This window comes from Chiroxiphia lanceolata, chromosome 4, assembly GCF_009829145.1.
Source record: "Chiroxiphia lanceolata isolate bChiLan1 chromosome 4, bChiLan1.pri, whole genome shotgun sequence".
Lineage (NCBI taxonomy): Eukaryota > Metazoa > Chordata > Aves > Passeriformes > Pipridae > Chiroxiphia > Chiroxiphia lanceolata.
In genome coordinates this window covers 46,328,695-46,617,052 of record NC_045640.1, presented here as the reverse complement: position 1 = coordinate 46,617,052, position 288,358 = coordinate 46,328,695, and the positions used below count along the sequence as shown (strand labels likewise).

The window sequence follows — 288,358 nt, the reverse complement described above, 5'->3', positions numbered from 1 at the left end:
TTTCCCAAGGAAAAGCCTCACATTCAGCTGTGCCTTCAGTAAGTGGAACAGTAGAATGATGTTGTCGGAGGACAAAATGCTTGTTAGCTGGGCCATTAGTGCTAAAAAGAGTCAGACCAGCTTAGGAAAGAGGTTAAATACAAGTGCTTTATAATCTTGGCTTTCCTATTTGGAGCTGTATTGTGAGCTCAGTTGTGAGACCATCCACATCTCTGTCTTGGCTCTGACTGTCCCAGCTTGCAGCAGTGCCTGGCCATGGTTCGGGTGGAACAATAGGCAGAGAATACTCCCAGGATGTATAGACGGAGAAAAGAGTTCAGTTGTATGAATGTAAACTCTGCTATGCTGCTTGCCCTCTAGGCCAGACAGGGAACCTCGGCCCATGTTATTTACCAGCTCAGATAAAGCTACTCAGATTTCAGCCTATGGTCAAGACCTTCTGGAGAACTAGTGCCTTTGAGTCACACTACAGAGTTGGCAGAGCATCACCTTCTCTACTGAGGGATAGGCAGGAGCATTTCCAGCATGCTGCAGGTTTTTGGGAGGTAACTTTGGCAGCTGAGATATGGAGAGCTGCAAGTGTTGCTGTAGAGTCCCGCATGCCATCCTCTGGAGGCTCACCTTGATATTCGAATCAGAATGAGTCCTCCTCTTCTTTCCCTTTCTGAGTCACTGCCACAGTCTATTTCTGACTTGTACTTTAGGAAGAGTGGGTTGATAAGAATGTGATAAAGAGGTCATAGCTGGTACTAAGGGGTACATACCAAAATGTTTTCCATAGCTAGATTAGTGCAGTTGCGCTATACACTGTGATGCTGTTGTACACACTTCTAGGAAGTAGGTTGAGGCAAAAATCCAGCACTGGGTTCACTGAGCCCAAATAGATGGAATGAGGTTGAAATTGCCACCAGTGGCAGAGCTTTTTCAGGTTCCTCAGTGCCCTGTCTGTGAAAAGCATTGCCTGACACAGTCCCAGAGCCCAGCCCTAGCTTGGAGAAAGCCTGAAGTAACCCAAGAAAAATATATCCATTACTCTCTTGCCAGAAGATGACTCTGGAAAGAGGGGACTGACTACTGTTAGGTCACTCCTAGAGGGGTTCAATCCTTCCCTCCTGTATATCAAGTAGAGGGCAAGATTCCCTGGCTGGAAGTTCCTGGCTCTGTCTATGGACTTCACAATACTTAGTCTGAAAGATATGGCCGAAATCAAGTGAGAAAACCCCTCCATCGCCCTGGCTAATGAGGTGGCAGCTGTAAGACTCAACATTCCAGTCCATCTGCATCAAAGGTCTTGGATAAGAGGGGACAGGTTTCTGGGATCCAGTCTTTTGGGGAGCAGGCTACAGACTCTCTAGGGTCTCTGCCACCGAGGCAGCACAGGGCCAAAGAGTCAGGAGGAACTGTGAGAGGTCTCAAGGCTTCTGTCAGGTTTTCCTCTTGGGTGCTATTGGATGCAGAAGCTGGTGGTACTGTCTGCTTCTCAGGTAGCTGCTTTGTGGGAGCTGAAAAATAAAGCTACAACAAGAGAAGACGATGATGGCCATGGATCACAAGAAGCATGATGGGACCAAAGTTTTTGAGAGACCTCTGTGGTGATATGAGGCCTGGTGATAGGAAGTGTTATTTACAGTGTTTGAACTCAGGCTGATGGCTATCATACACTGGCTGAGCACAGACTGCATTAAAAATGGCATTGAGAGTAGCCTCCAGGCAGTGGAAGATCTCTGCCCACTCAGGGAATGAGAGATTGCCCCTGATAAAGATATACCTTAATGCAGACCAACACAGCCTTCAAAGTGGTGGTCACTGGGGCTTCCACTCTGCTCCTTTGGGAAGGAGCAGAGAGGAAGTGAGAGGCATCGAAGCAATCTATCATTTTAAAATTAAATGATGTCTCTTCAGTTCACAGGGGAGCTTGGAAAGTAATTTACCACCAATAAAAAGAAGAGCAGAAAACAGCCCTGAGAGAGGCAGACCTCTGAATGGGCTCTGCTAATGCTCTCCAGCTGTGTATGCCATGGCCTCGGTGTTCAGTGTCAGCAGAGTCCTCTCAGTGTGTTGCTACCCTGTATCCACTCCATTTTGTCTTTGAATATTCATTTACACAAGCCAGATCAGGTGTGTACATGAGCTGTCCCCTCAAGAAAAAGGATTGAAATTGTTGTTGATTAGGCTGTAACAATAATGAAAGAAGGTGGCTGAAGGGTCTGAAAGACAGATAGAAAAGGCAGAGCTGGAAAACGTCAGGCAAAGCACGAGGTGAGATACTGATATGCCATGGCTAAATTGAATCCAAAACACCTCCTAACACGCACAGGGGAAGGTCCTGCAAAAGACACCCTTAATTTACTAATCTATAAGAAATGATTCTTTCTAATTTTGGCTCAGCATTGCTGCCTGCACGTGATAAATGTTCCTGCGTGGGAGTGCACTGAAACAGGGAAGCAGATGCTTGCTGGAGGGGTAGCATTCAGGCAGCGGATGTGACCCAGCAAGGAGGGGCTGTTCCTGGGCTTCCCATCAGGGCTCAGCAGGCTTCACTGCGCCCCTGCTGCTTTGTCCTGAAGCTGGCTGCGGGAACAGTGTGAGCCTTCCTGTCAAGAAACAATGGGGAAGGGGGGTCCGAGAGTCTCAAAATGGATTCCTCACCACATTAAGGGAGTGCACTGGGACTTGTGCTCTCACAGGGCCAATCAGGCATTGGTTTTATTGGAATAAGAATTGATGTTAGAAAGAAGGAAAAACATTTACGTTCCGTGTCAAAAGCGTGCAATAGAAACACAGCATGCCAAGGCAAGAGCCCTGTCCCCTGTGCAACATACATCTCCTCTTAATTAAATCTCCTGCAGCCAGCAAGCTTCATTCAGTCCCAGCAGTTAGCTGCGGATAATGTATGAGATAAGCCCTTCCAACCCACCCACTCTACACATCTCTGCTGCTCTGTGCTGGTGGGCTGCTCAAGATAATAGCAAAGCCAGATGCAGGGAAAAAGGCAGAAGGAATTGTAGCCTCCACTGGTAAATAAATTATTTACAATATTATTTTTTTAGATCTGCTCCCTTCCTGCCCTCTTGGAAGTATTGAGCATGAAAAATTTTAAACCACTAGAAGGTTTGGGAATGAATCCTACTGCATCTGTACCACTGTACCACTTTTGGATTTACTTTATTTATTCTGACCCAAGCCTTCATCATCCGCAGCCTTGGGGGAAATATGTGTTTCACAACTGATTCCAGGAAAGGAGAACCAGCTTATGTGCTGTGGGTCAGGATAGGGTCTCTGAGCCAGCTAGCCACCTTCCCTGGAGCTTCCTCTCAGTCAGAGAGGCCAAGGTCTTCACCTGCCTGTTAACTTATATTTTTGAGCACCAAGTGCTTACCACAGCTTATGCAAGGCCAGATAATCTGACCTGACTTTTTGAAGCAACATTGTGTTTTGGAAATAATCCCTTTCATTTGATGAAGAGCAATGTTGTTCTGAGGTAGATACAGCATCCCGTCTCCTGGAGAAGAAGTCTGGAAACATCTGGAACCTCTTTTCACCAGTATTGCACCCAAGAAACTAAATTCCTCTTTTTCGGGGATCAAGCCATCCGTGGCTCTGGCTCTGCTTCCTCACTGTCTTCTCTGGCTGCTTATACAGTTTTTCCTGCCTCCATCACACACACAGAGCATTTTCAATAACCCCTGTGAAGCCCTCTGTGCCATGCTGGTCATGCTTTTCAATAAGTTCACATCTATACAGGTTTTGCATGAATGCTCAGGCCTGCTGTTCAGTTTGCACCATGTTGTGTCATTGTGTTCTTGCTGCAACACATCTAGACAAAGTTCAGGAACACTTTCTAGTGTCAGCCAGTCTAACTCTACCTGAAATAATAGTAACGATAATTAGAGTCATTTTATCATCCCCATTTGCTGCCATTTTTAGGATCAAAGCTCCTGAAAGCACCTGAAAGCTGTATTACTCTGACATTCTGACTGTGTGGGCAGATCCGTTTTGCAGGGTGGTTTCAATAGGACTAGGCTAAAGATCTATGCTTGCTGAAGTCTGCAGGTGAGTATTTGCTGGTTTTCATTCATCTTCTTTGCCCTGTTCCTAATGGAAGTCTGCGTCTCACAGGATGTAAACAGCATGCCAGATGTTTCTGCAAAGTTAAGGCAATTAATTGAACCAACCACTCCTACTGCCCAAGCAATTTAAGGTAGTTTTTTGCTTTTGCTATTATTTCCTTGATCAAGAAAAAAGATTGTTGTTCTCAGCGGGAATGAAGAAAAAGAGACTCAGAAAAAGGTTTGGGGAAAGATTTTTTTTTTTTTTAAATAAAGGTTTAAAAAGCTACCCTGGTCTTTCTTTTTGGGTGACACCACTGGAATTTAACTCTTTCCTTCCAGTGGTGATACTTTCCCATTTATGTTAGTATTAAAATCTCATTTGTTCATCCACCTTTTGAGCGGCAGAAGGAAGGCAGTGTAGCACACCTACATCTCTCTGCTGTTAGATCTCAGCTCCAAATTTGATGAGATTCGTAGCCATGAAGCATTACTGTTTTTGTACTTGCTTCTTTTAACCAGGTGCTGAAAAACAAAAAAGTACCATTTCTGAAGGTTATGATAGGACTGTAAAAACTAATACTTGCAAAGAATGAATCATCCACTCAGCTTATACATCCACCCTGGGATAAGAAGAAGCCCATCTGGAAATAGCTACACCAGCTCCCTCAGTTTGGATGTATGCATGTCAGATGATCCATCAGACATGAGGGAAAGGTTCATAAGCAAAACTAATGTTAAGACTTACAGCTGTCACATTGGCATAGCAACCTAGGCTTTGGCTTTTCTGTTTTCTTTTTGCTTTTGAAGAATCCATCAGTTGTAAATGTGAATTCCACTGGTGAGGGGAAACATGAAGGGAGCGTTCAGTCCAGGGAGAAATCTGCCAGCACTAGGAAACTTAACCTCAATGCACAGGTAGCAAAAAACCCACCACCTCTTCATGGAGGAAAGGGATTGCCTGGTGAGCTGAAAGCTGAAGCAGTATTAGAACCAGGTTCGTGATCTTGATTTTTTTAAAGTTGATCCTTCTTTGTATGAGAAAGCCGCTCATTTGGTGCACATTCACAAAACTAAAACAGGTGTTTGTGTATCTTCAAACAACAGATCAAAGTCTCACTTTGGCTTGTGCCCACCTTGTGTATCTCCACAAAAGACCTTGCAGCTCCTCCCAGGCTCCTGGCACCAAGTGCTTGGCTCACAATGCCCAGCCTGATTCTGATGCTCCTGATTTTCCTCACTACTGATGTGTCAAGATGTGACAAGCCCATTTCCTACATTATGTGAACAACAGCTAAGTCTAGGAGAAATCCTGAACAAGAATATAACCTAATGTTAAACCAAAGGCAGCCACATGAGGGAGGACAACCACATACCTGTCTGGCTTTTCTGGTGGCTCAGATTTGGCTTAGGCTGCAGTTCCCACCCATCATTAATTGTCACACTGAAAAACCCCAGAGCTATAGCAAGGATGGATAAGAACAATTTCCACCAGGTGATCGAGGACCTCAATCGCAGAGTGAGTGTTCAGGAGCAGTGAGGGCCAGGCTTAGGTCCTCACTAAAGGACAGAAGCCAAGACTGGTAATACAGCCAGCAAGGCAGGGTCTTTGCAAACCAGGACTCTGGAATCCATACTCACACCCAGGCAAGGCAGGCCTAGATGACAGCCAGGTTCAGCCAGGAGTGAAGATCATCAGGTAAGTTCATGGTGACATGTCCGAAGTCTCACTGCAGGCAGCCGTGCAAGGCCTTTGGACCATACCTGCCTTGCTGTGCCTGCTTGGGACACGAGTTCATGCCTGCTCTGTGGTCTGTGCATTCCTTCTCTGGCCTTCAGAGTCACTGTGCCCTCTCTTAGGTGTAGAGTAATAGCAGAACCAGTGATGAATAATCGGAGTTAATAATAATGCTTGCCTAAGGTACTTGGTGCACTTTGCTCCCAAATAACTGTTGAACGAAAACACCCTGTCTGCTGGAGACACGCTGTGGCTGTGCAGAGCTGTGAGATTTAACAGCATCTGACAACAGCCAGGCCCCCCTGGCAAGCTGTAGTTTTTAGCTGATCCCCTTTTTTTTCCATGGAAGTGCTGAAAGTCGGCTAAATAATGCTCTCCCAGTGAATGAATTCCCCCAGCGGCATGCAGACCAGAGTGGATCTATTCCCTGGGTGCTCACCCAGGAAGTCATTAGCAGCTTGCAGGCAGAGGTCGATCCCATTACCATGGTTTTGTAACGTTTTGTTGAAAAAAATAAGCCAGTGCCTTAGGACTGAAGCTGACCTTGAATGAAAAAGAAGGAAAATCAATCGTGTCTGGAGCTTGTCTCTTTATGGGCTGAAATGTGCTACTGTTGAGATGCTTATTTTGGGGAAAGCAATTAAGGGAAAGGAGGCAAGGTGGGAGCAATGTTTTGGAGGTGAAACAATTTTTCATCAATGTACTGTCTGCTGCTAAAGAAGAGCATTTCTGCGACTCCTTGTATCCTCTGAAGTATGACTGAAAGATATCTGGAAAAGGACCTGACTTAGGCCTCACTCATTGGTGCAATGATGTTTGTGCAGATGTTCTAGCTGTGAGTGTGTAGCAATCAGTTGCGCTCATGGACAGCCTCCATTTCTCTGCTGGCAGATGGTACTCATTTTGGTGGTTTTTGTTTAGAGCTAGGGAGAGTACTTTTCCATGAATGGAAAGTAGATTCTTTCAACCAGTAGATCCTGGGTAGCTGGCAAGCACCCAGACAAACACAGAATCCAAAATAAGTCAAGTAGAGTATCCAGCTACATAACTTGCACAGTAATCCATGTTCCTTCTCAGTTGATTTTTCTGCTCTCCTCAGTTTTAGTTTTCAGAGTACAGGTGCTAGGCACTGGAGGTGGTTGTGGAGGGGGGAAGGCTAAGATGTCTCTTGCTGTGGGCCTGTTTGCCTTTTCTGTGGTTTGGATGGATTAGAGGGAACTCCAGCCCGGATAGCTACATGATGTGCAAAGGGATTGGAAGAAAGAAACATGCTGTGGTTGATACTTGCACAGCTTTAGAGATGTCTCCTGGTGTCACTAGATGCTTTCTCATCCACATCTGGACTTCCTCTTTTCTGCCTAGCAGGTTCTTCTCTGCGATGGCCTCTATTAGGTGAGTCAAAGCATACCATTCACTTTGATGCAATAATGCAAGTATAAGCTGCTTCCTGCTTAATTTGCTTCCATTTATGATGAATTAATATTTTCTTCTGTGCTGTGAACAGTAGCACTAAGCATACAGCAGGTATGCTGCTAATTTTGTCAGCAAAGCTGGTAAGGGAAGGAGATAAGAGGGGAAAGAATGAATCATTCAAGGGGATAGCTGGCTCAGGCACTGCCATGTTATCATCACGACCGCACAGCAGTTGCTGTGCCTACTCACCCGCTCCACATGAGGTCCATTTGGACCTGCAGAGACACACGGTGACATGAAACGGTCTTTCCTTTAAGCTTCCCAGAAAGCTCTGGGCACAAATGAGCTGGCAAAAAGGTAGCTCAGTCACGATCTCCAACCACTGGGAACCTGCAGAGTATTCCTGACAGCCAAGTGCTGCTTGATCCAGTAGACAGAGGCAAACATAAGGGCTAGATCCAGATGTGAAGCAGGCTAAGAAAAGACAGGAGATACTAGCTTTATTACCTGGGAAGGAGATTAAATCCTGGGACAGCTCATTTGGTAGATCCTCCAAAGTCTGTGCACGGAGAACAGGTAACACTTTCTACATGATGCTATCAGAGGAGATTTGTCTGAAGGGGCACACTGTTATGGGTGATGGGAGAATGGGGTGTGAGCAGCTGGCATAAATGGGAAGAAAATGAAACGCTATTTGGTAGTTCTGGATCACCAAAGAGCTCTGTAATATTAAGGGTGAATAAGTTGTAGTAGAGTTCTTATCATCTCACCTTAGCATTTCCTAGCGCTGCTACTGCTGGGTCCTCCTGGTTCCTGAAATTGATGTATTAGACATTCCAGATTTCATAGTGGTGCCCACCCACATATGGTTTTAACTGTGTAAAATTGTCTTTGTCAGTAAAGAAAGGCTTTGTTCCAGGACAAACAAACCCTTCAGCTCAATCAGAACAGCTTAGAGATAACCACACAGATTTGTTCATGTAAACAACAGCAGATACTATGTGATACTGACCCAGGTCCAAGTCCAGTACCTCCAAGTTCATCTGCAAATCACCTCGAATTGCTGCAGAAGTGCAAAGTGTTGTTTGTTTTTGATAAACAGCAGAGCAAGTCTCCCTGTTCTTTATTTTTCTTCCTCCTTCTCATCCATAAGTTAAAAAACAAGGAGGATAAAAAGAGCATCCTAAGGGGGAGAGTTACCACATGCTGCTGTCAGTGTTAGGAAAATAGTACTGAGTCACACAAATAATTTTAGATGCTTCTAAATACACTATGCTCTCAGCAGGCAGCCTTTCCAACTATAATCTCACCGGCTGTCCCTAATTCTGAGCACACAGTATACTTTGCTTCCTTCCTGGTTGCAAATGAGTCAGAATTTCTCTCTGTCACTCACCTGAGCCAGAAGGAGTTCACCAGCTCAGTGCTTGAATACTAACACACAATTAGAGGATGTATTCCCTCTCCCTGTAAAAAAACCAACCTCTCACAACCCCAAACAAAAAATGCAAGGTACAATTGGGATTCCCCACTGAAATGCAGTAGCCGGGGAGCAGTTTTGGCTATCTTGGTGTGGTAAGCTGGGAAAGCTCTCTGGGCAGGCAGTCTGCTTAAATTTTGCTTGCTATTTGAGAAGATGTCAGCTCTCAATGGCAAGGGAATTGCCCAATGGAGTGGACAGCATGGACATTGGAGCCCCTCAGAGACTCAAGCCATATAGCTCTCACTAGCTGCATAAAAAAAGCTAGGAACAGACCTCTGAAGAAAAGAAAGACTCAGTCCAAGAGCCAGGATGAGTTTAGAAATCTCAGGAGACTAGCTCCTGTTATGATCCATGGAGAAAATCTCAGTTGTTTTTGTTTGTTTGTTTCGTTGGTTGTTTTTTAAATAAGTAATATTTTAAAGGAAATTTGAAAAATTCCGTCAATCCCAACATGGAAAAAAAAAAAGAAAGGCAAAATTCGGTCTTAGGTGACGTGATGCATTTGCCCTATTCTATGTTTTTATCAGATTAGAAGAACTTTGCTTTATTTTTGTCTGTAGAAGTTGGCTAAGTGAAAGCACTCCCAGATCTTGCTTTCATTTGCTCCTTTTCTCTCCTTCTCTATGCACCACCTTAAATATAGTCTTGTCTATCTCTTCCTTATATTTAATCTATATGATTCTTTAGGTTTATCCATATTTGTTCCTTTCTGTGTTTGGTATACACCATTACCTTTTATTGTCTCAAAGAAAACCAATAAAAAGGTAATTAGAAAAAAAATCTAGAAAGCTGTTATTGGTTTTATTGTCTTTGTTTTTCAAGGGCAAAAGAAAAGGGAGTGCTGGAAGAAGAGATGTGAAGTGAAAATCAAGGAATGAAATTGAGAACCCACACACACACAGAAAGGAAAAAAAAAAAGCAAACAAGAAAAGACTAATACTAAGGGGAAAAATTATCTTGGGTAGTAGTAAGCACTCTCCAGAAGAATAATAGGATCATGACTCAGGCTCATGACTTGTTCTGTCGTCAAATGTGGACCAATGAAATGGCAAGAGGGCAGGTGAACATTAACCCATGGTAATGCACAGAAAGAGTGAGAGGTCACCAAAGGAGATTTAAGTGGCTCCAAGGGATATCAAGAGCAATTTATTATGAAAAGATGTTCAACTTACTTAAAAGAAAAAAACAGCAGTAAATGAAATGTTGTCCAAGTGTTCTCAGGGGAAGGAGAAGGACAGATGGCAAACAGACCCAATAGCTCCCTGGAAAGGCTGGAAATTGCTGATGGAAATGGCAATGACGAAAGAGCAGGTGATGAAAAAGTAGTGCATCTGAAGACAGACTGAGCTCCATGAGCAGATGGGACATTGGGTACCCGCTGGCAGAGACCGAAGGCACACTTTCAGTAACTGTTTCTCAAGTAAAGTGGATCAGATCTTGCCCACATTGTGCACAAACTGAACAGGGAATGTCCCTATGATGCCTACACATTATGTGGTCCTGTGAGGCTTCCATGTGGGGGTCACCTTCATCACTGAGAGCTGAACTACTATTGAAATTCTTTCTCAATCCCTGTTTTGGAAAAAGTGATAACAAATTACTAGAAAAATATGTTATATCTTTTCAAAGAAAAAAAATACCACTAGCCCCACAAAGAGCATATTGGGTTTGTATGGCCAGGTTTTAGTAGTGGGAGGGCTACAAGGGTGGCTTCTGTGAGAAGCTGCCAGAAACTTTCCCCATGTCCAACAGAGCCAATGCCAGCCAGCTCCAAGATGGAACCTGCCAATGCCAAGCCCATAAGTGTTGCTGGTAGTGAGTCTGTGATAACATATTTAAAAAGGGGGAAAAAATCTGCTATAGACCAGCAGCAGAGAGAGGAGTGAGAATACGTGAGAGAAAGAGCCCTGCAGACACCAAGGTCAGTGGAGAAGGAGGGGGAGGAGGTGCCCCAAATATCAGAGCAGAGATTCCCCTGCAGCCTGTGGTGCAGACCATGGAGAGGCAGCTGTGCCTCTGCAGCCTATGGAGGTCCGTGGTGGAGCAGATATTCAGCTGCAGGCCATGGAGGACCCCATGCCAGAGCAGGGGGATGCCTGAAGGAGGCTGTGACCTCTTGGGCAGCCTGTGCTGGAGCAGGCTCCTGACAGAGACCTGCAGACCTCTGGAAAGAGGAGCCCACCCTGGAACAAGTTTGCTGTGACCTCATGGGGGATCAACACTGGAGCAGTCTGTTCCCAGAGGACTGCATCCTGTGGAAGGGACCCACATTGGAGCAGTTTGTGAAGAACTGCAGCCCGTGGGAAGGACTCACATTGGAGAATTTCGTGGAAGACTCCCTTGTGTGAGAGGGACCCCATGGTGGAGCAGGGGAAGAACGTGGGGAGTCCTCCCACTGAGGAGGAAGGAGCAACAGAAAAAGCATGTAGTTAACTGACCACGGCCCCCATTCCTGTTCCCCTGCACTGCGGGGGGAGCAGATACAGAATCAGGAATGAAGTTAAGCCCTGTGGAAGGAAAGGGTGGGATGGAAGGTGTTTTTTAAGACTAGGTTTTATTTTTCAGTATCCTACTGTAATTTGATTGGTAATAACATTCAATTTATTTTCCCAAGTTGCATCTGTTTTGGCCATGATGGCAATTGGTGTGCAATCTCTCCCTGCCCTTATCTCAACCCATGAGCCTTTCAACATATCTTCTGTCCCCTGTCCAGCTGAGGAGCATCCAGCATCCAGCCAGAGTCAACCCACCACAAAGAATTTCTGCTAAAATATATAAGACAAAAAACCCCCTAAACATTGGTGGCAAGAGCTGAAACCTTTCTGATCACCTCAAGTGCATGACGAGCAGGGAAGGGATAGGTATGAGCTGGATGCTTTATGTAAGCAGTAGTTTATATGGGAAAGTGTTCAGAGTCAACCCCACTCCCCTACCATTGTGATGACTCAGTTTTTGCACTGCCACAAGAACCCTGACATCAGGATAAAAAGCTTTCTAGGGAGCAGCACCAGAGCCCCTTTGAGCATTTCCCACCCACAGGACTTGCTCTGAACACAAAGTCCCTCATGATCACAGGTCCTCCTCCCAGCCGTGCAGCTCTCTGTAACCAGGGCACAATCAGCCACTGTCTCTGTGACTTGGCCTCTGTGTAAAACCTACTCTAATCTGCTCATGAACACCTCTGTGTGCTGCAAACCTCTTCCTCAGTGACCTCTGCTCAAGATCTCATCACTGCTTCTAGCTGCCCACAGGGACAGAAATTTACCCCAAAGAGCTGTGTCGGCACACAGAGGAAGGAAGGTACGAGCGGATACGTTGAAAAGTTGCCAGCAAGTCCAACAGGAGCTTAGCTTTCTGACATATGTATGTTCAGAAGAGATAGTGGAGGATGAAGAATATATTTTAGCTCCAACATAACCAAACAGGTATTTTTCATGTCCTTGTGTTTAAAAAGAAATTCCAGTAGCTGAACCCCAGACTGGGTTGTTGCCTAAAAATTTCTGTGCATTGGGGTTCTGGTTGAGGCTGGGTTTCACCAAACCCAACTCACTGTCGCTCCGTATGGAAACGGTGCAGGAGAGAGGCATGAGATTCTGCTGGCAACCAGGAGGCTACTATTCAAGGCCATTTCCATATCAGGCAGCCAAGAGATTTTGAGTCAGAGCATCAAATAACACCAGCCAAGTGCTTTAGAGACTAGCTGAAGGCCACAGAGGTGGAAGAGACATCTTTTTTTCACAGTGAGATGCTGGTCAAAGAACTACTACACTCTTGTGGAGACATAGAACTGAAAATGCTTTTGGAGCACAGTAAATCCTTCCTGTCTGCGTTTTGTGTGCCATGGTTCCTCTCCTGGTAAGATGGTGCAGCATAACCCCATGCTGATTTTGTTTGTTTAGATGTAAAAAGTTTCTCCAACTAGATGTGGGGGTTTTTTCTGATGTACCAGTGAGCTGACAAGAAAATGGCCCAGCAATCACTCTGGAATATATGGGAATTCATTGTATTACAGCTGTATTATAGGCTGCACTGGCTACAGTGTCTCTTATTATGGATACCTGGTTCTTCTTGTAAGAACTCATTCTGCTTGCATCTAACTTGGTCAGAATATCAAGCAAAATTATTAGTTTCATTCTCTGCCTTGGGATGAATTTTTTTTCAGTCAAAGCAAACTTGGCTAATTCTGAAAGTGAAGTTGGGGAAAATATGTGTCTTGCCCCAGCTAAAAAAGAAATTAAAAACTTACAAGGTTTGTACTTCAATCTGCAGTTTCTAAGAAAGGTTGTGTGGGGTGATAGGTGGATGTATAAACTGCTAGAAGTGCTCAAGAACTTTATTCTCTGAGTCTCTATATAGGGTTGGCTGGCAAACCTTCTCCTGTCTTCAGCAAAACCATGAGCTGGGGCAGATGGAATGGAAGTTTAAGTGGGTAGCTGAAATTTTCAGAAGAGAGTCTGGAGTGTCGTAACACTGACCAGCGGCTTGATTTGCCCTTGGCTTTGTTGTTGCAAACATCTGAAACCTTTGTAATGAAGATTTCAAAACAGGGGGGTATCTGGCAGGAAAAATGGCAACTCAGCATCTGGGAGATCTCTATGCAGCAGAGGGCAAGGGTAGTGTTCAGGTCCCTGCGCATTATGGCTTATTCCTTCATTTTGAGTATTAGGCATCAGATTGAATTAAGTTGGAGTTACTGCCTTTTTAGTTATCTGCATGCTAACAGCTTCCCAAACCTCCCTGAATCTAGCAGAAAATGGAAAAATCTAGTTCACAGAACAGGACTAGAAACCACTTCCCCCCATGTTCTAATTATATCATAAAAATGGGAAGCATTTTTTATTTTTATTTTCTAAGAAGTGCTTCTCAGTGTGATTGATGCCTCTGCCTTGGAGTGGTTGTGTGCATTATCAGGGCAGTATCACTCACTAACAGATGGAAACATAGGAATTATTGCCATTTGTAATGGGAAAGAAAAATCATTTTGCCTTTAAGTGGTGCAGCATCAGAAAATAACCAAGCTTACATTTTTTCAGGCGTATTTTTTTGGTGTTTTTCAATGTGAGGTTGAAGAATGTTGAGATGAGAAGCACTGTGCTCATTGCTGGCCTGTGGTGGCCACAGATGTTGTAAAGGAGAGCTACACACTTTGCTGTACATCCTTTTTAGTGGCCTTTGAGATGGGGGGAGCAAGAAGGAGTGGATATCATGTGGGTGACCAAATGCATAATTCATTTTGCTCCAACTCTGTTCTACCATTTATTGCACCTATAAAATGGACATGGTCAAAATCCAAGCCTATGCTTCCACCAAAGCGTTCACTGAAAATCAACCTGACTATCAAAAGCCATCAACAGCAAATGCTTCATGAATCCGAAATTCTGTGGAAACATTTCAGTGCTGCCAATACATTTATGGTTAGTTTGGGAGATTATATCAAGTTAGCCAAACTTTCTCCTATGGTAGATCAGCTGGCCTTGAAGTCAAGGCAGGTTATAAGTGTGATATGCCTTAACAGAAGATGTTTTGAGGCTGCCCCAGGTGACAGTTTCAGAATCAAGTCAGGAATGATAGCAAAGGTTAGACCATTGTTAAAAGTACAGAACAGCATAGAAGATAATAGAACAGACTAGTTCAGTCTGAAGGGACCTACAATGAGCATTCACTCCAACTGCCTGACCAATTCAGGGCTGACTAAGAGCTCACACACGTCGTTAAAGGAATTTTCCAAACGCCTCTTAACCACTGACAGCCTTGGGGCATTGACCACCTCTTGAGGAAACCTCTTCCAGTGTTCGATCACCCTCTTGGTAAAGAAATGCTTCCTAACATCCAGTCTGAACCTCCTTTGGTGCAGCACTGAATCATTCCCATACTTCCTGTCACTGGATACCAGGGAGAAGAGGTCAGCATGTCCCTTTCCACTTCCCCTCCTCAGGAAGTTGTAGAGAGCAATGGGATCACACTTCAGCATCCTTTACTCTAAAACAGACAAACCCAAGGCCACTCCTTATTGAGCATGCCTTCCTTATGTGAATTTATTCAAAATAAAAATAAAAATAAAAAAAATAATAATAAAAAAAGAGTAATTACCAGTAGTTTGCTGGTAACTATCAAACTGGAAGGGCTTTAGAGATCCATCTTCAAGGGATGCGTCGCAGTCTAGTTGCCATTTCAAATTTCTGTTAATGATTTGGACAAAGGTCAAAGTGGCATGCTATTTAATTTGTGGGGCCAGATTACAAGAACTTTGACAGCAATGACTAGAAATTCAGCATGATCTGCCAAACTTGAGAGAAGGTCTGAAATCAATGAGATAAAAATCTGATTAAAGACAGGTGTAGCCCTTTGCACAGAAGGAGTTAAATTCTTTGCTAACTAGGTGGAATTAAAAACCCTGTGAGCATGTGAGCATGACTTTTATATGAATGGAAAATGACTGTCTAAGCAGTACTTCAGCAAAACATATGGGAGTTGTAGAAGAACATGGACCAAATGTGAACTGTCAGTGTGATTCTGCTGTAAAAAGCAAGGCAGGACTCAGAGATGCACTAACAGCATTGTTGTCTGTCTTTTGCCTGAAGAAGCAAAAGAAAGAGAAACTATCATTTGGGAGGAATAATGTAATATATTGTCCAGAAAATGTATCCTTATCTCCATTAAATATAAAATTTCCCTCTTCCCATGATCAGATGACAGTGGGATTTCTTTGGCTTACAGAGGTTGGACTAAGTAAACTGTGGATGTCTTCACATCTCTTCAATCTTGTGAAATAAAATCACAATAATCCTATTAAAAAAATAATGCACAATAAAAATAAATGCAAACCTGCATCTTTAACAGCACAGATATTTAAATAGTCACAGGAAAACCAGACCAATATGCTTTGAAGAACACTTTGTCCTGTGGACTTCTTGAGTCAAGACCAAACACTCTTTATCTTCAGCTCCATCTGAAGATTCTGGTCTTCCTGCAGGGATTTCTTTAGAACTGAGTGCAAGGATAACAGCTTGTGCTGTGTGCACCTTTCCTGGCAGATCAAACTCTTCTGTGTAGAAAAATGGCAGGTTTACGGTGCTTCAGTTGGAAGAGTATTTTTTGATTACATATATTTTTTCTGGATCATTGTGCTAAAGAAGGTATTTTTCTTGGTTGGCATTGCATACATATAACAATGAGACGGAGCAGGAAATCCTGTGACACTGACAGTTTGTCTTTTGGGCAAAAGGTGTGTTGCAAGCCCACTGCCTACTGTTTTATTTGCCTAGTAGTGGAAAAATTTTCCTCTTTTGGTGGCAGTAACGAACCTTGAAAAAACCCCACAATCACTTCTGTATAAGCTGCAGAAGAGCAAGAGGCAGACCTGTGTCTTGAAGTGTGGGAGAGCTATGAATTGACACCTTCTTTGAGAATCAGACCTGCAAGGCTCTTAGGCATGGTGCAGGAGCAGCAGGATGCTCTCAGTGACATCACCTGTCCCAGTGTTCAATATTACTCTTGTAGTAGCTCCAGGAGCTTATGTGAGTGTCTTGGATCTGTTTTTTACCTAAGATATGGTATGCCATATGTCCATCTGTAGAAAGGCTACGGGTGAAAATCTGGGATGAAGTTTATGTTTCTCTCTGGTTGAAGTAAAGTTTGAGTCCTGATTGTCTGGGCTCACACATAGATCAACCTGGAAATGCACTCAATCCAGATTAAGCAGATGAGGCATTTCTGTTGAAATTTATGAGCCTCTTTAGGCTCCCAACCCATTCAAAATTACTGCATTGCTTCACCTTTACTAATGTGAAGCCATGAAAATACACTGGCAGCATCAACTAGAACATCTTCCCCAGCAAACTAAGAGAGGGATGGCAGCAGATACCCAGAACAGAAGACTATTCTGAGTCACATCAGCCAGTCTGTGGTGTAAATATTTCTGCTCCAGCCAATCAGAGATGTGTCTGCTGAGGTCAGCTCTGAGTTCAGTCCTTGGTGTGCCATCACGGGATGGCAAAACCCATCTAAGGTACCTCCCCAAATCCTCTTGTTTTTCAGGGAGGCAAGGGCCTTTCCTTGGCTCTCCCTTGTTGCCACAAGAGGGCTCTGAAAAAGCAGCCCAGCAGCCCTCAACAAGCAAATATGCCCTCCAGTTTGGACCTTTAAGCTGTGCTGCACACTTGGAGAAGTCTACAGAAAGGCAGCTGAGGCTAGGTTGACTAGGAGCAATATACTGGCAAGCTTCTGGAAAAATCCACCAATTTTACACCTGCTAGGTGTTTCCACAGAGCTGTTGCATGTCAGGAGAGTAGTAGAATCAGAGCGGCTTGAGTCAGAGAGGGGAGTCAAACAGTGGTGCCTGCAAACAGGGAATTTACACAGGAAATCTAGAAGAAACCATCCAGAGTGGAGACCCTGCCTTCTCAGGGTCTGATGCTATTTGTTCTGCTGTGGTTTGGCTGCAGTTCTCCATTTCCACACACAAGCCATGGCTTAGAAATTTTATGATCACAGCTCAGACAGCAAGGCCACAGCTGGGCTTTGTCCTTATGCCTTTTCTTCTAGAGACTGATTTCACAGAGCAGCCAAGGCACAGACCGATATCTGGCTGCACTGGACTTCCTCACCATGGCAGGACAATATGTTGAATGATGACTTACACACCCATGGAGAAGAAGCTTACACCCAGGTGACAGTAGGATGGTCTAGGGCAGGAGGGAAGTATACACCAGATGCCATTTTAGCAGTATGAGTTTGGGAGAGGAAAATATATGTTTTATTTCCCAACCTTCCCACTCCAAAAGTAGCAAAAACTTGGATTAGCTAAGTGATTTAAAGCATATGCACATCATTCTCCTTCCTGTGTCTTGAACACATCAGAAGATGTCATCATCATGGCCAGGCTTTGGGAACAAAGATTTGGGAAGGGCTCTACCCACACTCGCTACAAGCGCGCTGGTGGCTAAAGAGGCCAATGTGAGATAGACAAGTCCGGTTGCAAAAGGCACAGCAGAAAGACTCCTTGGATGGTATTGGCAAGACACTATTCTTTCTGCATTGTCTCTTCTCCTCAAGAGTGATCCTGCTTGCGTTCTCAAAAGAAGCCACAGCGTTATAGATGGTGTGCCTCCAGGCCTCCCGATCTGAAGATGTAATGAGGTAGTAAATTTGGTACTTAGGTGGAGTATTGAAATCGAAGACAATAAGGCCTTTTTCTCACTTCTCCCCATTGTAATTTAGTTCAATTCACTCATTCTATAGTAATTTAAGTAAATGACTGGGAAATTATGAGCTCTTTGCTGAACACCATGTTGTGGTGATGAATTCATTCATTTTTTTCTTAAATGTCACAGATGGTTACGACAAATGAAAGTCCAGAATGAGGTGGACTCACTCACTAGAGACATAGGCTGGAGAGAGAAATTCCTCTCACTGTAGAAGTTCCTCTTCACTCAGCAGACTTAAAACTATTTTCAAACCCTATAAGCAGGTGTACTGGGGGAAATACCAACCAAAAAGGATGATGTGCCCAAAGATAACTGCGGATGCAGAGTTGTTTAAGAAAAGCTCTCCTGTCATGTCCCAAACTGGTATCATGAATAAGATGATGGAGGGAGGAGGAAGATAATGGATGGAGGGGATGAAGGCAGGCAAGAGAAGGAGGGAATCTTGCACACAAGACATGTTATCTAGATGATCTTAAGACATCATAAGGTGTTTGGAGCAGCACAGAAACAGATCATATCTCAGCAGTGGCGTCTCAGGAGGATCAGCAGCAGAGTGAGACCTCTTTCAATTGACATGGAAGCTGATAGGAAGCTTTTTACTGAGTAATGCTGCTTGTTTGTGTCATCTACAGCATAAAACCTGCAAGGTTGGAAGGAAGTCATTCTCATGAGTTGGAAAACTAGCCACAAAATCACCGTCTGTTTTGGAGCAGGGAACTTCCCTTCAGAGGGATGGCCTCTGGGACGCCTTGTTAAGAGGCAGGTTGGTGAGAAGAAGGGACAGGTTAACTCTTCAGCATTTCAGCATCCTGTGTCATTTTGAGAGCTGTGTTAAATTGCTCCCTTCTCTCTTCTCTGAGGTTTTCCTGTGGCTAATTAATTATAGAGAGAATTCAGAGACCTTTGTGGGTAGTTTGTCAACTTTGTGCTATGAGTCAAGAGGAGTACACCTCAACGAGTCCTGGAATGTGGGCTGGGCTCCATGAGGCATTCCCAAATTTGGTAGTTTATCTGGATTTGTCTGGGACACTTTGCATCCTCTCTGTACAGCCAGTCTCTCTTGCTTTCGAGGCAGCACATAGCATGAAACACACAGCAGGCAAAGAGAGCAGTGGCAGCCATCATGGTGTTCCAGAGACCTTGAGTTGTTTCCATATTCACCAAACTGGTGCAATATTGCAGCATCTTTCTTCTGGCTTGCCCTTGATGTTGTAAAGAACAACAATGGACAGAGAAATTCAGGGTGCGATTCTTCCTTTCTTCCTTCCTATTTTATATACAATAACAATGGTGACGAGAATGTGAAAATCCACACTTGACATATTCTCCTTCTTTCCTAATAACCAGAAGACTGAAGAGATAGTTAAGTATAACCATACTCTTGACCTCCAGACTTCACTCTTAAGTCCAAACCTATACAAAATATTAGCCTAGAAAAAGCCATGTCTTTCCAAACAACTGGTGCATTTTTAGGCATGACACGGGTTCATCTCCTTACCATCTGTTCAGAGACCACTTCTCCAGGAAGGGTTTCCTCCTGCTTCTGTATAATCTTGTGGCTCAGGTTCATGGCATTGCCAGTGTGGAAATTCAAAATACTCAATGTTCAGCTTGCAGGTGTTTGGTCATAACTCACCAAGTATCCCCTGGGGAGAGGCTGTCTTATTTGAAGAACGTCAGGTCTGTGGGCAAGCTCAGGTTGTTTCAGCAGGAACTGGTCTTATTTGTGGTCTATTACTATGCAGTGAGCTAGAAGAAGTGATGGGTGACTTCACTGACCAATCATACAGGCTAAATAACAAATGCACTGGCACTCAGATGAAGTTGAGGGTGCACTGGTGAGTACACATCTAGCACATACTGGGCTGGAGAAAAAATAGGTTTGTAGATAATTCACAAGCAGCAAATTGGTGAAATTATGCCAGAAGGAATTCAGCAAGCCCCGTTCCTTGTCTCCCCGATTACTTGAACAATGCAGTCTATGTTACACGTGTTTGCCTTCTGCCCTGCTTGTACCATTGCATAAATCCAGTTACTTGAAACAGTCTTAAAAAGGAAAAGATTAATAAGAAATTCAAATTAAATAGCTGGTGTATGAAGGAAAGAAGGATGTTTAAGGCTTTGGGAGTAATTCTCATTTGGGGCCTTCTGTAATTTTGATACAGGATATAGCAATCTTTTATATGTGAGATTTTTAGATGTGTTTCCATGTTATAATACTTAGTCTTGGACCTCAAAATCACAAACAGGAAAGAAAGGTGACAATAGGAGGCTTAAAACAGGAATGAAAATATGTTTGTTTGTACCAGCTGCCAGCTTCCAGACTTTGGATTCAGCCAAACCCTGACCAGCTCTCTGAGCAGACTTCAGTTGACAGTCACAGCTGATTTGGACTAGTTGTGGCTGTACTGCTAGCACACAGTAGGGCTTGAGTAAAATCCCAGTTCTCTGTATGCTCTTGGCTGCCCTTTCCCCATGACTGAGCTTTCTCACAGGAGGCAGGACTTTTCCATCTTTTCTGTATTTGACTTATGGTGGGATCCTGGAGTTTGTGAGACAGATCCCTGTGACTTCTCACTTGATAGTGCAAGTGTGACAGTCACTGAGGAAACAAGAGCACAAGACTTGGACTAAAACACCAGCAAGAGATGGTGATGCTGATCTGCATGGAATGGTGGCTGACATTTGAATGTAGAAGTGCAGAAGCTCATGTCTGAACCTTGAACCTACTTTCCAGTTTCCTTTCAAGGATGATTTTCAAAAGCCTTTGAATAGAATGGAATTGTCAGAGGGCCATTTCAGCAATGTGGCCTCATATTCAGCTTCTTAAGGTGCCAAGAGGATGGGATGGGAACTTGAATGTGTAAACAATCCATATGATAGGGGCAGGTTGTGAACATGTGTTGGGCTTACTTTCCTGGTGCATAATTATTACAGATATTTAAGTACCAGAGAGGTTGCACAATACCTTAATTAGTGTGTTTAGATAAAGCCTGCTCATTGTAGGAGTCATACTCTTTGGCTCTACTTTCTCTTCAAGGTGTAATTTAAACTGTTGTTACTGAGATGTATGGGTAGCCAGCACGCACTAAAGTTTTCTGTATGGTTCATACAGATCTTAAATGGGTATTCTTCACCCTGCTTTTCAAGGTGCAGCAGCACTTTGTGAGCTCGTGGCCTGTAGTGTAAAAGTTGCCAATCCTTTGAAGTAGAAAGAAGGCACATTCATATACATGTGGTGATTCCTCTTAAAGGCACCTTTTGGTTGTTTCCTCTTTGTATCTGAAACACATGTGCTTCTGCGCATACTTGTACTACCAAAGGTGATTGATATCCAAATTGTTAGGGGAATAGAAGGAAATTTTTAGATGAATCTGAGCGAGATTCTAGGACGGTCCACTATAAATATGTCTGGTACCTGGTTGTATACCTGAGTCAACTGTTTGTTTTTCCTTTGAAAGCCTGAATGAAATTAAATCAAAACAAAACAAAAACAGAGAGAGAGAGAGAGAGAGAGAGATTCAGTTTCACATAAACCCCATGATACAGGTCTGGGAGAGGGGGTCATTCTACCTGGCTTCAGGGATCTGCAATCTAAGGTTGCTGCTTGGTGCCAACACAACTATTGGTAAAAAGGGGGCACTGTAGAAAATGGTGTCTGTGAACTTCTTCCCTCTTTTGAGGGACTTGTCTCACCCAGCAGCAAATCTTTTGTAGGTGAAGAATTTACTGTCCTTGTCCTTTTTCATCACAGTCTTCAGTAAAATTAAATGTATAAACCAAGGAACCTCATCCCTGTTTCAATTCCCTAACTCAGCACTGAGGATGCTGAAAGAGGGTATCTGAAAATGAAAGATTGTCAGGTGGTTTTTCTCTTCTCAGCCTTGGGGAGCAACTGGCCAGAGTTACATCTAAGGAATTTGGGCAGAGGGATCAGCAGGCAAAAAAGAATGCAAATGAGCTGTGGCAAACACCTCCTAATAGAGATACCCATAGCTGGAGTACCTGTGTTGGACCTCAAGGACGTATTCCAGCTTCTCTCAATCACTTCAATGCAGTCAGCCACAAATACTCAGCCATCTCTTAGATTCAGTCAGAGGAGCTTAACAGCTGCAGTTCTCTTGTTTTCTCTGTAGCCAGTCCATGCTCAGGATCCCAAAATGGGCCATTTCTTAGACCACAGCTGGAGTGGTTCCCTTTGGGGCTCCTCACTAGGAACATGCCTTCTAGACCCTACTGCATGGTATAGGCCTAAATAAAACATTGGTGTCTCACCTCATCTCATGCTGTTTGCTTAGCTGGCTCTTCCCTCAGCTATTTTTCTTCTAGCTGAATGAATAAACAAAGCCACCCAGTTTAAATGCCTGTGTTACAATTTTTACCTGAGCAGGAGAACATTTCCCAGTAGCTACAGCCACGTGCACAAGAGTGAGAACCTGTGGCAATTAGCAAGTGTGGGGAGAGAATATTGGGTCATGTTGAGGCAGGTTTTTCAGTAATTGTATAGGGGCAACAATTAGAAGAGGCAGGAGACTCATTAGATATGCTAATCCCCCAGAGTAGGCAGTGGATTGCAGAACAGCCTTCCAATCCAAATGATTGCTCATAGCTCATGGTGTGCCTGAAGTACAGTGAAAAACCTCACCCTCTTCTGAGTGGCAACTCGTGTGGTACGCATCAGTGATGGGGCTGGGGAAAGCAGTGTGGGTTCTCTGAATTTTAGTCATAGCAGTCAGCTTCTGCAAAGCAAAGGGATCCCAGAGCAGATTGCCATCAGCGCTTCCTCGATGATTTAATTTGTTCCTCTTCACCTTGTCCCTTGGTCCCCAGATCTTTGCCCTGTGGTGACATTCACAAACAGCAGTGCTGGCAGGTCTCACAAGCAGGGCAGATGCAGTCAGCTGGAATATGAGGAGAAGAAGATGATGTACAAGAAGATGCTGAGGGAGCTGGGTATCCTCAACCTGGAGAAGAGAAAGATGTGTGTAGTGGAGAGGTCTAGCTGTTGTCTCTGCCAAAAGGGGGATTACAAGAAAGATACAGTCAGACTCTTCTCCATGCTTAACAAAGACAAGTCCCTCAGCCCTTCAGTTCTCTCTACATATGCTACATGCTTCAGGCCCTGACCACCTTGGTGGCGTCTGTCAGACTTGTTCCAGTCTATTGAAACTTCTCTTACACTCAAAACTGGACACAGCCCTTCAGATGCACCTTTATCAGTGTGAAGCAGAGAGGAATAATAATTTCTCTCATTCTGCTGGCTGTGCTTTGCTAACGTTAACTGAGATGCAGTTGAGCTTCATCGTTGTGAAAGCACACTGCTGAACTCATGCTCCACTTCTTGTCCACCAGGACCCTCAGGCCCTTTTCTACAGAGATGCTTCCCAGTCAGTCAGTTCCCAGCCTGTCCTGGTACAAGGGGCCACTTCATCCCAGGTGTAGGAGTCTGCCCTTGCCTTGGTTAAACCTTGTAAAGTTCCTGCTGGCACAGTATTCCAGCACACTGCAGTCCCCCTGAATCACAGCCCTGCTTGCCTGACAACATGTCAGCTGCTCCCCCCCAACTAGTGTCATCCTTGAAACTGGAGAGAATATGCTGGACCTCATAAATCCAGCTGATTTATGAGCTGGATGTCTTATGTACTGCTAGCCCCTAAAAACACAGATCCAAAAGAGGTAATAAATGCCTTTAGAACAAACTCAATTTTTTTCCATAAAGCAGGAAGAAATATCTATCTTCTGGAGATATTTTAAATAAAACACTTAGATTTTCTCAGAGCCACAGGATCCTGAGGCCTCAGGGTTTCAGATGTTGTAGGAAATACCATGAGACCTCATTACATGTTAACAATTAGGCTTATAGTTTAACTACATGCCTTTTGCTATTTTCTAGTTTTATAGTCATCTGCTCTTTGTGGGATTACTATATATTCTGAATATATTGCACATGGGCCACAGTGATGTGCAACAGGGTCACAGGAAGGTGAAAGCTGTTTACCATGCCTCTGCCCTGACCAGAACTGGTTTCTGTGATTTTCACAGGACAGGTGGGTTTTTTGTTCTCCATGGAAGAGCTTTCTGGGAAGTGTCAGTGCCGCTGTTTTGAAACTCCAGTTCCTGGGGATCTTTGGTCTCTTTTTGTTCTGAAGGAGTCTAGTATCACCAATGGACTTGTTCATATCCCTCTGCAAAAGTAAGATGCTGGTTCATGATGAAGCTAATGAGGGGTACTCTACCAAGGACACTCCAAAAGGAATTGTGTTTGCATGCCCTGAGATACACTTCATCAGTGTCTGAGGCCACAATTAGGACTGCTACATGAAAAAGGCAAGCAGAACTAGTGCTGAAAAGAAAGATGTGAAGCACACTTTGCTGGAACATTGGTAGTTGACCACAGTTAAGTATGGAGGATGATGCTGCACTTATGGATGCTAGCAAGTTTCCTAAGTGCCTGGCTGGTGTGTCTTGACCAGAGTTAAACACATCTGGAGTCAGGAAGGAATTTCAAATTGAACTGGATACCAAAAGCAGGATTAGGATACTTGTTGTTTTGCCTTCTGTTACAGGGATGTGGTCTATTTACTAGGCACACATGGGAATTCCACTTACCAAATTTCTCCCCCCTGAAGGCACTGAGGACACTGGCAATAACCTTCATCTCTCTCACTGTCTTCCTAGAGTAGGAATTTGTGTTGCTTTTGAGGTAGGTTCTTTGGGTAGAGAATCTTAAGCTTGCTTAAGAGCACTGGAGTTGCTCTGCAGCTCATGGAATGCAACCCTGTGTTCCTATCAGGACTGAACAACTCCTCAGTGGTTGCCTCTGACTGCAGGAGGCTGGATTAGGCAGCCCTATAGCTCCTGCTGTACATTCTACATCAAATGAAGCAAAGCATATCACACTCTTGTATAATGGACAAGTGCCGCTCTTCAGAACCAAGTTACATCAGGTAAAGCTGTGTCTTAGGGGGTCCCCAAGACTAAGCTACCAAGATCCACTAACCAATCCTTGCTGAATTGCTGCAACAGGAACGAGAAGTGCTGTTTGCTATCTCATTACAAGCATATAACCTGTTTGCAAAGTTTTGTCCTGGGCTCTAGACATTTCCCAGCTATCTGCTGACCTGATTGGAATGAAAATTTTAATGGCTTCTAGAACAGATCTTCTCACAGATTTTGTCCAGATGGAGAGAAAAATGTGTTAGAGCATGCGTAAGCCCCCTGTGTTTCAGAAGAGAAACATGTATGCCACCAGGTTGCCAGACTGACAGTTCCCAGTCTGTCTGTATATCCTCATCGCCACAAAAAAAAAAAAAAAAAGCCCAGATGCTTCTTTGAAAGGCAAACAGGTATATGGCAGACTCCATCTTGCGCAATACCTAATAGAAAGTCTGAGCCACCTCCCAAAAGATGAATGTCATGTCTCCCCACCTTTGATAAAACATTGTTGACAAATAGCAGGTTTGCCATAATTAGAAGCATAATAACTAGGAAGTGCAGCTCAGAACCAATTCAGGCATCTAACTCTCTCCAGCTGCTATTAAAGCTGATGTCTCAGGCAATCAACTGCAAATGGGTATTATTTTCTAATTGAATCCACAGCTCCCTACATGTGAGATGTGAATGAATGAGGTAAACACACGTGCAGCCAGCAAAACTCACAGCTAGCTGTCGTCCCTTCAATGCCACTAACATGGCCCTCATTCATCCCAAAAGCTGCGAGGACCTTGCTACAGTTTTCCAGAGGCCTCAGGGTCCAACATAGTTAGCTAGGGAAATTGCCCCTGCTTTCCTTCTGATGTTTTGATTAAGGGCCTGCTTGAAGCTGCATGGATATTCTGCAGGCACAGGGGACTTCGAAACACACACTCAGGGTGAATATCTGCAAGCCATGCGAAAGGACTGAGCTAGGAAATATGGAGTAGCTATTCCATGCATGATAAATCAGTCCACTTCCTTTATCTGGTCTTGGATCCAGCCTTCATTCTGCTGGAGGCTGTCCTGTCTTGTCAAAACCCTGTCAGAAAGGAACTTGCAAGAGATGTTACAGTGTTAGAGTCCCATATCAAGCACTGTGGGGACATTAGCAGCACCAGACTGGTCTGTCCTGGTTGGAGTACCCCAGACATACGCCACAGGAAGTCTGCCAGTCCATTCTCTGCATGTTAATGGAGAGAGGTGTTAATCTTCACTCGTGATAGAGCTGTGATGCCTGTGTGGATGGAGGGCTGTAGGATTAGATTCCCCTGACTCTGGCAAGTGCCTCATCCCTTCTGGGAGTGGTTTAGAGCACAGATACTGTGCTTCTGATACCCACCAGCCTAACACAGTAATGTTTGAACAGAACACAAGGAAATAGAATTACATGGCAGGGCAGCTTCTGAGATATCATGTATAGGGTGCCTTTCTCCTTTCCATGAGAAGTACTCTGCTACCTTGTTTAGAAAATGTCTTGCTTTTCTTTCAGCCTGTATTTATCTGATATCCATGTCAACCTCTAGATTCTGTTTTGTGTTTGCCTATAAAATTATGAATCCCAGCTGTCAGAAACCTTCCTTCCATATGGATATGTGTAGATGCATGAGGTCTCTAAGCTAAGCAGAGGAGCCTCATCAACCTCCCATTGGGAGAGAGGCTATCCAGCCTGCATCCTACCATTCTTGCCACTTTCCACCTCAATGCTTTCTGTGAGTCAGCAAGCAGTGTGTGACTCAATGAAAATACACGTAGGGCCAAACAGCCATGAACTAAATTCAGTACTTGCTAAAGAACATGCAGCTGTTATTCTGGGGATCAACAAACCTTCTAATGATGATACTGGGTGGATTCTGGCCAGAAAGGTGTGCTGTGCTGAAGAAAGGTGGGAGGAGAGCCTGGAAGCAATGCAGCAACTTTTGGAAAGAAGAATTGGTTCCACAGTGGAACAACTTCACAGGATTCACAGCAGAGCAACAAGAAGAGCTATTACAGGAGGACTAGTCTGTCAGTACTCCTAAATGGGAGAGCTGCATGTTGTGGAGGCAGCACAGTAGCTTATCCCTTGGAGTTGTGCTCTCCAGATCAACTGTAAGGTGCTAGCATTGCTCTGAAATGCTCAGAGACACCTAAAAGCAGACCAGCTCCCATGGTACCATAGGGCCTGGCAGGCTTGCTCAAGTCAAAGCGCAAGGTGCCCTGTAAGCACGGAACAGAGCTTGAGAAATCCACAAGAAAACCCTCTTTGTTTTAAGACAAGCAAGTCAATATAGAGAAAGACATAGAGAAACATCTGTTTTGGTGAGATACTGGTGTAAAGGACCTGATGCAATCACCTCAGCACAGTTCCTGTTCCTCCTGGTTTGTGTGAGTGTTTCCTCAACGCATGAGACATACATTCAGAGGGCAACACCACTCCCTTCTCTACCCTTCCCATGCCCAGGAGCATTTCTGACCGTGAGAAAGTTCTGACATGCAAAGAAGACTCCTGTAACAACGCCTTGCTTGCTGTCAGCTGAAAGCAAGTGACACCCTCTCTAATGACTAGTTTCAGAAAGAAAGCAAATACACAAGGATGCGCTCACCTGTCCCAGGTGATCACTGCTGTCTCCCACGGGTGAAATTGCTGGGGTTTTTCAACATACCTGTTGCTAGTCGTATCACCAAGGTGAAGTCACATCCTAGCTGGGGGATCAGAGGGACCTTAGGGACCTTCAACCTGGCAGGTGCTGCTCTGAACATTATGCATCTGGACACTGCTGTGTAGTACAGGGATATTTCCCAGAGACTTCCCCATTCTTTGGTAGAAAGGTGCAAAATGCCTTCAAGATCATCCACGAGTGGGGAATGGAGCAAAAAGTAGCTCCAAATCTTTCTTTTTCCATGTTTTTCATGTTGCTGCCATAGACTAGAGCACATATTGAAGCCCCTAATGCCACCTATGCTTCCTGTCCCCCCATACTTGGCAAGTTGCCCATGGGAGGCTCTGCCTGGCAGAATGTGAGAGAGCCACGTTGCACATGTGAGGGTGGTTTAGTAGCCTGGCTTGTAGCATCCAGAGGGAGTGTCTGCCTCTGTCGATAGCATTTCCAAAGAAAGGAGCCAAATCCACCCACATGGGTCATGGAGACTGTGTCTTTCTGCCACATGCCTTCCCTCTTGCCCAGCCCTAGCAGGGCCCTGTTGTTCCTCACGTGTTGCCCTTTGTGTGGAGGAGACCTGCCAATGCCTGTCAGGCTCTGCAGCCCATGGGTCTGCCTTCAGATCCAAAATATCTGCCCAATCCAGGCATTCTGGGAGAAGGACTTGGATTTGGTCTTTGATATGGTTTGATGGGAGGAGTGGGAATTGTAATGTCAATCCAAAATCTGCAGAACACCATAATGGGAATAAGAGGATATATTAAAAAACCAACCAACCAAACAAAACCAAAAACAACAACAACAACAAAAAAAACAATACCAAAAAAACCAAAACCAGTAGCGTGTAGGCTTGTGGTTCATGGAAAATACAAAATAGAAGGGAGCTTTCTGGTCAAATTTTGTGATTTTTTTTCCTCTGTTCTTCAGATTTCCTGTGTTTGTTTTCCCTATGGCCACAGCTTTGTGATTCTCTGCAGAAGTAAAATCATTGTCATTTCAGCATCCCTTTCAGATGCGTCAGCCTTTGCTCCATCCTCAGAGGTTGGTAGGCACTTGTAAAATACAGAGAGTTGAGAGTGAATGCCAAGCAGCTGACTTCCAATGTTTATTCATCTTCTCAAAACCTGAGACTTTTAAAGAAATCTTCCTTCAGCTATTCCAGCAATCCCCATGTGGCTTTTCTTGCTTTGGGTGTGAGCTCAAAACTCTTCTTCTAGGCAGGGTGTATGTGCTTTGAAGCTAAACCAATAATTACCTTAAGGGTTTAAAGTGCTGATCTTATTTCCGCAGAGGGGGCCACACATGTGCACAGAGGCAGTCAGGAGTGTGGGCTGGAAAAGAGACCACAGAAGTGGCCAGGAGAAGAAGCGGGATCGCTCACAGAAGAAATCTCTCCCTCTCCCTTAGATCCAGATCCAGCAATGTCCTTAACTATGAGTTTAAATTTAAGCATCTGCTTCAGTTAAAGACAAACCAATACTCTAATGAGCTGCAAACCTTGGCCCAGCAGAATTTGGAGTTGCATGTCACACTGCTCTGCTTTGCAGAAAAAGCAGCACATAGGGCAAGAAAATCCTCAGTATCAGAGCACAAAACTGTGTAAGATCTCAACATCCCTGTTTCTTGGTCTAATTTGGCTGAGGAAATATTAGTAAAGAAGTGAGAAACTGTTGAGCATGATATTCAGGGCCTGTCCACTGCTTCTTCCATCTTCAGAGCATCAGCTGTTATGGCAACTGGGACCAGTTCCTTGAGACTGGAAGAAAGCAAGCGCCACTCCTGTCTTCAGGAAGATATGGGGAACTAGAGGCCAGCCAGCCTCACCTTAGCTAATCCTGGAAATAATTTTCAGGCTCATGAAGGACAAGAAGGTGATCAGAAGTAATCAGCACAGACTTACAAAGGGGAAAGGGTATTTAACCAACTCAATAACCCTCTGCAATGAAGTGAGGGCCAGAGCAAGGTGCCATACCAGCTGTACTGGTTGTGAGCTCCGCCGGGTCACTTGTTTGCATGATTTGTGCATCTTTGCATGACAGAGGATGCAATGCTGGGACCAGCTAGCAGTAGAACCCAAGGGATGAGACTTGAGATGCTGATATTGCGGGGAACTGCTCTCAAAGGGCAGGGCCTCCCTTTCACTCATCCTGCAGTGAACATGAATCGTTCAGAGGACATTTCATCTCCACTTTGCCTCCCCAACACCTTATTCCTGGGGCTGGGGCATGACTGCTGCTCTGATGTGTGTTCTGGCAGTGGCAGCAGTTCATCACGGGAAGTGGAGCGATGCTTGGAGGTGCTTTCAGCCAGCTGGACTTCAGGAGAGCAGACTGGTAGGAACTTTCCCAGAGGACTTCCAAGATGCCTGCAAACTCATCAGCCAGTACTTGATGGCTGTTTGCCTGCAAGAAAAACTAGCCAGCTGCTGTATCTCAGTGGTTTTGGTGCTCCAGTGGCAGTATTTTCTTCCTTGTCTTTCAAGCACTCCTCTCCACTGAGCGGCTTTCCTGAAAGGATGACGGGTTTTCTCCTGTGGTGGGAGAGAGAGAGAGAGCAAGAAGCTGAACCTGGGTATCCTCTGCCAGCCCCTTCCCAGGCTGTGCAAGGAACTCGAGACACACATACAGAGCAGACTGACAGCAGCTCAGCCTCTTCGGTTTGGTGAAAAGGAAGTGAAGTGAAACATCACACCAGGCTGGGGTTTAGCCTTCTTACTGGGCACAGAAGAACCACTCCTGCAGGTGAAAGAGTGACTTTCTCTCTGTCCATTTGCATCCCTCAAAACTTAGAAACCTTCCTATTATCCCATATTAAGCAACAAGTCCTGGTTTTGTTTTGAAAAGTTCTTTCATCCCAGGTACCCTGTCCTTGCAAGGCCATTAGCTGGGGCATCCTGCACTTTTGCTGATTTACTAGACAAGGTTTTGGAGCTAAATTACTGGTTCTGTGCTGTCTTGACAGCAGCACAGTGGCACTGAGCAGTGTTTGCCTGCAGATCCTAGGGGCATGGATGGCACTTACTTTATGTTTTATTTTTCTGGCTTTCAATTGCCTGAATCTAGTGAGAACAAGGATGCTGTTACCTGTCCTGAATGCTGAGCTGGCAGACCAAGCTGGCTTCACAGACCTGGTATTTTTCTGCTTCCTCTAGAGAACGTGATCTGGCAGTGGTGGTGCTTAAAGAGCATCAGCCAGAGAAAAGACAGTGCAAGAGACAGTTTTGTGAAACAGCTTATGACCCACATTGCAGCCTGCTACAGAGATGGGAGGTGTCCAGGATCACTACGGTTAGGATCATGTTTCTGTCTTTTCTTTCACAGACACGCTACTGCATACACAGAAACTTGTAATACAGGAAACAATGTCCCTGGCATTGTCAGATTTGCCCCATCACCAAATGACAGCACACATGACCCACACGCTCGATCCCATGAGTGCAATTCCAAAAGAAATCCGAAGTATTTTCAGTGGGAAGGAATTGTTGATACTTCAGCTGAAAGGACAGAGATATTTTGGGCAGAAATAAGGGTGTTTCAGAGCTGGGTAGAATTATCCCACGAAAAAGTCATCCATTTTGACATCATCCCCACTACCCTTATTCTGACAGAGATAATAGACAACGAAGGCCATGTTGAACAGTGTAGTCAGCTGGTCCCATATTTCTCAGCAGGTGTCATTATTTCCAGTGGTGGACTTCATTTTGAGGAGTTCAGCAAGGTGAAAGCATGCTGCAACAGACATTGCTGGATAAAATAAAGAGGAGGTTGTATACCCCAGCATAGACAGCCACTCCAGAGACTGGTCACCTGTAAAAAGGCAGTGGAAAGAAAGAGGCACTTCTAATGCTGTGTGATAGAGACTCCATCTACAAGGAGTTAGTCTAGCTCTAAAGTGGGCCTAGAGATAAAATCCACTGATGCAGCCAAAGACAGTGCTGGACTTGGAAAAGATCTCCATGAAATTTACCCTTGATTTCTTTTAATTCGCTTTACCTGGAATGGAGGTAGTTACTGCAGGTATAGTCCCCTAGGGATTCATGAGGTGCAAACCTTTCCATATTAATTTCTCAGCTGCACTCAACCAAGCAAAAATAAAGATGTGAAGCTCTGCCAGGAGCCCTTTAAAAAGACCTTCTCCCCCTTCAGTTAAACACGTGTGCTCCCTATTTGTTGCACATTGCTGAGCATTCAGCCATCTTCTTTCTCCAGCACTGATTTTCTCTACATTGACCAAATTCTGTGCAAAATTTTGAGTCAAATTTCTCTTTTGTTTCTCAAGTTGTCCCACCCCCTCACTGCTTTTGAGTTGAATCCTGGTTTTGGGCACCCGTTGCTTTTAAGTCAACCCAGATGTTTTCCAGGTGTCTCGATGAACAGAAATGCCTTAACCGAAATAAAAAACAACTTGTTCATTAAGAAGTCATGCCATATTTTACTTAAGACTTTCATGTAGCACCAAGATTTACTGCTGGAAATCACCGGCCCACGATATTCATCTTCTTTGCCTCATTTTGCGTGTCAGGATCTTGAATCTTATCAGGAGGGCAGTTTGTGACAAAAATCTCAAGAGAGAAGCGGCAGAAGATATAACTGTAGTCTTTCTGTAGAAAAACAGCAATGTTTCATGTACAGGGGAAACATAATTTTTATGACAGTTAATTTTGATATGAATCACAGCAAACCTTTTTTTTAATTTTCTGATTTTTCTATTCAAATGTCCTTGCAGGATTTCTCTTGTACATGTCCTCCAAAGGCAGAGATCTGACAGCCATGGATTTGAAACATGTGCTTACCCAGTGTTGGATTTGGTGAAACTCTTGAGAACCAGAAACATTTCAGATTTCTTAGTAAATATGTATTTTTCAGTGAGGCTGTGTAGCCCTCTACATATACCTGAGGTGTCATCAGCACACACAAACACACCCATGCACACTGATAATACTCAGGTATTCATACAGTAATTAGAGAGAGCTATTTTCAGATGCATAGAGATTTATTACAAACAGTGGAAAATAAAATAAACAACTATTAAGAGCAACCCAGTAGAGCTGTATTAACTCTGCAGGAAATATTTGTTCTTTCTGCAAGAAGAATAGGTTTATACTAATGCTTAAGCCAGTCTCCTAATACAATCATTTTGCTTCGATAGCTACTTTCCATGATACTTTTAGGGTCAAAGTTTTGCCGCTTAGGTTTCACTTTCTGGTGCATTCAACCTTTAGGGTAGATGTGGGGAGCTTACAGGCTTGTGAAGTTACAGAGTGTTTAGGCTAGCAGGGAGGTCTGGGGACCTCTCTGCCCCTTCTCTCCCTCACACCCTCACAGATGGGTCAGGTCTGATAGTGGATGGTCCTCAAGGATGGAGATGCCACCATGCCCCCAGGCCTCCATCCAGGGCTGTCCTGCTCTTCTGCAACGGATTTATTTCCTCCATGTTTTCTTTCTTATTTTTTCCCCAATCTTAGCTGACCTCTCTAGCACGGGCTGTTCCCTTCTCTTCTAGATCTAGCAACTCTGGCTGGACTGCCTTTCACCTCCTTTCTCTTGACTTTGTGGAGAGGAGTGATGAAGCTGTTGTAGCACAAGGTAGATTGCAGTCCACATCTATTTGGAAAAAGAAAAACAAGGAATGTCAGAGAGACCACCACCAAAATCTGGTCAGTGGTGTGAAGATCTGAACTCAAGATGCATTTAATCCTCCACTTCTGTCTTGGCAAGCTGTATTTTCCCATTTGGACAGCTCTGTATACAGCCTGATTTTTCTAATACGTGAATCATCTAGGTATGCTTGTTAAAAATGAGGTCATTTAATTGAAATGCTAAATATGGCCTAGGATTCAATTTCTATTTTTACCACATCTGTGTTTAGGACAAATAACATTTTTCCCTCCCTTGATGGTGAGCAGAAAGTTACTTAGGACATATTGCATAGGAGTTTCTCTATCACTTAACAGAGTTTTGATAGAGTTTTTCTATCACTTAACACTGATAAAAAATTCACTGCTCTGGTTTTGTGTAAGCTCTCCATTACTGTGCTGTTTTTTCAACATTTCAAGCCCAGGTTTCACTTTTGACTATGAAAGAAAACAAACTGTATTTAAAAAAGAAAAGCAGAAGAGCACCTCAAACCTCATCCATCTGTGTACACTCAGACCTGCCTGCTTGACTGTGCAGACCATATCTGGCAAACGGTGACTGAGGAGTCTGTGAAACCTGTGTGGGGAAAGAAAGCTGGATGACTATATTTGTATGACTCCTTTCTTCCTCACTCACTGAAAACACAATGTCTTGATGCAGAAAAGCTGCCTTGGTGTCAGAAACAGGTATGCATTGCTCGTGTTGTACAGATGGGCTCTGCACCCCAGGAGGGGTGGATATCAGCTCAGCCAATGTCAGATAGGCTTTTTGGCTGCATGGAACATGTGCCTGTTGACTCTCAAGAAAGAACAAAAAAAAGATCAACAAAAGCTACAGACATCTAACCCAGTGCTCGAGATGCATGGGGAGAGAAGGGTGTCAAATTCAGTATTTCCAGTCCAGATCCTCAGTACTTTACCGAGACCTTTCCGATCTGTCTAGATCAGTGGCAGGACCAAGACTCATCCACAGCAGCTCCCAAGCAGGAATTAACAAAATTATCCTTAAGGAGAAAATGGTCAAAAGGGTTTTGATGTGCTCAGAATGCAGATTTTTGCATTCAACCGCAGGAGTGTCTTAAATTAAGTGAAAGCCAAATCTAGAGAGCTCACTTGGACAATGGCACTGGAGAAATCACAGGCCAAATGTTGAAGAGGGGGTTGCATAAAACACAGTGTCTGAAGCATGTGTAACTTTCTCCCACAGCTTAATATTCTGAAATCAAACCAAGCTCTGGTACTCAGATAAAACCTAAGCATCACATCTACTTGCTTCTGTGTGTCAGAGTGCAGATGGACAATGGAGGGAGATGAGAGGACATGGACTTCTTGCCTGCCTGGAACTACAGAGTTACTTCCTTTTAATGAGGCTTGTTTCCTCTGCTCCTCTCAACAAGGATCTTTCAGATAAAGGTGACTAAGAGAAGATGCTAAGTAAAGGAACTGCTTGAATAGCTGGATAAAGCAAAAGACCAAAGTGTTGGAGAGGTCTTCCCAGATTCTAGAAGTGATACATGGACACCAAAACTCATCATGACAAACCTGATCTGCGTAGGAGTGATGATAAATCCTATTTCTTGGAAAAAAGAGCCACTAAAACTTTGGATCATGATGCATTTTTTCTCATTCTCGTCTGCTCTGCGCATATTTACCCCTATCTATAAACCCTGTATATAACTCCTACTGTTGTGATCACAGGCATATGCAAATGTGCAGATGCAGACAAAGAGCAAATCCAGCCCTACTGCAGGTAACAGGAATTTCCACCCCAGCAACAGCAGCTTTATTAATTCGCCAAATCACAGTGGCTGAGGATTAATTACGCAAGCAGTGATAGCGCGCATGGACTCTACAAGCTTGTTAATGATTCATGTGCATTTTAGCCTCTGGGAAGAAAAAATCAACAGGAGGTAGGGATGGTGCCTTCAAATCAGAGGGGCAGTTCAGGCAAAATGGCATAGCTCTCTGCCTCCTCCCATTAGCAGCAGATCTTGCTCTTGGGGACTTCCATAGGGCTTATAGATACGCTCCAAGATAAAAAGAAAAGGGGTTTTTTTTTATTGTGCAATTTTGTTTGTAGTCTTACAACATTGCTACTTTTTTTCTTTACAGGCAGGAAGTCCTGTGTAGGTCTATGGTATTTCCAACATCTCAAGGCTACACATTGACATGACACTACTCAGCCCATCCACTCTATCTCTACTAAGGGCTGGAAAAAAATGCCTAGCAAGAAGTAAAAGCATGAGGCTAGCATGTTCTCTTATTATCCCAGGGTACTGTCCTGGCCTCCAGGTGTGTGGGACTGGGGGATTTCCTGAAGCAGAGGCTCCATCTTTGCAATTAATAGCCCTTGACGGATTTTTCTGTCATGAATTTGTCTAATTGCTCTTTGAACTTGTGTGAGCTTTTAGCATGCACGACATCCTGTGGTTCAGCGTCCGTGCTTTAACTATACACTGTGCGAAGACGCCCCTTCTTTGGAAACTGTCAGCTAGTGTCATTTACTTCTCCCGAGCCCTGAACCATCCGGGCTAGTCAACATGTGAGCCAAGAAGCATAAGGCCAGGTGCGCTCTGAGATGCTTCTCCTACAAGAAATTAGCCACAAGCACACACACAAGAAACTCTGTTGGATCCAAGCTAAATTTTATGTGGCAGGGAAAGTCAACATATTTTTAAGACAACTGATCAGTTTTACCAGGTTGGATCTGGACATCACTGTGGGTGTGATTCAGTCAAGTGCTAAGACTGTGCATAGCTCTGAATCTACAATTTTTCCTTTTGTGGTCCTACTGCCTAAGTCAGCTTTTGCAACAGGAATCAGCTTGTGGAATGAATGTGTCAAGAATAGGATCACCAGAATATTTATAGATACTAGAGAAGGCAATCTTAGAGCCATGAAGGAAATTGAATGGCAATGAAACATTTTATTAAGAACAATCTCTTCTGAAGGAAGCCCAACTCCTGGGCTGCATGTCTGAGACCATACAGAAAGCCCTGGTAGGTCACTGCACTTGCAGACTCTGTAACCATAGCTGTAACATGAGTCAGAGTTGTCACATCCATAGTTTGGTGATGACGGATTGAAAAGGTACATGGTAGGTGATTTGAAATCGCAGATAAGGATAATGATTATGATTATGGCTTAATCCTCTTTTTGCAGACTAGACCTCACATGTTATTGGTGCCATCAGCTACAAGCAACCCCTGCACAGCAGCTGCAATGCACTGTGTGGTAGTAATGGGCCAAGTGCAAAGCTGAGCTGCTGTAATACTCCGTCCCATTCCCATCAGTATAGGACTAGGATCAGGCAAAGAGAAAGACGTACCATAGAAGGAGGTTTGTCAACAAGCCTAAATATCCATTCCCCTTGGAAAAGGTAGTTTTCTAGTGTAGTTAAAAGGATTAGCCTGGCTTTCACAGGTAGTCCTCATTAAATATACTGATATCCTCCATGTCCCTGGCTTCCTCTCCACACAGTTTCTCTGCCCTTTCATTGTCTTATAAACTGCTGCATGGTTTTACAGAAAACTTGTTGTAAATCCTAATCCATTTACACAGTCCAGGAGACTTTACCATGTCACTGATGAGGATTCATCTATCACGTGAGCTTTTTGGGGCTTTCTGGGGACATCTTCAAGGATGTCCCTGTTGACATGCATTTTTTTATTTCTCTTAGTCGTAGAGGAAAGAATGAACCATTACTGGTCAATGTGTCTATAGTATCTCCCATGATTAATGTCTTGAAATGGCAAGAAACTTCTGTGATATTTTCTAACCAGTTGCATTATGTATATGTCAGCTGCTCTGCATTTTCACAGAATCACAAAAGGGGTAAAGTTGGTCAGGACCACAGTGGGTCATCTGGTTCAACCTTCCTGCTCAAGCAGGGTCATCCTAGTGCACATGGCACAGGATTGTGTCCAGGCGGTTCTTGAATATCTCTAGTGAAGGAGACTCCACAACCTCTCTGAGCAACCTGTTTCACTGTGTGGTCACCTGCACAATAACTTTTTTTTTTTTTAACTCCCAGTAATACAATGACATTAGACTGTGGGAACGGTGAGGGGATTTTGTTGGGTTTCTTTCCCATATCAAATGCCTAAATAGTTTGCTTATTTTCTTCACATCCTGCATGGCTGATCTTAGCTGCCTGTTAAATCTGGTGGACACAAGGTGCTTTACGAGAGCCTGAGAGGCCTGTGCAAGGATAACTGCATTTTGGGATCCTGGGTTTTAGGGGGGTTGGGTTCTGTTTTAATGACTCAGTTGTTTTTCCAATAGGTTTGTGGATGCTGTGCTGACTAAACTGTGTCACAGATGGGATGAGCTATGCCAGGGAGAACAGGAGATGTTCAATTTGGGGATTTTGTATTCCTGTCTCCTGGCGGGGCTGGTGTGCCCACCTCACCTTGAGGTCGTGTCTAACTCCCACAGAAGTTTAAAACCAGTGTTTTTAAAATAGTTCTCACTAAAGGCAGGGCAAAAGACAATCCCCCTGTAAGAACAACCCTCAGTCTCTGTGCAATTCTGAAGTCGGAGAAGTTACCCTTCCCGGACAAACGGGGAAAGTCAGGTAAAAAGTCAGCATATGACTTACTGAAAACACCCAGCAAGCCAGAGTGCTGTCCTCAAACAAGACAAGACTTCTAATTTCAGCCAGCTCTGGTTATTTATATTGGTATCTGACCCAAAGCAACACAGGCCAGTGGTAGAGATACCCCAGCTGTAGCCAGAGAAGCCAGTTTAATTGCATTAATAGTAAACCTTCAAAAAAGCCTTGCATGGAAAATAGTGTTGGTTAGGTGAATGAGTTTTCTACTGCTCTGAGGAATGCTAAATTAGCCACCTCTTCCCAACTTGTCTTTCCCTAGCAGGTCAATGTGGTTTGTAACTTGAGTAACACCTGCAGCCTAGGTCCCATCCACAATGCAGGCCTCTTTGACTGAAGTGTGGTGGGGCTTAACTGTGATATGATAAGGCTAGCCTTCAGCTAAGGTGTTTTAACATCACAAACCCACTGTCCCAGCCCAGGGCTCAACACTCCTACACTTGTGTGAAGGGCTGTGGGGAAAGTCAAGTTCCAGTAGTTCCTCAGACACTTGATCTTGCTAGAGGTCTCACACGAGGTGGGCAACAGCAAACAGCCAATGTCTCAAAGCAGGACAGCTGAACTCCTGTTGTGGCTCATGCAGAGGAGCAGATATCTGCATCAGATGATTCATCTGAACAGTCTTAGGAAGAATGAATCACTGGCTGGCAGTGGCTGGGTCTCTCCCTTGCTTATGACATGTGAGATGGCAATTGCAGTTTGGGCCTTCAGTTTCCCCCATGTCTCCTGAGACAGGCTGAACTACCTGTGCTTTGCTGCCCTAGGGGGACAGCAGCAGCCTACAGGTCCCAGCCATGACTAATTTCTGGGTCCTGCCTTGAGATCTCTTCCAATGCTGAGTTTTCCATCCTAAGGTACAGAGGGACAGCACACCCCAGGGTTTGAAGGGAAAGAAGGATAAAATCAGAGACGAATTGAACTCATGAACCAACAGCTCACAGGACTGGGAGGGCTCTCTATCTTGCAGGGCCTTTTCTAGAGCCTGCACATCTCCAGATGTGGTTAAGCATTTTAAATTCTTTAATTAAGTGAGCAATAAGTCTCCAGTGACTTTCACCAGATGTCTGAATTAATTACCTGCATATATGTAAAAAGACTAACCTGCCTGATTTTGATGAGTGGCTGGCTACAAGAGAACATTGGTAGAAGCCCTGTCTCTTCACTTGTTCAGCTTTGAGTCAATACTGTGGCAGAGACTAAATCTGGCTCTGCATGGCCCTAAGCTGAATCAGCTGATTTTATTTTTCTTCATCACCTCCTCTTTCTTTTCTCTTGTCCACCTTTCTTCTTAGCTTCACAGCTGCTCTTTGAGGAGCCATGTGTTACTCTGTTGCTCCATGCTGCATAAGGAGTTGGCAGATGCAATCCTGATTCCTTTGCCCCATCATCTTGTTATGGGTTCCTTTTATGGCTGTTATTTCATCTAGCCTACAGAGCAGCTCTCCCATTATCTTGGTGAGACTATTTCAGTGACTGTTATGCCAGTGATGTCTATCATTACTCTTCAATTGTTTTCCCTTGGGCAGGAACAGCTGTGGCAGTGAAGACCTCTTAAAGCTCAGTTTTGTTCCTGTGCACACATTTCTATGCACATCTTACCTAGTCGTACAGGCACACCAGAGCCTAGTCGTCTGCATATAGGCTTGGCGCTGGTATGTTCAAGAAAGTTGTGAAGCTATGCCTTCAGCCAGCAACTCAAGTGGTTTAGAAAACTTGTGCTGTGAAATCTTGGTACTTTTGGAGGCCAGGATGAGGCAAAATCAAAGGAAAATCAAATTTTTATATCATCCAGAGGAGCAAGGAGATGGAGTACATGGAAAAAGAGGGTGTCATAATGCACTTCAGAGTACAGCCCAGGACGGTGGTAGTAAACAGCCTGAATAATATGACACCTGTAAAAAAGTGCTTATTTCATATTTTAAGTGACTCTTGGATAATATTACCAATGTATCAGTACAAAGGAAACCTTCAAGGAATGGTGATATATTTGTACTATCTCATGACAGCAATGTAGAGCAGAGAGCTGCAGCACTCTGGAAGCCCAGATTCCCTCCAGCTTTCCCTCGGTTCACCTCCATCCTGCTGCTCCAGTGTCTTGAGGTGCATTGTTTTGAGGGACAATTTAACTTGCAGTGTTTTTCTGCATACAAAAAACACATCTGTCTCCTTGGGTCAGGACAGACCCTTGCACGACGACGATCAATGTGTCAAGGTTACTGAGAGATCTTGTGTGTCAAGATAAGACAGGGAAGGATATCTCTGCCTGGCTTCAAAAGGGGGTTTACTGTTAAGGGGAAGTGGTGACATGGGACACTTCATCCTTTGAAGGGTGCAGTACAAAAGGCCACAGCATCGTGCAAGAGCACGAGCACCTTTTAGCTCCTCTTGATTCTCCCCGGTTCCCAGAACCTTTAAATTGGTTGCACATATCAATTAAGTGCAGCTCACACACCCTATGAGGCAACTAAGTGCTATTTTACTTATTTTATTACAGATGGGGAAACAAACATGTAGAAAGGCCTGCTGACACGTGGCTTCAAATCCTCTGGCAGAACACAGAGTTCACCCGTCTTTGCAGTGTTCTCTGGGCCACCTTCCTCCTCTGTTGCTCCTCTGGGTGAGATGGGCTCCCTCCAGCTGCACCTTCCCACTGCAGAAGTACCTGTCTCTAGAGTGTGCCCTATGTCCTCCTCATGTGTAGGTGGCTGAGCTGAGGGTAAGCCCCATGAGGTCTCAGTCACTTCCATACAGTCTGCTTTTCTTGGGCAGAGGAGCAGCACCCACCATACAGGCAGCCTGTGTTTGGTCTGTGTCTGTCATGAGGGGGCCTGGTGAGCACCAGTGTTGCTGGTAGAGGCAGAATAATTGGTTGTACTGATTAATTCTGAGCCTAGTGGGGGTCACATATTAACAATAAACTGGAAATGCCAACGAGGCTGTGTTCATTCTTGATTGATGTGGCACGATTTAATTAACCCAGGCTTATATTTGAGCACTGCCCATTAGCATCTGGTGTTAAAAACTCTCTGAACTGCCTGAGCTTAGCAGCTAGCTTAAGGAAGTAATTTGACAACTAGTCAGAAGATTTAATTGTGCCATTATATGCCTATGTATGGTATTGAGTGCCATTTAACCATTGCCCCTACTAGCTGATTAATTACTAGGCCCAAGTGAATAAGTGTGGGAGCTCACTACAAGGCTCTCCATGGCTGAAGCAGAGACAATATTGTGTTCAAGCTGAATGCCAACCTGTTTGTGTGGCATGAAGTGGGTAAGTTGGGATCTGCAGGCAAAACCTGTTTGTTTTACTGGAGAGGCAGAAGGAATTAGGAACTGGCATAAACCAGAGAGGAGCAGTGCATGAAGTAACCCAAGAAGCTTTCCAGCTCCAGGGCTTTTTGGAGTAAGAGGCCAGCACTTAAAATAGCTAATGCAAATGAATTTCAACACCAACAGACTATCTCCAGGAAGGGGGAACATTTTAAACGACATATTATGGACTCCTGTGAGCTTAGACTGCCAAGACGTCTCTTTCCCATTTGCTTTCTAGTCCTGGGTTCCCAGAGTGAATGAGGTGGACTCATTCTGGGACTGAAGCTGCTGTGATGGACATCCCACTTGGGCATTAGGGCAGAGACCCAGCGACCATGGGCATTGCAGTGGGGCCCTCTGACTTGCCAGCCAAAGCTGTTATTCCTGCAGGCAGTCCCACTCTCTGTGTTTCACCCATAAAAGATGCACCTGTCGGAATCTGTCGAGCCACTGGCCTCAGCAGGTCTCCTGGTATCACCAGCTGACACCCACCGTGGGGCAGAACCAGCTCCAAACATCCTTGCCAAACGTGCCTCAGGCACGTGGAGGAGCCCAGGCAGCTGCACAGACTGTGGGAGATGGATGGGAGTGGGGTGCAGCACCTTGGGGCTGGGGCCAGTGCACCATGGAGGGGTAGTGATAGCCTCCCACTTTAGGATCTGACCCAGAACCTAATGAAGAAGCACAGGCTGGAGCTGGCATGTGTATGAGGGAGGGTTAAAATTTAGCAGGCTCCTGCAAAAGCAGGTACACGTGCACACATCTCTGCTGGGCCGGACACCTTCACCCCATGTGCCTTCAACTTTCCTCCTCAGATAATGTTACCCCTCCTTTAATTTTGCTGGAAGGAAGTAGAGAGCTATTTGGCAGGTCACAAGAGAGCTCAGCATCTCCCCGAGCCTTCAGCAGCCCATTTCCGGCTGTGGTTTGATCAGGTTTCTATATTCATCATTGTGTTTCCTGTGGGGGCATTTCTGATAAGCTTTGCACTTCACATCCTGTGGTCTCCCCCTCTCCTCTGGCACTCACAGGATGTTCGCTGCACTACGAGCAACAAGGGGCTGCTAAATTACTTGCCAAAAATGAGTAATTTCTGGGTGTTGTGGGCATCATCCCAAGGATGTGATAAGTGGAGTGAGCTGAGACACCAGCAGGCAGGGTGGACTCCAGGGGCTGGGGTCTGGAGGCTGTGCCAAGGAAGTGGTGGCTGGGTATTTAACAGCTATGCCCTCCGGATTGGGGAGGGCCCCAGGAGCTGATGACTTCAGCCCAAATTTTGCTCAGTCCCTCTCTGGTGTCCCTTTGACCTGTCTCTGTGGAGGCATCCTACTTCTGCTGCAGTCAAGGGAGTTGAGCTGAGCTGAAGGTTTCAGTCTGGACTACTAGTGTACAAAGGGAGAGGCAGAAAAGTGCAGGAAGCAGAGATATAATGCAAAGAGAAGAATTATGGCCACATTCAGATGAACCCGATTCTCTCCTGGCAGGTCCATATATCAGTGAATTCCACTGATTTCCTTTCATTGCAATTCCAGCAATGTTATTTAACAGTGGAGCTAAAAGTAATTTCCAAAGGGAGATTTAGGGAATTGATATGATTCCCAAATTGAAGACTGGGGAAAAGCATATGACTTGCTCACTTAATTGACTTTCAGTACAATTTTTTATTTCTCATCAGTGAAAAGCCATCATCTTCCTTTGAAACCTATTACATTTATGTGGGATTTCCTTGACTTCTTTCTTTTTTAATCAAAGCCCAAATTTTGTTCTGCTGTGCCAGTGTAAATCCCGGCCAGCTTTATTACTGCTCCCAGATGTGGCTGAGTGCAGTGGCTTGTATGTCAGTGACCTGAGGCACATCTGCACCCTCCTGCAGACACTTCGCTATGTACTTTCAGAGCCTGAAATGAGGAGTGGGTTTTATCTTTGCAAGTCACCTGGGAAAGAGTTTCCCAGATGTGGACATCAGCAGTGGGGTACACTGTTAGGCTGGGGCTGGGAAAGAAACTCAGTCAGCAGTCTGGGTTGCCCTGCTCTGGAGGGAAAAGAAACTTAATAGAATGGATGTGACCAGACTTTAACACAGGCTGATCTTAGGGGCAGAGGGAAGGGCATGAAAAGGACCTGGCTCTTCTTGCTTTATGAGGGTACAAGTATCTGCAGTTCATCATAGGTACTAGTGTTATAGGCCCATATGAGAAATGTCATGTCAGAAGTTGTAGTTCCCACCAAAAAAAAAGAGGAAACCATGGTGAAACAAATTCTCCTTTGTCAGAGATGATCATGGGAAGAGTCAAATAAACAACAGCCAATTTCCAAACAAATGTAGTCTCCCAGTTTTCCAGGGTGTAACAAATAGCTGTCACACCACTCAAAATCTTGGCGCAGAGTGTTAGGGCCTTAGCTGGTGCCAAATATTGTAAGCATTTGTGGAGGAGTGTACCTTGGCCAAGGGAGCCACCTCTTCGGATGGAAGCCAGGGTGCAGCCAACTCCAGCAGGGGTTTAGCCACAGCCCTGCCTTGATCATCACGTTTCCAGTCCAGGCAAACCCTTGTACCCCAAATCCCTTCAAAATCTGTGAGACAGGGCCTGGCATGACCTTCAGGGTGGCTGTGGATGGTTTCATGCTGGGCAGCAGAGCTCTGCTGTGTGGGGCAGTGCACACAACCAGAGCATAGGCAGAGGACTGGTGCTTTGCACACGTGCTTTTCACAGGCACCTCACTATCCTGCCAGACCCTGCCAGCACTCTGGGCTGGGTCCTGCATGCTGGGCAGGTGTGCCCAACCTCACCTTCTGGCTTGCCCGCAGAGCATGGATTAGTGCACAGACACCAGTAATTAGGGCCATGTGCACTGAAAACATAAACAGGCCATTTCATCAGCACCCAGCCCTCAGCCCTCGCTGTGGTCAGATGCCTGGCAAGCCGCTTGCTGAGATGCGTGGCCTCCTTCTCCCACGTTTTACAGCCTGTGGGCAGGAACCGCACTATTTGTTTGCTGGCTCCATTGCTCAGCAGGGTTTTCCAGGGGCTGGGAACAGCTGAAAGAAGGTGCCCCTTTACAGCTGCCCTGCTCTGGGGGGGCGTGAGCATCCTTGGGGTACACAACAGACAGTGCATGGGCATGGACCTTGTACAGCTGTCGGCAGCTGGCTAGGGGAGGTTTTTAAGTCTAAAGCTAAATGTCCTCCATTCAGCAAAAGTGGAGCTGGAGATGGGTCTGGGGTAACCTGGTTGTTTCCATGTGTCAGTACTGGGTCAAATTGGGCTTTTGCAGCCCTAAAGTAGAAGGACTATTCCTTGTACCTTTAGCAGCCAAATAAGTGCAATCCTCCCCTTCACTGCCCCTCTCAGTGGATTTTTTCTGAGAGTCCCACCATGCCCTGTGGGTAGGCTTGGACTTTTTTTGCTGCCCCGCACCTGAGCCATGAGTGCTGTAGCCATTGGCTAGAGGTGTTGAGACACTTAGCTGAACCATTGAGAGGTAAGTAAGCCAGGGACTGGCTGCAGGTGCCAAAGGCCAGCCAGGGGCCAGAGGCCAGGCCTTTCAGGAAGCCACAGAGGTACTGCACCAGGAGCCAGAAAGACAGGCATGTAAGTGTAGCTGGGGACAGAGGAACAAGCTGTGCCTTTGGCCAGCAAAGGGAGGTGAAAGCAAGGCTTGATCTGGTTGCAAGGCAAGTCCCCTGCCACATCCTTCAAGATGTGACGGCTGAGGAAGTACAGCGAGTTGGACGTGGAAAATACAATTGGCATGGACATTTCACCCCCGGGAATTTCCCTTGGGTGGTGGAAAAAACCGACACCACCATGCATAAAACAGAGCAAGCATGTGACTATTTATACTGCCACCCAGGGCTGTTCCTGTGCTTGCGATGCCATTTCTGCTTTCAGCCACTAATCTGTATTTCTCATCTCTCCTTTTCAACTGTGGTTCAACACAGCGCTGGTCCTGCTTTTGGAAGAGGAGAGGCTCATGCCAGGCACAGCACTGGGGAGGCAAACAGTGACCTGGTGGGCACAGTCATTTGAGAATTTCTGAGGTGCTTTTATTTTCGGCTGCACGAGTGTCCTGAGTCATGATAGTACCTTTCCATAGACAGAAGCAACAAAAATCAGTAACAGCCTGCTGAAACCCATCAGCAGGCGAGCAGAACAAGCTGTCCCATCTGCTGTTTTTCCTTTCAGCTTCCCCAGAGGGAAACCTAACTATGGGATAATGGCTTCACAACCCCAGATCCCCAGGCTCAGCTTGGAGCTGCTGGGGGGTTAAACCTCCCTGCAGAGGTCAGGCAAGGCATCCAGGACCTTCCCAGTGGAGTCTGGATGATAGTGCCTGGGGCGGTCATAATTTTGTGCCTTCAAGGGAAGCCCTGGGCTGAAAAGCTTCCCTTCTTCCAGGTTTTTTCACACAAGAGAAGCCCAAAGCATCACAGCTCCATGGCTGTGCATATGTGCATCCCAGAAACAAAAGCTCTGCAGTCAGCCCTGACAAGCCAAAAGTGGGTCAGGTGGAAATGCGGGAGACCAGTGACTCATCTTGTGGTTGACTGGGCAATCTGGGAGGAGAAAAAAGCCGCCGTCTCTAGGAAATGGAGCACGTTTCCAACCCTTTCTTTCCTCTGCACCTAATCCTAACATTTCTTCCAGCAACAAAATGATAATGTTGGAGTCAGCCCTTAATGCCAAAGAGCATTGTCCCTCAGAGGGAGCATCTATGGCCCAAATATGCCAGCAAGGCTGAATATCTGTTTGAGTATCTGAATATCTTCCTCCTTGCTCTACACTTGAGATGGGCATTAAATTGGTCTGGGTGGGTGGGTGTCTGGGCTTAAGCAGATGCATCCCTACACGATCCAATGCTGGCCTGGAGTTTGCAGGGCCAAGGGAAGGGGGAAGAGGCCACGTTGGCTGGTGCAACTCCAGAGAACATTTCTGCCGGTCCTGGGTAGCAAGCAGAAAGAGTGTCAAAGAGAGACACATCTTCCCTGGCATTACCTCTGTGGGTGGAAAGGGAGTGGGGGGAGAGGAGGGCGCATGCAAAGCCAGGAGATTACAGCTGCTTGCTAACGATATTTGCTCATTACATCAAGCAAGCAGCGGTCATTCATGAGCCCGGCCAGCCCTCCCTGCTGGGACTTTGTGTCTCATGGCCAGTGACCACAGCAGCTACACAACCTCCCTGCCAGCACCTGCAGTCACACCAGAAAATCTCCTGCTGAGCCATGAACAATGCAGGATGGCATAGCTTCTGGGGAAAAAAGGGACAAAGAGGACATTTTGCCTGCCAGGGATTTCAGACGAAGGAAGGGATGCTGCGGGAAGGCAGATCTGTAGCCAGTGTTGCTGGGCAGTGAGGAGCCATCTGTGCTGCTGTGACAGTTAGATGAGGATGAAGAGTGTGTGTTGCAGACAGGGCTGACCCTTGGCTGTGTGATGGCAGGTTAAAAGCTGAGTCTGACATGCCTTGAGCGGATGCTGTGATGAAGTGGAGCCCCTCTGCTCCCTCCCCTCTGGCCCCAGAGCCCCCTTCACTGGGCACAGCCTTCAGAGAAGGGGATGTGGCCACCACCCACTTCTTCCTTTCCAAGTGGGTAGGAAACAACACTAATACGAGACAAGTTTCTCCTTGTCAGGGAAGAGGAAATGGGCTAATACAAAACCTACCCCTGCTGTCTAAGCGTGCCTTTGCTCCCCATGCAACAGGCACTGGCAATGCTTAAGCACGTACGTGCCCCAAAATAGCACTGAATTGGTAAGACTGGGGCAAAAAGTCATGTGTACAATTAAAACCACTGGTTTATCCCAGTCCCTTTCCCCATGAGACCCTGACACAACGGGCACATACACATCAGTGCTTGCTGTATGCCCTGGTTGCACTTTGCTGGGGAGGAAGGATGCTTTGTGCTCATGGTTTCAGTGTTTCAAAGTTCTTTACAGTCTCTAGTGCTTTGGCATTTTTCTTCCAACAGGCTCAATCAAGAAATTCAGCAAAAATGAATGAGTGGTATAAGAAATGTCCCGATGGACAGAACAGGGTAGGATGAGATGGGACATCTCAGTGATGCAGGGTAGGCTTTCTCAACTGTCCAGCAGCAAAGCTGACAGGGACATGTGTAACACAGAGAGGAAAGGGTGAAAACGACCATAACACATTTGATGAGAATTAGAAAGCTCAGCTTTGCCCTGAGACCTCTGCAGTTTTCCCCAAGCACACAGAAAGAGAGAGGCCAGTCCACACATAAGGAAGCAAAAGCATATCCCTTCCAATTTGCTCTCCAAATACAGGGAGGAAAAGTCAGGCAGGTTTTCCCTTGGCCTAGGACATCTGCAAGAGAGATACCACTGTGGCCCTCAAAATTTTCCTGCAAAATAGTTGTGTGGCCACATTTACAGAAATTTTGCTTGCAGATGAAAATGAGTTTTTACAAGGCCAAACAAACACAAAGGCAACTCTGAAAAACCCTTCAGCTGGAAATTTTCCTTTTCTCTTCTGTCTTATACCATACACATGAGTGCAGGAGAAGTTTGTGTGGAACTGAAACCAGCACATGGTGCAAGGGGGCTGCAAGGATGGCCATGGGTTGCAATTGCACCTCTGACTTTTACCTCAGCGGGAGACCCCAGGCACTAATCCTGATCAATGAGGTTCCCTTAATGTGGTGATAACCCTATTGAGGTCCTTGATTCTGGGCAAATTGTCTCAGTTTCCCATCTTCAAACAAAGCCTCCTGGTGGCATCACTGGTGCTGGCAGATGGGCCCATCCCTCCCTCACAAAAATTCCTGTGAGCCTCTATTTTATTGGGATAGTCTCAAGGCTGCTTCTCTTAAAAAGCATCTGGCCATCTTTTTAAGGCAACATTTGAAATTATAGTTCAGATTAACTCCTACAAGCAGTGCGTTCAGACCTAGGTCAGTTCCACCAGCTGGGTGTTCCTCTATTCAGGAGACCCCCAAGGATGCTGATAAGTTGTAGAATGCCCCAAGGGCAGTGGCTGGGGCTGTCTCTCCCAGAAGGCGTGCTGGGTCCTTTCTCTGCATGAGGAAGCCTAGCAAATATTGGGAAGGAGGTGGCCATCCCCAGGGGATCCTGTGATTACAGACCATCCTTCTACCCTTGTAACAAGGCATGTGGGATCATCATCAAGAAAAGAGGGTTCATGTTTGTGGTATAGCAAGGGCAGTGTCTCCCAAAAAGGCTTCCAGAAGTACACAGGACTGGAGCAGACAGCTGTGAGGCCCCTAGTCACCAGCTGGCCACACATTGCTGCATAACTCACTCTGGGGATTTGGTCATGCATACCTTCCCCAAAGGATGTCAAATGGAGGGCTGGCAGTTCCCTTTTTTTTTTTTGCTTCCTCTTCTGTGCACTTTGTCACCATTGCTCTGCCCTTTGGAGAGCCTGTGGGGCCACACTGTCTGCACCCCTTCCTTCTCCTCACTTCATTTCCTACATCAGTCTTTCCTCACACCCAGTACCATTACTCACCACACTCACTCTCAGCCACTGAGCAATGGTCACACCAGGGATACTGAAAGAGAGAGAGAGGGAAACTCTTCATTTTTCAAAAGAAAATTACAAAAAAATACAAACAGGGAAAATTCACCCAGGGCAAACAGTTCTATTGTAGCTTCTCCCTGCTAAAATGCAAGGGTGAAAAGAAATGCCACTGGGCTTTGCTGCCTTGCAGCACGAGGGGGATATGGTGTGAAGCTGGGAGAACCTGGTGCCATGGTGCCCACATGTGCCGTGCCTTTGGCCGGGGCAGCAGGTGGCTTTCATCTGGCATGGCTGAAATTGTTTTTCTTAGCAAGTTTGGCTCCAGAGGAGGCAGACTATTCATACTGGCCTCTGCTAGCTGCCAGCTGTCATGGCAAAACAGATGGCTTTGTCACTGGAGCTGTGTATTGAAGACTTACAACACTGATGCTGAAAACAGGCGAGAACAACCCCCAGACCTGACACACCTTTTGTGTGTGTACATGATTTGTCACACCCATATATTTTGCCTCCTATGCAAAGTTTCCTATAGGCTATCTTTTCATTCATCTTTGCCTTCAGAGGGGATTGCTTGAGCACTGTTCCCTTTACTATCAGCCCTGGTGAGGTGTGCTGGCAGCACAGACCATCACAAACGTGTATGGGCTTCCATGTCAAGCCAAACTCTACAAAACCAAAACTTTCTCTCTGCTAATCATGTTACATGCCATAAGCTCACTGAGCTGGAGCTAAGAGCCCAGAATGACAGAGCTTGAATGACCAGCAAACTGGGGAACCCTCACTTCCATAAATTATTTCCATCCCCTGAGAAGAGCATGGTACTATATGGTGTCATCCTCAGAAGATGATCTCCTGACAGAATTATTTAGTAAGTCTTGATGGAGAAGAGCAGTCTACAAATGCTGAGTTGAAACATGTCAATGCATCCTTCATGCGACAAAGCAAATTGCCCCGCAAAAAGAGAGATATTTCCCTGAATCTCTTAGGCAGAATTACATTTTAGTCTTATTAGGTAATTCAGTGCAATACTCTTAGGCCCCCAAACAGTGCAGCAAGTAAGATGCCTTTTCTTCTGCTCCAGTAGCTGGAGGGGGATGGGTTTGAAATGACTGACTCTTCCAGGACAGAAATGGAGAAGAGCAGTGAAACAAGGAGGTGGCAGGTTCAAAGCAAGCCCAAGGAAGTGGCTCTGGCATAATGAAGCAGTGGAACTCCTCCCTGCAGGATGCTGTGGATGCTGAACATTTGCATGAGTTCAAAAAGCACCCAGGCCTATTCATGGAGGAAATACCTATTAGGGGTTATTAGGGGCACAGATCCCTGCGCTGGCTCAGGAAGTCCCCCAGGCACATTGCACAAGATGGGAAGAGTTGCCTGGGAAGTGCTGGCTCACTTGCTCAGGTTCATGCTGTTTCCAAGTTGCCTGAAGCAGGATAGCTGCCCTTGCAGCCAGGTCATTCATCCAGTTGGACTTTTTATACTTTTTTTATTATGACTGGAGTACAAACATCCTTTGGGTGTTATTGGACTGGCTGGGACATCCAGTAAATGCACCTATTTAGCACATAGTTTTACTCTTTCTGATGTTCCTGCTGTTCTACTCTTACTATCTTTACTGGTTTTTTGCCTTATTTATGCTGAGTCAGTGCTGCTGGTGCTTGACAACACTCCTGGGGTGGCTTAAATCCTCTGGCTGCTCAGAGAGTCACCAGGGCAGTGATGGGCTCTGGCTGGCAAGTAGTCTGCTGGAGCGTGTCCTAATCTGCTGGGGTTTTCTTTTCCCTTTATTTAATCCACTGGGCAAAGCAGAGTGAAAGAAAGAAAAAGTGAGCTCCTGGGAGAGATTTTCAAGGGCATAAACTCTTGCCAGTGAGGCTGTGACATGTGCCTATTTGTGTGCATGCCAACTGCTGCAGAAGTTGACTTCAGCCATGAGAGCGTATATTTGGCAGCAGCCTGAAAGCCTAAGGTCTCTGCTGCCTCCTCTGTCCCTGATGGAGCTATCAAAGCAAAGGCGACAGGATCAGGCCTTTCTACATAAGGTCTTTATTTTTACAAGAGACACCTCACATTGGCACAGGAAACCACTGACAAGCAAATTGAAGGAGGCTGGGAGAGTTGTCCAGCCCCATTTCACATTCCTCCAGAGGCACAGATCATCACCAGTAAAGGTCTCCTATCTGCCTCCCCTGCTGAAAGAAGGTCTAGCTTTAAAGTTCAGTGGGGACACTTGGGGCAAATTCCATGAAACCCTTCACGGACACAAGCATCTGACGCACTTTTGGGTGTGAGTCAATGCCTGATGCACCAAGACAGGAGGTGAATCAGTCACAGGGCTCTGCTGGGGGTGTCTAGGAAAAAATCATGGCAGCTGCGGTCACTTCTGACCCCCTGGGCCATCCACACTTGACCCTGTGGCTGCCTCATCTCCGGCGGGGGACAGCAGGGCATGACAAGCCAGAGCCACGCGTCCCTGCCGGATTTGTGTGATCAGGCCGCAGCGGGAGCTGAGATCATCTGTGAAGCAGGGAAGGGAGATTAACTGGAGGCACAAAGAAGCCTCATGGGGATTTCAGACTTTCTCTTCTTGCCACAGCTTCCCATGGATGGCTGTGCTGCTCGGGTCTCTGGAGTCCCTGGCTGCTGGCATAGAGGCCATGAGAGGGATGTGCGACTGTTTGCTGCGCAGAGACAGCGCTCAAGGCAGAGCCTAGACTGGGAGGTGGTGGAGAAGGAAAAAGCCTGCCTTTAAACTTGAAGCTGATTTGGGGTTTTGTCTTCTCACAATTATGATGACTGCTTCTCTGTGCCTCAGGAGTAATTTCTGGGTTTAAATCTTCCTTTGATTTTTCATATACAGCTGCCATTATCTTGGTCCCAGGCAGGCACACAGATGCATCAGCCTAAGTGTGGCCAGTTTGGCTCTAACTGCTCTGCTCAGAAACTTTATGCTGAGTGACACCAATATTATGGACAGATACACAGAAATAGGACTTTCAGCTACACTTCTAGCCTCTGAACATTTCTGGCTCAGCAATCTCCCTATATTTAGTAACCACCGATGTGCTTTACTTCCAGGAATGTATCCTTTTACTTTTGAGACCCTATATACTCAGAGCACACACAGGGGCCTTCAGCAAGGTGTTCCCCTGGTTAACACTTCATGTGAGCTGATGCTCCTTATGTGGGTTTGACCTTGCCAGCTGTGACAATTTCAGTTCCCATGTCCTGCCACCTGGGTGATTGGTCAGCATCTCCACCCCTCACAAAAGGGCACTGTTGTGTTGAAAGAGCCTCCAAGGAGCCCAGCTCCTGCCTGGCCCACTGCTTGAGGGACAAGAGCCTGGCTTAGTCCCTGGTTCCCCTGTTCCCCTGGTGCCTGCCATTTGGGCCTTGGGATCAAGAATGCATACAAGGGAGCTGCCTGAAGCCAACTGCACCTGCTGTAGAAGGCAATACAAGAAGAAGTGCCAGACACAAGTCACCCCTCCCTCAGTATAACTTGGAGGGGTGTCCCAGTTACTGCTGGCACAGAACAACCTGCATTTCAACTGCTGTTTCAAAACTCATACAGTTACCACTGTTACATTCATAAAAATTAGTGGGATATTTTTCATTCATAGCCTGAGTGTGTGAGTCTGACACTATGTATAAATAGGTTATAGTCACACTTACATAACGCTGCCTTATTTATGATCTTAAGCCCAAGGGAGAAATGTCTCATCCACCGTCCTTTCTTCCTAGCAAAAAACGTCATTCAAAACTCAGCTTCAATCCTATCACTGAGGCCGGATGCTTAACCAAACACTGGGAAATTCAAGAGAGGCATTTCTCTTTCGACTTGCAAACAGTGATGTCCCCAAAGAAGGCAGCTGCTAGGACCTGCATGCCTGTCATTAAATACTGCACCAGGGCTGGAAAGCTTTCAGGAGTGATCTCTGTCTTCGCAAGCATGTGGGATATAATATATGTTAAAGACAAAATGTCACAGGCTATGTTAAGGGTTAAAATGCCACATCCTTTACTGGCTTCAATCTAATTTTCAAAGCAGATACCTTACACTGAGCCTGTGTTACAGCAAACTGAGAGGAGGAGATCAACTCGCTTTCATAGATTCACTTCTCTGGCTCTGCTGCATCCTCAAATCCTGCAGCCAAAGATGTGACTAATCCCCATGGCACTTAAAATTCTGGGATTAAGCGACCCATGTGCCTGTTTTATCCACCTCATATACATCTGCTTTATAATCCGTGGTTGTAATAACATGACCACAGACCATGTGTGTCCTGACACCTGGGGAAAGCTTCAGGGCTTTTGTGGAAGGCAGGAGACCAGTGGGGATGGGCACAGGTTGCTGATGGGGTCTGACAGCTGGCACAGCACCACAGTTGATAAAAAATGACAAAATGTCAAGGACAGCTCCTGCAGATTCTTATGTCAGGAAGCAGCTTACAGGCGTGGGTTACCACGGTCTGCTAAGGCTGTAGAAACGTTCATCAATGACCCTGCACCCAACAAACCCCCACCTGATTTGAACCACATGCTGGAAGACGCTGTGCCCAGGGGATGGCCAGACTGGCTCTGCACCTGCTGGGACCCATATCAGGGCTGGTCTCTGGGTCCTGGTGCTGTCAAGGGGTGATATCAAGGGCAAGTCTGCCACATCTGTGGGATCAATGGTCTCTTAAGTCCTTCAGAGCGGGAGCGATGCATCAGATCTGTGTGCTCTTATCCACCATTCAGTCCTCAGGAATCCCACCAGCAGCTAATCTCCAAACCCTGCAGTCACCTCACACTTGCCACCACAACCAGACAGGTCAAAAAGAAACAACATGGGGATTTTGGGGAGGGAGCCTCCCTGTTTCTGCAAGTAGCATTTAGGCCTGTTGTGGAACACCTCTCCCCACACCACCAGCCCTAATTAACTGCATAATCTAGCCATTTAGCAGAAACTGTCAATCTTCTTAAAATCCTTCAGCCATTCACTGAGCATCCTGGATCAGACTTCACATTTCTCATCCAGAGGGCTGGAGCTGCCCTGACTTTTACAACCAGAGATGAGGAAGAGGCAAAAGGCAGGGAGGTGACAGAGAGAGGGGAAACCAAACCTGCAGCAGAAAATGGCTTGGACCACTTTGTATGCTTCTAATTTGACTGGATCCTTCCCTAATCACATTTGCATGGGCATAAACCATCTGTAGCCATTGAGGTACATGGAGCACTCCATTGCTGTTCTGAAGAAGAGCTCCTTTGCTTTCAGGAATAAAGGCTGCTTTTCCCATCTCCCAATCTAAATCAGATCAGGAGTCCACTAATTAGTCTCCTACCTAGTGTTTTATAGCTCTGATACTGCAGGGCAAAAGCAGCAGATTATTTGTTCTTCTCGAGATAAAATCTGTAGGGCAGTTCACTGGAGTGGGGATTACACACTGAGGCTTCAGCAGAGAGCAGAGAAAGCAGACCTGGCAAAGCTCCTGGCATTTTTCATGTGCTATTAAAGGCTTTTGGGTTGGCATGCAGGTCTTTGGGGCTTGAAGCAACAAAGATTGTGGCACGGTTCAAGCAGCCTGGAATGAAGGAGCAGGGATGGGAAGGGGAAGCACTTCAACCTACTCTGGGACAAATCTTTCCTGGCTCCATTGCCTCTTGCACCAAGCACATACAGTGTTGTTGAAAAGCCCTGAGGGATTGTCTGTTGAAAACCAGTTGTGGATGAGCTGCTCTTCTGACTGCCCACCAAGAGCTGAATTTTTTCTTGATGCCTTGGAGGACAGGGTGATGATATGGGACATGCTTGCTGAAATATGCTGTTGTGGACCTGGGTTTAAAACAATGTCTGGGACAATGTGAAACTTAGCCATGAGAAGGCAGTGCAGGAGGGATGCAGGTGGGTCTAAATAGCTACATGCCCTCAGGTGCTCCCAGGATGTCCCACGGCAGGCCAGGCGCTGCGCTGTAGCTCAGGTTGCTCACATGCTTTTGCAGCTGAGGGGTTGGAAAGCACTGGAAATGAACATTTTCCCCTCCTCCACCCTGTCAGCCAACCTTGTATAATTTCCCCTTTAGCCTCCCTAGACAGGTTCATTACAATCCCCCTCCATTAATATGCAAATATGCCCTAGAGGAAAAGAGAGTCTGAATGTATTAACATGAATCTTTTAACTCTTTCACTGCTGCACTTCCTTTTGCAGACAGAAGGATGCATTCCCCAGCCTGGAAAGCTGAGAGAAAGAGAGGTGCCATGAAAGGAGAACTGTAAGGTGCTGTATGAGGAGAGAAGGGAGCAATGACCCTGCGGCACTCCGGGTGGGATGAGTTTTGTCGGTAAATGCAGACCTGCAAGTTGCTAAGACCTTGATTCTGCCTTTTGTTTCTGCCAAAGGCTTCCTGCACATGCCAGGGCAAATCACTCAACCCTTTGGCAAACCACTGGGAGCTGCTGGAGAAAGGTGGCAGCATCCTTATGCTGGAACCTCTGCCATGTGCCAAGAGCAATGGGGATATCCCTCTGTGCTTTGTCCATCCACAGCCATGCAGACTGGCTGACCAGGAGGATAGAGGGAATCAAGGTCTTGGGAAAACCCTAGCACAACAAAGTCCTGGCCAGTGCTCCTGGCCAGTGGCACAGAAGCAGGCACATCTGTCAGGTAGCTGAGGTTTGCAGCGTGACACAGCATGCCAGGACCCCATATGTGCACGCTGGGGCCAGGAGCCAGGGGAGCAGAGCTAGGAAAGCCTGGAGAAGCCCAGAGGGCTCACTGGGCTCAGCAGCTTAGAGGTGCCCATAGCAGCTATTGCCCACCCAGGGGGACTCATGCTTCAGCATTTGTCTGGGCAGCAAAAGCCTTTAGGTAGCCAAACAAGTTGGTATCTATTGGCTGGCAAATTTACAGCCTGGCTCTAATTTGGTTTTCAGTGCCACAGTGAGATGAGGTGTAAATTCCTTTTTCTTAATTCAGGGTACATATTGACATTTAATCATCCAAATATGCGCCTCCTTTGACAATTCATTTCCCTTCAGCCTCCTTCAACAATTGCCTCTTCTGGCCAGGGCCCTATAAAAGATGATTCTTTGACTCTGCTGAAAAGGAAATGAATGGTCTCTTGCTCTGCCTCTCTCTTTTCTTTTGGTTGTTTGTTTTCCAGCACAATATATTTGAGTTTGCACCATGCAGATGCTGTTTGACAGGAATATCAGCTTTCACGCTTCTCTAGGTTTGCAAAGTCAAGACATGAAGCTGTATGGCCTTCTCACATCGCCACCCCCTATCCCCAGTCCTTTCCACTGCCCTTGCTCCTCCACCCCACATAACTGTAATTGTGTTGCTTCTTTTGCCTTGTGGCTTCTGCCTTGCAAGCATTTTTAGTGGCTCTCATCTTAACACCTCTATAAGCAAGGTTAACTAGATTTCCTTTTGAGCTAACTGCAGTGAGGGAGTTCACTCTTTATCCTGGCTGAGTGGCATTGGCCTGATTAATTTTGGGCACTCTCACCTTTGGGTTCAATTCCTTCAATTTTTACCTGTGAGCTACCATCCCCAGCACAGCATCAGCTCCAGACACGACCAGCCAGGAGCACAGCTGTGGGAATGCCTGGCGTGGGTGCACAGTGGTATTTCCAGCAGCCTGGCTGGGTGCAGTTTATTTTCCAGGAAGAAAGAGCCAAGAATCTGCCACCTCCAGACAGCCAGCAGGAAGGGATGAACAATAAGGAAAGGGTTCAGGCACATGGAAACACTTGGAAATCTCCACCAGCTGCACATGCACACACATTCTTCCACACTCCATCCTGACATAATGTCCTCCATCAATGCTCACGCAAACATCCAGAGGCAGCAGCCCAAATGGCCCTTCCTGCACCCATGCCAATATTGCCTTCCTCTCCCACCTCAGATCAGTTTGGCCCAGTCACACACACTGGATCAGAGAGGGAAAAATTAGGATGTCAGGCCCTGCCCCCAAGGACATAACGCTTTGTGTCCTTGGTTATCCAATTTTAGTGTAAAAGCTGGACTGAATAGCGCAGAAGACATTGCAGACAGCAGGATAGCTCGTCACATGATAGTGAAAACAACATATTTTGTCATCAGCTCTTGAATAAAACTTTCTAAGACACTTTTGATACTCCAACTTGAGTTCAAGTCATGTTGCTTTGAGAGTAAAATTTTCAATTAGTTTGTAATGAGATTCTCAGTTTGAGGTTTTTTGTTTCTGACAACCTTCTCTAAAGGAAGAAAGAATGTCCCCAGCACATCGCTGGCCAGCCAAATTCTGCTTTATTCAGTAGAAATAGGTTTTTTGCTATCCTTCTCTTTGATGCAGGTTGGAATAGAAGACAATTAGCCTTCCACCCCTGTTGTATTAGGCAACAGGCTCAAATACATTCCTGGAGTGGGATGTATTACACAAATGGCAGATATGTTTTCTCCATAGCTCATCTGATTCGACTTGACTGGCAAAGCTTTGGCACAGCACACAAAAGCCAGAGGTGCAAAGATCAGGCTGACTCAGATGGAGGGGAGAACCTGACAGCAGTTGGAGAGCAGAGTGTAAGGGAGAGGCAGCAGCGGGACACAGGAATGTCACCAGCTGTAGGTCTTGAACGGTAGGTTGGATTGCTCCCAGGCAGGTACACACAGCAAGGTGTTACCCTGCCTTGCCCAAGTAAACACCTACCAGGCACACAGTGCAGGGGAAGTCAAGCTGCCTGTTCAAATGCTGCCCTCTGTGAAAAGTAGTGATGAGGCAGATGGGCTTGAATATCCATTGGGCCCTTAACCTTACCCCCACCATGTCCAGGTCCACACTGGGATATCTGAGCACCTGCAGGTCTCTGAAGCAGATTCACCTGGGACTGGCCAGCGTCTGCAGGGAACACCCCGAGTGCAGTCACTATCATTGGGGTTTTCAGCATTGCTTTCATTTGAAAGCAGTCCAAAAGGGGACCTCTGGGTGAAATGACTGCTTGGTGTTCGGGTGATGGTGAAGGTGAGACCCCGTTGGGACACTTCAGGGCTGTGAATTTGCTCCTTTGGCTTTTAGCTGAAAACAAGAGTTCCTCCGTGGAAGGAATCACATGGAAGAGCTCTCCACAGGGCCACTAATCAGGCAGGGTGCTGTAGTGTTTTTTAAGGCTCTGCAGCTAATGAGATCCAATTTTCTGACAGGGAAAACGTGGCCGTAGCAGATATGTAGTCAGCAGATATGTAGTCCCAGAGGGACCCTGCAGAGCTGACGACGGGGCCTGCTTAGTGCCTGCCCCCCGCCCCTCGCAGCAAGCAGTCCAAACAAAACAGAAACAGTGGGACAAAGGGAGAAACAGAAGCGTGCACAGCGTGTGCCCAGCCATGCATGTGTGTCTCTGTGTGTGTGCGTGTGCTCCACAGTGTGTGCCCGTACACGCGTGTGCACACGAGTGCGCGCCTTGCAGCGTGTGCGCGTGTGCCCAGCGGTGCGTGTGCCCTGCAGCGTGTGCGACCCGGGGGGGTCCCGGCGGGGGTGACACCCCGCTGCCCCGCGGTGACAAAGGCGCGGCGCCGCCCGCCGCTCGCGCCCATTCACAACGCGGGACGAACATGGCGGGGCGGGAGGATTTTTTGTGAATGGAGGCGGTGACGTCGCCGCGCCCGCGCGCCGCCCCCCCTCCATTCATGCGGCCCCGGCGCGGGTGAATGGGCGGGGCGGGGCGGGGGCGCGCGCCGGCCGCCGCCGGGTAGTAAAGGCTGCGCGCGGCGCGCGCGGGGGTGCGCGAGCGGCGCGGGCGGCGGGCGCGGGGCGCGGTAGCCGCTCCCCCCGCCATGGTCGCCACCGAGGGGCTGCGGGAGATGGAGGGCAGCGCGCTGCGCCGGCTCGTGTGCCGCGACGAGGCCGGGGCCGGCGGCGCCGGGCGGTGCCTGGTGCTGGACTGCCGCCCCTTCCTGGCGCACAGCGCCGGCCACATCCGCGGGGCGCTCAACGTGCGCTGCAACACGATCGTGCGGCGGCGGGCGAAGGGCGCCGTGAGCCTGGAGCAGATCCTGCCGGCCGAGGGCGAGGTGCGGGCGCGGCTCCGCGCCGGGCTCTACGCCGCCGTGGTCGTGTACGACGAGCGCAGCCCGCGCGCGGAGGCCCTGCGCGAGGACAGCACCGTGGCGCTCGTGGTGCGCGCGCTCCGTCGCGACACGGCGCGCGCCGACATCCGCCTCCTGGCAGGTACCGCCGGGGAGGAACGGGGCGGGGGGGGGGGGGGGGGGGGAGCCGGGAATGTCCGATGGGACGAGGCCGCGGGCAGCAGCCACCGTCGCCTCCGCCCGGGAATGGGGGTCCGGCCTCGCTGAGCCCCGAGCAGGGCGCTCCCGCTCTTCCTCCTCACGGCGGTCCGGCCAGAAGTTGGGAGGCGGCGGGAAGGTTGGGGGGGGGGCCGCGCCCCCGAGGCGGTGCCCCCAGGTGGGATCCCAGGGCGATCGGCAGCGCCGGCGTTCCACCGGCGCGTGGGTCCCGAGCGGAACGCAGTCCGAGCCGGACTGGGGGGAGCGAGGGGTGGGACAGGTCCCGTGTCTCTGCCTGGCACCGGCCCTGGGCAGGGCTGGCACAGGGACTCCGGGAGGCAAGGTGCAAACCCAGGTGGAAGTGCGGAGAGGGAATCCCCCCACTCTTTGTTTGAGGTCATCCCCAGCCCCGCGGTGCAGAGAAGGCGTTTATGCGAGACCAAATAGCTGCTGTCACGCCAATGTCCCCTTGCAGCGGGCAGAAACCCCGGGGATGCCTTTTGCCACTACAGCAAGGATCAAGGCTTCCCCTCTCTGCCGTGTATTAAATGAGAAGCTGTGCGCATTTGGAGCCGCTGGTCCTGAGAATTGCCGTGAGGTGATTTAGAGGAGAGGGATGCTCAGCCGGGGTTCCTGGATGAGCTCTGTGGGGTTTTTTCTTTTTTGTTTACAGCCTGAGAGTCAATTTATTCCTTGGTTTACTTACAGCAGGGGTGAGGATGTGTATGCAGAGTAGCAAATCCATTAAGAGGCTTGATAGATGGAGGAGCTAGCACTTCTGTTGTACTAGATACAGTAAAAACAGCAGGAGCTGTTCCGAGGATGTGATACGATGTGCTGCTGTGGGAGTGCCTGCACAGCAAGGGCTCGCTTGGGAGCAGGCTTTTGGGTCCTTCACCATGAGCCACTGTGGTGCTGGGAGCCTTGCATGTGGCAGGAAACGCTGCTCTGCTTCAAGGGTTGCCTGTGTCAGCTGAGAGCCTCTGGTGCCTCTGTGGTTTTCATGGGAGGTTGTCTGGGGTTTCCAGTCCTTTACTTTTAAGGAGTGGGCTCCTAGAGACTCAGTCTCGGCACTATAGACTTCTTCCTTGCTTACCACAGAGCTACTAAAAAGATCAGTCTTGCTCTGATTTCACAGGAGCCACACTAACCCAGAACTGTGCATGCCCGAATGCAACTTTGTTGGGTTTGGGTCATGATGAAGACCCAGATGTGTTTTGTGCACATCAGGATGCTCCAGGTTCCCTGGGGAGCGGCCTGGCTGTGTGTTGCTTGGCAGTGGGCACCTGTGCAGCACAATTCCTGTTCCGGGCAGCCAGGAGCTGCACACCCCTGCATGGAACTGCTGGATGTGGTGCTTGGCTGAACAGGCATTAGGTCTGATGAGATACACTGAAGAGAAACATCTTTGACTATTTGAAAGGGCCTCTTTTTCTTTCCAAGGAGGGAGCCCGTTTCCGCCCATCACCCTGGGCAGCTTTTCCCTCTCAGGATGCTGGGATGTGGGAGATACAGGGATTTTAGGACCGGATCCCTTGAAGTTGTTTAACAGGGTCCCTTGGTTTTGGATGCTCTGTCAAATCGAAGCAGTGGACTGTAAAGGGATGTCAGGCCATGGAAATGCAGGCTCTGCAAACTGTCCTGCCTGCGTGGGAGGGACAGTGCAGTGCAGTGATGCATATTCACTGCTCCGCTTTAAGGTACTAGAGCCCTTCCTTGAGTGGGGGGAGGAAACCACAAAGGACACTGGGATGCTGGTAGTATTGGTCTCTAGCTGCCTAGGGATTCCTGGGCTACTTTGCTTGAGATGCTTGCATCCATTAGTCTTTTGAATGCCTTGTTGGGGCAGTCTCAGAGCTAAGGCTGGATAAGAAATATGTGTCCTGTATGTGCTCTAGTAAGCTGAAATCTGCAGGCATAGGTCCTGCAGTTGGGTTGAGTCTTCAGGAACCATCCTGGGAGTCACGGCTTGGACTAGCTAGTGTCCTGTGGTGATAGTAAAATACCTGATTTTTGTTGATTTTAAGGCTCAAGGTCAGACTTTACACGGATGTCAGGGTTGTTATTTGATTTGAATGAGAGAAGCAGATCTCACCAGAAGCATTTATTTGCAGCCAACACTGCAGTTTCCCTGTCCTGGGAACTCAGTGGGGTTTGCTTTTGTTTTGTGTGCCATTAGGAAGATCTGAGGTCACCTTTGCTTATGCCTCTGGCAGCGGGTCAAAGGACCAAGGTGCTCTATGTTCAGCTTGCTCCCATGTCCTTGAGAGGCAGCAGACACCTCTGGAGGGCAGCTTTGCTGTGGGCTTAGCTTCACTGTACCTGGCCAGTGCCAAGGCTTCCGTGGTCTATTGTTTTGGGAGCTCTGGGCTGAAGGGTCAAGCTGGGAAAGTAGCAGACCTGCCTGTGCTTTGTGACAGAATGATGTGTCCACGGAAGCTGGGAACTGAAAACAGTCTTTGGCCTTGAAGCAGTTTTCCCATTTAAGTCTGAGGATGCTGGTAACAAACCCTCTGTTCATCATCTTAGAGAGCAACGTTGGCCTCAGTCTGGGGTTTTGGCCAGCGGTGTGTAGGGGACTAAACCCTGGACCAGAGACTTTGGGTAGCCAAGATCATTGCAGAGCTCTTGGTGCTCTTGCTCCAAGGGAGTAGTGGGGGCCTCAAGGATTCCCCCCTTGCTGCCAGGAGCCTGGTTGCTCATCCTGGGGCAGGAGACCACTGTCTATTACTGTAGCATCATCTAGTGGCCAAGGGCATGGCGAGACACGTCAGCTCCAGCTGTGCTGTTTTGGAGTACAGTGAATGTAGCCTGGGATAATACTTTGCTCCTCTCTTCTTACAGGGGGCTACGAGCGCTTCTCCTCGGAGTACCCTGAGTTCTGTGCAAAAACCAAGTCCCTGAGCAATGTGTCACCCCCCACCAGTGCTGAGCCCTTGGATTTGGGCTGCAGCTCCTGTGGGACCCCCTTTCATGACCAGGTATGTGTAGAAGCCCAGTGCTTAGCTATTTTGACTGCTCCTTCCAGCGTTGCCACCTGGTCCTGCTGGAATCTCTCTGTTCTCTCTCAGCTAGGGCCTGCAGAGCCAGAGCCCTGCTTCCTTTCCTCTCCTGGGAGAGCATGATGGTCCTCCTGATCCCAGGGTGTTTGCAAGCCCTGGGGAGTGGACAAGCCCAAATCCTGTTAACCCACACCTGCCTGTTTCTGAACAGGATGAAGAAGGGGAGGGCTGAAATAGGTTTAACAGCTTGGGAAGGCAGCCTCTGCTCCCTCTTTTGAGGGCCCTGGGTCAGGTGCCAGGTTCCTGCACAGTTCAGGGTCTCCAAGCCTTCTGGATGTTTGTCCTGCCCACAGCTGTCCCCTGATCATCCCCATATCTGTTGTTTTTCTCTGTAACAGGGTGGGCCTGTGGAAATCCTTCCCTTCCTCTACCTTGGCAGCGCCTACCATGCCGCCCGGCGGGACATGCTGGATGCCCTGGGCATCACAGCCCTGCTGAACGTCTCCTCAGACTGCCCCAACCACTTTGAGGGGCACTACCAGTACAAGTGTATCCCTGTGGAGGATAACCACAAAGCTGACATCAGCTCCTGGTTCATGGAGGCAATTGAGTACATTGGTGAGTGCACATGCAGAGGAGTTGTGTCCATGTGTGTTTTATCAGGGGGAGGTTCCTGCCTCAAAGACCTGGAACCTTTGGCTCAGAGGGGGCTGGTGTCTGGCAGGGTCCAGGCCATTGTTCGTACTGGTGGGAGGGAGGTCAGCCACCCGCCTGCAGGTTTGGTGAGGGGTTGGGCTTTGCTGGGTGTCAGTCTCATGTCTCTTCCCTGTTGCCCTCCAGACTCAGTGAAGGAGTGTTGTGGCCGGGTTCTGGTCCACTGCCAGGCTGGTATCTCCCGCTCAGCCACCATCTGCTTGGCTTACCTGATGATGAAGAAGCGAGTCAAGCTAGAGGAGGCCTTTGAGTTTGTCAAGCAGCGCCGGAGCATCATCTCCCCTAACTTCAGCTTCATGGGGCAGCTGCTGCAGTTTGAGTCACAGGTGTTGGCCACCTCATACGCAGTGGAAGCTGTCAGCCCCTCGGGGACACTGCGGGAGCGGGGCAAGGCCACCTCCACCCCCACCTCTCAGTTTGTCTTCAGCTTCCCAGTGTCTGTTGGTGTCCATGCCACCCCCAGCAGCCTCCCATACCTGCACAGCCCCATCACCACGTCGCCCAGCTGTTAGCTCAGGGGCTGAGGCCAGCCAGGCAGACAGTGCCAGGCGTGGAGGGGGCACACAGGCAGAGAGCCCTGTGATGTTAAGCAATAGTGCCGGACACTGCCATTCATCCTGGACTCAACGTCTTTTTCGTAGGGAAATTTCTTACCTCATCTTGGTTTGTTTGCTTTTTATTGTCATGTTTGGAAAGCACGAAAGTTGTAAAAGCCACAAACCCTGACACTGTCCAGGCTCTTTGGGGGAGGAAGAAAAATGATATACTGGGTTTCCTCAAGTGCCTGGTCTTCATCTGTTTCCATCCATATTTTACTGTCTTGTGTTTTAAAAAAAGATACACCTCCCCTTCTCCCCATGTTTCTGCCCCTAGCTCACCCAGGGTGAAAAGGGAGCGTACCCTCTTTTAATTGTGCAGCAGTCTTCCCCCTTGCACAAAGAGACCTGGGGGTGTGGGTGGTGGGTGCTGCTCGCTTGAGCAGCAGGAAGACTGGATGACAAGCAGAGCTGCAGGCAGGGCCATGGGGCAAGCAGGAGTGGTGGCAGGGGCTGCCTGCACTCAACCTCAGCCATGCCAGTGGCTGGGGAGATCAGGCAGTAGCTGGCAGGCACCTGCCAAATCACCAGCTGAGCCCTTTCCATTCCAGTGGGGGAGAGCAATCTCTGTGGTTGGGAAGTGGTTTGGAGGGGAAGATACAGTCTGAAATGCCTTTTCTTGCCTCTGTGGATCACTGGTTTCTGCAAAGCCTAGGTCCAATCTCCTGTGGCTTTAAGATGAGAAAAAAGGGGTGGGGCAGCAGTCTGGGCTGCTTTTGATTACTTTGTTGAGTTTCCTCTCCACCCATCCCACTGCTGCTCTTCTTCCAAAAGAAGCAGGATGGAACATGGGTGGGCTGTAATGGAAGACAGTAGCTGCTGGGTGGAGGACAGGCTGGCCCAGAGATGTCATCCATCCAGCATTTTCAAGCTTTCCTCCACCTCATGACCAGCATCTCGCTCACCTGTGCAACATTTCTGCAGCTTTTGGTCCAAGCCTAGAAAATGCCTCATCTTCAACCCACCTGGAGCCTTATTTCCCACCCTACCTCTGTCCTTCCCTGCAGTCCAGTTCAACACACAAGATGCCTGTGTGGCTGATGTACATATGTATGGTTTTGTTCTTTTTTTTTTTTTCTAGAAATTAACTTTTTATTTATTGCCTGAGGGAGGGAGGAAACACTGTTTGGAGAAAATAAAAATAAAACTGTTTTCAACAGTCGTGGCTGGAGTAGGTTTGTTCTAAGACCAAAACAGAATAGCTGGTTTTGTACACACTTCACTTTCACAGAGCAACTGTTAAAAATGTATTTATTGAATTTTAAACTATTACAAGTATTGCAGATCAGACATTTAGCCAAGCACATTTATAGATCAAACTCAGTTGTTACAGAGATGTTACCTAAAGTCCACCATGTAGGTAGGCTGAGAACCTGCCCATCGTCTTCAACTTTGAGAGAGAAGGTAAAGGAGGAAATAAATAAATGATATCCCAGCTTCAGGTAATTGGCAACCAAGAGAGGACACATACAGGGCTAGTTATGAAAACAAGTTTTACAAAAAAAGGTCTAGAAATTCAGTCCCCCAGGTACACTGCCATTTGGGTTGCCAGAGAAAGCAATTAGGAATGACGATGCACAAGCTCATGGGACTGCAGCACAGAAAATCCCCATTTCAATTTCCAAAGCTGAAACATCTGCAGATGTTAAGAAAGTGTCAAAATTATCTTGTGATACAGAGACTCTAATACTCTACATTAGTAATTAATGGGACCAACACTAAAACTCACCACCAACAGGTCCAGCAAGACCAGTACATCAAAACCAGTCAGATAATACAACCTGACAGGCATGTGTTAGCGCAACAGGAAAGGCATCTGCTTCTCACATCCCCTACTGATTCATGGGCTCGTTCACGTTGCTACAGAGATTTTAACACACATACACTGTTCCCTGATCCTCTGGGTTTCGCATCTCCTGTGTGTTCAAGACAGGTGGGAACACCACCACTGCACCTCTGTGCACGTGTCCTGATGCTCTCTGAAAGACCAGGAGAACATGCTCTGGGACTGTGCCAAGCCACCACCTCTGAACTATGGATTCAAGTCTTTGGAGGTTCACAAGCCAATTCCTACCTGAGGCAAGAACTGAATCTGTGCTTTCCCATGTCTTCCCTATTGGGGCTGCAGCATAGCTTAAAATACTGCAAAAATACCTTAACATGACTGAAGCATGCCTTAGATGCATCTCCTTTTAGATTTCTGAGCTAGATTTTCTGTGGCAAAGCAGCATGGAAACAGAGGAATCCCACTGAAAATAAATTCACACATTTCCTGACATTCAGCTTCTGAGAATGATTAGCGATGTTCAAACTAATCTGTTTTGTGGCTGAACCCTTCCTTTTACCCGTCTTGTAAAAACCTCTTCTGGGCAATTTCTGTTAACAGTCCCATATGGAAATTCTAAGCAGTGCCTAAACTGTGCAGGAACTCTGATGTCACTGCAGGGATGCAGGAGTCTTTTTTGAGATTTGCCACTGTTAAGTAGTTCCCAGAGGCCATGCAGTGGCACACATTAGCATCCCTCAGCACTTCAGGCGTTCACAGAGAGCAGACGCCTCCTGTAACCTACAACAAACACTAGGAGCAGCTGCTTTCCAGAGCCAAGAAAGTGTCCTTCTCCAGAAGCTGCTCTGTCCCATATACCACATTCCTTTTCTGTGCCTGCTGCCCACCGAAGCCAGCAGTGCACAACATTTTGTGGGGCTTTCTTTTTGCTTCAGTGTAGAATTTTGGGGTACTCTGGTTACCAACAAGCAAAGTGTAAGTTTGCAGGCAAAATAAATTCCTGCTATTTAATGCAGTGGGATTCAATTGCATCACATGCAAATACTCAAAACAGAAGTTAGAAAACCATTGCTTATTCCTTGGACTGCAGACCAATAGTGACTGCAACATGGTGGAACTAGTACAAGGGGTTTGTAACAGTCTCTGTGGAGCTGGGATCAAACACGATTGGTTGGTAAAAATAAGGACTGGAAAATAAAATATACCTTATTAAGGTACTGTACTCTGCTTTTAAACCTAACAGAAGTTTTGCTGACAGCATTCATATTACAATGTCGCTCTGCACCAGATATCTAATTCATCAGTCTCACAGAAACAGTTTCGGCAATGGAGGGCAGAATCCTCCCTTGTTTGTTATGTGGTGAAGTTTCTTTCAGTTTTGCCTATTAAAGTCCTCAAACTGCATAGAAGTTTCAAAATGCTGCCTCAAAGGGACACTGACAAAAATCAACAGGCCTGAGAGACAAATTGCCCCTTTCCCCAGCACACACTGTGGTCTGTCCCAATGGGAATAGCTCTTTCTAGAGCCCATGAGGGGTGCCCAGGCTCCCCAGCCTATGAGATGGCTTAGCCCAGAGTGTTCCTACAGCCTTAGCTCCTACTGTGCCTCCACTTGTGACTCAATGCTGCACTTAAGCATCCCATTATCAGGGAACTGCACTTCTCAGGAGGTCAAAAGCTTAATTTCTCAGGAGGCAGCAGCTGCCTGGTTATGGGGGCATGGCATTTTAAGGTCCCATTGAAGTTAACACCCCCAGCTAAAGCAGCAGCATCTGTACCATTAACAATCTGCCAAATACAGCTCTACCACCAAAACCACAACCAGGTTTTTCATGGGTAACTTTGATATTGATGGGCAGATCCTCACTTTGTTTGAAACTGTAAGAGGAGCTACAACAACATACGCTACTCCTGCACAGGTTTCTACGACACACAGACGCATCATCAGGCCTGGGTATTCCTCTATGTCTGGCCACAAACAGATATGAGATCACGTCATTACAAGACAAAAACCACTGCAAAATTATTTCCTCGCACAGCACCTTTACTCTGCACAGAACATCAGATACGTTAACACTGGCTGTTCAAAGATACTGGAAAGCAGAATCAGAGAATCACAGAACATGCTGAGTTGGAAGGGACTCATCAGGATCATCGAGTCCAGCTCCTGGACACTCCAAGAGTCACACCACAATGCCTGAGAGCGTTGCTCAAACGCTTCTTGAACTCTGTCAGGCTTGGTGCTGTGACCACTTCCCTGGGGAGCCTGTTCAGTGCCCAATCACCCTCTGGGTGAAGAACCATTTCCTAATATCCAACCTAAACCTCCCCCAACTCAGCTTCATGCCTTTTCCTTGAGTTCTGTCACTGGTCACAAGAGTGAAGGGATAGGTACCTGCTCCTATGCTTTCCCTCATGAGGATGCTGAAGACACCAATGAGGTCTCCCCTTAGTCTCCTCTTCTCTAGGCTATTTTTATCCTCTAGAAGTTCAAGGCTGCAGAAGAAATCCAGACTAACCATTAGTTCAATCAGCACACAGGAAACAACAAGCAAGAACAGCATCCGGTGCGGGCTTGGCGGGGCTTTTCGTTTTTAGATTTTAGATTTGTTTTTGAAAGATGTAAAGCTTTTAACTTCCATACCCAGATTATCCATTCTGCTCACCTAAGCAGCACAGCTGTTTCACCATTTAAAACTATGTCTAACTGGGGATAGTGAGCAATACTCGTTCTGGCCGCTATCAGAAATCCTAGTGTAGATAGGCACATTCCCTCATTCCATTATTAACTAAATTAAAAACAAACCCCAAACTTTAATGGTGATTACAAAGCTTCAAAGCCTAGTGGTGATCTCTGCAATCCTAACACTATGAAACAAGTAGCCAAAATACAAGCACCCGATTTTATCACTGAAATTTGTTTAAAAGGACAACTAGGCTAGAGCCTGGCTGGGACTTTAAAGCTACATATTTAATCAGGTCACAAAATGAAGTGAGAACCATATATCCACTGCCAGCTCAAGAAAAATAAAACTCAAAGTTCAAGATCTGTTGGAGTATTGCTATTTCTAAGGTTTTCTTTAGAGATACTACAAGCGGATGATGTTCAGGTAGACATATTGCATCAAGTGACTGATTTTACAGTGGGTGAAATTCCTTATGAAGATAACTTGCTTCAGCATTAATGCCTTAATGTTAAAAATAAAAATGTTGTGTCCTAATGTTGAAAGTGAAAAGCTCTTCAGCTTTATTTTATCCAAACGTGTCAGCAAAATCCCACTTGTGAGTAGCACATATATTTTTATAAATTAAAAGCATACTATTCTGTCGTTTTCTTGCCTTAAGGGGGATAAAACCTGAGTGCATGAACTGGATCATCAGATACTAAACAGTGCTGGTTGACAGGGAAATATACAGCATGTTGTGTTCAAAGGAACATTTTTTTCTCCAGTTGTTACATGGTCAACACTGAAGCACATGTCCTGGTATTGGCTGTTAGGAAAAAAATTAACAGGTCTCGATTTTCAACCTTCTCTGAAACTGTAAAACACCACAAAAAAAGAAATTGCTTGCTACTTTTGTTAAGTGCACGTCCATCATGAAGGGGACTTTTGAAACTGTTTGATTCTGTGCTACACAACGCTTAAAAATAATTTTCTCCTACCCTGTAAAGTAAACCTGGGAACTTGGGAAGAAGGGAATTAAGTGAATAAATCCTAGCTTTGTTCTCTGGTACACCTGCAAACAAATCCACTTGCCAACTGATATTTTAAATTTTCGTTCTCATCAAAATGTAAAATGGATATCTAAAATAATTATTACTTTTGTAAATCCCTTAAGCTCTTCAACTGTGATGTCACACGCAAAGATGTGACATGAAACTGCTATAACACACTCTCCCTTACCAGCCTGAAACCCATTTACTGGGTCTTATATTACAGAGGAACATGAACTAGATATGCCCTTGTGTATGAAATCTGACTGTTCACCTGCTATCTCCCAGAAACCCATACGCCGCTGTAACTGGAGAACAGTTCACAAGCTGCATGTACTTAATAGGAGCCTTATAAAATGTTCTTTTAGGGATGCCAGCAGAGGACATGGACCTGTTTTATGATGTTCCTCCACGCACAAGAGCTGGTTTTACCCTTGCAAACACTTTCTGGCTTCCCCCAGAAAACTCACACAGACAAAGCAGAGAACTATCATGATTTGTCTCCACTCTAAAGTTACACTCACTCATATTATTGTTTGCTCAGAGGTGTGCAAAAAACCCCTATATTGAAGAACTTGACCTAGCCCCTCCTCAGATGAAATTTATATTGCATTGTTAATGATTTTAGTCAATTCGACTTTTGTGCAAAATATCTTCAAGAAGGTTCCGGCTCAACTTCAGAATACAAAAGAAGAATAAATAGGATCTCTTGACAACAGAAAATGAATGACGTATGCTGAAAAGAAAATGATGGGCTTAATGCAATTTATCTGCAAATAAAATAACTAGAATAGTAGTGTCTGAAATTTTAACATGTGAGATGGCACCAGTAAAGATTTCCATTTGTACGATAATGTTCCCAAGGTCTAGATCAAAACAATATTATTTTATACACGGTAACTGCAGAGACTAGGAGCCTGAGATATGTTATTAAAAGGCAGTCCCTTGTAAACTTTCCTCAACAGGAACAGTAGCAATTGAGTATGCAAGAGTTACTCATATCATATTCATCAAGACAGCAATGCTTTATAAAAAACATACAGCTTATTTCCAGGTTGTTAAGAACTTTATGATACTGATTTTCTGAAACATGTATCCATCCAGTCCAAGATTGAAGCCACATCCTTCTTCACTGCTCTGAAGCTACTAAGTCTTTTGCTCTGCTGCTGTTGCTGTCTGTGAGGGAGCTTCTGGTTTCACAATCTGGTATGTAATGAGATATTCTGGATATGCCTGAAAGTAAAACAAGAAAAAAACCAGTGCTTTATGCAAGGGTACACTCAGCAAGTTCCCATTTTTTTGCATTTCACTAAACAGTGAAGACAGCACAGAAAGGACAGCACAAGAATCGGCTCTGTGTTCACAGCATGCAGAAGAAAAAGTGGATTTCAAACCTAGCCAGCAATAAGTGGGAACTACTCAATGTAGTTAATACTTCAATTAACATACTAGTAGAAAGAAAGATGTTTCTTCCATGCAGGCATTGCCAGAAATTCTGTGTGTAACAGAAATTCAGAGTTACTCCCCTTGTTAGCTAGTCCTACAGATCAGTCAGGGCCTATAAGTTACTCAAATCTCAGACAGTCTGACCCCAAAAGGCTCACTAACTTGCCATGTGACCTGCAAATTCCTTTACAGGCAGTAAGACAGTTGGCCCACCCAAAGCACATAACCCAGTCAGTCATCTGTCCAGTGTTTTCTGAAGACAGCTGGTAGTCGGTTCAGTCCCAGAACAAGGCTAAAGTTGCTGGAGGGCAGAGCCCCATTCAGAAGAACCTAGACAGATGAGAGGAGACTAGGCCTACAGAAGCATCCACAGCTTCTCTGGGCATCCTGTTCTAGGGCCCAAGACAGAGCCCTGAGGGACACCTCTCATCACCAGCCTCCACCTGGACATAGAGCCACTGATTACAACCCTCTGGCTGCGCCATCCTGCCGAATCCTTATCCACAGAATAGTCCGCCCTTCAAACTTGGAGATAAGGATGTCACGTGGGACATGACAAGTAGATGACATCGGTCCATCTTCCCTTGTCAACCATTGCAGTCACTCCATCATAGAAGGTCACCAGATTGGTCAGACACGATCTGCACTCACTGAAGCTCTGCTGGCTGTATTGCATCAGCTCCTTGTCTTGTATGTGCCTTAGCACTGCTTCCATGAGGATCTGTTCCATGATCTTCCCAGGTACAGGAGTGAGACTCACTTGTCTGTAGTTCCCCAGGTCTACTTTTCTCCCCTTTTTAAAAATAGGAGTGATGTTTCCCTTTTTCCAGTTGCTGGGTTCCTCGCCTGGTGGCCATGACTTTTCAAATATGATGGAGAATGGTTTGCAACATCAGCCAACTCCCTCAGGACCCTGGGATGCATGTCATCAGGCCCCAGAGACTTGTGGCTATTCAGTGTCATTCAGTGGTCTTGGAGCCACCCAATAAAGTAAGCAAACCGCTTTTCTAGAGCCAGGGTCTAGCTGAGTTATTTAGATTAAATATCAGCTTCTGAAGATTGCTGTGCTACTCCAGCTGCCATTAAAGGGCAGTCTCTGTCACTGCTGGGAATATAGAGGCAAAAAGCCCAGAATCCTCAAGATGTACAAGAGCCCCAAAAATGCATGTGATCATGATACTGCAGTAACGCAGTGAAATGGAATGGGAGAAGGAGAGCCTACTGAGAGAAACCACAATTCTTAATAGGCTCTAGCAGTGCACCACAGGGGAAATCAGGAAATTCTGCATGGTATAAATCAGAGCAGTTCAGTGGACGGGAGTAGCATTTGCTGGCTAGATACAGTTTATTTCCACATTTAAATGAAAAAAAAAATTAAAAATCTAATCAACCACCTTATCACAGCACACTTGGTCTGGAAGTCAGTCACATCCCCTCTCCAGCTCCAAGCTCTGTCCTTCCATAAGCCCAGTCCTTGCTAACTTACATACCTGTTCTCCCCTATAGATAACGTATTCAGCATACGCAAGTCCATTCACGCTTGGTCTGCCGATAACAGAATGGTGCCCTGGAGGGGCATGAGCCATTTTCATTGTGCTGAACTGAAGAAAGGATTTTCCAAGGGTCACTCTACAGAACAGCATTTGTCTAAAAGGAAAAAAGAAAATATAATTTTTCAAATATCTTACTAGGAGTTGTATGCTTCCAGAACAATTTCAGTCGTTTGAGTTTACTTTGTTACAATTAATTTCTCAAGGCTTTTTAGAGAAACGCTTCTAGAAACCAGTTCTAAGACTGTACGAAACCTGTCACAAAAAATCTTTCACGACACACATAAGGGAAAACACACACTTCATCTAGCCCTCACATGGAGGCCTGTTCTAGTTCACCTTATATAAAGCTGTTGAAAGAAGCTGAAACTCTCTGTGTTCCTATCAGCAGGGTATGGACAGGTGTCAAAGTGCGAGAAACACATTGATCTACTCCAGTACAAAACAAAGCTGTGATTAAGTCCTGCTCGCTACTTCCAGAATTATCTGATCCACAGTACAACACTGTACTGCTGACCACCACTTTGCACTGCAGTTTTGTTCTGAGAGTGCCTGGAGTTTAATTGCTATTTTCCCCTGACTCTTCATTTTCAAACTTGCTGTTTCAAGCCTCTTTCCTGACCACAGCTCACTTTGATTTATACTCACTGCATGCTTAGATGTAATTTTTGACCTTCCTGTGGGACTCGCTGCATTTATATCCTTTTTTGTTCAGCTTTGACAAATGGAAAACTGTGTTTTTCCTGCCATGACCAAGCTCAAGTGGCCATTCTTTCCCTACAAGTCATCCTGGGCCAGGATTGTAAAAACCAGGACAGCCAAAATTACGTATGGGGAACTCTGCTGGACTCATACCTGTGACAGATATAACAGGACCTGTCTTTGTGTGTGGGACAGCCTGTTCCTCCCCCTATTCCGTACACATATTGGTTGCTTTTTGAGGAGTTCTCAGCAAAGTAAATTCCAGCTCCAAACATTCCTCCAATGTATGCATGCCTTTCATCAAATCCTTTGTGAATGATAGCATTAATAAAAGGAGACCCTAGAAGAGAATGACACAAAAAGATACATACTTGTTAAGTTTTATAGTAATACAGGACTCCATGTCAAGAGGAGTTTATCTGCCTCAAATAGACCATTAAATACCAGAAAGCGTGCTCAGTCAGCTGGAAGGGGGCGATACTCAGCAGGATGCAGTGATGTGTGGGATTTATCATTATATACCAAAATCCCACGTGTGACTCATTTCTTACTCATTTCACGGATCTCATTAAAAGGCTTTCCCCCTACTCACATTTCAGTGCAATTTATCTTGTCAATGCACACCTTCTCCGGCAGTCAGTACTGGTTAAGATGGGGCAAGATGTCAAGACAACCATTCCCAAAACCAATTTCCTATACAGAATCATAGAAGAATCTAGGGCAGAAGGACCTTCAGGCAACTGTCATTTGTAGGCACTTCTAAAGAATTCTTGCTGAAACTCATAGCTGGTTTTGATTCCTTTCCCTGATGGCTTGCCTGAATCAGGGTAAAATTGCCAGAGTAAAACGCTTTTACTGTGCGCCGCTCTCCTCATTCAGAAGATACCATGTTTTTCTCACAGTAATGTAACATCCACCAGCAGCTTTACTGGAAATGACTAAGATATGGCTTAGCAAAAAACCTTCCTTTTTCTTAAAATAACAACAACAACAAAAAGTATTTTTTTACCTATTGTAGCTTTTTGAATTGCAGTAACCATACAGACTAACTCCACCACTCCCCCATCCCCAATGCACCCTCTGCATTTCAAGTGTAGATATACAATTATTTGTACAGGATGGTGACACAGCAACATTAATATTGCCTGTGGGTCCTTGTAGGGTTTAGGGTTTTTTGTTAAATTCCAGTACATACAAAGAGACACTACTTCCTTACCGTGAAACAACATGCGTTCGTTGTGATGATTATGATTCTCCTCTGAGACCTCTTTCTGTCTGTGACAGAATCTCTCCCGCAACTTCTTGTTCACTACCTTTTGAATCTGCAGTGGTACAATAAGTCCAACCATACTTGAATTGGAATTGAAATAAAATATAGTTTCACAGAGTTCACATAAATTCAACAGGGAAACTGAGAGCAAGACATGAGAAGGGTACAAAGAAACCCCCAGCCTGTTCTGCACACAAGGCTGAAGTCTTTCAAACAACTCTGTAGCACACACTTACAAATGGTTAAAACCAGTGTGAAATCGCAGCCTAAGTTGTCAGGTTTAAGGACAACTTTCAGGCTTCTTCTCTTGAGGCCTGCAATAACACAAAGAACTAGAAACTGTCTGAAACTCCTTCCCTCTCTGCTTTGAGCTCTGTTGAACAATCTAGTCTAGCTTTTTGAAACTAGCTGTCTAGTTGAGGTTTATTTTTTATGAAAAGAAACAACTTTTGAGGAAAAAAATAAGGAGATGTCCTGTTTAATCTATCCTGAGATATTGTTTCAGCCACACACTCATACTACTGTGGTTTCTCTAAAGGACTTTACCTTTGGCTGGGAGTGGGATTGAAAGCAAAGTTTACTTTGGGATGTATGATCTGCTGGATCAAGTTGCAAAGGCTCTGGACAGGTTTACTTTTCAAAGAGATAGGTACCATGGGTTTTCTGGAGCTCAGAAACCAAGTTCTGTTCTGATTTCCTCTATTTCCTTCTCCCCCCAAAAAGCAACCAGAAGGTGTACTTTCCCTCAGAAAGACAACACTCTGATTTCTGAAATAACAGGACTTGTAAAACATATTTTTCTAGTTAGCAAAAGCAAAGAAGGAGGTGTCAAGATCTAAGATTGCATAGGCAGATAGAAACATTTATTAAAAGTCACGATCATCCTTTTATACACCCCTCCCCCAAATCTTCTTTAAAGAGACAAAAAAAGACTACACTGAGAAAAAAAAACCAGATCTGGGTTGCAAAGTCAAATACAGAAGTTATAGACCTCTGAAATTTAATCAAGTTGTGAAAAAGTCAGATTCTTCACCACTTCTGTCTTCAACATCAGTTCTTCAGATTCCTTTAAGAGCCCAAGTGGACTTCTCCCTCATTTTATGTGCAGAGCACACCCTTAGTCTATTTTTAGCATCTAGCACTTGCTTTAACTCTGTTCCTGAATATTATTTCAACAAAGAACTTTAAATATAAAGGGGTGATCCATTAAACCAATTCTGCCTGCTGGCACAGATACTAACGTAATTTAATCCATAAAATTAAGAGGTTTTGAAACTTACCCTGATGACATTGTATCTGTTGAAGATACCACCAGCATTTCCACCATCTCGATGCTCCCGGATTGTACTTTGCATCTACATAAAAGAACACAACTGAATGTTCAGCACAAAAGCTTGCTAGCAAGGCAAAGTATCCATGCAGTGTCTCAGAATATCACTGACAACAATGGGCAATCTTGACTGAAAATTAATTAAAAGGTGTAAAAAACCACATCAATTCTAAACTGAGGTACACCTTAATTTCTCAAGCACCCCCCATCCTATACTGTTCCACAGTAGAGAAGTTGGATGATGCAATTATCCAATCTTGTAATAAAAATCTACATAGGAAAAAGGAGAATAATGGCACTTGCTATCCAAATTATATACAACTAGAAAATCTGCTTTAGAGTAAAAAAAACAATCCTTGAAAATGAATATACAAAAATATCACTTTGAAGTAATAACAAATGTGATTTTAATGAGTTTAGGTTGCATTTCTTAGTGATAGGAAAATGGCTGTACTGTAAATTTTCCTATGTCGTTAGCAGATCCTAAGAATTTTAATGGTTTCATTGTGTCTTTTCCAGAAGTATTTATAGCTACAGCAACAATATTTAGTAACAGTTCAAATAAACATCCCAATTTACTATGGCAGACAAGTGACCCTTTCTGTTGGAAAAGTTTATAAAAACAATCTGCACAAACTCCAGTTTATGAAGTTACTAATAAAAAATATTCCTGGCTTAACTGGCACCGATACTGAATATCTAGACTTTAAAAAAGACTACAAGATTTCTGTGCTATAGTGTAGGAACATGACACAAATAGCAAATGCACACTAAAATGGAGTTTCTTCCAAATACAACTCTTCAGGAAGTTTCTTTTCTGTTGTGATTTTTGCTTTCAAAATGGTATCTGCTCGTAGTTTACTTAAATAAAAGAGCATGTGTGTGTGGGAGGCAAAATTGCAGTCAATGCTTAATTATCCAAGAGCTGTTTATCTGGGTTACTGATTAACCAAGCCACTGAGACAAGAGAAAACAAGCTGGTTCACTTGCAGAAATAGCTTGAGCACAGAAAATGCCTAGAGAATTGCAAGGTCTTGATCTCTCAGTCTTTATACACAGCTTTTGATTTTTGCAGGTCCACCTATCTATGGAAAGCTGTGGAAACCCTTCCTATGAGACAACATTCAAAACACAACAACAACAAATTGGAATAACACTAAGTGAGCGAACAGACCACTCGTTAAAAAAATTAGCAGGACACAGCAAAATAATTTCTATCATTGCTCTATGTGAAAAGACAAATGAAGAAGCCTAAACTTCATGTCAGATCTACACAATTCACACACCAAAGCCTATTTCATCACTTTCAAAATGTATTAAACTTTAGTTCTGACAGGTTATAAATGAAAAGAAAAATATACAGCCACTGAAGCATTAAGAAAGGGACTTGGATTACCTCCTCTTCTACGGACTGATACTCCTTATCGTCAGGAGCAAGGTCAAGGAGAATGGTCCCCTGACTCACACAGTGGAAAGTCAAATAAGGATTAGTGCCTGCAAAGAGAAGGAGTGAAAAGGAGCACAGATCAACAGGAAAAACCAACACCAGCTCTATTTGTATCCATCATCATCATTACTCTTCTTAAACAACCCCAGCACAGCAGGAAATGAAAAATAAACACAAGGCAGAAGAATAACCTCAAAAAGATAAAAAGCTTTTCGTTAGCAGCAGAGGCTTTAAAAGAGAGAAGAAAAATGCATGTGGGACATAACTGCACTTTATTGCTTCTGCTTTCAACAGAAGCATATCAGAAATGTGGGGCAGCTAAAACTCCATCAGGTCCACCCTTCAGGATACAACTGGCCTGTGGGTAGGTACGTAGGGTAAACCAATCCAATAGCTACTGCCTGGGTGAAACAGGATGCCAAGAAACAGGCACAGCTTCCAAGGCTGCCTCAGGGGTTGTCCATTCCCTGGAAAGGCGAGTGATCACTTGGTCCTGTATCTCCTGAATATATTCTTTACCTGTCACAACCCACTCATCCACCATGTCTGCCAGCAAATACACTTTCCTGACATCTGGATTCTTTCAAGTCCTGGTGACAATGCCTACATTTAGAGAGAGATCTACATCTGGGAGCCTGTTATATGCAACAGTTAGACTAACCAGTAAAAGTGTCATATTTACCTTGCTGCCCTCCTAGAAGTCTCTCCACACCTTTTATTAATTTGTGGCGGTGTCCATATGCATTGATCCCAATTTCTTTAAGCTCCTCATGCCCCATGTCTGCCAACACATCCAGGGTTATCTGGAAAGATGAAAGACCACAAAAATCACTTACCAAACCCAGCCCAACTTCCAAGGCTGAAGACCTATCACCTCAGAAAATGGACTGTATTCATGGTGCAACCAAGACCTTATATATGTTTAATGGTTTTTTTTCACTTCTAATTGCTGCCACCTTCTGGCACACCTCTCCCTATTGCAGGACCATACCCAGCTGCTACAGTGTGAAGCTGCGCAAAACTTTTACTTCTCTTAAACCAATTAGCATGAGCCTGTTCTCATAAAAGGTTCTCACAAGCATTTTTACTTAGGTAGAAGAAGGATGCAAAGAAATGCTGGGACAAATATGGGAGTATTTTTGAAGCGTTCAAAGTTTCACCGTGTTGTGCAATTCATTATTTTCATTACACAAGCAGAAATTAATAATCTGTAAGCTTACTGATAAATGCTGTCTTTTTCAGATCAACATTGTTATGGTGTGCTATTACTATATATCTATATATACATGTGCACTATCAAACCAGTGTGTCAGCTATGCTAAGGCATGCTCAACTGTTCCACTATATTTGGAAATAATTAACATTGTGAGGACATATACAACTATTCATTTGGTTGCAATTCATGAATACATCTACAATCACCTGACAAGGTTTTAAATTTCAAGGTTGTGGAGATTAATGGTGGAAGCCAAAAGGTAATAAAACATGATGTCAAATAAATGTTTTTGTCAAGAACAGGAGATAAAGGTTAAATAAAGTACTGTGCACTATAAATCAATTGTGCACTGTGGTGATTCTATGAAAACCAGAACTATCTCAACTGGAGGAGATAACTGCATAAAATCTACTTGTGAATTTACACATTAAACTAGAATGGGGAGCTCAGCAAATAATAGAAAAGAAGTTGTATTACTAGCACAATTTGAATTGCAGGTGTAAACTCTGTCCACTACAAAGTGAATATCATTAATTCAAAAGAAAGCATCTCAAGCAAGGAATTAACAGATACACTGAACATCTGTCCAACTGAGCAGAAAACAACCCCACTGGGATCACTGTGGAAAAGCCACTGCAGACATTCATCATGTGCAGCAGAACATTAAAAAATACAGAAAAACCCAAATCCTAGAAAGCATCAGGAGCAGAGTAGAGCCAAGGTGAAAAAGTGCACACAAAGTTACTGCAGTGCTTGCAAAAACCAGCTTAAAACAATAAGCTTAAAGAAGATGAGTTTGTTTTTACTGCAAAGAAACTTACAAGAGGACCTAAATGGTTTCAAAACAATGAATACAGTGAATCCAAATTGCATTATTAAATCTTATTAGCCAGGGAAAATCTTAAAACAGGTTAGGAGCTAAGGAAGCAAAAGTACAACAAAACCAGCAAGGCAATAGGAAGGTGTGAAAAATAGTAAGAAAAGAGAAATGTGAGAAGAGTATAGGTTGGTTTGAGGTTGGTTTCCTTCTTAATAGAAACAGTTCCAAATTAAAGAAAAAAGCTTACGCTTCATATACAAGAAGGGGAAAAAATTATGTGGTATTTTAACTTTGGAGAAATACCTCCTAGAATATATCACAGAAATAATTGGAACTTTTTCTGTAAGCAATACATTACATTTCAAGCATTTTTTTCCTGATCCCTCAATAAAGGATTAGCAGCAGAGGCCGGAAGAAAAAATAATCATTCTATCCAGTCTCTTGCACTTGTACCTTTCACTTCCACCATGAATCCACGCAAACAAACAAATTTATTCAACTGTAACATCTTAAATTTAAGAAATGGTACATAAAAAGGGTCTTCAAATACATTACAGAGACTTCTGCTCTAAAACATTATGTAAGGTTGAGACACTGTTACATTAGTTGTACTCCTTTCTTATATTGTGAAACACTGATAAATCCGCAGGTTTTTTTCCCTATCTCTCAATGCCATTTGAAACTTGTTAGCCCTGCAAAACCCAATTAATGCTATGGTCCAAACCTAATAGAAATGTAGCTTCTGATTCTCTAGTGTGACTATGCCCTTGCAAACTAGATTTTTATTTCAGCATATAGTCAAACTGGAGTGTTTCCTAGATCTAACTAAAATACCACATGCAGCACTACAGGTGGTGAAAGGCTTTTCTGGCTATTGAGACTGCTGAAGGACAAGTGCAGGTTACATTTCAACCTAACTTTGTTATATCCATCATGTTCAAAGTTCACAGGGTCCAATATAACTTTCAGAATACAAGCCAAATTGGCAGTCATAGTGTATGTATAAGAAAGTGAAAGCTACTGGACACCTGAATCAAACAACAGAAGATATTTTCACAGGTTTCTCAACTTTACCGTAACATATCTGGCAACTCATTTGTGGAAAACTGAAAGAAAACTTGGGTATACTTATTTTTCTGTAGATGTGACATTGGAGTTTTTTCTTTCCCTTTTTCAATTACAAAACAAAAATGTTGCTCAAATTTATTAGGTTAGTTTACCTCTTAAACATACAAACAGAGATGAGGTTGGCCACTTACCTGTTCTGTCTCAAAGATATCCCGAAGGTGTTCAAGACCGAGGCTTTTTAGGAACTGGGTAATGTTCATGTCAAGACCAGAAACTACAAGAGAAGAAATGAGTATTTATATCCTATGCATCTGAATTAACAACAGCCAAACCAAACCAACCAACTTTAAAAAAATAATCAGTAGCACTGATTCTCTCAAAATTCCACACTCCGATTTTTTTTGCAATTTGTCCATGCCTGTAATAAACAATCCACTTCCATTGTGTCAAAGCTCTGTGCAAAGCTCATCACTGTTCCCTCTTCAGAATGAACTATTAAAAGCGCACAAGCCATCTGTGACAAATGCAGGCTTGTATTGTAAAGAGAAGGAAAGGAAGAGTGGGTGTATTTTTGCTATGTGATCACCTAGATGCTGACCTAAAGCATGGATTCCACATACTAATTAAAGGGTTTAAAAGGCCTTAGCAAAGTCCCCCAGTCATCACAATCATAATTCCTTCATCAAAATAATTCTTATTGGATTTTCTTTATAAAATCAACAACAAACATCTGGGTACCTAATCAGATCTGCCTTTGTAGTCAGACCTAATCACTGACAGCAAACACAGATGAACAGTCAACAGTGCTCCTAGCAGAGCATGTGAAAACAGAGCGAGCATCAGGCACTTTAAAATGTAGGTAACAGTTCAAGCTGCACAGTATTTTCTGGCTAGTTGGAAATGCTTTCCAGATAAAGCAAGGCCTGTTGTGATACTAAACTACTGTACTTCTAGCAATGTAAACTTGTCCAGCAGCAAATGCACCTTCTCCTTCCTTCCTGTCAGTTCCTGCTGCTCCATCACCAGCGTTTGATGCCCCTCCTACAGCTAGTTCTGCCAGTGGCCCAGTGAGGTTATCTATACTGCTGGCAGCAGAGAGGCAGGACGGTGTGGATGCTGGCGAGATCACAGAGGCACTAACAACAGTAGCTTGAGGCTTGAAGCATGTAGGCAAAGCTTCTGGAGGCATCGCATCTATCAGCAAAGCTCGGATATCGTCAGCCTGAAAAACAGAAAGAACATCCAACATAAGGTCCTACTATCACAAGTCACCAATTTCTGGAAATATATATAATTTTTATTTTCATTTGTTTTAATCGATTGGTCTCTTCCCCGTTAGAAAGAAAACCACCAACTTCTGTTACAGGGGAATTCATGGTTGCAAGAACATTTTGATTCACTGTTCAGACACAGGTGAATTGGGTTCTCCCCATTTCTAAAGGTATGCAAGAAGGTATACCTAATTTCCTTTCTGGCACAGTGACTTTACAGGTGTTAAAGCCAGGAAGAACAATATAGCAACTTTATCTGAAATCCTTCAGAACCTAGGCCAGGGAATGCCACCTCATAATTTCTCTGTCAGTCTCAACTTCAGCTGAAGCACTTTGCACTGGAACAAGGTTTCAATGGAAAGACTACCACTGCCTTTGCTATAATCATATCTCATAGTGTCAGAATAGGAAAAAAGACATGAGCTCAGGAGAAGTATGAACTTAGCTAAAAATTGGATTTAGCCTTTATTGACTAAATTAAGACAGACCCTCATCTTCTAGAATTTCCCCCTTGCAAGTTCTTGTAGAATAGAACAAAATAGGACATCCTTATTTACCCTCAGAGAAATCAAGTAATTTTCATATCCTTCATCACAAAGCAAGTTTTCTAAAGCTCAGTGTACTCTGGGGGATATTTCTTGAACTCTCCATAAATAAATCAATGACCTTAAAAGATACTCACAGTGTAACTAGACAGAGCATCCAATTTGGATGCATGATCTATTCCATCAAGACTGGTTAACCTGGGACATACATGTTCATGCAACTTTATTAGGCTTTTCAAGCAGCCACCACTAACAAGAAAGTTTACAGATGCCAGTTTCAGAAAAAGTTTGACAGCCACCTACAAATTTCAGAATGTTGTTTTGGAGTTACAAAAAAAAAAAGAACTGAGGTAATGTGGAGGCACTGGGCATGTTCATGGCCCATCTGGTGTTCCTCCTAGGTTCAAAGAAATGATCATCAACAGTATACAGAGTGACCATCATGAGGGACATTTCATAAAGTTTTATTTCTGGAAATGAGGAGACTGATCCCAGGATTAAATCCTTAAGCAGAAGCAAACCTTAAATCACAACCCATGTTAAGATCTCAGCCAAAGGAAAATGCCTGGACTGATGGGTAAAAAGTCACAAATAGGCATTCTAGAGATGCTCTTCTCTCTCCATCTCAGCACAATGAAAGCTGAGGACCCCTGATGTCATGGAACCAGAGAAAGGAATTTAACATGCAGAACAAATCCTCCAGAGCAGACTGTGGCTGGCATGCTAACATGAACTTACTGTTGCCAGGTCTAGTGGTGTCTGACCCTCTTGATTCTTCATGGTTGGATCTGCTCCATGAGCTAACAGCAGAGCACAGAGCTGTGTCCTTCCTTTTTGTGCAGCTTCATGCAGTGGTGTGAATGCCCATTTATCTGTTGCATTTACACATGTATTGTATTTGATCAACAGTGCTGCTATATCCACATGCTGGAAAACACAAGAACATCTTAATCAACATGACACTAGTAAAACATATATTTCCTTTTTCATGCTGGAGGTAATGGTGCCTAGAGACCCCCGTAGTTTCTCTTTCCTTTAACTCATTCTGCCTTCTGTGTCTATGTAGCAGCACACTTCTTCAGGTACCAGTTTTTATTGCAGCTCCATAATCATCTGGATCTGTGCACTACCAGATCATTCACCAGTACATTAACAACTGGGATCAGGCACAGCATTATATTTCTGTCAAATCACCCTAAGTACATGACATGAAGTTTGTGTCAGCTGCAGAAGCAGACGTGATACTCGATCCTGCATTTAAAAAAATATTCATGGACAAATTTGAACTGGCAAATTTACATGGCTGCTACATTTGTGATACAACACTAGAAGCTCTGAAGATCAGTGTGTTGTGCTACTGTCTGTACACGGAAGAATATGTACTGTCTGTACACAGAAGTCTCTATTGTACTTTCTTTCTTGCAATTTCTTGCAAGACTTTGAACCTATCTGTGCCAGCACAGATTAGTTCTTTCTTCAATAATATTTTATGGGAGCTGTAATTGATAAAATGCATTATGAGTGTCATAAGGGAGAACTGTTTTACACGGGCTATAAAAGTAATGAACTTATAACCCCACACTTCCATCAATATCCCATCCTTAGAGTCTCCCCAGAAATATAAGAGAATGGAAAACTGGTAAATAAAATTTTTGCCTGCCTCTGACCAGTAGATTTTTTTTTTTGTGCAATACAGCTAAGAAATAAAAAAGCACATAGTCAAAATGAGTGGGTAGGAGGATGAAACACTGAACTTGTAAGCAGAAGCACAAACACTTGCCAATGGATTTCATTTTTCCCCTCACTGGCAATTAAATGACTCTTTGTAGCTCTCACAGAACGGCTTGCTCTCTGAACAAGTGTGATTTGAAAATACTGGAGACTTTATTTTTCCTCTCTGCAACTTTTAAACTTCTAAAGCAATTATTGTTACTGTGATTTTTCTGCTGCAGGAAGACCTACTGAGGGTCACACAGCATGAAGTACTGGATGGGAGAACTGAAGACACTTTGTGAGGAAAAGGCAGAGCCTGTGAAACCTGCCAGCTATGAACTTGTGAAACCAGTACTCATCGCTCTACCTCCCATTACAGAGATCAGGCTGATGACAGCTCAGAGAGAAGTGTGGGATGCCACAGGAAAGATATACAGCAACTCTTAACTAAATAAGTTGACAGAAAAGCATTAAACACTGTCTAGTTAACTCTTCCAAGAGAAAGTAATTAGATTGGCATTATGAATTTTAGAAGTGATAATCAGCTCAAACGAATTTCTAACATTTATCTGAGCCAGTAAGGGATGCTTTGACTTCACATACAATAGTTTCCCATGCCGGAACACAATCTTTGCAACAGAATTTATCTCTAGATCTAAGCAACATCCTCGGAATTAATATTTATAGCAGTAAGTATATAATAAACAATATTGCTTGGTATTAGGACCCAGTAACATAAAAGAATTCTGTGTTGCATTTCTCATATTTCATCAGGATTTGGAGCTTTTTGCTCTTTAGGACAGCAGGAATTCAGATTGACCTAAAGAACCAATGCAAATGATGTAGAATGAGTTTCATTCGTGCTCTTCTTAAAAACAAGGTGAACACTGTACTTTTTATTTCAACTCGTGTCTCTATTAGGGTCATCTCTCCCAGATTTTGCTGGTCTTGTGCCAGGCCAGGTAGTAACAAACAAAGCACATCACGAGACCATCAAAAACACTACAACTTCTTGAGCTTCATGTCTTCTGTTTGACTGCAAGCACACTGCTAGGAGCTTCTCAAGCACTGTCTCTGTACAATTACTTGCACAAGATTTCTTTCTGACCTCATCCACAACTAACAACTGCTTATAAGCAATCTATCAGGCATCTGTGCAACTGGTACAGAGGTGCTCCCTTCTATACGGAGGAAGAAGGGCCTGCCTCATCTAAAATGGCTTCAATCTACCACTGGACCCCCACTGCAGCAGATGGCTTGCCCTGAAGGACAACCATATTACGAACACAGTAGCCCTTCAATGCTGTAGCAATAGCTTCCCACCAGACACCAGCTGCAACAGATTTCCACTTCCCTATCATCACCTGCACACGATCCCCTGGTATTTTTCTCTTCCTTCCATCTACATCTTTCAGAGACAACTTGAGCTCTTTTCTGTTTCAAATGTCACCCCAAACTTAACAGTGTTCAATCCCATGCATCTGCTTGCCTGCATAAAAGCTATGTTGTAGTGATCTTTCCAAACTGCAGCCTTTAACTGCTACAGCACACCCGGATCTGTGTCTTACTTAGATCTGTAGGACTGCAAACAGCACTCACAACAGCAACTCAGCCCAACAAATATTTCACGCCATCAAAACCTGAACTATTTTCACAGAAAGACAGCTGCAAAATATCTGGCTTTGGATATGACTTCAAGAAGTTCCTTGCTGGTTTACTTATGGCAAGAATGCCTGCACCTACCCCGTAGGATGCTGCGTTATGTAGGGGGATTAATCCTCCTTTGTCCTGGGCATTAACATCAGCACCATGCTCAAGAAGGTATTCAGCTACTTCCAAATTGTTGTAACCAGCTGTAGAAAAGCACAGGAAAAGAAATTAGGAGAGTTAAACTAAAGAAAAATATTAGACAGAAAAGCTAAGGCAATTTTTCCGCTACAAAAGTTCCTCTTCCCTAGTAACTGTATTACCTCCTGATATATAGGTGCCACGGTTAACTCTTTGTACAGGACAGTTCTCTGCGGAACTCTTCTTATATCAGCCCTGGGTGAAATACACCCTTAGCCTCCCACAAATATACAAGCCACAAATATACCACAAAACCTGGTGAGTCACCCACCTGCAAGGTGTAGCGGTGTTGAATTTCTTCCCTGGGTGTCTCTGCAATTGATATTTTCTTGAGTACATAACTTCTGCACTCGTGCCAGGCACCCCTTCTTGGCAGCATCTAGCAAGGCAGCGTCTCCTCGCAGTAAGTCCTGGATATCTGTGTCCCCTTCTTTCACCAAATCTAGAGGAGTGTTCCCATCTCGATTCTTTTTTGTTGGATCAGCTCCATGCTGCAAAGCCAAATGTTACTGTCACAATCATGAGCAGAGCAGTGAACGTAAGTGTGCAGCTATTTCATGGAACAAGATAGAAGGCAGGGGATTTTGCTGACCTACCATCATTAAGTAACTGCACACGAGACTTAATTCAGGAGGCTGAGGCCTAACAGCACTAGTCTGAAACACAGCTGTATGAATCTCAACTCCACAGGCAAAAATGGCAACCCTCCACAAGAGCTGCCACTGCTCTGCTTGCAACTGAAGTACGTTCAGAATCATGTCCTGCATAGCTATTTCCTACTGTCACAGCAGGTGCTAAAGAAAAGCCAACTGCAAGCACTTTGCTGCCAGTCCTTCCCTTCTCCTGAAAACTGGCAGGAATCAAATGGCTGGCAGAGGTTTTTCCTTATCACAACTTTCTGAGCTAGCAAAGCCAGGCTATAAGTTTTACTAAATGCCACCCTGCTATTAAAAGGCACTTGTTTCAGAAGGGAATTAGAAAAATACTCTTCTCTACACATTCCAATAGATAACAGACGCATCTTAAGCAGTTTATAGGTCCTCGAAAGCAGTGAAGAAAAAATTCTGGTGGACAAGTGGAGGTGGATGACTGCTGGAGTACATCTCTGCTGGTAATACAAGCAGATCAGGCAGTGATAAGAACACAGAACTGGAGCACCAGTAGATGAGAAGGGGAACATACAGCTATATAGAGCATATGGTGTGAGTCATGTCCACATTCAGTTTTGTGGGAGGACAGCTCCTTCCCTGTTCACTCTCAGCAGCAGTGGAAAAAAACAAAGATAGATAAGGCAGAAGCAGCTGCTGGCATTGTATTCTCTGACTGGCCTCTTTAGAATAATCAAACAAGTGGTCCAACCCCTGCCAGCAAGTCTGCCCTACCATTTCCCACTGGACATGCTGGCAAATCTGTGTTAGTGTGAGCCACAGGGAATGAGCTGGGAATGTGGAGAACAGAAGGAATTAACTGCCTTGTATTTGGAAGCAGTACAACTATGCTCAGAGTGTAAAGGATAAACAACAAGGGACAGAAAGGGACAGAGTATTGATTACACAGAACCAGTTCCACATCTGTGGTTCTTTTAGGAAGAGAGTACTCTTTGCACAAAGCCCTTTAAACTGCAATGATTTCTCCAATATATGACCTTAAATCTCTTAATTTAAAACTCATCAAAATTGGAACTATTCAAATATGCTCCAGAATAAGTATCTGAATGAAGAGGCAGTGTCTTCTGAGACCCCCTTCAAGGCATAGAAACAAATGAAGGTGGTAATTTTAAAGAAAGGTGATGAAAAAAGACAGTGTCTCCAAAATGCCAGTATATTTTTGTTTCCTTCTTCAAGCAGACCAGGAGAGAAGGAGCACAAGTCAGGAGGATTCAAGCTCAACATCCACAACTCAGTGGAACTGACAACACTGCCAGCTGGCATAAGAGACACAGAGGAGAAACCCAGTGCAAGCTGCAGTGTGAGCACATCTCCACAGACACCCAGAGTCTTTACAAATCTGTCACCTTAGGGGCATATTTTAGCTCTTGTGCAAGAGTGATTTAAAAAAAAATAAATTTCAGCACTTTTCTATTTCCCATTGCACATCCATTCAGGATCCTTTGAACACAAAATATGGCTAAATTCCCAGTGGAATGATCAAAAAAGGCCAGAGAACTCCAGTGTCTATAAACCAACACTGTGCTTCAGAGATTATGAGTACTCCTATAGCTTGAGTTAATCTCTGTATTCAGCTGTTACTTCCATGGCCATCATCATGCCTACTCCACAGACATATCTGAATATCTTCTGGTTCCTGTTGTAGATGTGTTTCAAACTAATGTGTTACTCTCTCTAACTGCTTTTTTGGCAATTAAGTGAAATAATGAATGAGATAGGAGGGAAACAGCAGGGCTTTGCAGCAGCAAATGAAAGGCTGCTGGGGAAGATCCTCATTATTTTAAGACTATCCATATTATGACTTACTCCCATTTTAAATGTTGTGCTTCAGAGGAACATAAGTAGGCAAGGCTGAAACCAGGAAATAGGACTGACAAGAAATTCTGCTCTAGCACCCTCTCTCACCCTCCCACGGCAGGATACGACCTTATGTTAAGAAGTTTCTCAGACTCATGTTTCTCACTGGAAACATCTTTGCATTACCTCATCTTTTTACAGGTTCTTCCACTAAGTATAATGAATATTTATGCCACAGCATATTAATATGCATTTCCTCCAGAAGCTTGATAAATTATACATTAACATAACAGTTTTAAATTTCTCTCATACCAAACACCATTTAGGACCCACCTTCAGTTATTGCTCTGTAACACACTCTTGCATAAGTATTAACAAAATTTACTTAAATGCAGTAACTGTTCCAGAAAAGGATGGATAAGACAAGGTGGGGGTTTTGTATTTCTACACAAATTCAGCTGTTTTTTCCAGTTTGAGAGTCTTGTCCTACCTGGCTAATAGTATTAATACATGTGCTGCAAAGAGTACCTGTACTGATGATTCTTAAGACATTACACAAGAAATCATCTGACAATTGTCAGATGAAAATTGATTCAAAGATACCACAAGAACTCACTGAGTGCTATTAACTTTGCATTAATTAATCTTCAGAAAAATAAACATATATGAATTTAAGGACTGTTGTAGTTTAAGCTCAGATGGAAATTAGAAGGGTCTCTCAACCCTTCCTTGTCTTTCCCCCACCCCAAAACAGCACTGTAACAGCTACTGAGAAGAAATTAACTCTACCCTAGCTAAAACCAGGACAAATACATATCTGAGAACTCCAGCACATACTTTTAAAAGCAGTTTGCAGATTTCATATTTTCCTTTTGCTGCTGCTTCATGTAGAGGAGTGAATTTCCACAGGTCGGCCACGTTGACGGAAGCACCGTGCCTCACTAAGAGTTCAGCCACTTCGTAGTGTCCATAAGAACAGGCGTTGTGCAGGGGTACCAAGCCACTAATCAAAGAGAAAGTATTAATAGCTAAACAGAATAAAATCCAATATGTAATCCTATAAAGTTCCAGTAGATAAAACTCCCACTTCACCAGACATTATCGGTAACTTTCAGTCTTTCCAGTTTTCATGGTTTTATTTCTCTTCTATTAAAATATCAATTAAAACTTAATTATCATCCTTCAGTTCTCATCCACGAGACTCTTAAATACTTAGCAAGCCCAGCTGTTACTGCTTCCACAAGCACGTAACTTCAATGCTGTTAACAACAGCCAACATCTAAACTGCAAGACTCACTGTTGTTCTCAGTTGGATACCGAGTGTAAATTCCAGAAAAGATATAACACTATATAAAGTGTTTGAAGTACAGTTATTAGGTAAGCACTTCACACCTGAGAGATACAGAAAGATGCCCAAACATTTCTTTCAGGAAGAGTCTGAAAATTCAGTATGGGAAATTAATTATCCCCCACCCTGAACTAATATATTGGAGTGAAAGATCAAACATAATCATGCTATTCTACACGACTGCTTTGCAATTAATGCAGAAACCTGTAAATGGTTCATATAATTTAACTGAATATTAACTCAATAAATAACTTAATAATAAAAGCTAACTAATAGAATTAGGAAAATGACCAGAGATAACCCTAGTATTTTACCCCATTCTACTCAAAACTAATTTTAGATCACCTAAAACAAGTTAAAGGCTGCTTTTAAGCACAACAAAGTCTCCAAAATGGGCAAAAGGGAGAAGTATCATGTACTACAGTGTACCTGATGATGGCTTTGCCAAAAAGCAAAGTATGCCTTAATGGTCTATAAATCTCCCTACAGCATAGGAACAAAGCAGAACACGAAGAAGGGGAAGAGAAAAATTTTCAAGAGAAAAACATGATGGTTACTGAGACCTGAGCAAAATGAATATGCAGGATATAAGTCTCATACTAATAGAAAACAGCATTTCATGGAATTCAATGTACCCTTTATCTTTGGCATGCACATCTGCTCCATGGTGCAACAGATACTCCACCACTGATACGCGGTTATATCCTGCAGCAAAATGCAGTGGCGTTGAATGACGGCCTTCCAGATCTCTACAATTCACATTCTGAGGGCTGCAAAGTTGCTGCAAAGACAAAAATAGCCAAAATCTAGTACAGAACCAAACCAAACAAATAGAAAAACTCCACAAAACCAACCAAAACCAACAGAACACCAAACAAACAAACCCAAAAGAAAAAGCCTAAACTACCATCTCCAGAGACTCCAAACCATTATATACATTATATACCATTATATTATATACAAATTTTCAGAAGTTAAGTATCAGGAAATTTGTTTGCACTTAGATAAAGTTAAAAAAATAATTGCTCTAAATTTATGGCTGAAAGTACCTCTATAACAAACAAGACTTAAATGATGGAAGCAGTATGAAGAAGTTCCTAAGGTATTAGAAAGGATGAACCTCTACATCATGAAGTACCAGTTTCAAGGCCATGTAATTTTTTCCAGATATGTTATCATTTCCAGCCCATGCTGCATTCAGAAATCTAGAAATATTGAGCTTAGCAGTCAGAGGAGCTGCTGGTGCACAAAACTGCTGCTGTTTGAATATTAATATATATCATGTTGAAGCTCAGGGCAGGAATGTATGCAGAACAGTCTATATGCAGGCCGTGTTGCCCACACACCAAGTATGAAAGACAAGATCAAACCTTCCTATGATGTTGGGAGTCCATGGCCTGATCCTTCACCTTCAGATGAAGGATGGCTTAAAATAAGAAGTCTGCTACCTGTTAATAGTGTTTGCTTGCCTTCTGATTGAATCATGCACTTGAGGCTTGTTTCTACTAAACTGATTCTGCAAATCACAGGGTTCACTTCAAAGAATTATGGCTACATCTGAGTCCATCAAAGGCTGTGTGAAGGACTGGTAAAATGAGCAACCAAAAACTCAAGAGAAACACACCTCAGGATTTTTTATGATGTACCTTTCACTGGGCATTACTTCCACAACTCTCATAGCACAGGTTTCCACAAGCCTTGCAAAGTGATGCAAAGTGGAAAATTAACATGAATTGCTCAAACCTACCTTCACAGTTTCCAAGTCTCCAGCTTTAGATGCTTCTAACAACCGATAATCCACATCTGATGTGCGCACAGGTGTACTTTCTACACAGGGATAAAGATGTTTAGGATTACTTAGGATAATTAAGTTATATTAACTCGTGATCAACATATTTTCCAAAATTGGGGGGTGAAGTTGGTTTGTTGTAATCTGTAAAAATGCAATTGGGGTTGTGGTGTTCAACAAAAAAGCTGAATAAGGAGTCTTAGTTTCAGTGTAAACCAGTAAGTTTTTGACTCTAGAGCTGACATTCTTCTCTCTCAATCCACATACATACATTCATGTGCACATTTTAAACTGGTAATGCTATCTGTGTAACCAACTACATCTCAGGAGTGGGTACACTTCAAAACAGTCCTTCCTTGTACTGCTGTAAAATGCCTTTTTTTTTTTTTGTCCTGTTTTAAAGCAATAAAGTTGAAAACATTGGAGGAAATGGAGTTTCTAGCTACCACAGATCTTCTCATCTATCTAGGTATGTGCTTTTCCTTGACTACCTGCACATCTCACTGTAAGGTGAGTTACTTCCTCTGTAGTTGCTACTGATGCAATTATTCTTCTCTGTACTTGCAAAAATTCAACTGTAACATGCATAAGAGGATGCAAACCCTTAAGCACTTACAGGAAAAACAGTGGCACCCTCTTTAAACATTCATTCACTTCTTCAATGCAAGATATAAACAAATTGTTATCTACGCAGGTTGTTATCTAAGCACTTTAACAACAAAATCTTTCTCTGCTGGACAAGTGACGGATTTGAAGTAAAAGTCCAAACAGCTTAGCAAATATCAGAATTTTTCTGCCTGTAACACTCTACTTGTGACTGCTAAAGTATAGAGTACCTAACAGGGAGGCCGGTGAAGGGAAGAAGGTTTCCCACATGCTCAGCGATATTCCAGTTGCCTTGGAACTTGCTACCAAAAAAGCCCCAAAACTCCCTACATGTGCCTTCCTACAAGCTCCCTGTATAGCAGCATGCTCTAAATCTACAAAAGGTTTATTTTCTTCCCAATTTGCACAAAATCACTGAACTGATCAGTGCTCTTTATTTACGTATTTATATTTTCTGACAAGTATCACACAGGGATAGATGAGAAAACTACTGCAAGTCTCTTACATTGAAAAAGAAATAAGATCCAAAGCTGTAAAGGGAGAAATCAAAGTTCAAATACACAATCCTTTATTTTTACCCACCACTTAGAATCTGTTGCACTGCTTCATTTCCCATCTGTGCTGCTGTGAAGCCTTGTAAAGAGATGATGGAAGGATCAGAGCCGTAACTCAGCAACAGCCGGCAGGTTTGCAAGTGACCTGCTAATGCAGCCCTGTGCAACGCTGTTTGACCAAGTGTGTCCAGTGCATTCATCTGAAAAATCAGCAGCAATATAAAATAAAACACTGCTATAATTAAAAGCCTGCACCTGTCCCTGTCCTTAATAAGAAGAATTTTCTGGCAGACAAATTTATCTTTCAATTCCTCTGCACTGAAATTAAACAAAACCAAATGACAAAACAGGAAAACACTCCAAAGGAAAAATAATGCACCATAGATATTTTCGTGTCTTTTAACAACAGAGGTTATTTGTTTGCAGAGCTAGCAGACAACATAGGATCCCCAAAACCATACTTAAAATAACGATCAAGCTTTTGAAAAATTCGATGAAGCCGACCTTTTGTAAGAAAAGCAAACCTATCACAAAAGAGGAGAAGGACATAAATAGTTTACCAAACAATTCGAAGGTCTTCCAGCTTTAAGGAAATTACCATCTCTCATTCTCAGAAGGAGAATTAACTCAACATTACACGCTACCAAGAATTAATGCAAAACAAAGATGTCAAACTAGGAATTCTATGAAGGGTGGGGGAAAAAACTTGGATACAACAGTCCATTTCCTCCTCATTTTTTGTGCCTTTACAGAAATGTTAAGCATAACTGGATATAATTCTACTCAATACAGGATTGCATAAACAGGCAAAATGGAGTATTGTTTTCAAAGAGTATGAGATAATGGAAACATATCTGCCTGTCAAGATCTAAAAGAGTACCTAAATAACTAGAAGCATCTCCACTGGTACACTATCAAAGAAAGGCAAAGAATAATAGAGAGCTTTAAAAAGCGGAAAAACATCCCCATAAAAATAATCTTTTGAGAAGATACTCTGTACCTAGTAGCAATTCATTACAAATTTAAATGCTAATGCCCAACAGCTTTTTTACCACTTTATGAAATACAGAACTACTCTATATTCTCTGCAAGCAACTCAGAACCTGTTATCTGTTTCCAAGCCTACAGATTGCAGGCTGTGAACTGCATGCATAATAGACTTTGTCCTGTAAAAACCCCACCCTTCTACCTTCTCAAAATCTTTGTGGTGGCAGCAAACAAAGGTTTTACTTGTTATTTATCACCTAAAATGCATCATGCAAACTCTACTACATTTCTACAAAAACAAATGAAAAAACGTCTGGGGTAAGACACGTGTTCTATAACTAAATGAAATTTAATTAGAGGAGTACCTATGTAAAGCTCTACTACCAAATAGGGTAAAAAAATAAATAAAATACCTGCAATACTACAATATCAAGCCACAGAAAAGAACAAAGAACAACCAACTGAATAAAGAGAAGCATGATTCAATATAGTCTGAAACTATTTTACAGACTGATGAAGCAAAAATTTCTCAGATCACAAACCTCTCTTACAGGAAGATGGACAGAACAGTTCTGCTTTCTTCTAACTGTGCTCAGCTCATGCCACTCTAATGGGATTGCCCTAAAAGTTTTGTTTCAAATAAAAAACTTACTGCTATCATGAATATTAAATAGATGCTGAATGTCCCAAATCCATCATTTTGTTTAGATGAGGATACTCATCTACTTCAGGACGCTGGATACCTTTCAGCAATGAGAAGGGCCCAGAGAAAAGCAGAGGTCTGGGGCTATAGACGTTTAGTGATGGTAGAGGCAGAATGAAATGAGATTTGTGAATTCTGGAAGTAGCTGATAACACTGCTCATCCAAGAAGAAAATCATAAGTAATGTCTTCTTTAACACTGAATTCCTGTGTTAAACATGCCTGTACTGAACAAACTGTAGGAGCAACAGTAGCAAGGCATTCACACTGCAGAACTTGATACTGACTAAGTTCCTGGAAAAAATGTTAATATTCATTTGAAAAGAACACTGTCACAGTCATCAGAGCCATCATCTCACATGTCTTATCCAGGTCTCCTTTCACTTCCAAATCATTATCTTTGCAAACAATCAATTCTAGTGGCAGAAGAATGTCAGCCATTTGAAGAAATACCTGCTTGCTTCTGAGACAAAAAGGGCTGCAGCTGACAGAGGGATGCATGCACCAAATGCAGCTGCTCTTTACCTCAGAAGCAGAATAATGCTTTGCAGGGCAATTTCACTGGGAATGTGTTCACTTTGGGGCAGGTCTTCTCTCACCAGTAATGCAACACTTGTCTAAAACCAACCAAAGAATGTACTCCAATAAGGCTGGAAGCAACGGGATTTATTTCCAAATGAAAATCAACTTGAGCACTACAAACTGAAATACAAAACTGAGATTAAAGTCTCATAAAACCCAAACCTGGTACAGCATATGCTTGGGTTAACCATTGTTTGATACCAGGTCTAAAAACATGCCTTTTCAAATTCAGAGCTAAAGTTTAAGCCCTATTTGACAAAACATAAAATATCCAAGGTGTACTGCCTTATTTGTGCACTGGGAAGGCAGATTGTTCCAGCTGCACTTATCAAAAAATGATAAATATTCATTTGGTCCCCTTTATAGGCAGTCTGAAATTAGAAGGCTTGCAGTTCTGAATTATTTTACAGAGAAGTTTTCTGCAAGGAGTTAAAAATTACAGGTTTGACAGCTTTTATTCCACAGGAATTCCACTGGCTTTCAATCTGATTTCTTCACCTTTTAGCATGAAAAGAGTCATTCCACTGCTCAAAACACAAACACAGAATGCAGTTATCAAATTAAGAGTTTTTAAGTAAGGCTTTTCACAGAAGGATACTGTCCTATACAGTATTTCCCAATGTAGACTTCCTTCTGTTCTTTCCTTTCATTCCCTTCATTTCCTTTTCCCCATCCTGAATAGACACAGTAGAGAAATGGAAACAGTCATGTACCATCAGACACCGCAGAGATTTCCCCTTCCTCCACTGCTGCTCTCTTGGAGCAATATACACAGTTATAGCAATATTCCCTTGGCTGCCAGGCACTTCTGGCAGCTCAACAGCTGGGACTCGTTCAGGAAACATTTTTTGCAAGACTTCATAATCATATCAGCTTTCTGTCAATATCAAATGTCCTAAATATCCTCCTACTCCTTGATACTACAGCAGCACAAAAAGCAACAGCTTCCAAGCACTGCAAGTTTCTCTGTGAGATCTTTCTAAAAACCACATGTGAAACCTGTGCTCAGACAACAGTTCCAGTATCAGAGTATCCTTCCCTGCAGTGCAAGTCTTCTAACTGCTCTCCTGGTGCATTAATTCTGAAGACAACTTGCAGTACGTCTTGTGTCTTTGTGCATTGCTAACAATAAACATGACAGGAGTGAAGAGGCACTGGTGACAATTTTAAGTTCTGTCAGCAGGAAAAAAAAACAGTAAAAAAGGGTCAGTTTCACTCTGAAAGCTCTTACATGATCCGGTCAGATGTTCCACAACTGCCCCTTCTGCATAAAAGCTTAAGATTAATGTCAGGATGTTTGCGTGTCTCAGCAGTGAGAAAAGTTGAACCACTAAATCACAATAGATCACACAGTTCTTCACATAAGGTTAACGGTCATAGTCCAGAACCTACTTTATGAAGGAAATTTAATTTTTCAATGCTTACTGTTTACGGAGAAAATCGTATCTCTACCCGAAATGTTGGACGCAAATGTATTATACAACACAGTTATTCAAAACCATTTCAGTTTGTTGTGTTGGTCTAGACAGATGGTGAGCATTTTCAAATCCATGATCAAGAAAGGTTGACAACACGCTACTCCAATGCACAGAAACATCTGTATTATGCAAAGATCCATAAAGCAAGATCCTCCCAGCAGAGCAGAATGAAGTCGTTTCTGCTACCATCATGAATAGGGACACTGTCTCTCTGATATGACCTTAGAAAGGCTCATTTTCTCTTGCAGAAGAATGGTTTCAACAGTATCCTTTAGAGGTGTAGCATAGTTAAAGAGCATTCATGACATCTCCACACTTGCCCAAGATAGCAGTGAACTTGCACGCATAAAGGTTTTTCTTTCCAGCAATCATTCCGATTCAGAAAATACTCTAATTCCGTTCTTCTGCACTACTACAAAGCTGAATGTCTTTCCAGACATATTAAATTTCCCATGGATCTGTAAATTCGGACAAGGAGTTAGTTGCAAAAAATATTCAACTATCTAGCAATACAACAAAACAGGATAAAACTCACTTTTTCACCAGCTCACCACCTTCAAATTATTTTCTTTTTAAACGAAGGATTTTGATCATCTTCAAAGATAAAATTGTGGCATTTGAAGATTTGCTCATCGTTCTAATAAAAATTGTTTATGTTTGAGGATTCTTCAAATATGCTCTGCTTTTATTTTGAGGATATTCAACATCAAATAAGCCGTGATGTGAAATGCTGTCTGACACTGCAGTTCAGGCAGGCAAGTAAAAACTGGATATGACAGTTAAAACCACAGATATTTATGATCAACATTCTTGAGGAAAATTCTAAGAAATACCAAGGTTTCTTACTTGTGCTTTAAATGTACAATTGACAGCCAACTTCTGCAAACTCAAGTAACAAGTTAATGAAAATATCTTCCAGGGCACGTGTATTGCTTAACAATAACATGCTAATGTGCAAGGGATGTGCACCAAGGACTTCTTCACAGTTCAAATTACGAACCTAGTTTATGCTGTCAGTAAGGGCCAGTACCACACACCAAAATAAGCAAGTTGTGACTTTAGGTTAATTCTTGCCAATGCTAACGTTCTTAGAAATCTTTCTGTAAAATAAGTCTAGATCAAGCACATGTTTTTCAAGCAGTCTTTCACTGTTTATTATCGTCTAACATACTTCAAACAGCAAATGTATACAATGATAAAATTAAATCCAGCTCCAAGACCAGGAACCATCTCTTGTTCATCCCCAAAAAATTCCCTAAAGCAGTCTTTGCCATGTTACAGCTCTTTTTCCAGAACAAGAAAAGACTAAGCAAACATGCATACTTCACTTTAGCCCACTTTTGCTGTCTGACTCAGCTGCTCCTCAAGGAAACAGCAGAACTTCCTCTCTATTGCTAATACAATCACAAATTATTTTCAATCCTCAGAACTTGATATGACTTTGTCTCCTAAATCTATTACTGGTTATTTTGTGGATCAGCTGTCTGCCTTTTGGCATGGAATTTCAGAAGAAGAAAGTTCCATGTTCTTTGAAGCCCCAATTACACATCTTTTTCAAATTGTTACTCTCTCTATAATCAGTAGTTATTTCCAGAAGGTAGATTAAAGCTGACTTGTATAGTACCTCTCCTTTGAGAGAAGAAATGACTGTAAAGTAAAAAAAAAGACATGGTAGCTGCCATCTATACACACTTCAGAAAGCATTTGATACGGGATCACATGTGAAATATTTTATATGAAAAAAATAGGGATTGGTTGAAGAACTGAATGTATTGAAAGTGGGAAGGCTGCTCAGTGGTTGGTTGTGGGACAATTTTATTCTACTATTTGCATTAATGATCTTGGCACAGGAGAATTGTGCTGAGGGGCACAAATACACAAAATTAGCAAAAAAAAAATAATCAAGATTCTCTGTGCACTACAAGATTATAGGAAGGATCCGAGTATTACTATCTCATGTCTATTAAAAAGGCAAACATGATCCCAATATGCATCAGTCCAGCATTTACACAGAGATATGGAAGTGCCATCATGGAAGGCAGTGGGGGAATGAATTCCGTTCTTGTTGTCTGAGCTCCGAGATTTCTTCTGGTGCTAGTAAAGAGAAGGGGTTATAAGCATAAATAGGAAATGGCAATGTTCCCTTATGAAGGATGACTAAGTGTTTGAGGCTTTTAGCCTACAAAAACAAAGGCTTAGAAGAATCAGTTTGTTCACTGCAAATACCTCACCAAAGGAAGCATCAAAATGGAAAAGATGCATTTAAAATGCAGGAGAGTGCTGTTCGAAGCTGCTACTGCAGTGGGACTAGATCCACCAGCCTGTGAGAACCCTCTCTTGTAAAAAATACCAACTAAACATGATCAAACAGCTTAGTACATCTGGTTACATCTTATGAAGTAACTAAAATTCAAGGCACAAAAAGAGTAAACATTAATAAAAAATTTCCAAAACCACAATAAATTTAAAAAAATAATAATATCAAAAACCTGTATCACGCTTCAGGGATTAAAGCTACCATGTCCCAACAATTAGAAACAAAGAAATATCAATGTTAAAAGTATCTGATGAACTGCATGTCCACAATCTTGAAAGCAAGAGGTCAAATGATATATCCAAGCAAGACAAACATTTTAGAGTAATTAAATACGCCTAGTTAACTAATAAATCCTCTTGAGCATATCCCATCTGAGAACTTCAAAGTGCCTCATAAAACCTTAACGATCTATCTCTCATTAAAAATTATGGTTGCATTATGTGCTGTTTTATAGCTAAGAAACTTTGGACACTGATAAAGAGGGACCTGATCCATTGCAGTATGGAAATATATACTTAATATTAACTTCAATTGGTCTCCTGCCATGCACTTAAGTGCTTTGCTAGATCGTAAATGTGAGCGGCTATCCTCAGAATAACACAGGATACAGGATATGAATGAAGAATGAGGTTTAATGACCACCTCTATTTGCATACTGTCGATGGAATAAACAACAGAACACAGCGCGGCATTATTCTGTAGATAACTGTGGGCCACTCACCACCATCATTCGGTCCACAAGTGACTCACAGATCATGATTTAGAAAATCCTGCTTCAGGATATAAAGCTATCAAAAGAACACACTACTGACAAAACCAATAAAATTTGGCCTTCCAGTAAGGATCTTTGAGCTTACTCCTAACCTGACTACACTGAGCTAGATTTTCAAGGGAGCACTAATTTAAATACCTAAAGTACAGTAGCAGGCTTTCCAGAAAGCCTCAGCGCACACCAACTACTTGTATTTCAAAGCAGGTAGTATGTTGGTATCAGTACATCTGAAACTCTGGCACATTCAGTTCAGTGCCTGACCAAATACTATCAGTACTCAATTCCTGTGCAAAATCAGATCCATAAAGCCATGAGGTATCTATTCAAAATATGGCAAAATTCATTTTTTTTTCACTTCCAGTGCATAGGTATGCTACTAAGGGTGAATCTGGGAAAATAATAATGAATGGTTTTAATGACTATCTCTGGCCCTGCTTTCTTGGGAAGTTACCACTGCATCAGGATTCTCAAATGTGATGCCATAGTATTGTTGTCAAGCTATTTTACGATGCCATTAAAGTACTGTGGAAGTGAATCAGATACTGAACTCTGACAGTGAGATATCATACAGGCTTATAAATTAAAACCCACTGATTCAAAATAAAAAGACTTAATTAAGTAACTAAGTATATCATTACCATAAATGTCAAGTTTGCTGCCAAAATTTGGAAAAATATAATTCTGAAATACTTCTGAAAGATGCTTAAACCACATTCTAAATAAAGTTATACTTTCCTGTGCCTTTAACTAATAATTTGCTGAACCATGTGTTTCTAAACAAGCTTCACTGTAAGTTCACAAATTACTTCGGTCAGCACCTATCAACATCTAAAGGGCACAGCAAAAGGATCTCACTGAGAGAACAAGAAGCAAGCAAGGGCTAAGGCATACTCAGCATTAGACTACTACACTCAGTGTCAGCAACCTCAGACATGGGATATTTTCAACAAGATAAAGCCAACAAGATAAAGCAACAAGAGGCACCTAGATGACCACATTTATTAGAAATTAGTAGCAAGATTCATTAAAAATTAGTAAGCTAGACTCCTAAAACCTGTATTCAGATACCTGGAGAGAATACCTAATTTCAAATGCACTTCCTGAAGATCCTGTAGTGATTTAAGATAAACATTCTTCAAGGTTAACACAAGAAGCACAAGGCATACAGAATAAAAAGCAATAACTATCATAAAAACTAACATGGTATTTAACCAACATAACCCTTCTTCTTGCCTTTTGCGTTAAATAATATACATGTAAGTATATTTACCTTTGCTCCATGTTTATGCAGAACTTCCATGACATCATTATGAGCTTTTTCAGCTGCAACATGTAAAGGTGTCATGAAGCTAGAGAAATAAAAAAAAAAGATATTAGTTTTACACTCCGAGTATGAGAGTCTTTTGGAAAATTCAGAAATTTCAGAAACGTACTCTTTGTTTTTCTCATTAACATTTGCTCCTTTCCTGAGCAATAGTTCTGTAACTTGCTTCCGCTTGGGATGCACAGCAGCCACAGCACAGTGCTGTAAAAAAAAGTAAACATAAATTATATTTCAACTACATCGATGACAAAGAACTTAAAGATACATTACTTCATCTCTTAATTACACTGTTAAAATCAGATGACAAAATTTACAAACAGAATCCATCATATTTCTGCTGAAACCTAACATACTGAACAAATACAAGCTAGTGATCAATGCTAAATTATTCTACTCAGAAAAACAGTTTTCATTTTAAAGCTATTTGTCACTTAAAAAAAAAGCAGTATGGTCCCAAATACATTAACCAGCTATCAGGACAAAACTGACACATAATGCACAAAGGAGGTAAAGACAAACAGTTTGAAAGAGCCTAACTTTCTACAGGGGTCTTCCAAAAGAGTCCTTAAGATTCTGCTGCTCTTGTCAGATTGACATGACTTGTACGTTGCTTTGTTCCTTCTACTTCAAAGTGTCCTGAACTTGTTTTTGGCTATTTGTGTTACGAACCCAACTACAGATTATGTAATAAGCAAACAGGCAATAAATTTCTCTTACAGTCTCTTTTTTAACGCGCTGTGAGAAAGACAGACCTTTCACACAGGGCTTTTCAATGCTCACACCTGCCCTTGTGGGACACAGCCCACACAGTGCCCAGCTAGGTGTAACTGTTCTCCTAAATGCAGCTGGCATCTGCCACTGTTTCTCAACAGTGGCTCTATCAATGCATTCCTGAGGCCTGAAATTACCAGCATGGTTCCAGATAAGATTGAACAGCAGGTTTTAAAATCAGTCCAGAAATGTCTGTTTCAAGTTTGGATGTCTCAAGAAAGCAGACTATAAGAAAAAGGAGAAACTTCTGGATGTTTCTGTTAACATGTTTACCTATGTTTTAAACCAGTAACCCATAAAAACCCATAAAAACCAGAGAGTCTCCTGAAACAGAGTTCTCTAAATTTCTAATAGCAAAACAACAGCCTTTACAATGAGATAGAACCCCAAACCCAATGCTAATAAGCAGCAATAGTACCAATAACCATCTTTTGCCCAGTTTCAGCCTTCATTAGGAAGCACTCAAGCTTTCACATTTCTGTTGGTCAGCAGGGCACATCCAAGTTTTGCAAAGGCAAGCTTTGTCAATAAACACAAAGATCGACATTTGCTTTGAAGAGTAGCAGCATTTTTAAGGCTTTGCAGATAATATCCTATCTATAGTTCCTGCTAATATGATGAACAAGCCCTAAAACACACAAAAATGTGAAATACTGCCAAACTTCAGAGCAACACCGAAAAAAACCCAAGTACTTGTTTTGGCCTTTGTGGGGTAATAGGGCACAGACCCCAGTGGCCCATGGTAAACAATATTATGCCTAGGGCAGGAATAGCTCAGTTAGATTGTACATAACGTCACCCGATCCTGGAAAATAAGGCCTTCCACTTGGACTGGAGACCACTTGGAAATCTCAAGTACAGGAAGCAAAAATTGAAAAATCACAGTCAAACACTTACTGAACACTGAAAGAAATACATCAGTAGAGCTAAAATATCCCGTTTGGCCCAGCTGTCTCTGCAGAATGAGCAGATGGAAAAGAGCAAAGAACATCATAGGACTATGAAGTGATCATTACACAGCTAAAGAGATGTCACACAGCGGGGCAGCTGATATACTCAGGAAGAAAAGGATAACGTCATTGCAAATTTCATACTGCTTTCACATTCAGTCTATAAATCTCTCTTCTCTATCTTGCTTCTAAGTTCAGGCTAGGATGCTGAGTCCTCCACAGAGGAAACAGAACATATGGATGCTTGGTACTCAACACACAGTGTTCTGATCACAATCACGATGTTTGTAACACTAAATATGCAGTTGTATCAGCCTACGGCTGAGATCTACCACTGTGAAGAAAATGTTCCACTGGAATAAAGTATCATAACTATAGTGGTTTTAATAATACCACCAGTCCCACTTAGCTTCAATATCTTCATTGCATCTGGGATACTGGCTGTGTTCTTTGCCTCCACTGCTTCTTCAAACAATTAAATAAGAGCAGGATACTGCCAGGAAAGTCTCAAAGACCCCTGTTTCCATAGCTAATGTGGCATTGTCAGTATTATTCCAATCCTGTAAGACCCTTTCACAATGAGTTTACATACCTATGAAGAAAAATTGTAATCCAAGCTTGTCAATATAAAACATGAAGGAAACACTGGACCACAGGACAGAATTTAACCCCAGAAAAAACACAGCAACTGACCAACAAAAAAAGAGGGTGATGGGGAAAAAAGAAAGAGAAATGAAAAAAGAAAAGGTTGGGGATTGGCTGGAGGGCTTCTGTAATCTACTAGAAGGAAGAAAAAAGTAATAAAATAATTTATATGGTGTTTTTCTGTAACAGTGATTTTATTTTAATATATAAAGTGTTTGATGGCAAATCCTCAATCTCAGATGATGAATGTATTTTCATAGTGTAGAAATAAAACTCCTTGACTGCCAAACTACCACCACATTTATCATAAAACAAATGGATTGACTGTATAATCTTACCAGTGCAGTCTCATGAGACTGTGGCTGCTTAAAATTAATGATCTCCAAAGCAAGTGTCTTTTTCACTTTGGCTAGGTCTGCCTCTCTGGCTGCTTGCAGTAAAGAGTGTCCTTTGAATTCATCTGTTAGAGGAAAAAGATGCATTTAATATTCAGCAACATGTCACATTTATAAATGTTATAGGAGACAGGTAGCTATACTCAATTATGAGGAAATAGGAGTGTTTCTGCATGTCTTCAGGTAGTAGCTGGCCTGGACACAGAACATAAAACATGTTCTGCTGAAACGAAAGGGACATTCTAAAGAAGAGGGGAAGTGATTCCTTAAGTAAAATCCTTATAGCTTTTCCCCCTCTTATCTTCCACCCACTTGACATTAAATACATATGTGACCTCTAAATTACCTATGTATGAGTTCAAATAAGCACAGTGCTATGACATATTCTTCAGAAAAAACACATTACAGTAGCTTTTCAAAAACCCTATTGTATTTACAATGACAAAAAATTCACTGTAAAGCCTAAATAGATATAATTCATATAAAATTATAAAAAATAACAACAATAAAAAATAGCAACAATGCATACATAAAATATTAAACTATTGGTCTTAAAGAAAGCTAACTGGCTAAGCATTTGAAGTCAGTCTGCTATGAAGATGAGAGACAGGTTTTGACGCAGATATGTCTTTGCAAGTACAGAGAAGTAATTTTGTTATGTTCACATCTTGTTTAGGTCAGCAACTAGTTCATTTTAGTTTTAAATAACTTTGAATGTGAAAAGGAATGAGAGTGTTTCTCTTAAAATATACATATGAAAGGTAGGTTAGCAAAAATGATGTCTGACCCTGGGAACTAGGAAAAAAAACCACCTTGATTTCAGTAAAAATATCAGTATTTTTCTTTCATAAGTGAGCTTGAAATACTGAACTTCTTAAAGGGGGGTTTTCTTCTCCCAGCTTTGTTTTAACATCTTGTGTATTTGTGGATTTATACATAGAAATAAATATTAATAACTTCTAAATTTTAATTTCAAATATAATTCAAATTTCTTTGTAAACAGAGCACTACTCAAAGTATAAGTACAAATAAATCCTGAAATAACAACTATAATGTAATTTTATTCCCAAAGTACAAAAATCAAACAACTCAAGAAGATAATAAACATGATACTTGGCATATGAAAATACAAGATGTCCCATCAAGATACTGTCAAATTTGACATAACAGTCACATTCGTATACAAATTTCAGTGGATATTAATGGACATGAATCCTTCCCCATTACTCTTGAGGAACTATACATATAGAAATAAAACGAAGTTTAAATAGATTTTTTTTTTTGCTTGTTAACTTAAATACATGGTAAATTAACCTTCCTCAGAGCCAGAAGCATCTTCCACTTTAGCCCAGAATACAAAGAAGAGAAGTAGGTAAAAGGTACTAATGTCCTCCTCTTTTCTCCTAGATTAAAGTTTTCTGCTGTACATGATCTCACCACCTTCACATGCAAAGAATAGTGACAGACTAAAACCTGACTATCTGTGATTGTGAGTAGTGCAGGATCACATGATTAGCGTCAGGGGGTTTTTGCTCTACTGGAAAGGTGACAGACAAAACCAAAAACTTTATAATTGAGAATCTAGTTCTCAAGAAGTTTTCTGTAATTTCATAATACTCTGTTTCCATACTTGTCTCAATTAATTATCTTTTACAGTTTATTACATTGAGAAAACAAATCCCTCAAAGAGGGCTAGCAAAGACACAGGAATTCAAATTAGAGCTGAAAGACTGTTTTGTAAGCAGCATAAGGATTGAAAAGACTGCAAAAGAAGGTGATGGAATTTCAACCTCCAAGTTTGCACACCGAAGGTACCTACGCTTTGGAAGCTTCCATTTAAGTGCAGTAAAGAGCCTCAATATAGAGGCTCTTATGTGACTCAATTGGACTTCAAGCATTAGAAAAACCACGGTCACTGATTCAGCAGTGCCTTAATAATTTTAAACTTAAGAAAACTGGGCAATATCACAAACAGTATATTAGAGGTACCTGCACACTTCAAAGCGAGCAGCACAGCTGCAGCTCCTCTGCTGCTTTGCATCCACTTGTGACACTCAAGGAAGCTGTCCTGAAAGGAAAGCATCCCTTTGCACCCACCACCAACTGTTTGCAGTCTGAGAACACTTACAGGTCAGTCTCTCCCTGAGCTCAGGCGTCGGAGCCATATCGACGGCGCTCTTGCCGTGGCAGTTGACCAGCGTGGGATCTGCCCCGTGGCTCAGCAGGAGGGAGCAGACCTCCACGCGGTTCTTGGAAGCAGCCTCGTGCAGGGGGGTAAACTGCCAGAGGTCCATAGCATTCACACAGGCACCATGCTGGCACAGCAAATAAAGCCTCGGATTAGTAAGAAATCATCTTCTACAACTAAAAAGCTTACAAATTTTCATTTTATTAAATAAAGTTGGTCCCACTCTTTCGTATATGAACACACACACAAAAAAAATAATTAAAATATCAGTATACACAAAAATACTGTTGAATCCTCAAAAAAAAATTGGGAATTTCTATGTAAGCTAATTTTTGCATGGAAAAATTCAAATAAATTAAACTCTACTATCAGTCCAAAGAAATTAGGTGGGGAAAAAACATGTACACTGTTCCACACAGAGACCTAAAGTTGCAGGCTTCTGAAATGACAATAGGATGTTTGAAACCTGTTACTACAAAAACAAAGGTCTTGTTTTTCAACTCTAGTATAAATAGTTCATATCTCATGCATACCTAAATCTACAGTAATTACTTTCCACCCTTCTGCTTACCTTAAGCAGCAGCTCTGTAACCTCATAGTGTCCATATGAACATGCATTATGAAGAGGCACAAGACCACTGTATGGAAGAAGGCAAATGACATTTATTTAAGTAGCATTTTTAAGGAAGGAGGAACAATTTTCTCTCTACTGAGATGAAAAGATCAAGTTAAAGCTAAACTATTTATATAAAATTCACAAACTAATGGAAAAATCTGACTTGCCAAACAACACATTACTCAAGTTTGACATTAAAATGTGGGGATTTGTTGCTTGGGGGTCTTGTTTTTGGGGCACTTTTTTGTTGGTGATTTTGTCTTAACAGGCAACAGATATTTAATCTACCACTAAGATTTGCATTAAGTGGCTTTGACATGATCTTTCTTGAAGCTATTAAGGAGGGGGAGAAGTCCCATTCTCCATTCCATTCGCTCACTAGTGTTCTGCTTCTGCCTAAATATGAACTCCTGTTTAAAATGATACGTGAAAAGTAAAATTCCCCAGATAACACTAACGTAACTCCTGGGTATATTATGAAGATGTAGAAATATCCATAGAAAGCAGACTCAAATTGCTGTTCCAGACTGTGGAATGACCTGATTTTACTCCATTTTTTATAGTACAACCTATTTAACTGTTCACGATACTTCTAAGAGAGTCCCTGTAATTTTTTGTACAGCTATGTTACTGCAGGCCATAGTTAAAACTGACACTAGCAAAGTAAATAACAGGGATTTGGTCATAAGCACAAGACTTAATAAAAAAGTCATGCATTGAAAAGGAGATGCAGAAAGGGCAATTATTGCTGAGGATAAAATGAATTTAATTCAAGCCAAGCAAGACAGGCTACTTACGGATCAACTATGCACAATACACTGAAAACAACAATTAACCCTTCACCGTTTATGGAAAATACAGAGAGTGATTCCCAGAATTGCAAAATCAACTCAAAGAGCATTAGGACAGCAATTAAGTAAACTTAATTTTAAAGTAGTTGCTCTGAGAAGCAGCACTGCATTTGTCACAGGACAGGGAAATTTGTTTGGGGAAATTTTCCAAACTGTTATTTTTCTATCATCGCTTTTCTTAATTACAACTTATGGGTGCATGTGTGGGACAGAGAGAGACTAGTCAGTCCACCAAGCACTCAAAAAACCTGCCCTCTTCCAAAATGATGGTCATCTCAAGGCCAGTCAGCAAAGACAATCACTACAGCAATGCACCTGGCCACTTCTGCAGCATCCCCTCCCCTTTCCTCTTCCAGCACATTGCAATTTTGTGCATGACAACTGTAAGGGAAAAAAAGGACCAGTGGAAAAAGAGCTGCTTCCGTGGCAAGGCTTCTCTTTGGGAGTAACCAGAAGTGGTGACCATTTTGAAAATGCAGCCCAGTTCCTAAAGGCTCTCTTTAAATTGACCCCATTGAAGAGAACCTAAGAGGTCTATAAAATCAATGTAATCTAATTTAGCTCCTTAAATGAAAAGTTACATTTGTTTATAGCATTACTTACCTATAAATTATGTATAAATAAGAAACAGTAAGGTAAAACAAAACAACACACTGATTGTAAATGTGTGATGCCACTGAAAAAAAGTGGGAGCTTACTAGGATGTTAGATATTTCTAAATACATTTGGGTTAATTTAAAGTTTAATACAGAGTAAGTATATTGGTTTTCCTTTCTTTGTTCCCTTTCTTTCCCCTCCTGCTCCAGCACCCAGTTCAAGTTCAACTTAGTTACTTTTTACACTTTCTAAGCAAATCATTCAAATCTCATTACAGCATCCACACTGGAATTTTCTACCAACTGATGCTGAAATTTTTGAAAGGTGTAAAATACCTCAAACTTGCCTACTAGTGCTGGATCTACCTGAACAGGTACTAAATAGAGCTTTATTATGGGATTTATGTGTCTTATTTTCTTCTTATGGTTTTTGGTTGTTTTTTTTTACTTGTATAACACGTCATTATGCATTTCACAACAATTCTGATTTTAAAAAGCCATTGGGGTGAATGGATGGACTGAAGTGCTACAACCAGTCAAACTTCAAGAGTTTAAGTACACTGAGGACTGGTTTGGAAAGAAAGGAAAAAAGCTAAGAAGTTGATTAAAAATCTTTTAACACTAGGTTGGACTCAGCAGAAAACGAAAATATAGGAAGTGCCTCAGATTTGCTCATGGAGACAGAACACACACTCATTAATATCTTACTTCTGAATACAAAATGTATGCCTTTAACAGGGGGCTCAATTTCTACAATGTGAGGAATAAGCCCTTCTAACAGATCATCATGAAAATCATCACCTTACAGATCAGAAACGTGTGGCTGAGAACAATGCACAATATGGATAATTCCACATTTCAGACTGCTGTGTACTTTTTGTGATATCTTACCTAACTACCATCCTTACTGCAAAAACAGAATAGTTTAGCTTCTACTACATCTTGATTTTTGCTGGCAGCATCAATCAAGATACATCTCCAAGGACCACAAGTTGTGAGCACATGAGCATTACTGATGTTACCTGGAATTACATCCATACATATGCAACAGCATAATGAAACTACAGATAGGTTATTCAATGCACATTTTTCACTAAGCCCCCGTATCTTGCCCCCACTGTCTTCTGTAAAATAATGCTGTTAGTCCATGATTTCACAGGGTAGTCTGTGCATGGAAGTAAAGAACAAAGATTGGAAAAAAATTTCAAGTTGTGAAAAAAGACCTAAACCAAGTGCAATCGTAACTGTCTGTTCTCAGGGCTCTAACAAAGGTTCATTTACGATGAACCACACTCAGATTTTGGAAGCAAGTATCACATTCTCAGCCAACTATTTGAGATTATGCTGCAACATGAACCAGAGAAATAAATCTTCATCTTGATTAATACAAAACCTCTGCTGCAAACAGATACTAAATCAGTTAATTTTACATACCCTTTGTCCTTTGCATGCACATCGGCACCATGCTGAAGCAGAAGCTGGACTATCCGCACTCTGTTGTAGCCTGCTGCTAGGTGTAAAGGAGTGGACTGTAAAAGAAAAGATGAAGAATGGGAGCCACATAAATTTTAACTCCTGCACTTTCTGCCACTGAAGTACCGTTAGTTTCTCTTACACATTGCATCAAGATAAGTTACAGTTCCCTTCTGTGATTAGCCAAATTAACAAATACACAGCATGTGCAGGCCCCTCCTCTTGTCAATCCAAAATATGTTCCTTAAGGTGGGGAAGAATACAAGTATTCTTTAAGGCAATAAGAACCTCCTAGTTAAAACTTAATTTAAATTATGGCCCACGTTTGGTTTGGTTGGGGATTTTTTGTTTGTTTCTTTTGGTTCTTTTTTTTTCTTCTTTTGATGCCATGATTTTAGTTTTAAAATGCTGGAGTTTGGGGGTATTTTTAACTCACAAGTAAATTTATACAGTTTAGGCTGCATACTCACTGGTTACAAGACTGCTTGTATGTACACTTGTTGCAACAAGTGCAGAAGAAGCAGACTGCAGAACAAGAAATAATGCATTTATACCAAAGCAGGAATGTTTGTCTTCAGTTCCTCACCAAAAAAGTAGCTGTATGTGTTCTGTACTGTACTGTGCTAAGACAGAGCAAAGTGTATGCAGTTTGCAGTTTCTTGCAAAATACAGATCTGCAGCAGTAATGCACCTTGCTGCATAACAGAGCAATAACACCTTTCTCCATAGATAACTTGTATGAATTTTAACTGAAAGCTTTTGAGTTGACAACAGTAATTCTCCTTGAAGTTTATTTGAAAAATATTTTTATTACAAAACAAATTTTGTGTGCTGTCTCAATCTGAAAGGACTGGTTTATTACACAAATGAGTAACACTGTTTCCTTCTTCCCAAGGCTCAGCAGCAGACGATTTGAAAACAATCTTTGTTGCAATTTGTGGCATGCAACCAAACAATACAATTTTATTACAGTAATACCCCATACATAAACCAGCTTGAAACATGGGAAAATTTACATATCTCACAGTATTATGCCAAGTACAGATTTATTGTCAGCATTAAAACAGCGTTATACAGTATTACAAGTGAGACATCACATTTCACTATTATTTCCAGGAATACACATTTAGTATGTCCATAACTTGTAGTAGTATGTATTATATTTCATTAAAGTCTCAACACATTGCTACTTTGCTCCAGAAAGAGTAACTACTTTGGCACCTACCATGTGTCCTGTGTATCACAGTGAGGACACAGCTTGTACTATCAGAAATGACAGCACAGGGTATCTCTGAGGAAAACATCTGGATAACTCAGTTAATTTAGGGAAGCAGTTATGCAAGTTTCCATAAGACCCATCTTCAGAATTAGCTATACTCAAAATAAGGATCTCTAACATCCCTAACCCAAAGATCCCCAAAGCATTTCCAAAGTACAGAATACCAACAGCAACAAAACATGTCCCACCTTTTAAGTATTCGCCCATTCAAATTGTTAGGACCTATTACTCTAAGAAGCTTCTACTACTGAATTAACAACTTACATTGATCCAGAAGGCATTACATTCTTTTTACATCTGCCCCGATTATAAAATAGTTGGCTTATGCATATCATAAACAGTAAGGAAAACGTGGATAAAGATGATGACACTATTGATATTAGCAGAATACTTCAGTACTGTTTATTCTGACAGTTGCCTTGGTTTGGCTACTAAATCAAGCTTTATCAATTGAATTAGTAACTCAGAAAACCTGAAAGGAATTTGAAATGGGCTGCAGAAAAGTAAGTCTATTGAAAGGTCTAAACGCCAGAAGGAACTGGAGCAAGCACTAAACATTTGGACCACTGCAGGATCCTTTAACCTCACTATGATTAAACTACATCCATTCTTGTCTGTATGCCACTTCTAAAACAACGATGGCAGACTTCCAAAATGATGTTTTACTCATATTAAACATCATTAACAGAGATGTTCTCAATAAAGATACATCAACCCCAGAGTCTTGTTCATTCCTTAAAATTAAAAGAAAAACTACTATGACCCAAGCTGGGACTGGACACTTTGTATTTCTAGGATTAGTAGACCTGCACTTGCCAAATAACTTCATTAGAGAAGGAACCCAAAACATTTCAAGTTTATAGTTGCAAAACAACATAAGTGAAGCAAAACAGTGTCATACCAAATCTTCGGACAGCTTATACCCCCACCTTTCAGAAAGGTGAGCTACTTTCTTCTCCTTGGGCAAGGCCACACAGACAGCCCAGTCCCATGAATGAACACAGCATACCATGTCTTCCCCAACACACCAGGAGTATTTAGCTGCAGCCAAGCACCTGACATCTGGCCTTCTGATCCACAGCAACTTCAGTGAAGCTGCATCCCATGCTGTGGCTGCCTCTCTAAAGAGGAGTCAACTGATGCTCCCTGTAACCATCCCTGGAGATGGGTCTGAGATCTCCACTGGTCTGCATGTTTGACTCTGCAACTGCAAACCATGTATCCCAGAGGAACACTCAGTGCTGGAGAGGAAGGGAGTTAGAGGGCCACAGAGACCACTTGACTGATGGGCAAGGACAAGTGAACACACACACGTAGGTGTGCAGAAGCACTGATCCTGGAGGACTGCTCCTCCTGTATCCACAAGCCAGCACTGCCAGTTGCTCATTGGTTTGGCTAAAAGGCTCTTATAAATGCTGTCCTTACATATGCTTCAGGAAGGAGAAAGCATGAAGGTCCTGCCTTCATGATTTTTTTAAAAACTGCTTTTCCCTTCTCATAAGAAAGTGAATTCATTAATATTATAGTTAACAGTTAAAAATACTAATCTGGAGTTACAAGTTTGTATGCTAATTACAGAACCTTGGTACCTAAAAGATAACGTTGTGCAATATGAACTACTCATTATATGGGATTATGAGCCCTAAAAAAACCAACAACAACAAAAACAAAAATAACAACAACAACAAGTGAATGATGGCAGCAAAGACTGGCTTTTAAAATTAACATGCTATGTAAATAGCACCAAAGAAGTAGAAACTATCTATCACAAAAAGCGTTATTATATACTGCACCTGCAAGGTATATCAAGCAAATTACTTTGTATTAAGAAAAGAGATTTATTTAGGCTATCAATTAACCCTTCCTCCCATATCTTGCAATACTTGGCAAGACTTACTAACAAAAATCCCTAGAGGGCACTTACCTTCCAAGACTCACAGTCACAGTTACCAAGCCAATCACACTGTCTTGCTTGCTAGTTTAATTAAAAAGAGCATAACTCCATTTTCATTAAGTAAAGTAGACCCTCATGCAAGATGCTCACATTACTTGAAAGTTTTATGGCAGCTGTAATTGAGTCAAAGCAGGTACTGTGCATTTCAAGGAACATCACTGTACACAGGATGGCAAATCACTGTCAACCCGTATACCTACGATTTATACTAAAGCAGGTATTTTTGCTTGCAGTCTTTTTGATAATGTGTTGCCTGGGAATACAAGATATGCACTTTTTAGATTTAAAAAAATGAATATATAGCAGTTTGATATTATTTTCAGTGAGACTTAGGTATTTTCACACAGCTTCATTATCAACAGCTGATCTGTTGACCCCTGTTTAAGGTCAGCCACCTTGGACTTGCCATCCCCTGTTCACAGGCCTCAAACAGCAAGGGTCCCGAGGAATCTCCAGCACTGCAGGCTGCTGAGCAGCTTCTACTGAAATCTGGAAATTGGTTTCAACAAATTGCCCACAGGCAATGTGGGAGTGCTGGCTCCAAGCACCATCCGCTTCCCTCCCTTATCTTGCTAAAGAGTCTTCAGCAGCTCTTAGATGGTAACGCTGCCACTGCCTCAAACGCTTCATTTTCAGATTCAAATTGCACATTTTAAGGGCAACTTTAAACCAAGGGATCTTATGTAATGATCTTACATTATGCATTATCTGCATGATTAATAACAGCTGCAGGAACTGTTGTAAGAACTAATATTCCCTGTCCTTGCTTCCAACTACCGAATCTTTATATAATGCTATCTGATAATGATCTTAATCAATGCATTTCTCTCATTCTCAAGTTGCCATCCAGAAGGCTATTAAAATCAACAAACAACAATCTTATTACATATATGATGTCTCACCATACATCTTATTTACAACACTACATAGTCATTTAGAATTAATTAAATTAATTTAACCTTCTACAAGAAGGACATTCTTATGATAAAGAGGCAATGCCCTGATTTTGAGAGCAAGTTCTGGCCTTGAGATATTATGACTACTCTCACGCTCAGACGGTCCCCACAGGGATATGCACCAGTAAGTATGGCTCTTACACAAATAGGCAAACAAGTAACACTTGGAAAAAATATCTAAGGACATTTGTATGCTTATTGTTAACTCTTCTACAACACCATGTTGACAAAGGACATTTAAAAAAGAAAAAAAAAAAGGAGGGAGAAGGAGGAATTTTAAAATGTTTCCTGTAGACTTTAATATATGTGACTTTTTTTACCATGTTTATAATTATCTTCAGGTTTGGTAGATTTGGAAATTGCAGGTACGCAGCAAATTCCCATTTAACATAGGTCAAACAAAACTTTTATTCTAAGCAGACCATACTGCCCGTAGAGAACAGTAGTAATAAAAGTATCCTAAAGCATTTCTAGTTTGTCTTACAAACTCCCTTCAGAGGAGTGTTTCACCTTCTTTGAATGAAGGGAAGAGCAGAAAGGTTTCTAATTGTAGAAGGGACCTTCATTTCACAGTTTTATACAAAAGTGTTTTGAAAGATGTCCTGACTCCTCGTAAGGCAAACAACTTTCTCTTCACTACGTTAGAATTTATGACAGAATCTTTCTTTTTAATCACATTAGTCTGCGCTTGATGCTGTTCTCTTACAGACATCTCTAAAATGAACTGCATCAATCACGAGGGTACACCAGGAAGACATTCCGGATGCAAGCAGAGTACCTCTTGTCACCACTTTATCATTCTGATTAATGGAGTAAGAAAACAAGTTGCAACAACATCACAATCTTGCAGACACATTCCTGAACTTTTCCACTGTGGAAGTGATCAGGCTTCTCAGATACCAACTAGTATTCTAACTTTAAACAGTGTACCCATCTTACACCTTTGTTTTTAAATGCAGTTCTATGTTTTCTTGGGAAATACCTCATTGACATTTGTTTGTATGGTGCCAAGCCTGGGTTTATATACAAAATATTTCCTTCTGGAAACACGTATTTCAAGTAACTCAAAATAATTATTTTATATTCATGCCACAATGCTCTTTTTTACACACCAAGTACTACAGAAACAAAGGTCCCTAACCCTGACTGAAGATTCATGCTCTTAATAAGCAAGAAAGGGCCTGTGCTGTCCACCACCCACACAGCTTGTCAACTGCCGCCAGCCAGATCGTGCAGCTTCCTTGGTCATTTTACAGCAGTACTAAGTTATTTAAATTCATGGTTGACAATTACGCTTTAGGGACAAACTTAATAGATGCTGCTCCAGGAAAACAAGTAATGTTGGACTGCTGACTGTAGATGAGCTAGCTGCAACTCCAGAGATAAATAAGCACAGGGATGAAGAGCTTAAACTACTTATCTAAAAAATCCTAAAACAAACAAGTAAACAAAACCAAAAAAAACCTACAAATAAACAAAATTCCTAAAGATAAGGATTATGAAATGCTTAAGGAAGACATTTCTCACTCCGCTGTTTCCAGTGGTAATTCCACTGCTTCATCTTAAGAACACAGCCAGTAGTACTTAATTAGACAGACAAACAGGACAGGCTTAGTACGGTAAAATTCAGGAAAACATCATGTCACAAATTTAATACAGTGCTTCCTAACAGCTAATGCCAGGGAAAACGAACTGAACAGCTCACTAATTCAGAATCTGCAAGTCACATGGTATCTTAATTTAGCGCTCTGGTATATCAGATGATCCCTTAGCAGGTGTAGGGGTAGTGGTGGTGGTAAGGAACCAACTGTTTTGAGCTGCAAACCAGCAAAGACAAAACCAGCTTGATTTCACAGATACAGTAGTGCTAGGGCAGAGCATCACTGGGCAAAAATGTTCATAAACCACAGGAAATTATAAGAGTTAAAAACCACAGAAACAGAAGACTAAAAATACTGCAAACACACTGACAGAATAAGCCCTCATTTGGAAAAGGTTTACTTGGGTGAAGACCAGGACTCTTCTACTCCTCATATCCAGTGAGTATTCAACTCTATTGTTTCACAGGGGGCTGTACTGTCCACACTATTCACTACTAAATGTTTCTTTAGTAGATCTGACCTTTGAGAGACAACACAATTTTCTGACTCCACGTCTGAATCTCTAAGACTGTGTGACAAGGGTTGGCATCAGTTCTACACATTAACATAGTGACCTGTTGTACTGCAAATTGGATTAAGTGTTGACAAATAAGGGGGCAGGAGATTTATCACAGAAGAGCTTTTTTAATCACCTACATACCTGGGGTAGGGAAGGACAAACAGGATGACAAGCATAATTTTGCAGAAGGGTAGACAAAGAAATAACTGGAGTGTCTCTGTCTCAAGGTTAAAAGAAGGCAGAACAGTAAATAAGTGGTTTTACTTTTCTGCTCAGGAACGCCTTCTGGTAGCACATAGTGCCACCAAGCAAAAGAGGGTAAAGGGCAAAGACGTCTTTCCTAACAGGAGAGAAAACATGCAAGCATTGCAGGACCACACAACAAAAGAAAGTTTCATCCGCAGAGGCAAGCTTAAGGTGCATGTTTGAAGACAACCATGAAAAAAACCTTACTAAATTCCAGAAGAAAAACCCTGTCTCCCTCAACCAGCAGGTTTCTTCAGACGGTGACACTTGACTTGCAAAATTATAGAGATTATTATATTTACACTAGGATGACAGATCCTTAATCCATGTAGATAGCTCTGGAAGTTATTCTCTTAACAGTAACTATATAAAAAAAAGACAATAACTCAAATTCATTATTTCAGAGAAAAGGAAGCAAAATCAAACCTGAAAGAGCATCATAACTTCCCAAATATTAATGAGGAAGCTTAGTTCCCTAACAGCTCCATACCAAGGTGCTGCCATTACTTTCAGATGCATCCAGAAGGACAGACTAAGAGGGAAATTGTAAAGGGCTAGGAGAGACACTTAAATCTTTAAATGAGAAAACTGTTGATCTCTGAAGGATTTTACTAACAGCAGGTCCTGTAAACGGGGCACTAGTGATCCTTGACATCTTCCTAAACAAGAATTAAAATGCAACACCCTCCTCCCTGTCCCAAAACTCTTCTGTACTTGCACGTATCTCGACCTAACACCCATTTGGCAAAATAGTTCCACAGAGGATGTGTCAAAAAAGCTGAGCAACCTCCCTCACAAAACCACAGTATACTCAGAAAACTGACACTTACAAGAATCTCTTCCATTTCTACATGCAAATAATGAATGTTTAGCTGGGGATGGAACTGCAATACAAAAAAATTCTGGAGCTTCCAACATGAAGTAGCATTTGTAGTTTTCCCAGATTCAGAAGCACAGAATACATCTCTGGTAGCACTCAATGACACAAGGGGATGAACTCTGAGATGGATTATCAGAGAAGCAGAGGAGTATACACTGTTTCTTTGGTGACAGATGCTGACAACTGAGGGAATAGTGGCTTACTGAGCTACAGAGAGAAGAAATTACAGTAAATATCTACTCTCTTCTCCTAAAGGAATGTTGCTGATGTTATTTAACACTGAAAGGAGATGTATGCTGCCTTGAAAGACATGGCAGAACACTCCACAGAAACTACTTAGAGTATCGTTGTGTCCAGCATGGCCATTTTTGTTGCTTCTTTTCATCAGCTAGAATCTGTCAGAAATTCTAGTCTGAGGTGAGGCACTGAGGCATGACTGGCTCTTGCTGAGGCCAAGGTGAGAAGAAGAAACTGGCCCAGCAAGGTTAACTAAAGTCATCAGAGGGTATTCAAACCCCTACTAGTCCAAAGAGTGGCTAGTAACATCCGCCAGCCAGAGAAAAAAACTCATCTGGGCTAGTGGACTGAGAACACAGGCACACAGGATTTTCTCATGGCAACAGCTGGAACTTCTTATTTGTTAAATTGCACACTGGAAGCTGTGATTCAAGTTTAGTGCACAGGGAAGAACAGATGCTACTCCTGCTGGTTTGAGCAATGGGGCCCAGAGAGTGAAGTTTCTGCAGTTTTTGAGAGCACCTTAGTGCCAGCCAGCACAGTCTGCAGCCCAAGTCTCAGCCCATCAATCTTGTCAAACTGCAAGCTGCAAATGCTTATCAGTCCAGGAGAGCAAGATGAGACAACTTTCTCTCCTCTTCCAGCACCAATACATATATTTTTAGTCGTGCTGTCAGCCAGGGTCAGAAGCCTTAGAATCCTGTGCTTTAATTATTTGTTCAGGCTGCTGTTCCCGCTTTTTAAGGAAATAATTTTGTTTTGTTCTGGCAGCACAAACAAGTGTTAACAAGAGGTTCCTGTCCAAACAGTCATGCCAGATAACTGGGGAAGGCCTGCATACCAACGTTAAAGCAATCTGAAGAAGATGCACACTGGAACACCAGGGAACCAAAACTGCTGTTTTTTTTGCTGTTGCAGTCTCTTTCTACTTGCTATCATAATCTTCATAGAGTCATAGAATATCCTGAGTTGGAAGGTACCCATAAGGATGATCAAGTCCAATTCTTAGCCCTGCACAGGACAGCCTCAAGAGTCACAACCGCATGCCTGAGAGCATTATCCAAACATTTCTTGAACTGCGTCAGGCTTGGTGCTGTGACCACTTCTCTGGGGAGCCTGTTCCAGTGCCCAATCACTCTCTGCGTGAAGAACCTTTTCATAATATCCAACCTAAACTCCCCTGACACAACTTCAGGCCATTCCCTTGGGTCACCACAGAGAAGAGATCAGTGTCTGCCCTTTCTATTCCCCTCATGAGGAAGTTGTAGACTGCAATGAACTCTCCCCTCAGTCTCCTCTTTTCCAGGCTGAACAGACCAAGTGACCTCAGTCGCTCCTTGAAAGGCTTCCCCTCAAGGCTCTTCAGTATCCTCACTATCCTCCTTTGGATATTAATAACTTAATATCTTTCTTATATTGTGGTGCCCAAAGCTGCCACAATATTCAAGGTGAGGCCACCCCAGTGCAGAGCAGAGCAGGACAATCACCTCCCTTGACCGGCTGGCGATGCTTTCCCTGATGCCCCCAGGACATAATTTGCCCTCCTGGCTGCCAGGGTACTGCTGGCTCATGTGCCACTTGCCATCGATCAGGACTGCAAGTCCCTTTCCATGGTACTGCTTTCCAGCATCTCATTCCCCGGTGGGTATGTACATCAATCTTTTTCCCACTACAGTCGACTAACAATCTTTTATTTCCCTTTTCTATTTACATATCTTATTATTTTTACCACTTCTCCCATTCCATCTTTATATATTTACTTTGCTTTGCCTCCTTCCCCTTCCAACTAGAAACTTTACGGGCTTTAGTTTGTAAGATTTTCACATAATTATGAAAGAAAAGCTTCTTAGAATACAATAATTTGACCATTCTCTTTACTAACATGAATTCAAATCAGCATTTCACTCATTTTATTGAAACAGGGGTCAGAATGAACTCTGTTAAGAACAACACTTGCAAATTGATTGCGTTTCAGCTTCAGTGCTCTGTATAAAATAAGTATTTATACATCATAATTTGGAATCAAATTAAAACATTAAATATAAAATAATTCATAAAATTAAATACACAAAACGTTCCTATTGCATTACAGTGATAATTTACAAATTTTAGAATTTAATGCCTTTATAATCCAGTCAAACAGACTTCACTGTTCCTTTGAAGAGAAGCCTTGCAAATACAGGAAAAAAGGCAGAGAATTTATCTTGTACTTCCAATTGAAAAGTTACGGTTATTAGAACATGAATATTCTAAAGAATTTAATCTGTAAGAAATAAGTTTCTTTTATAAGTAGACATATATTACTTGGAAAAGACTAATCAAATCACTTCAATTTTCTTGTTCATCAATGACACATCCATCATCAGTTACAATGCCCTATTTTGGCATTTTCCTCCCCTTTTATCATTCGTCTGCTGCCTCCTCAGTCAACTTAAACAATACTTTTAGAAATGGTTATGTAAATACACCTCTTCTTGCATGTAAGTATTTGCAGTTCTTTTCATTTAGAACTAAACTGATGACACTAAATTATCCATACAACCTCTGAAGTCAATGATGGGTTTGTATGAGCAAGTGATAACTGATGTGCTGAGAGAAATCAGAGTCAGCAAGGGAAGAAAACACAAGGGCTTTGGGTGACTTAGGAGGTGAAAAATGTTTGGATGCTATCAGTGCCTGTTCTACAGAGAAGGTGCCTAGGGAGGCCACAAGGGTAAATGCAACTACATTGCTGGTACCAAGTGACACCTGATGCAAAACCTTACAGTTGGAATTGTCTTTAATAGTAGCTATAACACACTCAGACTCATCTACAGGGGAAATGCCTGCTAAAATAATCCAGCATGATGCACTAATCTTCAGAAAGTGATGCTGTGAAAGAAACGGTAAGTTTTTTTAATAATAAGCTAAGAGTGGTAGGTAAGAGAATTATGTCCTTGCAGACAGCATAAAAACTACTAACAAAAGCAACACTGGGAATGCCATGCTAATGCATACCTTCTCTTGGTAAGGGCTTGATATAGTGAAGGAAGCCAGCATGACCAACAGTAAGTGAAAGAGTTTACTAGAATTAAGAAGACATTATTCAAAAAGCTGAATTTACAAGCTGAAGAAAATAACAAGGATCACAAATTCCAGCAGTTTAGAGGCAGAAATACAAGTAGACAGGCAAAAACAGTTTAAGTTGTAACTGGTGAAAGGAATTCAGACCAATCATACTTCTTGCAACCCACTAAGAGCACAGAGTGCACCAGCCAGTCCAGTGTGGCAAGGTGATGCTAGGTCAAGAAATGGAGTTCTTACAGGTGAGAAGACATTGTGAAGAACTAAAGGAACTCTTTGCATGATATACATCTTAAAAGAAACAATAACTCATACCAGGATCCTGGTGAGTGAGCATGTGCATAGGGGAAAGCTTGGCAAAGGATTTGTCTGAAACTAGTGCCATGGTCTAGTAACCACAGAGGTAGTGGATCAAGGGTTGGACTTGATGATCTCAGAGGTCCTTTCCAACCCAGCTGATTCTACGATTCTATGAAATCCTTGCCAATGGTTTATATGAAAGATGATGTTAGGTCATCTTCCAGAGATGGGAAACAGTGTACAACTAAAAGATAGATGCCACAACAGAGGAAGGCCACAAAGTACTTTAATATCAAATTCAAAAGTGAAAAGCAACATGAAAGCAGAACAGTTTACTTCTCAGTACTTCTCATGTTCACATAGAGGGATTTTGAGAGAGAAGTGACACCAAGCATAGAAATAGCACCTACAGTATTCACTATAGTCAACCATATACAGAAGTCAAATGCATACAGTCCATGGACATTTCAACTCAAAACAATCTCAGCAAGCTCTGTGAAGGGAAGGGCTCCGCTCTCGAGATCGCAGTAGAAGAAACATCATCAGTACTCAAATTCTGGGTGCTCTGTGTTAGAGCCAGATCTAGAGCACAGCTTTGAGTTAATGTACATAAAATATTACATGGCAGCTCTGCCCAAGTCTGGCAGTTTGACTTGTTTTCTCTTGACAGTAGATGGATAATAGCATAATGCAAGAAGTCATCTCCTGTGTGAAGCTAATCATCAAGGGGAAAACAGTTCATGAATAAAAAACCCCCATACCTTCAAAACATTTGAAGGCTGCCTGAGGAGCACATTGATTAAGATCTAAAGCATAAGATTTCCTGAATTTTACAGAACAATGAGAATGACTACAGAGAAAACAATTTCTTTCCAGCCCTTCAGCGCACAATTTCTGTTTGTGGACACGATAGACTATACTTCAAATAACAGGTGAAAAGATACTCACTGAAATGTCTGGGGGAAAATGTTTAGGATCTCATAACAGAAACTTAGAGCAGATGGATCAGTTTTACATTTTATTCAAAAGGTATCATCTTTGGCTATAGAGGATTTTAAGTGACAACGGGGATAGAAATTCAGCCAAGTTATCTATACTCTACAAAGTCTGCAGAGGGATTATTGTGTTACCCACTCTGACCACACTTGGCTGATGAAATAAGATGGGATCACAGCATAAGAAAGTGCATAAGTTGTCACTATTTCTAAGATGCATGAAACCTGGGAACTATCTTTTTTTTTAATAAACAAAATGGTGTTTTAAAGGCAAAATACAGTTGTGGTCATTTTTGAATGTTCTTTTATATGTGTACTGCATTGGACACTTCTGCACCAAGCACAACTTAAAGATTATAGCACTTGTTTTGTAATCTCTTTGTAATGTTGGAAATGTCATCTTTTTTTATAGTGCACTATTAACTAAATCCAGAAAATACCTTTAATTTTGCATGCAGAATTTGATTTAAAATATTTAACCTGGCCTAGTGAAACATGTGTCTGCCCATGGCAGGGGTGTTGGAACTAGATGATCTTTAAGGTTGCTTCCAACTCAGGATATTCTATGATTCTATTTATCAATCCACACACTCATACCCCTAGATATACCCTTGATATGTGTGTTTCATGAAACACATACAAGCTCAGTGCCAGCAAACACCACAGTGTGTATAAGCCATCAGCCAGGGTCAGCTTTACACTAGCAAACATTAGCTAACAGGGTACGTGGTTATTGCTTATTTCAATAACTGCAGTTCCACAACACTGTAATCACGCATCATGAATCTTCCGGCTAATGTTTGCAGGACCACAAATAAAGAACCCAAAATCTGCACACTTCCCACCCACAAAAACAGTTTTATACCACTTCATCAAAACCAAGCTGACATTTATGCTAGTAAGCAGTAAGTGAGCAGATTTAGCAAGGGCTTGCCCATCAAGTTACTATGGAATAACTGTTTTGGATTTGTGGAGCTGTCTTTTTTTCTGAAATGACATTTTTTAGTTAAATTATTTTTTACATTTTTATTTTATTAGATTAATCAAGGAGAAAGTATTCATTTTGAACCAAGAATCCACAGTCAACTGTTATTCTGTATGAGGTATGATTCCATTGCTCCTCTCCTTTGCACTAGTTATTTTTTTGTTGTGGATATACTTTGAGAGTAGACTATATTAACACACCACACAAACAATGTATATCAGCAGAAAAAGTTCACAAAATTTTGAGGAAGATGAAATGTAGATTGTGACAATAAATATTACATGTGACAAAAAAAACCCAAACACACATGTAGAGTCCATACTGAGATTCAGACATACCCTTAGGCATGACAAAAAAGGCTTTGCATTAGGTATCTGCTCACAAGTCTTTTGCTCAAATATGCAGCTGTCGTCTGTAGAAATGTATATTTTCACAACATTCAAACAACACCTTTTATTGTACGTGAAATAATTTCTTCCAAAATATATTCCGTACTCATCTGAACATAATCTCTATGACATAGATCTACAGAACAAACAGACCTATATGTTTATGTAGTATTAGTTTTCATTTCTACCTGTAGCACAAGAAGAATGCACACAACTGTAAAGGTTTACAGTTTCACTAGCACACAGTGTGTTCACATCTTGCAGTACATAGCATTTGTCTTCAGTCCTCAGCTCCTAAAGCCAAGATGATTACAAGAGAATCTAAACCTCTGCCCAGGTCTGTAGGTTTAATAACTGTAAAGGAAAAGCTTGCAAAAATGTGGATCAATTGTTCCATAAAGACTCAGAAAGTGGAAGGCATACCAATTTTCTTTCAACCTGCAAGATTTTTCATGAAAATGGCTGCGAACAACCAGAATTCTGGAACAGGGGCTGGCAAATTCACTTATCAGCAGCAAACTGGAGACTCCCTGGTAAGAGGAGACATAACTCACCGGATCTTGTTAGAATTCAATTTCTGTTTATCAGCCCTTTGTTTACAGGTTGATCTCTCAATAGAGAGAAAGAAGGAGAGGAAGCACAAGAAGGAATGTGCAACTCCATTCAACAAAATGTTACTTGGTATCAGAGATGTGCCATAGCAAAAGCTGAGGGGCACTTTGTCCTCTTCACAAAACACACATATGCAAGACTTTTTGCACTGGTTATTTCAGGTCAAGGATGTTGGTACTCAGCACTGCATTGCAGACCTTCTCAGAGTTGGACTTCTTACAGTTGGACTTCTGTGCCCTGCGTCAGTGAACCTGAATCATGTCATGCATGAGAAAAATAAACATCTCTATGGCAAGCAGGAATGGTCTGAAGAAACAGCCTCACCCAAACCCAAGAGGCAAGTATGTCTCCTATGACTTACAAAGTTTAATGAAAAGGCCTGATTCTGATATTCTGGATCCAGGGCTGTCTACAGCTGGTTTGGAAAGGCATGACAACAAAGGCATTGCAGAGCCATAATACCAAGTAAGTAAGGACTGGTACTGGGAGCTGTTAATGACTGAAAACTGCTAATAAACAAAGAAAGGGGCACCACAAGTCAAATTAAATTTCACCACAGTGAAATTAAGTGAGGCAGGACCACACGCACGCTAGGAATGGCCTTTTAATTATTAAGTTATTAGTTTTCTTTCATGGGATCACTACCTTATCCACAGTGCTGGATGGTCCTGTGCTTGGAAAAACTGAAGTGTGTTGTTTGCAGGATCCCTGATTCACTTGTTGCAGAAATTTCTACATTCCTAGTTTCTGAGAAGCAAGGTAGTGAGGGAAAGTGCAAGAAAAAAGATGATGTAGCTGCGGAGGAATTGCATTCTGTGCTGCCTTCTGGTAGTAATTCCTGCCTGAAGATGAACTAATACCCAAGACCAAGCTATCACAGGTAATGCTATTGTATTTTCTGTTTTTCATATGGTTGATCCAAGATGTAAACAACAAAATGCAGCTACAACAAATCAATGGAAACTTCGAAGTATGAAGCATGCATTTTATTTTTCAGAATAATAATTTTTTTATGCTCCAAAGAGCTCAAAATATCAGATATTTGCACTGCTTCACAAGATGAACCTTGAGAAGAGGACCAAACAAACTGGTTTTTTGAGTAACAACTGGAGCAGTTGGGTTCTCTTGCAAGAAGAAAAGATTTTATTCAACTGACACCTGAGTACTTTAGTGCCAGCATGATCTGAGCATGTGTAATGCAGTACAGGCGCAGTATATTATATACCAGCAAAAATCCAACTTCTAAACAAAAACCCAACCTCCTATTGCTAATAGCTACCATGTCAGCTGGTAGTTCACTTTGGAAAGCTATCAAGAGTAATGTGGGAAGACTTGTCTTATAGAAAAGGGTTCTCATCTGAATTGCTAAACCCAATGCTTCCTTATTAGCTCAGATGCTTCTGCATTTTTAAAATGGAGGCAACATCAATTTCTTCCTGAAACACCTTTCAAGTGTTCACAACAGCTTTCCAAAGGAAATGAGAGAGTTAAGAGCTTCTACTCAACCTGCAACCATGACATATTCGATTTTAAACCTGTCTCTTGCCTACTGAATTAGGTAAGCAGTGACTGTTGTAAAAAGTCAGAAATGCAGCTCCTACGACAAAATAATACAGCCTTAGTTTCCAGCAGTAGAAATAAACCTGGCGATTTAGAATAGTCAAAAAACAGGTTTTGAAAATTCACTCACAACTGAGTCTTGAAAAAGACATCCCCAGAGAAAAATATTTGAGGGAAAATAACAGGGGCTGTAAAGCCTATATACACCTTTACATAGATAGACACATAAATAGGTGCCTTGGCTTTTTAACACTATGAAATTCAGTACCATCATCTAACTTTAACACTATAGCTTGTCTTTGAAAAGTCACTACTTCTACAGATTATGTAAAAACCAAAAAGTCTAGCAGAGCTCACAGGTAGGACACAGTGAAATTTCCAACCCATCAGGAATACACAGGTGCCATGCATTTCGTATAAGTTCTGCTTTGACAGAGCAAATACTTTGCGAAGAAATGTGAACAAAAGTGATGTAACACACCAATTTTGCAATACACCACCACATCCTAACAATTCTGTGAGTTTTCAGTCTCCTGTTTAAAAAAAAAAAAATCAAAGCAAGACTGTCATGAAAAAATATAATAATATTTCAGCTCAAGCATTGCTTTTTAAAAAAGCAAATAGGACAATTTCAAAAGAATAGTTTTCGTGAAATTTTAGCTTTGTATAATACTCATTTGCACACACTGTACTATATAGCTCAGCACTTGTGCACTATTATTTGTGCCCTCATATATATTCAACAGGCATATAAGCCAGTTCTTACTCAAAAACTCAATCATTACCCAGCTCAATGAAATCACTGTTACTAAGATACTATTGTTGATTTTCCTCGGTCTTCAAAACAAACCCCCACAAATTACCTAGATCCTCGGTACTCAGGAATGCTTTAGCTGACAAATAAAATTGCTCTTTGTTTTGCACACACTCCTTCATTTTTCACTCCAGAAAATAATTGCAAAAGTAGAGATAGAGAATAAATTCCCTCTTCAGACAACAGCTCAGGAGGTTCAGTAACGTGAGCATTTCTACAACGCCCATAATCTATCTAAACAGTGACTTGGAGGGGAAGAAGGAAGTTCAGTTTTCATTCCTATTCATCTTTGACCTCTATGCTAAATAAACACATGGAGCAATGGTTATGAGCACCAGTTGTAACTCTTTTAGCAGCAAGGAACCCTGTCCAATAGGAATCAGACTCTAGCTGTCAATACTTTTAGAAAAGGCTACAAGCAGCACCTAGAATGCAGTAAGTCTTTTATTTCCATCCTGAGCTGGTTTCAAACCAGCAAGATACTGTCAGAATTTTCCACCTCTCTTACCTGTTCTATGAAGCAAAACCTCATAGCACATGTGATATTTGATAAATCCAGAACTCCAGATGTTAGTATACGTGGGACACAGAAAAAATCCCCAGGGGGTGGGGGAGGGAGGGGAAAAAAGGTAAACTACATACAATTGCAGCACCTAAAGTACGAAAAAAACCCCTACCACCACCTGCTAATACAGAAAAACTGTACTGGAACTCAACTTAATTTCTTCACCTGCAAAGCTAAATGTTTCACAACAGTGCTGGACATCTCAGAAAACCAAGGAATGCACAAACTGGAGAAGGAGTTTGTGGGTATAGCTGTGCTGCAGAGTAAGCATGATGCTGAGAATCTCAGGCCAATCCGCAGCGTCTGCACTTCCTCACCCTGACAGCTGCATTAATTCTGTGGCCCTACAGTGTCCTAAGTTTGAGGCTTGAATACTCAGAGGATCTTCAAAAAATAATTACAAAAAGCATCAAGGAATGCAAAAAGCTACTTCCAAAAAGGAAAATTCTCAGCTAGCATGAATCACTATAGGTCAACTAGAGGCAGTTACACCAGCAGAGACTTTCATTTACAAGAATGCTGTGCTGTAGGCTGAAAGGTTCCCTTAATTTGCAGCACAGCTTAAAATGATTAAACACTAAGTGATCTTGCACTAGCCCAGGACCTGAAAGCTTTGGTTTAGAAATTAAATACTTAACAGTTATATACCACATTTGCTACAGAGCGTTACTTCACCTTCCACAGCTTGTACACATATGGTGGGGGAAAAAATACATCTGGTGGATATAATTTTAAAAAAGCTAATTAATATCAATGGCAAGCCATCTTAAAAGGAGTTTCAATAACCAGTGCATTTAGCAACAACCAAACACAAAACCATATTTTCAGTGTCCATACTCATGAGCTTTAACTGCAATATGCTTTCTAAGCTTTGGGCATAAATTTTCAAACTAATTCAGAGGCTGCAATAATACATAAATATTTTCTGCTAGCTTAATATGAATTTTAAAAGCTTCATTTTTTAATAATTTTTAATTTAAAATGAGAAATATTCAAGAAAACATCTGCAAGGGCTTATTCCTCACACTATTGACAGAAGTCATAACTCTGCATTTGGCCTTAGATCAATAGTGACAGAGACTCAATTACTCAGTAACGCACTGCTGTATTCCACCACATTTAATTATAACACAGTGCACTATTAACACCTCAATACACTCTTATTTGAATGTCAAAGTCTTTGAAAAAAGAAATTGAACAAATGTGGGCAACATGTTTAATCTTATAACTGTTTTATCAGTTCCAATACTGCTAAACTAAATAAAGCCCTTGTTCATTTGCCCGTCCTCAAATCATAAAATTAATTGTTTTCAAAACCTGAAAGATATATAAACTTTTAATGAGTGATAAGTGTAAACAAGCAAAAAAATGGCTGGGTTTTCTGTCACACAGTATGCATCCTAGGCATTACAACTGAGAAAACATTTTAATATGTGAAAAAAACCCAGGAATTTCTGTACAGTGGAGCTGTATTTTTTATATTCAGCAACAATGTACTTTTTAATCAAAAGGAAGCATAAACTGGCCTATCTTCATCGATTTCAGTGGAACTTACCTGTTCCACAACTCCAGAATGGGCAGAGGTTTATACTATGCTCGAACATGCTTCACCAAAATAAAGAAAACTATAAAAGAAAACACTCCTATGCTTTTCTCTCCAAAAGTGAGAGGTATTGTTACATGTGAGAGACTTTTTTAACAGATGACTATTAGGAACATTCTGGTACACAGTAAAAAAAAAAAATAAAAAATAAAAATAACCAACATTTGTAAATCCAACAGTCTAGACAGACTATCATCTTGATGTCTAAAACATCAAAAATCATAGGATCTGCTTCTCACTCCGTATGTTCTTCCCTCCTCCAGTTTCAGCCTAATCCTTAATTTAACTCATTCAAACATCCCTGCCAGAGAAAGTCAAAACAATACCGTCAAATTTAAGAAAATGCAGAAGGTGTTAAGCATAGCAATATAGTGCTAGTCTATGTGGCAGGGCATTAGGAGCAAAGCCGAATATCAACCACCTCACTCAGTGTTCAAATACAAGCAATAACTTTCCTTCCTTAGTTATTTTATTCGTCTGAAACAGTATATTTTTGTTTTCTTAGAAAAGGTCTTAAAGTTTCATTTTACATGTACACCAGGGTTTGACATTTAAAAGACACACACAGAATCCATGTCTGCTGACTGTCACAACTGCCAGTGTCAAGTATAACAGCATTTAATTTTACGGTGAAAAGGTATTGCAGGTTTTTCCCTCATACACTCTCTTGGTTTATACACCTATGCTTACCAATATGCTTATATTGGTTTTTCTTGAACAACTGAAACACGAAGCAGGCATTAACTTACCTTACGCCCATCACTTGCATGGCAGTTCACATTTAAAGGAGTCAGTAAAGCCATCAGTTTCTCTTCATTACCACTCCTGTAAACGGAGAAGAGAAGATTGTGGAAAAGGGGGGAAAAAGGGACAGAGCTCTTTGATATCCTGATCTTTAGCAAGTATTTTGCAAAGTATAATATACTGAAATTTGTACTCTGCCAGGGAGAATGTCAGATGGCTAAAGAATCTTCTGAACATTTCAAAACCAAGGGTAAATACTGAAAAGAATGCTAAATTTGCAATTAAATGTATTACAAAAGATCATGCACAAACACCTCAATTTTTCTCCTTAGCCTCATTTTATATTTCCTTTATCTAATTTTACAGATCCTCTGAAAGCCATTTGCTGAAATAAATGTTCTGGATTTAACATATTTTCATAGCATATGGCCCATAACATTTGAAACAACTACATACCAATACCCAGAAATTTTTCAGAAGGGTTAACAGTCTATATAAAATGGTCCTGTGCAGTCAGAAGGAAAGATGAAAAGCACGTTTGTAATATATGACTGAACTTTACACCTTTTGTATAGGCTTCCATATGCTCTGTTCTGATAAAGCTTATTTTCAAAATACATCCTACGGCAGCAGTAAAAACCAAAAGAAAATAAATATTCCAATATTTAAATTGCCCCTAAAAAGAACAGTCACAAAACGATAAAGAGGATTTAAGCAGCTTAAAGCAAAAACTCAATATTAACCTTCTAACCACCATAGTGGGGGATTTCAATTACATAAACAGGCTTTTATATTTGTACCAGACTGTAAAGTCTGAAGAGATTTATGCTAATGAAGTGGCTTGCTTGCATCATTTCATGGAAAGGCAATGACAAAACATTACTATTTTAAAAATCCCTTTTCCTCGCCTGTTTCCACCCCCAAAATATGCTTTATATTCTAAGCAGCACTCACCTAGCAGCTTCCAGGAGTTCGTCCTTCTTGTATTCACCTAAATGATTGCAAAATATCATGCTGTTAGCATTTGGCAGAAGACAGATTAAGAAATGCAGTAGGAAGCAAATACAGAATTAAAACAGAGAAGAGGAGAAAAAAGCCCACACCCCGCTGGGTGATGGAGCTGTGACGTTAGCCAGCTTGTGGAGGCAGCATCACCAGTACCTTGGAGACGGGCAGCAAATTGACGCATCTTCTTGTCCAATCCTCAGATGGAAAGGCTTTCTTCGGACAACCAATGACTGCGAAATCTTGTGTCCAGAAACACAGTCCCGCTGATAACAGCATGTCAGCTGAAGACAATGTCCCCACCCCCTGCCCTATTCAGTATGTCACATTATACTTGGGAAGCATAATAAATTCCAAGACAAAGCAAGGCAGTGCGGCTTTTGAAAAGGTACAAATTACTGATCACCAAAAGCTCTCACCTGCCTATTTGAATGGTAATATCAGACTTTACCAAGTTCTTTAGAAGAGCAGGGATTACTAAAAAAAATAAACCTGCACAGATATTATATCATCAGCCACTCTCCACATTTGAAAATACAAAAATTACATTTGAAATAAAAGCACAGACAAAAGAGGATGAACTCTCCAACAGATTTTGTTTTGAGACCGAGATTAGAGATAACCAACAGTAATGTTAAAGCAACATTTACATTTGAAATTCTGAGTAAAAATAAACAACTCACAGGGGTTGTTGCATCACAGGCTTAAAACTGCATTAATATATTAAAAAGAGCATGGGACTAAATAACCTATAGAAGTAAAACTATTCTACAAAGCTGAATCATGAGGATATTGTGCAATAAAAATGGAAGGGAATTTCAATGCTGAAACTAGCTTTTTAGAAGCTTTATAAAGTCACAGAGCAAAGGGTATATCCTAGAGGTATATCTAGGGTATATCCTAAAGTCAAAAGGCACAGGGCTTGAAAAACATACTGCATTACCATCTGCCAGAGAATTAAAGCCTCTAACCACAACACTATTAAAAAAACAGGAAGAAGAAGCTATCATGCAAGAAATAAAAACCTTTGTGCTGCCTCCTATGTGTAATTGTAATAAGTCTCCAGTGAAACTCATTACAGGTGAGGAAAGCCACTCTGCCATGGAAAATGCCAGATAAGACTGCAGGTAAGCTGGAAGGTTCGTCTGAAAACAACATCCCTCAACAAAGAACATCTCTAGGCTGCAGAAGGAGGGTGAGTCCTCATCCATCGAAAAGAGCTTGGTACTCCCCTCATCACAGCTCCTCCAGTTAACAGCAGAGGGTGACATGAACCACAAAACCAGCCCTCTCCTTGAGCAGCCCCGTTTATTTCAGCATCCTGCCTTCACCCAAGGGTAAGGAGGAAGAGGGTGAGTACACATAGCCATGTACTTCTGCCCCATTCCCTTGGATGTAGCTAGGGAATTTTCAAAGGCAGTATCTGCATCTCATCACACTGGTGATTCCTCCTTTAACAAGTGTGTTTAATTGCTTTCTGAAACATGTTCAGCTTTGGGAATTCACAACAACCTGAAGCAAGGAGTTCCACCATGCAACTGCCTCTCACATAATGGGTCTCTTAACAGAGCCGTTCTATGTTGCTGTACCCCAGTGATGGAGTAGGTAAGTTCAAAGCAAACGTGAAATGGCATTTCAAATACAGGCCATGAAGGTTAATTTAGCTTTTGAAAGAATTCCTATGTCTGTCGTAAGAAAAAATTTCCTCAAAAAACAAGTAAAATGACAGAAATATGACTGCCTTTGACTTGCCACCACTCTCCAACTTCATCAGGAAGGGGTCCTGACCACCACAGGCAAAAGCCTTTTCTAAGCTATGATACATATTCCTCTTTTTTTATTTTAATGAAGATAAAATACTGTGCACAGTTGTGAGTGTTTCAAATCAATGGAAAAACTCTGGCTAGCATGTGAGGAGGAAAAAAAGACCCTTTATTACTACTGCATTACTTGTGCAACAATCTCAAACATCTGGATTTCCTGCAGTGGACTTATTGGCCTGCATTATATCAACACTTTAGGGATCTAACCAGATTACAAGACCTGTTTGCACATTCTGGTTTGAATACTATTAGGTTAGACAAGTATAATAACATTTTTCCTTCACGCTCAGTAAGATGGAATTTTAAAACACAAAAGCTCTTTCCTCAACTGCTTTGATTAGCAGAAGCATTACTGACCAACAGAAATGGAAGACTGTGGCTCTTGACTTAGAAACGTCCCAATGTGTGTCTAATTAAGTCAGTTACTTTCACTAAGCAGTACTTTTTTTTTTTGCAAATCAACACCTAAAATTATATAAGCACTTATAGCACACCATCAGCCAAGTGCACTCCAAGGGGCTCTGTGAGATAAAGAGGAGCTCCTTGAGCACTTGAGCTGTCAGCTGGTGGGATACCACAGAGCCCAGAGAGGTCTGGCTGATGGTGTTTGGGAGAAGCGGGTGGCACTGCCCACAGGACCAATTGCTGCTGGCACAGGCTGAGCTCCCACCAGAGGGCTCTGCCAACACAGCCAACGCCGCTTGGCTACGAAGCTTATCAAAGGCCATCCTGCAGCAATTGGCCACAGTTACCTAATAAAATATTCATTTGCAAAGCATTTTAAATCATGTGTGCTTGGGCAGAGATGAATTTCAAGTTCTGAGCTGAAGTACAGGAATACAGACCATCAACCTCACATAATACTTCTGTTCAAAGAACGTCAAACTGACTTAAACTAAGCTCATAACACAATTTAAAGAGCTCCTTTGGGCAGGTTAGGATTTATAGTACGTAAAAGGGCATCTGCAAAATAAAGTGCAGGTAACAGCCTGAATTACTCTTCCGAGCCTGTAGCAGTTGCTAGATTTTAGAGAAAAACATCCTTCCAATTAGAGTGTCAATACAGAGGATTTTTGGCAGTAATATTTTAGATAGCACAAAGCTTGTCTGCCAGAGGTGTGAAAGTTAATGTTAGACCTTGCCACGGAAGACCAACACTGAAACACAAGGTTGCAAACAGTTTTCATCTTAATTGCTATCCTGCCCTTGTACCATATATTAGCTCAATCTGTCCTTGTTCAACCTGTCCTTTCTGTGTTTTTATGGCAAGCTCAATCAACACACAGCCACACCACCAGACGCATCCTGCTACATTAGGGTAGGTGAGAATTTGCCTCCTTTCTCTGTACAAGAGAGACCAGAGTGACAGCCCAGAAAGGTTGCCTCTTATTGGCCTAGCAGCCCACAAGGACAGCACTGGACTAGCTCATCTTTGCATGCTGGGTAGCGCAGAGACAGTTGGCCTGGGAATTTTTGAAGGCAAAGACAGGGTGTAAAATGGAGAGCAGAGAACACTATACCAAAGCAGTGTCCCTGTTCCCATCTTGTCAGACAAAAGCTGGTAGGTAAGCAGAACCTGCTCAGTGTCTGGTGCTCATGGCGCGCAATCAAGTTCATTGCTTACAGCTTGCTCAGTATCCTTTAAACCATGAAGTTCTCTACTTGGTCCCAGCTCCAGATCACCAGTGCTGCTCCATTTACGTTGGAATTAGAAGGTCACCACTGGTAACCACAGATAATCAGTGTTTCAAATCACAGCTACCACCGGGCAATTAACTAGCCCTATCTCTGTTCCCCTCCCAGGAGAAAACCAGTTATTTCCAAGACCTCTGATCAGCTGCTGCTACTGAGCCACTGCTGTACCTGGCCCTAGATGCATTTTGCAGTAGCTGATTAGCAGCAAATGCTTATTAACTATCAGACATCAGTGGCTGCTTGCACCTGGTGGTTGAGCAGATCAGTAGCTGGAAGCTCAGTTGAGATCTCAGTGGAAGACAGGAGACCTTGCCTCGCACCGAGACAACCTGCTGGTCAGCAGCCACTTTGAAGCCATTCGCAGCAGATGAAAGGCACTGAAAAAGAGCGGAGTGCTGAGGCAAACGCAGACATGTGCAGGAACACTGTATTTGGGAGAATGAGAGACAGGCGTGCACCAACAGTGACAGCCTGAAATCTTTACAGGCTCCTAATGTAATCCTTTCATTTGTGCTTTCCAGCTTAATGATAAAAGCTGCAGCCAGAAAAGCACCACCAGCCTGTTGCAGACAGTCTTCATGAGCCCTCCTCTACCATTATCCTGTTTTTCCTCATTCCCATCTTCGGGATGCCATCTTCTTATTTTTCTGAGTATGGATGCCACATAATTATATGGTGTTACACTGGGTCACACTAAAGGGCAGCATCAATCAATTTCATTATTTGAGAGTTGCAAGGAATAATCAGTCAACCCTCTTCTAGCTTTAATTCACTAGCAAACTTTAATTCTAAGCTTATTCAATGAGTCTGTGAAATATGATCATCATATACAGATGTGTTAAAGACAGAAAAAGAAATCCCAAATTCTGGGAAAAAGATAACATAATGAATCAATCTGTACAGACAAATAACCCTGTTTCACTCTCTCCCAAAATCCTGAAATTTCTTTAGAATACTGCAAGTTGAAAAGTGTATCTGAATGCATGGCATAAACAAACAGTGCTTTTTCCATGCATCTACATTCAAAACCAAGATTAATTCCTCTCCTGTCTCTCTGTAAACATCAGCTAATACAGAAACCAGCCAGAGCCAAAATGTCAACCTGGACAAACCAGGTTTTGCTTTACCATAAGTTTTCCATAAAAATTAATGTCACACAAATTAAACAAAGCCATTATTATCCAACATAATGGCAGAAAATAATGGGAACAAAAAGGATTAACATATTCTCAATCAAACTGAAAAACTAAAGAGGCTTTTCCATATGAAGTTGCACATCATATGAAATCACAGTTATAAATTTAAATCCCCAGACTACTGATAAACATTGAAAATTTTTACACTAGGTGATGGTACCCTGCTTCTGAGTTATGTGTCAAAAGGACATGAGCCTGATGAATGTGCAATCATGGCCAGAGGCTGAGGAGGAAAAATTAATGAATATCACAGAATCATAGAATGTTTGAGGAACTCTTGTTCTTGGCAGCTGCAGGTCCTGAGGTCTAGCAGCATTGGAAGTCAGGGGTGAAATCTTGCTCCATTAGAAAACATGGCAGCTCTATATTTGACCTCAACTGTGTGCAGACCACAGCTTGTTATTGGCTGCCTCCCCTGAAAACCTGAATTACCACTTTTGAAAATATACATCCCACATGAAGACTGACAAGATCTTTGTGAACAGTCCAGCAGATTCTTTTTTCCCCCCAAATAAGTATTCACAATTATCCAGCAACACAGAGGACATGCACTCTCCATCAGAGCAGTAGAGACAGCAGGTATCACAATCTCTCCCTTTTCCTCATTGAAAAGTGTTTCTGGTACCTTTATAACAATGTACTCTGCTAGCACAGGAATGCATGGGGCTGCTGGGAAAACAGCAACAGAGTCCTGATGCAGCTGCAGGGGTTGAGAACATGTTTCTCCATCAGATTTGTTACTTAATCCAGCTCAGCCTGTGGCCGCCCAAATGGGACCCTCAGAATGAAGAGCCTGAACAAGATGGTGCTGTGACAGGGAAATGGAAACTTTGCATTTGAGCTGCCATTGCTACAAAGAAAGCAACCTATGGACCAGAATCCAAACAGAGTTTAGCAAAGAAAGAAACTCCATAGAAATAAATTAAAATATACCTTTTCCCTGATACTCTAGGACTTCAAAGACTTATCAGTGAGCAATGAGCACACTTCCACATATGCCATCCTTTTTAATCCACTCGGATCTTTGGAGTAATATTGAAATATTTAAACAAACATTCAAGTTATACTCAGAGCATGAGGCTTTCAGTGCTTATGAGAGACTACTAGGGTTGTTGGGGGGGTGGGTAAGTTTTTTGGTTTGTTTTTTTTCCTGTTGTTGTTCTTTTTTAACAAACTCAAATTTTATTTTCAATATGGTTGCTTTTGGAAGAGTCCAATCATACCATTAAAATACTAATCAATTCCTTCTTCCCCATATAACTTTTTATTATATGTAAAGCAGCGGCTGGGACTAAAATATGGAGTTAAATCAAAGCAAGAAAGTATTTTTATTTTTACCATCCGAATAGCACAAGGTTGTGGGAATAACTGTCTAACAAAAAAAAATTTGGGAAATCATTTATAAGTACCACAAGAAACACACGAGAAGAAAGAGAAAACCCCAGTAATTTCAGGGTTTATTAGTAATTATATTTCCTTACTTCCCACTTGTTTAGGGTTAATTTCTTTATGTCTCTTGCAGTTCTCCACTCAGCTGTCTCTCACAAGTAAATGAGCTAATTTTATAAGCTGTCTAATAGGCTCAACCAGGAACACAGCAAGGCCCTAATTTTAAGCTCTTGTCACAGATGAGAAAGACCAAAGCAACTCTAGTATATGCAAGTGACAGAAAAGCAACTCAGGAGATAATGCCTTCAAGAACAAGTTCGAGAAAAAGAGGAATGTTACTCAGGAAGAAAGTTTTGGTGCTTTGTCTTTGCCACTTCTGTAAGATGAGTCAGGCACTGTGGATTCACATTAGCCATTTGTAACTGAAACTTAAAAACGACAAATGACTCAGCTAATGGTGAAGTACTTTTAGGGATATGTTTTAAAGGGGGGTGGAAATTAAAGAAATAAGCAAACATCATTTGGTTTTGACCGCAACTCTACCAAACCACTGAACTAGCAGCATCCCGCCTGGAACAACTTTCAGTTAAGTGGACAGAGCTTGAATGCAGACCATTCCTGATCTATTCTAGACAAAAAAGCTGGATCTCTTCTAAGGCCTGTCAGAAAGCAGCGTATGAGAAAATCTGCAGCTTTGTATAGTGCAGATTGGCAAAACCTCTGCTAGGGTCTTAAGTGATGGAAGAGATTTTTGTCTATTAAGTGATCAATTCAAAGCACATCTATTACCTAAGCATATACAAGATATAGCATTTAAACGCTGTCTTCATATCTAAGTATAAATTACACACATTGCACATTATGGGGTTTGGTCACTAAGAAGGATTAGGTAGAGTATCAAAATGGGTCTTCAGTGTTCGTGCAGTTAGAGCACCATTAATTTTACATTTGGCACATAACATAATTCTGTTTCTCAGAAGGTTATTTTCAGTGATGCTGACCTGTTCATTAAAATGATGCTACCAGATTTCCTTCACCATATTGTAGCAGAAAGATGAAAAAGTCCCTTTGTTACACTATTTCAAGTTTCTTAACTCTTAAATCATAAGATACAAAGATGAAGTTACGTTAATCACAACAGCCGGAGGAATTTTCCTAAATGGACAGGGAAAGGACACAACACATGCACTTCAAGACAATAACAACAGTGACAACAATAATAATAGGAACAAACCCCAAGCCAATAACAACCCAACAAAGCAACTAAAAAACCTACAACCACCCATCATGTGCTAATCCATATAAATCATTTTACTTTCAACAACGCTACCATACCCTACAATATAATTTCTTCTGAAATAATAAATCTGACAAAACTGTTAGAATTCGTTCTCTTTAATGTACCTGCACAAGTAGTTTTCTTTTTCATATTAGTGCATGCTGCTCATGTAAACACCATGCACACATCCATTTTTTATTCACAGTGTGAAAAACTACTTATTTTCAACACAACTGTACTATTTCAGAATGCTGTAGTTACCTTGAAGACACACCAGAACTCTCATCTGTCATGTCTTCAGACTGAAACTGGAAAAGTTAAAAAGACTACAGAATATCAAGGAACTGTGAAGAAAATCCAAACCTTCAGCAATTCCAAACAAACTTGTGTGAGGGAAAAATTGATGGGGTTGAGGCTCATCTTTTCATTAAAGTTCAATATTCATGAGATCTCTTGTGAAATTACATATGGAAAAAGAAACCTGATTGGTTTTTTTCCCAGAGCCTCCCCCATTACCTTTCATGCCTACTGCAAAGGCAACATTCCCATGCCTCTCCACTTCATCCCTTGCATTAATTCCAGCTACCATCCACTGTAATTCCCTCTACTTCAGCCATACTCAATATTAATAACTGTTTCATTTTTTCAGATACTACTTTTTTCTCAATTCTGTAATACATCTGCATATGCATTTTCTCTCCAGGATTTCTAGGAAAACTTTACAGAGAAAGACAAAGGACTGAGAAACTCTCTTTGTGCAAGATTTGACTAGAGGTGGACAGACAGCCAAGCTGCTTTCATATTAGTGCATCCTTTTCAAAAACCATCTTCCTCCCCTTTCTTTCCCAATAATATTCACAAACGAGTAAATTATTTGATCCCCCAGAATCGTCTCTAAAGAGAAACCACAGAAATACCTGTTTATAACTGACAAAAAGCACGGAAGAAAACTAGAAAGAAAAAATTAAAAGATAACCCTCAGGAAATCTATATTGTATAAAGGCAAGCTCTGAAGTTATGCTTCATCATCTAATCTTTCTCTGAAAAGAACTCCAGAGTGAATATGGGCAGACTAAATTTTGCAATTTCTCCAGTTTTCTCATTGCAGATAAAACATACTAGCAAGCTGGGGACACTGTGTCTGAAAATCTATAGCTGGATTTAAAACCAAAGCATTTATTTTAACCAAAAAATCTATATTCTCTTAGCTACAGCAAACATGACAGATTTTGTACTAACAAATTGCACAGATTTAAAGAAGTGGGTTTTTTGAATGTTTGCTAGACAATGAATAGGAGACATAAAATGTATATATATGCCAAAATATTTTTTTACTGAACAGTACAATCCCTCCTCTGTACATCTGAAGCTGCCCCATGTATCTAAACTTACTCTGCAAGCATGAGAAAACACAGGCTGCCACCTCATAAAAAATGCACGTGTGTTGCCATGCTTGCCCTGCAGCACAAACCCTGGAAGGAACTCAATTCCAGTTAAATCACTTCACTGCCTCCTAGACAAAAAACACAAAATGCTTCCCTTGCCTGCTGAGCCCTGGAGTAGTGAGCAGAAGGGAGAACTCCTTTGTAACTGGAGGAAACAGAGCAAACCTGTCCAACACACAGCAGTGAAACTATCTAGCTGTATTTTGGAAGTTAGCAAAAACAATTATCACAACATTATCTTATTACTAAGAGCAGAGATATCATTAAAGGGGAAAAACAAACACACAAACAACATCAAAAAGAGTCAACGTGTATTTATACAACACTTAAGCAAAGCACAGCAAGTAAATCCTTACTAAAAGAATAACAAAACAGAGGTAATAGATTTTGTTATAATGAACAGATCTGTCATGCCAAACAGGAAACTAATCTGTCAACAGTTCAGTTTAAACAGTTTGAAAAATATGCAATTCTCCAGAACAAAAAGAAGGTAGCAAATAACCCAACTGCTTTTCCACTTATATTAAGGCCATGTACCTCAAATAATTTTGCCTTGATGCTACAGGCAAATTTTCCACCCTTATGGGTTTTTATTTGCCAGTTGAGGGTCAAAGACATTTGGAAAATATGGGAAAGTTCGGTACAAATCTGGGGGAGAGAGGAAACAGCAGCATGACTGGAAATGGGATATGTAGATTGATATGAAAGACTCATTCTAGTACTCCAGAATAAAGAGCAGCTGTTTGAACATCCTTCCCCTCCCTTATCCTTCTCATCAGATCATACGATATAGAGAATATATACTTAGAAGCAATGGTTCCATTTGTTTTGTCTCATTTTTACAAGTTATCTTTTAACACCTTCTCTGAACACATCTGCACGAGCAGTGATCAGTCACAGGAACTAAACCTTCACCTGATCTGAGCCATGGTGTGGGCTCTCCATATTCACTCAGGCAAAGAGCCACTCTGCACCCTAATGTGACTAGAAGTGTGTTATAAGAGGAAAGAAAGCTGGAATTTATAGAAAATGTTAGGAAACTAAATCTGCAAACTGTTGTCCTCACTAAAAACTATCTACTAAAACACTAGCTGGGGAGGGAATTAATTTATTATTTACATTCAAGTATTTTTTTGTACTCCTGTTGGAATAACATACCACAAGATAGAAATACAGCAATAACAATATCTACTGTCAATATGCAGGAGATCTCTCTGAGAAGCGTTAAATTATTTACCAACAATAAAAGAATAATTAAATACTACATATAACTCAAATTTTGTAAATATTTTCAGTTTCTTGTGTCAACCTTATTGTTTTAAATGCTTTATTAGTTAAATTCCTGATAGAACAGACTATTTCAGTTGGAAGGGACCTACAAGGATCATCCAGCCCAACTGTATGACCACTTCAGGGCTGACCGAAAGCTAAAGCATGGTGTTAAGAGCATTGTCCAAATGCCTCTTAACCACTGATAGGCTTGGGGCATTAACCATCTCTCAAGGAAGCCTGTTCCCATGTTTGACCCCCCTCTCAGTGAAGAAATGCTTCCTAACATCCAGTCTGAACCTCCCCTGGCACAGCTTTGAACCATTCCTATACGTCCTGTTGTAGGATCCTAGGGAGAAGAGCTCAGCACCTCCCTCTCCATTTCCCCTCCTCGTGAAACTGCAGAGAGCAATAAGGTCACCATTAGCCTCCTTTAACCCAAATTTCTTAGCTGCTTCTCAGAGGTAACAGGTTTACACATATGATTTCTTAAAAAAAAATAACTTGTTGGCCTAAATGCCAATATGGTTCACTACAAAGACTGGAAACGGAATAGCACCAAGGGAAAAAAGAAGTTTACTGAAGGAAAGAGATACTAAGTTGTCAATTAAAGAGCTTTGGTTCACCAGATGTTGTCATTATAAGAAGAGCATTCCTTCTTCAATTTTTCATTTATGCACAGCAAGTTTCATCACATGCAGTACAGGGCTGCCTGTTCAAGAGCTAACTTATGAAAGGTGACTGTATGGAAAGCAGTCACCACTTAACATCCAGCTGGACACTGTTGATACACCACACACACGTTACTGGTATTGCACTGGAAAACTAAGTACAAGGACTTCACTGTCACAGGTATACCCACAAATAAAGCACTTTCCAAAACAGATGCTCCCTCTGTTGCAGGTCAGAAAGGAAATACATAAACTGCATGTACCCTCAGCATGACAGCTCTGCAAGTTTCTGTGTAAACCTGCAATAAAAGCTAGTTTGTGTTCTGCATGAAGTAGGAAAAAATACTTTTTTCTATTTTCACCTACTTCCAGAAAGCTCACTGGATTTAAAGACTCTGCTTACCTCAAATAATTAAAAATATAATTGGACAGAAAGTATTCCTACATTCCTCATACATCACAACAATTAATGACCTTAAATATACTCAAGAAAATGTGTTTAGGTGATGTTCTATTTAGGTAATGGAACTAGCAGCAGTTCCTAACCCAGACTATTTTTCTAATGTCTTTATTTCAAAGTTATTCTAAGATAATGTTCATTGTTAACTTTCAAAAAAGTGGTATTTTTAATCTCCATTTGACCTAAAATGAAAGAAGACCATGCAATAGTTAATGCAGGCTCTCTCTACTGTGCCCTAGGAGTGCTAGTTTGGCATGAGCTAACCCAGTATTACCACTCCTTCCAGAGAGCACATACCATCAAGGAGAAATCATACTGTACCTTCCCCTCTACCAGTTTAGGATTCCCACGTATCTGTTTCTATAAAAGTTCACTGATTGATGCAGGAAATGCTGAGATTATTACTGAAAGAGCTTGCTCCCTGATGCTGACTCTCCTTTTGCCATCCTTCAAGCATACCTCAGCAGAGCAGAGCAAAGACAGGCTATAAGAGAATTGGGTCTGTCTTCAGAGAGCAGCACAATGAAAACTGCAGGGAGGAAGAACAAACGCCCAGAGAAAGGACAGCTCTCACTGGATCACACTGTGCCATTAAAACAGTTCTAGCGGTAACAACCTTTACTGCAATCAAAATGGGTTTGGATTTAGATGAAGGACACAAGACTGAAAAGGAACAGGCAAGGAAATATTTAAAGGGAGGGAGTATTAAAAGTTTCTGGCTTCCCTTTTTCCATTCAACAGTCACACCAGCAGTCCTGACCCTTGGCAGTGGGCTCTTATAAGTCATCGAACAGGGCAAGATGTCAGTCTGCTTCTGGTTTTTATAAGGACAGGTTTTATATTTATCATTTTGGTCCAAATAGAATGTTATGATTAGATATGGAAGTCCACCCTATTCTTAAGCATACAGATGGTGTTTCTCAAGAAAATTTCCCTCAGCGGTGTCCTCCAACAACTTGAATCTTATGTGGAAGTATGGTACTTACAGCTTTTAGGGAGGGATTCCTGGTCAGCAGCTAAGAAGGGTCTCAGCAAACAGTCACACTCCTCTTTTCCCTCCCCTTTTTCTCATCTTTTCCAAGATGCTCTTAGCCTTAGCAAAGACAGAAAATCCTATACGGGAAAATACAGCCACATATGGCAAGAAGCCACAATGCACACAAGTCATAAATTATTTTCCCTCTGATCTGCTTGCTCTCCAGGAGAAAAACACCCATCTACCATCTTGCAGTAGTGCAGGCAGACAAAAGGAGAAGGATTCTTGAGATGGAGCTACCTTTTCCCTGCCAGTGAGCAGGAAGAGGTTTTCTTGCATAGCTCAACACGATTTCAAAAGAGAGAGAGATCCGTGAAAGGAAGATTTACTGGGTAATTAGACCAACAATTTCTAGAACACTGATGAGAGTTCTCATCTAGCTCCCTGAGGATACTGCATCATTTGAAAAGACATCACTTAAAACACTTACCTTTTAGATTTGTGGGGAAGATCAGCAATTCTCCATTTTTAGAAAAGTATCAAACAGTATATAAATATGTTGCTGGTTTGGGTTTAATGTCTTATTTCAGTCTTTCGATCCTTCTGATTTTATAATCAAGCATTTTTTTTTTTGTCCATATAAAAAAAAAAAATTGTCTTTTTCTACTGGAAAAGTTGCTCACAAAAGATTTTTTTGGCTATGACTGCTAAAAAGCAAACAGAATCTGCACCCCTCCTTTCAAAGGAAAGGTTATTTTTCTGTGTTCTGTCAGGTAAAATAAATCCTTCACTTCCGCGGCAATGGATGACAAGAAACTAACCAACAGTCATACACGAAATAATATATTTCTGAGAAAATAATGTCTCTTTACACAGGTCTGCTTTGCCTACATTTTTAACAAGAAACTTGCTTAACAAGAACAACTCTACAACTGCAAAATGAACACCCAGGTTTTTGGATGGTTCTGCTAACTGACAGCAGTCTCTCAGCATCAGATTATCTGTTCAATTTCAGCACAAAATTTTCTTAAACATGTGAGATTTACTCTGCAGGCAAAGGATTGCTGAAATGTAAACTCCCTGCACTCATTCCTGCAATAGCCAGGCCACAGAAGGAAGTCTTCCCTGAAGGAGGTTAATTCAGACTGACCACACACTGAAACGAGCTCTTGACTGTGCTGTTTAACAGTGAATGTAAGCCAAGATGCCAGTGCAGCCTACACCCTGCCTCACTCCTGGGCAGATGACTAGAGAGCCCACCATTCCAGTGGAGCTGACAGCAGGAGTTCAGGCAAGAGCAGAACACACACCTACTTGCTTATGACTTTGGGAAAGTCAGTGACTGCAAAAGCAAATATTTAGCTACAGAAGTCCTGGTGCTTAATCCCCTAAGTAGAGTCTACTAGAGTAATAATTATTACTATAATGAAGTAGCAAGAGTAATATGATCATCAAAAATTACTAGTAAAAATATTAGTAAAGGCTGGAATTCATTAATTAAAAAAATAAGATTCAAATATAGTCAGTTCTCAGCTGGAAAGGTTCTCAAGGCTCTGCCTTCCTTTTCCACTGCTATTAGGAACAGAGCTCCTAAAGCAAGGGGCTATTTTATTGAGTCCAGCTCCCTGCACGAATCTATTCAAAAGCGTTTCAGAAATGAATAGCCCAATTTCCCTGGATTTGGTGACATTCCATGCTTGGTTTTTGGCCCTTATGCCCTCTCCCATGTTACCTTCCTGAAAGTAAAAGTAGACTGTGTATAGAAAATTGGGGGATTCTGCACAGAATCAGTTATTTGTCATGAGAAGCAGCTACTTTAGGGCTGACAGCGGGAATTCGAAAGGTATTCAAAGGTACTGATATGCATCATAGGATTTTTAATGCTGTATTCACAACAAGAAGACAAGCTCCTCTGTTTATTCCCCAGAACAGCTGGCAGCCTTGCCAGTCACTTCTGTCATCTGGCTTGGTTTATGTCAGACACATAAGCACAGCAAGAGGTAATGATTTTGTTGAAGATGGCAGTCAGCTGAAAGTTGCCATGAGTCCACTACTTGTGTAAGGACAGAGCTGCCCAAATCAAACAAATAAACTGAATTCTGAATTTATGCCAAAATGTTCTTGCCATTTTACATAATAAAGATCAAACAGACAAGAACAATATTGTATTCTTAAAAGGCAAGGAAAACCAAATTTGCAGAGCACCGGAGATGGATCACAATGTTCTACGGTCAGTAAATAATCAAATTAAGTTATGAGCTGAAAACGCTACTGAAACAGCAGAAAATACAGAAGGTTTCATTTCAAAACACAAAGGAATGCTTTCAAAAGAGTAAAGTGCTTACTTTTTGGGTGACCAAAGGAAAATAAAGGACTATAGAAGGGAAACATGCCATTCAAAAATCTGTATCCTACAGAACAGGCAACTATTTAAAAATACGTTCTGATGACAACATTTCAAAATATATGCTTGAAAATACTATAGTGTCAGTCCTCTTATCTCAATGCAGTGTGCAGTACATTACTGCACTGTATAAAGCCTCTATTCAAAGAATAGATACCTAACAAAAAAAGAACAGTATCTATGAATAACAGTCTCCTGGAGATATCTTTGAGAACTTTTTTTGGTTTGTAAATTATTTGAAATGGTCCTTACATATTGAGACATTTATATAAGCCAGTCCCCTTCCCTGCGTCCTCCAAAAAAACTCAAATCACTGCTTGTACTCATTGCAGAGTAAAATTCCAGGCTTGTCTTTCCTCAATACCTGAAAAATTATGCTGCTCTCTCTGGAATATAACACTTTGCTCTTCTGCCAACATGGAAGCCATCAACTAGCAGTCAGTTTTTCAGCTTCCCTTGGCTCACTCACTGACTCTAGACCGGTACCTCGCCATCTTAAGTTTGCTCTTCAGAGATGCTTCATCTGAGAAGTTCTACACACATTTCACTGCTGCAGTCAACTAGCTGCAATTTATGGATAGAAAAGACGTACTCCTTCATGAAGAAATAATGTGTTTTTAATGTTTTACTCATTCTTGCCTTGAACGCTAGCTGAAGACGGAACATCCTTCTCCACTTGGCAGCACCAGTTTTCTTCACACCAGCCTTGCCTCAGTTTTTAATCAGGATGGCAATACAGAAATGTGGAGACAAAAGAAAAATAGTAGTATGTAGAAATGGAAACTGTACAACATCGCAAAAGGAAAACAGAGCTGAACTGTGCACCATCCAAGAGCACTGAAGTAAACAGTACATTGTTTTTATTGAAGACCTGGTAGGAAATCGCCATAAATTTACCATGACGGGTGACATTGCTAGTTCAGTGCCTCCTTTTAAGGGGAGATCGATTCAAGCAACTTCAGATCCACTTCCTTGACCTCAACAGCAAGCACAGGTCAAAAACAATTCTCAAGGAAAGATGACAGATACAATATGTGACAGCTGCAGAAAGGTAAATTACCCCAAACAAATCTTTGATGCAATTACTGATGGCTAAAAGGAAAACACAGACTACCTTATCCATGCAGATACATGGAGAATTATTAGTTCAGATAAGGATTAGTACAGGTATTGTAGGAACAATAAAGAACTTGAATGGAAGACAAATCACATTATCCTTGAAAAGTAAACCACTGAGCTCAGAGTATGGGGGCAGACTACTCTGTGGTTTGAATTATTTATTCCTAGTAACTTCAATTTAGTGCAAATACCTTCAGTTCATGCACTTGTCTGGCAGGGTTGATCACTACATTAGCCACAGCAATGTCAAGGCTGCCATTAGACTGAATTACAACAGCAAGGTAAAAAAAAAAATCATGAATCCAATCAAATCCATAAAGTTGTGATGTGACAAAGGAGAGACAAGTAATCCAGAACCACTAACATCCACACCGTCTGCCCCCATAGGAAGAACTGAACCAGGGCAGACAAGGTTATGGTATTCTGCTTCAGGGATATATAACTATAACAATAATTTTTCTTCAAATGTGCAGCAGGCCAGGAAGCCTTTCATATATCATCTTTTGCGTATTTATACTGAAGAGCCATCTCCTTTTTCCTTTCTGGAAAAAAAGATTTTTACTCTCGTCTGGCAGTGTAAAAGAATCCTCAAGGTCACATTTGATGATCTCTTAGGCCACCAAAGTAGTAACAATATGATTTTAAATGGATGAAAAGTCAATTCCCTCTGCATTTACTTACACCCCTTACCTCCAGTCTTTCAAGCTTAATTTAGCTCTTTTCCTTTTCATCTGAACTTTTCAAATTTTACTTATATTTTTTCACTCCTGCGAAGCTTAGGTGATAAAATGCCTATTCCAAGTCCCAAAAATAGTATGGTTACATCACTCTAAAGTATGCTTAATTTTAAGCACGCTTGTGAGCAGCCCTACTGACCTTGATATTCTCATGTCTAATGCATTTTGTTGAACTGCAGCTACAAAGAAGGGCTATCACATTTCTTAACCACAAAAAAAAGTGCCTTGCTCTTCACCTCAATCCTGCGCTGTGCTGCCATGCTCCACTGCAAACACATACTTTTTTCAATAAATGTCATATCATCACTGCTCTCAAGGAAGACAATACTACCTGCCTATAATATCTCTAGACCCCTTCTTGCATTACTCGTTAGCCTTTTTCAGAATGCAAAAATCAACGCTACTTCATTAATCTGTTCTTCAGCTCCTGTCATTTTGCCTTTTCAGCAAAGTAGACTGGGTAGCACAAATCCCAAGTAAGGGACACTTCTGCAGCCACATAATCAATTGCTCTACTTGGTACCACCATTATCACAGCCAACCTTCCTTCCTCAAATGGTTTACACATGCATTGTATAATAGGGAGGCACCACAATAATAACAATAATAGAGTTATCAGTCTATCTAAAGCACTCGGCACTCTGTAGGAATAATAAGCAACTGTGAGTACTGAATTGTGAAAATCTGGACTCTTTCTGCACTTGCATTGAGTACCAAATCCTCTTCACTTCAGACCAGCTAGGACAAGCACTTCTTTCAACTTCCACCTGATACAGACTTGATTCTTTCAGGCAGTTTCACTTCAAATCTTTATAACCTCTCCTTGTTTGCCAAGCAGAGGTACACTTCAACCCTTTGGAGACGACCAGAGGTGGAAGAAAATAGGGGGGAAAATAAGGATTTGTTTCAGACATGACTTTCTCAAAGTATATGGGTACTTAGAAACATGGAAGGAAGCTGTTCTAGAGAATATGACAGGCAGAGAAAAGAAACAAAACGGGACAGAGGTAGAGCTGGTACAGGACAAGAGACAGAAGAGTTACAGACGGAGATTATTCTAATATGAAGAAAAACATCAAGAATCCTTCAGGAGAATTAAGGTGTTTAAGTTTGGTGTGTAGCAAACCTCACTGAATACCGTCAGCATATACACGAACAGAATAAAACATTAAAAATAGGGACTTGGCATCCAAATCCATTCCAAACACTTAAGACACCCTGGACTGCAGTCATAAAACACTGGCCACTGATATACTGCATTGCTACAGATAAAGTTCTTCAAACTACCTTCACCACTAGTAAGGCCATGCTCAAGGCAGTCTTTCCCTCACAAGACTGTACCTGAGAAACAGGGCTTGTAAACCCTATTCATCTGACAGCTGTGATACACACCGGCATATATTCATATGGCAATAACAAGATCACAAGGCAAATATATTCAGGACCTGGTGACATTCCTCAAAGTCTTCACCCCTCTAAACAATAGGAAGACTCACTGCACCTCCATATGTGCTTAGCAAACACCTGTAAAGACTGAAGGAACAAGAGCAAGAGCAGTACTGCAACCTGCAGCATAGAGCTGTGCTTAAGCAATATACAAACACCAGCAAATTCATACTGATGTCATTCCTCAACTTGTTAAAAAAGATCTGGCTGCTTCAATAACATAGAATAGCATTAAATTTAGCGTGGCAGGATCAAATGAATTAGGAACAATAAATCAGGCATTAACAGAATGAAAAGCAAAGTGACTGAAAAAACCTAATCCTCTAAGAAGAATGTATCTTTGGCCACACATTGAAACACCTCCCCTTATTTCTGCCACGGGCAATGCTAATCCATAAAACTACTGTAAAAGTCTGGGTTAGCTCAATGACCTAGAAGAGTTTAGCCAGAGGGCTGTAACAAGAGGGGCTGACAAAGGTGCCTCTGATACTTCTGAAGTCTCGTGTATTTATGTAAGCATTTATTCTAGACCTGGAGAGGGTTTTCAAAGTAACCATAATTCTGACTTAGTGCACTTTTGTGCATATACTGTAGCAGTCCTGGGGTACATCATACAGATGTCTTTCAGGAAATTTTCAAAATGATGCACTCCAGACCCTTACTTAGTAACTGTGTGTGTGTGCTGAGTCCACAGGACCCTGCATTAAAAGAAAACCCAAACAAACAAAAAACAAAACAACTTATATTTAGAGTTGTTGACAGGAGAATCAGCAAAGACTTCTAAGATTTTGCACTTCCAAAGTAGGGAACTGAACCTGACTGTTGATAAGTCTGACAACATCCAAATTCAGTAAACTAAAACCCTAGCTTGAAGAAAAAGCAAATATGGCAGAGGAGGAAATGGAAAGAAGATAAAGGGCAAAGAAACATGAATTAGGGGAAAAGTACAGAAAAACTGATTCCAGACGCATTAATGTGAGAAAAATTGACATCTCTACACAATTAAAGAGCTGCCATTTTAAATTTTCAAGCAAAGCAGGAACACACACAGAACTTTTCAGTATTTTATATAATCTCACCCTGTAATAGAGAATGAAAATACAGAAATAAGCACTTTACTAAGAGAGGAGGCTGAAACTAAATTTCACCAGTATACAGAGGAGAGGGATGTTATTGCCTATTCAAGACCAGTTCTTCTGACATGCCCAAGAAGGCCAACAGCAAAGTATGCCAAGAGACTGTTTCAAAGCTGTCTTCTAGTACTAACAAACGTAACCTTTATGACAAGCTCTCCTACTGCATAGTTCCACTCAGCACATCAGGGTGAGAAGTCTGACAGTATTTAGCTGCCTTCCCCTGCCTATCCTCATATAGTTCAACAAACTTCATGGAGCAAGGATTGAGAAGAATGTGATGCTTCTAAATGCTGAAATCTGCATTTGGCAATGAAATGCCTGAGTCTACACAGAGTGTGAAACAGTAATTTCATGTTAAGTGCTTCCTTAATTTCAAATGAATATGCCTCTGACAACAGGATTTTTTTAAAAAATCACCCTTGCTAACTGCTTTATTGTTCAAAGCATTTCACTAACAACACCTTATTTACGTTGAATGACTGTAGATTTAGAATAGGTCTTTAACAACTGATGGCCAAGCCGAAACATTCCAGTATCATTTGCTTTCCAAACTTTTGTAAATACTACTTAGACTGAAAACTTGTTGGTGTGCATTTGCATAACTTTCTCAATTTCCACCATTTTAATATATGGTAGCATATTCTGATGCATAACTGGTACCCTCAGGAAGTCAACTGAAAAAAATACTTCCTGCAGCAAAGAAGTGTCCAACTTTCAGTTGTAACCTGACAGTAAGTTCTTTGGCAGTTTTGGAAATGAAAATTTTCAGAAACTTACAGTTCATCCAAAATGAGGTGGACTTCCACAGGGGAAGCTAAAGGCAAATCACTGAATCCAGTGCAAACATCTGCCAAATTTGAAGTTCCTGCACCAACCATAAATATATTGAAACAATTCAACAGAAATACTTGGTTTCAGACATTAAGAAAGCTACTTGTTCTTACTTTGTTGCTACTAAATCTTTCCTACTTTTTTTTTTTTAACTGCAAGAATAATCAAACACTACATCAGGCTGCCAAGAGAGGTTGTGGATTCTCCATCCTTGAAGCTTTTCAAAACCTGACTGGACATGACCCTGGGCAATCTGCGCTAGTCAACCCTGCTTGGAGCAGGTGGGTTGGAGTAGACTGTCTACAGAGGTCCCTTCCAATCTGAAAGTTTCTGCGACTCTGTGACACCAAACCAGATTTTAGATTTCAGGTCTTCAAACTGTGAAGTATGAAAAAGACAAATCCATTAACTTTGATGGTAGGCTTAAACGAAATAGTAATAAATGAATCTCAGACATTTCTGGCTCTCAGGCAGTTTCGTTTCACTGTTAAACCCAAGGGCAAGTGACAACTAAGAAGGAAGAAATAAAATTGAGCAGAATTGTTGAACTAAATAATTTCAGTGCTTCTATTTAAGTAAACTTTTGTGAATAGACCCATGGTAAATTTTGATTTAAACAGCACAAGCTGACAACACTTCCTTGCTTCAGCTACCAAGTATGGGAAATCAGGATAAGCATTTATGGGGTCAACAATCAGAAAACACAACAAGAACATTACAGCAACAAGACAGAGACTCAAAACAAGAAGACATTTTTCAGAAGCCTTTAAAAAAAATGTATCTCTGTAGATCACACAGCATGCTGATATGAATATGATGCAGCAACCTCATGCCAAATAATGTCTTTGACATGCCCATGATGTTCTCAGAAGGACCATGCTGGACAAGAGTTAGGTCACCTAAGTCTGATTAAAAAATGACTACAGTTGTCTTGTAGTAAGCATTCAAATTTACTGTTTTGTGCACTTGGCCTGCAGCAAGACTAAAATATCTACACAAAAGGGAAACAAAAAGCCTATCCTGTACAAATCTTCGTAGACTTAACACTTTTTAGTATCTTTGAAGCAAGTTTCACAGACTTAACACATGGTATATAGAACACTATTAACACAGGGAAAAGGAGTGACCTCCTGGCTAAGTATGCCACTCCACAGAAAGGAGCACAAGATACAGTGGCACAAAGGAAAAACATAAGTGGTAGCACCACCTTGAGCCCTGAGAGCTGGACCTGGAAAAAAACCCTCACTTTCAGCACTCTTGATGGTACCTGAGGTATTCAGAGAACAATTTTCTTCTCAGATTAGGACTGATTTTGGCACATTGGTAACTGTATTAATAGATCCCACCTCCTCTGCAAATAGACTGGTCTCTGTTCTCTTCCTGGGATTCCTCTGTGCTTTCTGCATCACAGTATATACCCATCATGAACGGCTCTATAGAGCCAACTAATCCTAAAAAAAAGAACAGACGTGGAAATGTCACAATAATAGACAGGAAACTATGTGCTTCCTAGCAATATCCCTTAGAGAAAGGGAGTGGAAGCATACTCGTGAACTTTTAAATTACTATTCTGGCTGTGATACCAAAATCAAAATATTATTAGCTAAAGTACTAGCTTTGAAGCCTCTGGAAAATGTTAGAGACTTATTGGGGTAAGAAGAATGGCAGAAAATAAAATTTCTGGTAAGTAGTCACACAGCATGACATTTTCCTTACCCATTTAACGCAATACTTGATATCCTCAGCTTTATTTACATTAGAGGACTACAGGCTTTCTTTAGAGTAGACAGCGTTACCCCACTTAGCATAAAACTTTGCTTTTAACATTATAGAGGTTTTTGCTTAGTTAAGTATTAACAACTATCACTGCTGCAATGCCAAATAAAATCTAGGTACATTTTAAAAGTTATCACCAGACTGTAAAGCATAATGCAATAAAAATGACTGAAGTTCACAGTAGTCAAAATGTGTAAGTGCTAAATGCTAAATGTGTATACCAAAAATGATAGCTGCTCTTCATGCACACTGACAAATTACTATTGCATTCTATACTTATGTCATCTTTGAGGAGCTGACTACTTTATAATGGCATAGACTATGTCTTTAATTACAGCTAAAACTCTCAAGAAAAACTCATGAATTATTGCAGAACTGAACTATTCAAATTTTTTAGAGTAATATGTTTCTTACAAGGAGACATATGGCTTGAGTAAACAGTATCATTATTAACACTGAGGAGTCGTTCTTTTGAGAGCTCAAATCACAGAAATTCAGATAATATTTCATGTCTAACTTCTGCAGAGGTTTTTCCAGGACAGATAATGTAAAATGGAAAATCCAAAATTCATGTTTTAAAAATATTTCCAAAAAACTACATGTAAAATGTGAAAAGGTAAGTTGCACAATTTTGAGCCAGAGGAGGTACATCTATTTTTACACTATCCCCAATTCTGATAAGTTTTAACATTAAGATAGCCATTTGCAAATTTAGGCTGTTTTACAGTGAGAAAGAAGAGATAAGTACTTCTCTTCACATAAATATGATTTTGGAAAAAAATTACAAATATATTGCAGAACAATTACATGCTGGATAGAAGCAGAATGACTGATATATTCACACTATGAACCCAAGGGGCTTTCTGGAATGGGCACTGTTAAATAAGTGAGGCTAAGCTCCAGATGGCTGTATTTCAAATTAGCCTGACAGCACTGTATATATAGTACAGCAGATGTCAATCACTACAGCAGAGGCTCATTTTGGGAGGTGAAGTTAACCCTGCCTTTAACAAATTTGAGTCTCAATGTGACCAATAGGAGACTTCACCCACCTAGTTTTCAAGCTGGACTGTGTGCAGGAGTCAAGGTTTGGGCAGCAGGAGGTAGTGCTGGAGTAGCCTCTCTGAGAGAGGACCAGGGTTTGTCCTGTGCTGGACACAGCCACTTAGAGCTGGCTCTGACAGACCCAGCGCTGACCAAAGCTGAACCCGTCAGCACTGTGTTGGTGGTGCCTCTGCAGTGATATATTTAAGAAAGGGTAAAAAACACTCTCACAGCAGCTGTGAGAGGGGAGTGAGTGTGAAAGAAACTGCCCTTGAACATACCCAGGTCAGAGAAGGAAGAGAGGGAGAAGGTGCTCTAGGTGCCAGTGGTGAGGTGCCCCCTGCAGCCTCAGAGTAGATATCCACACTGCAGTCCATGGAGAACCTCACACCGCAGCAAGTGGATGTGCCCTGAAGGAAGCTGTGGAGAACTCACACAAAAGGAGGTCTTCTGGCAGCTGTGCCTCGAGAGGAACCATGCTGGACCAGTTCTCGAAGAACTCCAGGCCATTGGAAGGATCCACATCAAAGAAGGTAATTACAGAATCTATATTACAGAATATCCTAAATCGGAAGGGATCCACAAGGATCATTGAAGTCCAACTTCTGGCCCTGCATAGGACACCCCAAGAATCACACCATGTGTCCAAGAGCATTGTCCAAATGCTTCCTGAACTCTGTCAGGCTTGGTGCTGTGACCACTTCCCTTGGGAGCCTGTTCTGGTGCTCTACCACCCTCTGGGTGAAGAACTTTTTCGTAATATCTAATCTAGTTCCTAATAATCTAATCTAATCTTAATTCCCAAAGGACTGTGGGGAGAACAGTTCTGGGTGGGACTGGGTGGGGGGAACCCACTCTAGAGCAGCAAGCAGATTACTAAAATGATGATTAACAGGTTTTAGTCAATCTTTCAGATGTCCAGAAAACCCTGAAACAGACAAAGAACGCCAACCCACAGTTCACATGTAAAGTAAACTGAGGGTACTCGACTAATTTAAGAATTTTTCTTAAAAAGGAGAATGCCCAGTTCTTTTAGCCTCCTTTTAACTTCAGGATTAATAAACATCTCCAGAGTTCACTATCTACTACAACTACATGACTAAAGAAATATGAGACTTGTTCTACAAACAACTGGCACTACAAAAAAAAAAAAAATCTACACATCTGTTAGCACTGTGTAGGTTTTCCTCAGGTGCCTGCATTTGCATCTGTTTATTCCCAAAAAGACTCTTGGTTCACCATCCTGACAAACATCACAGAAAATATTAATCCTGTACTGATGAATATCACTATTCAAGGCAATACAGATTTTTTTGGATTAGTCAGATGATCACCAGCTTTCCATGCTCACTGCCTCCTTTCTCTATTTTCAGGAGCATAGAGAACAGAGCTTCTTTCTAACAGAAACAAAGAAGAAAGTTATTGGTTTTGTCTAAAATGGTATTTTTATGAAATTTCAAGATAACAGCACTGTCTAATTATTCTAATTAAGTCCACTGCTACTTTGCTGTAAATAATATGCTCCTCACAACATGTACTTTATAAATCTTAGACAAGCCCTGTATTGTTGTCTTCCAGCTTGTCAGGTCTGCCTGCCTTTTCCATGTGTCAGCAAGTAAAATGATCTGTGGAAGGCAAGAGAGATACCTAATTTTTAGAGGAGGTACATCAGCCAGAAACAAGGTGTACAAATAGAAATGTGAAAAGAGAATAAGGAGAAGGGATACAGGGAATAGTCACAATAAAGATACTGCAGGGAACTGACGAGGGTGCAGGGGGAGAAACCCGGTGACATGAACTTTGCTGTCAGTTTGCTCCTTGCCCAGAGCCAACCACCCATGTCTTCCAGTGTCTGGACTTTGCTATGACGACCAATGCTGGCAAGTTTAATTACTAAGGGTGTAACTTTTTAGTAACTACTGAGAAGCAAAGCTTTGTAGAAACTTGCTTCAAATACCTGTATAAACGATAATTGACCTGAGGTTTTAATAAGGGAAGTAAGTTGGTTTGCAGAGACGGACCATTACATTTGTGGGTCAATTAAATACCAATGCTACTTTATTTCTACTTCTAAAGACTTCATCCAGACTTAACACAGGCATCACTGTCCTTTGTTCTGTAGAGCCTAGAGTACCCCTCCCAGGACCCAAGGTGTCCTAACTCTCACAGACACAGCTACATAAATTGCTATTTCCAAAGAAATAAGCTTGGGGATTTGAAAATAATTTCCTCATGAAGTACTAAGACGAGACAATTAAAAACAGCTTCCTCACTGACACACTCCTCTTCAGTCAGCAATATACATGCATAGAAGTATGGGAAAACTGAAGAGGAAAGAATTAACTCACAGGTTCTCTTCTATGTCCTCAAAAAGAATGGAAAAGTGCTTCTTTTATTTACTGGATAAATGCGAGGGGGCAGATTTGCGTTTATTTTATAAAACAGTTCTTGTTCACTGAATTAGCTTGTGTTTCTCACTTCTAATCTAGGCTGTAACTCTGCAACTTGCTTCATGTGATCAGCCCTCAAAAGATCAAACTTAGCTGACCTAATGACAGAATTTCTGCTGCCACAATTCATTTCCCAAGTTGCTTAAGAGGACTAATACATGAATCATGTATGGTCTAATAAGTGCTTAAAATTATGGAAACACTTATCATCCAAAGCAGCAGGATCTGTGGAGTCTGGAACAAAGCAGTAGAGAAATAAGCTTATTATCCATAAAGATGGAAGCCTAATCTTAAAACATTTCAGACTAATAAAGTATCAGGACAAAGCCTGCTTTGGTTGTAAAAAGGAAATTATTAGACTACAAGAATTGCAACACAGGATAAAAACTCCTTTGTCCAAGTTTTGGGCCTATAAGCTATTGCAAGGAAAAGTAAAATGCCACCAATGCCTATCTATTGTATCTATAACATACCTGTAACAAATCTCAGCTACTCTGTCTCTAAATTAGCATTAAAAACTATTATTCTACACTGAACAAAAGTGTAGCTGTCTTTGTGGGACAGGAATAGAAAAAGTATTGTGGAAAACAAAGATTTCTGATACATAATAACTATAAGAGACAGTAGCATAGCACATAGACATTCATATTTTATGGTCTACTGTGTTTTAATTCTAGTAAGAGTTGCAACATAACAGAGTATAACTTTTCAATGCACTTCCAAAACAAAAGAGTTTTGCTTAACTTACATTATAGCTTGTCAGATGTGTGAAAATTTTCCATGAAAAATGTGGTACCAATTCAAAATTTTGTGCCTTTGTGCAAGGCTGACAATAGCTTAACTATTATGTTAAAATTAGAAACTGTTCAATGCTACCAATCAAGTAAAGCACTTAATCATACAGTTCTTTTAAGCATAAGAGCAGTTGAATTGCACTACAGGGGGAAGTTATAAAACATATGATTAAATGTAACTAAATTAGGTAAAAAACACAAAAACAACTCCATAATTTTGAAAAATCTCTAAAGCATACCGGCAATAAACAGGTTTGTGAGACATGGAAACCCGAGTCTTTTTTGCCTAAGTTTGCATTTCATGTATGAAAGACGTAAAGATAAAGGAAGACCAGAGTTGATGCATTTTCAGAGATGACTTCTTACCTCTCAATGAAGTCATGCTCTTTAAAATCGCCTCCAAAATTATTACATAGAAGTTTAGCATAAAGCTTGACACAAAGTTAATTTTCGCTGTATTATAAATTAAACTTTGAACTTTCATGACAGTCAGATAAAAAGCTATGTACAAATGACAAATTCAATCTAATTTCAGAGATTTCTATTTTCCTATAGCCCGGAAAGAATCTTCATTGTATATCCACAAGAGACTTACAAGAGCCCTCATACACAGTAAAAATCTTATTCCTTCCCTACCCTTGGAAAAACAGTACAAAACAAAAAAAAAGACAAACAAAAAGGCAGCAATTAGCCTCATCAGGTAGGCTTTGGATGAACAGTAAGTATGAGAAGAAAGAGTCCACCACCTAGAAAAAACAACTCTAGTCATAAAAAACCACAATTGAACTTTAAGAAGAAAAAGCAACAGTGTTCATTTCTACAAAAGGTACAAAAGGGGACCAAAGATACAGACAGTCAGTAAAAAGGCTACTGTTCTGTGTCCACATTATGTTGCTTGTAGTAAGGAGAAATCAGCATAGGAAGACTTCCAAAGCTTGTGGTGTGCACCTGAATTATCAGACGTTCCTGCCAATGCCACCGTGAAGAACCACATGCCCAAAGTAGAAGACTGCATTGCAACGACTGCAGAAGGCTGTGGGAGAAAGCTAAAGAGGAAAGAGATCCCATGTTAATCCCAGGACTAAAAGCATTTCACATGTTAGGCCCCTTTTCTACAGAGCACCAAGACAAATATCTTGCAGCCAAGAAGTATGTTTGGACAGACACACAAAAGAAGCTGACTCACATCAACACACGCGGTTTGAAGGGCAAGTCCTGCCTTTTCATACCTGAACACAACACATTCATGAATAGCCATCAAGGATAATGCTCAAAGTTATGAAAGCTCAAACACCACGTTAAAGACATCTTTCTCTGCAGCTCAGAAATTTAAGTTTAATTTTTAAAGAGAAAAAAGCCACCTGTGTTTCTTTGTACATAAAGACAATAAAAACAGAAAAATAATGGATCCGCCTGCTCATTACTGTGATGGGAGATGCTGCTTGGACCTGACTTATTCTTTTACAACCACAAATTGTATTTCTCCTAAAAAAACTGCTTACAGAAAAAAGGACTTTAAACAAGTAACTTGCTTCATTTTATAAAATCTGGAACAAGGCTTTCTCTACTCACAAGACGCAGACTACAACCACTGCCCTCATGTCACCCATCATACCCTCCAGAGCAGAACAGCACTCACTGAGACCTTCGCTGGAATAGTCTCCATCTTCCCTCCAGACATGGTCAGCATTATGGCCCTGCTTCAGCATGCAACAGTCAAATACCTGAACAAACCCCAGCTTAACCACAGATCTTTCTTGGATCATAACTAGGGTGACTCAGCATCTGGTAGCATTGAGCCCTAAGGACACATGCAAAAAGAAATTAGCAATTTCCATTTAAATGCTAATACTTATTCTTCCCAGTGAAAATTGAAGTATAACAAGCGATCTCTCATCACACCGAAAGAGCCTTGATTGTTATTTAATGATCACAGCAAATAGTTAGAAAGCATGAAATGAAGCTAATAAATCTTCTGTTGAGCCTGACACTTTCAACAAGCAAAAGTACTCGAAGGTTTGAAAAACAGTTCTGTCTGATTTTTTTCATCTTAAACTAAACTTTCCATGTTCTTCAGTCACAGATCCATATACTGGCACCGCACAAACTGAAACACCCGGCTACTTAAATAATTATTTTTAATAATTCTTTTTAGTGCTACCTATACAGTATAAAATACACTATATTCTACAAAATTCAAGTTTGTTCATCAGCACTATTCACCGCAGCACTTGTCTGCCTTTCAGGGATAAATTAAGAAATAAGACAAACACTATGGAAGTAGGGTTTTTTCCTTTCTTACTCCAGTCTCCTAGGAGGATATAAATACAGTTTGGTTGGTTTGGTTTTAAAGCTACATTCTGTTGTAAGTAAAGACAAGCCCAGGATGATTTTTGTTTGATAATTAAATAATTTTAACCATTAATTAAACCATTTAATATTTTTTAATAATAGTCTATGAGACTGCTTTTTCTTTCTCCCCTGCAAAAGGGAAAGATGAAACAAACAGACGTTCATGAGACTAAAGCCTGTGACTTTTGAAACTTAGTAGTCAATACTTAGATTATTCGTAATAGCTTCAATGAATTAGTGACCACTGAAATGCCTACTTCATTTAGCAGAAATTTACTAGTTTATTCATAAACTTGTAACACTAAAATACCCAGAGAGAAGTGTCCATTCTCGAAGTCTCTTCATGCACCAATAAAAACACCACTTTGGCTTTAACTACGTAAAAACAATACTGCCATTACCTACCCTGAGAACTGTCTCATTTTTGTTGCTAATATAAACATACATGTGCATATGTGCGTACACATGAGAATTACAACACTCCCACACACGGCAGCCCCAGTACAAAACAGTATAAACTTTCTCCAGAGTTAAAAAGTATATGTAAAATACCACAAAAGCAATGCAATTCTATTTCAATTTTATGTGCAGTATACTCTAAATAGAGATATATGTACCAAAGCACCATTTTCAGACTCCATACCAGTGCCATAATCAACTGTAGAGGGGCATCTGGAACAATTCTAGAAAGAAAATGGAGTCTCTGACAGGCTCAAATGTGTCCAACAAAGAAGAGGTTACAAGTATTTGCCTTATGTTACCTCCCTCCCCTTCCTTTCTCTCCTCCATTGATTGCCCCTTCAACAGAACAAGTTGGGTGGATAGCCTCAAGTGTCTGGACAGTGGGCTCATGTCATGGCACAAAAGATGCACATCAGATCTGTGGCGCTTGGCCTGTGTGATGGAGTAAGTTACACGATACTAAACACAAGCTTATCTCCTTATTCATCTCTGAAAAACTTTGAACAGCACAACAAAGAACCAACCCATGGCCACAAGAAATGTAAACTGCATCTGATCTGCTGAATCAGATCATCTCATCACATAAGTCAGGTCAATTACATTTCCATTACCTATTTCTACAGTTATAAAAGTTCCCTATGCCATGAAATTAATCTTGAAAGACCTCAAGGTAGGTGGTCTAAGCTCAGCACCACATGAAAGCAAAACAAGCTGCACCCAAGAAATACTGGACCCTTTCCAATACACCAGTTGTAGACAGAGCTGGTAGCAATTCTGATAGCTGCTAGGAAGCTAAAGGTTACTTAACAACTATGACTTGAACACCAGTTTCCAGTTGTAATTCTGCCAACTTCAAATCCTTCAGGCTGAAATTCTTCTTGCTTATCTCGATATAGATTTTTGAAATTATACTAAAAGAACTGCACCACATCTGTAAGACAATGAGTGTGTGTTATGTATTTGAACAAAATATAGGACTCCTCTACTCTCTTTGAGAAGAAACATTAATACCTAGGCATTTCAGAGGAGAGACTTGAATGACCCAAGAGTTCTATCACATTTCAAACTTAGAAGAAATGCATAGTATGGCCAATCTGATAAATCCAAATCCATCTGTCTAACCTGTAGGTTGTTGAGGACTGCAACTTGGATTAGACAGATTCAGGGAAAAGAGAATAGACACCTTAGCAAATAAGGGACAGGACTGAAGGAGAATTCGGGGGTAAGTCTAAAAAAGATGATGCTACAGGGGTCTATTTATATTAAAACACATTCCTCTCCACTATCTGGTTGACTTCCCAGGCACACTAAACTCAACTTGCATGTATGTGCATTTGCTATGACCATACTGCTTTCAGAGGAACTCTGACTCCCTCTCTGCATTCGGTATATGAATAAGGACAGCACAACAAACTAAATCTTATCTGCAGGACACTTGCTTTATTTAAAAATGGGAAAGCATATAGGAACTGCTGGAAGGAGCAAACGCAGCAGTGGAGTCCAGTGCACATCACCGAGCAGTTTATGATGGAGCCTCTTAGGGTGAAATGGGACATCTGAGACAAACACACATGCTGTGCTTCAAGACCAGCAAAAGAGCAAGACAAAATCTGGGGCATGGAAGTTGCAAAGAGCTGCAAATAAACCCACAGAGGACTGTCACAACCTGAACTGTAAACTGTCTGATCTAAGAGAGGATTTTTAAACATATTGTTAAAAATCAATTTCCTACTACACAAGAGAAATCACAACCTTAAATCTTAGGTTAATGAAGGCACAGGGACCTCAGAACTATCACAACAGTTTTGAAGGAAATAAAAGTTACACAAACAATACGTGAAGACATTTCTAAATATAATTTGTACAAAAATTCTTTTAGACTTTTAATATCTCATAAGGAAACAAAAGAAGCAAAAAGCAATTTTATTTCTCCTTTCTAAACATTGCCATAAAAACACCTGATCATTGATGCTAACAAAATTTAACTCAGGTACCCAAGTTCCTTTAAATTTCAAGAGTATTAACTCTTGGCAAAGTCTTACCATTGAACTTAAATAACATCAAGCACATGTGTAGTACAGTTCAAGGGGAAACAAGGTTTCTGACCCAATCAGGTGCCCTATGCCACAGAGAACTTGAATTGCATCCTGTTCCCATTATTTGTCAAGCCAGGAGCACTTCTCTGGTGGCAAGAACAAGCCCCATCTCACCACAGCAAAACTGGTACAGCAGTTCTGTACAGAAAGAGCGTCCAGCACAGCCACACTGTGCAGTCTTGATTCCTCCCTAGAGCATAGTCATCCATCCTGTCGAATGAGGCAGTGGGGAACAGTAAGTAGTCTCATAAGCAGAGTTTGTGTCCTAACACCCACATAAAAATGTAAAATTAAGCTTGTCTGCCTCTCTCACTTTCTAGTCAGTATATTTTGCTTACGGAACATTAACATTCTTTCCGATTCATCTGCTCAGCTTGGCAAAAATCTTCTTAAATGTTTTGTCCATGCACTCACAGACTGCACAGATTTCAGCTGTGACTGAAAGCTCATCGCTTTCAGTATTTAAACATGGCTTCATTTTTAGAAGAAAATGAGTATGAACGACTGCTCTAGAAGCTACAGTTCAAGAGATAAAAGCAATGGGAACTTTTGTATGTAGGAATTATCCAGCTAGCTAAAGTTTTTTTGTAACAGTTACATGTTTGCTTACAGACTAAATTACATATTAGTATCAAAGATAATACACAAAAACTACATTAAAATAATTACAACTGCAGCTTGGCTATCCTACTTACAAACAGAACCAAATACATGAGAAGTTACAGAATATAATATTCTCCATCCACTCACCTCTGACCACTACACCTGGCTTATTGTCCCATAGAGTATACAGTGTGAAAAGACCATTTTGGTACAACAATCCGAGAAGTTATCCATGGACAATGGAAGAATGTAGTAGAGATCAAAATAGTATTTGGTCTCAGGACTGGTAGAAATTGCCATTAATAACCAGAAATGTACAACATAGAATAGGAAAAAAGAAAAAAATAAATCCAACAAACAAATCCTAAACTTAAAAACAAACTTAATTACCTAATCAACATTTAGAGAAGAAAAATATTCAGTAAAGTGTAAGACTGGTCAGTGTTCAAGGCAAAGGAACAGAAAGAAGATGAGTGATTTGATGCACTATGGAAACAGAAGCGCTTCTTACATGTTTCTGCAACTATTTTTCCTAGGGCAGCATGAAAAATATATTTTGGATTCTTTACTTACAAGCTACGGAGATCTTATTTGTTATTCTGTCCATTTGAATAACAAGAAAAAAAAAAGCTTCTTTTCAGTTTGATGTTGTTAAACTTCTACGTGTAGTACAGGGTAAACAAATTTGTGTGCATCAGGTACAAAAACTTTCAAAGCAACTCTGTATAACGGCAGAGCTGAAAATCAGAAAACAAAAGACTTCATTAAGGCGTTTTGTGAAAACTGAAAAAGTTAATTTGTTTCTTTGACAACTTATGAGTTTGATTTCATTTGAAGAGGTCTTAATATTAGTAAATGGTTATAGCATTTAAAAAAAAGGTGAAATAGTGAAAAACCTGGCAAAGGGGATGGTATAAATCGAAACCATACTTTTCATAGAAGCACCAATCCTAAATCCCACAGTCCTTCTTACTTGATTAGCTACACAGTGTACTAGAAACTTTTAACTCCTTGCCTAAATCAACGTTACAAAAAGGAATGAAATGTTGCCAGATCTAGGCTGAAAGCCACATTCCAAAGAAGCTACTTCAAGACACACAACTAAGTATAGACAAAAGATAAGGATGATAGCACTGAACTCTAAAATATGGACCAGGAGAAATGAGAGAAGCTCTCATTATCCTAACATTAAGCCCTATGAAATGAGCATCCAGAGCTAAAGTTACATTAGGAAGAAATCCAAGCACATAAAGATACAGAAATGCAATTCAGGCAGCACAATATACACACCAGCTCACATAAATCCTTGCACGAGTCCCTCAGTAAGAGATTAAAGAAATTATGCAGTCATGGAATCAGAACCAAAATACTTCAGCCACTTAAAAGTAGGAGCAACTTGTTTCCTTTATGATAAAATACACTGCAACTTGTGTTAAATAACGTACCACATTGAAGGAAATATTTATATTATTTAATTACCAGAGAAAACAGAAGAAGCTAGAAATACCTAAAGGAAACTGATGGAATGGGCAATAAAGTCGGTAGACTAAAGGAGTAGTGACAAATCAAAACAATAAACACTGCATGGATAATACAAATAATCTGGAATCATACTCGAATATAAGCAACAAACTAAAGAATTCTGAATTGCTTTAGAGGCTCCCATAAAACATTTAGCTCTTCAGCAATCAGAGAGGTCATAAAAAACAAACTTAGCCCGAATAAAACCTGGAGTAACAAAACACCATGAAAGCTATTAAATCATCACTACAGAAGTCAATCGGATGTTATACCAGAGCAGAGTGTTCAAATCAAGACATGTTATCTTGAAATAGTAATGCAGTGCTGGAAAGTGGAAAGAGAATCAGCAATTCCAGCAGCACCACCGAAGTGCAACTTCATTTTCAGCGAGGTGAAACTTTGTATGTCAACAGATTAACAAAAAAGGACTGCTCTTCTTGAAGGGAAACATAGCAGAAGTACACACTAAGTATGGCACAGCATCTAGAACAAAGAGAAGACTGTTTCTTCCTCTTTCCTCTCAAACTGAAAAAAAAGGAAATGTGAAGAACTGAAACATGACTATTTCAGAACTGGGAAAGGAAGGCATTTCACTCCTGGCTTACTAAGCAACCTGTGCACTTTTTTCAAAGAAGCAAGTGGGAACTAGGCCAAACAAGAAATGAGATTTTTTAAAAATATATATTTATAAATATACCAAGATAGTAATCATCATAATATTCTCTAAAAACAGAAGATAAGATTTATAAATCCATAGAGTTAGAACTTCTAGATGAGGGCCACTGAAGTGGTAGACTTTGTTCTAGGTCTGTGCCACAACTACCTTTTGCCCACATCTTTCCAAAGACTGGAAGAGCATTCCTAAAAGAAAGCTATACTTCTCATAATTCTCCAGAAGGTAGATGTAAAGCACCACGATGGACTCCAAATGTAAAAGCACAACATGACACTCATACCAGTGAATTAGAGTTCACTGTTTGTTTCCTTCTGTTAGGTCTTGGTAAAAAGGAAGAGTAAACCTACCTAAACAAGTAACAATCACAAAAACATACGTTCAAAGCTCAAGCAAGTGTTGGAACAGGCCCTTCAGATCTCTTGCTTCAGGATGTATGTCAAGAGCTTATACAAAATAAGGCAAAAGTTTTCTGCAGGGCACAGATACCTCAACTGCTCTGGATTTCTTGCTCTTTTCTCTAAGGCAGCAGACCCCAGTGCTGCTGTCAGAAAGAACAGTGACTCATACATATGGGTAGCCCAAACCATTCTAGCAGCACCTGCCCTCCCTTACCATGAAAACGCTTCTCCTTTTGTACAGGTGTTCATTACACTGTTTCTTAAAGGTGGAAGCTAAACCTTGTGCAAATTATCTGATTTCAGCATACACTATGTAAGAATTAGATCAATTAAAAGAAAGGAGGAGGAGGTTGGCACCTCCCAAAATGAAGTGCTACTGTCTATTGAGAAGGCCTTCAATATCCTGTGAGTACCTGAAAGGAAATAACCACAACCCAGAAGGAAACAGTTCAAGATTTGAGACAGTCAAGCTGCAGAAGTGCCACAAAAAAGTCAAAATAAACTCAAACTAAAATAATTTCTTCTCTTCCTGCTAATTTTAAAATGCATGAGTTGTACCTAGAATCCATTTTCCATTCTTAAAATTCAGTAAACTTATTGTAGTGAAATACCAGATTTTTCCCTTCCTTGCAGGCAAATTATCCATAAATGGCAGTTCACTTAAAAAAGTTTGTGCAAATATATGTCAATAAATGAACTATGCACCCTACTTAAATTAAAAAGTTGACATGACAAATAGATGAAAACATGAATCCTCAGTAACACCTCTGGTAACCTTAGCCCAGCTGCACTTCCACTCATCAAGCTGTCCTTCACATCCTAAAAACACAAGTGAGAAATGCTCAACAGGACCTGACATACTTTGTTTGTAAAAAATATCATTTCCATAGTAAGAAGGAAGATCAGAGTCTTATTTAACTTTGAAAATTGATTCTATTAACAAATAAGACATTATTCCTTACACAAGAAATCTTCCTTTTATCTGGAGATGCAGAAGTTTCCAGACTTTTTTCATTTTGATCTGTTTCAAGGGAGTAATCCTTGAGACCAACAAAAACCAACCTCAAAAAACAGTGGCATGGAGCAGCCAAAAATATATTATTCAACAAAAATGCCTTCAGGTCCTGCTAACAGCTTTGGAAACTGCTCAAGTACAAAGACTGGCCATTCACATAGAGAAAGCATTTCTGAATAGCAGATAATATGGGGAAGACATAGCAAAAAAGCATCACTGAGTGAAAAAAAAAAAAACAAACCAGAAAAAATAATTCACATAAATCATTCACAATATTGTTGGCTCTTCATACACTATACAAGAAAGATATAAAAGGATGTTAATGTTTAAAGAGGCAACAATCAGTATGAGAGAATAATGAAGACTAATATGACTTGTAAAAGCTCCCAAAGGCCCTGTTCTGGATGGGAGTCCCACAGTGCTATGTACAGCAACACAGATGAGTCCCCACCTCAGAAACCACACACTCCAAAGGCAATTAAGCTAAAATAAAATTAACTAGGATATTCATCTGATGTGTTTAACAGCTCTGGTTCTTATATGTTCTTATATGTTTTTGGACTCTGTACCACCACTTCAGCCTAGAGGAAAAGAGGATTACAATTCTTTTTCTGGCAACCTGATTCAGGAACAGTAAGGGATGTTAAGGAAAAAGAAACAAAATATTCACCCTCTCAATCATGAAGTGGTTAGCTCACACAAATGCTGCTTATCCTGCAGAAGGGGAAAACCAGACTGCTTTCTAAGAAGCAGATTCCTCAATTATGTAACTTTTTTTCTTTAAGAAGCTGGTACTGGGTATTTAATTTCTATAAAATGCACTTTAATCTACAAAGAAATTTTCAAAGTCCATTTCCATCAAAATATTAGCCCTTCCTTTGCATTATGTATTCTTTACAAAATACATATTTTTAAGAGGATGTTGCAGGAAAATGGCTGGAAGTCATCCCAGAAACTACTGCATTATATATCCTTTCTGTAATTCAGGTGAAAAAGATAGTATACATTATTCTAGACTGGAAGACAGAAAAGAACAAGTCACTGTGGATTCAGCATCTGCTGCTGGAACAGCAGAAATTATTTTTATGCAGCAAGAATGTCCCTTCTAAAACATATACACAATTCTTCGTAAAATTTAAAAGATTTAATCAATTACCTACAAGTTTTCTGTTCACTTTTGTTGCGTTGGAGGTCAAAGGGAGACTATAATCACAGTTCATTTGCAAAGCAATTAACACAGATGCATGAACTTATGCAAATATTTGGTCAAAAAGTTTTAAGAGGAACCTTGTTCTTCAACAATCAATACAGCAGCAATGTGGAAAAGTCTGTTATGGTTATATGGTCTGTGGCCTATTATACTTCTAAGAGGAAAGGCTAAGAGAATTGGAACTGTTTAGCCTGGAGAAGAGGCAGTTTTGGAGTGACCTAATTGTGGCCTTCCAGTATCTGAAGGGAGCCTACAAGAAAGACGGAGACTTTACAAGAGCAGGTAGTGATAGGACAAGGGAGAATGGATTCAAACTGAGAGTAGGTTTAGATTACATGTTAGGAAGAAATTCTTTACTGTGAGGGTGGTGAGGCATTGGAATAGGTTGCTCAGAGAGGTTGTGAATGCCCTGTCCATAGCAGGGGGGCTGGAACTAGATGATCTTTAACATCCCTTCCAACCCAGGACATTCTGTGATAGACACAGATAGAAAAAGGAACCCAAAAATAACATAATGAAAACAACCTTGACACTTATGCTGCTTAAAGATGCAAATACAGTAACAAATTACAGACTGCTTTCAGGATCACTCCACTTCTAAAAGCTCTAAATATGTGCATTTCTAAAATCCCACTATTCAATATTAAATACTGAAAATTAAGTTAATATATCCTACTCATCCTTAATCCAGTAATACCTTTAAGTTCTGATGCACCTAATTGCAAAGTACTGCTGTAGCTAAAGATTATCCCCAGCCAGATAGATCCTAAGAAATCCCTTAAGACCCCTTTTTTCGAGAGGGATGAAGCAAGATTGGAAGGTTATAACATATGGAAAATGCATGAGAAATCGCAGCCTAACAGAGATACTAGAAAGGAGGGTAGCACCCAGAAAAATACAGCTCTTAATGGCTATTTAAATGGCATCCAGTCTCAGTTTTCAGTTCCCATGCATCATTACAGCAGCTACAGCCGGAGCCAAACCCTGTTTGCACAGCTTGGAACTCAGGTGCACAGCACAGAGAGCCCAGCGTAGCCAAGAGCCACCTTGAGGACAAAGCTGATAAAACCAAATGCTGATTTTCTTGCTGGGAAGAATAAACATGTACAGTGACATCTTCTTATGAACAACTAAGCACTTATATAGCAACAGAAGTGGTTCTGTGCATGTGTGTCTACATGCACAACCTGGTAATATACACTGGTTGCAGAAGCCTGTGGTCCCTGGATACTCTTGTGTGAGGCATTAGGGGCGGGGACAGGGACACAGGGCTCTTGCTGCACTTGGTAGGATGTTCTCAGAGGCTGCTTCTAATCCACCTCCACTTGTTTGCTATGACACACTGCCCTCTCCACTGCCTAAAGCACAAGCTAGTCTAGTGCCCAGAGAACTTAGTGGAGCAGACATGAAATCACCACCACAGACCTTCCTAATCTTCTACTACTCTCTGAAGTTGCATAGCCTGAAGAGCAGCTTGAAGCCTGGAACCCCCAAACTGCAGGTATGTCAAGTTGCCCACAACTAAATGTCATATATCCATTAATACCTTTGAGGTACCTTGACTCCCTGGTGCCCTCTCTATCTTCAGCATCTGTACAGCTGTACCCATTAACAGCCAAAAGTCAGATTAACCTGCTTAGCACAGCTAATACTAGTGTTAACACTGTAGGAACGTGTTTAAACTTGACACTGAGTAATTAAAGTAAATCACATGTATTTAAAGTACACTGTTCCAAAGGCACTCAAATCATTGCAGCGCTGTAGATAATTATGTATAGCAGTCAGCGCACTGAAAAAAGAAGATGAGGAAATGTTCCTGACAAAGTGAAGGGAGCTGGTGTGCTCTGAACACAATCTGAAGAAAGAATACGGGCGTTGCATAGCATATAACCTATAAATTAAGCTGTCAATAAAAAGAGAGAGACTAGGGAAAATAAAGGCAAAAGAAAAACAACTATTTCTTCAAATGAACCTCAGTTGCTGAATCCCTCTCTATAAATCTAATTGTATATATTTTAAAATCCAATATCACTTTGTTCTAAACATTATTTCCTAGATGTCAAAATCAGCACAGAGGACCATGTATTTCTTGAAATAAATTTGACAGGCTACTATATTATACTTTTCATGCTTACCGGTATGCTACAACAGTTAATTTATAAAAAATCAAAGCTCTGTAAAAGCAAAGTTATATCTCTAGGATATTTTCATGAAACATTGTTTTGCAGCTAATAGTCTCTAAAAAGGAAAAAAATTGATGGATGAGAAAGGGTTCTACCCAAAATGACTAATGAAGAAGAGGAAGGAAAGGGTAGCATGTGAATCTGCAGCAAAATATAATGTAATTATTGATCTCTGCAATCAGTAGCAGGTTGTCTTTCAGATCACAGGTACTTTTATAGTTACACAAACGTCCTTGCTTGCTCAACAGTGAAGGTCTTAAAACAATTGACCTGATTTTGGGGGTTTTTAAAGGGTTAGGGGCTCCTATTCAATCTGTTTATTGGGTATCATTTAAAAAGAAAAAAAAACAGGAAACACAGTAAATAATGAATGATGTTATAATAGAAAATTACAGCATTAGCATAAGTAGAATAAGCAAACCTATAGCAGCACAGCAGATTAATGACAGTTACATCAACACGAAACCTGGTAAAAGACAGTTTTAAAATGCTCTTACACAACAGAAAACCTGAAAAGGCAGAAGGGTCTTAGGAAGCTGAACTTATACACACAAAATGAACTACAGGTAACGCTGCTGAGAGATGTATGTATCTTACCCGTGAGTACAGCTTTTGCTGAAGGGTCTGCCAGATCCAGCGCAGATTTCCCATCGGTGTTCCGAATGTTTGGATCAGCTCCGTGCTGCAGCAGCACTGTGCAGGGAAAGCAGAAACAGTATCTTACCTCAGGTATACACAGGTTATTTACTGTTAATTGTCTCCTCGGCATGATGTAGGCATAAACACACATTGCACAGTTTTCTTTGTTTTTCCTTCTGGGTTTTTTTTTTTTTTCTCTCTCTCTTTTTTTCCCCCTTTTTTTTTTTTTTTGTTAAGCACTGCAGCAAAGGATCTTCTCCAGACTAAGGTTAAGTTGGCAAGTTAAGACAGAGTAAGACCACATGACTTCGCATGGTAAACATAAACCCTGAATCTCTTGCAATACTCGGGTTTGGGTTCCTCCTGACAGCTATAGCTGGTATGCTGTGCAGTCACTGACTCACGCTGGGAAGTCTGCTGAGGAACCTGCTTCTGCCTTTACTACCACTACTGCTGCTTGTTACCACTCCTGCTCCTTTTCCTGCTGAATATCTCAAGTCACTCCGCCTCTGTAAATCAGTAATACCCCAGTCTTCCAGTGGTTCATCACTTGCCCAGAAAATCTTAACCATGGCACACTGGCTCACCTTCAAAAACTGTAACAAATAAGGTAAGATGTGTAACCCGGTACCCTGCAGACTGGATGTTCAGGGGCTATTATTCTCACTGGTGTTTCTTGTCCCTACTAAGCCTATAAACACATAAAAGTTCAAGTATATAAAAATGCTTAGAATGCAATATGCGCCATATGGATAGGAAGGCACTGATACAGTAAATTATCATCAACTAGAAAATCTCATTTAGAAAAACCAGTATTTCATCTGTAAACTCTTTTGATCAGGAACAACATAAAGAAATTCAGATCACCATCTCAATATCAATGCATTTCCTACAGAATTGGAAAACAAAGCCCATGGTAACATTAGAGGGCTGACAAAAAAGGGCGCAAATGTCATGCAAAATAAGCACAACATATTACAAATTCAGAGCAACAGCTACGCACTAGTTTTGTACCAGTGTGAAAAACAGGACAATACACAGAGACTCAAGGTGAAGGAGACAAGTAATAAAAACCAGCAGATATTTATGGTTACTCTTATAAATACATCTGTTGAGATATAGAGGGACTGAAGAAGTCAAGACAAAGAAATACTTGCAAACACTTTTTGTAACTAAGGGTGCAAAAACACTTCATAGACAGGATTCTGCAGGAAAAAACCATAACCAATTCAGAACAAAGTAATTACTGATATTATATTATATATATATATGTATATGTATTTCACTTTAATCAGCAAAACACTTGTCAGAAATATACTTTTTTCTAAATTAAAAATTTAACTGGTAGTATTGTTTTTATTCAAACCTCTTTTCTTATACATTTCTGACTGTAAATTCTTTTAAGATTGCCAAATTTCATATATTTAGCTTACAGGATGCAATGCTACATGCTTGCCCCTAAGTTGAACTTTTGGAGAAGTTTGGTGTTTCAGTGAAGTAAATTGACTTATTTTATGCTTTGTCTGATGTTTTTGAAAGAAGACTCAAGTAGGAAGATTGGGCTTTGCTGGTTTTTTGTTTGGTGGTGGGTTTTTTCCCCCCACGTCAAGACAAAAACATCAAAATGGGGGAAAAAATAGCTAGCACGTGCTTACAGAATCTTGTTAGGCTCTGGCACCTACGTTTCTGAAGATACCATCTGTGCCATACATGCTACCACCCCCTTCGAGATCTTACTCACAGCCAGGTTTGAGACTGAGCCAGCCTCTCAAGCCACTCAGGCACATTCCAGCAGGAAGAGGCAAACAGGACAGTAGAAAGTACAGGAACTAAGTATGGAGAGACAGACTCAGTATATTCTGTCTCTATTCTCTTGGACCCTACCAGTGAATTTATATACCTGGGGAGAGGGAAGCCATTTGTCCCAAGAGGCATCAGGGTAAGAGTAAGACCCTAAAAGAGGGTACCAGCAACTAAGTGTCTATCAAGAGAAAGCAGCTAGTACAAAATGACGAAATAGCACAGCACTGGATGAGAAAGCAAAGAAGGATTCACACACCAAAAGGTCTGGGACAAAGAGCTGGGGGAGAAAACTGAAAAAGATGTGGCAGGGGAAAAGATAATAGCGCAGATAAAGAGTCCATGAAGAAAGACCAGAAGAGAGGAATGATTGGGATCTAACCACGGTTTGGAGGTTTGGGCTAGCATGTGAAGCCAAGTTGAGGTAGGTTAGGGCAAGAAAGGTGACTTTGAAAAACAAGAGGTAACAGGTGTATAAATCTCAAAGGGATCTGCAACGGCCTGAGCCCAGTGTTAAAACTGAAGTACATGTTTTCAAGTCTCTTGATTCTTCAGTCCTGAGCAAACAAACCAAGAGCACATCCCTGCTACGACACCACAGTACTGCTTTTAGCTCCTCTCCTGGCTAAAATGACAAAGGATTATGCAGTCTATGTAACCTGTTCATACATGTAAATGAACCATGAAGGGTTTGGGCATGGCTTACAACATACAATTTCCGTGTCTGGTTTTTAGTTTTTTAAAACCCTAGACAACTACATTAAAAATTTACTAAAAAGTCTTAAGCTGGTTGCGTGCAAACACCTTGAATTACTGACAGCCTGTGGAACATACACTTAAAGTGGTCAAACTAAGTTCAGGAAAAGAACCTATCAGAACTCAATTGCTGTAACTATGAGACTTATCCTTCTTGTCTCTGCAATCACTCATCCCACTTGACATAACCCTTCCAGCCTCTCCAACAGCCAAGGGTATGGTCCTACAGATTCAGCTCTAGAAACCCTGTGAAATGAAGGCAATGGCATCTTGCGAGAAGAAACCAATCGTATAAATAAAGACTGTATTAGAATGCATATGAATAAAGGAAGAAAACGCAGGTCACAAAAGCAATCTTACTCTTGCATTTCCTCTACTGACTATTTGATTCTAACCTTTCCATACTTTTTAAGTACATAATCACACACAAGAGTATCCCAGTGAGCAATGTTGTCATCAACAAGAACTAATGAGAGAAATCTGGCATTTGATGTTTAGCCTATCGGTGTAACACAGCTGTACTTCTATACCTGGCAAACCACAGGTAGCTTCTAATTGAATGTTCTCCTGCGTGTTCAAAACCTTTAACGCTTTAGCCCAATACAAAGTCTCTTCTAACCACAGGGTATTTGAGATCTAGACACAGTGTGCCTCTCTAAATTTCCTTTTCAGTACACTGGGGATGTGTAAAAATGTCAAGATAGATCTCCTGTGTGGGAAAAAAACATTCCTTCTATAAAGAAACACAGCAGAACAAGCCATTCTAACTAATTGTAGCTATTTTGGATTTCAAACACTGCACACTGGTTTTAGAGGACAGTTTCTGAGTGGCCTGAAAAGGGAATGTGCAAATAGCTTATGTTAAGAAACTGCTGTTAACAGCTAAGTGTAAGGATGCTGTGCACAAAAATTAACTCCTGGAACTTTGTTAATTACCATATTTGGATACGCTGGTTTATTTCCTCCTGACAATGGGGACATTGAGGTGTATTTTTCTGTACTGCAGGTAGCATCCTTAATGATCTAGCAATACCATTACCTGGCTATCCCTGCCTATTCTACAGACCACTTTGTACAAAGAGTATAAAGAAGCTCTTCTTTTTACTGTATCTTCATACTGCATATGGACCTCAAAGTCCTGTAAGTTTAACTATAGTACAAACCTGGACTGGTTCAGAGTTGTATTTTTATCCTCACTGCAACTGCTAAAATACTTCAGTTTCTGATCTTCACATACCATCTGAAATGCCTTATTTAATTACACTGCTATTATACCAGATCAGTGCTAGAGACAAGAAAGGCCATATTCTTCCCACATTAACAAAAAAAAAAAGTTACTGTATTGCACAGAGTATATAATACAACCACTAATCATTTCAGATTACTACCGACTCACTACAGCAGGATGAAAACTAGAATTGGCTCACAGCCTCCTGGCAGAGGTATTTTGAACTGTGAAGTTAACCAACACAACCTCACTTGGCTGTCAAATTATAAACCCACCAAGAACAAACATTTCTACTTTTAGCAGTTTCAACCTTCACATTTTCAGCAACAAGGTATGGCAAAGACTTCTCTGGTAGGTATACATCAACAAGTGACAAGTAAGTTTTTAAAATCTAAAACAACAGAAAAAAGTTTTTGTACACAGAAAACAGCACTCAGGTACTTAGTCCTTCCTCCTTCATACTGCCTCAGTTAAAAGTCCACCAGAGGAAAACACTTTTCATTGAAAAACATAAATAGAATGGGAAAAAAATAAATTTGTTTCAATATTAGGCACAAAGATCAGAATAGTTCGGTTATGACTTCTCTAGGCCCAACATCCACAGCTTCCTGACTATCCTTACAGGAATGCTGATGGAAAAGTTCACATTTGGTTTTGAATCAGAAGCACGCAAATACGAAAAAAAGGGCACATCCAAACTTTTGACTGCTGAGTGAAAAATGTAGGAACAACAGGCAAACCTTCCAGAAGCATCTGTACTTAAAGCTGCCTACTGCTTTTAATTACATTTCCAGTGTTCCTCACAGCTCTACCACTGCCTCTTCTCTCCCCTGTTATTTTATCACTGTGTCCCATTGCCTTGCGCTTGTGGTCCCTTCTAGCTATCTCAGCTTTAGTATATATTCTTTCTTCCCCCTTTTAAACTCCAACTTCTGGAGAAGAGCTTCAAAGATCCTTTTCAAACCATTTTACTGTAGCTTTATCTACTTACTCCCAAAGAATCAAGGTACAGAGAAAGAAGCCTAAGAATAAGGCCTCCTTTTGACCTACAACATAGGCACTATCTTCCATCTCCCTAAAGGACACCTTTGGGGCAGGTCAGTCTCTCACTAACCTTAGGTCCCAGGAACACACACACCTCTCAGTACAAGTCCCTTGTAGGACATGTTTCCAAGTTATACTTGACGAGAAATATGATGTGCTCATTCACCTCCACATTCCAAAAACATCTAGACAAACCACACTGGAATCCAAAGCATTAATTTTTTTCAGCCAATGCTAAATTCATCTTCTCCCCTAGCTACCTGTAAATGTAAATCAAACCACTGAGGTTTTGAAGCTTTTCTCTTTTTACAAGAGCAAGTTTTCTGCCTAGATACTATACTTCCTTAATTGAGAGTCCATAATTCCATTTTGGCAAGTTAACCAGATACATAAGCCTTCTTGCTAAATGGCCCTATATAACAAAAGTTGTAGCACCCAACTCTTAGCTTCATAAAATTGAATAGATGAGATACAGTTAATAACATTAACCACAACTGTATCACTGATTAACCTCTGCCTCTGTAAGCAAACTCAGACTTGGCCTTGTGATTAAGAAAAAGGCTATATTCATCAGCCACCGGAATTACAAGGTGAAAACATGAGAGGCAGTATCACTACAGAGGCTGCAAAGAGCTATAAAGGTTTAAGTATCACTACTAGACCTGATGACATGCACGGCCTCAAACACCACTGCCAGCTCAGTCAAGAGGAGTTGGGGAAAAAAAAAAAGAGAGAAGCAGGTCCTATGCTCTTGACTGTCCCTCTATAGTGAAAACCATCAAAGCTGAATGAAGAGAGGATTGTGGAGAAGAGAGGCTAAGCACACCTAAGGATGTGGTTCAGAATCAGAATAGGGTAGAGCCAATAACCAGACATATCCAGGAGCACTGCAGATAGCTAGTTCATTGGTAAGAAGACATGACAGCCAGGTGGCAGATCAGGGACAGGATAGGAATGCATTGGCTAGGAGAATGACAAACATGAAGGAGTATGAAGCAAAAATGAAAAATAAGGGCAGGGTGCAATTAAATCCCAAAGGGAATTTGGGGAGAAATACAGTAGAAATGCTCATGGGTGCAGGCTGTTCATGTAAGGAAAAGTTGCAGAAAACTGAATCTCCAGCAACAAAGGTGTCTGCAGACAGTTAACTGATGAAGACTTCAAAGACCTGCATTACTGAGTTGCTGTATAGGGTTTTATTGCTCAGGTGACAAACTGGAGTGGACTTTTCCAGGTTGAGAGCTGCTTTTTCTGAGGCAAAGGTTAAGGACCTCACTAAGCAGAGAATGCTCCTGGGACAAAGGGGACATGCAAAACAGTGCTTAGCTAGAAGGGAAGTAAGGCGACTCCAACCACCTAGCTTCAGGGGAATAAGGAGCATCTCTAGTATGATGAGAACAGACAACTCTTCAAGCAAAAAACAGAAGAACCTTTACAATAGCAAAGGAAAAAAAAAAAAAGGAATGCAAAGAACTGTAAAGCTGCTCCCCTGCAAAACAGCACTTTCACAGGCTATAGTTTCACAGAATCACAGAACGGGTCAGGTTCGAGGGACCACAGTGGGTCATCAGGTCCAACCTCTCTACTCCAGCAGGGTCCCCTAGAGCACTTTACTTAGGATTGTGTCCAGATGGCTTTGAGCATCTTCAGAGAAGGAGACTCCACAACCTCTCTGGGCAATCTGTTTCACCCAGACCACACCGGCAGAATCACCGTGCCCACCCCTGTGCTTTGGGCAGCTGCAAATGTTTGGTCAGGCAACAAGGTAAATTAGAAAAGTGATCACTTGCCCAGTCCACTTCCTCATGCAATGACATGGCATGCTCTGGGTGGCACAAGAAACTATGGTACAGGAACACGTGCTGGTGACAGGAGTTGAAAAGGATCATTTTGTGTTTCTAATTAAGAGTATATCTAGCATTACCAGCCAAAGCCCTGGTGGTTTAGTGTCAGCTGCAAGCACTTCCCATCATTTTGCCTTCTCTACTTTCCTTGTTCAGGGTATCCCAGTTTCCCAGACAAGGGTTTGTTCCCAATGGACCAGCATGTTGGTTTTGTTCTTTGTTGGGGCCAGACAAAGCAAGAGACAAATACGTCAACTGCAATAGTATGAAGCAAAAGCTTACAAAAGCAACGCTAGGCTCCACTATGCTGAAACAAAAAATTTCTAAGGGAATTAGAATGGTGTTCTCCAATAGCCTAGACAGAAATAAGAGTTCTGACAGCAGGAGAAAGCAGCAGACAAGTAGAGGGGAAAAACTGACAGTTTTAAGAAACAGTAAAAAGTCAGGGACTGCTTATATATTAGGAACCAAGGGGGAAACACTTGTGAAATGCCTCAAAGGAATTAGTGCATGGTCCTCCAAGAAGGTGACAAGGTCACTGACACAGCTGAAGTGCCTCTACCAATGAACAGAGCACGGGTATCAAACATGAGGAGCTGGAAGCCACTTTGCAGCTGGAAAAAGCTATGATCTAATTGCTATCACTGATATATCGTGGGAAGGATGACACAACTGGAGCACTGCAATCAACAGCTAAAAACTGTTCAGGAGGCACAGGCAAGGAAGGAAAAGCAGGTGGTTACCCTCCATGTAAAAATAAAATAAAATATAAAAAAATAGATTGCCTCTAGAGAGCCGCCTTGGAAAAACAGGAATGAACAAGTTGAGACCTTATGGGTAAAAATTAGGGGCCAAGCCAACAAAGGAAACCTCATGGCTGGTATTTACTACCGGCTACCTGATCAAGGGGAGTTTACTGATAAAAAGAGTTCTTACTTCAACTACAGGAGGTGTTATGCTTGCAGGCTCTGATCCTGCTGGGGGGCTTCAATCACCCTGACATCTGCTGGAAAAGTGGCACAGTAAGCTATAAGCGGTCTAGGAGACTCTTGTAGTGTGCTCAGGATAATTTCTTAATCCAGGTGACAGACAGTGCAATTAGAGGGGAGGCATTATTAGACCTGTTGCCTACCAATACAGATGAACTATTTAGGGATGTCAAGATTGGTGGCAGACTGAGCTGCAGTGGTCAGGCCCTGGTGGCATGAGGGGTATGGACCAGGTGAAGAATAGAGTAAGGACTCCAGATTTCAAGAGGGCACTCTCGGTTGTTTAATGAATTAATGGATGGGACTCCCTGGGGAAGTGCCCTGAGAGACAAAGGAGCTGAACAAAGTTGGTAGCCCCTTAAGGACATTTTTCTTAGAGATCAGGAGGTCTCAATTCCACAGGTAAGAACTCAAGCAAGAAAAGTAGGAGATGCTAAGGACCTCCTGGTCAAACTACAGTATGAGAAGGAAATGCACAGGCACAGGAACCAGGGACATATAGGCTGAGATTAGAGGGATGCTACCCAGGTGTGTACAAGTGGGATCAGGAAAACTAAGGCACAGTTAGAGCTGAATTTGGCATAGGATGAAAATAATAAGGGTTTCTACAGGAACACTGGCTAGAAAAAGGAAGATTAAAGTAAACATACCCCCCTTGATAAGTAAGACATGAGAAGTAGTAACAACTGATATGGAAAGGCTGGTAGGTACTCAACTGGTTTTTTTTTTACCTTGGTTTTCAACAGTAATCTCTCTTCCCACATCTCTCAATTCCCTGAACCTCAAGGCAGGGACTATAGAATGTAATTATGTCCATTATAAGGGAAACTAAAGGTTGAAGGTTCAAGACCATTAAACCTTCTGAGATACCTGAACATGAATCAGTCCATGGGACCCAGTGAGATGTATCCCAGGGTCCTGAGGGAACTGGTTGATGTTGAGCCATGCTCAATAAAACTGAGAAGTCATGGCAGTCAGGCAAAACCCCAGTGACTGGAAAAAGGAAAATGCCACACTCATTTTTAAAAAAGGTAAAAAGGAGGACCTTGGGAACTACCAACCAAGCAGCCTCACCTCCACACCCAGCTAAATCATGGAACAGATCCTCCCAGAAGACACATGGAATATAGGGAGTTGCCTAGAGACAGAAAGAGCAAATCATGCCTAATTTGGTAGCCTTCTTTGATGGAGTGACTGCATCAGTTGACAAAGGAAAAGCTACAAAAGAGCTTTTATCAGCATCTGCCTGAACTTCTGATAGGCTGGAACAAGTTGTCCAGAGAAGCTGTAGATACCCATCACTAGAAGTGTTCAAGGTCAGGTTACCCAGGGCTTTGAGCAACCTGATCTAGGTAACATTATCCCTACCTGTGGCAGGGGAGGTGAACTACATGATCTTTAAAGGCCCCTTCCAACTCAAACCATGCTACGATTGTAATCCTTCAGGCCAGTTCTTGGAGATAGAGTTTTAAAATTTATACAAATACATGGTTTAAATGGTTATTTCCAAGTAGAAGAAAGCTACCTCTAGTAAAAAAAGGGGTACTTTGGCCAAATGTGGTATAATCTAGATAAAAACACAGGAACTGCTTGCACGCTTCCGTTACCTTGTCATTAGAAAAACAATAGCAGCAGCTGCTGGGGGCATCAATATACACACAGACAGCTTGGAATATGGTTCTCTTAGCAGAGGCATTTCTTGCTTTGTAGCTGAAATGACCATTTGGTCCATCAAGGTCGAGGATAGCCATATCAAACATCTCCCTTTACAGACATAGATCTGATCTGTGAAAGGCAGGTTCTCATGCATCCATGTGTTGCAGAAATGGCACCAGTTCCTACAGTAATAGGATGCAATACCAAATTGAGCAGAGGCCCAGTAAAAGATGAAATGGAGACTGCTTAGAGGTCAGGTTCCTTCAGCTTAAGTGAGCAATTCACAGAAATAGGTTTCAAGGCAGCAATAGGAAAGCAAAGAAGTATCACGAACAAGGTCTCCCAGTACCAACTTTTTGCTTGTTTGTTTTGAAGGGAGAAGGATCTAGACAAAAAGAATATTACAAAGCATCACTTTAAAAGGACTTTATTCCATTTTCTTGCAAACTCTGATTTTTCAAAAAGACTCTTTTGTCTCAGTCTTTTCGTTGTTTACTTTCAGACTTTGCTGAATGAAGTTTCAACCTCTTAGCAAGACAGCCTGACTCCCGGTCTATATATACCTACTGTAACCTTACCTCTCAACATACTACAAAAGACTTCAATGCATTCTAGAATTCAATTGGCAGTAGATGTTCCAGAGATCAGATTTATCTAACTGAAGCAAAGTAGAGGAAAAGCATCTGAACCAAACAACCAAAACCACAAGTATGATTGCAACAGTAAGAGCTCTTTCAGCAGGGGAAGAAGATACCTTTTTGAAAGGCTCCTTCGTCCCCCAGTGATTGCCTTCAACTGTGTCCCCCTAAGTAGGTGCATCCTGAGTTACACAATCCTGAGCAACATGCTCTAGGAAACCCTGTTTGAGCAGGGAGGTCAGACTGGATTCACCTCCAGCGGTCCCTTTCAACCCTACCCATTCTGTGATTTTAACTACGACTAGTTTTCTATGCGTAGGAAGCACTACAGAATTGCTCCCTGGTACACCAGTTCTGCCTCCCTCTAATTAAATATGCATAGAAAGAAAGAACATGAAGAAAGTTCCAGAGCCTGTAGGCAGCACAGCAGGCTGATAATATCCTTCTGCCCTCAGAGAAAGAGCCAGAGTTGGTAGATTGCTCAGCCTACATGAACAGCAATTCAAAGCCTTGATCTTGCCTGAACTTAATGAAGTAAATATTCCTGTTTCCTTTTTTGGATGTAATACTTTTTAAGTTAAAATTTTTCATTTCGGCTAACAGTGAGGACAAAAGTATATGCAGGTTATGCAGAATGAAGTCTTCTGGGGAGCTTCTAGAAGTGTAACTGCAGTTGTTTTGGTTTTTGGGCTTTTTTTGCATCACGCCAGAGACAGCAAGTGTTCATTATAGAACACTTCCCCCAAGAACACTATCTGCACAAAAAGCTGTGTAATATAAAGGAAACTTCGGGAGTTCCACAATGAATCTGCAAAATGTAAGAACTCTAGAAGCTTCAGTCACCAAAAAAACCAACAACCAAACAGAAAACTTTCTTTGAGTTAATAGGAAATGAAAGACAGTACAATAAGCATTTATTTAATCCCATTTATTTGCAGCCATGAACCATGAACACGCACTCCTTTTTCACAGAATCACACTGAATCATGGAATGGTTAAGGTCAAAGGGACCTCTGTAGATCATCTGGAACAACTGCCCTGCTGCAGCTGGGCCACCTATAGCCAGTTATCCAGGACTCTGTCCAGATGGCTTTTCAATATCTCCAAGGTAGGAAACCCTACGAGCTCTCTGTGCAACCTGTGATTAGTTGCCGTGATGGTAAAAAGTGTTTCCTGGTGTTCGGAAGGAACCTCCCAAGTTTCATTTTGTGGCAATTTCACATAGGGTCTTAAGAATCACACCTAAGAGTGTTCAAGAAGTCATCTGGAACTCACTTGTTGTTAGCATGCAAAATCGAACAGAAGACCCTTTAATCAAAGAAGCTTCAAAAAAAACCTAACAAAAAACATTTAGCCTATTTGTAGATGGAATGGGTTGAGGACTCACTATGCGACAACTAAATCACAATCCTTTTCCTTGCAAGCAACAATTCTGTAACTACTTAAGTTTCTAAGCATTTGGTTAAATATACTATTTACTGAACAGCTAGAAATCTTTATTGCTGCCCTACTGTCTGAGCAATTTATGTTTTCATCTGTATGCCAAGACGAAAGCTGCTTTAAGGACAAGTCTTCATTGCTTGGTCCCAATTTCACTTTTCTCTGAACAAATTCACCTTTCTACTTCAAGTTTTATTCAAATAAATGTCAGCTATAACCCTGACATCCCATGTGACAGATTAGGAGCCCCGCTTTCAGAGTCCTTGAAAAGCACAAGCAGTCTGTGAGGCAAATCAGGTCAACGTATAGCATCCTAAGAGGAAAAGGAATTGAGGAGAGTTAAGAGAAACCGAAGATGAATTCCCATCTCTGGCATAGGATAACCATTTCTTCCAGGTGAAGTTCGGGGGAAAAAAAGTCCTAGTGGAAGTCAAGTTATAGATTGCATGTGGAATTAGCTATGTGGCTATCAGAAGGCATTATTTGCCAGTGCACCAAAATCTAACCCTTGTGAAGTAGGAATCAACAGAGGAATCTGAAAAGTTTCTTAGAATCTGTCCTGGATCTACCATTTTTCCAAAACACAAAAGGTATGTGCATAATCAAAAACTGTTTCTCTTTTTAGTACCTTAAGAAATATGGATTGAAGAGATTCAAGCCCTAGCAGCAGCTCTCAACCCGCCATTCAGTGAGGTGAGCACAAGACAGGGAAAAAACCCAACCACCAAAGCCCAAAACAACTATCACATTCCACAAGTCCAGCCTTTTCCAGAGGTGAATTTCAGTGCCTACCAGCTTTCAACAGCACACAACTCACATATCTAGTCACACACCATATGGAACACACAGAGTGACATTTTGATGTGATTAAGAGCTCAAACTCTTTAAAGAAATCCCAACATGCCAAATAAATTTTGTATACTTTGCATAAAACTTTAACCTTGCACTCATTTTGTAAGCTCATCATTAGTCCACAACATAGCTACCAAATATTTAAGAAACACAAGTAACACCTGAAATCTTAGGAATACCAAGCTGATCAGCTAAAAAAATTGTGGCTGAAGCTGAGTTAGCCATAAGACAAAAGTATTCTCAAAAATTCATTTTATGACATAAAATGAGGAAGCTAAGAATACTTAGTTCAAGCAGACATAGAAGTTTAGTAACAACTGACTAGCTAGCAGTACCATATATATCACTCTTGTAAACTTCCCCAGCAACTATCTCAGATCACATTATTATGTAAAAGTAACATTGCTGTAGATTTTTAAAGCCCAGAGCTATATCCATTTTTTTCTCCAGTCCTAAAACTGCTCACCACCATGCCCTACTGACACAGAGCAGTGCAAGTCTTCACGTATTTAGCACTAGGTCCTTGACAAGCAAGTATTCTACACTGCAAAAATGTCAGTCTGTCAGGTGAGATACCGTTAGTGTTGTAGGTCTCACGCTAGGGAATGGTGCATGTTACATCAGTCTGAGTGGGTTCTTTCCCTGGGTCACCTGTGTTCTGGGCCATCCTTGTATTAACCCCCCAAACAAGAAAATAAAAACAAATTGTTGCAGCCAGTTCCCTCATCACGTAAGTTCTGTATCCAATACCATAGATAGGTCAAGAGCACTGTGCTTAACCAAGGAACTGCTCAGTACTGCTTGCCTGGACAAGACATCAGCAAAACATGAAGACTACACACAGCAGCACAAATAGCACAATTCACATCAGACACTTAAGCCCCTCCTAGAAAGAAATACCTTCATCAAAGCAACATGGTGCATTTGTAGAGGCTGAGGTGAAGACCACCTGGAACAAGAGGCGAGTGCTCAGTATTTTCAGTAGGGTTCAAGCACTCATAGTTCATTTTGCACACTTGCTTTACATCGCAGAAAGACCACATCATTAAAAAGAAGACAACTTCCTTTGTTCACTGTATGAGAAAGATTTAATTGCCTACACATTTTTACAAACAAGACCTTTATATCCTGTAGTAATACTTTAATCAATATTTTCCATTAGTCTAAGAACACATCCAAGAATTCTGCTGGAATTCGCCTCACTCATTTATGCTTTAACATCTACACATATATCTAGAGATTGTTTATAAACCGCATATGAACTGCATTAAGACCACATGGTTCCGCTGAGAAGCTAAAAGCAGATATTGCTACAGTAATCAGAAGCACAGTCCCATAAGATTAAGTATTTCTGCAAGATATTTAGAAAGCTGCTCTAAACTAGTATTGGACATCTGAAAGCAGTTTCTGTGCCTGCAAGAGGACTATCTGTTCTGTTCCTCTGTTCTGAATAATATGCAACTTCCTCTTCCCCTCCCTCTCAATTTCCTAATAGTTAACATCAGTACAGATTTCAGTACAGTACAGTTCAGTACAGTACATCATCAGATTTAACAAACACTTGTAAAGGAACATCGTAAAATAAATTACTCTTTTCTTGTCCTGTGCCAAGCAAGCCAACAAGGGAAAAGTAGTTTTCTTGATACCTTGAATTTTGAAAAAGAAATAGGACTGGGAAAAAGTCTAAAACCTACAGATAGGCTGTAACATATTAACTGTCAATACAATTCAAACCTAACAGAAAGACAGACAGCTTTCAAATCATAGAATGTTTCCATGAGGTTGAATTTCAGTTAAATTTTAGCAATACAAATACCATAATGCAAACCATGGCCTTAAGGACCATAAGCAATACAGTAACACGACAAGCTTTACAAGCCTCCAGCACCATTAGCTCCAGATACAAAGATAAGACATTTTATTGGCATAACCCTGCAAACAAGACTTTCTCAGCTGAAATAAGGCTTCTTTTCACCCCATTTGTAAAAAGCATCATGCTGTTCTAAAAAGTTTACTGTTGATTTTATTTCTGAACAGGATTTAACCTGAGGATTAATCCAGCTCAGTGATTGGTTTTCTTCGAAAAAAAAAAATTGTGGTAGGGTACTTCCACCTTACTTCAATGATCCACTCATTTCAAGGTTCCTTGCACTCCAAGACCTTTCTTCGTTGGGTACACATGGGTGACTGACACTACTCAGACAGATTTCTTCAAAAGGCATCTGTCATAGCTACACGTGCACAGACACAAAACATCAGCACACAGTAACTCCTGTAGACTGCATTCTACCAAAAGACCTGTCTGCACACAGATGTCATATACTGAAGAGGTATCTTTCACATATGGAAATTTATCCATTTCCCTCATGTCCTTCTGCCAAAGTCCACCAGGGAGCACTGCAGTTGTATATGCTATGGTAGTGCGTCCCAAACCATTTTCTGTAGTCACTTTTGACAAAAGCCCTGTTGTCTCACACTCCAGTCCATTGTTACTATGACAACAGTATTACAATGCCTTCCAATTACCAACGTATGATTTCAGTCGTGGATTCCTCCACCCCCACTAGCTCATAGAGAAGGCAGCCTTATTCTCAGGTCTCTTTCAAAAGGGGAAGTCCAAACTACAGAGCAAGAAATGTAAGATTCAGCCCTAGAAGCTCTCACTTCTGTGATGAATATTAACATTTAGAAGCTAACATAGCTTAAACAAGTGATTAGAGAACATTAAACTATTTAAAACCATAAGCAAGAACTTAATTTAGAAAGCAAAAGTATTCTTTCACTCAACCTAAACCATCAAATTTTCATCCTGTATTTCCTATCATCCAAGGTTCCTTTGAGAAAGACCCCATGAAGAAACAGTATGAGAAGAGAAGCATATTAGGTGTTTGAGCCACTGTGCATGCACAGGATTTAAAACCATTTGCTACTTAAAGCAGGGTTCCACACAAATGACATCACTCACAGAGCAGAAACAGACCAAAAGAATTCATAACCTGAACAGTCTGATGAGCCTGCTTCCACAACAACAGATTTGGCTTTGAACAAAGAGTAGCTGAGTAATAAAATAAATACAGCCAGGATTTTTATTTTGCATATCTGGACAGACAATAGATGCTATTAACAAGGACTGCTTGGCCTTAAGCATATCAAATCACAAGGTACCTTTTCTCTTATGTCAATATTAACTGCAACCAACAGACAGAAAAGCTCCACACTGCAGGGATTATTTCATGTCCTCTTAATGGAGCAAAACTAACATTTCTGGTAGACAAAAACAGTCTAAAGTTCTTTAGATTGTCCTAGAGCTTAAAAAAGTTCAAATACAAGTCACTGTCTTCCCATTACACATTATGAGCTGTCAGTAACAGTAGTGCTCCAACTCTGTAGTTCAAAAGTCAAAGCAGGGATATTAACAATATTAAAAATCTTCTGATATAAAGAGCAGCAATAGTTAAAACATTTTACACAAAGTATTTGAAAGTACTTACTTAAGAGTATTTTCCAATGGTTTTACAAGCCTCTGAATATCAGATACCTGGGATGTCTCTTTGAATCTAAGCTTCCTCCTGGAACACCAGTTCTCCAAGAGAGTCTTTAGGAATTCAGTACATCTCTCCAACAAACAACATGTATAACCAGATCCCAAAGGACCTCAACTACCAATATCCCCTCTAATTCTTATTAAGAGGCTACTAGTCTTCTTACAGGCTTCTGTCAATCCAGCAGCTAAATCTATAGTCAGTGTAATTATTTTTCAGTTAAGGTATTAAAGCTTCTCCCCATCACCCCACCCTCACCTCCAAAAAGAACAAGCTTTCAAAGAACAGAACACAATTCTGCTCTTTGATAGCACTTCCTATGATTTTTTTTTACTATTATTATTTTCCAGGTAGTAAAATCAGACATTGCTTTAACTTTTAGAGCAATCAAGTTCCTCTGCTTGGAAGGCAAAACACTGTGAGCGAAGAACAAAACTATCATAAACTGCAATAATTTCACTATTTGCTGTACCTGCCTTCTCTGCAAGAGGACCAAACAGACAAGTAGTTCAATGATTGGGCACATTACCATTTCTACAATTGTTTTAAGATTTGCTGTGCACTAGTTCTACTCATAAACTACCTTCCATAGTTTTTTTTTTAATCCTAACAGAAGGTTTATCTGCCCTGCAGGAGGGGTCACACGATATTCCCTCCATATCTTTCAACCTAAAGATGCATAATAGCAGAAGGTAATAACTACTGGATTCTTCTCGTTCCCCAGTTGTGAGGAAGCACAGCAGAATGGGGAATGTCTTGACATGTCTACAAAGAGGCATTTAAATAATAGTGATCCCTATATTAAAGACAGGATCTATACAGTAGAAAACCTGTTACCTTAAAAATGTTTTAGCTTGCTTGCTTGCTGTATCTTTCAAGTGCGAAAAGGGTAAAGATAAAAAAGAAGTTACACAGAATTCCTCTGGTCAAAAAGAGACAAACTGCACCTTGACAATACCATTAGGTCCCTTCATAGCACTGGGACAATAAATTCATCATGCCACAGGATCTTTGCAGTAGATTTTATAAGTAGCCCAGAGGAAGTCAGTAAAAACACTGGTCTAAAGTCATATTAAGTAATTCCTGATGAATCCTTAGCACTGCATGAACTAAAAGTGATTTTTAAAAAACTTTTACAGTTTTGTACAGTGATGGAGATTTTCAGCGGATAGAACTTTTTATTTCCCTAAAATTACTACAGAATCCTGTATGTCCAGATCCATAAACCACGGCATCATCACAGAAGATCTTCATGGTTTGCATATCTTGAAGGATACCCTTAGAAACTAAGCAGGTGTATGACACCTGAGATAATATTTAGCCTAGCAGTCCTTTACAGATCACAACACTTAACTGGAGATCCACCTGGAAAAGGAATAAATCTCTGCGAGAACAGCTACAGCCTCTGCAGAAACAAACACACTGAAGGGCAAAGCAAACCCAGACAAACTACATAAGCACAGCTTCTGTAAGGTTATTTTTAGCCTAGTTTTCTTAAAGAAAAAAAGAAAAAAAAAAAAAAAAAAACAACAAACCAAACCTGTGCTGCACAAACAGTTTTAAAGGAGCTGTTAGTACTCAGGAAATACCTTGAAGCTACTCCTGTGCACTGGTCAGCAACCAGAAAACCAAACCAGAAAGAACATTAGGCTACCCTATAAATCTACTTCACCCAGTTTTGGTGTCTGTACCCATCATACCAATCACTCACCTGTAAAAAAATGAAGGGAAGGGGAGGCAGGGGGCAGAAACACCAGAATATTCAACAGGATTACATAACAGAAGACTATGTTTTTCCACTTGGAAAAGAGATATTTGAGGGGAAAAAAAAGATAGAGGTCTATAAAATCACAAAAGATGTGCAGACTGAACAGAAACGACCATTCACTAATTCTCACCTAAGTCCTGAATCACTTGCAATAAAAGTCATCAAGAAATCAAGAATAATGTTTTCAAAAAGAGAGTTGTTTTCTTTCAGCAAGACTATTAAACTGTAAAATTCTCTTGCCACAGAGCACCTTCAAAGCCAAAAGTATAGCACAATTTAAGTGAACTGGAGCTTTCAACAACTTTGTATACAAACTGCTTTGCAACACAGTCCAGATACACTCTCTACCAAGTTCCTAAATTGCTGATTGCTATGAGAAAAGAAGGATAGATTCAAGGCATTTATAGTATCTGAGCTTCATGGGCTACAGGTTATTTTTGGAAAAAAGTAAGCTACCTTGATCTTCATCTGAAAGTCTGTACTACAATCAGACTAAAGAAATAGGTAATTCTTTCTCCCCAGCCCAACACGCAGAACAGTCACTACCCCAACATCAAAGCATTCCTCCAAACACATTTTGCAGAGTTCACTACTCATTCATTATTCCATGAGCAAATACAACACTGAGAAACAAAACCACTTTTCATTAGCTCTAGAAGCAGTTCACAGGCACTGAAAATGCATCTTCCTGACAGATAAAGCAATCCTAGAAGTCATAAATACTGGAGGACACTAACAACTGGTTTCAGTGCTTCAATAAATTTAATCCAAAAACTGATTATATAAAGCAAACAATGATTTCAAATGGATTTAATTACTTAGCAACTAAACAAATCTGCACTGACTGAATATATTGTAAGAGGTGGCCAGCAAACCAGCTGCTTATCAAGATCTACACTTCCAGACCCAGAACACAACAGCAACTGCCACCCAAAAGAGCCACAGCCCGTGTTCCTCCCAAACTCAGCACACTCACATTCTCTCCCTACACTCTCCTATGACTGTGATATGCAACCAATAAAACAGGAGGAAAGAACTCGTATCAGCCATTTGCTGTCTTAGAGTTTCCTGGCTGGAAGTTTGTGCACTGTCTGATGAGTTTTCACCAGTTTATGTATAGTCCTTATTTCTCCATAAGCTTCCCAGTGGCAGGGTTTGTGCCCCCTACTCTAAACTCAGTTATACAGCTGAGCACTCACAGTACCTTTAGCACAAATATAAATATACACTCTCCATTCCAAGGCTAATGTCAGACACAAGCGTTCTATCGTTGTAGCATAATCACTACCTATATTTTGCTGGTCTTCCCAACCTGCTTCAATGCCTTGAGTTTTCCTCTTAGAAATCATTAATCATGAATGTGTTCCATCTCTGTTCAGTTATCACTTTTTCCCTTTTTAGCCTGTAAAGTGGCCAAAAAAGTGTTCTATGCTAGAAATGATAAAGAAAATGTGCAGCCTGGGGTGCCACCAAAGAAGGAAAGGAGAGAAGATAAAGTGGAAAATTCTCACCCATTATATCATTTGGAAGAAGATGCCAAGAATAGGTACCCAAAAACGAGGCTAGATGACTGATTTCTACACAGTCTATCACTTTTCAGACAGACATCCAAGTTCAGCAATAAATTCTAGCTTGTGCCAGGATTTCCAGACACTGTTCTTCAATCAATGCTTTTTAAAAAGCATGCCTTGCTTGTTTAAAAAGGAACACTCTAAGGACATGTTCTTTGGGTTTTTTTAATTTTATTTTTTTTCTATCCTATCTGCTGCAGCAGTCTACACTTAAGGTGTAAACAGTTCTACTGTACAATGTATTCCAAAAGCTATTCAAGTATTCCTAGTCAGAATTCATGCCCTAGACAGTCATTATTCCATTATCCCTGTGTATAATGTATTTCTTCAAAAGATTTTGAGATTAAAGCTGAAGACTTTAATATGAAAGTTTTATATATAACTGTTAGAAAGATCAGGAACTTTGCTGAAGCCAGTAAAACATGCTTCCCCACTAGATATAAACTGGAAACAAACTCACTGCAAACATGAAAGTACAGACTTCTTTGTCTATACTCATATCCTATTAGTTTTATGGAATCAACTAAATCCCAAAGTAGCATCACACTACAGTACATATTAAATCTGGTCATGGTGACACTGCCTTCAGTAATAATTCTCACCTTGACAAATAAAATATCTGACTGAAATATAACATACATGGATAACTGTAACTAAACTGAGCACAACAGCATCATGCTTGCTTGTTTAAAATAAAATTTTTTTAAATGCCCAAAAATCCTTACAAAGCTACTTGCAGGCAGATTGGAGAATAGCATCTAGCACTGCAGCCCTGCTCAGTGCTTCCAAGGAACTCTATAACTGCAGGAGACAGCTGAAGAGCTTTGGGATTTGATCAGCAAGTACCACATGCTGAACTTTTACATATACATGGATCATCCCCTAAGTCTAGCATCGACATTTAGAGTCACAGATCTAATACTTGCACAGAATACAGAATGAAGTTCTGTGCAATACAAGCCATAAATTTAATCCTACACTTCCTTTCACCAAACCCACAACTGAATAACACCGAACTTTAAAGGTACCATCAGTTCTTTGATTATAGAAATTAGATCTAAATAATCTCAAATTACTGCCAGCATTGTACATCAAAGTTGATGTACCACATAATCTGTCCCTTGATCTGACCTGCCCAAACTCCTCCAGAGAGTATGAGTCTTTAGACAAACCACCCAAAGCAACAGTTATCCAGGATGCCCCCCACTGCCAAATCCTAAAATCTTCTGTTGCAACCATCTTTCATCCTATCACCTATAAACACATATGTGTGCTGCTGCACCCTCTCCTACTTTAATATAAGGTTTTAAAAACTGAAAAAGACAAATCTTTTCCAAAGCAAACAAACCTGGTACTCCTTTAAGGTCACTTTTCTAATCAGCCTCTTACTGTCAACCTTTCTCCCATTTAATTTGTATTTTCAGACAGCAGTTCCCAAAACTAAGCAGACTCCAGCACTGAACAGACCAAAGTAATCACTTCCTTTAAGTTCCATACAAAACTCCAGTTACTGACTGGAATTAAGCTTACTTTTCCATTCAACATTATCACAGTAGACTGTTACTGTGACCTACTATATCAATGGATCTCCTTCCACAGTATTGCTAAATAATCAACTATATTCAATTTCTAAAGAATGTTCTTCATATGTTTTACTTTGCACACAGAGATAAAATGGGGTCCATCATATCCCTTGTAAAAAAGAAGAAATAGACTGAAAAATTATATTTCCCTCAATTTTTGATGTTTATTTTTAAGTAATGACTTAAGTATTGCAACAAAGCTAATGCCAGATTTTTTTCTATAAGTTTTGCAGGTTTCTCTGCAGGAATGTAATAAAACTTCCAGCAAAAAAACCTTTGAAATTCTGAGAGTTGTGACTTGTTATCTGGATAACATTTAGAACATATAGTTCATAATCTTAACTGAAGTTCCTAAAAGTCAGGCTTTCCTTTACACATTTGATAAAAAACACAATGCTGAGTAGATCATTTTACTCAAGTCAGAAGATGTGAGAAGAGCCAGAATTTCAAGAAACTGATCTGAGTGTAAAACAATAAAAATAAAAATAGAAGTTCCCATTTAAAAACTGAGTAATACTAATTACACTGCAAAACCCCACAAAAGTTGTAGACAACCTGACTGAAAAGCTCTTTATATGTTCTCAACACATTTAAAATGATTGAAGTGTTCAATTTTATTTGAAATTGCTCCTGCTCCAGGCTACAAAACACATCCTGAAGATAGATCACCACCGTGAACAACGGTGTCCTGTAACTTGTATTGGAGAGGTCCAAAGGACTGGGTTGTTTTTCCATACTGTACATAATGAAAGGTTAACCATTTTCCTAACCACTAATACAACATATACAACAGCTCAAAAAGTAAAGACTTTAGCTAGTAAAACTAGTTTTCTTGAAAGCAACCAAGAAAGACAACCTTATATTCCATTCATACATCATTCATGGCTAGGCTTCGTGAACGAAGATTTAGGAAGGCTCTATTCACATTTATTACAACCTTATATATTCAGATTTTAAATATTGTAATTTAACAGGCAAGGAGACTTCACCCAATCTCTCTAGGATTGTTTTTCAGATGCAAGTTCTGCAAAACTTGTATTATATACCACAAAAAAGTAAGCCTTAAATTACTACCACTATACCCACTTTACCGCTATCCCCACTATACCACTATACTTTAAAAGAAGCTAGCTTTTAAGAACAAGCAATATTTTTCACCTCAAGTTCAGCACATAAACAATTACAACTGCACAAAACATATCTGGTAAAACTGCAACATAACCAGTGGCAGATACCTACCAATGCACACATCTATCTTCCCCTTGATAGCAGCTTCATGCAAAGGAGTGTAGTTCCAATTGTCTCTGGCATTTGGGTCGGCCCCTTGACACAGTAACAGACTGACCACTTCTGCATGACCAAAGGAGCAGGCGTTGTGAAGGGGGATCAGCCCTCCATCGTCACGAGCGTGAACATTGGCTCCTGTCTGTAGCAAGTGCTCTACAACATCCTTCCTTCCAAAACCTGTAAGAGAACATACTTCTGTTCATTTGTCTGGCAAAACAACATGATTTAATATTTAAAACTGTTCACTGTTCCAGTGCACAGATACCAAACTACATTATTCACGTCCTTCTTACACTTCTAAGTTCATTCACCATGAAGTGAAAATATACTCACCTGCTCCAACAACAGCTGGACAATTCACTTACACTCATGACAGAGCTGAACTGTGTTGTATTATAATTACCTGCCTAGCTGCCACTCTATCTCATTAAGAAGTTTTACAATAGGTTTGCCATTTTTTTTCAAGAAAAGCTTATTGTGACTTTTTAAAAAATATATAATCTCTATGCAACTAAAGCAACCATCTTACATACTATCTCTTGATATAGCTCTTCATCTAGGAGAAATCCTCATATTAATAAACCCTGAAGGACAGTTCCAGTGCTCAAGCAGAACAACCTTATCTCAACCCAAAATACATCCTTGCTCTTTTACAGAGTCTGACAACTTCCAGCTGACAGATAAGTTGACTCGAGGCCTCAGCTGGGACACAATGCCTCAGGAAGGTCTCGGCCTAGGAACATAGCCTCTGTTATGACCAGGGAAGGCAACACCGCAAAGCCAGCATTATCAAACTAATACACTTCAAAATTTGGCACTATGCCAGGCCCCAGCACCTTTAGCTTGTTGTCTACAATGAACCTGGAAAGGTTCCACTGCCCAAATCTGCTTCCTATTGCCCCAAATGCCTTAGTACAGCAGTCTCTAAATTTTTGATTACACATGCTATCAGCAAAAAAATTTATAAGTCACCTACATGCACTGCTACACTACTGCGTAGATTATAAACATGCACAAAGATAGAAACTTTAAAAGGCTGAGATAAATATGAAATAACAGCTGTTTTTAAATTTCCATTATATTTATTAACAGTACAAGATATATTTTCTTCCTGTACCCCAATGAAATATTTTGCACACTCTACTTTGGAGACCACTGCCTTAGAGGCCGGGGTGGGGGGGAAATCAAGCTCAAGAGGGACACTTTGAACCAAAACACAAGTGTTCATTTTCATACTAGGTTGTATCTCAAAGGCTGGACTGTATTTCTTATAAACCTCAGGGCTAAAAGCAGTATCACCGTAGATTTTAAAAGACTGCCACTTTAAGAGTTATTGTGTCTTCTGGTAATCATGTATACCAACCACCTTAGGGATGAAGAATCCCACATGTATGAATTCTGTTTATGAAACAGCTGAATTAAATGCTGCAGCTTATAGATTGTATTAGTCCACAAAACACAATGAAAAACATAACTAAAGGCATTATGTCACTTCTGGAAGACATACACAAAGTTCAAGGGGTGCAAAAAAGAAGCTGTCAGCTCTCCTCCAGATGACTCTGTAACACAGCACAGCAAAATGCTGCTGAAACAGGGACAGAAATAGTTCTCAAAAGTCAGCACCCTCTGTCGCAGGCAACAACTCACGCACAAAGACCTCTCAAATTGGGATGTTTTACCCCAGAGTTGCAGTCCCTGAACAGGACCTCCATTTCAACGAATTAAGGCCCCTTTTTGCCAGAGCAGTGCACTGGTTACAGCTATGCAGACACGTAACTTGGAATTAACATGCTTTTCCCCCACAGTCCATACGGCAAGATCTCAAAGCCAGATCTAGCAGCTTTGCACCCACATCAGCTTATCCAGTTAAGGCTAATGTTGCAACTTGACATCCAGCGTTCAGTCAAGCTGCAGGCTGGCCTTTCTGCAGGAATTTACAGTCTCTTCAGTGAGGCACAGAGTCCTTCAACACGCTTTGAAGGACAGAAGTTTTCTACAAGCTGACTAATGCAGAGCCAAAATAAAAAAAATACCCTTTTACCAAGGCTTACCATGGCTTGAGAATTCTGATGACAGTTTAACAAACTCTGTATTTCTGCCTAAAGAAGTTTTCTTCTATAAAACACAAACAAGCAGATGGAAGAAGCAGCTGGGGAAGACACCATGGATACAAACACAGACACACATCTAGTAGAGACTGTAGCAGTCCACCCCTGGGTTAATCCTGTGTGGTAATACAGCTCGAGGCTCCAGCTAGGAAGTCCAGCCTGGTTACTTTTCTATCTCTGTAAGCACTCCCCCATTCCCACCGTACAGAGCCCTCAGCTGCTTCAGCAGTGATGCTGGACCACTACAAGTTAGCACACTGGGCAGAGACCAAAGTGGGTTTTCTTTAACACATGGGGCTAAACAGCAGTTCAGCAGCTGCTCCACAAGCTGCTGAGTCCCAAAAGCTGCACCAGACTGACACCCCGCTCAGCAATACAATTTTAGTCCACCACTGCAGATGATTCAAAGCTTTCTGGTACATTATATAGAGATCATTGCACATTAGAAATTACACTACAGAAATGGAAGCATGTGAATCAAAACTAGTATTATTAAAAGTGATATTTATTTATCATGACAAAACTGCTACTAGAAGACATGCTTTTCTTAACTGAACCACCAGCAAGGCCACTGCTACTGTAAATCACTGCAGCTTCCAGCATGAAAACTCTTTTTCATTTGTTTTTGTTATAAAGCAGTCAAGGAACATCACCTGCAAGTTTCTAAATGGAAATGGACAGCTTAAATAAGTTCAACAACAAACAAAGCATATCTGGTCCCCGAGTAAAGCTAACAAGCCCGGGACAGAAAGAACAAGAACTTAAGCCCTTGAAGCTCCCACAGTTATATTGTTTGTTTGAAAGGCAAAGGAAAACTGAACAAGACAAGAATTAGGAAAGGGTGCTTTCAACTAAACAGTGAATCAACAGATTTTATTAGCCTTTAGTTTTTATATACTGAACTATTAAAAACAATGCTTAAAACTGCATAAGCATTTGGCTTACATGTGCCTCTTGTCTCTCAAGGAAAAGCCACCTGAGTATACCTGAAAATCACAACTCCTTTTCAAATTGTTCAGTGTTGTAATTTTCAGGACTGTACACATACTTCTTCAAGGTATTGCTGAACATGGGGTCATTGATAAGGGTATCTTTGAAAATGCCAGAAATAAATACTTTACAGTTTTGGGGAACTACCTTTTCTGTTCAGTCCTCAAAAAGCACTGTGAGGCTGTAAAGGCTACCATGATTTTATCCCACCATACCACTCATCTTTCAGAGAAACAATTATGGCAACAGCTTCCGCACCACCATCTGCAAACCTAAGATGTTGAATTGACAAAGTGCCAGAAAGTCTTTAAAATTATCACATTACCCAACCTGATAAAGCAGTTGTAGTTACCAAAACTCCTGCAGTGTCAGGTTCATCTTTCATAAAAAAAATAAAACACACGCAAAGCCATTTGTGACAGATGAAGCACATATGATTCAGTTTAAACTGAAGCAACTTATGTGATGACACTTAGGATGACTTTCAAAACACTATTCTTGCATATTCCCATTGCAACTTCGTAAATTAAAGTCTAAGGAAGAGTTCCTAAGAAAGGATCTGCAGTCAAAGACCCCAAAAGACAACCCTATAGAAGGTTCCTACAGAAAACATCCAAAACCAGAGAAACCACAGAGAAGAGTCCCATTTAAAGAACCAGTATGCAAACTTGTTTTGATGAGATTCACCTGTCAGCTTCAACATGGACAGGGTTCCTTATCAGCTTGGCTATTTCACACAAGTAAAATGCACACGCTTTGCCCTCATTTTAGCTTCTTTACACAATTCAGAATTTTCAGGCAAGTTGTAGTACCTCAAAAAACATTGTTCAGGAGAGAAAGGAAGCAGTAATCCCAATATAAAAAAGGAGCAACAAGAGAACATCTGAAATTTAAGGTTGAAACAGTTGCCAGCCAAATCAAAGAAAAAGGCAAAAATTCAGAGTGACTGACAGGCTTCATTTCTCCAGTCATCTCACAGAAACAACTGATGACTAAGGCTTAGTGAAAGCCAAGAGCTGGACATAGCTATGATAGTTTTATATAAATTAAGAGATGGGCACAACAATTCACAGAAAACACCACTTAACTAGTTTTCTGCCAATGCTGTATTCTTGTCTTTTTTTCTCGCTTTCAGCCTAAAGTGTCAGGTACAAATTGGAAAAAGGTTTTAGTTAGCAAACCGGCAGCTTGAAAATTAAGCTAAATAAAACTTCTAAAATGCCATCAGACAAGATGAACACTACTTACTACTACTGCCATGATAACACATCCTGCTCTTCTGTCACAACCTGCTTTGAGACCACAAGCTTGTCATGTCCCATCTCTTTTTGCAGCATTGAATCAAAGGAACAAGAGGCAACGGGCTGAGCAGGCAGAATGACTGATGGGAGAGGCAACACAAGGAAAGTAACCAGAGCACCAGCTGATACCCTCTGTTACACACGCCTATTACGGTTTCCACCTTAAACCTCTCTTCAGTTAGTCACAACCTTTCACATGGTAACAGTTTACAATCAATTTCTAATAGCCTCAAAAGACACAATTCCTTGCCCAATTTCAAGACTCATTTTCAGAAAGTTTGGTAAAAAAACTCAAACAAATAAATAGATGGACTCCCCTCTAGAATTGGAAGAATGCTTTCCCCAGTCAGCATGAGTAGTCAGTTTGATCAGTTTAAGTACAGCTGTACTGCTTCATCTGCTGCCCAACTAATGTCACTTGATCACCACACAGCATGAATTCCTCCAAATGCCAATCTCAACCTCTGCAAAGCTGCTGTTATATGCAGAGTTTGACTTATGACATGGAAGATTTCTAACTCTCATCAGATATTTTTCTTCCTTTCACCTGTTTAGTCTTAAGAACACAACTACTCCACAAGGAGTTAAGTTTCATAAAAGTGTAACACACTTGTGTACACTTGTGTAATGTGACCCTAAACAAAGCAGGAAAGATGTTCTTATTAAATGTACTCCCCCTTGTTAGAGCACTAAACAGAGCTTACATGAGAATACAAGACCTTGAAGTGGAAGAGAGTGTCTTAGAGACACATGACCTTTTGAGACAGAACACAATTAAACTGAGTGATTTAATTAGGTAAACTAAAAAGCCTTCAAGATGGGGAAAAGGGCCAGCTGGTTCAGTATTACTGAAGGTCTGAGATTTTGCATTTATATCCTCTTGTAAATTCCTTCAAAGGATATTTAAATAGGAAGGAGACGCATTGCACAAAGTATTGGAAGACAATTGAAGAGAACAAGTTATTAGTCACAGATAAAGCAAGCTGAACGTCCCACAAAATAATACACTTGTGACACTAACAGAGTTCAAGAATTACAAATGCTACAAAAAGCATAAAAGAAAGAATTCCGAAGTCAAGACCAGTAATTCATCGTTTCATCTTTTTTCATATGAAAACTGTACATTTTGCAGGCTCTCAGCCTGTAAGGCTGCCAGGATGATTCCTAATTGACTACACAATTTGCAGTCTTCATTCTGTCCATACGAATCCAGATGAAAATTATCAACCCTGTTTTAAGTTGCATAATTTAAGGCAGAATTAACCAGTGACAGCTTTACAATTAACCCTATGAGTAAGGTCAGAGCTCTCCTGTGATGAGGATGTATCAGATAACCACAACAAGTCAGAGTAGTTTAAGAATGGTATCTCAAGCAAGGCTTTCCAAAGCAGTTTTAGCTAATTTGTTGTACATTGCACCACAGGTGGAGTGGTCGATTCAGGTGTCTCTGCATAGACTGAAACTGTAATAAGTTAACAAGTACTTCTTGCCATTTCCTGGCTCTCCCTCAAGGAACACTCTGTAGCTTATTATATCAGTTCTGCCTCCTCAGTTGCTTATCTCACTCACATATGTCGAAGCACCTTGCATTTCTATGATTAACAGCTTGCTAGTTGACGAATCAACTTGATCAGTTCTCTTAAACTCTGACCACTGACTGTTTCCCAACCCAAGTGATGCCTTCAGGATTAAAGCTGCATACTCTAGAAATTTTCAAAAGAATGGTTATATAAGCTAGCCTTCACAAAAAGTTTTGACTTCCAACAGTTATTACTACTGACATCAAAAGCATGCTTACAGAAGACTGCTTTCCCCAAACAGCTTTTTGCCATTACTACAGATAAAAGCAAAAAGAAAACAAGGTTTTCTGTAAATCACTGATGTTCTAACAAGTCACCTTAAATCAGGTTTCTCCAAGCCTGGGCCTAATACTACCAAGAGCACTCCAGTCTGTGATCCCAGCTCCGTATCTTCCAAAAGCCACGCCTGGAAACCCTCACGTCCTCCTTAGTACAGAAGTGGGTATTAAGCCACAGTCTGGTAATTACTCTCTATATTAGTACTCTCTATATCCTTGGGTCAAACACTAGAACAAAAGTAACTGTAAAGCTAAAATAATGTGTTGCACAAGAACTCGAGGGGGCTAACTCCACAATCAAAAAGAAGTTAAGCTTCTCGTTAAATGGGTGTGGAACTGGACAAGCTTATAACTGTGGCTATATGAAGAAATTGGCTTGGACTCAGCTCATTTCTACCACGTCCATCCACCTAGTCATTTCTGAAAGAGGCGCTATTACTGATGACTTACCAGCAAGGACTAGGCCTAAAAACATATGAATCAAGGTGTCAGCAGTAAATACATATATATCCTTTTGTAGGGCTAAACCCATTTTCAGAAGGGAAGAAGCAAGTCTGTTACCAGGCTGGCTCCAGGAAAAAGCTGGGATTTCAGACAAACACTCACAGGAGTTCTCTGCATCCAGGCATATTGAAGGTAGAAAAGTCACAGAAAGTCAGCCTTTGTATGGGAGCGTTATGCATGGAGATGACACACAGAGCCATGACAACATCACTGACAACCTGCTTCAAACACAGTGGAGCAATACAGGCACCCCAACTCACAGACCATATAATGACCCACAGAATCAGGATCTAGGCCGAGAGCAAAGTATCCCACACAAAGTATACCTAAGATGTGACACATTATTGCATAGACTGAAATCATCCCACCATTCAAAGAAAGTCAATAGCATTCCTCAGAGGGGAAAAAAAGCTACCTCTCACATACACACAGAGCAACCAAATCATTTGATTATCCACACAAAGGAGGTATTTTGTCAACTATGTGGCAACAACATCGTCTTATGCAGGAATGCCATGACAAATTTTTTTCAACTAGTGAGGGGTATATAATGAACATCTTCATAATCTGGTAAAATAAACAATGACAGTTAAGATCTTTCTCAAGGAAAATAGGTAACATCTTTAGATCAAGAGTGCAGTGGAAAAGCAAGGGAGTGAAATAGTTTGCCTCATTCAATCCAGTTTGAAGAAGAGAACTGTCAAGCAGAACATAGGATATTACAGTGAAGAGGGTGGAAAGTACAAGAGGAAGCAAGCTACTTTTAATACAACTCCAATTATTTAATGAACTCCTTACCACAGGATGAGTTTCTAATAACATGTCGAAACTGGGTTTTGCTCAAATGGTTGCTGAGCTACGAACTACGGGAAGAGTACTCAGAGAAATATCATATGAAGAGGGCAAATGTATAACTCTTCCCCAGACATCTGCTTTTGGCCACCAGCATGGATAAAACACTGAGACAAACATACCTTTGTTCGTGCCTAGCATAGTTGCTTTTTAATTTTTTTTAGTTATAAGCAAGCTAGTTTTCATTGAAATAAACTGAATACAAAAGATATACATACATTCATACCTCCACTTAATTTCTTTCTTTTTTGTGTGTGTTTTAATTCACTCAATCACTTTCAAGTCTGTAGAATCTGTTTCGTGGGTGCTGCTGGACAATATCCAAAGCTTGCACTGGTACCAGAGACTCAAATATCCTGCAATCCACACAGCAGTTGACAAAGTACTTAGTTTTCCACTTTCCAAGCACACATACCTCTATAAAAGAAACCCTCAAATCACTTGCAAAGGAAAAGCTGAACACCACACATCCTGAAAGTCAACCAGAACTTCAAGAGATGCTCTGCTAGAACAACAGTCCAGTTGGAGGACGAAAGGAAAACAATCCTTTGTTCAACCTCTTTCTGCTTGCAAGAGAAGTCACTAACACCCTGATGTGGCCTCAATATTAATTTCTGCCTTATTAATAGTTAAGCAAAGCAGGTCAGCTTTAGTCAGCACACTACCTGACATTTCAAAATAGAGTTGAAAAGTTGATTCCCCTTTACTCAGATCAATTGACAATTCAGATATCCCAGATAAAGAAAATGTGGTTAATGCTGTTGCTTCAACATCATGTGGCCACGCACATTTTATCTGGAAGTGAATAATGCACAGATGATTCCAGTTCTAGGAACAGCTTTAGGTTTAAGCCCAGTTTTTAAAATAATTGATTACAGATATTTCAATTCTCGCCTTAACCCAGTTTATGTATACACCAAGGATTCCAAACGCTCTCAAAAGTCACCCCTTTTACAGTCCTTCTGCCATGAGAAAGGACATAAAAGTGATTTTGAAATTAGAAACCTCACAAAGCTCAATGGAAGCCTGAACTTAGTACTTTTTACAAGAAACTAGAACTGGGGAAGTTGTCCTTCCCTATTATAGTAAAAGTAACTTAACTGCCTGGCACTGCTGCCAAAAACAACATCTGAAAAAAACAGACTGAGCTGGGTGGGAAGAAGTACCTGGGGGGAAGGGGGAGAGGAAGAAAAAAAATAAAATCCATCTCTCCCTAAAACTGGAAAATGAAGAAGAAATTAGAAGAATTCCTCTTTCACAAATCTCAAAATCAGAAGTAAAACTCTATTACAAGTTTACCTTTAAGAGGTTTGAAAAAAGCAGTTTAAAATATGACACATTACACTCTCAACCTCCCATTCCCCTAGTGAAGGCCATACAATTCACAGCTAGGTATGGCTCATAAACATGAGCTATTAGCCAAAACACAGCTTCATACACAGTAGACTCCTATGCTCAAAAGTAAACAAGTTTTATTTCTCCTTTTGCCCACAAAGGAGATGAAATAAACACACTGCATTTTTGGTAAATACACAGTGCCTAAAATCAGTTGCATTCAAATAACGTGCTTGCTTATAGGCCTTTCCAAAATACAGGACCTCAAGATCTCTGTAATAAGAAATCTGCCTAATACTATTACATGACAAATCCACTTGGACCAGACATACTGTGATTTGAGATAAAATAGGTATCTAAGTTTCTAAATCTAGAAAAACAGATACAGGAATTTGTTAGGTACAGGAACTTCACCTGCTGTTTTCCTTATGCTACAAGGAATCACCTCCCACTGCTATTACAGTAACATCTTATTGAGACTATCAACTTTCAAGGCCTTACCCCCTTAAGTTTTGTTCATTTCTTCCCTAATCAAAGCAGAAGTTACCACTGCAGCTTCAGCACTACAGTCTGTACTAGCACTGAAGTTACAACCTGAAATCTCTGAGTCTTAAGGGAAGCAGCAAGGTCTAACTTGAAGTCTAAATCCAAAACAAGCAGAACAGAGTCAAGCCTTCCAAAACATTAAGAACTTCAGATGCACACATGCAGTTGGTACCAGCATTATTGTTCCAGGGTTCACTCAAATTCCGTCCATCTCTGTGCCCCAGAATTCACTATATTTTAAACTCCACTTGCATAAGGCCATGCTTCACTGGTAGAGCTCAGGGACCAGAGAAGAAAGAAAAGGAAACAGCTCAGGACCAAAAGTTCCCTTAGGGGTATTGTCAAATGCCACTTGTACTTTGAAAACAAACAAAAACAAACCCATACAATCGCAGAGAGTATTATCTGACTGATAAATAGACCCCTATGCCAGCATTTAAGTACTGACCACTCAATACAGTCTTATCACCTTAATTTATGTGTACTAGTGCACCACTTCAAGCTCAAACAATATCTGTGCACTCCAGTATATAAGGTCCAGTCCTGTGGCACACATCAGAAAACCCTCAGCCCGACCACAGACCTGGCAGTTGTACGAGTCCTGACTTCGGGCTGATGATTTAAAACACCTTCCTTAGTTTACTTTTATCATGAACTTTGTATGCCTTGTCCCCTCAGTGAAGATCACACACCTTGTAAAAAATGTTCTTTTTATGAACTACACTAACCTCTAACAGCTTCACTTGACAAACGGCAATATTTATTTCCAGGTAACCTACATTGTTGGACATCACTGTTAAATTGCTTTTATGACATTACTTCTGATCACAATGACTTTTCTGCACAAAGAGGCATATTCTTTTCTGGACACATCTGTAACTTTTATCAAGTTCAGTTGTTCCACTTCACCTCTTTCCCCAGCCCACTCAGGCCACTAGAGATGCAGAGATCAATCAGCAGCTATGCCCAAATGAAAGGAAAACAAATTACGAAGGACAAGGCATCAAAACTTCCTACCAAATCCATGTGCATCGCAGGGGTCCCTGAGCTGCTACAACATACATGAAACCCTTACTTCGAACCAACTCTGTCCTGGATTTGTTTCTCACTTCCTAAGCCCACGTGCACAAGTTTGCAGCAGCCCATATGTCAAGCACAGAGAACATCGTCCACACTTTTAAAGCATACGGTCTCTTTACACCTCCAGGATCTCCTCTCCCACTCGTCTCACCCAAAGGAAGGGGATTTAACAGCCATCCCCCCGCAGCCTGTAGTGAAACACCGCCGGGGGAGTGAGTGTGTATGCTCACATTCTTCTCCCAGCTCAGGCTTGCGCTCTCCCGACAGTCCTGGGGAACCGGGTCGCGCCTGACCCTCCCCGTCCCGCCCGCTGTCACGGCCCCGGCCGGGCGCGGGAGGCCCCGGTACCCACCGGCGGCGAAGTGGAGCGGCGTGGACTTGCGCCCGGCCATGTCCTTGGCGTTCACGTTGCCCGTGTCCACCAGGCGCTTCACGCGCGTCACGTCCCCATTCCTGCAGGCCTCCAGCAGCTCGCGGAACGCGCCGCTCGCCGCGCCCGGGCCCGCCGCCTCGGGGCTCTCCGCCGCCGGGCTCGACGCCGCCGACGACGACGCGGACGAGGAGGAGGAGGACGAGGAGGAGCCGCTGGAACTACTGCCCGAGCCCGGCGGCGGGCCCGGCACGGCGGCGCCCGCGCCCTCCGAGCACTCCGCGGCCGGAGGCCGGTCCGCGTCGGGGGGCGCCTCGCCCTCGGGGCCGGCCAGGCTGTGGCGCTGCGCGGCCGGCGCCAGGCTGGGGCTGCGCGGCGGCGAGGCGGCGGCGGGCGGCGGCGAGGCTGGCCCGGGCGGCGGCGGCGGGTGGTGGTGGTGATGGTGGTGCTGGGAGCGACGCGGCGGCACCGCCGCCATCTTCGCGCCGCTCCGCCCCTCCCGCCCCGTCACTGCGGCAACGGCGCCGCCCCGCCCGCGCTTCCGCCCTGCCGCCAACCGCGAGCGCTGCGCGCGGACGTGACGCCTGCGCGGGGCCCGCGGGGCGGGGCCGTGCCTGGCCCTGCCGGTCCTGCCGGCCACTGCTGGCCCCTGCCGGCCACTGCTGTCCCCGCCGGGCACTGCTGTCCCCGCCAGGCACTGCTGCCCCTGCCGGCCGTGCTGCCCCTGCCGGCCGTGCTGCCCCTGCCGGCCGTGCTGTCCCGGCTGGCCGCGGCGCTCCGGGCGGGGAAGGGGCGCCTCAGGGGCGGCCCGGGCGGGCAGGGAGAGGGTCGGCGGTCCCTGCGGAGAACACCCTGTGGACGTGAGGCAGCTCTCCTCCGGCTGCGACACCTGCGTGTGGACAGCTGTTGCTTCACAGCCGCCTTATCATTTCATTTCACAGCTTCGAAAGGGCTTTGCAAGCTGATCGCAACGCCCCCTTGTGTCAGATCCAAGCTTTGCGAGATAATTAAGAGGCACAGGTACGAACCCGTTCAGCTCACCACTGGCTTTCCACAGTTTGCGTTTCACCATCCAGTTGCTTTTGAGGCATCAGTGACAAACCAACCACGGTCCTTTACGGGTCATGCCGGAGGTGGGTGGGCTACCCCGCTCCCACGGGGAGCCAGCGCTTGTCCCAGCGCTCACCACCTGCACTCCCCGGGAGGCGATCCAGTCGGCAGCTTCATAGAATCATAGAACGTTAAGGGGTTAGGATAAACTTTAAAGATCATCCAGTCCCAACCCCCCCTGCCATGGGCAGGGACATGTCCCATTACACCAGGTCGCTCAAGGCTTTATCCAACCTGGCCTTGAACGCTGCTTCGTTCCGGTACAGCTCCTTTCCCAAAGCCAGGAAGCGATGGAATGAAACCAACGGGAGAGCAAGCTGATGGAGAAACCTAAATGCAGTTTGGCAGTTCTTTAAAAGTTTATTAGCTAAGCTGAAAGCCCACTTCTTCACTCATTTCAGGGAGGAAAGCAAGGCAGTCACTGAAAAGCCACCTAGAGCAAATGGTAGAGAGAGCCAAGTGGGGAATGCTCCATCTGCTCAGAAAAAACAAAGTGCAGAGTGGTGGAACAGGAAGCCAAGGGTAGCCAGGCAGAAAGTGACTGTCAGTGCTGACAGTAAGAAAGAGAAATCCAGGGATGTTGGAGACTGAAACAGCCCCTTAAGGCCCTCCATGGAATGAACAGATCCGAACTGTATGGGCTTAACCAGCAGCATTTAAATAAGGATTTTGTTTTGGATTTGGAAAGCAGCAGGAAGCTGAGACCAAAGTTCTCCTGGCTTACTGGTATCTAGGGAGGATATAAACATCAATTATGGTTTAAGTCAGAAAGCCCCCATAACTGTCACCTAGATATCTCCAGTTTGCTTACCTCAACTTTAATCTGTGAGCAAAAGGGAGATTCCATTGACAAGAATAATATCAACAGCAACAATTTCTGGAAAATTCTCTGTGCACCTAGTGGGGCAGCAGCCACAGGTCAGAGAATGGGGAGAGTGATGAGGAATTCCTGTGAATGGGATTGAATATGGCTCAGGCCAGACAGCCTCATCCTAGCAAACAAATCTGCTTTAGTTGTTTGGTAGCAAAAAGGCTTTAGGAAGTATTTGCGTAGCACTACGTGACATGCTGAAGAAGCACTGTCCAAGTCTAACACTGGGAGCACAGAAAATCAGAAAACAGGAGTTCAGAAGAAATTAGGATCGGGGCTAGGGCTACTAAGTACCTTTCTGCCAGTGATGAGAAGGTAGGCATGAAATCAATCCCCATGACTCGTGGAGCAGTAAATGAAGATCCACTTAAATGTGCCCAGCTCACTTCTTGTTTGTGCCACGACTTTGAAGGCATGGGCCTTGACCAAGCACTGAGAGAGCTCAGGAAGATTTCCCTGACACCTGAATCTGGACAGCTGCTGCTTCACAGTCACTTTTCATTTCAAAACTCCAAGCGGACTTCGCAAGTAATGGCAACATCCTTTTTGTCAGAACCAAGCTTTGCAAGATACTTAAACAGCCAGAGCATAAGTATGCACTTGTTCAGCTCACCACTGGCTTTCCACAGGTTACGTTTCACCATCCAGTTGCTTTTGTGGCATCAGTGGCAAACAAATCACATTCCTTTACCCCCTCTGTATTTCCCATAAACCAAGGCTACAGGCAGCAACACTTTTATGAAGTGTATTGGTACATAAACTCTTGTTCTACTTCCTGAAAGATTTTAATATATACAAGTAATATTTTTTAAGATTTGGGATTCATGTTGGCCTAAAAAATTCATTGCTGGTTATAGGATTGATTAGGAAACGCTATGCTCTGGGTCAGCCTTTCCTGAAAGCTGTGAGCAGAAGGCCATAGAGTCTCTGAGCAACCTGATCTAGTTGAGGATGTCCCTACTCATGGCAGGCAGTTTGGACTGGATGATCTTTAAAGGCCCCTTCCAACTCAAACCTTCCTGTGAGTCTATGAAAGCTGTGCCTAGGAAGCTACAAGCAAAGCATTTAGGACTCACAGTATGAGACCTATCTATGAGAAAGTGGGGCCTGGCTCTGGATTTTATAGGGTGTGATGAAAAGTGGCTCTGGGGAGGCACCTCCTCTTCAGACTCCCACCTTTGGGTGGAGGTCTCTGTCCTACTGCAATCCCATATTTCCTCAAGCCTCCATCTTCCTGCTTACATGTACAGCAACACCGCTCCCCTTCCAGAGAGATGAGGCAAGCAGCAGCGCTGTTCACCCCAGCCCTTCTCTTTCTCCTGCCCAAAGCATGTCCAAGATCTCTTCAAGTGCTGCCATCACCATTTGTATTGGCTTGGTATGCTTTGGGGTAGATTCATAGCATTCCTAAAGAAATGGTGGGCAAAAGAGTGCGGAGAATGTAGTTCTGGGCAAAATTTGCTCAGGGTTTCTACTTAGGGTTCAGAGGAACATGCAGAGGATCTTCAAAAGCATTCCATGAGCCCATGGCTTGTTCCCTGGCCAACCACCGAGCTCTTGGAAACATGACTTCTTTAACTACTACTGAAGCAGGAACCAGAGGTTTTTACCATCTGGCCTGTGTGTCTGGTGGTATAGAGGGCAAGCATTTTCCCAAGGAGATGCCAGCCTCGCTCAGCACTGGTGCCAGAGCCCATGACTTTTGCACTGTCCCACAGTGCTCTCTGCACGCACCTGCCACAGTGGCTTGATGTTTCTGTTGAGCTGATTTAGGTTCATGTCCTGTCACATGCAGCTGATTACATTTGCACCTCTTGTCATGCAAAGCCCAGGGTCAGGTTCTAAAATACTGTAGATAACTCAGTGTCTTTTACCTGACCCAGGAGGAAGGTGCTTTAGATAGAAGTCTTATTAATGATGCAGCTGCAGGGCTTAGTAAAGTGGAGGCACTTCAGATTTCATCTGAATAATTAAATCCCATCAATAGGACTTTCCAGGACCACTATTTAAAATTAATAACTTCAAATGCAATTCTGGTGTCTAATGGAATCCACTGAAATGGGATTTGTTTCTTTTTTTTTTTCTTTTTTTTTTTTTTTAAATATAAAATGCTTTATAGCTTTCCTGGCAATTTTACAGCCACCTGCCTCTCAGCCCTAGCTGATGACAGCTACAACAGGGGCTTGGGGTGGTTTTTGAATATTTTTAACCTCCAAAAAACATGAAATGGCTCCAAACCCAGCATCCAGCATGCTGGTGCTCATATTTAATGGAATTCTAATAAGCTGAGAGAAAGCAAGGAAGTCTTGTTTGGAAAAATATGTCTCCTTTGCCTAAGAAGATGGGAAGACAAGGGGTCATCTAAGTCTATACCAAAAACCAGTTCTCTTTTCTGAGAAATAAAATCTTTCTTTTTCGCAGAAACTATGTCACTCACAACTGGCAGCTTTAACTGTGATGAATGTGTTGAAGAAGCCAAGGGACACTGTCTCTAGCTGACACCATCACAGACTTGCACACCCGAGTGGGTACAGTGGGATAAAATGTAAGGTTCATAGGAAAGTACCAGAGCTTTCCTCTTTGGACAACCTTCAAGCAGCACTGGGGACATCTGTGTGCCAGCATGCTGTTCATCATAGTTTTTCTGGCATAGCTTCATTCACCACCTAGAAGAGCTTATCAAAATTTGATTAGTGCTGCATGACTTTTTTCCTCCTCTTCATTATGCTGGGGAGGCATTCAGTTCCTGCTGCTTTGCATATTTTGTGATAGGAGGGTTGACAGTCAAAACTTCCCCTGCTTAGGGAAAAAATTTTCCCTGTCTGTCCTTGCACGCTGCCAGAAAGACATGTCTAGTACAGGCCATGACCTCTAATAGCGGGCAAATGGAGATAAGTGCTTCTCTCCCTAGTGTTTTTCAGCTGGCTGAGCCAAACAGCTGCTTGAAGCATCCCTGGTGGAGGGGCTTGTCCAGTTTTCCCACGGGAAACAGGAGGATAATGCCTTTTGGGTCACACTTGCTGCAGATCACAGAGCAACTGGGAGCCGGCCTTGGCCTTAGAGAGGATCTGCAGTGCCCCTGGGCACCAGGGGGTGAGTGACCCCCAATAATGATGCTGCTTTCTCTGTCTTTACTTGCACAAGGCACCAGAAAGAAGGAAATTGGCTGCAAATTTGAAGCCAGGGTCAATTTTCCCTGCAGAGACCTCTTATTTCTAGAAACACCATCTTGATTTAAAAATGTGATTTTGATAGCAGCAGGTTCGGTGGGTTTGCATGTAGAGAGATGGAAATGAAACCATCAACCTGGTATCACAAGAGCAATTGGGCAAGAGGGTGGGAGAAGAGAATGACTTTTTCCCAGTGAGGAATGAATGTGCTACTTTTGAAACAGGGAAGGAGAGTGCTCCTTTTGGCACACAGAGAAGGGCTATTTTCCATGTGATTTTCAGAAAAGCAAAGACACAAAAACTAGGTTAGCCCAAATAAAAGATGTACTGACCCACTGCAGGGATGCTCTGAAAATAACTGAGTGCAAGCCTGGAAACTAGTTCTAGATGAGCACAGTTTAGCAACAGGCCATGAAGTATCTCTGTTTCCCACGGCCAGGATCTGACACCAATCACGAAGGAAGGATGGGAAGAATTTTATCCCCAGGTTTAGGCCCTCTCAGCAGAGCCTCCCAGACCATGAATATCCCTGCATACTTGTTCCCCTTGAGCCCAAGTGGCCCTGGAACCAAAAAATGAGCCCAGACCCCGGGACTGCCTCTGCTGCCTTTGAATTTGGGCAGCTCCTGATCCCTGCTCGGAGATGAGTTTTACCTTCACACAGCCAGATTTTCTCTCAGGCCTGTGGGCTTTCTTCCCTGTCATTTGTATCCTTTGTCTGGCTTTACCAGTCAGCACTGTAAGTTTTTCACTGCACAGGTGATGTTGTGCTCAGGAAGGCATTTAACAGAAACCTGGTGAATGTTTGTTAGGACTCAGAGGGCCTGAAAAGGTTATTTTATCCCTGCTTGTCTGTTACTGATGGGAAAGACAGGAATTGAATCTGTGCCTTTGCAATCTTGTAGTCTTAGTAATTTGTAAATTTAATATTTATTGCAGTGATTATGGCTCAGCACCAGGTCGGTTCAGCTCCCTCCTTCATCCCAGGTGGGAATACAGTTAGATGCACAGGGCCATCCAAAAGGGAAGGTATCATTCTTGTGAGAGCTCTCCACAATAAGGAAGAGAATTAAGGCTGTGAAGCTGTTTGCCCTGCGGACTACTTTTCATTTAAAATGCTTTTTTTTCTTTTTGTGGGTCTGAAGTAATAGCTTATAGCACGCTTTAATGTTATAAGGTGACAAGGTCAGGGGAAACAAATGTTTCTCAAGCTCCCAAAACAAGCTCGAGTATTCAGTGCTGTACAAAGACAGTGACGCTTTAAAATCTCTGAACCTTTGGCCACGGTGCATCGCTGGCAATTGTAAAGGTAAAGTCACACAACTCAGGAAAGCTGAGTGTCCACAGCCTCCGTCAGCCCGTCTCGCTGTGAAGGGACTCTGCTTCCCCCCTGTAGCAGCAGTGGAAATTTCCAGGTCTATTTCTCCGACCCCCTGGAGCAAAGCTTCGCTGAGGAACCTGAAGAAGGCAGCGTTTAGCGTCTGGCCAGATGTATGCAGCACAGGAAACAAAGCACGGCAGGAAGGTGGCAGAGTTGCTCCGATTAAACAGAGGACTTACAGGCTTTCTCACTCTCCCAACACGGAAACAGTTATTGAATGGGAAGGAAGGTTAGTCTCGTTTTCCTGCTGGGCTGCATGACAAAATCCCTTTCGCCTGGTGCAAAAATGACGCGGAGCAACACAACAGCTCACTACGTGGTGAGCTGTGCCGAGCCGGGCGGCTCGCAAACCTCTCAGCAAGCCCACGGGTAGGGCTAGACCCCGGGGCGGCGGTCGCTGTCACACAGCGGGGTCCCGGAGAAGCGCCGGTACCGCCGCCTCTGCTGCCCCACCGCCTTCAGCGCCAGGCGGGCTCACCCACCCCACCGGGGCTCCCGAGGGGCCGCTTCCTTCTCGGGCGGTGCCGGGGGCAGGAGCCGCGGGCTGAGAGGCTCAGGCCAGCGGCGGGCACCCTTTCCGCCGGGAGGAGCAGCCGGTGCCCGGCGGGCAGGGGCGGGGTGTCCCCGGCGCGGGGGCGGTGCGGCGCCGCCGGGGCCGGGCCGTGACCGCGTCCCGCCCCTGGCGGGGCGGTGGCAGCGGCGGCGGCGGTGCGTGCGCGGGGCGGCGCGGCGGCAGTGCCGGCGCGGAGCCGCGGGGAGCCCCGAGCCCGCCGCGGCGGCAGCGGCGCGCAGCGCGGCCGCGCCCATGGCGAGCAGCAGCGGCGGCAGGTAGGGTCGGGCGGGGCGGGGGCCCGCTCCCCCGGCCATGGCTCAGACGGAGCCCCCGAAGGCGGTGCGGCTGTGGCGCGACGCCGCCCTGCGCGCACGGAAGCTGCGGGGCGGCCCCGGCGAGCCCGAGCCTGAGCCCGAGCCGGACGCGGGGCCGCCGGGGGGGCCGCCGCCGCCCCTCGCCGCCGCCGCGACTCGCTGCACGCCCCCGCCGGCGGCGGCGCTGGGGGAGCTGGAGGCGCTGAACCTGAGCGGGCGGGGGCTGGAGGAGCTGCCCGAGGAGGTGGGCGCCGCCCTGAGCGGGCTGCGGGTGCTCAGCCTACGGCGCAACCGGCTGAGCCGCCTGCCCGCCGCCGCCCTGCGCCACCTGGGCCGCCTGGCCGAGCTCGACCTCAGCCACAACCGGCTGCGGGGCCTGGGGGACGGCGGGGCGCTGGCGGGGCTGCGGGGCCTGCGCAAGCTCAGCCTCAGCCACAACGAGCTGGGCGCTGAGGGCCCGGGGCTGCCCCCGCGACTCGCCGAGCTCGGCTGCCTCGAGGAGCTCGACCTCAGCTTCAACCGCCTGCGCCGCCTGCCCGAGGGCCTGGGCCGCCTGCGGCACCTCCGCACCCTCGACGTCGACCACAACCTGCTGCCCTCCTTCCCTGCCCCGCTGCTGGAGCTGGCCGCCCTGGAGGAGCTCGACTGTTCTGGCAACCGCCACCTCGGGGCCCTGCCCGAGGGCATCGCTGCCCTCCGCCGCCTCAAGATCCTCTGGCTGAGCGGCACCGGGCTGGTGGCCCTGCCGGAGGGCCTCTGCCAGCTGAGCGCCCTCGAGAGCCTCATGCTGGACGGCAACCGGCTGCAGGCCCTGCCTGCTGGCTTCGGCAGGCTGCAGCGGCTCAAGATGCTGAACCTGTCCTCCAATCTGCTGGGGGAGTTCCCTTCTGCCATCTTGGCACTGCACAGTCTGGAGGAGCTCTACCTGAGCCGCAACCAGCTAACCTTGCTGCCCCCTCGCCTTTGTCAGCTGCACCAGCTCCGCACCCTCTGGCTGGACAACAACCGCATCCGCTACCTGCCTGACTCCATCGTGCACCTCCACAGCCTGGAGGAGCTGGTCCTGCAAGGCAACCAGATCGCCATCCTGCCTGAGGGCTTCGGGCAGCTTTCCCGTGTCACCTTGTGGAAGATCAAAGACAACCCCCTCATCCAGCCCCCCTATGAGGTGTGCATGAAAGGCATCCCCTACATCGCAGCCTACCAGCAAGAGCTGGCCCACTCCCAGCCTGCCCTCAAACCCCGCCTCAAGCTGGTCCTCATGGGCCTAAAGGATGCAGGAAAGACCCTGCTGAGACGATGCCTCATGGAGGAAGATGGGCAGAGAGGGGATATGGGAAGCCTGGAGGCAGGGAACACCCAGCCTAGAGGGTTTCCTGGCAGGCATCAGGACGTTGGGAAAGTGCCAGTTGGGTGTTGCCCCTTCCCTGAGCTTCAAGACGCTTCCTCAGCACGGGTACCTGTCGTGCAGCAGCTGGAATGTCTCCCCGCTGAGCAGCAGGAACGTCTCCCCGCTGAGCAGGACATCCCTTCTCACGTCCCCTCTCAGCGAGTACAAGGGCAGACACCACGCCCTGCACCATCACTGCCACCAAATGCCCCCGCAATACCCTCAGGACTAGGACTGTCAGGAGGCAGCAAGGGCATCGAGGTGATGGACTGGACAGCAGATGCAGAGAGGGGCTTGACATTCATTGTGTATGAGCTAGCGGGGGACCCAAGTTATGATGTGATCCAATCTTTCTTCCTCTCTCCTGGAGCCTTGTATGTGCTGGTGGTGAATTTGAGTGCCTACGTCCCTCAGCACTTCTACCCCTCTGTGGGCTATTTCTTGCACTGGCTCAGTTCCAAGGTGCCCCATGCTGTAGTGTGCATGGTGGGAACCCATGCTGACCTCTGTGCGGAGCGGGAATTGGAAGAGAAGTGCCTGGACATCCATCACCAGATTGCTCAGCAAGAAAAGAGGGATGCTGAGGGACTCCTGAGCTTAGTCCAGCAGGTGGATGAGGCTCTGGGGCAGGACTTTGACCTGCGCTGCTCCAGCCCGCATGCTGCCTTTTACGGGGTCTCAGACAAGAACTTGCGGCGAAAGAAGGCCCAGTTTCAGTACCTTCTCAACCACCGCCCACAGATCCTCTCTCCAGTGCTGCCTTTCAGCTGCCAGGACCGTTGCCAGGTGCGTCGTCTGCGGGACAAGCTCCTCTCCGTGGCTGAGCACCGGGATATCTTCCCAAACCTGCACCGGGTGTTGCCCAAATCCTGGCAAGTGCTGGAGGAGCTGCACTTCCAGCCACAAGCTCAGCAGCTGTGGCTTAGCTGGTGGGACTCGGCCCGGTTGGGCTTGCAGGCGGGTCTGACAGAGGATCGGCTCCAGAGCGCCCTGTCCTACCTGCACGAGAGTGGGAAGCTGCTCTACTTTGAGGAGCACCTCACCTTGCGGGAGTACGTGTTCCACAACCTGCCACGGCTCATTGACATCCTCAATGTCTTCTGCCAGCGGGATGCCACTGTGCTGCTCCAGAAACTGCTCAGTGACACTCAGATTGACGAACTGAGGACCACTCAGCTCCATCATTACGTGGAGGGCTTCTTGCTGCATGGCCTCCTCCCTGCCCATGTTATCCGTCTCCTCCTTAAGCCCCACATCCAGAGCCGGGAGGATCTGCAGCTCATCCTGGAGCTGCTGGAGAAGATGGGGCTATGCTACTGTGTCAACAAACCCAAATGCAAGCCCTTAAATGGGGCGGCTGCTTGGTACAAGTTTCCCTGCTACGTGAAAAACGAGGTGCCCCATGCAGAGGCGTGGATCAACGGCACCAATCTGAGCGGACAGTCCTTCTTGGTCGAGCAGCTGCAGATTGAATATAGCTTTCCATTCATTTTCCCACCCGGCTTGTTTGCACGCTACAGTGTCCAGATCAACAGCCACGTGGTTCAGCGGTCAGATGGCAAATACCAGATTTATGCCTACCGGGGAAAGGTGCCTGTGGTGGTGAGTTACCGGCCTGCCAGGGGAGCTCTGCAGCCAGACACTCTGTCTATCGCTAGTCATGCGTCCTTACCAAATATCTGGACAGCTTGGCAAGCTATTACGCCTTTAGTGGAAGAACTGAATGTCCTGCTCCAGGAATGGCCGGGCCTGTACTACACTGTGCACGTCCTCTGTTCAAAGTGCCTTAAAAGAGGGTCACCCAACCCACACACTTTTCCAGGTAAGGCACAGCTCAGCTTGCCTTTCATCTCTTCTGGGGCTTTGCCCCTTCTAGAAGGGTGTGTTACCGTGTCAGCCTTAGCTCCGTTTCTTCTTTTTTTGTTTCTTTTTTCTTTTCTCCTCTGCTCTAACTCCTTTCCTCCGTGATTTGAGTCATGAGAGAAAATATTAGGGTAGCTCCAGGGAGACAGGCTTAAAATAACCCTATTCTGAGATGAGGCGGGTGTTACAACCCCTTTTGTCTGTGCCTTTTCTCTCTGCTTTTTTGGGTTTTGGCCCTGGGAGTTGGTGGTGCCATTGTTGAAAAGGCACTGATCTGTCCTTCTCCTTGTTTTGATTCCTTTGAATGGAACTGTGGTGGGTTTTGTGGTTTGGCTTTTTTTTTCCTAATTCCTTTTACCCCGCAGCTTCCACTTGGGACAATTTGTAAACATGGATGGAGATGCCTAAAAGATTGCGGGTGTCCCCTACCCCCTCCTTCAACCCTCCACCCCCAAAACCTGGCCTGTGCTGCAGCATGTCTGAATGCAGGAAAGCCCCTCCTGGTAGACAAAGGGTGTGTTGGTCTCCATAGCCCTGTGTAAAAAGCGCTTTCTGGTATCTGAACCCTGTCTCCAGCAGGAAGCATTCCTCCCCGAAGAGAGAGGGATGCTCCATCTTCTTTGTTTAAGTGTCTCACCTAGAAATGATGCCCAGACTGCGCCTTTTGGAGCTATTATTGAGAGCAATTATTTTTCTTTCGCTCTCCCCCTTAATCTAACAAAAAAAGCATAATCTCCTTCCTCTGGAATGTGACTAATCGTGGTGCTTTTTAAAGCTCTCACTTCTAAACTTGTGATTTTTATTGGTGCTGTTTTCCAACAGCATCTGTTTTAATTTGTAGGTGTGCAGGTACTGCCTCCTAACCAGTGTCCTCCTTGCTCCGCTTGGGTTTGCTCTGCGGCTTGTGGGGTCATGGGAAAGGTTCTTTGATGTGTAAATCTGCACGAAATCAAAACACACTCTGCACTGTAAACAGCACCCCAGAAATGTGTATTTTTACACACACGTACATCCATGTTGGAGGTGTGTTGGACATTGTTTACAGGTAGCCTGAAATTGTGGGGGGAACTGCAGTATGATTTGAGTTAAAGCAACCAATGGTGCTGAATTGGTTCGTAGGCAAATGTGACTAACAAGGCGTGTTTTTGGGGGGTTTGGTTTCTTTTTTCTTTGTTTTTTTCCTCTGGACCTTGAGAATAAGGAGATGCTGTTTGCTCCTCGGCCTGCATCCTAGTTGCTTTGATTGTATCTCCCTCTAACGGTGCTCACTTATGTAAGAGCCATTGGGCTGGGGGTTGAACCCATGCTGTGAGACACTCTGAGTGATATCTTGCTGCTGACGTGGTGCTTGAGGGAATGTGATCTGCTTTCCAAAAAAAAAAACAACCCTGAAAAAACTCCCCAAAACAAACCAACAACCCCTCAAAAAAACCCACCAAAATTAGTCAAGATAGCCAATTATATGTGCAATGTGCTGGTGTAACAGGCAGCTATTGAAGGCTTAGTTTGTGAATTCGGGTCTGCAGTCATGTATCTGGTTGGGGGTTTTTTTATTTGGTGAATGTTTTTTGGCTGTTTCTTTTTTGCCTGTGAGTAGATGATGCATTAAGAGTGAAATCTTCACTGAAGAAGAGCCAGACTGTCTGCAGGCAATTGGTGTCATTGCTGACCGGTGACAGTCAGAGCAGGTCCAGAAGCATGAGAGGGGCATTGAAGTTAAAGGGCCTTTTCCTTAATGGGTTTGGCTGTGCCATATATGTTTCCTTAGAGGTAGGAAAGGGTTGTTCTCACCTGGGAACCAGGTCAGGTGTGCTGGGAAGGGAATGCACAAGTAAGCAGTGTGTTGAGCATGAGAGGAGCTGGGGCTCATGTGCCAGGTCTCCGAATGCCACCTGGGTGATGCTGCCTGTGGAAAGGGGGTTGCAGAATTTCTGAAGCACTCCAAGGGGGGAAGTCAGGCCTTGCTGCCAGGGGCGCAGGACAGCATCCCAGGTGATCCTACCTTGGGGCAGGGGATGACTGTCTTAACATGGATTCTACACGAGTCTAGCTGGGAGAACAGCAGACAAGCATGTTTCAAAGGCAAGGCTGATCTGTGGAAGTGCTGAAGAGTGAATAAAGGCTGCAGTTTATTGAGAAACCTGCTTGTCATCTTGGATGATGATTAAATCTAGCCCAGCTGTGATCTGGAAAATAGGAAAAATGTGAACTGTGATTTGGCTTGGAGAGGCCTGCATGTCTGCATTTAATCTAAAATATTCTTTGCTGTGTATCTGCTCTATGAATAAAGGACTGTTTAAGAGCCCCTGAATGGCAATGGTGAAGCTCAAGATTTTTTTTTTTCTCCTGATTTTGTTGATCAGGAGGTGTACATGTTTAAAGTCATGCTGTCAAGCTTGCTGTCATGCAAGTGAATCATGGTTGGTGTCATTTTTGAAAGAGATGGGTCTAATGTTACGAAAATATGTAGTGAGGGAGATGTCATTTTCTTTCCAAGCTCTTTCAGTGAAAATCCCTGACAATTCTTAAATAGGTCTGTGGGCTTTTTAGGACTGCACCGAAGAAGTGCTTTGCAGCCTGTTGACCTTAATAAGGGAAATATTTCTGTGGAGACACTGCCAAATTTGTGCTCAAAAATGGAAGTGCAGTCTGGCTGTGTGTGTGGTTGTGCAATCTGTGTCGTCATTCATGAAACGGATGGTGCATTCTTTGGTCATCCAAAATTTTTATTGGAATCCCCTTCAAAGAGGGGTCTTGGTTGTTCATGTGTTGAGGATTAATCATTGCTTTTCCTCTTCTTCCCTTTCCGCCCTGTCCCACGCAGGCACGCTATGACTTCCATGGATAATAAAGAAATACCCTAGGAACAAGCTACTGTATATAGAAATGGTTAATAAGAATTGAGATTTTGGATTCACTCTTCTGAGGGCTTATTGCAAGCAAACAGTGAATGAAAGTGATATAAAAATGCCTTGTTAGGGTCCTTTTAAGGAAGTTTTTGCATTTGAAACAATTTTTTAGCTGGGTGAAATAGTAACGGAATTGGCATCTGAGCTGGAATCTTAGTGTGCTTTGAGGCTGCAGTCATCCACTCGGCTGAAAACAACTTGGTGTGTTGATTTTTTTTGTGCTTTACATTTGCACTTCATATAAATAAAAGTTTTCTTGCCAGGCTAAGAAAGGTATATCCCTGCTTGAAGTGACCAACAAGAATGATTCACCCGTCCAAGATGATGAGAACTCAGTTAGGTTGTCACAGGCATTGTGAAATGTTCAGATTTGTATGTGATGTTCTTTTAGCCCCTGGACTGAAGGGCTTTTAGGTTATTCATGTCCCATAAGCTATTAAGTGACTTGAGATTGGGGGGTGGAGGTGATTTGCCATCTGTCTGATAGTAGACACGTGTGCTTTGTTTGGACAAATGTGACTGGATTTTCCAAGCCTGCATTCACGTGCACCTGCTAACTGCCCTGCTACTGTCTCCTCTTTGCCCTGTGCCAGGCTGGGTCTGGGCCACCCCAGGCTCTTCCAGACTGTGGTTTGTAGAAGGTGTCCTGATGTCCTGAGTGTGATTCTTTTGGGGGGGGGGGGGGGGGGAGGGATTATCTTTGACTGGTGGCTTTCTTTTATTCCTGCCTGTAAAGTTGGCTGAATGAATGTAGACATAAGAAAGTCAGGGCTTGTGTCCATTGCAGAAGATGGGCAAAATGCTTTCACAAGACAAGGTGATCTGGGTTTTCACAGAATAAAAATACGACAAAGATGGAAAGCCATGGGCAAAGACACTGTGAGAGCCTAGCAGTCCCTCTCCCAAAGGATGCGCCAGAGCAATTGGGGAGCTTTGAGAGATGCTGGAGGACTAGCAAGAGGTCTCCTGTGAAGAGGAAGTGCACATCTCCCCACCTGCCTTGCTTTCCTCTTCTTGAAGTATCGGAGCAGGGAGATCACAAGCCTCTACTCTGCCTGTCTCCCACATCAAAGGTGAACAGAAGCAGGGATTATATGCCAGTCACCTTCAGGGGTTCAGATGGAGATACAGTGTAGTTCCCCTGTGAGTCTCTCTGTCATGGCTAGAGCAGGGTTAACTAGGCCACCTTATGCATGTGATTCAAAGTGAACCATGCTCACCATCCCCGCATTGGAGTCAAAAGCAATCAAGAACTCCCTTGGTGGCTGAGATGGACTCAGGACATGGAGAGGTGGAAGATCCCATGATGTGTCACGCTGTCAAGTTACCCATGCAAGGTGAGGCAAGAGCAGGTGAGACTGGTTTTGTCAGAAGAGCTCAGAAGTTGCTCCAAAATCTGAGCTGCTGCTCAATGAAAGGCTGATGTCAGGTATCTAATTGTGCTTTGTAGTTACATTTTAAGCAGCTGGGGTTCTTTTCACAGGCAATTGCAGTAGAGTAACACCTGCTTGTTATAGAGCCTGATGCTAGCATTTGGCAGCCTTCTATTTTCCCCATTTGAGGGTGGAGTCTTTTTGCTTGACTTTCAGAGTAGATGCCATGGCTTCTTTGAGGCTGTTGTCACGCTATCCTGGAGGCTGTGTCTTCAACAGAGTACTGTGGCATAATCAGAGACAGTGTGGCAAGACTTCAGCACCATGTGAGCTCTGGACACGGATGATCTGGGTGGCAGGATGAAGCTAAACAGGGCCCTGTGATTCAGGAGAAGAGCAGCATAGATTGGTTGTTGGGCTTGGGGAAGCTAGTGTGATTCTGTAGCTGTATTAGCATGGATAATTGACTGAATGAATGGAGACATAAGAAAGTTAGGATCTGTGTCCCTTGCAGAAGATGGGCAAAATGCTTTCACATTTTGAAGTGTGGTTCTGTAGCTCTATTAGCATGGATAATTTAGTTTACCAACTAGAGCTGATTTCTGTGCTGCTGAACTGACAACCTAGAGTGGTGTGACTTCCTGTAGGTACTAGTGTAGAAACACGGTAGTAGCCTCTTTGCCACTAGGGTTTTTTAGAGATTTCCTTCACATTGTGCTGTGTGTTGCAAGGTGAGCGTTTGAAGTCCCCTTGCTTAGTGGCTGTGGCATCCTCTAATTTACAAAACACATTGAAAGAGACAACAGATATTTTGTGGTCTTGGAGGCAGAGAAATTGCCAGAGGAAGAGTGTGGTATGCATGATGGATGGCTGCCATGGGACTGTGCCTGGTGGGGTGTAGATGTGGGACCCGGTCTTAGGAGAGAACTGGAACAGCCAGTGCAGAGCTGGGCTCGTGCCTGACCATCTAGCTTGGAATGGGAGAGAATGTGGATGCCAGAAGAGAGGCTGAGGTTTTGAATTGCCTTCTTAAAGCTGTCCTGCAGTGTCTGGTTACTTTGTATTGTGTGCATTGCTTCGTGTGTGTTTGGGGGCTTTTTTTTTTTTTTTAAAGCTCTTAATACAGAACTTGCTAAAATTACTTGCATTTAGAATGGCAACATGCACATTTAACACTGCTTGAAGAAATCCTCTTCCTTATGCGAAAAGTTCCTACGCATTTCTGATAAAGGAAAGGTTTCCTGGTGTGTCAGCTCTGGTACAAGAAAGCTCTTCTGATTTGTTCCTTAACAACTTGTCTTGCCCTGACCTGTTCCCCATGGGAGTCATTGCTGGGCTTTGAGCCTCTGGACTTTGAGCTGCCATCACTGAACCAGGGAAACACTAGATTTGGTTGAGTGGATCTTTTTGGTTTGATTAGTGAAGCAAAGCAGAGTTCTTGGCCTTCAGTGCATTACTTTTTTTTTGTTTGTGTTTTTGGTTTGCATTTTTTATTACAGTTGCTGAAATTTGTCTTTGTAGGAAATGACCTATAAAAAGAGATGCTCAGTACCAAATGATTCTTTGTTTCATTGCATAAGATGTGTTTAAAGGCTACTGACTCTGGGGATGAGATGAAATGTTGATGTAGGTTTTCCTCTCTCCAGAGTCAGTTGATTATGTGAGGACTGATTCGTGTGCTGCTTCATCATGCTGCGGACACAGGTGCCATGAACTGTGCTTTGCATCATCTCGTGTGCAGGCATATCTGGTGGTGTGGTGCCTCCTTCTAGAAATGCTTCAGTGTGACAAGTTTTCCCATGTAAGTTTGGCTGAGATTTAGCAGGGGCTTGATCCACGTGCAGATGTATTACAGGGTCCTTTTGCGTCTCGGGAGAGGATGGTGGAAAATCACCAAGGGTGCTGAATCATTGTGGCCTTTTGGTGATGTGAACATGTTACTTGACATCGGGATAGAGCTGTGAAAAAAACAAGTGTCAGTTTAAAAACAAAATAAGAGTGCATCTGATATGTAATTCTTCTGTATGCTGTGGTTTCCTGTTGCTTTTGCAGTATTAAGCAGGCAACTGTGGTAACCTAGCGTGCTCTCCAGTTAGTAATTTGCTAGTAATAGTGCAGATTATTCGTTTGGCTCTTGAAAGCAATTTGCCAGGGAAGAAAGGGTAAAATGTATTTAGCAAAAAGTTCTGTGTGGGGTTTGAATTCTTGGAAGTTGTTGATGTACAAATTTTTTTACTATTCTATTCTATTTACTACTATTCTATTTACTATTTTACTATTTACCCTTCTGCCCCACCATGTCCTGAGCAGAGGAAGAATGACTTCTATAGATGTGTAAAGAAAACTGTGATCTGGGAGTTGAATACAAGATGATCAGTTATGTCCTTTTCTCTCCCCGTCCTTGTTTGTGGTAGTTGCACTTGTCATGCAGATGTGGACAACTGTGAGAGTAAGCCCTGTGAGAGGGCTGTCTGGTGCCAAATAAGACCACCTCTTCTCAGGTGAGCTTGTGGATGTGCTTTTTAAGGGAGCACCTCTTAGGGACAAGGAGCAGGAAGGGAGTGCTTAAAGTACTTTGTCAGTTTTAACAAACTCCTGCTGCTGCAAACAAAATATGTCAGTGCTTTTGACTAGCTATGAACACATGGGTCTGAGAAAGCAATGCAGATAGATTGTAGGAATCTTGGTCTGCTTGTTGGGGTTTAAGCTATACAGTGATCTTGCCTACATCAGGAGAGCTGATGGGATTCTGGTGACCACAGTGTGAAGGAACTGTCTCCTATACAGAGGGTGAGGAGGCCTTGGTGGTTTTAGAAGCTGTTGAACAGATGCAGTTAACAGTCTTCAGTGGGAAGATCACCTGAATGTGGCCTTTGTTCCAGCTGAAGAACTGGGAGAGCTTTGTCCTCTAGCAACTTCTTTCTTGGGAACCAGATGTAAGAACTGGGACTGGGGGGGTTCAAGACCTGTGAAAAAACTGGCTGGTTGGCTTTCGGAGCAGTGTAATTTGGGGTGTTCAGATGGACCATCTTTGAGGGCTTATGGTTCTGCCTCAGCAGGCTGCTGGAGGCTGAAGTCATATTGTACTTGTGGTATTTTCCTAGCCAAAACGTGGTGCTGAATGCACTGTTTGGGTTGCCAACACAGTCGGTGGTAGTGTGGTTTTGGACTGCTGCAGGTTCCGTGGTCAGGGGTGAGTTGCCTGTGGCCAGTGGATGAAGGCTGTATTCAGACTGAGCTGTGACTGCTGGAGTGCTTGCCTGCTGGAGGTGGTTGTGGTTTAAAGCAAAACCTTAATTTCAGTTTTGTCTTTTATTCCCAGTGGTCATTTTCAAGAGCTCTGAGCTTCTCCCAAAGGTTTACAGAGAGTAGCTACTTACTAGTTTTAGCTGTGGCTATGTGGGACTCCTAGTACCTAGAGACTTTACAAAGTAACATTAATTTTGAATTGAAGTTCAGCATGGCAAGCTCTGCATGGAGCAAACGAGCATTGAGGTGAGGAAGATGCTTCTGTGGGGTAGTCCATTAAACTGAGCACTTTGTGAGGATCAGACTAAACTGAAATGTGAGGGCAAGTAACCTTCAGCACCAAATAAAACTGCATCTCAAATCCTGTTCAGACCTGTCCTGTTTTGCCACACGCTGACTCAGATGTGGTGCTTGAATACTCCAGGAGGAGTATTGTTGTTGATCTAGGTTACATTGAATTGTGCTAATGAGATGATGGGAGACTTCTGCTGGGCTTTTATTAGTGGGGTTTCACAAGCTTGTTTAAGTGCATTTCTATAAGACTGTATGAAAGCAATACCAAGACATCTTCCCCTTTACCCACTCTTAGGGTGATGCTTGCCAAGAGCCCAGTTTAGATAAGTATTTTTATTTGTGTTACATGAGGGAACCCAGACCTCCCAGGCCATTCTGGGAAAGCTCCCTCCTCCTTCACTTTCTGTAGAGGTTTCAGGTTCTTCCTGTTACGGTGTAACATGAATAAAACAAAAGTAAAACAATGGTAGGACAGGGATTTGTGGGCCTCATGCCCATAAATGACTAGTGACAAAATTAATATTGCAGGCTTTTGTCCTAACAGAATACAAGATTAGTATACACTTCACTCAAGACATCATCTCTTGAATGATCTGTACTAGTAACTCTCCAGTTTGTATGTGCTGAATTCCTGTTGGAGCATGTTCTTTACATTTCTGGCAGGTGTTTTCCTCTCCAGCAATACACAGTGAGCAATGGCTATACATATATAATATACTATATCTCCATCTGATAAAGGACAGATCCTGCCCTGCAGCAGGGTAGGGTTGTTGATGAACATCCTAAAAAATGAATTGGCGGTAGTTTCCACAGCATCAGAATCTGTTTGGCTTGAGACAGAGGTGTTTGACCTAATTTGCTTGCAATGTGTCTAGCTGTTTCGGCCCTATGAAACATGTGGGAAAATGCTGAAGGTGGACACAGTTATTGGGTCTTGCTTGACTTTGAGAGACCTATGCAGTGCTTTTGGTGCCTTTTTGTCACTGCAAGGCTGGCAGCAGAGGACTGCTAGAGAGGCTGATTTGTCCCAAAGCTATCCAAAAACAAGTGTCCTCACATTTGGGAAGGCCCCTTGCTACATGAGCAACATGCAGAGGGTGAGCTTCCTGCAGCAGAAGAAATAGGCATGTCTGTCATGCCGTCTCTGAGACTTTATGGTAGACACAGCAGAACAGCCGAGTTGTCCTGCAGTACAGACCATGAGTCTACATGGTGCAGCAGCACTCTGCTGCATCTCTAGATGTTTTTGTGGAGCTCTCATGCTGACCCCTGAATACTTTCTCCACTCCCTGTGGCCTCTTTCTCAAATGCAGTGGTCAGATATGGACAGCAAGCAGTTTTTCTCTGAATAGATAGTGTTAGAAAGCAAAGCCTTAGCAATATGCAGAGCTGAAATGCACAGGCTGTACAGTGTGGAGGATGGAGAGGCAGGGACCTCTATGTGAGACTGGCTGCCTGATGTCATTCCTTTACTCTGAGTATTCCCATTGCCTGTGTCTGAACAGTTGCGTTTTCATCTCATTAAAATTCTCAGATAAATCGAGATGATCAAGAATGAAGTACTAAAAAATGGGGTAATGGCTGGTGATAGCAATCCATTCTGATAAGCAGTCATCTCATATTGACCTTCCTGACATTTGCATTTGTATCTTTCCGCTCTCTGTCTGTATTTATATTGTGGATAACTCACCAGTCTGTACACATATTCTCCTCTATTGCATTATGGGGAAAATAGCATAATTGTCTGTAAAATTGCTAATCTTTGCACTTTTCAGGATTACTTCCTCAACAGATAATAATATGCAGCTGTACTTACTGTGGTGTGTGACAGGGAATGTTTCAAGTTATTTATGTCTTTTTCGTTTGGTTCTTCCCCAAAAAAGAGCAGAGCAGCCAGGGCGTTGTCTGTATGGGAGCAAAGGGATTTGAGGCAGGTACATAACTTAGTTCCCGTCGCTTTTGTAATTCTTCATCCTCTTCCTTATCTGTGAGGTGGGGAGTGGCTCACAGGAACGATGACCTTCCTTAGCAGGGGGATTTAGTCATGATGGGACCTATAGGAGCTGGAGCAGAAGAAATAGTAGGGTTGCAGCTGAGCTGCTCAGCACACCTCCATTGAGAGATCTGCAGTGTGGGAGGCGTCTTGCAAATTGCAGACTCGCCCAGGAGTAGCCCAAGGGCATGGGAAATCATAAATCCAGAAAAACTGGTCTCTGACTGAGCAGCAGCTGTGTGGTCCCAAACTCTCACTCAGTCATGGGGAGCTGTTCCTGGGCCTAAGCTGGTTTTAAAGAGCACTGTAGGTTGAGAGAACAGCCGCTGGCTTGGCCTCCACTGCCTTATTGTGTGCTTTGAACCAGCCAGCCTCTGTCCCACTGTTAAACTTTTTGAGTGACTCCATCTTGCACCACCATATTGCTGAGCAGCCAGACCAGGAACAAGCAGTGAGAGCTGGGATAATCATTTCTGCCTCAAAGTAGTCCCCGGGTAGTCCTTTGGATGAGTTGGCTTTCCTGGGGAAGCCTGATCTGGACTGTATCTTCTGGAAGCCAGCGTGCTGTATCCAGAGAGGAGTAAGCAGGTGGACAAGTCCATGCTGCCAGAACAATTCAGGTGGAAAGAGATGGACAAACTTATCCTGTTAATATGTCTGTGCTACTGCAATGAGAGGAAGAGATAGATGATTTTGTGTGTGTTTCCTCTCCTGGTCTGCATAGGGTGCCTTACCCCCTTGCTGTGTGTGGTTGTATTTTTGCATTGGTTTTGCATGGCAAGGTTTTGGTATCGGGAGTGGGGGACAGGGAGCCCTGCAGGGGTTGCCTCTGAGATGCTGCTAGAAACTTCCCCTCTGTCTGACAGAGCCAATGCCAGATGGCTCCATGATGGACCCACCACTGGCCAAGGCTGAGCCCATTAAACCCCTGTGCAGCAGCAATTGCAGTTGGAGTAGGTGGGTGCCCAAGGGAGGCTGTGATCCCATGAGAAGCCTGTGCTGGAGCAGACTCTGGGCAGGACCTGTGGACCCATGGGAGCCCATGCTGGGGCAGGTTTGCTGGCAGGACTTGTGACCCTGTGGGGTCCCACAGTGGAGCAGTTCATGAAGAACTGCAGCCTGTGGGAGGGACCCCACACTGGAGCAGGGAAAAATGTGAGGAGTCCTTCCCCTGAGGAGGAAGGAGCAGCAAAGACAATCTGTGATGAACTGACTGCAACACCCCTTCCCCCCCATCCCCCGTGCCACTGGAGAGGGATGAGATAAAGTCAGAAGGGAAAAAGTCAAGAGTGAAGTTGAGCCCAGGAAGAAGGGCTGGGTAGGGCAGAGGTATTTTAAGGTTTGCCTTTATTTCTCACTACCCTCCTCTGATTTGATTGGTAAAAAATTAAACTAATTTTCCCAAGTCAAGTCTGTTTTGCCCATGATGGCAATTGGTGAGTGATCTCTCCCTGCCCTTATCTCAGCTCTTGAGCCTCTCACTGTATTTTCTCTCCCCTGTCCCATTGAGGAGGGGGTGATACAGCAGCTTTGGTGGGTGTCTGGCATCCATCCACCCACCACAATTTTATAGGCAGAACAGCTGGATGGGGTTGAATGTGCTGCAGCAGAGGGTGCTTGGTGGCACGTTTCCAAACCAGGGAGTCAGCAGCGAGCACCAGGCCTACTTACACATGTTGTGTAATCAGATGAGTTTTCAGCTCTCCGTGCATTTCTCTAAGTCTTCCTTTTGAACAGCCTCTTTCTTTGCCCGAGAGAGATTTTCATGCTCTTATTTCAGACAAGGATGCACACACTAGATATGGAAAATTCCCATATCCATATGACTCCGGTATATCAAAGGGCTAAACTTAGAAAATCTAACAAAAAAGAGCTTCCCCTTCCTGTGATCTGACATAACATTTCTTGGTCGCTGTTATTTTTACTGTGGAACAGCTTAAATCTATTTTGGTTGGGCACTAAGTGATGGCTACAGCGTGAAAGAAGAAATTTATTTCTGTGAAGTCAGGCAGCCGTGCTGCAGCTTCAGGGCTCTGAGGGCAGCCTGCTCAGGCTGAGCATGTGCCAGCACTGTGTTGGGGCCCCCTGACAGTCCTACTCAGCTCTCTCGAGCCCTGCCCACTTGGAGAGGGTCTGTGGGGCTCAGAGTTTTGATGGCAGTTAACTTTTTCAACATCTTATAATGAGCGGGAGTGGTGATAGATTTTAACACACACATGCAGACCCCACTACCTTACTCATCCTCCAGATTCTTGGAGGACAACGTAGGAAAGATGTTGTTTTACTGGCACCAAAGTGGGGAGACAGCTTCACGCAGAATGGGAATTTGTAGGAACTAGCCATGCCTCTGGTTTCACAGGTCTCTTTACTACATGGACTTCCTTTCACTGTACACTGTTAGGACCAGGACTGAGCCATCCCCGTCTGGAAAATGCGCTGGTGTAATCGTGCTCTGCTGGAGCACCTTGAGCTCTTGTTGTCAGGAATATATAATTCAAACTTTCAAACTTTTTTACTCATTTTAGTTGATTGGCTTTTTGGTTGGTTGGTTTTTTAAGCCATCTCCTTTGTTAAAACTGGCTCTGTGGAGCTTTGAGCTCATGTTTTATTATAGCTGACTGCTCTGCTTCAGCAGCCTTCTGACTTGTTTCCGAACATCCCACACCTGCTTTCATTGAGATGGACTGAAAGCAAGCAAGTGGGGTGTTGGGAAGAGACACCATTGCTTGCTGGCTGCAATATCCCAGAAATCTGTGAAGCAAGAATTTATGTCTGACTTTTTTATAATTTTAAGCTTCCGACAGACAGTTGTGTAGAAAGGTTCCTCACTCTGAAACTTTAGTCATCTCCAGATACTTTTGCTCAGGTTCATGATGGTGCCAGAGGGATACATAGGGAATGAAACTGCAGTGTTCTTTGTCCTCACTAAAAGGTCAGTCAGATCTCTGTACCTGAACCTGTGCTGTCAGGAGTTTTGGGCAAGGAATCTTGCTCATGCTGTCACATGAAGGATCATGCTGTGATCTAGCATTGGTGATGTTTTCATGACAGCTTGAATAAGGAAGAAGTTTGTAGTTTCTCAAAGGAGCATGTGTGTGCCCTGAGGGAGCCCTACAGGCACTAAGGTGATCATTACTGGATTTTGACAAGATCTTAACTGATGCTTGCATAGGCAAATAATTCAGCTCAGCAAGTAGCTGCTGTGGTCAACTCCCTAGGATGCTGAAATAAATGGTCAAGAGTTGAGTCTTGTTTGTCTCTTTTCCTAAACAACTTATTTGTGCCTCCAAGGCTCAGCCAAAGTAAAGACTTTTTTGGATGAAAGAAAAGTTTGGGAACCTTCCCCTGGGATCAAAAAAAAAAGTGCCTTTCTCTGTCATCTTTTGTAACAGAAAGCTGTCATAAAGTTTTTGAAGCTGCCTGTTATTTTTAACTTGTCCTTTGTCCTTCATTGAAAGAAATCACATCTTCTCTGACAAAAGAGTGCCTAGCATGTTATGTACATACACACATGCACATTTTTGAGTGCCTGCAGTGAAGTTCAACACAGTGTTAAGAAAATGTTGCTGAACAAGGCACAACCATGCTAAAGTTATTCACACGGGGATCTGATAAAAAAAAAAGGTTGAAAATAAACAAATATCCCCCTCAACAAACCATTGGATTGAAGAGAGTGTGATGAGAGGAGATGCTTGATGAGCTGGTTTGGGAAGTGCAGTAGGCTGGCTCCGAATCTGTGACTTGGATTTCTGGCCTAGCATTTTGCAGGTGCTAAAAGTGTGCTTCCCATTAAAAGCTGGCAGCTGCAAGTGTGGCAGGGTGTCTGGCAAGGGGAAGCTGAGCAGCATGGCTGTTCACTTACTGCATGGCTGCTCCTGCCCCTGGGTAGCAGAGTGAATGCTGGCAGCATGGCCCTCGTAGTTGCCCAGCCTCTAGTTCATGGCCAGAATGGCATGATAAGTTGTCATGTTTTATGGCAGACCTATGGCCAGGCTCCAGGTCAGAGATTTATCACTGTTACCTGTGCTCCCTGAAGTATTTAGTCTCAGTATTTCCTTGAAACAGCCCCTCTGGTTGAAAGCCATGTTGCAAAACAGCCTCTGCTCTGCAGCTGCTGCGTTGTACAAGTTTTGTGCATGATTCTGCTTCTGTGGCATATACCAAGTGTATCCAGCCCCATCTGAATCTTGCAGGTGAGCGCTGGAACTGGGAGCTGCCCACAAAGTTGTGATTCTGCTGGAGACGGCATTTTTGCCACTTGCTTTATGCTGCTTTATCCTCATTGCATAATGCAGCATGATGCAGATAATCCAGTCATCATTACAAAAGGATTTAAAACTCCTTTTTAATCAGAAGTCATTTTTAATAAAGCTTTGCCTTGCTTGGAGGACTGTTCTCTTGGCTTGTGTGTTTAAGAAAATGCAGGAGGCTGAGGGGAGGTGGGAGGGAACCAGATTAGGGAGAAGGGAGCCGGGTACTTCTCTCTGGCTCCGAGGCAGCTGGTGGTGAAGTCCAGAGCTGTGGGATATGTTTCCACTAGCACCAAGCATGCAAAATCCTTATGTGTGCAGATAGAAGCATCTAGTAAGTGTGTGCTTTCTCTGAATTTTTCCCTCACAGAGCAAACTTTTGGTGGCTCGCTCTAGTCCAATCTGGTTTATGCTTCCCCTTTCAACCCTCTGCGTCCAAAACACTGGTAGTCTTCTGGGGCCTCCTGCATCTCAAAACAAACTGTGGTCCTGGACAAAGTGCAGCAGGGGAAGGGGTGCTCTTTGCTTCTCTTCTAATGGCCATTTGTGTGTGACTGATCTTGTTCCTTTGGTTGTTGCTCTGCCATTGTATTGTGTAAAGTGAACTGTCGAAAATAACACATGAACTCTGAGTTGCCCGGAAACATGTCCTCCTCTCCTCCTGTATGCTGACATTTTGCCCACTTTTCTGGCAGCAGCCAGCTTTTGAGCTGCCACACCTGCTTCACCTCCCCTCAGAGCAAGCCTGGCTGGGGGCCTGAACTCCAATGCTGAACGACATTTGAGAGCAAGCATCCTGTTGCTTCATGTGTTTTTCAGTCCCAGTAGTCCTTGCTCTTGGGATATCTCAACCATATGCTTAAGATGTCCCTGAGTCTCTCCTCTTCGATCAGTTTGAGTAAATGACTGGGAAGTTTTAAGGCTGGCTGTTCCTAAGACAGATCCCCTCTGAGGGGATTGGTGCTGGGCATATTCAGAGGAGAACAGCAAGGTTGCAGTTCAGGTAAGTTGGTGAAACATCTGAAGGAGAGGGGCCAGGGCTGTGTTGCAGTGACACTGGTAAGTATATCAGTTATCACCTGGTGGAAATCTGCCTGGAGAAAACCTGAAAGTAATACAGGTTTACAGCACAAATAGTACCAGGGTACCAGGAAGGAGCTCAGCTCTGAGACAGTCCCATGATCTCCTGGGAAGGTGCTGGGGAGTAGAGGAGACAGTGGAGGAATTAAGTGTTCTCCTATCAGTACTGCTGCCTCCCTGGGATGCTGATGAGTTTTTTACAGGCCCCAGGGCTCTTTCCTGTTTCAGTAGCAAGCATGACTACCATAGAAGTGATTTTAAGCAGCAAAAATGGATGCTGCAATTTACCTTTGGGCACTGAGAACCCAGACCAGATGGCACTTAGCAGGCAATGAGCTCTACAGGAGTTAAGTAGCAAAGCTATCGTTTCTGAATTGGTGTGACTTACCATTGGAAGGCATTTCAGTGGCAGAATAAAAAGTAGTAAGAATTGGTTTTGGCAGAGATAGTAAAACAATCTCTAATATTAAGTCTATAAGTAAACACTTTTCCTCGGGCAAAAGGTATTTTTAAGCAAAAACTAGCTATTTTGTTGATTTACAGTTATTACTTGTCACTTGTTTGGATATTAGGGAACTAGAGGATTCAGAGAAGAATGGTTAAATTATTGGAAGTGCTAAAGAATCACCACAAAAATTAAAAAAAAATAAATTTAAATGATTAGTTTTCATTCCCTCTGGAAAGGGAACAAGTAAAAGCTATTAAAAGTAAAAGGATAGACAAAGCTTTGTTCTTGTTCATTGAGCAATACAAAGCCAGCAGCTTGCTCAGACTTCGAATACAGCAATTTTGGTAATAACAAATATATTTAAAACCAAACAGAGAAGATATGAAACACATCTGTTGACACGGGGAAACTCGGGCTCTGAGCTTTGTGGAGTGCTGCTTGGGCACTGCCGTGTGCACCAACAATGCTTTTATAGTGGCCTTACGCATGAGACCAAGAGGAAAGTTGGCCATTGGTCTCGGTGCTCTGCTCCCTCTGATTTTAGCTATATAGCTTGATGCAAATCTACACCACACTATGTCTGACAAGGAAGAAACACTTGACTAAGGATCTACTTATGAAACTTCAGTGTAAAGGGAAAAAATATATGCAGAGAAGCAAATTATATCTGATGTCCTTGTAATTAAGGAAACTTCAGGTTCCTAGTCAGCTAATACCATACCTGTGGTCAGCATGTAGTGTGGGGATTGTTATTAGCTAGTAGAAAGTAGGTAGCTTTGTAGGAAAAGAGCCAAGGAGGCATTTTGTTTCAATTAAGTATGAGCTTAGAATAAATTCTGTGATGTACATGCATAGACCAAATTCTGCAGTAAAGTGACTTCAGTACAAAGTCATGTTAACAGATTAAAACAGAGATTAGTTTAAGCCAGTTCAATAACCAGGTGAAACAATTGATTTAAAATTTGAGCATGAGTGGGACCTATGGTATTTAGACTTTGCTCCTTAGACTAGTCAATGATGAAGAGTAAAAAAAAAAAATGTTCCTGTGCTTAAGTGGGCTCTGTGTTTGTCCTGCTGAACAGCAAATGTTTTAGAGTGACCAAAATAGCTTTCCAGAGGAGTATTGCACATGCATCTCACCTTAAATGATCTGGGAGAGAATAGTTACCACAACAGGTTTGAAAATATAGCACCTTCCAATTCAGTTTGCAGAACACACCGAAGTGTTGGAATGGCCCTAAGGCTACAGCAACTCATGGAGCCAAGTTACTTTCACCTCGAAAGGAGTTTATTTAATTTCAGGGAAAACTGTTGGGCAGGACATGTACATGCATGTCTTGCATGTGTGTTTTGGTTTGTTCTCCTTTTTCTTGTCTGGCAAAAGGCAAGTAAATAATAAAAATATAAAAGTAAAAAGGTTACTACAAAGGAAACTTCATGTCTTTCAATCCCCAGCTGGACTTTGGTGAATTTCTAGAAGAGGGGCTTCATGGCCAGGATCCTACCTTCAGGCATGGCATGCATGCACATCTGTGGGGAAGGAGCAAGTCAACAAGGAAAAAAACTTGACCCACGTGCTCTTCCAGCCTTTGTCTGTCTTCAGCACAGAGATCTGTGTCTTCAATAATGCTTAAAGACACTTTGCCAGTAAATGGTCTGGTCTCTTTGTGAACCCTTGTATTGCAGCAGGGAGTTCTGCAGCTTGTGCTTCCTATTGCTTTTCTTCAAGTGCACCACACTGTACCTGTGTCAAGGCTTTCTAGTGTTTGAGTTGGAGCAGGCAGAAAATAATCAGTCAGTTCAGGGTGCAATATTGTAGCTAGACTATTGTGAGGAAAAAATATCTTGCAGACTTGCCTAATTCTCTAAATTTAGCAGAAGGGCAGGCAGAGGTCTGGCCCTGCCTCATAAGTTGCATAAGGCTGGAAGTCAGCGGGACTGAGTCTTGTAAGCCCTGCTCCAGGGGCTGGGTTTTCACATGGCCAGCTATTAATGCGTTTTGATCCAAACATAAGAGCCAGAGAGGTAGCAGGATGCTGACCAGTCCTGGTAGCTCCCTCCAAACTTCAGTGAACCCTGCTTGTTAACTTTGTTTATTACATTAATGTCATTGAGAGCTCTTTTTTTTTCCTTTAGTGGAACCTGCATTGTGCTGATCATCTGGATGAAAGAAGGCTCAGCATCTTCACTGTGATGGAGGTGTAATAGCTTTGGAATTAATGTTTAGAAAGGTGGGCTCAGACTGGTGGGAATTGTTGCTGTTTCAACTGTCTGCAGCCGGTGTTGTCTGGAGTTCAGGTGGATGCTCTGTGTGTAGTCATGCCTTGCTGTTACTGGGTGAGAACAGACAGGTTGGGACTGGCTGCAGCTTTCTCTCCAGCTGGTGCCTTGCTTTGGCAGATTGAGAAAGTGCTCATGGCAGATACGGCTGAAGGGGTGGAATTAAAAATAACCAAAAGGTAGATTCTGGGCTTGGTTACTCAGTGACAGGCCTACTTCTATTCTGGGATGAGGATAATTCGCACTGAGCTCATTACACCATGACTCTCCCTTAAAATGCCTTGACAGTCAATTTCGTTCCAGCTAATAAGGTCCTAAAATGTTAATGAGGCAAATCAATTTTTCATGGCTTTGTATTGCAGTCGTCAGAAAGTGCTGTGTTGCAACCTGCTAATTCAAGAAGCTTTTTAGATATTAGAAAGACACAAAATATTCAGCAATTTGGAGGATGCTTTGTTTTCTCAGTTTCTCCCCAGTGCCTCTTCTCATTTTTCTAAGCCTTTATGCTGTGCTATTTGCTTGTCCCTTTTGGTCACATCCTTTCTCCAGTGTCTGCTCTGGTCAGTAATGGGAGGACGTGGCTTGGTCCCACCTGCCCCACTGCACAGGGAGAAGGATGGAGTGCCCAACAGAAAAGGTAGAGTTGAAGCTGGACAAGGGAAGCTACTCATGCTGAAATACTATCTGAAGTACACTGAGTTTGATGGAACAGAGTGGAGAAATGACATCATGTTCATCCTCCTCTCATCTTTTTGGAAGGGGCAGTGGTGTCAAAAGTCACAACCTTCTCTCCTCATGGCAATTTGCTGAGATGTCAGTGTTACCTGGCATAAATGCTGTCTGTGCTCAGTATTTCATGGCTGCTGAAAGAGGAGAGAGAAGTTGCTTTCATTGTTGTAGCCACCTGGTTGGTAGATCAGTTACCTGCACTGGCTTAGGAATAGGTTAGATGCCAACCATCCTTTCTCTGAGCTGCTTATGTGATACTGTCAGAAGGTGACAGAAGGGCTCAAACTTTCATGACTGCTCCTGGAGTTATTTTGAAGGAGCTGTTTTGATCATTTTCTACTGCTCTCCACATTCTCGTTTGTGAGTATGCAGATAGTAAGTACCAGATCGTGTGGTTTCGGAAATGCATGGGGGTTTTTTTGTTTTACTTTTAATTGAATTCCAGTTCTAACTATAATTAACTTCCCTGTGCCTGAGAAGAAGATAATTAACTAATGTTTTGGGACAAACATAGATTTTTCCAAGTTTTATACTTGGAAACCATGTACTGTCACACTGGGAAAGGATGATTTCAAATAACTCCTGAGGGGATATTAGTGTATAAGTTGTAAATTGGTACTTTGAATAATTATCCTCCTGTAGCTACTGAGTCAAGCATTCAGAATGCTTTCCTCACAACTCCTCCACCCAGACGTATTCTCAGTTCAGTGCCAAAGGCTTCACTAGAGCTTTTGCAACCACTGAGGTGTGCCAATGTCCTCTTCTCCTGTGAGAGTGATGGGTTAAGATCTAGCCGACCTTATAATGACTTGGGGAAGGAGGAGGGTGTTTAACCCCCTTAAGCCTTTCAGACCATAGCTGGTGTTTGTGTGACTCTCCCCTTCCCTGAGTGGCTAAAATTAGAGTTAGTGATTGCCAGGTAGAGCATCTGTTTCCGTGTGTCTCCTGGACAGGCCCTGCAGAGCACCTTAGCCTTTGACACAGCCCCAGGCTTCCTGCCAGGGTAATTAGTCTGGTAGCTCCATGGGTAGGAGATAAAGTGCAGGGTGATCTCAGCTGCTGTGGGGAAGAGCTGCCTGGGCTTGAGCTGAGTGCAGCTTCTGCTGCAGGTCTGGGGTTCCTGGCCTGGAAAACTGCGGCTCTGGGTCCTGAAGCTTGACTTGTCAGCTCCAAGCTGAAAAGCACTTCTGTCTGTTTCCAGAGGTTGTTTTGTGTTTCTGTCATCTCACATGAATTAAGAGCCTTGGGAAAACAATTTCCTGTGTAGCCAGCTGGAAGAATATTCAAGGTGAGCCATATATATATCAACAGCTAGAGCTGTGAGGCCTGGAGATGAGGTGATGGCTCGACAGACACCTGGTCCTGTGAATGCAGGAGCTGGAAAGCTCTCCAGTGCTTGGATCAAGCAGCAGCTCCATGGCTGAGCCTGCCCCTCTGGCAGTTGTGATGCTCTAGCGTGGATCTGAGCACCCCCAGAGACTGCTCTGTGTTCAAGGAAGGTGTCATTGTTGAAGTTTTTGGTCTTGAACCCTTCAAAGGAGAAATGGCAAATTGCCATCGGTTTCTTTTGCATATTTTGGAAAGCTCTAACCCTCTCCCTTGCTCTCCATATCCTTTTGCCTGTGCTATTGCCTTCTGTTCTTGGGGAATTACCTCTGCAGGCTAGCCCTTTGCCTTGCAACTGGCTGCCTTTCCCATTCCACATTTCCAGAGCAAGCTTTCTTTTTGTTTCTCTTTTTAAACTGTATTAACTCCCAGCCTCATTTGTTCCTGAGTATGTGCTCATGTGCCGCGCCGATGGGTGGTTCTGCTCAACGGTGTGCCCTTGTGATCAGTGGTTACCAACAGAATTGTCTTCTCTGTTGCTTTTTTTTTCACAGCAGTCTCTCCCACTAGGGCACTTTCACAGGGTGGAATTTTTGTTGTTATTTTTGTTTGCTAGTATTAAGCTCCTTTAACTGGGACTGCAACGTGAGGCTTATGAAACTTTTGTTCATAATGTGCATTTCACCATACTCTGCTCCCTTTTGTGATTTCTCTGCTTTCAGCTTCTTTATTTTTGCTATGTTTGTAGCCAGGAGAACAGCCTCCAGTGAGAAGAAAATTAAATCCTAACTTGGAGGTCTCTATCCAGTCCTCTGCCTCAAGCAGGCCAAGTAGATAAGGTCGCTCAGGACTCCAGAAATAAATCAGCTGCGGAATTCTATCTTTCTGGGGAATATTTTTGTGCGTGACATGCAGGCAGTGCTGTGAGGAGCATATTAAAAATTCATACCAGTACAGAGCAGTATTTTCTGTGCGCAGTGCTTGAGAATAAGCTTGTGCATCATGCACAGCAACATTTGTATGAAGCAAGTAATTAATTTCATCTAAGCAGAGAGTAGCAAAGATAAGATTTAAAGGGCATGGAGTAGAAGCAGGCTGGTTGTGAGACACCATCTCCTTCCCCCTCCTTCTGCCAAGACTCCTGGCAGATTTCTTCTCTACTGTAGAGCTGGCTGCAAGATCCCAGTGTGTGAGGGCATTGCCTGTGCTTACAGCAAAGGGGGAAATCTGTGTACGTGGCTATTGGACTCATCCTGCCTCTGTGACAGCTTTGATCTAATTGTGTAAGTGCTCTGGCTATTGAACCTCAAAACAACTAACAGCCAGGCAGAGAAGCTGTAGCTTCTCCAACCGCAGTCTCTTTGCAGTTGTTTGGATGAAAGGGGGTAGGACTGCATGCAAAGCAAAGGGGTATCATGTAAGCCCTGTTTTTCGACTGCTGTTGGAAACCAAGCATGGAACATGTACTTTTGGTATGCAGGCAGTGTTCAAGTGTCCTCTTCTCTACTTTCCTGAAGGCATGACTGCTGAGTGCTATGCTGAGAGATGTCACAAGCAAAGATTAGTCAAGGGAGGCTTGACAGAGAAGCAGTTGAGGCTGAGATATCTCCTGTCAACTCCACTTGCAGTCTGAAGCCCTTCAGCAAGGAAGAAGAGTGAGAAGGGATTTAGGGTAGGAGAGCATATAAGCAGTGGGGTTGCAAAAACCGTAGTTGGAGCAGCTCTGGGACATGTGGTGGAGTGAGTAGGTCAGTGCTGAAGCAGGGCAGCTGTAGGAGCAGCTTGGTTTTGGCTGTCTCATGCCCCTGTTGTGAAGCATGGGCGCTGTTTCTTCAAGATCTCTAGCAGACTGAAGAGAGAGAAGCAGCACCACAGAGCCGGGGCCACGTCCTGCTCATCCACTTCTTGCTGCAGTGTGTCCCAGTGGGGCCCAGACAGCAGGAATGACAGCATGAAAATGACAAATATCATCAGGCTGATACTGTGCAAATGTCTTCTCCTGGGAGCTCTGAGAGAGAGGAGATGGCATGGCAGGCTGGACAGAGTGTCTCATCCTTAGGCCCTTGCTGCAAATTCTTGATATGTGAACAGGGAACCTTGTGCCACTTAGCACAGCCATGGCAGTGGGAGCTGTGTGAAGGCAAATGGTGGGATTTTCTTCCTTGTATTCAAAACCTTACTCTCTGTTAAGCAGCCAAGTAGGCTTACAGCTGGCTTTGTCTGGCTGCCAGCATGGAGTAACCAAACACTTCTGCAAGTACTCGCTTTTCTTGCTGTCAGCCTCCCTCCTAACTGCCTGATTTGTCATGGGTATCTGGCATTTCATGGGTATTTCCTAAAGGTCAGGGAAGCCTGCTTTTCAGCAAGTGTGGGTCTGATGGCTGGCAGGAGCTCTGAGGGAGGCATCCCTCCCCAAATCATAGTAAATCAAGGACAGAAGGTGTAATGTGGCTGACTGTGTATTTCACCAAAAATTGTAGTCTGATGCTTTTCCATGTTTCTGGGCATATATGGCAGTAGAAGTGTCTTCCTGGTGCACTGAGTGGTGATACCCAGTTAAGCTCCGTCTGGCACATGCAGTTATCCTTGCTGGCTGCAGGCGCTGGCCTGGCCTGGGAACCCAGTGCAAGTGGCACGAAGTTGGCTGTGTCTGTTCTGTGATAAAACAGTGGTAGTGAAGAAGAACATCTTGCTGACATAGAAATATCTGCTTCAGGTGAGCTGGCTAATGCTGTGAGGAAACAGACCTTTCTGGTAGAGCTTTGAGCACGGCTGAAGGTTTTTCCCTGCCTTTCCCTGTGACTACCCACATATAGCAGGTTTCTTTTAAATGGTGTGGGCAGCGTGACTCACTCAGCCCATCTGCCTGGGCGGAGTTTACAAGCCAGCTTATGCTGTGGCCAAACTGACCATGGTAGTTTCATATCAGGGTCTTGGTTTGTGTCTCAACCTTAGCCTGCTGTACAGCACATTTTACCCAGTTGTGGAGACCAGTTTCTGTGCCAAAGCATTGGGAAGGTGGCCATGGGACAGATACAACTTTTCTGCACTATTTGTGCCATTGCAAATGGAGAGGCAGCAAAGGAGCATCTTCCAAAGCATGTGCTTTCTGTTTGCAGGTGCTTTTAACCAGGCTTAGCAGGTGCCTCTCTGCTATCAACTGAACTGGGACTTAGATGCATCTAAACATCAGGCCTTGGTCAGCAAATACCCAGCTTTAAAGTGCCTTTGCAAATAGGGCTCATGCTCTCAAATCAGATGAATCATGTTAAGTGATGCAGATTTGTCTACTGAAAAGTGATGTTGTTCTTTAAACACTCAACTGTCTTAGTCTTTAGCCTTAAGATGAAGTAGTTGGAGTTTTGGTTAAAACCTTAGTGGCTTCTGTGGAAGTTAACATTAAAACAAAGTCCATGTCGAGACTAGGATAAGCTTTGTGGTTGTGTGTGTGCCATTGTAGGCAACCTTTCAGAGAGGACAGGCGGAACTGAAGTTTCCAGTAAAATCTGTGACAGGCTCATGGAGGAATGTGCAACCAAAATACAGACTGGGTAGCCTGTACACAGGGACAGAACAAGCACTGCAGACATGAGCTGCTCCAGCTGCATTTAAACTTTGCAGTTAAACCAAGCAAACACCACCACATGCCAGGCACTTAGCTTTTCCTTTTGTATCAATCAGTACAATACTTCATTGGATCTCCTCTTTCCTACCCTACTGTAGCCCTGAAGACTTCTATTTCTGATCTCCTACAGTTTGAATAATTTCTGAATAGAAATGTGAGGTTTCTGAAACCTCCAAAAGATTCTGGGCCTGGAGAGTTGTATCCAAGCAGTGTGTCTCAATGCTTGTTACGGCTCTAAGATTGCATATTGCAATCGAATTTACGCTGGCTTTTATTCAGCAGTGATGTGAAATGTGATTTAGACAGTTATACCTGGTTTAGTATTGCAATGAGTTTATGCAGCAAAGATGACCAGTTTGCAAAGAGAAGGGAATGAGAACACTCTAGTGGAAAAGCAGTGGGACATCCTGTAGCTGAGAGGGGGAGGAATAGGAAGGAGGCACAGGTAACCTTCTGTCCACTTGGTGCACAATATATCTCATGGAGCAATTGTGAGAAAAGCCTTTCTCCTGAGGAACAGTGTGTATGACAGCAGGAAATGGGAGTGGGGCTGGAGGAGATGTGGATGGGACTGGGAACAGAGTGAGGTGAGCTTTATCCCAGAGGCAACCTAGAGGGGAAGGTAAAACCATGAAGAAAAGGAGGGTGACTGAAGAGCAAAGGGAAGGGGTTTGCCTGCAAATCAGGCATCTGTATTACCCTACAGCAATCTCCTGTGCTTGAGAAGTCACCATCTAAGTATTTCTGAAATGGGAAGATGGAAATGGGAATGAAGGCTCAAGCAGACAAACCAGTCTTATTGCACACCTCTTGTTTAAGATCTAAAGGATATTTGCCCTGTCTTTAAAGTGCATAATGGTGCACTGATTTTATGACACATCTTTCAGAGATGATGTTTTCAGTTAGCAATATTGCAGTTTGGAAGTCAACCTGGAGTTGGAAACTGGGAACTGCTGGGACATGGAGCCCTGTGGTGTACGTGCTTGATGGAATGCAGTGCTGTTTTCAAAGGGTGACAGCTCATGTAATTGAGGACGCTGCCTTGCAGACTTAACTTTGAATTGCAAATCACCATCACGATTCTTTTTGTTTGGGAGAAGTGTCTTCCTTCTTTAAAAGCTGCTGTGCCAGTTCAGGTTTGAGTGTAGGTGTGAGACAGGGGAGATACTCAAACCAAAAGTGAATTCAGATTGCAGACTATAGTGGCAAACTGGAATTACTGGCCCTACAAGTGGGGTATCTCTCAAGGGGAACTGTGTGTGTTCCTTGCAAAGCCCTCCCGTCTGTTTTCACTATATGAAATGACGTGCTTTGGAAAAGCCAAAGGATTTCAGATCAACTATTTCATGAAAGCGAGATGAGAAACTGTGTGAGAAGAAGACAGAAGGAGCATTTGTAGGGCTTCGGGTATGATGGGGCTGACTGTTGTGCCATTGCTGCACAGGCTGGGCAGTACTTCTGCAAAGTGTGATTTCTTTACAGTTTTTCCTGGGGTGCCTGACAATCTCAGTTTAGACACAAGGAGACATTTTCTGATGTTCTTTAACAGGAGAGGAATTTATTGCAAGTGCATTTAAAAATAGAGGAGTCCAAGGACCATCTGTCTTGAGTGTTTTAGTGGAAGTGGGGTCAGCTCATGGTGGCTGCTTGATTGATGGGTCCGGAGGGTTTTGTGTGGACCTGTGGCGGCAGCCTGCTTACAGCTGGCCTGCCTCTGTAAAGACAGTCACTGATTGAGCCAGTTGTGGCCTGGTGACTCTGCTTTGGGTAGGTCTGTTTAGCAGCAATGTAGGCACACTCAGAAGAATTGAGCCCTTGCTGGGCATGGATGCTGTCATCCCAATTGCCTCTGAGAGCAGATCCTACCTGCCAGACAGGTATCAAGAGGTGTTTCTGCTGCTATTGGAAGTCTAAGGTGTGGCTGGACTATACTGAGGACGTGGCATATTGATGGCCGGGGGATCTGCCCTGCTGAGGCCAGTCATGTGTGGAGTGGAGCCAGGAGGAAACTTGATTTGCTCTGAGCGAGCTGTTGGGGAAGTGTTCCTCAGAGCTGGGCATATCTCGGCACCTGCCTTTCCCCTCTCACTGTGCTGACCTGTGTGTGCCCTGAACTACATACTGCAAGGGTGCCAGCAGTGGGGAGCTGCCAACTTGGCACTTGGGCAGCGGAGCTGACGCAACTCATTTCACAGAGGGATACCATGCGTTGTGAGAGCCTCCCCACTGCTGCCAACTGCATCCAGAGCTCGTATCGCCTCCATTATGGAAGAGCTGACAGCTGGGAGCTGGATCCACATGCTCAGCAGACTGTAGTGTAGCAAAGGGCCCTGACAGGATGCAGCAGTAGTCCCATGGCAGTTGTGGCAAGTGTACCCAGGGAGAGGGGCATTAGGGAATCTTCCGTCTAGATGCTATGAATCCCTAAGGAGCTATCGAGTCAGAGTGCAGTGATTCAAAACAGAGATAGGAAAGATTGCAGATGTTATGTTTGTGGCGACCAGCATGTCTCCAAGCTGTAAGCACCAGGACATTCACCATGGTTACATGGATGGGATTGCTTGGGTTGCAGGACCAGTAAGCTCTCTTACTGTGCTCACTTGCATCAGTCATGGATACTACTTGGTGAGGGGGGGGAAGGGCATGCTAAAAGCAAAAATTGCAAAATCTGCCTTGCTGATGGTTAAATATTTTTATTGTTTTCCTTTATTCACAGGAGAACTGCTGAGTCAGCCAAGACCAGAGGGACTGACGGAGATCATCTGTCCCAAGAACGGCAGCGAGCGAGTTAATGTTGCCTTGGTTTACCCCCCCACTCCTACTGTGATCAGCCCTTGTTCCAAGTGAGACCGGAAAGCAGACCTATTCCCCTGTCAGTAGACTCCAGAAAGACTATGTAAAACATGCCCTTGCTAAGCAATTTTTTCTCGAAGGTACCAGCCCCACAGCCTGGGGATTGTTCTAATTACTTGTGGATATAGACAGCCCATGCAAAGGATAAGAAGTACAGTGAAATGGGCTGAGGTGTTCTCTGAGCTGTGTTGCGGCAGATGTAAGACACATAGTGGGCAGGACAGATGAGGAGATAATGCAATCATGAATGGGTTTTGGTAGGATGGGACCTTGGGAGATTTCTGTCCACCCACTGCTCCATGCAAGACCACCTTCACAGGCAGGTCGTATTGCTTGGGACCTGTACAGGTGAGGGTTGGATGACAAAGATGGAGGTGCTACCACCTCTCTGGACTCTAGAGTTACACTATTCTCCTGGGGCAGAACTTTTTTTCCTTCTGTCCCATCTGAGTCTCCCTTATTACAGCTTGGCTTTCATTGCAAGATGCACTGCTGGCTTGTCTTCAAAATGTTCTCCCCCGGATCCCAGGCCAGGTGGACCCCAGGCTATGGTGGTGCATGGGGTTGTCCTGTTCTAGGTGTAGAACTATGCACTTGTCCTTGTTGAATTTCATAGCACTGCTGTTGGCCCAGTCCTCCAATTTAGTGAGGTCCCCCTGGACAGAAGCACTGCCCTCTTGTGTACCTATAGCCTCTGTGTCCTTCATTCCACAGAGTGGGAATGTGCTTGGAAAACAGAGATGTACTGTGGTGGAAACAAACATATGTGGAACAACACTCACAAAAATAGCCAGTGCCTTGGCTTTTTGATGCATAGGTTTGCTTTCAGAACAGAAATTCAGCTGTGGTCTGTTCTAATTGGAGTGGTGCAAGGGAGTTTGGTAAGGAGCTTAGAGGAGCAAGCTGAGTGTCTGTGCAGTGGCTGCTGCTGTACTGTGTGTGAATGCCTATTTCACTTCAGTGTCTGACAGCAGCTTTGGATGCTGTTCTCTCTGTTCAGTACCATCCCATTCCAAAATACCACTTATCTTGATGGAGAATAGCTTTGGTGATGGGTGGGTGTTGGGCTATGTGTGAAGGTGATGTTAAAGTGCCCACCTGGGGCACGAAACAAGGTTGCTGCTCTGATAGTGAGCCACAGGTCACTACTGCCTGTTCGTTTGGTCCTTCTGTGTGTGTACTTGGCACAGCATGTTTCTAACCTAAGGCTGCAGTTTTTGTTGTACTGTGCTGGCAGGCTATGCCTGTGCACTTGTCCTCCTGTCCTCCAGCCTGCCTTCCACAATGTCTGTTAACTGTGTCCCAGTTTCACAGTCACTTTGCTGGCAGGAAACTTGTGTTCTCAAAAAGGCCTGTGTTACTTTTAAAGACCTCATCCTCCCTATTTAGAAGTCTAGAGAAAATTGTGTGTCTTAGATTATTCATCACAAGCGTTATGGACCCTGCTGCTTGTGCTACATTACTTTTTCTTTATCCTTTCCTTTTCCAGATAAACCGTCAGTGCTGGTGCCAAAGGTTTTCCACCGGGCAGAACATGGCTGATGCTCTGCAGTGCTCCCATCTCTCCAGTTGTGGAGTTGTATGCTGACGGGGATCAATGGGACTTTGGACTCTGAAATGCTGTGGGGCAGGGGCAGCTCCCAGGTTGGGGCCTCGTGGCTGGAGTGGATGCAGTCATCTGGAGGCTGGGAATCACAATGAGGCATGAAGCAAAGTGATTGCTGCAGATGGCAGGGCTGCTGGCCAGAGGGAAAGCACTGGGGATAGGTTTCTGTGGACCCATTGATTGCGTGTTGAAAAACCATTTGGATCTCATGATGAATGTAAAAATGTTCTTGGTACCATTTAATTCAGACCTGCTTGGAGGAAAGTATCTTGAAATGAGCTGTAGCTGGATTCCCTGGATTTGTTCCTGGACAAGTGAGTTTTGTGGCAGTTGGCCAAGGCTTTGTTGGGAAGTGGGTTGGTGCTGTGAAACCTTTACAATTGCTTCACCACAAAACAGTTGGCTGTGTCCATGCAGCAGACTTGGGCGGTGGCTGGCAGAGCGGGAGGAGAAGCAGGCTGGGAAATGTTTCCCGCCTTATGCATTCACACATGCTGTGCCATGAAGGTGGTAAGGATGTGCTGTAATCCCACAGGGATGAAAGCAGGGCAGTCAGTGTGCCTCTGGCACCTGCCGTTTGTTCCTTTTCCCTAGCCCCCAACAGCTCCTGGTCTGCTATGTCTGGATGCTCTGGTACTGCCATTGTGGTACTCTCCATGCATTGTGTCCACTAGAGCAGTAAAAATCTAGATCTTGATCCTCCTCCTAGCAAAGCCACCCAGGCATCTTTGTGCAGAGATCTGGTGAAGCAATGTGTGGCTGAGTTGTACAAACTGGCCCTGATCCCCCTGGCAGCTGTGCTTCATGAGCAGCCATTCTCCCTCTCCAGATGTGGGAAAGGGCAGGCTGAGCACTGGCACCACAGTGCTGGTGTCTCCCCTGACTAGGTGGTTTTGAGGACTCCTAAGATGTTGCTGTCAGTTTGTGCCCTACAGCTGAGCCTTGGTAACTGTGCTGTATGTGTCCTGCTCCATGCAAATATTTGATTTGGTATAAATCAACAGGAAGCAGGCATTTCCAGAGCCAGGATGCCTTCATCAGATGTGGATGGAGGTCTGAGAGATGAGGGACTTAAAATACTTGTGTCAACCTACAACTCCTAGCAATTTGGGGTATGGTGGCAGACCTGGGACAGGTGGTATTAGTCAGCAGGCAGTGCCCGCCAGGATGTGAGCTGGCCAGGCCTGCAGTCAAGGCAAGACAGTGACGTGCATCCTGCTGGGACCTGCTGCTGTTGCACAGATGATGTTCCCCTGGCTTCTGATCCTTCAAATACCAGCCTTGTGTGCAAGGCTGTAAATACCCCCATTGGCAAGAACTTAACACTGGGAAGTGCAGGGCAGAATCCACTCTAGCAGGAGATTGCAGGTAGAAGAAATCAAGCCATGTACCTCACTTCGGGGGGGGGGAAGCTGCCAAATGAAAGCTGGCAGCTCAGTCAGCTTCATGTCTCTTCAGGGTATCATTCCAGCTTGGGAGGGAGCTTGGGCTCAGATTTCATATGTTGACCTGCCACCTCTGGCACTGAACCTTCTTATGCCAGTGAGAATTTGATTGTCCTTCTGTGTCGCTGTGGGTAAACTGGGGACTCAGAATTGCCTATGGTGGCTGGAGGAAGTGGAAATGAGGTGAGATCTTTGAATGGTGTCCGGAATAATGCTGGGAAACTCCCTTGTCCTAAGTCTTGCTGCCCATGAGACATGAAAGGCCCTGGTATAGGCAGAACTTGTGTTAGAGCATTCCTAGTGTCACCTGCCATACTGGGTGGCCTTCTCCTCCTGTTTTGCTGCTACTCACCTCTCTTTCCATTCTCCATAGGAAGAAACTAGCGATTTGTTGCTGTGACGTTGCGTGGAAACCACATTGTAAAGAAACCACAAACTGGAATCCTTTTCCAGCCGGAGGCCTGTTTCCCAGTGCGCCCATCTGGTCTGGGATGCGTGAGCATTGAAGGAGTGAGAGGACAGAGCAGATGTCTTACAGCCTGCTCCTTGGGACTGCAGCCCTCCAGCCGGGCCGGGCCACCTCCGCGGGAGCACGGCACTAGCTGGCCTTTGCAGGCACTCAGTCTGCTGCTGTGCACTGCAGCTGTAATGCTGGGAGTGTGGCAGTATAGAGGTTGATCTAGTTGGGTCTATTTAATATGAAACAGTGATTGCTCATCCGCCCACTGTTTAGTAGCTGGTGTAACTGTGTTTTCATCTGAATTTTTTTAATATGCAAAAGCCATTTAATTTTCTATGCAGTTCAAAAACTTCTCCCCTTTGCAACTGCCAGGTGGGAGATCAGTGCAGGAGAACCAAGCCAAGTGGCTGATAGTACTTTTGATTTTGCTGTCACTGTCTTTTAAGGATGCATCCTCGAATCATAGTGTCCCTTTGCTGAGCTCCTGCCTCAGATCCCACTTAATATTCCTGAGCCCCAGGGATGCAAGCCCTGTATTTTTGAAAGATCTGTCATTTTTCATGAGTTAAGCCACAATGAAAGAGGGCTCGAATGCAGTGCCCCAAGAGCAGATACCTGAGTTCAAAGCATGTTATGTTCCTGCTCTTGACCCTGCCGGAGAGTTACCGAACTGTTAAAAATGACTAAGGCCTCTGTGGAGCACCCTGCAGCCTTTACTCAAAGTGTATTATAAAGAGGCCAGAAAGGACTGGGGACTCAGTTGTCTCTCTGTGGAGCTGACAATGAATCTAACCTCTTTGGAATAGGAGGAGCATCTGGTACTAGATGCCTACTTCACTTGAGAGGACTGTGCTGCTTTTGCTTATTGGTTTGCAGACCCCTTGCTTGTTGACCAGTTGTTTTCCTACTGAAACTGGTGCAGACAGGTTTGGAAGCAGAGGTGACGAGCTGCTTTGCACTGCAGGACTTAGAGCAGCTTGAAGATGTCCTGGAGTACCTTGTGTTATGCTCTGAGGCAAAACCTGGGATTCAAATCTGCATCCGTCCAAGTGAAATTCCCAGGATAACAGCTTTGCCTACTGTGTCTGTGTAACACGTGAAAAATTGCGTGTCCCTAAGCAGCATACAGATCTGTAGAGGTGAGTGAGAGGGAACCTTAAGGATGATGCTGCCCATCTAGGTCATCTCAGGGCTTGCAGGGGTACTTGGAGGCTTCCAGAAGCTGTAGAGGGTCCTGGGTGGTGGGACACTTCTGCCTTAACTGTGCTAAAGGCAAAAAGGTCAGAGAAACAAGGTTGTTTCCAGCCTGCCACAAGGCCAGGATGCCTTTGACTAGTCTCCTTCCACAGCAGTGCTGTTTTTTCTGCATTCTGTCTCTGCTCTGAGCTTGGGGGATTCAGCTTTAAAAAGTTAAACAGAAATAGAGACTAGATTGGGGTTTAACATGCCTTATGGTCTCTCAGATCAGATGGAAGAGACTGGGGGCTGCAGAAGCATGGGTCATATCCCTTGCAGCATCCCCCCTGCCACAGTTTCATGGTGGCTGTGAAAACTCAATAGTGTATTTGGGTACTGCTTTCCCAGGAACTCAAGATGTGCTTGGCTGTGCTGTAGCACTGGAGCTTACGTGGGTCCCCTTCCCCTTTGTACCTCTGAGGCAGTTAAAATTTGTCAAAGCAGTAGAGGCTTCTCATTGTGAGGGGACAGATATGGTTTTGTCAAAGGGAACTGCAAACGTTATTTAGGAGCTCACTAAGTGAGGCGAAAACCCACTGGCTCACTCCTGCAGAGCCAGATCCCGGAGCTTGGTTCTTCTCGCACCTTTTGGATGGGATCTTGGGCCGGCATCCTTGGAACAGCAGTGTGGGGAGGTGGAGATGCTGCACTGCAGTAAGCACAAGAAGAGGCAAGTAAGTGGGCCTCAGTGTAGCACTCATCACACGCTTCATGGCTCAGTTCATGGACTGTAATTGCAGGTATTCATATAATCTACATCACTGGGCAGGACTCTGCGCACACACACACACACATGCATGCCCAGACATACACGCAATACACCCACACTTGCCCACACATCCTCGCCAAAATGACTGAAAATAAAAGTGATCTCAATCTCCAGGAGAGTCCTGGCTGTGTGATTTCTTTTTCCTCTTACAGTGCCTCCTTGGGCTCTGCCTCTGGAGTGGTCTGCACCTAGATCTTGTAGATCTGTGCTGTTAGCAGAATCATCGAGAGATTTCGCATCGAGTGGATCTGAGCATAGAGCCCCGTGTTTGGATTGGTATCGATGAACCATTGCCCAGTCCAGCAAGGCAGGTGATTTCTGGCAAACAGCTTTTTCCCCCACTGCATTTAGGGTGTTTTGTGGGTTTGTGATGCCAGCTCAGTGCCTCACATTGGTACCATGTTTGCATTCTTGTAGAGCTTGGTTCCCTGCAAACCCTGCTCAAGGTCATAGCAGGGTTCGGAGGCAGAGCAGTAAGGCAGATGGGCCTCTGCTTGGCAACAGGGGCGTTAGCGGCAGCACTAGGAGGGTGAATTAAAAGAGGGAGCGAGTCCCCTCCCACTGCCGTGGTTTAACCCCCGCTGGCAACTAAGCACTACACAGCTGCTTGCTCACCACCACCCCCCGGTGGGGAAGTGAATAGGGAAAAAAGTAAAACCCGTGGATTGCGATAAGAGCAGTTTAATAATGGAAACAAAGTAAAATATGATAATACTAATGATAATAACTGTAATGAGAGAGGAATAAAACTCAAGAAAGACAAGTGATGCACAGTAGAGTGTCTCACCACCCACTGACTGATGCCCAGCCCGTCCTCCAGCAGTAATCAGCAGCTCCCAGCCAACTCCCACCCCCCTCAGTTTATAAACTGGCATGATGCTCTGTAGTATGGAATATGCCTTTGGCCAATTCAAGTCAGCTGTCCTGGCCATGCTCCCTCCCCAGTTTGTCCACCTTCTCATGGGAAACTGAAAAGTCCTTGATTTAGAGAGTAAGCACTACTGAGAAACAACTAAATCATCAGTGTGTCATCCGCATTCTTGTACTAAATCCAAAAAAACACAGCACTGCACCAGCTCTAAGAAGAAAATTAACTATCCTAGATGAAACCAGGAAACCCACAGTACTGAGCAACTGTGTGTGACCCCACTTCCACCACCTCTCTCATCTGGAGAAGACAAAGTTCAGTGTGGCACGCATACTGAACACAGCAGGTCTAAGGGAAGCGATATCTGCATCTGTAACAAGATGCTGTCATGCCAGAATGGGACAGGAGGCATGGCTGCGGGTGGGTGGTGGGGCCCGAGCCACAGCAGGGCAGATGAGAAGATTCTAAGATGCTTAGCGGCTGGCAGATGTGGAGGTATCGGCACGGTTGCATCAGGTTGGTGACATGTGTCAGCCTGCATCACTGAGGGACACTGGACTACATTTCAGGGTTGTGGGAAGCACCAGCAGAAAATTAACTGTCCCGTGATGAACAGAAAGGCCTCTCTGCTTGCCTTCACCTCCTGGCCAAGAAGACACAGAGGGCTCACACGTCTTATGCCACCCACCCCACCCTGCTTGCTGACTGTGAATTAAGGAATGCCGAGAAGAGCAGGCAAGGCAACTTCCCTGGCAGGAAGGGGCTGGGGGCCAGCTGAGTCGTCCTGGAGGCCGTGACCTGGCTGCCCGACGTTCCACGGGTATCCCAGAGCCGTGTTTAGGGTGCTCTGCGCAAAGTCAGTCTCACGAGAAGGAACACGGAAGCACAGATGAGGTGTCTGTCCAGCGTGCTTCCCGTAACACGGGCAGAGCTTGCAGAGAGCTGCCGTGACCCCAAGCCCAGGCGGGACTGCCGGGCAAAAGCTCAGGAGGAGAGAGGCAGGAGCACGAGGCGGAGGCGCTGCTGTCGAGGAGCAGGGCCGGGGGCTGCCAGGACAGCCGGGAAGAGGCGGCCGGGGGCGGGGGGGAGCTGGGAGGCGGGTCCGCGCAGCTGTGCGCTTCTCGCGGCGCCGGCGGTGGCGGCTGTGTAGCAGCACCGCCCAGGGGCGGGTCCTGCCCCCGCCGTCCCGCTGTTCCCGCCGCTGCCGCCATGGAAGAGCAGAAGGAGAACCGCCCGGAGGCCGCCCCGGACGAGGCGCCGGCGCCGCCTGCCCCCGCAGCCTGCCCGCCGGTGAGTGCGCGGGGCGGCGGGGGCGGTGCTGGGGCGGCGGGGGCGGTGCCGGCCCGACCCGACCCGACCCGACCCGGCCCGGCGTGGCCCGGCCCGGCCCGGCCCGCCGGCGGCCCGCGCACCCCCGCCCGCCCATGGCGGCCCAGCCGCCCGCCCGCCTGGCCCGCACCTCGGCCCGCCCGGCCCTGCCCCGCCGCCCGGGGTTCCCGGCGCTCGCCCTTCCCTGGGGCGCCACCCGCGCCTGGGGCCCCGCCGTGTGCGCGCCCCGCAAAGGCCGCGAGTGGCGGTCGGGAGCCGAAGTGCCCCGGGTTTTTCGTCGTGGTTTATTGTGTCCCAGTCAGCGTGGATTCTGGTTAGTTAAGGTGTCGAGAGAGGCCTCTTGATGCTGGTGAAGGCTTTGCCGGCTCGCACCAGAGAACTCGCTTTTTTTCTGTTGAAATTGGGATGCTCATTCAAGTTTTGTCTCTGAGAGCTGCTGTTTGGAATGGTAAAAGACACATGCATTAGTATCCTTTTATTGCTTGTTGCTTTTTAGGAACATCGTGTTTCAGAGCAGGCTTCAGTGTTGATTTTCTTACCCAGCTATAAGCTAGTTCACTCAGTTTGATCACAAGTGTAACAGTGTGATGCTTTACTGCATTTTGGTACCAAAACGATCTGTTAAATGCTCTGAGTTTTTGTTTTGACCTTCTTAAATGACTTTCTGATTTCTCTTTTTTTTTAGAGTAGGCAGCATTGTAGGATCAATGATCAAGAAACTAATGGCAAAACATCATCTGCCAGTTCAAATGACTTCAGTGATCCTGTTTACAAAGAAATTGCTATAACTAATGGTTATATCAACAGGATGACCAGAGAAGAGCTCAGAAGTAAGCTTGCCGAGTTCAAGCTGGAAACCAGGTTAGGCTTATTTGTAAACATTTTGATTTATCTTTAAGAACAGTAGAGCCATACGGGATGATTATTTTAAAGTTTAAAAGTTCAGCACAGAGTGAAAAGCAGACACAGCACCAAATACCAGTTGTTTTATGTGCAATTGTGATGCAGCTTTTGTTGTAGTATTAATGCATACTGCCTAATGTGTGATGTCTCAACTGGTAACCCAAAGAAGTGAAAGAATGTGTAACGGTAGGGTATTTCTCATCACATTTTTTGTCAAGGGGCAAAGAAGAACTGCAGTGATCTCAGATGATGTTTCAGACCTTCAGCATATAGAAACTTGCTTCAAAACATAAATATTTTAATTTCCTGTACCAGTATAGTTCTGATACTTGCTAGAAACTCTGTGGTGGTGGGGCTCATGATTTAATAAATGCAGAGGACAGGTACCTTTAGATGGAGAGTTTGCCACTGTGAATAGATATGCTAGAATAATGTGAAAAGATAAATTTATTATAAGCTGGATTTTTGCTCACTGGGAAGGAGGAAAGGCAATAGAGCATAGTTCCTGCTGTGTTGGAAATGACCTGCAAGACTCTGATACTGCTGTGGCCAGACAAATTTGAGATGTTGTGTAGAAGGTCTGCTGGGAAAAACAAAGTGTATTGTTTCTGTAGGCAGCAGTAATGAGGAAGTAGTGGTGGGGAGTTAGCAAAGTGAGAAGCTTCTGCTCTACAGGAAGAGGGAATATAAAAGGTGAGATGGAGTCTGAAAGGAAAAGCCTAGCTTTCTAGAGAAGACAGAGACTATAGGGGAGAGGCTGTTCAGAGGGGAAAAAAAGGGATTTAGCAGAGATTGATTTGAACAGAATCAAAGAAAAAAATGGTGTGGAGAAGTGCAGCCTGCTACCTCCAACATATCTGTCTGCAAATGTTCTGACTGCATAGTTTTTTCAATTCTTCCTTTGGTTAAATTAATTTAGCACCTCAGGAGGAAAAAAAATTTATCATTACTTGAGAAAATTTTCAGTAAAACAGGTTAGATTTGTACAGGTATTTGGTAGTTAATCTGATCTAAAAGTAAAAAGCAGAACTCAAATAGTGATGTGTTTGTGGTTTCCTCCTAGGTTATTTTATTCAGCTGTAAATGCAAAAAGCTTTAAACTTCTCTTTTACCTAAGTGTGGTTTCTTTTTTCAATATATCCAATTAAGTTAGTCAGACTATGTCTTACCTGTAAACATCAGCTCTAATTAGAGAGTTGAGCAGATTACCACACACCATCCTTTCCCTTGAGGGCATTGTGGTAGGAGATTGTCTCCTCTTTTCAACTCTTAAGTTTGATGAAGAAAAAGGTAATTTCCCCCTCCATCAACTCCCCATACTGTCTCAGCTTTGAATGAACTACTCGTTGAATTAAACTAGATTCATAAACCGGAGCAAAGAAGTTCTCTCTGCAGAAGCAGCTGATGTTCTCAAATGCAGGTTTAGTAGTCTGACTCCAGTTTTATCTTGTGGATCAGTGGGCTGCTTTTCTGATAATACCGCTTGCTACAAGTATTTCCTATAACTTCTGTGATTTCATTTGCAACACATAATCTTGAAAATAGCTTCCTTCAAAAAGTACATTATCCTTGTTTATTCTGCTCTGGTTTGGTACAGTGGCAGTTCTGGCACCTGCACTTGCGTATTATGTTTGTATTAAAAACATGAAGTAAGTAACTTCAATTGCTTGCTGCTGCAAATTTATGTATAGCCACAAACCTGAAAAGCAAGATCTTGACCAGGAAGTTTTTCTGACAACTGAAATCTTGAGCACTTTATTTTAATTGGGTCATTCAAACTCTGTTTTAAATTGAGAGGAATTTAAAATGTGGGGGTTTTAGCTGGGTTCTGCGTTGTCTGTGCTACTGAGGCAGAAAGACCTCAGGCGTGAGTTACTTCAGGCAGAGTGCGCAGGGAAATGCAAGTGAAGCAGTACTGCTTCCAGGGCCAGAGGTCATCTGGCAGCAATCTACAAAGATTTGGGCTTTGCAAAGGCTTTGGCTACTGAGTCTTGCTGAACTAGAGGTGACTGCAGTGTCTCTGTGCTGTGCTTCCCAGTCTGTCCCTGGTATTATCTTGATGTGTTAGTTGTTGGGGGGTATCACAGCCTCTGTGTTACTCCAGATAATGGATCATTAACTGTATGATAAAGTCGAATTCAGACTTCACAAGTGTTGGTGTTCAAAATGAGGTTAATACATGAACTTTCAAATGTTAAATACAGCTTCAGTTCTACAGTGGGGAAATAATTAATTAAACGAGAGTGCAATCTTTGTTATTTATCTCTTCAGAGGAGTGAAAGATGTACTGAAAAAGAGACTGAAAAACTATTATAAGAAACAGAAGCTGATGCAGAAGGAACAGATTAGTGGACAGAGCTGTTATGACTACATCTGTGTTGTTGACTTTGAAGCAACATGTGAAGAAGGAAACCCACCTGAATTTGTACATGAAATAATTGAGTTTCCTGTTGTCTTAGTAAACACACGTACCCTGGAAATAGTAAGTGATCTAATTGCTGTGTTGGTTTGCTGTTCTTTGGTGTAACTTCTTTACATCTGAAAGTCTAGATTAGTTTTTAGGTAGATGTTGAACTTCATTAAAAACAGCATACTTTTTTCCATGAAGACCTATTCTCTGTGCCTCTTAAGTACAAACAAAACTTTCTGTCTATTCTGAAAGCATCTGGAATGGGTCATTCTGTTGTTGACTCCCTCTATTGATATGAGATTCTCAGTCATCCGTGTCTGTTCTCCCCTGGCCTGCCTTTACCAGCTTTAAGATCCACAAATCTATTTCTAGGAATCAAGGAATTCATCGTAATCAAAAATTAGCAAATTCTGTGGTCCTGTGTGAGGCAGTCTAGAAGACACTAATGCAGATGTCTAGAAAGTGAGGTTGAGTGAACTCCCGCTTATGTCAGGCTACACTGTTTCTACGACTTACCCGACAGATTTTAAACATACTTTGTAGGCATTTGGCAGCTTCAAGTGCTCTGTTCCGGTACAGCTTTCTTCTAGGAAAAACTTCTTGCTGTCTAACTGAAACTGAGTGACTCAGTGAAACAGAGTATGTGCACACACCTCTGACTAATGGTTCATTTATCAAGAACTAAGAGGAACAGGATTTCCAGTAATCACTGTGATGCTACATTAGAATGTAGCTGCATGTATGACTAATTGCAGAAAGAGGATTATGCAGATTACCAAGATTGTTTTTATTACCTTTAGAGTGGTAGGAAACACTACGTCTTTTCTTCTGTCCAAAAGGTTTTGTGCTGTTGTAGTAGGAGGGATGTGGGGATTGCTTTTTTCCATGACACTTGCTTACAGCCTTCACTCCTCTATTGCTCAGTCTCCCAGACTGAGGTCATGTTTATCTTTGCCTGGCTGGCATCCAGAGGTGTAGGACTTGCATGCAGCCTCTGAGATGTGCGGCCAGTTGCTTTCCTTGAATTGCGGGTGAGCCTTTAGATACCACCTAAAAGACATAAGGCTCTGCTCATGCCTCTCTTTTCTTTTTTCCTTACTCACACTCTCCTTTTCCCAAATCCTCCCCTTTTTTGCAGTCTGCCCTTCTCCCCTCTTAAATCCACGTTCCTGCTCTATGATGCCTACTAGCTGAGAGGAAGGACGTGTTTTGGTTGGAAAGCCATCCATCCCATTAGGAATCTGATGATGGCCAGTCAGGAGGCTCATACTGGCTCAGGAGGTACACACTCCTTTTTGCATCCAGCAGGACAAGTAGCTGCTATTGCCTTTGGGCTGTAGGCAAGCCAAAGAAAAGTTGCATTGCGGGCTACACAGTGTGCTACAACTGAGCATTTGATTCTCTCATTACAGGAGGATAGCTTTCAGCAATACGTGAAGCCAGAGATTAATCCCAAGCTTTCAAACTTCTGCATCAATCTGACAGGAATAACCCAGGTAATTTGCACTTTCATTTCTTCAGGATAAAATATGAAAAAAAGTGTGATGTGGTGTTGATGTTTTCAGACTGGTAATCTTAAATGGTAATCGTTCATGGTTATTTTTCTGTAAGGCCTCTTCTCTTAATCCTTGGTTTTTTCCCTCTCCCAGTATCACCTAATTGATTTCACTACATTGGTTATTTTGTAGGGAAAAGCACTCGCTTTGTAATTCATATGTAGAAACTTAATCTTTAGCAGAGCAAAGCACCTTTTGAATTGCATCAGTTCCTCTTCTAAGATTTTAATTCAAAAGAGTTTAGAGTCTTAGGATGGCAATTGCCTGTGATCAGGTAACTTGAGCAGGAGCCTGGGAAACAAGCTCAAAAGGTTTTAATCAAAGTTCAGCTGCTGACTAACCTTGTTACCTTTGCAGAAGCTGTTAGGAGGTTGGCTCTTCTAGTGATGCTTTTGTGGTGCTATTTTTTAAGTTTAGACAAATCTGTACAGTTGTCTGTTAATGTGTAATCTGGTTTTCTAAAGATTTTGGTGAAGCCAACTTTGTAAGTACACATATACCAATATACTTTTTACAGTTCAAGCTGGTTTGGGGTTTTTTCCTGAAAAAATGTTCCTCGCTTTGGGGTTCTTTGTTTCTCCTAGGACATTGTTGATAAAGCTGATACTTTTCCTCAAGTTCTGCAGAATGTCGTGGAGTGGATGAGACAGCGAGAGCTGGGAACAAAGTACAGCTATTCCATGTTGACAGACGGGTATGTCCCTATGCAACCTTCAGCACAATCTAAAACTGTGAAACCGTGTTTAATATTTGTGCGAGTATTGTTAAAGGTGGATCAGGACACGGCCATTTCGTTGTTTTATTTTGATTGAAGCTTTTGGGAAAATGAGCAAAGCTCAACTAAACTATTTGAAATGAAGCTTAAATCCATCAGATGGCGCTGTTTCTTTCCTAGCGGTCTGTACCCAACGAAGTGCTATTGAACAGAATTCTTATGCTTTGCTGTTGCTGTAATTCTTCATTTATGTCCAGCTTTCATATAGCACATAATACCTGAAAGTATCACCGTGCAATTTCAGTTCTAAGCGACTTCCATGCCCTGAGGCTTCAGAGATGTGTAGTGGTTGTGCTGTAGTGTCCTCTGTGAGTGTTAGTGTTAATGTTAATCCATCTTGCATATTTTGCCAGAAAACAGTAATGGATTGTGATGTTTATGGCACAAAGAGAAATGGCTAGTGTGGAAACTTCTCTGCTTTGGCTTAGAGGGCTGCGGCTCTGGTGGGTCCCAGCTCTGACAAACTTTGTGTGTGAGGAACTGACTAGTCCCTCAACTGCCACCTGAACTTACTCTCTCACAAGGTCTGTGTGGAAAATCAAGTCCCCTAATGACTGCAAAGTGAACAGATCATGGGATCTAGACACAACTGTGATGCAATATTGTTCTTGTGATCTTAGCTTTGTTATATGGTGAAATACAGTGTTTGAGCCTTGTCTTGTATAGCACTGGACAGGGATTTTTTTTGCAGGTGATGCTTGCCTTCTAACTGTGAAACATTACTATTCTGTTAGCATACCTGTTTTTATCCTTTTCTTGGAATGATTTAAGTAGGACAGGGAGTTTTTAACATGAGCTGTGTTAAGGTGAATGATGCATTTTTATGTTTGCCTGCAGTAGGAGTGCATAAACTCAAAATCAGAGTTTATGAAAAAAGAGCGTGAGGAATCTTAGTAAAACTGTCTAACACTTCTATCAAGTGAAACACAGATAAATATTCTATAGTGTGAGTAGTCTGAAAAATAATGTATCGTAGTAGATGAATGGGTACATAACTAAAGTTTTATAACTAACCCAACTAAATTAACAAGTGAGAAGTTATTTTTGGTCATGAGACCTTTTTCTCAAAATTCCTGAAGATTTAGGCAATTACTGTGAGTCACAGGCCTTTTCTGGTTAAGAACCGGTATCACTGAAATGTTGTTGTGTCCAGTGTAAGCAGTGCAGCCATTTTTAAAGCTGTCACACAAGACTTGAGGTGTACAGTATAGATTCACGTACACCTTAAAAATAAGAAGTTAACGTAATGCCATTTCAACTTCAATTAATTTAAGGAACTAGAGTAAATTCTATTTGACTAATTTTTAACCTGTAATTACATTGCTATCTTTGGAAACAACAGTGAATAAAAAAAAGAAGATGCTAAAGCAAAACTTGTGCAAGACTGGTTGTATTACTGGACCTAAATGTCTCTGGACATCCCTTCCGGAGGAATCCTCTCAGTGAAATTCCTTAAGGAAAATACCTGCAGTGAAATCACTGTCATATAAGTGAGATTGTATAAACAGCTAAAAGAGATAAGAAAAGAAGCTTTATTTTAGCTTGAAGCTTACAAACTTGTTGGGGTGGTTCTCTTCAGGAAAGCAGGCTACAAGTGCGTAGGATTACAGTTTCATCTTTTCATAAAGATCTGGTTTCTCATAAAACTAAGTGCAGTCTTGTTTCAATAACCTATGTGAAGTAGAGAGATGTGTGCGTACCCAAGTAATCAGGAAAATTTAAGGTGTTACTTGCTTCCCCAAGGGCTGTATAAGCATCTAATTTATAGGCAGTTTTTGGAGTAGATGTGGTAGGTGGAGTAGTGGGCACGCTATTTTTTGTTTTAGAATCCTAATGAAGGTCTTGCTCATGTCATTTTTTTTTTCCCTATGAACAAATTCATGTTAAAAAATTCCTTACCATGACTATAGCAAAAGAGCTTTTCCTAAACTGTTTTCCTTCTACTGATCACCAGAGACAAGACAGCTTTTAGTGCTATGGCTATGCAATATATAGAATGTGGAATTGTATATTACTAATGTTTTTCTTTTTTAACTTTTTAAGATCTTGGGATATGAGTAAATTTTTGAACATCCAGTGCCGTATTAGCCGTATCAAATACCCTTCTTTTGCCAAAAAGTGGATCAATATTCGCAAATCATATGGGAACTTCTATAAGGTTTGTAGAAATTGCTGTTTCTCTTGCGGGAAAATTTTATTTAAAAGTCTGGAATGTCCTGTTGTGCTTCTCATCTCTGCTTGTGTAGTATAAAATTATAGTACTTAAACTAGTTGCCTGGGGCCTCATTTTCAAATGTGTTTCATGTCCAAATCTCACTTCACTAATTGAAGATCATATAATCTACTGCATTTTGATTTTAATCTTATTTTTAAGATTCAGGATGTGCTCCGTGAAGGATTGTATAAAAATATCGTACTGACCCTCTTAGATTTTAGATTAAGTGTGTCTTGAAGTAGTTCAGGTGAAAAGACTCTATATTGATTTTTCAATTATTTTTTCCTGTTTTCATGTAATACACTACAGAACTAATTTGCACCACTACCCTCAGATAATCTTGACTTTTGACAGTGTAAAAGGGACAGAGAAAGATTAGGATAAATCTACAGAGGAATCAAATTGTCAGGAGAAAAGTAATACCAAGTTCAGTGGTGGACCTTATTGCTGCTTTCTGTCAGATTGCCATAAAATGAGTTACTTGAGATTCTAGCAAATTCCTAGCCAGCCTACACTAAACCACTTTTTTTAAATGTGATTTCAGCCTTGCTGTTGATCTTCTTTTGAAGAGCTTTTTCATACTAAATGTAACATCTAGATGAAAAAGAGATTGACATTTAATAAGAAAAGAGCTTTACTTTGTGTTGGGCAAATATTACAGAGTTACTCCATTTCTCCCTCTATTATTGTGCCTTCTCTACATGATGGTTTCTGTTGGAAACATGCTAGGACACAACAGTTTTGTTAGTCCTATCAGCTTTAACCTAGACAAACCTTCTTTTTCCTGTTCTATTAAGGCATCATCAGAGGCAATGAAGATTGTAGCTTGGAAGGAATTGGTTTCTTTTTTGGTTTTTGGTGGGTTTTTTTTTAATATATGTAAACAGTTGTAGCATTTATAGTTGTTCAGTGCTTCTGTTTAGCTATTCCATGCTGCTGTTGAATCTGTTGTTAAGTAATAGATAAAATTGATGACAAGGAATGTACTGTAGCTTTTCTGTGGAATATCCCACAACTTGCAATATGCATCCCCTGCCCAGTTTTTTGTGTTATTATTGGAGTTGCATATTGCCAGGTTTTGGTAACTGTGCTGTTGCCATTCTGCCTACCTATTAAATCCAGTAGTATGGTGCAATATCCTGGAACTTGTCATGGCCCATGTTCCCCCACCCCAACCACCACCATCACCAAAAGAACCAGCTTAAGTTTTCATTTAAAGTTATCCTTCTGTTTTTCTTTGACGTTTCCAAAGAACGAGTGTGTATTTAGTAGTTAATCAAGAGAAGACTTGGGGCTTTAACTGGTGTTGCACTTTGTATAGGTAAGTCAGTAAAGTTTCCTTGTATGTTCGTTCTGTTAGTCATCCATGTAAACATGGGCTGCTATAGGTGTTGCTGATCTGTTGCTGTGGTGGTTGGAAACATTCAGGAGCTTGATGTCAGTGAGAACCAGGAGCCTGTGCTTCCTTAATCACTTAGCATTTAAAAGGAAAACCGAAATCCGATTCCCTCTGCAATGCCACATTGGGTGGTAATTTGTTTTTTATTCAGATTGTTAAACCTATCTAGGCCATGGCTTCCACCCTTGCCAGCGCAGGCGTATCTTGAGCTGGTGCTGGTGAGAGGCTCTTGACATCATCCTGAGTCTAGACAAGCTCCTGTTGACTATGTCTCCTCTGTAAAAATGAGAGTGTCTGTCTCACCAAGGTACTTTGAAGTTAAATGGTTAGTGATCTGACAGAAGGCAACATGAAAGTATATGTGACTTAAGTAGACTTAAAATCTGCATGTGTTTCTACTGCACTGTGTTAGATTAAAAAGACTTGGTACAGAAATTAATCCTTGAATGTTACTCACTTTCTCCATCAGGTTCCTAGGAACCAGACCAAGCTGACAATCATGCTTGAAAAGCTGGGCATGAATTATGATGGGAGACCTCACAGTGGACTTGATGACTCTAAAAACATTGCAAGGATAGCTATAAGGATGCTGCAGGATGGCTGTGACCTGCGAGTGAATGAGAGAATTCATGGTGGACAGCTTATGACAGTCTCCTCCTCAGCCCCCTTAGAGGGAGCCCCTGCTCCACAGATGCCCCGCTACAGAAATTAGCAATTCAGCAGTTCTGCCTCAGGAACTGCCCTCAGATGCCCTCTAAAGACTGTGTAGAGGTTATTAAACAGCCACCTTTGCCAGCTTGTCTGCCATGCAGAATTCTAAAGCACCTTAACTAATCATCTCCGTTGAAATAAAGAGGAACGTGGAGCTCTTTGAAGCCTGTTACAGCAATTTTTTTTATACTGATGATTTTTGTTTTTTCAAACTTTGCTAGAACCAAGGTTGATATGCGGAATCCCTAAGCTTTTGAGAGCATGTAATTTAAACACCTGCAAAGATGGATTGCTGCCGTTCCACCCCAGCCTGTGGGTCGTATTTATTCACTGTGCTGTACTCTAATCATATCTAGCATCTGCTTATTCATTGCACACAAATAAGCCACTGCTGGGAGAACTGAAATAGCAAGTGGTCGGGCTGGCCTTTCCTGATAAGGCCCTCTTCCAGGAGTTCTTGCCAATTTTTTTTGTTTTTTACAAAGTCTGGGAGAAATGGGAGCATGCTCATCAACTCTAAAGCAGTAGAGAAGTACTCTGGTGTTCAGGGCTTTTCTTTAAGGGATATGTTTGTCTCCTTCCCCATCAAATAGAAGAGTTGTGTATTGAATAAAAATTTTGTTAATACAATATGATAGTACTTTTTTTTAACCTCTATTTCAAAAGAGAAGGTTCTTCAGATTTTCACTTTGAGGATCACATCTGTTCCTGCTATACTCATAGCTGCCCTTCATTTAATGTCACTTTTAGACACTGTCAGCCATTTGGGCTTAAACATGAGTGAAGTAAAAGTAAGTTCAAAACATGCCAGATCATCAAAATTTCATGCTCTGTGATTATCACATAAAACAGGAAGGTTCTGGTTCATAGCTAAAAACATCCTCAACTATTTTTGGTATCTTCTTGTGCTTCTACCACCTCTATCTCAAGATCTAATGTTGGAAGATTAATATAATTTTATTAGTAAAGGCCACAGCTAATTACTAACAACTTCTGCTTACTTCCCAGGCCTCAGATAGGATGATATTCAAAAGAGGCCAAAGTGTTAATTTGTTTTGTCTCCATGGGCTGTTACAAAGTTACAACATTAATGTAATCAGCTTTGCATTAGAATGGCTTGCTCTAAAAAGCAGAATGATGCATTTTGGTTGCTCAAAAAAAAAAAAAAGTTAGTTTGCTATCCCTGTATTACAATTCATTCTTTCTACCACTTTACATTCAGGAAGCAAAATAACTAGTTAATAAAGCTTTGTTAAGAACATTCACTGTTGACTAATCAAACTTGTCCCAGCCCCTCTTTGCTCTTCTGACTGTTAAATCGCATCAATGAAAATGTGAAAGCTTTTATTTTAAATTCGTGTAAGAAGGAGATGTATTGGCCAATTCTTATTTGCTTCATATGTTTTCTTTCCAGAGTCACAGATTTGGATAGTCACAACTGCTTTGACTGCTTTAGAATGATGTTCCTTTTTTTTTTTTTCCCAAAAGCAATTACTTGTTCTATTTGTAGAGTTTTGTTGAACTTAACAGTTTCTTTTCCTTCTGTAGCCACACTTGATGGATTTTCAGAAGGGAAAAATCCAAATCTCTGATGTTCTTACTCCTAAAATACCATTTATCTGTCAGCCCATATTTTGTACAAATTCTTATATATGTGCTTTTCACTGTAGCAGCCATAGTATCCTCTTTTCTGAATAACCATGGTAATTTACTTTTTTTTTTGACTCTGAGTTACTGTGTGCAGGTTTCTATGATGAAATTGAGTCTAGCTCAGCAGATCTTCCCTTGGCATGCTGGCTGCCAGAGACTTTATCACTAGTCTTTTATTTACAGGTCTGTAACCAGGTTCACAGTTGAAGGAAAAACTTTTATTTGTTACAGATTATACTACGGGTTGCATAAGAGCTTTGTAATTTTACATCGTTTATTTTAAGTACAGAGTTGTTTGTTTTTGTTAAATAACTTCAAAAAGATATTTTGAGATAAAGGTTAAATAATAATTGTTTTCTGTTTACTACTTGGGTAGGTTAGTGGGTTTTTTTGTGAATGAGTTGCAGAAATCAGTAAAATCATTCCAGATGCTATTTCGTCCAAGTTGGATTAATGTTAGTTGTAACTATTTTCGCAGAATATTTGAGTCTGTGATTTTGAGATAAAGTGAATTTTAACAAAGTTTGCTGGTTTGCTTGAAATGTAAACAAACTATTAAAATAATTTTGCATTTTGAAACCTATCAGGTAGTGAATTTGGTCTATAAAGCATGAGATGATTTCAGCAGTCTTGGGGGTCTTGGTGTCAGCACAGCTCATGGTTAGTCCTCTCTGGTGGACTAGCAGCATTGCCATTGCTGGGTGGCTTAAATCTCTTGCATGTGACTAGTTCACAACACTCGATAACAGGATAAATTTTCCTGGATGCTTTCTACCACAGGGGAAGGAGGCATTTGAGAGAAAAAAAATGCAGTACGGTGATTTTGCTAGTGATGCTTGTGTTCAGCCAAACAATGTTTTTTCAGGTTGATCTCATTTGTTCCTCCAGAAAAGCTTGCTGAGTGCATCTGCTCTCATGAATATTTTAATTTATTAGAGGAGTCATCCCGTGCTGGAAAAACTAATTGACAACTATGTACAAAACAATCTCGTTTTTATGTAGAAGAAAACCATGCAGACGTTGCCCTGTTGATAGAGTCCTTGTTTTGTTGTTGTTTTTTATTTCACATTTCAGGAGCTGTACTTGAGCAATTCTACCGCTACTGCAGGCAGCCTTTGTAGAACAGTAGCAAACTTTACACAAAGGAATTGCAGACTAATTTCAACATGAGTGCTTTCAAGTAGGTTTCTTAATATTAATTTATATGAATGTGAGAGGGTTTCACAGAATCTTGGGGTTATGTTAGGCAAAAAGATTTCTCAGACAGGTTAAAGAGCAATAGCCTCACTGTCTCGATGAGCAAATACCTGAGCAAATGGGAAGAAGAGGTCACAACAGTTTGTACTGTCCTGTCAACCTCCTAGCGAGATACGGCTACAGGGACAACTCACAGCAGGTCAGCTGTCCACAGAAACTGCTCCTGTGTTTATCTTGTGATAAGGTAACTTAATAATTTAGTTTAACAAGGTGGTTGTTTCCATATTTGGTTGGAAATTACCATTGCAGTGAGGAGGGGGGCTGTTCTCAGCAGTGAAAGTAAGTAAAAACCTCAGTTCACCTTGTTCTGAGTTCTCGTGCCCTTGGAAGGCTCTCAGCACTTCACTGAAGGCCTTCACCACTCTTTGGTGGCCTTGCAAAAACAATGTTGTTTTCACTCTTTCTCTCACCCTATCTTCCCATGGCTGTTTTTAAGTCCTCCTTTTCCCTTTTTCTTCCACTAATGAACTTTTGTCTCCTCTGGAAAGAAGTTTGTGCTAGGTAAGATCTTTGTATGCTCTGTCTAATCTAGGAAAAAAAATTACAACCAACAGGCCCTTTATAAAGAAATTGGAAGTTTTACCCGTGGAGGATAGGTGTCAGGAGACCCAGTTGCTGACTGCAGGCTTTTGAAACAGGCTAAATGTATAGAACATCATTCTGTTGCAACCAAGTCCATTATAGCCCTCTCTCAAGAACTTCATGTTTGGCACCCCCATGGGTAGCAGTGGCAGCTTGGCAGGAGGATTCACCAGATGGAGATACATGAAGTAGGCAGTCGATCGTCAGTACACGTTTCTGCTCTGCCTTGTACTAAGCTGTGGCCTTAGCTGCATCCATACTTGCTAAGCTAAGGCTTTGCAGGTTGAGAAGTTTCTTCTCTCTTAGGTTCCTTCTAGGTTGGTCCTTTCACGTTCACAGCCCCCAACACTTGACTGGCTTTTGCCCTCTTTAAATTGGAGGACTTGGTGTTGTGGGACAAAAGCCTGAAGTAGCTTAAGGAGTGTGCTCTTTAAACAGGAGTGTGACTTCTTTGCACGATGTGGCCTCATATGAAAAAAAGTCTTTTTCAAACGAATGACAAGAGCCTTGGACACCTCTTTATGGCAGAGGTGACCTCTGGGTGTGTTCTGATTAGGGAGATGATTGCAAGGCTCAGGAACTGTCTCCTCTGTGGCCACTCAGTTCATGGGTGCCTGTGGGTAGCCCCATGCCCTGCTTCTGCAGTCTTAACTTGGTGTGGTCATGACTGCACATCTTAATTGTAAATCTTGTGATGCTGCTTCCAGATATATCATGGGGGAGGTTCTGCCCACTTTCCTGGCTGAATTTGTGCTAATCGTGTTTTTTTGCTATTTGAAGTGAATGGTAGCAATGGTCTTGCATTGGTGTAAAGTACTTGCAGGTGATTCTGACCTCCTTTGTTTATGTTCCCTGTTTCAATTATGTTGATTTCTAAAGAGCACATGTAGCCAAATGGACCCTGTGAGCCACAGGTGTCCCAATAAGCGGGAATTGCTTCACTGTGGTTGTGTTTATGTTTGGGGTGGTGTGCAGGTCCCCAGCTGCAGGCCAGCTTTGAAGTGTGACACACCTTTCCAGAGAGCTACATACTCAGCAAAATGCTTTATGACTGCAGTCAGTATGATTTGAAGGTCTCCTTGCTGCGTTCCTTTGTTTATTTCATAATTCCTAAGTTGAATTGATAAGGAGTTGAATACTTACGATCTGAGCAGCGTGAAAGCATTTTATATGTAAGAGATAGGTGTAGCAGGCAGCTGCATGAGGCTCAACGTGCCTCCCTTTCTCACTTGAAAACACTTCCATTCATCCGTATATGAACTAAGATGATAGCGACCTAAAAAGAAGGGAGAAGTGACATGTAATTAGCTGATCTAGGCAGGCTAGGCCCAATACGTGCTTCTACTTTTCCATATAGACTGTTTAACACAGCTGAACTTTGAGAACAGGCTCTTTGGGATACCAAACACCGTGTACAACGAGGGTAACTGACTGTTTCTGTCCTGTATGTTCTGGCTGTATTTAAATACAGTCTGGGAGATACCATGATCATATATTGCTGTAGTCCACAAAGAGAGGGAAGTTGGAGCCAGCCACTCATGTTAGTGATAGCTGTGCTCCAAATGGGAGTTCGGACAGGGGACCTCCCCACTTCCTTTCCAAACAACACAGCTCTGGTTCTGGGAAAACCAGTCAAGGGGAAAAACGAGCTGTAGATTATCCAGTAGTCTTGATCTGCTGCTGGGATCGCTTAGTTAACTAGGAATTTTCCATGTGTTTTTAGCCACAGACAGGGCCTTCAGGCCAACTTTACTCCTCAGAGGACTCTCTTTTTTGTTACTGAGAGCTGCTCTTTCGTAACAGCACAGTCTCCTGTGATGTATTACTTTGGTAAGTTAAGCTATGTCCTGCAGAAGTAATAAAGCAGGTCACCACACCTGTCAGTCTTCAGTAAACAGGCAGACCTGAAGATAAGGGGCATTTATGTGAGCTGAGAAGCCTGGGAGGGGCATGGCTGAAAAAGGAATCAGGAATCCAGCACTGGAGGGAGTTGTGGCAGTGCCTGCAAAGCCTGACGGTTGGTGCTGCAGATCTTTGGGAGCAGTTTCCTTCAGCTATGCTGGTGTTTTGTTTTTCTTCCTGTTAATCTGCAGAGTCACATGGGCATGCTGCTTCTTCAGACTTCACATTTGCTGTATTCGGGGCTCACTTCTCTGAAATTGACTGGCTCACTCCATGTTCTTGCTTGTTTTGCTCACATGAAATAGTCCTTCCCTAACCCTGCCATTACTGATTTTCTAACAAGCCTTGTCTGGATGCAGCTATACTCTGTGCTGGAATCCTGTCTGCACTGCTGGCCTAACTGCTATGAGCAGGTCTTTACAGAAAACCTAATCAGATCAGGGACTGCTGCCTTGTATAGTGTGGTGTTGCAGTTCCTGAATGCTGCAGCCATTTAACAGACACTAACAGTAGGAAGGACAGTATAAGTAAATGGAGAATCTTTTGCCTTCCTTCACAAGTCATGGCAAACAGCTTGTGGCAAATTCTCATGGTTTAATGGCGCTTTCATTCATGCATGCTATCACATGCACATTTCTCGAGGTGCTGCTGCTGGTAGAGATTCTAAATCATGGGAAGGACAGGGTTATTTTGCAACTGAATGCCAATTAAGTTAGATGTGTAATGGGTGTTTGTCTCGTTGATATTTGTTTCTGCACTAAAGCTGCATTGGTAAGGGTAGCATCATGTGAAGGCGGTAGAGTGACACTTGACAAGATTGAGCAAGTAAACCTGTTCAAATGCTTTTGATTTTTCTAATAGACTGTCATTAGCCTTCAAGTGTGGAAAACTTGTGTTGGCCCCGAAAGAGGAAAATAATGTTTTTAAACTTACAAAAATCCTTTAGTAAGTTTGTATTTGAAGAATTGGGAAGATGAAGAGGTCTACATATGGTCTCAACATAGTGGTGGGAAGTTTTCTTCCAGTGTGTAGTCTGGGAGATGGCGATGTCCCTGCAAGTGTTGAATCGAGGCTTCCAAAATGAGTGATCCTCAGACAATGCTCTTTCACTGAATCACTGAAAACAGAAACACTGTAACAGCCTAAGATTTAGCTCTCTTTCAGGCAGAAGAAAGAAATGCTGCCATCCTGGCCTCCAGCCAAGAGACCTGCCCACCTTGGTGGATACTGATTGACATAGACACTGGAGCTTTTTGTTGTTTGGTGACATGATTTGGCAGGGAGTGAATGAACTGATTCTGTGTGTGAAACTTTGGCTGACTTTGTCTGTGTGAAACATTGCTGTAGATGTTGTAGTAGATGTGTCAGACTGGATGGAACTTCTGTTTTGAACTGAGGTAGCCATGCTCAAGACTGTAGAGCTTCTTTCCTGAGCCAAGAGACCATAGACCTAATTCATGCCCCTCGTGGTAGCTGTGGTAGTGAGCAAAATACTCTGTAGTGGAAACATGAGCTTTTGTATCTGAGAGGGGAAGAGCAAAGGGCTTGGCTGTGTGCTGCTGGGTATATAGCCAGTTTGTGCAACTGTGTTCATACCTTATATGAAATGGCTTCACAGCTTAACAACTGAGCTGGTGGCTGCAGCCACCTGGCCATTGCTATGGGAAGCTTTCCATCTGTTCCTCCTTTTCTGACTTCTGCATAATATTTTTAAAATTGCATCAAATCTCATTGGGCACATCTTACAGCTCAGGCAGTTCCTCATGCTCTAGAGCCCTTTGTACATACAATCCTATGTCTTTTAGAATGTAAATGTCTTGAAAGGGCTCCCCCCACCCCTAATCTTTGAGTTTTGGAGCATGTGTAGAATGGACTGAATTGTTTTTGTGTACTCTTAGCTGACCTTTGTTCCTCTATCCACATCACCTACCTTTCAACCTGGCAGACAACCACTGCTCTGTTCACTTGTGGTTTTGTGGCAGGATGAATGTCTATAACATACCTTGAAATACGACTGACTGCTTTTTGTCCCCCTTTTTCTTTCCTCTTCCAGCTTTCCACTCTATCCTGCACCAGCTGTGCTGTGCATGTCTGGGCTACAGCTTCCCTTTTGCTTTCCTCTTTCTCTCTCTTCTCTATGCTGTGGTCCTGACCATGGCATCTTATTATATTCAGCAGTTCCTCAATGTCATGCAGATAACCTCCCAGAGTATATGCAGTTGGGCTGAGTCCTATGGTTGCTTTCGAGAGAGTGACAAGTGTAGTAACTTTTTTATTTGACTGTGGTTTACAGCAAAATTACTGGCCCTGTTCTAAAGAGGATGAAATCTAGGGCATAGAATGAGACTGCTATTCGAGTTTATGTAGTGACTAAGGACAGTGCTGGAAGTGGAAACTAGCTGCCTTGTCTCCCCAGCTGCTGTCTTCCCAAAACCTTCTACTATTTCTTTTCAGTAGACAATGTCTTAATGTAGGTTACCAGCAGAGCAAGAGGCTGTGCCACTGCTGTTGTGACTTTGGCTGAGCTGCTCTTGAAGACAGGCCCTTGCCTGAGGGAATTCTACTCAAGCTGGTGGTCTTAAGCTGCCTCTGCATCTCCTCTCTGAACAGGCAGGATATATCTTCTGCAAATGTTTTCCTGAGCAATGGGACATTGCAGTCTGCCTGCCCTGGCTCTAGGCACTGAGTCTTCCAAGAGCTCTGAGTGCATGCAGTCACTTGGGCTGACAGCATAAAACCCTGTAGACTGTGTTTGTGATGATTGCAAAGGAACATCAGCAATTGCTCTCCAGCCCTTTTATGCTACCAGGAGTTCTCAAGATTTGTGATGAACACACTGATATGAATGGAAGAGGAATGGGAGTGTCTAGAAGCACCAGAAAGAAGGCATTAGAGGTGTATGAGAATGACAGGTGCTGATCGCCACATGTGTTAGCAGATTGTCAAAGTTACAGCACACCTACAGTTCATAGAATCATCAAATGGTTTGGGTTGGAAGGGACCTTAAAGGTTATCTAGTTTCAGCCCCCCTGCCGTAGGCAAAGACGCTTTACACTAGACCAGGTTTCTCAAAGACCCATCCGACCTGGCCTTGAACAGTTCCAGGAATACCTAAATGGAATGAAAAAGGGACAGCCTAAAGCAAGACAAGACAAATCTGAAATATCCAGGCATAAAAATGTGCTGGTTGAATAATAAAGGAATGGGATTGGAGCAATTAGTCATTTAGATAAGGAGACAAAAGACAGTGAGTATATCCTGATTCACAGAGCATAAAACCCAAAATAATCCTAATCACAGGTCAAACTCCTACAGGTACAGAGAGCCCATTGAAAATATGCATATGCTCACCAACCTGAGCGTTCAGGAGGGTGGGAGAAGATAGTTGGCATCTGTTTTTCTTTCACCTCATTGCAAGTGATCCTGGAAGCAGCCCGGACCCTTGCGCTCTGGACTGAGCATGTGAAATCATGTTATAGCATATGTGATTATATGTATGTGAGTATGTATAAGTGTGATCAGTTTGGGGGTTTTTTTAAACAAAGTCACTTCATTTCTGTAGTCTTGTCTTGAGCTTTACTACAGTTGTTGCTGCAGTGTGGCTGCAAGAAGAGCAATCCATCAAAGGCAGTGCTGGAATGCAAAGTGTTTGTTCGCTCTGTCTTAAGCTCTTTAAGAATTAGACCTGTAGGGCCTGCTGGGGGAAAGATTTAGTTACCTAAACATAGGTGTCTAGTGCCCTCTGGTATCTTAGCTGTCTGCACAAAGCTTGCAGAGATCATGTGAGAGCTGCAAGACCTTCTGTCTTCTGAAGCAGCAGCTTGAGGCCAGCCTGGAGACCTGAGATATCTCCAGTAGCTCTATTGCTCATCCCTGTGTGTGGGCACTGGAATGGTGCTCCTGGAGCAAGTCTGTGGCTGTAAGCTTGATAGGAGGAGACAGGTATCACCAGAGGATGAATTGTCCTGTTGGTCTTTGCTGACACTTTATATGTTAGCTGGAAAGTGTGCACCATACGAGCCTCCACGGACCCTTTGCTAGAGAGACAGGGTTTTCAGGCAGCCAGGAGAGGAAATGCAATTGTGAGGCCAAGATATCATTTCCCAAACATCAAAGGCTCTGGAAATGGAGATGCATTTCCCCTTGGCTCACTCACTAGCCTTCCCAAAAAGCATGGAGGAAGACAGCTAAATCTGCATTTGTTTTGTTTCTGCACTTCAGTAAAAATGAATAGTGACAACTGGTGTATGATTGCTAAGGTTGGGATCATCTTCTGCTGTACTTTGCACTTTGCACAGGAGTGGTGGACGAGCTGATCTGGAAGTCAATTACTTGCCAAAGTCCTCAATTGCATATAAAGGTGCTTAGCCTTTGGCCTTTAAAAAGTCTTGGACTGATTTAAAGTTGCGAAGTCTGAAGTGCTTGCTGAAGTGAGGAAAGCATGGTGCTTATTTTTTGGTAGTGGGTTGGTACATGTATTTAAGCTGGGATGAAGGAATTTCAGCTTTTCAAATTCTTAGAGCAAAGTGCTGCACTCAGGATGCCTGGTCTCAGTACATATGGGGTCAGGTGTCACTCCCTTTCAAGGTAACTTTTGCCTGCCAAAGCACCTCTGTGGTTGTCTGCACAAACCACAAAGACTGTTGTCTCCTTTCTGCTGGTGGAACATGAAAAGACACTTCCTGCATGAGCAGGACAGGGCTAATTTCTGTGCAACTGCATGAGAACAAGTGGAGCAAACTGGAGCGCTAAGCAGTGAACCCAGTCTTGCAAGACACTGAGACACAGCTGAGTACAGGTGAAAGGGGTTGTCAAGAGAACTGGCCCTCCTCTGCAAAAAAGAATGCAAAAAATTAAAAAAAAAAAAAAAAAAGATAAAAGAAGGAGTATTCTTGCGCTTTATTTTCTCGTTGTAAATTTGGAGCAGCCAGTGTTTCTGGGCAGCCTTTGGCCCCATCCTTCCTTCTTCCCAAAAAGTTGTTTTTCTGTGATCAGGAACACTCTCTAGCACAGAGCTCTACCTCTGGACAAGGTAGTGCAAGGCTTCAAAGGGATGTGCATGCAACACTGATAGCACAGCATCAGCCTCTTCCACAAGCATGGGAGTGTTTTGATTTGATTATTTAGCCAGGAGAATTGGAAATGGCTGTGAAACTGTGGAAGGCAGAAAGGGACAGAACACTGGCTGGAAACAGAGGGACAGCAGTAAGAGAAGTGCATCTAAGGACAGACTCTCAGCACTGTCTCCAGTCTGGTCCCTCTGACAGGCAAAAAAAACCCACTGGAGAAAGAGGATAATCTCCTAGAGGAAAACAAAAATGCAAAATGGATACAACCAAATACATGCATAAGCATCTGCAAAAGGAATGGTGAAACCTACCCACATGCTTCACAGGCAGAATCCTCTTCCTCCCTATGGGCTGTATCTCTCTTCAGCCTATGGGGGGGACTTACAGGGATACCACCCTTGGCACAACTCATGGGCAGGGAGTTACAAAAGTAAAGGACTGGCAGACAGCTCCTAGGCTGAAATATGTTTTGCATGAACAGTTCGTACCGTTCTGCATAACAGACATCAGTAAACAGAAAGGCAGTTTGCCCACACTCTGTTAATAGGTAGCATGGCTAAGGTTTGCCAGAGTTTGCTTGCAATGAATAATTCAACTAGTCCTGCTGCTCTTAAATTTAGATAATAGTGCTGCAGTCAAAGGCTTTCCAAGTTTGGCACAATGCTATTGTGGACTTGTGTTTGTGTTTGGCCTGGGACTTGCATGTTTCACAGGTGACTTTGAGCTTGTGTGACAGCATCACTACAAACTGGTTCCCTTTCTACCTGGAAAATCAGGCACAAATTCTTTTGCCAGGTTGGCAATACCAAACTTATAAAGCAGCCAATGTTGTTTTAGAGGAGACTGAAAACAGAGCTGGAAGTGGGGGATGCTGGCTGCAGGTCAGCCTCCAAAACACCTTCCCAGAGCTTAGCCTGGTGCCACTTTTTCTTCCCCATTGCCATCTTGCCATTGGCAGGAGTATTTGTTCATGGTCCACTGAGAACTCAGTTGGTACCCACTTCTTGGACTCTGAATCATCTCAAGATTTCTGCAGGTAGCATTTCCACTCTCTTTGCCTTTTCTGATGACTGCAGGACACCCTCTGTACACAAAGCTATAGGTTTTGTTCCAGTTCATCCTAACCCCTATACTGGTAGGCTCAATACAAAAAGAAGTCTTCAGTGAGTGCTAAGGAACTCAGAAAACAAGATTGCACAAGATAGAAAAGAAAACGACTTCTGAATAAATAGTATTCAAATGTAATTCTAGCATAAACATAAAACCCAGATGCATCTTTGCCAGTGACTAAGCCTTTTCTGCAGTCCATGTTCCTATGGATTTTGTCTCCACAAGTACACCCTTTCTCCCTGCTTCTGCTCTGTCTTTTGCAGAGGCTGTCAGCTTTGAGATGAAGCAGTCTCTCTTTCAGAATAAACACACCTCTGAGGACAATTCTCAGTGGTGCTCATCTAGTTTCATTCCAGTTTTTCAGTGAGACAGAGTATCTTTGATGTTCTGGAGCTACATGTTCTTTGTTCTCTGGGGTGATTTCTCCTGCTGAGCTCACACCCACATGACAGAAGTAAAGGAGATGGTTGGTTTCCATGTGTTTGTTTCAGAAGCACAGTGTCCATGTTTGAGGACCTCCAGAAGAAAGAAGTCAACAAACTGGAGGGAGTCAGGCAGTGATTATAATGTAGACAGGCCCCAAAAATAATAAGTTGGCAGAAAACCACACTCTGTGCTGGTAAGGTAGGAAGAGTTCTTGGACAGGGGGGTTTCTGTTATAGTGTGTGATGGATAGAGACATGCCTTTCTTCTGAGCCATAACTGTAGGGGAGAGGCAGGGTGTGGGAAGATGGTGATACTCTGACTCCAGCACAGGGCCATCGGGTGACTTCAAGGGGAAAATGCCACATCTGGAAACCTTACCAACAGACTTAAAACCTGGGGATCATCACCAAAATGTCCACCATGGCATTCATCTCTTGTGCATGCCTTTGCTTCACAGCATTCCTCTGCAGTCACATTCAGGTCCATCAGCATGGGGCTGGCCTGGGAGCCCATCACACATCTCTTGCTGCAAGAGCAAACCCAGAGAAGTAGTGCTGGTCCTTAAAGCTTGCAGGACTGACCTTTCCCATTCAGACTCCTCCTCAGTGGTCTTGGGCAGTTGTTCAGGCTTCCCTCTTCTCTGTCTCCTGTCTGACTTTTGGTCTGTCTGTATTCAGCCATTTGTGCAAAAGGCTGCCTGGAGCCCTACTGGTGCTTTCTCCCTGACCCCTCAATCTGCCTACCACTTATATTTGACAAGTCATGGCAGTCAAGTGAAGTCCCAGGTGACTGGAAAAAGGGAAGCATTCTACCCATCTTTAAAAAGGGTAGAAAGGAGAACTCTGGATCTACTCAGCCTCCCCTCTGTGCCTGGAAAGATCCTGGAACAGATCCTCCTAGAAGCTGTGCTAAGGCACATGGAGGATGGGGAGGTGATTTGGGACATCCAGCATGGCTTCACCAAGGCAAGGCCTGACTGACCTCCTGGCATTCTATGATGGAGTGACTGCATCAATGGACAAGGGAGAGGTTACACATGTCATTTATCTGAACTTCTGTAAAGCCTTTGACATGGTCCTCCACAACATTTTTCTCTCTAAATTGGAAAGAGATGGATTTAATGGGTGGCCTGTTTGGTGGATAAGGGATTGGTTGAATGGTCATATCCAGAGGGTAGTGGTCAGTGGCTCAGAGACCGGATGGACATCAGTGCCAAGTGGTGTCCCTCAGTGTTTCAAATTGAGACCAATGTTCTTTAATGACATGGATGAAGGGATCGAGTGCACCCTCAGCAAGTTTGCAGATGACACGAAGCTGAGTGGTGCAGCTGACACACCTGAAGGGTGGGATGCCGTCCAGAGGGACTTGGACAAGCTTGAGAAGTGGGCCCATGGGAATCTCATGAGCTTTAACAAGACCAAGTGCAAGGTGCTGCACCTGGGTCAGGGCAAACCCCAGTATTAATACAGGCTGGGGGATGAACAGATTGAGAGCAGCCCTGCTGAGAAAGGCTTGGGATGCTGGTGGATGAGAGGTTGAACATGAGCCAGCAATGTGCATTCACGGCCCAGAAATCCAATTGTATCCTGGGCTGGCATCAAAAGCAGCATGGCCAGGAGATCGAGGGAGGGCATTTTGCCCCTTTACTGCGCTCTCATAAGATCTCACCTGAGTACTGCATCCAGCTCTGGTATCCCCAGCACAGGAAGGACTTTGACCTGTTGGAGTGACTCCAGAGGAGGGCCACCAAAATGATTAGATGGAGCACCTCCTCATGTGAGGAAGGGCTGAGAGATTTGGGCTGGAAAAGAGAAGGCTTCAGTGACCTAACTGTGACTTTCCAGTACCTGAAGGGAGCCTACAAGAAAGATAACAGCTATTTACAAGGGCATGTAGTGACAGGACAAGGGGGAATGGCTTCAGACTGACCAAGGGTAGGTTTAGATGGGATATTAGGAATAAATTCTTTACTGCGAGGGTGGTAAGGCATTGGAACAGGTTGCCCAGAGAAGTTGTGGATGCCCCATCCCTGGAAGCGTTCAAGGCCAGGCTGAATAGGTCTCTGAGCAACCTGATCTAGTGGGTGGCTCAAAGGGCAGCCAGCTGGACACCACTTTTTGTGAGGCTTTTGCTGGTTTTGGGAGAGTTGGCTCCTCTGTACCAAGGCCCAGCACTGCATGTCCTTGCACATCTTCACAGGCTGCCATCTCAACCTCATGAACTCACTGAAGAGAGATGCCACTTCTTCCTTGCCTCTTGGGAAACCTCACCTTCCTTGTCTTTTCAGGCTTCTCCCATCTCTGGGTCTCAGCACTGATCGCTGCCTGACTTACTTGGATCAGTCCTCATATGGAAGGTCTGTGAATCTGTTCAAATTCCCTCCATGCAAGACAGTGGTTTCAGTGCTTTAACAGTGTCACTTAGCTGACATTGCTGGAGGCAGGAAAATGGTGGGATGGCTGCCTCATGCACCCTGTGTCTGCAACAGGCTCTGTTCATTTTATTTCAGAGGGAAGAATAGCTGACGTATGTTCTTGTTAGCCCATGCCATGGAGGCAGTGAGAAGGAAGTCTTCTCCCCATCTCCCTCTGTGAGAAACCAAAGAAATTCAGGATTCACACTGAGGGGGAGGACAGGTATCCTATGAGTTCACAGGTGTCTCTGGTGTGAGGGTTAACAGCTGAGGAAAGGAAACTTGCAGCAACCGGAGAAAATATGACTGCTCTCAGAAGGTGAAAGGTTTGGAGCCAACAGGCAGTAGTAACCCCACCCTGGGCAAGGAGGAGCAGGCTTAGAGCCTTTCCAGACACCAGGGCTAGAGTCCCAATGGGATTTTAAAATCTCCAAGGCATAGGTCCAACTTTGAAGTCCAGCTTGGGTCGTTCTGCCAATGCTATGAGTCAAGGAAGCCCTGGACTCCAGTGCAGTACCCACAGAGACATTTTTTCCATGCTAATTCTTCTGTTTGGTTAAAAACCTCCCTGAAGAGCGAACACAAAGCACAAGTTGAGTGCCCGAGTTTGTTTCAGCAGGGAGAAAGCCAGAGCTGTGCCATAGGCAGGCACTGCCTATGCAAGCCTTCAGGCCTCTCTCATGGTGAATTCAAACACCCTTGTAGGGAGAGGTTTGCCTGTGCCACAAAAACTACAGGGCTTTCAGTCTTTCCTCACCCCAAACCAGTATGGAGGGTCAAAGAGAATGTGAATCAAGGCTCAGGGGATACTTTGGGTTGGATTTCTCCACATATTTCATCATGCAGTTTTAAAACACTGGATATTTGGCCCTTCAAAATCTTAGTTTTCCTCTTCACTGAGCCATTCCTTGCCCCAGCCTTTTCTCATGAAAACCTTGGTCCTAAGCAACTTCACACTAGCTCGTGGGGAGAATTGTTTGCCTCCAAAAAGGCAAAAACTAACTCCAGCAAAACCACAGCTGTTTCTGCTACCCTATGCTTAGCACAGCCACCTAAGGAAGGGCTTCTTAACCTACCCTACGAGCAACTTTGGGAAAACTTTGTCTCTCAATAGGGGTGTTTCCCATGGGCCTTCTAACATACAGTTGCATATGCTTTACTAAATGAATTTTGGCTTTACTAAATCAACAGGGTTTGGCTCAGCTAAGCCACAGGGTTACTTTGCAGTTCTGTTACAGCTGGTGTGACTGCGAGATGCTGGCTGGCTTCTGGTCAGGGTGTGACACATATTTTTCTACTCCTCCCCCCAGGGGAATCTGATGGGAAGAGCTATTGCTGGTTGGATGAGAAATGTGCATCTTGCCTCACCTTGAGGTGTCCTCGTCTGTGGTTGCTGCTGTGTCTTGGGCAGAGGAGTGACCTCTCACTAGTTCCTCACTCTTTTCTACTGTGGAGCACTATGGTGGAGTAGGATGGCCTTGGTGAGCCTGGGGAACTCTGCTGTCCTTCTGTGGACCTATGAGGGCACATGGTGGTAACAGAAAGGGCCTCACTGCCATTTGCTTCAGTCTTGATCTCCTATCATTCCCATTCAGTGGTGCTTGGGCACCTCTGCCTGCCTTCCTGGCCTTGGGGCTCTTTCTCCAGGTGCCTCCCTCCTCTACCAGCCTATAGCACACCCTCTCACCAACCTGCCACTGCACTCCTGGTGGTTTGTAGTGGTTTGGACTTTGTTTTCCCCCAGAGGATAAGAAAAGTGGTAGACCCCAAGGGGTGGAAACCCCTGGAAGTTTTGAATTTCTGTCCAATGAGCGCTCCTGCAAAAAATGTAAACATATCACAACCAGACCGGAAGAGAAGAGTTGTAGTTGGAGGTTAGAAGAAGGTGGCCATGTTGTGAGCCACGAGGAAGGGGCTCTGAGCCCCACAGGGGGGCTTTGGCCCCCAGCCCCAGCTGGAGCCTGTGGGGACCTGGAACAGCATAATGCTGGGCTAGGTGCCTATAGTTATGCTGGGAGATGTTTTCTCCATCGTGGGCAGTGGCCGTGGCAGTGGCCGGAGAAAGCAGCAGCCAGAACTGAACCGAAGAAGCAACAAAGACATGCAGCACCAGAGAAGGGACTCCTGGAAGGAGACCTGAGGGAAGGAGAGTCAGCAGCTGAGTTCTACAGAGTTCTTGGGGGTAAGAACTGATACCAGACCCCCCAAAACTCCTTTGAGACCTCCTGGAAGGAGGAAGTTGATAGACTCTTACTTGAAAGAGCCTTGAAGTGCAACATGCTGAGAAGCTCGGACGTCCTGAGAGCTCAGCCAGGACGGAGTGTGGGAGGTTGGCCTTGAGGGCCCTCCCTTGCTGCAAGCTACAAAGAAGCTCGCAGCCTGAGACAGGGCACAGAGGTCCTGCAAGGAGCTTGAATCTCCTGAAGATACCAGACCGTCACGAAGACCCCCTGTGCTTCGTGATATGACGTGGTGATACGACCTTGTCTGGGGTGACGAAGCCCACGGAAGACCACTCATTTGGAGAGACGAGTGGCCGAGGGGGATACCCCCCCCCCTCGTGTGTGCTGGCAGAGATCCAGCAATCAGCTGCTACAAGAAAACAGAAGAGACAGAGAGAGCCTGCTGCCTTAGAAGATGCTGCTGCTTAGTGACTGCTACTCTGAAGAAGCTGCTGCCCTGAGAGACTGGAAGGGATCTGTCCTTCTTTCCCTCCTGGACTTTTATTTGGAGGGGAGAAGAGATCTGATCCATTGTAAATACTTATGTCATGGTAGAGATAGTTGTAGTCGTGTGTATAATGTATTGTAGTATTTATTTGTATAGTCATTGTAATATATTCCCTTTCCCCATTCTGAGTCTGGTTGTGTTTTGTCTGGAAAAAAACCCATCTCACATTGGGTTGAGATGTGGGAGGGGGGATGGAGCTAGGGAATTGGAATTTGGGCTATCTCAAACCATGACATGGTTGTGTACTGGAAGTGGCACGAGGAAAGAGCAAAGCCACAGGGGAGAATCCAGGCGGAGTTTCTCCACCTTTCCCTATCAGCCTTTCCTAGGCTGCCCTTCCTGTCCCTCAGCATGGCTGCCAGTCCCTCCCAAACCACTGGCCTCTTTCCATCTCCTCTCCACAAAGGTGTTTAGCTGTGCCCAAAGGTGCCTGCTCTGCCCAGGGCACCTTGTCTCAGCAGGGTGGACATGTGGACAGAGTCTCCCCTGAGGCCATCCCCCTTCTTGCTCTAACACCAGGGCTTGGTTCACACATGAGTCTGGGGGCCTGGCTGGCCTCTGCCCCTCCGCCAGAGAGACCTGACAGTCATGGGGAGCGGGTAACACTGGAAGATGGTTCCCATTCAGGCAGTTGGGCTTTCCCCAGGGGGGCTGCCCTGTGGAAAGTAAGAGGCTGTCTCTCTAAGCGGATGTGTTTGGTTGTGAAGGCAATCTGGCCACAGGCAGATATGCCCCATTCCTATTTAACTGTGCCATGTTCTGCTCTTTAGCTATATGCTGAACACTTCTTCAAGTAAATGAAAACTAGAGCAGCATCTTCCTCCCTTTCCTGGTCATGCTGAAAACTGGGAAGAAGGACAGTTTGCAAATACTGTGAAATAACTTTAGTTTCTAGTCACACAGTGAAATTAAAAGATCTGCTTTTGCTGCTGTGAGGCAGGAGCCAGCAATGTGCTGCCAGCAAAGAGAAATGCTCAAACACTTTGGAGGAATGGTTTATAAGGAGTGGTATAATATCACCAGAGATCTGTGAGGTGTTGGATAGCAGACTGGATTCCATGGAAAGAAGGCTGTGGTCTGTGTGCTAAAGTGAGGATTGGATAAAGGGGTATTCAAGACGGCACATCTCAATGGCAAATGAGCACACTCACTTGGAATAACTTTTTAGGATTTTGAATGAGGCATGAAATAACAACCCAAGTTGCCCTGCAAAAATTAGGAAAGTGGTCAAAAAACAGGGCAGGGAAAAATCTTGAGGTGCCACAAATAAATGCAGTATATTCTGGAGAAGAAGCCACAAATAAATGCAGTATATTCTGGAGGGACTTCCACGACAGTTAGCAGTGACAGGGGACAGGCAGGCAGGATGGCTGCACATTGTGTCCACCAGGGCCAAGATTCGCACACCACAGAGAGAAACTTGTCTTGCTGAGTGCTGGATTTGCTGCCTCTGTGTGCTCCCACAGGACCTTACAGTATAAGCTGCCAGCAGAGGGATGAGGGGAGCAATCGCCCACAGTGAGCCAAGGGCTCTTTTATTCTGTGTCTAGGTATGGCTGCTCAACTAAGTGAGGATTAGGAGGGATGATGCCTGCCCATTGTGGCATCCTCTGCAGTGGTAGGCACAGGACCAAGCAAAGGTAGTTCATGGAAGGGAGAAGCACTCCTGTGGATCTCGAGATGTTTCCCAACAGCAATCACAAAGCAGCAGGATATTCAGTGTAAAGGTTGAGTAGGTGCATGTCCATGGAGCGAGGGTTACGTTTGGCTCTCCATGAAGGCACTTTGAGTTGCACATACCACACAATGGCCTCACCTCACGGTCCTGTGACATGTGGCCTGCAGGTTAGGTCTTGCCTGTTATTAATAACCTCGTCTTGATGTCTCTCCACGATACTCTTGCAAACAATTTTTTCTCCTTCTTCAAGGCAATTATTGGGTGAGAAGCCAGGCCCTTGAGCAGCATGGCTGTCACGTTTCTCACGTCACGACATGGTTTGCTGCTCAGCCTGCATGGCAGAAGAAGTACCCAGATGCTTGGTACCACTTAGCTGTGGACATCTCAGGAGACACCTAGGGCATGGCTTGCCCTTGATAGAAGTGAGGATGGTATGATATGCTCTTTTAGCAGCGGTGGGTTTCCAGAGAGAAACTGAGGCAGGGAGAGGAAACCACAAGAGGAATAGGACAGTTGAAATGGGGATTTCTATCATGGAAATTGCCAGGGGAGTACAGGGAAAGAGGAGGATAGTAGCATGAATGAGTGACCTGGGAGAGGCAGAGATGACCTGAGTTACTGCCTGGTCAGAAGAGGATTTGTCTTTATCCTGCAAACCTGTCCCCACCCCACTGTCCTTTAAACATTCAATTTCTTTTTAACTGTGTGGGTTTTCAGTGCAAACTATACCAACAGAAAACAGAACCACCCTCTCTTTCTGCCTTCCCTTCAGCTTGTTCTCTCCCAGCAGACAGGTAGCAGTGACCTTCTTCCCCACATTCATCTTTTCACAGAAAGGCAGTAAGCCACATCATGCATGTCAATTTAAAAGTATAAATAAGGCTAAGGTATGGGGGGAATTATGAAATCTAGGTCACACAAAGAATATTGAATCTGACCTTGGAAGTAGATTTTTCCAGCCTCCCTGTGATAAGGCATTGGGTGGAACTCTGTTAATAATTCACTCTGTAGACATTAAATAGTGGTATCAGGTTACATTAGAAAGTAGTGTGCTTTTTGTTGCTAAACTAATGGACTTTGATTCCAGTGCAAACTAAGCATTGCTGTGTCAAATGCCTTGGAACAGAAATAGTTATGGCCGTCTCTTCTTCCTGCCAGACCAATTTGACAAAAACCCATGGTTGTCTTGGCAGAGACAGACTCTGTCCTTAGCCTCTCCTGGTTACATTTTTTTGCTGCTAATCAGCATGAGCTGGGTCAGAACCTGTGCTGGGCTCTGAAACTCGAGCTTTTAATTTCTTTTTCACCCCTTGTTTGTAATCAAGTTTCTCAGCTCCAGGCAAAACATGTTCTACCAATGATGGCCTTGTGGCTAGACACTGTGGTTTGCACGTGCAGAGCTGATACAGGTAATTAAAAAATCACCCAGAAGAAAACACCTGCTCCCTTTGCTGGACTGGTTCTTCCTGGGCTCAGAGGAGTAACAAGCAATAAACCCCTATGAGAGCCACTAACCTCAGCAGATCTGGCTTAGATCTCACACAGGGAACAAATTTAAAACGTAAGCAAATAGTTTCACAAAGTCATTTGTTAGAGCAGAGCTTTAGCTTTAAACTGCTTTAGCTTTAAACTGGTAGAAAAGAAATTTAAAATCAGAGAACAGAAAGAGAAGGGAAGGGGAGGCTATGAAATAAAGAGAAACTTATTTCCAATGATTCGCATAGCTTTGAAGGATAAACAGTAGATAAAATTCATGTTGACACTGCAGAAAATAGCACAGTTAACTTGCATTGGGTGGGTCAGAGTTTATATTGCTGCCTGAAGGTATGGGGAAGAGGTAGGCACTCAGTATATCTGGTTCAGGTTACACATCAGCATAAGGTCAGCAAGTCTCCGATGAAAATGCAGGAAGACTAAAAGTGTCTCATCTCCAAAACGTTTTGTCCTGCGTGAATTTCTGTCCTCAAAAAGATTGCCACTAAAAAATATGCTTTAATCACCATTGGTTTGGCCCTGGGTGTTAGGGAAACTATCCCATGTGACCATTCAGGAGACTCTCTGGCAGTCACACTCCCAAGGCCAGACTGCTGGGACCGAAGGCCCTTCACAGCAGGCAGATCCAGGGAGCTGATGGGTGCCCCACTTGGCTCCCCAAACCCCATCACTCACAGTCAGACCAGGTTTCCTTACCAGTCCAACCCCAGGTTTGCCATAGCAGAGTCTCATATGTCTCATTCCATAAAGCCATTTATTCACTGCACAGTAACACAGCAACAGTCCCAGCTGGTTAAGTTTCAGCCTTAAAAGAAGACCCCCAGCAAAGAAGCCCTGGGCTTTATACCCTCACAGTCTCCCAGGCACAAGTCTTGCTCTTCCTCCTGAGTCCCCGCTCCTGCCCCCCTCTCCATGTCCATCCACCTCACTGACATTGCCCCTCTTTATATCCTTTCTTATCTAAAAGATCAGCAATTCCCATCTCCTGCTGTGTCTCTCACTGTCTCATTCACCTGGCTCACCTCACCATCTTCCTGGTTGGCAGTTCACTGCCTTGTGTCTTGGGTTCTCACCCAGAGCTCAATCTGCATCTCAATCTGCAGTTTGTGAACCGAGCTACCTGGACCAGATGTATTCCTCAACACGGGGTTCAAAACCAGATTTACAAACCTACTTCCTCAGATACCCTCCTTCAGCACACAGGTTAACCAAGCTCGGTGTACATGTTTGCCTCTGGCTTTGTAATCCCAGGTGGGCTGCCAGCACCTCTACCCTTAGCCCCCCAGCTGCTGAGTGGGCAGTGCAAAAGAAGAATGGTCTGTGAATGAGGCAAAGAAAGATGCCCACTGCAGGGCTGTGCTTAGTGGTTGTCTTCAGCACATCAGCATTTTGGAGAGGAATCCAGAAGCAGGGACACCCTTGGGTCCCATTTGCCAAGTGGAGTGTTGATATGTCGACTCCAGGCCTTTGTGCTATGCATCTTTCCCTTGACTCCCCTGTTTTCATTGAGTGGATATTGAGGCTGTTTTCTAGCACTCCAGGAGAGGAGTAATAATTTCCATGTAAGCTACCATGTTGCAAGTAGTGCTGGCTTACTGCATCCATTTCTTCTGGGAGTGCTCAAGGCTGGCTGCACAGAGCATGCTAAGAAAGTGATTTCAGGAGAATCAGAGTAATCACCAGGGAAAGATACTCACAAAACTACATCTTGGCAAGCTAAGCAAAGCAGGGAAGGCTGTCTGGCAGGTTAGCCATGTAGTGCTGAGAAGAGAGCTACAGTCTGGCTAACTCTACAGCTCAAGGGACCAGGAGTGGTCAAACAAAGGAGCTTTTGCTAACTCTGTGGTGTGGGGCTTGTGGCACCAAGTTGGGAGAGCTCTGTGAGCCATAATGGAGAAAACAGAAACGGTCCCAAATCTGCTGAATAGGGAAATGCCATCCCAACCGTTCAGAAAAGAAATTGGAAGTCCTTTCAAAGTAGTACAATGCTAGAGAAAGCCAGTCCAGAAAGGTCCCAGAGATCTAATTATAGTCTGCAATCAATGCTGCTCTTATCTGTGCTGCTAATGAACATACATGAAATGAGCAGTTTTGCTGCTCTAGGGCTTCTTGCAGTAGAAATAGCAGCTTAGTAATAACTAGCAGCCTTGCTTCATTAGGGGTCACTTTGACTTCTCCCAGTTTCCCAGCCTTTGGTGCGTGCCCTTTGGAGATGTGGGGGCTGTAGCTGAGGCTGTTCAGGATGGGTTAACCAGGTCAAAGCATTGGGGAGGCTCTGGCACATGCACATGTGGCTCCATTAATGGCACACAGAGAGCCAGATGATGAGGGACAGGCCTCCCAAGAGGTGAAAAATGCCATCTTTCAGGATGTGAAAGAATCCCTGAAACTAATTGCGTAGTGGAAAAACCCCTTTCAGGTGCCAGCTTATGTCCAACAGCTTCCTCGTGGAACAAAAAAGCAACGATCACCCTGCTTCTTCAGGGAATGAAGCGCAGAGAGAACAGAGGCCAACACCTCTGTGTTATGAGATCAGCTGTTAAAGTGCACAGCAAAGTGTTTTCTGACATGAGCTATGCCAGGCACTGCCTCTTCTTTGCGTGCTCAACAGAACATTCATTCTGCACCTATGGCTCTGGTCCAGACAACACCTGCCAAGTGGAAGGAGGGGCTGCTGCCATCATGGAGGAGTTGCCTTCATGCACAGATGGGAGAGGCCAGAGACAGTTCTCTGGCAAAAGTTGTTTTTTTCTGGCATTCGTTTTTTTCCAAACAAACAAAGCACAAGCTGTCTTGGCCTTGGAGGACTTACAGCCTTTCACTAGGTACTGCAGAAAAGTAGGCACTGGCTACAGTGAAAATAGTGACCAGAATTGAGAGAGTCCCTGGGACCAGACGAGAAGAGACTTCTGTGCTGGGGTCTGACCTGGGAACCAGCCTTGAACTCACTCCAGCTTTGTCAAGCATAGTTGTTTCAAAAAGCATCCTAAAAGCATATGGTCTCAATTTTCACATGGTTGGTGGCATTTCTTCTCTGCATTGCCTGAAGAAAGCTGTTTGGATGATTCATCCCCACAATTCAAAAACTGCACCAGTTTGGAGTGGTCTGGTTCTCTGGGGCTGTATTTACAGCTTGATCTGTTGGGCTGCAGAGCTGCTCTATACCGAAGGAAGAAGGGATTATTCTCTCCAATCAATTGAAAACTTTGAGTTCTGGAGATGTCTCCAGGATTCAAATTTGCCAGTCTTTTCTCAGGGTCTAAAATGCAGCTGGAACTCCCTCTTGGTCACCGCCCACCCATTCCTCTTCCTGGGTTATCTGCACTTTGGAAAAATCTGGCTTCTGATTCAAGTTCAGATGGGTTTGAGGATCCTATTTGTTCTCAGTGCCCCCTTGGCACAAGATGCTATAAATTGCATCTGAGCTTTTCCTGTAAGACCATATCCAAACATCTTCCTTATTCACATTGTTAAGGAAACAAAGGCAGTCCACCCCTGGAACTTGGAAAGGAGGAAGCAGCCAAGCACAAACACAAGCAGCAGAGCTGAAAAGCAATGTCAGAGCTGAAAATACAGCTTCACGTTAGCTCATGACCTCCTGTATATTTTAGAAGAAAAGACCTTTACTTAGGCTAAGTTGTACAGAACGGGCTCACAAGTCTCTCTGCTTGCAGCTGATCCTGGGAGGGTATTCTCTCAAGCAGGCAAATTGAGTGTCAGAAATGCAGATTCCCTGAGGGTGGAGCTGGAGGATCCTGCCAGATGGGCGCTTTTTCCAGACTCTGTCAGATCTTTCATTTTGTTAATTAGACAGCTGAGCTTTGGCCTTCTTTCTCCCTTGCTCTTCTTACCCATGATGGGGCAAGATGCTTGTCATCGCGGGGGGGCTTTGCTGTAAGGAGCTGGCTGATGGCAAGAACAAAACTAATAACTGCATGTGATGGGCTAGAGGGCCATCACATCTGTACTCAGCAAAGGGACCAATGAGACATAGAAGCCCAAGAGGATTGGTCAGGACTGACCTGCAGCCCATTCCCAGCCCCATGAAAAAGCATGGCTGAAGTTGACAAGTGGCTTAGAGGTGTCCAAAGGAGCTGCACCTTCTGCAGTGTGGCTGTGCAACCGCAAAGTCTGGGGATCAAAGCAATGCTTTAATGCAGTTGTATTAACACACAGGAAACTTGAGAGCCTGTGCCGTCTCAGCTCGGCATGGTGTGCAAACACGCTGGCACTCTTTATCCCAGACATTCATCTGTGAGGCAGCATTTTCCCAAGCTAAAATACTCCAGCTGCAGCTTTGATGGACTTAGCCCTTCCAGCATGTGGAAGGCAAGAGAAATGAGTGTTTCTGGTGCCTGTTTGTGTAACCCAGCATGAGGGGCTTGTCCTAGGCTCTACAGTGTAAGACCATATTCTCCACTCCAGGAGAGACCTGCAGCCTAGATCATTCACTTGCAGATGTCTACTAGACCAGGCATTATTTCTGAGTGCTTTTTGTAACTTGTCTTGCTGCTGCATTGCTGTCTTGTAGTATGTGTCTCAGAAAACACGATGAATTGAGTGGGGTCCTTTCAGCACAATCTGTAATTCACATGTGGTCCCCTGGTCCAGCAGCAGGAGCAGCAGCTAGAACTGGCAAAACAGCCTATGTCCTGGTTCCTCATCCAGTCACCTTAGGGCAAAGGGTGGACTTGTCCCAGCACAGCCGAGCTGTTCCATATTGTCAGTGTGCCAGAGGAGGATAGCAATGCAAGCTCCTGGTCCCCTCACACATTCTACAGGCATTATGTGGCCAATACAAGGCCCTCGGAGATCTTTCCTTGCTAGCACATATTGCTCTGATTTCAGAGGGAGATAACCAGCTTCTCCAAAGTGATCCTGGGCTGCCAGCTGGAGCCATCTCACATGGTGCCAAGCCCCTACAAAAGCCTTGGGTTCTGACTGAGGGTCCCAAGCAGCCTGAGGCTGTCGTGAGTCACCCAGGTCTCAGAGTGAGCTACCGAGCCCTGTGTGCAGTGCCTGTATTTGTTGAAGTGATTAAACATTAAGTCCAGATTGATGCAGATAAGTATGACAAAAGTTTTTTGTACTGAACTGTTAATAAATACTCAATTTCAGACTAAACCAGGATATATCTTAGCAAAAATAACACTCACAGGATAGCTTGCCTGAACAAATGTCATGTTCCCTTGTAGTAACACCAAAACTAAAAAAAAGGAAAAATTACTAAAATGCTCAGTCATCCTGCTATTAACCCCCAGTGAATGCATCCCTGCTGGTTTTATGACTTGCTGTTTACCAGCACTGGGTTGTTATTACAGGGCATTTAGAAGCATTGAAAGATTTGTATGTAGATTCACTGGTTGTCTAAGAAATCTTGTTGACCACCAACTTAAAAAGTTAGTGCGTGTCTGCTATGATTGTTTGCAAGGCTATAAAGCATTCAAATGATAATTGTTCTCGTCTCTGAAGCAAAGTTCCTCTCCCTCAGAAGCCTCTGAAGAGTGGAGGGTTTGGTAGATTTATTTGGGTTTAGTTTGCCTCCTATTGTCAGTTGATCCCTCAGAGACGGCTTCTTGGAGAAAGTAAAGCTGGATTGTGACAGTCCTCAGCCCAAGAGGGAGATCTGTTCCAACATCTCATACCCCAGTGACCAAGTGTGCTGTTGAGTGAGGGGTGGAAGGTGCCACATCACCTGTAGCTACCCTGAACCCTGGCTTGCAACACCATCAAGGACACGTTCAGCTGAGCTTATGGATGAAGAAACATTGCATTTCTGATGGGCCACTCAGATGCCAATAAATCACAGCAAGTAGAGAAATGCAGGAGAAGCAACACCTGCCAGGTGTCCAGGGGAACACCGTGTGAAAAGGGAATGGTTGTAAAACCCTCAGTGGACTGGGGAGGGCTATTATATTTCTTCCTATAAAAGTGTCCGTCTCCATAGTGCTGGAGTGTCACCACACACTGAGGAATTACACTCCTGCTGATAATGCTCCAGTTTAGTTCTGGCAGGGACCATAATGATGGAAAGTAGGTGAGGGAGATCATGAGTTTCCTACTGCTGAATATTGAGTGCTGGAAAGGAAGGTGGGGTCTGTTTTGCTCAGATTGACCCTCATGGGTATCATTGGAAGGAGAACTGTATGTAAATTAGGGCCTTCAGCTCTTGACAGCAGAGTTTTCCAGCTACTGTATTGGGAACATGGCTCTACCCTTTACTGCAGGATGCTTTTGGGGATGGCAAGTACCTTGCTGTATGCAAACAGCAGCTGCTCCCTTGCCCCAAACTACACATACTTTAGGACTTGCCTGCTCAAAATATTTTTGTCCTGTGGCTGCTTAGCTTGCCCCCTCACATCCACATATCCTGGATCTGGCCAGGAGCTGGAAGAAACCAGGTGCTTTGGCAAGACTACAACATTGCACAGAGCTCCTTTCATTCCTGAGAATCATGTCTTTTTCCCCAGGAGAGCAATGCAGCCCTTGGACAGGGCACAGAGATGTGGTGCCATCTCCATCATTGAGTTCATCATCATCCACACAGATGAGGCCTTGAGTGACCTCAGTTGTGAGAGTGGTTCTGCTTGGAATAGACATCTTAGAGACCTCCTCCCACTTGAACCTCTCTAGAATTCAATAAATACAAGACATCACCAAGACTCCCACACCAAAAATTGCTGGAAGATATAAAAGCATTTATGAATGTCTCACCCTCTTCCTATGCCTTTTAAACATACTTCTCCTGGGTTATAAAGTTTGAGCCTTCCCTCCACCCCAAGACTGCATAGCAGTATCAGAGCAGAGAGGAGATCTGTGACTAATGTGTCAGCTGGAAGGGCTTGCCCATATCCCTTTTCCAGGAGCCGAAGTACTTAACTTGGTGACTGCTATGACTTATCTGTACCAAAGGAACAGGCCAGCTGCAATTATTTTTTAACAAAGACACCCTTTTTCTTTCTTTAAGCCTTGTGTAAATGTCAATAACCAGTGTTTAAAGACAGCTAACTGTTTGGCACAGTACCCTTCCAAGGGGGAGGATAAAGACAGGCTAGGCAGCTTCCCTGGCTGCAGGGTAGCAGAACCTTGCTGGGCCAAAGCAGTTTAGTTCCATGAAAAAAAAGACATTGACATAAATATGGTTTATTGCAATAGTTTAGAGCCAGCTGAACTGCCCAGTAGGAGCAATTCTGTGGAAACTCCAGGGGAGTTTGGGAGTATTGTAACCCATCCCCATGCTGCTGGCTTTATGGCAAAGCTCTGTGCTGTTCCCAGGGGTGCAGGGTGCTCTCAGTGCTGCTGAGAGCTGCGTCCTCAGAACAGCCTCCTCCCACTACACACAAGTGCCCTTCCTGCCCCCCAGACCACACATGAGCTTGTGGAAGACATTGTGAAATCAAGCTCACGATTGATTTTGGTGATGGTTACATTGGAAGTGCTGGAAACAGCATCATGGTGTGTAAGAGAGAAAGGGCAGTGCTCTGTATGAGGGGGACACTACAGAGCAGCAGGGAACTCTCTGTGGTACATATTGAAAAGGAAGCAACATTTATCCCTTGCCTTATGGTCATGAGACATCCCTCCAAAGACCCAGTTTCTTAGAGAGGCTCATTTGCTGATGGTTTGTGGAGAGGAAACTGAAGAAGAACTGCTGACTGCTGCTGGGAAATGACACATTCTATTTTCCTGCCCTCTTAATGCTCATGCTGCCCTCTGCTAGCAAGGCAAACACATCTTCCATGGTCATTCTCCACTTCGAGTGCCTGTAAGAGCTACATTTAACACTGAAGAAAGTACTTTGCTACTGGACCAAATTTATCTGAATGCATTTACACTCCCATGTTTTGGCAGAGACATGTTTCTTACCCTCTGCATATTACCCCATTATGGGCAGTTCTTCCCAAGAGCAACCCCCCACCCCAGATGTGCCCCCCCAGCAAACATCAAAAGCAAGATGTGGGATGCCCATACAGCATCTGTACAGAGACACAGACTGATGGCAGGCTGCACCATCCTCATTGGGTTTGAAAGCAGTCAGCCTCTCTTGGATTTCCTACATTTTTGCTCATCACCTCCCCACATTCAGGCTATGGCTCCCACGGTTCTCTGATGGTCACATAGCAACAGAGCCTCACCTTCTGATTAAGCAAGGCCATGAGCTAAGCATGTGTTGAAACCGGAACTCAAGGACCTTCTTCACTACATGAGCAACCTCAGAGTGAACCCCCTTAGCAAGCCTGAAAATGGGAAGGGAGGAGCAAATTCTGGCCTGTGGTCTCCCTGTTACTTTTAACAAACTTCTTAAACAGTTTTGACCTGTTCTGCCAGCATGCAGGTGCAGAGAGCCTACATCCTGTCTTTGTCACTGTATCCAGGACTTGCAATGCAGTGTGCTCTAGGGGAGGCTGCTGTGAAAGCAGTGGTTCAGCAGAACTGCTCCCCTGAAGGACAACATACCCAGGCCAGTAGGATATTGTGCTTGCCAAAGGGAGTTGGATGTGGAGCAAGGGAACATCTGCCCTCCTCCCCTTTACCAAACTGCCCAGGGAACGCATTCTGGAATACAGAATTAGGAAATCTGAACCCCCAAGCACAACCAAGATTAACATGACAGCTGCCAAGACGTGGCACTGAAAACCCTCAGGGTACAGAGGCTTGGGAACTTCAAAGAAAAGTGGGGGCAGGGGGGGAATGCAAGGAGCATTCTAAGAGATCTTTGTATATTAACCAGCAAGTGCACGGTCACACCTGCCACCAAGGCCTTTACAAATGCAGTAATTGCAATGTCTATATTCTCTAGCATACGACACCTGAGTATTAAGAGAAATCCCAGAGCTGAGCTCTCTTGGCCTTTCTAATGCTTGCACCATCTCCTCAGCTGCCCTAGGTGTCTTGGACTTCCCTTACCTCCCATACAGTAACTGTCCTACATGGGGGTTTCAGCCACAAAACCATTACAGGAAATGCTTGACTGCAGTTGTCTCACTCATTAGCTTGGGCCAGCATTCAGATGTGGAAATAGTCCTGGCCAAGACACCCCAATCACCTGGATGTGCTGAGGCAGAAGCACAAATAGCTTATTATTTCCCTGCAATGAGAAAAACAATAAGATGCCCTTTTAAAAGAGATCAGTATTGTATGTTTGATTAAAAGAACAACAGAGGTAAAAAAAAAAAAATCCAAAGCATTTTTAATGGTGCTTAACAGTAGTTACTTAGATGTGGTGGTAGCAAAGAATTTGTGGAGAAAAGGGAATGAAAATGGTTATCAAGAAAGTGAAGCCTTTTGCCTCATGCTGCCATCAGGCAGGGGATTACATGCAGGATTTCTCTCTTACCCACCTGCATACAAAAAATTGCACACACAGCTTTCACCCCTGCTCAACACAGCCTGTGCTGTTCCCTTTCCCAGGACCCAAATGCTAACACTGCAGAGCAGCTCTCATCTGCCTTTGGACACATCTGCCACCATTGGAAGAATTCCACCACTAAGATAACAGCAGTAGAGCCTGTGAGCACAAACAGTGGTGGTGACAGCCAAGGCAGGCTCCCTTGAACCACAGGGGAGTAAATGATCACAGACCAGCAAGAAACACCATGCTGTACCCTTTTCCCAGGTGCATGAAGATCCCATATTTCTCTGTCAAGGGGAGCAGCTTTGCAAAGTGGTGGAAGAGCTTCACCCCACAGTGTCAGCATGCTTGGTTTTGTGATGCAAATATTAGGGGAGGCACCAAGAAACTAAAAGCTTTACCTTACCCAGCTGCTACAGAAAGCAAAACACTCTGGAATACGAGCTCATCTTATGAAAGCGGGAGACTTGGAAATACCTGCAGTCAGAAGGTGCTCAGTTTTATCTCTGTATAGAGCAAAGGCCAAGCTCACTTTCTGCAAGGCTTTGTAGTAAGATTGGAAGCACTGCCTACAGAGCTCCTCAAACCAGCACACACCAAGACTGCTTTCCTCCCCCTTCCCCCACAGCTTTCCTTCTTATCTTATCTGTAAGTGGCAAAACCCAGGCAACTCAGAGATTGATTGTTTGAAATACACCACCTTCAGGGCTTTACCAAGGCCCGATCTTTGCGGTCAAGGTCACATCAAGTGCTGAAACTAGGCCTGGCTGGCATTTACACCAGTTATTCCCTTTCTGCAAAGGGGCATATTTCCTGCTAGTGCAGTGACAACAGGGACAATTAGCTTGAGGTGAAGAAGGGTCTAACTTTCATTTGATCCTGGTATTAGAAAAGAGCTGATCCCCCTTCTGCAACATCTCTCCCAGCATCCAGCACACCCCGGCACACAGAGAAAGTAGTGATCCCAGATCAAGCCAGACAGAGGAAGGGGAGAAGAGGGAGAACTGTGACTGACCCTAAACAAAAAACCCAAAAAAGCCATTCCTAGCACTGCAAGCAGGGGAAAGATGAAGGGTAGTTCAGGAACAGTGATTAGTGGGAAAACTTAAGAGCACAGAGACAAGGGCCTGAGGTCCTCCCTTCCCAGAGCTGCAGAGGCTCTGGAAGCATTTGTGTTGGCACGAAGGCAGCAGGAATAGGCAGCTCTTTCCTGTTTCGGGCAGCAGAATTCACTGTGGATATGTGCTCCTCCCTGTCAATGGTCACTGGCAGGAAGGTGGACCTGTGTCCAAATCACCTCCCCAGCCCCATGGGTGTTTAAACATGATAATGGCAAGATACACAGCCAACATTTTGTTCCACCTTTATTTTAACAATCAGATAAAAACAGAACCATATTCTTAAAAGAGTCATTACATGGCAATTATAAAGTGCATTTTCCACTTGAATGTTGTGTACAAAAATATCTTTTAAAAACCAACATGCATAACACCCTACAAGGCACTTCCAGGCATAGAGCAAGGAGAGCAACCCTCACTTCTATGTTCACATTGGCAATGGAAAAAGGGAAAAGGGGAAAGGCCACAAGTAGTATTTTTAAACCGCTATTGGTCAAATAGTCAGTTCCCAACCTAGCTTTTACTTATGGCATTGCTCTTCTAGCTCATCTTCCACGTTCCTCCCTAAGCACACCCAATGCACAGCCTGAAAACAAGCAGGCCCCATAAGGAGATACCACCATCCACAGCACCCCAGATCCACATGCCTTATTTTGGCTCACAAACAGCTCTCCATAGGCATGAGAATGTGCCAGGAGAACATGACTTTTCTACAGTCAGTGTTTTACAACATTAGCATCATACACTAAATAAATAAAAAGTATCAGTGTCACTCAAACTTCCTTTAAGTTTAAAACCAAGCCAAGCTAGGCAACAGTCCCTTCCAGAGAGACCAGATGCAGGTTACAAAGGCTGACTTGGGAAGCTGTTATAACAGAGGAACCAAGCCTGATGATCTCTGGGCTGGCAAGTAGATTCACCACCTCAACTAAGTAATCAAGCACAGTGAAGACATGTATTGATTTTGCACTTTGAAAAAGCAGCAGTTGAAGGCTAGCTACTCTTCCTGCAAGCTCTTGTCCCTTTCAGCATCCAACAGTGATCCCACTATCCCTTCTAGGTTAGAGTAAAACAGCTTGTAAGTATTTTATACAGTAGTCTCTAGAATTAAAAGCTATGTTAACAAAATTAAATAGTCTAGCCCATTGCTTCTCTCCAGCCCATTCATGGGCACCCAAAAATTATACAAAGCTTATGCACTAGAAAAAGTAAGATTGCTTTGACCTCTGTTTCTACAAACTATTCAGCACTCTCCTTTGAGCTGAGGGATGAAGTTATTCTTCTTGGTTAGCATCCAAGAAGCTTTGTGTGGTTCCTGGGCACTGCACAAGCTTGCCACCTCACCTCAGCACACATTCAGAAGATAGGGATGGCTCACATCTGTGATTAGTTTCATATCCAGAGGTGATGCCAGGATAACCCCACAACTCACTCTCCTCACAGCTAGTTCTTTGCACAGGTGGGGTGAGCCACATTTTATGGGCAGAGAGATGCCAAGTCTGGGCATTTACAGGTTGAAATGCCATACTGCTTCAACAGCAAAGAAAGCCCAACATGTTGCTGTTCATCCAGTATAGCCACAGCATCCTCACATGTGAGCAGTGCCAGGCTTTTAGCTGCCAAGCAGTCCATGGCTCAGAGTAACAAACCATTATGAGATCTTAAAAGCAATGTCAGTTCCAAAGCCTGTTTATCACAAAGCATTGTCATCCCTTTCTCAGTCAAGGCACTTCCATCACAGTAGGTACACAAGAGTCACCTTCCTATACAGGACACAGCATGAAACAGCCATGTGGTCCATTTGCGTTTAGCTCTTTTAACACCTGAGCAGAGTCTCCTGCACAGGACTCTGGGCCCCAGCTGGACAAAACTCTATTTTACAGTCCACAGGAGGAGGAACTGCGTTTTCAGGGTCCAGCACAGCCAACAGCTGACTTCTGATGTCCATCAAGAGGAAAAAGCATCATTGATCACTTACAATTAAAGAAACAGGAAAGTTTTGAAGAAGGCAGTTAAAGATGTCAACCCATAGCTGTGTTACAAGCACCACACAGCTACAGCTAATCTCTATTTTTGGTAACACCAATGGTATGAGAGTTTTTCAAGATCATCTGATAAAACAACTGGTGACTAAGCATATCAGATCCTCTCCCACAGGCACATCTCCTAATACGGCAGGCTGTAGGGCCACAT

At 43.0% G+C, this 288,358-nt stretch overlaps 5 protein-coding genes and 2 long non-coding RNA genes across 12 annotated transcripts in view; 4 read left to right on the top strand and 3 right to left on the bottom strand.

The window, feature by feature from the left end:
* Positions 1-58,335: 58,335 nt before the first annotated feature.
* DUSP4 (dual specificity phosphatase 4) lies at positions 58,336-64,280 on the top strand. Its single transcript, XM_032685101.1, has 4 exons — positions 58,336-58,753; positions 61,654-61,790; positions 62,210-62,429; positions 62,652-64,280. Exons 1-4 carry the CDS (start codon positions 58,360-58,362, stop codon positions 63,035-63,037), a joined length of 1,137 nt encoding a protein of 378 aa, XP_032540992.1. The 5' UTR covers positions 58,336-58,359; the 3' UTR covers positions 63,038-64,280.
* Positions 64,281-64,355: 75 nt separating this feature from the next.
* Positions 64,356-201,155, bottom strand: TNKS (tankyrase). 2 transcript variants are annotated; one of them, XM_032685098.1, is made up of 28 exons: positions 200,624-201,155; positions 189,650-189,874; positions 167,658-167,753; positions 149,827-149,931; positions 128,554-128,590; positions 127,605-127,680; positions 108,219-108,313; positions 105,293-105,359; positions 104,662-104,848; positions 102,477-102,598; positions 99,882-99,973; positions 99,719-99,797; positions 91,639-91,810; positions 90,409-90,488; positions 89,297-89,442; positions 88,151-88,316; positions 85,120-85,339; positions 84,744-84,853; positions 82,026-82,214; positions 80,456-80,693; positions 79,663-79,745; positions 77,050-77,170; positions 76,317-76,414; positions 74,871-74,945; positions 73,537-73,642; positions 72,474-72,660; positions 71,559-71,715; positions 64,356-69,855 (listed from the first exon to the last, which is right to left on the bottom strand). In XM_032685098.1, the coding sequence occupies exons 1-28, from the start codon at positions 201,117-201,119 to the stop codon at positions 69,769-69,771; spliced, it is 3,912 nt and encodes a 1,303-aa protein (XP_032540989.1). In that variant the 5' UTR covers positions 201,120-201,155; the 3' UTR covers positions 64,356-69,768. The 2 variants fall into 2 exon arrangements, with proteins under 2 accessions (XP_032540989.1, XP_032540991.1); XM_032685100.1 differs by lacking the exon at positions 149,827-149,931.
* Positions 179,319-182,570, bottom strand: LOC116785494. 2 transcript variants are annotated; one of them, XR_004356564.1, is made up of 4 exons: positions 182,270-182,570; positions 182,065-182,177; positions 180,847-180,895; positions 179,319-179,407 (listed from the first exon to the last, which is right to left on the bottom strand). It is a non-coding gene; the product is annotated as an uncharacterized LOC116785494 (long non-coding RNA). The 2 variants fall into 2 exon arrangements; XR_004356565.1 differs by lacking the exon at positions 180,847-180,895 and having other exon boundaries at positions 179,321-179,407.
* Positions 182,499-182,898, top strand: LOC116785495. The gene is made up of 2 exons (XR_004356566.1): positions 182,499-182,583; positions 182,777-182,898. It is a non-coding gene; the product is annotated as an uncharacterized LOC116785495 (long non-coding RNA).
* A 6,883-nt stretch (positions 201,156-208,038) lies between the features above and the next one.
* On the top strand, positions 208,039-243,331 carry MFHAS1 (malignant fibrous histiocytoma amplified sequence 1). Its single transcript, XM_032686683.1, has 4 exons — positions 208,039-211,252; positions 237,566-237,692; positions 239,192-239,622; positions 241,127-243,331. Exons 1-3 carry the CDS (start codon positions 208,039-208,041, stop codon positions 239,193-239,195), a joined length of 3,345 nt encoding a protein of 1,114 aa, XP_032542574.1. The 3' UTR covers positions 239,196-239,622; positions 241,127-243,331.
* A 1,939-nt stretch (positions 243,332-245,270) lies between these two features.
* ERI1 (exoribonuclease 1) lies at positions 245,271-257,613 on the top strand. 2 transcript variants are annotated; one of them, XM_032685102.1, is made up of 7 exons: positions 245,271-245,376; positions 246,101-246,276; positions 248,590-248,800; positions 250,141-250,224; positions 250,869-250,978; positions 253,103-253,217; positions 255,143-257,613. In XM_032685102.1, the coding sequence occupies exons 1-7, from the start codon at positions 245,296-245,298 to the stop codon at positions 255,383-255,385; spliced, it is 1,020 nt and encodes a 339-aa protein (XP_032540993.1). In that variant the 5' UTR covers positions 245,271-245,295; the 3' UTR covers positions 255,386-257,613. The 2 variants fall into 2 exon arrangements, with proteins under 2 accessions (XP_032540993.1, XP_032540994.1); XM_032685103.1 differs by lacking the exon at positions 245,271-245,376 and adding an exon at positions 245,633-245,728 and having other exon boundaries at positions 255,143-255,562.
* Positions 257,614-286,398: 28,785 nt separating this feature from the next.
* The window catches only part of PPP1R3B (protein phosphatase 1 regulatory subunit 3B), a 6,428-nt gene continuing 4,468 nt past the window's right edge, over positions 286,399-288,358 (bottom strand). For all 3 annotated transcript variants that reach the window (XM_032686513.1, XM_032686514.1, XM_032686515.1), the window contains exon 2: positions 286,399-288,358. This exon is cut by the window's right edge and continues 1,460 nt beyond it. The gene's annotated coding sequence lies outside the window, so the exon portion shown is untranslated.

Bases quoted from the DNA above. Each gene is read 5' to 3' on its own strand.
- DUSP4 (XM_032685101.1), top strand. From the start codon at position 58,360: ATGGTCGCCACCGAGGGGCTGCGGGAGATGGAGGGCAGCGCGCTGCGC. The intron at 61,791-62,209 runs GTATGTGTAGAA...TCTCTGTAACAG, and splicing joins GGACCCCCTTTCATGACCAG to GGTGGGCCTGTGGAAATCCT. The intron at 62,430-62,651 runs GTGAGTGCACAT...GTTGCCCTCCAG, and splicing joins GGAGGCAATTGAGTACATTG to ACTCAGTGAAGGAGTGTTGT.
- TNKS (XM_032685098.1), bottom strand. From the start codon at position 201,119: ATGGCGGCGGTGCCGCCGCGTCGCTCCCAGCACCACCATCACCACCAC. The intron at 80,694-82,025 runs GTAAGTTCATGT...TCTGTTTTTCAG, and splicing joins CACCACTAGACCTGGCAACA to GCTGACGATATCCGAGCTTT. The intron at 71,716-72,473 runs GTATGAGTCCAG...TTTTCCTTTTAG, and splicing joins TCCTGTTATATCTGTCACAG to ACAAATGCTGTTCTGTAGAG.
- MFHAS1 (XM_032686683.1), top strand. From the start codon at position 208,039: ATGGCTCAGACGGAGCCCCCGAAGGCGGTGCGGCTGTGGCGCGACGCC. The intron at 211,253-237,565 runs GTAAGGCACAGC...CTTTATTCACAG, and splicing joins CAACCCACACACTTTTCCAG to GAGAACTGCTGAGTCAGCCA.
- ERI1 (XM_032685102.1), top strand. From the start codon at position 245,296: ATGGAAGAGCAGAAGGAGAACCGCCCGGAGGCCGCCCCGGACGAGGCG. The intron at 248,801-250,140 runs GTAAGTGATCTA...CTCTCATTACAG, and splicing joins ACACACGTACCCTGGAAATA to GAGGATAGCTTTCAGCAATA. The intron at 250,979-253,102 runs GTATGTCCCTAT...TAACTTTTTAAG, and splicing joins TATTCCATGTTGACAGACGG to ATCTTGGGATATGAGTAAAT.